Raw genomic sequence first — 288,358 nt, 5'->3', positions numbered from 1 at the left:
ATCTGGCATATTTCTATCCTCATATCTTATTGGTTTCTCCTGGTCCCTATTGACTCATCTAGCTCACATGCTCAGTCATGTCTACAGCTATTTCTATAGACATCTTTTGCTCCCTAACATCTTTTGCTCCCTAGACATCTTTTGCTCCCTAACCTTTCCCATGAAACTACCCATTTTCTCCACTTTTGCCTACAGACTGCTGATATCCCTGGAGATAGTAAGGAGAATGGGCTAGGTTTCTCTTTAAATTACAATTTGCTATATATTTATGCTATCTATCTGTAATATATTACATATTATATATTATAATACATATATTAATATAATATATTATATTATATATGTATGCATATATCTTTAATAGCTTGGCACCCAACATCCTGTCCAACCTCCTTCTGGTGTGCCTTCCTAGTCTACTGCAGTCTGTGGAGCTGAAAGCTACATTTCACAGACCCCCTTAGAGTTCAAGTACTGGTTGTGAGTGAGAGGCAGAGGTGGATCATTTATTCACTATCAGTGTGAATCTAAGAGGAGTGGTTCTTCTTTGGAGCCAACAGTTGTGGGCCACTAAGATGGTGTGTTTCTGAACTTTATCATTCCACCTGTGCCCTCCTCAGTCCCTTCCTTCCAGGTTGTGGAAGAGCTCACAGCTTCCCCGGAAAGCTGGTTCTGCACTGTGGTTCCAGGATTGACTCCTGGAAGTTCAGCCTACAGTCTGCTACTTCAGCCCTCCCAAAGATTTGTAGGCATCCAGCTGCATTAAATCTCTTTCTGCCTAAAATAGATGAAGTAGTTTCCATTACTTGCAGCTAACCCTGACTGATACTCCAGCCTTAACATTATTTTCTCTGCTGCTCCGTATCCTTTTCACTCATCTTTAATTCACTCTCCATCTCATCCCCTACAGAATTTATTGCAAACATTCTCCACTTCTGCCATCGCGACTTTGAGCAAATAACCTCACCTCATGGTTTACTAAGAAAATAATGGACTATCACACATTCCCTTAAGTTTTCTGCCACTTAGCCATTTTTTTCCTGTATTTTCACCCCACATCTCCTCCTTTGATTCCATAAGGGTTAACCTCTTCTTTCAAGTTCATCCTTTAATGTGCTCATGATTTCTTACCCTCTTACCTTCTTCAAAACCTTCGTCTATCAATTTACTCTTTTTTCTTCAAATTTTCCTCTCCAGTCTATCTCTCCTTACTCTACAAATATATTCACAATGCTTTGGCCATACAATTTAAATTAAAGAAAAACTTTCTTTAAATTTATTTCCTCCAATATTTCTTCCTTTCATCATCAAGTTTCAGAAATGCTAGTTGCATTTTTACTGCTTCTACATTCTCATCACCCAACCACTACTTAACTCTGGAAAGACTACTTCTATTCTTAACTCTCCATAGATAGTGTTCCCTCTCAGGATAAAACTGACTTCTTAGTTTACACATTTGGTGGTTCTTTTTCCAAAAGCAGGGCTTCAAACTTGGAATTTTGTATTGGCTTCTTAAGTTATTGATTCCAATTCTCATTTTGCCCCTCTGAAAAATGTGGGTAATAGTAGCATGGTCTTCCCCCAGATTATTGAGTGGATGAAATGGCAAATTATAGGTAAAAGGCTTAGCATATTTTCTTGTATGTAATGAGCTTTAATAAACATTTGATGATAATACAACAACATCGGTGGTAAGCTCTGCAGCCATTCTCTCATTCTTGAAATGGATTGGCTAAAAGCAGCCTGTCAGTCTTTAGTAAAAATGACCATACAGATACCCTCTGGCCCACCAAGTCCACTGCTGGGTTGTACTTCAAAGAAGTTTTTCTACAGATGCAAAAGGTGACATATTTGAAGATGTTCTGATCAGTGTTGTTTATAATGACAGAGAGGTAGAGGCAGCAGAAAGAAGCAGTGACTCTTATGGCAATATAGAAAAGATTTAAAAATTGAGTGAAAATTAAGCCATGTCTCTAATATAATGCCATTTATATATACATGAGCAAAAAATAGCTCTTTATTTTTTTCAAAGAGATAACTATATCCCAGGACATAGTCAACATATACAAGTAAGTTCCACTGGCTGGTAGGAATGTAACTGGGAAATGAATTCATGAAGACATATCAAGGGCCCTAAAAGAGTTCACTTCTTCCCATGAATCTTACTTCCAGGAATGTCTCTTAAGGAAACCAAAAGGTACACAAAAGTGAAAGGGAGTTTTTATAAGAGTGAAAACAGGAGACATCTAAATGTCCAATGACAGAGAAATAGTTTAATGAACTGTTGTACAACCATGTTATTAAATAGTATTCAGCTACCGTAATCATGCCTTTAGAGAATTTTTAATTTTTAATGACATGGGAAAATCTGCTACTTATGAAAAAGCAAACATAATACAAAACAATAACTCTTTTTGTTCAAAAGAAGTATATAGATATGCACAGAAAACAGGGATAAAAAGTATTTCATTTTTAGTGTTGTATTGTGAGAGATTTTATTTTCCAAGTTGTCTATGATGAGCTTTTATTCCTTATATCACCAGAATTATATGTGTGTATAAACTCAGATATGGTTATAGATAAAATTTTTCCAGGTTGCATACTTTTTCATATAAGATTCATTGCATCTCTTATTTAAATGCAATAACTTAGTGACCCATTAGCTAAACCATCAGCTGAACTTTCACTCTCACTGGCTGCAGACAATATTTAAACATTGAAAATGTTATATAGTTGACTTGAGAAAGATATATTTTTGCCATCTAAATTTTATGGCACACCTCTGAAATGGAGAAAACCTCACAGGCTCATATAGAGGAGCCGGTCTTAACTATCACACACTTAGCTGGGGAGCCCACAGAAGGATCCTCTAAACATGGCCTAAGTCATTTCAACTGTCATCCACATGGCTTCCCTTCGCCTAGAGCTGAACCAAGATGTTCCCCAGGGAGCTATGAGACAGGACAAGAAGGGGTATGTTATCCCTTCCCAATAGTTTATTTTCACCCTTCCCAATAGTTTATTAGGAAAAAGTATGCCTACTTAATTAGTTTAAGGTGTGTGGGGGGAATCTCTTTATTAAGAAAGTAAAACAGCATCTCTATTCCCAGAAGCAGGATCCATTATATTGTCTATTTGGATTTCCTAGATAACATATATTTGCAGACCATTTGTAAACTGGTTGGTGTTATTTTTACTTGAAAAGATAGCACACAGTGATGACTGGATCTATGCTGAAGATGGTGAGGTAACTTCAATCTTTGATCATGCCATTAGCTGCAAACACATGCCAAAGTTCGATAAACTTGAAGAAAAGAAAACCCCACAGCTGTATGCTGAGGAAGGAAGATCAGCGGCCTTGCCCTACGTACTAGTAATGGGGAGGGAGCAGAGCAGTTCCCCACAGGTGCCCAGGAGGTCAGCTTCTGGTTCTTTGATTAGAAAATCGGCTCCAATTACCCACATATCACATCACATCATACCTCATGGCAAATGTCCAAGTGCAAACTGGTGTTATTATGTGGATTTAAACTCTCAACAACTAGTGAATACTTAGTGAACCGTACACATAAGGTTGGTTGGTTGTTGGTTTTAATCTAAGGCAGGAGTAACGTGATCTATATTTTTCTCTTTTTTGTCTCTCAGTATCCTCTATTTAATAATCCACTACAATTTGCTAGTCTAAGTTCAAATATTTCTTCAATTGGAACTCATCATGGAAGAATCTGAAGGCCTAGAAATTCTTCTCCTTCCTGACACTGCTTAAAACAAATGGTCACAGGGGATCTCTGGTGGAAAGAAAATGCAGGGCTGACTAATCCTATTGCAAAAATGAATTTGTAATGAAATTTGGTGAGTTAACACAAAGACTTTTCTTAAGTTATCAATTTAATTGTCTAAATTATTAGTTCTACATGGTCTTTCCACCAATCATTTTATATTGATTCTAGAAATGCAGCTGTTCAAGTGGGAACCAAATATATTAAGTCCAGATAAAATATAAAATAAAATTCAGGCATTGGTGAAATTTAAGTTCATTATCATACATTTAGCATAATGGTGAACTGAGTTTCTTGACTCATCTCAAATGTTTCCTAAACAAGTCTTTACTGAGTGCCAACTCAGTACCAGGCTCTGTGTGAGGCTAGCTTGAGAGAAAATAAGTTTATGCCTCAACACTGTGAAGGTAGCCTGCTATGCTCGGGGTCCAGTGCAGGGGTGAGGGGGTGCAGATTCCTAAAGAATCACTCAGGACTACGTACAGAGACACAAGAAAAGAAGGATATTTTGTCCTTGGCTGGGTACTTGCTAAGCTTCTGAATTTTTAGGCCCCAGTTGAAAGTTATGGTGAGGGAGATTTTGGAAAAGCTTTCTGGTGGCGGTTGGGGTACTTGAACATAAAAATCAGTGACTGTTCTTATCTGGCAGCTTCAGAAAGTGGCATGCTTGTTGGAGGAGCCCATGGGGACAGTTTGTGTGAGAGTATTGACGATATGTCTGAATCTAACATCTTAGAATTCTCTAAAATACTCGGTTAGGCGGTTCTTTGCCCCCATTGCAACAACAACAAAAATTACAGAAATGAAAATTTGAAAATATTGGAGCACTATGGAGGCGATGAAATTTGGAAGAATGAAATTTCTAGCTAAGAAGGTGGCCCTTCCTAGCTGAGCTACCATTTTACTGAGGAGGAACCTGAGGCCCAGAGGTGCCAACTAGCCTGCTCCAAGTCTTGCAGTGAGTGAACAGCAGAACTGGCCAGTTTAGCTACAGAGCTAGCTTATGAGTGAGCTGGCTAGTAACATCTCTAGCTACTGTGTAGTCCACCGGTAAACACTAGCATGTGATGGGAAGGATCTTACACCTGATGGCCAGAGGTCAGGACCATCAGGATTTGAAACAGCCTAACCAAGCTCCAGCTTCCAGCAAGAATCCTTGGCTCTATCATTGATATTGCACTAATCAAGGCTGTTGACTTACTTAGCCATGTCTAGCTGTAGCTCAGAATCCATTTTCCTTGATCAAATTTCAATTTTTCCAGTTTTTGTGAAAGGTCATTTCTTGGAAATCTGTTCTCTCTTGAGTTAGATTTTAAGACAATCCAGCCAACTGTATGTACCACATCTACAATCTTACAGGCAGGCGTGGGTCAAGCCCCTAAATTTCTTACAGCCATTGGCCTGGATCAAGCTGACCTGGGAATTTTGTAAGGACACAGCCTATGCTTCCACTGGCAACATGTTTTGTGTGTATGTTTCTAAGACAATAACAACTATATAATTATTTCTTGCTCAAATTACAGAGCTAATGTCTTTACTGGCTAGGGTGTATTGTTTAGATGTTTATCAAAGATCCATACACAAATGGCCATTTTTGAGAAGTTTTTAATGTTTTTGATTTCTCAATGACTTTATAGAAGAAAAATGGTATCATTGAGATGTACAGGTTGCAAATAAGTATAGCTATGAATGTCAGCTTGACCTTTTTAATTTTTTTCAGAAAAAAAGCAGATGAAAGAAAAATTTTAAATTAACCATTAATGATAGCATGATGCAGTGAATTTTTTACTTGAGGTTCAAATGTTGGATTAGTATTTTATGTGCCATCATTTGAACTGAAATATATTGTCTGAGACACATGAAGAATTTAAGCATCAAAAAATGTGTTCTAGTGGAAGTTCCACTCTACAAAGCCTGGGACAGAGATCATTTCCAGGGTCCATTTTACCGATACACTTAAATATATTCAGCAATACTTTTATGTTCTTATTTATTTCTCCCTGAAAGTTATTTTGGCTCTTAAACAGGTGCTGTATTTTACATTATTAAAATGTAAGTAAATAAAATATAAATGCCAATATAAATGTAAAATACTAGTGCCGTATTTTACAATATTATTTTGAACAGAAATAATTCTGAAAACGAGAATGATAGCGTCAGAATAGTAATGTAAAGAAACACATTTTCCCTTAAATCTCACTGCTTCTTCTGCAAGAACGAAACCTCCAGGTAGACCACTTAGGTGTTGTGAAACCATCCAGTGAATGAAGCTTCATCACAGGGAACACACACAAGGAGAGTCTGATGCCAGTTGGCACTAGGCGTTTAGGTGCAAGTTTAAAACTTCCTTCCCCTTCCAGATAGGATGTTAGAAAGTCCCAGGTGGTGAATTCATTTTAATTTTGCTTGTTTTCCGTCTTCACTCCTCTGGCAACTGCAGTCTCCTGCCAAATAACTGTCCCTGCCATTTGGACCAGTTGTCTCCTGGCAACACAAAAAGGGAGTTGGAACCACTGGAGGTGTTCTTCCTGAGACCAAACACGCGGGGTTGCAGCTGTTGGCAGCTCGCGGTTACGCTCCACCGACAAAGGCTCTCAGAGGTTTCAGGGGGCGCACACTGTGCTCACTGAAGATTCCCCTGTAAAGCCATTTTCAGAAAGAAAATGGCCTGTATAGCTCTTTAAAAGAACTGTCTGGATCCTCTGCCTGTTGTCACTCTTTCTCCTGATCACTCCATTCCCTCTGGTTCCCAGTCCCCCCCCCATCCCCCCACCCCCTGTTGCCATTCCATCTGACCCTCCTTCCAACCAGCTCTGGAGACAGGCTCTGACACATTCATTCCCATTAAGGTGTAATTGACTTCCCCCTGTATCTGGTAGGTATCAAGAGTCACCTTTTAGGGGGAAATCTACATTTTGATAGAATTCCTTAGAATGAATCTCCAGCTGCAGAGTGTCCAACATTAGCAAGAAGATAATAGAGAAGCGGAAAAGTGGCCTCAAAATCATATATGCAAGTTGGTGCTTATTCTACCTGGTTGTTAGGGTGGGCGTGACAAAAAGAAGCTCAGCTGCTTAGGTTGGCTTCCTAAAAACAAGCAGGGAGTTGACCTACTGTCAATTGGACTTAAGCCCATGGACAGGCAATGTGTAAAATCAAAGACAATGTGGAAGTATTGCCTCAACATACTTGCAAAAGAAAGTATGTTTATGTGGGAGGGGTTATAAGGGGACCAAATGGTAATGGAAAAATACAATAAAGATTAAATAAAAATATATTTAAAGTATCTAAGTATCTCATGCATATAAGCTTTATGAGAGATAACACTTGCAAAAGGAAATATTTATTTTCAATGTTACTCATGTTGGCTTTACTCATTCAATTACTCTTTGCCGTTTTAATGCATCGAACAACGGAGCTGAGAAAAAAAAAAGGCTTTAAAGTGTTGAAAAAATAGGAGGAATATACTGGAATTCTTTGTTTGAAAAAGTGCTTTTTGTTCTTGTGCAACTTGAAATGGCAGCAGTTAGTTTCTTAGGGGGACGTAATCACTTGCATAAGGAGAAAACATATAATTTTAGATCAAATCAGCATTTGATTTGATCAGCAAATTCCTAATTTGAAGAAAGAAAAATAGCTTAAGGGCCTGGGCGGGCCAGAGTAGTGAACCTTGCATGGAAAATGTGAGCCTTTGATTAGGAATTTAAATAATTATTAGCTTATACCACGTGGTGCTGCTTCTTTTTTCCTCCCTTGCTCTACATCTGCAGGGTATTTTATACAACTTAACTGTGGGGAAGCGGGCAAGTGAGGCAAGGGGCCCTGGTCCTTGCTTACCTCTCGTTAACTCCAAATGCCTTGCTTACATCCAGGTACCTGTGGTCAGAAGGTAAGAGAAGTCATAGGTGTCAGCTGTAGACAGAATATAGTAACATTTTGAAGATTCTAAGATATCTTTTTTTCTGGTTCCTTCTTTATAAAATGACAACTAATTGTACATTCAAAAACTAAATATGGATATATTCCATTTTAGATAATTATGCTTTCATGCGAAAATTACTACTGGGATTGTGCAGACTTTTTCCTAGACTTTTTATTTATGGAATTAATTTCAATCAAGTAATTCTTATTCCTCTCCAGTGATATAAAGCAATACTACTATCTCCATTTCTTAGTAAAAGAAAATCAGAGTATATTTTGTGTCAACATTTTTTTGAGAACCAAAACATCGAAATTGGATGGTGTGACTTTCCTGATGTCAGAAATATATTCTACGCTTAAATTTGAAGAAACTGCCTAGCTATGGAAACATACAACATAAGGTAGGAAATTTGGGGGATTGTTGAGAAAAATTCAACATGTCCCCTCAGGCTGTCTCCTTTCCTGAGAGTCTGACTACCTCAGGCGCACAGCTGACCATGTGTGTCAATCAATGAGATGGACCGGAGGGTTAGCGGGCCATTTTACATGGTGTATGGCTTTCCCTGTGTATCTAAGGACTCAGTTGTCCAACCAGACATCCCAGTTCAGCTCCTTAACACCTGAAGGAATTGTGTCTGTTCAGTTCTTCACTGGGACGACAAAGGGTAAAATGACTGCACCCCTCCGGATGAGCGGTCATCTGAACAAAGTGTGAGCAATGATGCCCAGTGGGGATGGTGGTTTCCCTCCAAGCCCTGATCTTGTGGGAGTGGTGATTTATGGACCAGTGACAGTCAGGGCCCCCTTCAGGGCTCGTTGTCCTGGGTCCGTGTCTCAGACTCGCCATTGATTCCTCCATTTCCTCCGACCCAATCTGGCCACTTTCAAATCCGAATATTTCTTCAGTAATGGTAGAGAACTTGAGTCACTTTGTCTGCCATGTTCTAAGTTCCTTCCTGAGAAAAGAGGCTTTCTGTTTCTTGGCAGAGTTCATTAATTTTTGCCTTCTCTGTTTCTAATCCTGGCTGTGATTTCCATTGTTTAAATGCATACAATGAAGCCACACAAGAGGAAGACTCTCCTGGATTACACTTTCTCTATGATTTTTTTCCTCTTCTCATGTGCTTCCTGAATCTTAGAGAGGATTTCACAGTCTAAGATGAATATAGAAAGGAATAGAAAGAAATCTTTAAACCCAGAACTGTGTGGACCACTTTTCCCATTGTTCAAAATGTTAGGTTCTTCTCATGGACGTTAAAAGTCTGCAATGCTGAGGAAGAGTTTTCACGGTGGAGAGGATTTGGTAGGTCTATGTATAGAAATGACAATTAGTAACACGATCTATGTTCTTTAGAAAAAAATCTTATACTTCACAAGCAGCGTGCATCTTTAGGAAGTTCAACTTCAGATGTAAAACATGGAGGATTTTGATGTGTAAATGCTTTTTAAAGACCAAGAACATACTTATGTTTTAAGACATGCTCAGTGTGGCCTGCACTGGAGGGAAGATAAAAATGAAGGTTTAACGTGTTGTATGTTCTTCATGCCAGTCATTCAACTACACACACCAGAATTATCCTAAAATCAGTCATCAGCCAACAGTATTATGAAATATGCCAAGAGAGCAGGGAAGAGATTGGGCTATACACGAAATTGTTTCTGAGGGCTAGCCACCGCCATTTCTGGCAATGCCTGGGTTAAACAAGGGAGCCCGACAGTCAATAGGTGCTGCATGGCACACAGCACCAGAGCGCCTCCAGAGAACTTTAGGAAAGCCAGGAAGTCACCTACGGTGATTCTCACATGGTTAGGATGGGAAAGGTCCCCCGGTATTTCCCGGCCCCCCAGTGCACTGATTGCAAACCCAGAACATTTGCTCTCAGTCTGTAAGTGTTCGTCTGCTCTGCTCTGCACCCATCTGATGTTGTCTATTTTGGTTTTTGTAATTTTTAACTTCATGAGCAGCCAATGATGATGACTAGGTCTTGCATGGGAGAAGTTTAGGCTAATTCTGAGTTTTAGACTTCTTATGTATTTATTAAATAAAGGATATTAATGGTGTTCTTCAAGTCTTATTTGTTTACTAATTTTTTATCATTTTACCTGTCAGTCATTAGGAGAGAGGTGTTGGAATCTTTCATTATAACCATATTTATCAGTTTCTCCTATAATTTCATACATTTTAGAAATACATGTTGAGGTCAATTTATTATTGGAGTCATATATACTCAACAACTATTATATGTCTCATTATTATGGAATGAGCATCTTATCATTATACAATGACATTCTTATCCTTAAAAATGATTTTTAAGATGAAGTCTGTTTTGTATGATATTAATACAGAGATGCTAGCTTTCTTGTGGTTTCACTTTTAGTTTCTAAAAATTTATTTTAATTTTTTCCTGCTTCTTTGTTTTCTCATTTCATTATTTACTCCATTTCTACTCTTTTAGGAGTAATCCTTGAAATTTTACCCTGATTATTTAACAACTTGTAAAAGCTTAAAGTTAATCAACATATTAACCCCTCTTCCAGAAAATAGAAGTGACTTAGAGCAAATTTATTCCAATTTCCCCTCCCAAAATTATACCGATTTGTTTTTAACATGATAATTGTGGCTCCTGTGTGGAGAAGGGAGCGTAGGAAGGGCAAATGCAGATATGCGGAAACCAGCTGGGCGGCCTTGGCTCCGGCCCAGTGGCAGCAGGGACAGCAGCTTAGGTGGATGGGTTGGGTGCAGGACAACAATTAGGTGCCATTGCTTCCCAGCACAGGATGGGACAGAGTGCCATCCTGTATAATGGAGCTGGTTTCAACATGTGTTACAATAAAGAATAGCTAATGTTAATCGAGGGCCTGTATGGGCCGGGGCCCTGAAGTAGCACTTAACATGGATTTCTCCTTTAGGTCTCACAAACGTCCTGTGAGACAGATTTGCTGCTTCACCCAGAGAGAGACCCAAGGCTGCCCACTAAGTGCTCAGCCACCACAGTGTGGACTGCTGAGCTAACGGGCCAAAGAAAACCATCCCTTTAAGAACCAGAGACTTCAAATCACCTGCTTTTTCAAAGTAGAAGTCAATACCCATATTTTTCCCTTGAAACTACAAAGTATATTAGAGAATTGGAATAATTGTGAAAATAGAGGCTCTTGTTTTCTTCTTTTCTACTATATTCAAGTTGAAAATATTTGATTTTCCTCTGAATATACTTCACTGTTGCATAAAGTATATACATCTATCTATCTCATATCTATTTTGTATTTCATGTTTACCTCTAAGTTAATAGTTATTAAAAACTATCCTTTGCATTAAAAAGATGTAAGAGGTTGTCTGTCTCACAGTAAACAGTATTTGGTCAACAAATATTGTTTAAATTGATAAAAAATTTAATGAGGTATTGATTATACATACACCCATTGTATAAATAAGTAGTGTTCAAAAATTTATATAAAACCTCATTTGCATTTCTACGTAAGACAATAATTATAGCCAGCATTTAGAAAGTACTTGCTATGTATTGGGTGCTTTACAAATATAATTTGTTAGTCTTCCAGAAAATACTGCAAAGTGTGTAAATTACTCCCATTTTACAGATGAGGAAACGGAAGCTGAAAGAAGTTAAGTAACTTGCGGAAAGCTCATAAATAGCACAGGAGAGTTGGGATTTTAACCCAGGGCAGCTCCAAGTCTTGGTCTCGTTACACCATTCTTGGCAAGCTCAAGAAGTATAGCGCACAACACAATATACAGATGCTCTATCATAGGATTGTATACTTGAAACCCATCTAATCTTATTAACCAATGTCACCCCAATCAGTTTAATTTGAAAAAAATCTATTGAAGTCATAAATGCAGATTTAATATTACTCCTGAGAAATCAGGGTTTGCCACTCCCTCTATGCTTTCCCAAACCCTGAGTACTGATCGGGCTCTGAGTCTTTTTCAGTCCAGAGCCCAATTCCCTGTGAGGTTGGAGGAGCCCCCAAACTAGAATCTCTCTAAGCCCAGGTGAGAGGTAAAACAGGATCAGGGCTGTGAACGGGTATCTGCAGCCAGCTGCGGGTCAAGAGAAGGCTCCAGTAACAGCTGGAAGAAGTGAGAGGCCGGGCCCAGGGGATTACATCTCGGGTGTGGGAGGTGGAGGAGGGGACTTGGGTCCCGGTAGATCTGTGGCAGGTACTAGCTGAAAAGGACTCTGTTTACAAGTGCCACAAATAGGATGTTGGGGAGACAGTCTGTGTCAGAAGGACACAGCAGTTTCCCTTCGATTCCAGTTTTTAGGTCAGGGAATTAATCTGTTTTTCCTTTCCTTCTCCTTCTCAAGATAGCCTACTGGGAAATAAATGTATTTTAGCAAAATGAAAAATACACAAATTTGGTAAAATTATTTATAAGTAGGCCTCCTTTCCCCATATCAATAAGATGTGTTCCTACTACTCTTGTGGCCCTAGATTGTACAGAGGGACAAGATCTAATGTACCTTTGTATTTTCTCTTTTTTTTTAAAGAAATTTAAAAAAATTTCTTTTTCTTTAAATTTAAAAAATTTTAAAAAATTTAAATTTAAAGAAATTTAAAAAAATTTCTTTAAAAGTGAACAAATTTTAAAAAAATGTTCACTTTTAGAGGGAGGGTGCGGGAGAGAGAAAGTGAGGGAGGGAAACATCAATGTATGGTTGTCTCTCACACACCCCCTACTGGGGACCTGGCCCAAAACCCAGGCATGAGCCCCAACCAGGAATTGAACCAGTGACCCTTTGGTTCACAGGCCAGCACCCAATCCACTGAGCCACACCAGCTAGGGCTACATTTGTATTTTCTATTATGACCCCAACATGACAGGTGTTCAATAAGCACATGATGAAAGGAATTGAGTTGAATTCTTGATGACCAACGTGATAAAATCGGAAATATACTTTCCTAACAGACTGGATTGAAAACGTTTGAAGACAGGATTGCAAAGGTAGACAGCATTGTAATACATTAGCAAGGCTGTATCTGCTGGGTTTTCAAGCAAAATGTTTCCACCTACTTTTAAAAATCATCAATAATTTTACCATCTTTCTGCTAAATATCGGTTGCCATGGCCTACTTAGCTCATCGAGGTTCGGTCTCTTACTTTAGCTTTCAGTCTTCTTTCTTACTGTGGTTTCTTCCCCAACCTATCAGCAGACTCCATGGCTTTACTCCTGCTGTTCATGTCCTCTGTTAACACTGGTGAAATCCCGAGGTGTGTATGGGGATCTTGCCCAGGTAAACGGTGACCTCCAATTTGAGCAACGGGATGGCCCTGAGTTGAAAGAACTTCATCACAGCAATGAATTTCAAAATTCTGGGTATGAACTTGTAGTTGGTATGAAATGAAACAGAAATCTGATTTAGGACCTCACAAAGCATTTATGTCGGTGGGGCTAGTGTCCTTCAAGACCTGAGCCTGGCTCTGTAGGTCATGAAACGTGATTTTTTTCAGTTTACCCCAATATAATAATCAGGTATAGGGATCCCGAGTCACACTAACGAAGCAGAGCAGAGCAGATGCATTCACTGAAGAAATCTATCACAGGGGCCAGAACGTTCACTAAGAGAGCCTACTCTGCTTTCGTAGGGTTATCTACATGGGAAGTCAGATCATAACCGAGGGCTATTTAGTGAGTGTGAAATTGGAGCTAGGAATATTCTTAATGGTTAGTCATGAGTTGTGATAGGTTAATTTGTCCACTTTGAGTAGAATTAATTTGAGTCAGTAATTGTCTGTTGACCATCCTCCAAAGCCCTGAGAGGAGAGCCCAGCAATGGTGACGGCCTGTGTGTGCAGCCTCTTCCCCAGACAGCGGGGGTGAGGGCAGGTGCTCCACCTCTGACTCTCGCTCTCTGGCCCTTCCACTGCCACACCCCTGAAGGTCCTCTCCCAGGGCCGCTCAGGGTGCAGTGTTAGGCTAAACCCTTCTGCACTGCATTTCAGGCATGTCTTCATGTGACGTGTGTCCCTGTCACCCAAGCAGAACTTGTGTTGTCCCCAAATCTCCTTATGCACATTCACAGTCTCTTCGATTGCTGCTGTAGGTGGTAATTTTATTGGTTAGGCTGATTTACTCCTTTAAAATCAAATGGTTATTCTTTTCAAAATCAACTTTTAATATATGTAATACATGCACATAGTATAAAATTCAATAATACAGAAGAATGTACAGTAGAAATCTCCACTTACCTCCCACCTGTCCTTTTATTTAAACCTCCTTCCAAGTTTTTTATTCCAGTTGCAGAAGCCTGGGGAGGGTGCTTAGAAAACACATTCTAAATTAGATTCTTCTCATGCGCGTTTCCCTTATCATTAGCACTTAATTTCTTGCTTCCCTGTTTGTATCTATTATAGATTGCCAGCTCCTTGAGGAATGGGGTAGTCTGCTTTACTTCCAGCATCCAGCACAGTGAATATACCTTAGTACATGGAACAATAGGTATTTGTTGAATGAATAAATATTATTGGTAACTGACATTGAGTAAGTGTTGACAATAATATGGAAGAAGACACTGCATTAAGATCACTATTTATCGTGGTATATGGATATGAGTCAGCGCCCCACCCATATTCCCCTTGCCCTTATATTTCAGTGCACACAGGACCAACTTCTAAATGCCTTTCTTGGACTGAGGGCTTTCTCTGACCACCAGAGTCCAAAATTCAATGGAATTAATGAGCCCTTCCCACAGCCACCAGTGACCCTCAACCAATGACTGATGGGAAGTGGGATGTAAATCCAGTTTCTTTCCCCCTAGGGTGGGATAATTCTGAGGCATGCCTTTTACATATGCTCCCAGGATTTCAAATTAAGATTAAACCTCATTTACCTGTAATGGTAAATTGTTTGAAAAAGTGCTAGCTGACACCAGTGTCCTAAAATTAACACTGTTGTCTCTAATTGGCCTAATTTCCATCATGTGACCACCTGCATGGTAATTATCCTTGCTCTGATTGGCCAGACTTGGGTCACATGTCCATCTTTGGCCTCGGGGTTGGAATAAATTTCACCAGAATCACAAAGATTGAGAATGAGGAAGAAAAGAAAATCAGAGGCCATTTTCAGGAAATATTGTGATTAGAGGTGGAACAGCCAACGAACAACTGTATTCCATTACAGACAGAGGACTGAGACTCACTGAAAAGGAAAAAACTTTTTTCATTAAGATTTATAGCTGGTCTGAATTATTTATCAGACCTTCTAAGGAAAATAATATTTCTCTATTTTAAACTTCCTGAGAGCCTAAAATGAAAGATTCTTTTGATAAGTGAGATAGATATTTTTCTTTTGAGGGTGGGGGCATGATATTAATATCTACCCCCAGTAAGTCCACAGGTCAAGCATTTGACTTTGACAAACATATCAAAATATTATTCACCTCTGCAAGTACATCTGAATTTTTCAAAAAATAATATTTGAGGAGTTTTCATAAAGAGATAACTATTTTGAGCATCTGGCCATAGAAAGTCTGAGGTGTCAGAAATTCAACACACTTGAAGTTTCTCACATTAAAACACCTAAAACCTCTGAGCTCTCCTCCCTAAAGTATCCCTTATTTGCTATCAGTTAATTCTTCATACTCACAGGATTAACCTTCTCACCGAACATTCTTATTCTTTTACTCCCCTACCTTCTACTGTCCCAGGAATGCTAAATTTACCAATACAACATTTTAAAATATAAGAATAATAATATCCCCCATCTTCCATTTAGAGTCTAATTGGTTATGGGATCTCTGGCTCTGTGGGACAGATGGGGAGCTCAATCTTCCCTCAACACTGGTTGTTTAGTCAGTCATCTCTGAAGCCAAGACACCTGACAGAGGTCTGTCCTCTGAATACATGCCCCAGGTGTCTTCTCTCAAGTGTTGCAAAAAGGAAGCCCATCTACACTACCCCTAAAAAGTTCAGAGAGCAGACCGTTCAGGCCTGCCAGACTTCTGTTGTATCAGAGTGAAGGAGAATTTCTTTTCGACAGAAAGAAAAGACTTTGTGGGGCTGGTCATCGTTGGAATGAAGTTCCAGCCTGACATCTGTCCTGGATTCACCTGCAGCTGCTGCTTCCCTACGTAGAGGCAGCTGGCGGCATGGCACAACACGAGATGCATGAGAGGAGGGGTCAGGGGAACAGAACCTCTCCGGGCTGCCACCTCCCCCGCCGTTGAGTTATTTTGGGGGTCACATGACCAGTCTCTCTACAGCAGTGTTCTTGACTTGGGTTGCACATCAGAATCACCTGGGAGCTTTAAAAATCCCAACGTCCAATCTACACCTGAAACCTCTAAGAATCTCTATGAGTGAGATCCAGGCGTTAACAGTTTCAAGGCTCCAAGGTGATTATGTTATGCAGTTAAGGACACAAACTACTGCTTAGAACGCTAGGATTTTTGCTTCACCACTGGTGGGAGTTATAAAGGACAGAAAATAGAAAGGATAGGAGCATCTGGGAAAAGGGATGGGTGCAGGGCAGAATGAAGGGGCTACATTTTCTCGTATAGAGGGCATAGACTTTTGGGAAAACATTGGGGTTAAGAAATATTAAAATCTGGGAAAATATGGAAAAATGATGCCACAATTGGAAAAACCTTAGATGTGTTTCAACCATCTACACGAACAGTCTATGTGGAGCTTGAATCCCGTCTCTGCCCTGATGCCAACGGTGAGAGGTCTGCTGTCAGCACCTTCCTTAGAAAGGTCTTTCTGTTATCAATCTAACATCTCCCTTCCTGATAAATTATATCCATGTTTCCCGTTCTGCCCTTTAAAACAATTCAGAATAAATCCAATTCTCTTCAACCTAATAGCACTTTGAAGAAAAGACAGTAATTTTCTGCCCAGACTCACATATACTCTGCATTCCAATTAATGCTAATATAATATGTAACTCAGTTATAAAAAGCCTTTCATATCTATTATGTCATTTGGTCCCTGCAAAGTAGGCATTCATTTATCATTTCCATTTTATAGATCATAAATGTGAGGTTCAGAGAAGTTAATACTTGACCGAAATCATACCAATAAGTGCCAGAGTCACAACTTGAACCCAGGCCTTCTTATTAAATCTGTGCCCTTTTTTACCATATTTGTTACAGGTTCTGTACTTTTGTTAATGTGTCTAAGATGCCATTCAGTTTTTTTAATAGCACCTTTATTGAGGTATAACTTATAAATCTTTAAATCCACCCTTTTAAAATGTACAATTCAGTAGTTTTTAGTATATTCATAGAATCAAGCAACTATTGTAACAATCTGATTTTTGAACATTTTCATCACTCCAGAAGGAAGCCCCGTATCCCATAAGCAATCCCTGTCTGTCACCTCCACCCTCCAGCCTCTGGAAAGATGTGTTCTGTTCATGCATTGGAATAACATTCAGCTGTAAAAAAGGAATGTGTACTGACACATGCTATAACATGAATGAACCTTGAAAACATGGTAAATGAAGGAAGCCAGTCACAAAAGATCACATATGATCCATTTATATAAAATGCCCAGAACAAGCAAATCTGTAGACCTATTAGTTTTTGCCAAAAAAGTGTGGTAGACTACATATAACATAAAATGTATCATCTTAACCATTTTTCAGTGCACAGGTCAGTGGCGTGAAGCACATTCATGATGTTGTACAAGCACCATCACCATCCATCTGCGGAACTTTTTCATCACCCCAAACTGAAACTCTGCTCATTAAACCACAGCTCTCCATTCGCTCCCCCTGCAGCCCTTGGCAATGACCATCCCACTTCCTGTCTCTGTGAACGTGACTGTTCTAGGTAGTGCATGAAAGTGGAATCATACTTTATCTGTCCTTTGTCTTCGGGATTATCATTGTTATGACAGTTTCACAATTCTAGAATAATGTCCTCAAGTTCATTCACGTTATAGCAGTGGTCAGAATTTCTTTCCTTTAAGGCTGAGTAATATCCATATATATCTTACATTTATTTATATAACATTTTCTAAATGTATTCATCAGCCAGTGACCACTTGGGTTGCTGCCATGTTTTGCCCACTGTGAGTAATGCTGCTGTCACCATCAGTATATAAATGTCACAAGGGTCCCTGAGATCCTGCTTTCAGTTCTTTGAGGTATATGCCCAGAAGTGGAATCCCTGAGTCATATGGTACTTCTATTTTTAATTTTTTTGAGGAAAAACCATACTCCTTCCCTTCGCTTTTGTAAGCAGTCACAGGAACTCACTTCACACGAAAGCTTCAATCCTCCCTACCATTCACACGGAGCAGGCCAAAGCTCCCTGCCCGTCCACGCCAGGCTCCCAAACCACAAGGTGAGGAGCCAGAACTCTATTTCCCACCACTGGCACTGCGTTTCATAAACAATCAAGTAATGAAATGTCTCATTAAAAAATAAAATTCAGTGACTCAAACTGATTTTGTTCTGTTTATTGTCAGTGGAGAAAAAAATCTGAAAGCAGTACTTCATTTTTAATAATCCTGTGAGTCAAACTTCCTCGCTGCCCATGAGTGTTCAGAGATAAGCCCATTTATGAAGAGGTGGCTTCTGCATGTGGCCCAAACAGTATGTTAGGCACTGAATTTTATTCAGAGAGGATTCAATTTGCATCCCCTAATGGTTTAGTTGCAGTCATGCCTCAAGGCATAGGAATAGACTGGATTTTGTATCACTTTATTTTTCTGACTCAGGAGGGAAAAGGCAGATTGAAGAAGCAGTTTATAGTTTCTGATTTGGAAGGGAGAGAAGTACTACCATTTTTCCCTTACCCTCAAGTGCTTTCTTTTTTCCCTCCTAAATGTCACTCTTCCTGAAAAAAAAAAAGATATTCATAGTGTTCAATTCCTCAACTTATCACTAACATTTTCTTTGCAGAAACAATGGATAGAAAACTGCCAGGTGGAGAATCCAAGATGGCGGCGGCAGAGTAGGTAGAAGCTACACCCACCACCTCCCAGGACCAAACTGCAATTACAACTAAAATATAGAGCAATCAACCTGAATAACCAACTGAAGACTAGCTGAAGAAAAGTCTTATAACTAAGGAGTTACAGAAGCCGTATCGTGACTGGTAGGGAGGGCAGAGATGTAAAAAGGGCTGGCCCCACACCACAGGCAGCAGCTGAGGTTCTAGAGGGACATCTCAGCACAACCACAAGCCAAGCTCCCCAACCCAGAGCACCAGAGGCAGGAAGAGGTGCCCACATAATATCTGGCTATGAAAGTCTGCAAGGCTTCTGTCCATCAGGGAGAGACGGGAGGTCACTAAAGAAATAGGCACCCTCTTAAAAGGCCAACACACAAAACCTCATTCTCAACCACTTGCCCTGGGCTCCAGCAGAGGGAGGGCTGAGCAGACTAGTTCTGTGAGGAGAGACTGGGGTTTGTGGCTCTGGTGAGAGAGCTGAAGCAACAGGTGCCAGGATCCCTGTGCTGAGTCCCTCTCCCACACCCCAGGTGCCATCTTACTTGGGTGGAGCACCCCCTTTATATGGTATAAGACTGGGGGAAAGCAATAGCCCCACCCTCTGGACTCTGTTGCCCCATCCTGTGGATCTTGCGCCCTGCCTGGTGCCTGGGCCAGGGTGTGGAGGTCTACGCACACTCAGGGGATGTCAGTGGCTGAGTGGTGTGGCTTTGGGATGGAGCCACTGCCCCCAGTTTCCTGTGAATCTGACTGGTGCCTCTTCCCTGTGGGAGATCCACTAGCCCCACTCTCTGGGCTCCTGGCAGCCCCTCCTCCTGATTCTTAGAGGCTCTGCCCTGCTGAGGTCTGGGCAGAATCCAGGACAGATAGAGTTGTGAGGCTCTGGGGTGGGGGGCAACTCCCCCTACATTCCCCCAAGCCTGACTGGCAACCCTCCCCCCTCATGGGAGACCCTCTACCTCCATCCTCCTGATGCCCAGTGACCCTGCCCTGCTGATATCAGGTTCCAGGCAGAATCTGGGACAGACTGCCTAGTGTGGCTCTAGGATGGGGGCCATTTTTCTCTCACATGTCTTACCAGTGCAGAGCCCTCCTTTCACATGGCCAAATCTTGGTTGCTTTGTGCCTGATAAACAAGGCTGGCCTCACCCTGATGATTCCCTAAGACCCCGCCCTACTATAAAGGTGTGCTAGCATCTAGCTGGTGGCAGCTAGACTTGGTGCACCTGGGACATTTGCTGAGTGGCCTCAGACCCAGCACTGGCACCAAGCATGAACCTATATCAATCTGGTGAACAGCACTCACCCCTACCTGGTGACTCACTGAGTACCTACCCCACGAAACTCATATACTGGAAGAGGCTCTTTCACTGACTGAGCTTCACAAGCAGCAGGCAGCCAGAGGCAAGCAAATCTCAGGATGCCTGGAAACTTTTGCTGACCTGTGCCTGGGCTGGGTGTAGGTCAAAGCCAGCCTTGGTGCACAGCTTGGTCCTTCATGCATATCCAGGCCCAGCAGAGGCAGCCACACATTGTAGATCACTTCAGACTGGTTGCCCAGGGCCAGTGACAGGCTGCATCTGACATTGGTCTGCACCAGAGTCCCTCCCAAGAGGCCCCAAAGCCAATACACTCAGTGGCCAAATTCAGACAACATCACAGCAGGGTCCAATTAGCTTAACAAGTGGGCCTTGTAGGTGATAGTGATAAGAAGCCTTTGAGATACTTGCTTTAAGTTTTTAAGGTAATTCTGGCCACTATCCTGAGAATAGAGTGCAGAGGTAAAACATGATGATGAGAAATGGGTGGTTTGGGCCAGAGAGATGGTAAAGCAGGTGATTAGAAGTGGTCCTTTCTAGATGTATTTTACAGGTGGAGCTACCAGGTTTTGCAGATGGACTTTATTTGGAAAATAAAGGAGTCAAGGATGACAGCAGAGTGATTGACCTGAGCAAATGGTGGGGAGGGAATTGCCGGAAGCTGAGGTGGTGAAGGCTGCAGGAGAAGGACTATCAGGAACCCAGTTTTACAGATGTTTAGATCAAAATGCCTATCACACATGTATCCAGTTAGAATGTCGAGTATCTGTTGGACATGTGATTCTGGGTGAGTTTTGGACATTAAGGGCTGATTGGCATAAATTGTTTTGTTTTTGTTAATCACTGTTTGTAATACAAAGAACAGGTTGGAGGCAGTCTATGTCCGTCATAGTAACCCCTGGTGTGTTCCAGGGCATTGGAAGCTCACACAATTACTGACAATGAGTGAGGCCGGGACAAGTTTTCAGGACATCCGGAAACACGGGAATCAGGGAGGCACACTGATGGTCTGGGGTGAGTTCCAGAAATTTTATTTTATTTTTTTAAAGATTTTTAAAATTTAAAGATTTTATTTATTTATTTTTATACAGAGAGGAAGGGAAGGAGAAAGAGAGGGAAAGAAACATCAATGTGTGGTTGCTTCTCACATGCCCCCTATGGGGGACCTGGCCCACAACCCAGGCATGTGCTCTGACTGGGAATTGAACCAGTGACCCTTTGGTTCACAGGTCAGTGCTCAATCCACTGAGTCTCAAATTTATTTTTTAGAGAGGGGGAAGGGAGGGAGAAAGAGGGACAGAAACATCAATGTGTAAGAGGTTGCCTCTCGCATGCCCCTTACTGGGCACCTGGTCCCCAACCCAGGCATGTGCCCTGACTGGGAATTGAACCAGCAAAACGTTGTAGGCCAGCACTCAATCCATTGAGCCACACCAGCCAAGGCAGAGTTCCAGGAATTTTAAACAAATACTGTCCATGACTTTGTCCACTGTGATAGGCTTGCAGCCTGGAACTGCTGGTATAGAAAGCTCCTGAGAGTGAGTGGTGGGAACAACTACCACCAAAGAGCAGCCTTGGGAAGCAACAGATCGATCACTCAAGTATCTGAGAGGAAACAGTTGTATGACCACAAAATGCTGAAGATCTCCATTATTTTAGAATGAATCATCCTTCAGGAAGAAGTAGGTTGGGGGCCGCTCTCTATGTAAGAGCTGGGGAAATGTGGCCCTCTGATGTAAGTCTTTTTAAAACAAGAAGGAAGGGAGAAAGAGAGAGAAACATCGATCGGTTGCCTCTCGCATGTGTCCCACTTGGGGACTGGGCCAGCAACCCAGGCGTGTGGACTAGGAATCAAACCTGTAACCCTTTGCTCTGTGGGGCGATGCCCAGCAAACTGAGCCACACTGGTCAGGGCATGTGATACTTAATTAAGAGAAGAAATAACCATTTTCTCTAGAAAATTTCCTCCAGTTCAGCTTATAAATTCTGGCCTTTGAATATTTTACGAATTTTAAAGTAATATCATGGCCCTCAAATACCTAGCCAGAATGATGTGTCCAAGAGAAACTCAGAATATATAATTTTTTCCCAGGGCTAGTATTATTACTTTTGAGCATATTAGCCTGAATAGAAGATGTGGCAGAGATAATCACATGGCATTTTTAAACTGCAAATAAGTACCAAGCAGATCAACTTTATGTGATAGCGAAAGGTATTTTTCTTGATACTACTGATTTCATTATAAAGGAATTTTGGGGGTTTTTTGTTTGTTTGCTGCCCTCAAGGATTGTTTAATCAAGGTGTAACTGAACTAATATTAAAGAAGCATTTCAACCATTTGATAAAACCATGTCAAAACATACATGGTACATTTTTTTGAAAATTTAAAAAATTCTCCTTATTACTAGCAACCACTTAACAACCCTTAACTATTCAGCTCAATCAATTAAATTAATCCCATGCAATAAAATGTGCCACAGAGATGACATGTGAAATCATTTTTATTCATGGTTAGAGACTCTGAAGATTCTTTTGACAAGCCCTTAAAAGTCTTGTGGGTGATGTCGAAAACTACGGTGTACAAGTGCTCATTCAGTTTTGGGGGAGAAGCCTTCTGATTTGATGACTCAGTTGTTCATGGAGAAGACGAGAAGAGCAAACCCCAAGCTGCTCGTGTTGTCCCGTGCTCATTGCCGGAATTTTCTAGTGCCGAACAACCGAGAAATATGAATATGCAAAGCTCATAGCCTCTAATCAGCGGGCTGCCTCTCTCAGCCTCCTGGAAAGGAAGTCACGGTGCCTCTGGCGTTCTAAGCTCTGTGTTCTGAATCCCCAGAGCAGGCAGGAAAAGAGAGAATGAGGGGGTGCAATCTTTGTTTGTTTTTATAGCAAAAACTGAATTTGCCTTTTACAGAGCATGTGTTTTCAGATAAACCTCAGAGCTGAACCTGGGACTTGTCACACATCTGCCCACCAGGATTTGCGTGCGTGGCTGTTCCTGAGGTGAAGCAGGAGAAACCCCAGGGGCTGGGCATACTAAATTATCTTGAGTGGTCTGTAAGTTCTTACAGTTTTCATCTCTTTCTCTGTTTCTGATTTTTTTCATCCAGAAAATAAAAAGCCAAAGCACCATCATTTGCACTTCGTGTATTTCCACACTTGTTTCTATGTTCCAGTTTCTTTAAAAGTCCCAGTCCTTTCTGACAATTAGTGCTTGCTGGTCCATTCTAAGAAACATTTATTTTGCATAAGCATGATTAATCCAAAAACAGAAATCTAAATCTACCAGCCTCCTTTACATTTTACCTAGTGGCAGATGCTGTCTCCTCACCCTCATACCTGATCTGTAACTTTTCCTCCCTCGTCCCACTAGACTGCACAGCAACCAAACTATCCTGGGCCAATAGTACCACCTACTGGTCACGGTGGTAAATTATCGAATGAAATGGCGTTAGCACGTGTACCAACCATAGTCTTCCACTTTCTATACTGGAAACTCAGTAAATTGCTTTGGACATTTCTCTTCAATTGCAAATTGCATGCATCCGTGCTACCTCAGTCACCAAAAGAAGCCCCGACACCTTTCATCATTTTAAGCTGCATCCGCATACAACCCTGTTCATCCCTTTGTAAGACCCAATCTCATATTCTTCCCCATAACGCAAGCCCTTCCACTCCATGCTCTGAAGTTCATTGCCATCAGCAAAATTACCTATATCCTCAAAGTCTTCTCCCCACGAATCCCACCTCTTTGTTCTGGATGGAACCTCTTCTTCCTGCAGCTGTGGCACTCGCTGCCAATTCCAGGTCGTCCCTCTTTCCTTCTCCCTAAACACTGTTGCTTCCCCTAAAGCTCAGCCATTGGTCATCCACTGCTCCACGGGTCAATCATCTACAGACTTTGTACTCACTTCTCGTCATTCCTTGAAGATTCTCATGTTCAATCTGTCACTCTCTGCAACACTACTCTTCTCAGAATTTTTGGTGGCTTCCATATCATTGAGAAGGTCTTCACAATAGTCTCACTGCTTGGGTTCTGGACACCCTCCTCTCCCCCATGATCTTGTCCTTCGCTTCACTCCAGCTACCTGCTCTTATGGTCATGCCCTAGATGTGGTCATTCTTAGTAGCTGCACCTCCTTCAAAATCCCAGACATCACACACTTCAGCCACTACACCCATCTCTCCATCTTAATGTCGTCATTTTTCAGCACCAGCAGAAACACCTACCTGTTGAACTTAGTATTTGTCCCTCACTTCCCCATGTCCTAATTTACCTCTTTCCTCAACTAAGACTCAATGGTTCGACTTGATAATCATTGCATGGCCATTGCCAACTCCCTTGTTCTCTCCCACCATCAACCTGTTCTTATTTCAATCCAAATGTCTACCTACCCCCTTCTGGCCCCTGAACTATGGAAGGTAGCTGAATGAAAACACACACTTACGCTGCCAGATCTTACTTCAATCCCAGACTATTAATCTCCAGTGGACTCTTACTGTTGCCAGGGAATTCTCCTGCCTTCAACGAATCACTTTCCTCTCTTATTCTCCTAGACAACTATTTTGCTCCTTTCTTCTCTCCTCAAACCGGCAGCACTTCATCCTTTACTCCCACTCTTACTTTGAATGACCTTGCTCTTCTTTTTACTAAGAAAATTAGAGGCCATTAGAAGGAACTCCAAATGCTCCCCCATCCCTCTGCTCCTCTTCATAGCAAAAATCTTCAAAATGGCGAACTACATGTACTGTCCGAATTTCTTCCATTAGTTCTTGATTGAATTCCAATTACGCTTGCGTGCTCTGCCACTCAAAGATCCACAGCGGTTTCCGTGCTGCCAAGCTAACGGTTATTTCTCAGTTCTCATCATCCTCTATTATCAGTAGCATTTGGGTCCGTTGATCACACCCTCCTTCTTAAAATATTTTCTTTACTTGGCTCATTTTGTCTCCTATTTCTCTGGTCATGCCCCCCGGCACATCCTTGCTGGTTCTTCCTGCCATTCCAGACCTCCAAACTTGAGGGTGCCAAAGAATTCAATCCTTACGTCTTTTCTCTATCATTCAATTCACTCACCACATCTCCCTTCGTCCTTTCTCTAATTTAAATGGCAACTATCTGTAGACAACTCTGAATTTCTGTCTCTTCAGACCTCTCCTTTGAATTGTAGACTCAGGTTCAACTTCCTGCTGGGTATCATCATATGTGAGTCTAACAGACACCTTAAATTTAACATATCCCAGACTGAACTCATGGGTGCACACCCTCAAATGTGTTCCTCTCCCTGGTTTTGCTCATAAAAGTAAATGGAACTCCATTCTCCCAGCTTCTTGAGCCCAACATTTCGAATCATCCTTGCTTTCTCTCTCTCTCTCTTCTTTTGTTTTGGACACTTTTCAACATATACAAAAGCAGGGTGAACCTTGACTCCACATTTTTTGGCTCACACTCCACATCTAATCCATCAAGAAATTCTATTTGTTCTACCTTCAAAGAATATACAGACCACTTCTCAGCACCCCATAATTATGTCTACAAGAGCCTCCTAACTCTTCTGCTCACATCTGCCCTTGCCTCTGTATTTTCAACACAAAAACCAGATCGTTCTGAAATTTATGCAAGATCATATCACTATTCTGCTCAAAACATCTTTCATCTTCAGAGGAAACTCCAAAGTTCTTAAATAGCTGTGCCCTACCACATGTCTCATCCTTCCCCGCTCATTCCTTCTACTTCTAGCCTGGTCTACATTCTCCTCTAACTCACTGTCCATGCTCTGGCCTCAGGACCGTTGCACTTCCCATTTCTCTGCCCAGAATGCTGCTCCTTTCAATGCGTCAAATCTCTGCTCAAATGTAATGTTGTCAGCAAGTCCTCCCCTGAACACTCTACATTGTAGCAGCTTTTCTTTTATCCTGACACCATCACTCCTATCTCTTACTTTGCTTTATTTGTCTTCATGTTTCTTATCTCCTCTGACAATGTTTATGTGTTTTAGAATTCTTCCCACTAGAATATAAACTCCATGAGAGTAGGGACTTTATTGTATTATTTCTTCCCTAATCTTTTGAACAGTACACAGTGCATAATAGGAACTAAATAAATATTTGCCATACAAATCTCCTTGTTTCTTTCTCAAACCCTTACGTTTCCAACTCTTCTCTCCTGGTCTTCTGTTTTCACTGCTTTTTTTTTTTTATAACATTTCTGAGTTTCAAAGTAACATCATCCAGGGCCAAAAATAAAATAAAATAATAAAATAAAATAAAATAAAATAAAAAACCACGCAGGTCCAGGACCTAATTACACAATAAATGTGCGAAGCACCTGGGTGTAGAAATGCAGGCCTGATGGCATGCGTCTCCTCCATCCGGGACTGTTCAAATACACATTGAAGCATTTAAACAATGCATCTCTAAGGCTGCTTTGGCCTGTAGGCCACATGCTTGCCGTTCTTGGAAAATTTCTCAACTTTTGAAATTAAACTTGACAAAATCCAAATACACAGTAGTCACTCTCAGAATTTCCTCAAGTTTCTCTCCAACACTTCACCCACATTAAATTAAGCCTACTTTTCCTTCAGTTCTGACGTTTGAGGTTCAACTATTTTCTTGCATTTTTACTAATATAATAAAATTGCTTTTCTACTATTCTCATGGGAATTTTAGTGCATAGTATATAGTATTTTATAGACCCATTACGAGGCTTCAGACTCCCTAACACAATCATGTACGGACTCTTTGTAAGGGAAGCAAATGGGATCCATGAACTGTGACCAGTGTCTCTTCCCCAAGCAAGGGACACCGAAATCTGTGTGCCACTTTTGAGAAGACAGTTCACAAAAAAGGCAAACAAATCATGTCTGAAAGTCCTCTGCTGAAGGCTCTTTTATGTAAAAAACCTTGCTCCTTTCTTTCTATATTGCTATAAGAATACAGAACTATTAGTCCCACCCCGCCCCAGACAGGCCTGTGCTAGATGTTCACACAGGGCCGTGGTTTCTGCCCGGATTAACTGCTAAAGAGTCAGAACCCAACCCCTGACCCTACCTTTTCACCCTCTCTCTCCCATCCTCATCATCATCCATTTACGCAAACAAGTCCTGAATCACGCTCTATTGTTCCTCCAAGGCTGAGGCCTCTCTCCGCCCTGCACCCCTCCCACCAGGGGAGAATTCCATCCACAGGCCCAGGGTGGCTCAGTGTGGGACCATCCGCTTCTTCCTCAGCACTGCATTGGATAAGGAATAAAAGTCAGGGCTCACCTTGTCGGGAAACTTCCGTTCCACTGAAACCCTTAAAACTCATGCAGACTCCACTCTGCCTACCTCACTTACTAGTACCTGCAAGACCCCAGCCACCTTTGCTTGCATTTGGCCTTTGATTTTGAATGCTGTTTTCATTGAAAAATGAGTTCCAAAGCAGCCAGTTAGTAACTGAACTTCTGAAACACGATTCAAGGATAGGTTGGTAATATTGCTTCTCAAACAGGACCAGATTAGACACAAGAATGTTCTGCTCAGGCTGAGTCACTGCAGATGAAGGAGAGGGCAGCTAGCTGAGCCCTCCTCTGGATGTTAGCAGAGTGGGCAGCGCCCCGCCCCCCACCCAGTACTTATGGAACACGTGGGGACTTTCTTTTTCTTCATAAGCACAGTTTAATGTTAGAGACAGAGACACTTTGCAGGATTAGCCAGATAACACGAGTGGATCGTGGAGGGGACTATACAGGCACATCACTCCAAAATGGTCCCTATAAGAATAGGGTTTGGATGCCAAGTCCTAAATAAAGAATGAAGCCCAGCTGTGAAATGTGCTGGCAGGGAGCTCACTTGCTCCGGGCTCTGGCTGCCGGGCTCAGCTGGAAGACCGTCTACTTCCGAGCAGGGTCCTAAGATGCAAACTGCAAAGTCAAACTCTAAGGCTAACAGGAAATTGTGTTTTCAGAGGTCAGATTTGCTGAAACTTTTGAATAAGGTACAAAAGGGCAGAAGGATCGAAGACCCTGGTGAAACCAGGACCCTGTCCCCTGAAGCCAATGATGACTGAGTGGAAAAATAATTTCATATCCTCATGCCTGGATCTGAGGTGCAGGAAGCAATAGACAGAGGCAAAAATGTGGGACATAAATTTAATAAAATGAGTTTTATGAGATGGAGCACCCCTAATTAAACTTTCTCCTCATGTTGGGGCAGTTTTCTTCCTTCTGAGACCAGCCCATCCTTTATTTCTTAAGTTCCTGTCATTCTTTTTATTGGCAAGCAATTATTTTTGCTAAAACCAGTGGACAAAGCTCATAAAGTGATGTTGTTTTGCCCACACTCTGCATCATTGAAAGATATGAAGAATAAGTGCACACTTTTGGAGGGGAAACGAATCGCCGCCCAAGCATTACTCATCGTAGTTGATTGTGCCCATGATTATATAATTTTAAACTAGATTTTCTGCATGAAGATTGGGAAAATGTCCCTTTTAATGGGAGAATGCAATGTTTTCTTTTGGAGACATGATATCAAATAGATTTCAGACTAAAATATTAACACATAGGACCAAAGGAAGATGCCCCCATAGGTGCTTAAATATATTCTCTTTTGTCAGAAAACTACCTAAACTTGATCAGACTACTTCATGAAATCACCCCAAAGTGACTTGCCAGCATCCACAGCTAAAATTGCTACCTGTACCTATACCTGCAGTAAGAACAAATTTATGATTCGAGTTACTGCAAACTTTTACTCTAAGAGTGTACATGAAGTTTCCTCATTAGATGTCCTTTCCAGCTGTGGAAAAGTCAGCCACATGTATCCTGAGCTCTGTCGGTGAAGGACCAGTGCCAATAGAATTCCGTAATTTAAGGCGACGTCCCCATAAAAATGGTCTTGGTGACGAACTTTCACATGTCACTTGCTTTATTATATCGGGCTAACTTTTAACTAAGATGATAGATGATAGGTAGACAGACAGACAGACATAGATTTAGGAGAAAGTTAAGAATAATGAGCTCCAGTCCCTTAAAAAATAGTTGTGATTTGTGGAAGGGGGATGGGGCAGATAATACCATTACATGCAGTTTGCTGTTTCTTTAAAATAAAAGACTCTTAGCTATGAGTAGAGTGATATATCGTACCACATTCTTTCAAGTCACTACTTCTCAAGAGATCAGTGTATTCCACCTGCTGGGGGTCTCTAAGAAATACCCAATGGTGCTGGCAATAGCCTCAGACTCTTTTCTTTGAAAAAGTAAGGAAGATTCTGACCTATGGACCACCAGATGCCGTATGAGATGCAGTTGTTGTAATGGGAGCCCAAGACTTCAGAGCTGTTTCTCCAAGATGAATTCCTAGTGTGGCCCCTGTGAGATTGATTTGCTTTCATTATTTCATTGTTTTTCATGGGGAAAAAAAAAAGCTTCCCAGCGTTTTGCCTTCCTGAAGGAGGTGGGGAAGCTGTGAGGGAGAAAGTGGAGGTAAAACTAGGGGGTGAATAGAAGTAAAGAGTCCAAAGAAAGGGACTCTACTCATTACCATTATAATTTTCTTCCCTGAAATTAAGAAAATGAACATAAATATAAACATAGGCAGATTATTTGCTATGGGCCATGCTAAATAGAACCTAAATAAAAGGATGCCAAGTGATGATCGAATCAGTGTCTTTCAGCATCACGATACAGGCTTTCTTAATTTCCAAAAGCAGAATAGGAAACTTGAAAAAGCTACCCAGTGTTCAGGGATATTTTACTTACTATTTTAATAAACCTTTGTTTATGCCTAGAGGTGCCATTAAATTACCAGCCAGACAGTAATATACAGCTCGCTGGGGACTGGCGTGTTCCCAGCCATCACTGCTGGGCGTTTTACTCGGGGCTCGCTCACTGCTCAGCTTAGACACAGCTACCGGGCAGGGATGAAAAAATAGCCTGTGCTTTGTTTCTGCCCCAAGATTGTTTCTCCAGCATACTTGAGGATGAATAGCTATCAATGAGGTGGATCGAATAACCATAATAGCAGGCTTTTAAAACTATTGGAGACATCTTTAGGCAATTTTTTCTCTGTGATTACAGTGGAGGGCAATTTAATTTTTTTTTATTTGAAGCAGTGACTGAAAATAGGGTGGCTGGTGCTGCATGGTAGGTTTTGACCTTCTCCACTGTAAGTTCAGAGCTTGCCGCAAGAGTCAAGTGTTAAGAGACTGCTGTACCTGGGGATCACCTGCAGGAGACGCCAGTTTCCACCTGTGCAAAACAGGCCAATTATTACGTATTTCAGAAAATCAATCAGAACATTGCATGAAATGAGAGTCTGAATGTGTTTGGTACATTAACTCTAATTATACAATAATAATTAGATGATAAATAATTCATCACGTATCAGTACAATGAGTTAATGGCATTACGTTTCTTTGATGGGCGATCTTGATTTTTTTCCTCAGCACTTAAAAAATAAGAATGGTACCAAGAAACTAAGACTTAAAGCTCTAAATTGTCTTGCCTTTACATTCATAATGTGAACCAGAACATAGAAATTCTATTCAATGATTTAAAATGCATTTTCATACTGGTTTTCGGTGCTGGAAGCAAATATCATAGCAGCAGGACAAAGATCAAAAAGCGGTGCTGTCGAAATGGGGCTGTTTTTCTGTGCTAAGTGGAATGCAGAGAGCGTTCTCGACTTCACGAACTGGTGGACTCCATGACTTGCCCCCGTGGCTCTCAGAGCAATTGGCTTTCGTTCCAACCATGTGGCTGCCTGGCAGGGCTTTTGAAATGCACTCATTGAAGTCCTGTTTCACTTACTTTTTGAATACAGATGACAAGATCCAAGAGCCAGGTAAAACTGGAGTCACGACTGCATTTCGTTTTAGCATTGCTAATAGCGTAATGAGTCTATAGTAATTTCCCCCAGTGGAGTATAGGGAGTATAAACACTAAACATAAACATTAGATAAAACACCAAAGCATGTACACTGTTAACATACTTTGAGGATGCGGTTCTAGACATATCAATTAAGACCACAAACACGCAAACACCCTGTCCTAGCAATTTTATAAAATTTTATAAAAATAAAAATCCCAGCCCATGAGGGTGTGTGTGCAAGGGTGTTTGCAGTAGCTTTGCTCACAGTGGCAAACAAACAAACGAAAAAACACCCCAAACCAGACACAAATGGATGCTCATCATTAGGGATGCAGATAAGTGAACTGTGGTTCATCCAGACCACAGGAGGCAAACACAAGGCCTGCGAGCCGAATCCGGCCCTCTACCTTGTTTTATCTGACCCGGCACCTTGTTTCTACCGGGCGGCAGTGCTGAGCCCCCTGCCCCTAGTTAAGGAGTAGTTACATGTGTGCAGTCCTAAAGTTACATTCGGCCCTTTGAAGGCAACTGTGAGGCTGATGCGGCCCCCGGTGAAAATGAGTTCAACACCCCTGGTCTATACCACGATGCTCGCTGAAGAAAATGTGTCAGGTTCTTACTGGGTGATTTGGAGTGATTTTTTACACTATGGGTTCAAATGAGAAAAAAGTTTTCCAACTTTTTTTTTATGGTAGTGGTGAGAAGAAATGATTAAGAGAGGGGCAGAAAAGAGGGAAGTGATTTAACAAAATGTTGTTTTTTAATTCTCAATAAAATACATGTATAATGTGATCCCTTAATTCAAAATTTAATATCTGCATATGTAAAATTTTAAATCTGCATACATAAGACTGAAGAGATGTATTAAAGAATAGTTAGTAAGCGTTAATACTAGGTCATGTCAGGTGATTTTTAGTTTCTTAATTTTTTCTGTTCCAGATGACTAGAATATAGCATATTTAATTTCTGTAATGAGACAAAAAGAGACAAAGAGTTGTCAGTAAAATACCAATTTCAATATTATAAAAACATTTTTAAAAACTTTAAAAATCTATAAAATACAGAAGACATAAACAGGTTTCTGCAAGTTCAAAAATTAATATATATGTATTTTCAAATATAAGCTTATTCTCCAGCCCAACTAGTACAAATTTTTTAATTTGACAGATTTTCTAAAATTTCCATAAAGGATTTATATTATTCTAATGTACTATAATCAAAGTATGAAAAGTAGACCGTTTTCAAACTCTAATCCTATTCAAAGACCCTGAAGACCAACTAGAATATCTGTCTGAATTGGATATTCAGGCTTTGAAGTGTTAGGGTTTGATAAAGAAAGTCAGAACGTACAGCACAACCTGTTCCTCCCTGGGCAGAAGTGAAGTCCAGTTCCTCCCAATGGCTGGAAGAAGCATGAAAGCCCGAAGTTTCCAATAACCCCCACAAAAGCCATCTAGAGATATGTACACATCACAACACCGAGGACTTGTCTCGGGCTGGATACGGTGGAATGCGTCTCTTGCTTGCCATCTATGGAAAGAAATAACAATGTCTACTGTAGAGGAGGGAAAATACCTTTTCCTTTACCCCTTATGTTCTCAGCCGTGGTCTTTGTAACAAAGGACAGATGACGAAGAGAAGCACGCAAGTTTATTTAATATAAGCTTTACGTGACACAGGAGCTTCATAGCAGTTGAACCCACGTGTTTTCATGCCAGGTCTGCTGAAGAGAGCAGCGCCCGGGAACACGCAATGTGACAAACGACAACCATCCCCCAAGAAACCAAAGAGGGCTTCAGCCAAGTGCCGGCTCCTCGAGATTCCTCTCAGTGCCCTTCCATCCTCGGAATTACGGATGCTCTTTTCCAGGGAGACTCTTCTCATATGAGGGTTTCATGGCCTTCAGAGAAAGGTCGGAGGGTCCTTCCTGCACTGCTCATTTCTCACATTCCTTCAGCTTGAAGTATTTAATATGTTAAGGTGCAATGTTTGGGGTGGCATGATTCCTGAAGGGATCCTGCCACTGCCATTTTCTGATCATCGAGTTTGTGCGCTGAGGTAGGTGCTTTCTATAAATCATCTTCTACTTTATTTAATTTTTTTAATGTTTTATTTATTTATGGAGAGAGGGGAGGGAGGGAGAAAGAGGGAGAGAAATGTCCATGTGGGAGAGACACATTGATCGGTTGCTTCTCACACGCCCCTAAGTGGGGACCTGGCCTGCAACCCAGGCATGAGCCCTGACTGGGAGTCGAACCGGCAACTTTTCGGTTCACAGGCCAGTGCTCAATCCACTGAGCCACACCAGCCAGGGCCATTAGCTACTTTAATGTTTCCATAACAGGTAGGCCATGTTGTCTTTGCATGGCTTCCTTTCTCACTGCGCTCTGATCTCAAATGGTTACCCTCGGATCCCTGGTTACCCTCACTAAGTCCTGGTCCTGGGCTAGGAGCAGGGCCTTGCGGTCTTAGCCCAGAGCTCTGAATCGGTCCAGAACTTCTGAGATGCTCAGTAAATATTCGTTTAATACATGCATTATTTTTCACTGTCTAATAAGGCCATCCACCTCCACTTCTTTCTTTCCTCTGTTTTTTTCATTTATCAACTCAACAAATATTTATTAAGCACCAAGTATATTCAGGTCTCTTCCAGGCCTTCAGAATATGCCAGTGAACAAAGAGACTAAGTTCCTGCTTCCTCGGAGCTTACCTTTTACTCATTAAAATCTTAAGTTCTTTTTTTTCCCTCACATAGTTTCTCTGGTTGCTGTCAAAGTTATAACAAATGTAAACACTGTCAATTTCCTTCTATGCAAATGTGTGTATGCTTCTTTCAGAAATTACAGAAATCAGGCAGAAACTTCACATTTCATTTTTTGGTAAATATTGAATTCTGTGTACCTGAGTAGATGGTTGAAGAAGTAAAATGAACTTATTATAAACTAATGACAGAAATGACTGTTTAATAAAGCCATTGTCCTTATATAAGATCATAAGATGAAAGAGAAATCAAGGCAGAATTAATTTTGAACCTAGTTTTTCCTATTCCTTAGTTGCATCCATAGATTTGAGCACTTAAAATATGGTTTTACCGAGCCTAAAATATTATATCTATGATTCCCTCTGAGGAAAAAAAAATTGCTCTCCAACCACCTATGCGCAAGCTTTAATCAGAAATCAGATAACTTGATTTATTTGTTTGTTTTTAACGCAGTGCTAATCCTGAGTGAATGTGCTCCGAGTGGGAAAGCACCTGAGCTTCCCTCTCAGTGAAATGGGGGTGATAACACCTACTCTGTCTGTGCTACAGACTGTGGGAGACCGATCCATGTGCGTTTTAATAATTGTGAAGTGCTACATATAACTTATATGGAGTATAATTTTTACTTGGAACAATTTTAAGAATAGAAAAATGGAGCCTCTTAGTATCTGACACATATATAAATAGTTATAGCATGAGAAAAAATTAAATTTAGTGATAACTTCCAAACATACTCCACCATAACAAAATGAATGTAACATTATAAGAATAAGCAATTTCAAGGCAGCACTGGTCTTAAAGAACAAGAATAACTCAAGAATTCGCTTCACGGCCATATCACATTTGTAGTTCCCCTAGAATGCCGAAAGACGAGCTCAAGCTGCTAGGAAATTCCAATTCTTTTGGTATTTTCCCCTTGATAACTTAAGTGGGTAGATTGACATAAATACAGAAAGTAAGGTGTTATTCAATGCGGATAAAGAGAAGATTTTGACACAATAGCACAAGATTAGAACTGACCTTGGCATTTGGGGAGTAACACTCTGCAGAGGATAGCTCAGACAGGAAGGGGTGGTCTCTCAGCGGGGCTCTTTCCTGTTTCCCATACCATGGGCTCTGCTAGAGTCTGCTGCTGTCTTGGATGCAGGTCCAGCACCCCTGACCCACCGGGGCACATTGGCCTTTGATCCCCTCCTTCTGTTGGCATGTTGGCAAATTCTCCTTGGCTTCTTTGCACAGGGCTTTCCACAGACTGAGCACCAGGTGTGTGCTGGGGTTGGAGACCCCAGGGGCATCGGGGGTACCTCCTAAGGGAGGGAACCTAAAGTGGGTCCTGCCAAACTAGGAGAAATGGTGCAGAAGAGCAGACCTATGTGGGGAAGAGAAGACAACGTGCATCTGTGGAAACAGGAAGGGATCCAGATGACAGAGGTCTTGGTGTTTCATGCCCAGGAGTTTGGATTTGGTCTAACAGGCCTAGCAACAGGCCTTGTTCAGTCTAACAAACCATTCTACTTGAATGGTTTCAAGTAGAGCAGTTACAAGTGGAGATTTGGGTTCTACATAAATAAGATAACTCCACGGATCTGAAACACGAGGGGCCAGTGGTGATGGTGGGTGGGTAAACAAGGAGCCCTGTGGGGAGTCCACGAGATAGTTCCATGTTTTACCATTGACCTCAGCAGCTACAGGCAGAACAGCAAATTCATTTCCACAACATGCATCAGGGAAGCCTTTCAACTTTGAGAATATCCTGTTATCATACAGCAAAGGACAGGAAGTGAGAGAACATTATCAGTCTTCTTTACAACTCTGTCAGAATCCCAGCAAGTGAAATAGTGTGGTGCCCAGGGCAGGGATGCAGGCAAGTGCACAGCTGGCTTTAGTGCACGGACTTGGGGAACGCTGGCCCTCAAGTCTAGTGGTGCCTGGCCAACTACGGTAAAGGGGCTCATGTGAAAACACCTGTGGTGATGGAACAAGGGCCTGGGGGATTGGAAGTGGGTGGTGAGGGACCGTCCTGGATGGCCTCCTGGTTTGTGATGTGGGGTGAATGGGAAAGCGGTGTTGCTGAAAGTGCTTAGGTTGGTGTTTCTCCAGATAAAGCTTTCATTAGGAAATGAGAGCAAGTAGAAGCAAGAGCATAAAAGCACACAATGAGAACTTCTAAATTAACGTTAAGATCTATCCATGCATTGAAAGGTTTATTAGCTATTGAGTTCTTATGCTGGTCTCTATTCTGTTTGGGGGCCCATCCTTGGATATTTCTCCTCCTGATGGCCTCAGGACTTCTCCCTCAGAGGGAGAGTTAGACTCAGTATAGGGTCCCTCAGATTGGTAGGAATATGTATAATTGATCAGCTGATATGATTCTCAGATTAAAGAGTAAAAGCTTGATAGGAGATTCCATCTTCTCATCTAAAGCTTCAGGACCTTGGAGCTGATTGGTTGGTGAATTGAAAAAGGCAGATAGAGCAGGGATATATGTAAACTACCTTTTCAAAGTTTAAGTTTATATATACCTTATATATGTGGGTGTACGTTTGTATGTAAATGGATATATACACCCAAAATATAAATGTCTATCCATTTTGATTTTATTTTTTTCTTTTCTTTTATTGTTGTTCAAGTATACTTGTCTCCATTTTCCCGCCTCCATTTTCCCCTGCCCAGCCCACCCCCACCTCCCACCCTCAATCCTACCCACCTTTGGCTTTGTCCATGAGTCCTTTATACATGTTCCTTGACGACCCTTCCCCTATTTTCCCTCATTATCCTCCTCTCCCCACTCCTCTCTGGTTACTATCAATTTGTTCTTTATTTCCATGTCTCTGGTTGTATTTTGCTCACTTGTTTGTTTTGTTGATTAGGTTCACATATAGGTGAGATCATAAGGTATTTGTCTTTCACCACCTGGCTTATTTCACTTAGCATAATGTCTATTCATTTTTACAACCTTTTGATGGAAGGCTAAATTCTCTGAATTTACATAATCTCTTCTGAATAATCACAGCCACACACATAATCTACAATTTTCAGGTCAATAAGAATTGTGAAATAATCTCAGTGTGGAACCCTAGATTTTTATAATTTTTTCCCGATAATTTGGTGGTGTCTCACCCACATATATATGACAGCAATTTTTAAGCAGTGTTTCCAAAGCATTCTAGTCTTCATAAAACAATAAACCTCTTTCTTTTGTATTCATGTTTTATTAGTCTAAGTAATATTATATTAAATAATATAATTTAAATACCAAGAACGAAAGATGAAAACTGGTTTGGGAACAAGTACAACTGACTCTTGGTAAGAGAATTTCTTCCATATTATTAAGTAGCTTCTCATTAGCATACAAGAACAACTCCCGAGCAGCTTGTCACTGGAATTTTGGAATTAGAAAAGTCTGGGTTAAATGCAGACTCTGTCATTTACTTTCTAGCTGCATCAGTGGTTTACTGAGTAAGTTGTTCGTTCTGCCTGAGCCTTGGTTTCTTGGAAGGCAGCCTGGTAATCATAACTGCCAAATTTCTGTTTTCAGCGACTGGCGCAGACGAGCCAGTGTAGGAGAGTTCCTGGTACCCGGCAGGTGTTTGGTAAATACTCATTTCCTTGCTTCCTGGTGAAACAGAGAGATGCATTTCCACCATCATCACCTCTGCCAACTCTTTTTATCCATATAATGCATACTTATCCAAACTTCTAAAATAGGCAAATCAAACTGATTTAATCTAGGAAATATAGGTTCTTAGGAAATACTTAATGGATTATCCCAGTCAGTCGAAAGTTCCACAGAATAAAAATCAGTGGGTCTCTGATCTACAACACAGGTGAATATTTAAAAGCAAGTAACAGGGTTAATATTTATGGGCTCACCTACCGGTTTGCTCCATTCTGCCCCTCCATGCCCTTCTGTAGTGAGGATACTGTCTGGTAACTGGGGAACTAGAGAAAGAGGAGAACAGAGAGGAAGAGTCTCCAACACCACGGGCTTATGTTGTAGCTTTCTTTTTCCATACCTCGTTCTTCTGCCCATACGAAAGGTTATTCTCTCGGGGTGATAAAATTATGCCCCCTGACCCTTGGCCAGAGCCTGAATATTCATGTATAACCTCAACAGGCCTGTCTTTGGGTCCAGTGTGGGCTCTATTCTGATCCTCTCAACAAACACTCTCTGTATTGGGCTTCACCTGTGTTCATTCCAACACTGGTTCTGGTGATGATGGAGGAGGGTAATATGGGCTATTTTCCCTCACAGAGACATTATAAGGATAAATGAAATGATATTCATACAGCACTTTAGGATGTTCTTATAAAATACACCTTTGTAAATATGAAGTATTCTAAAAGGCCAGTGACTGCAACTTCTATTTAAAATAAAAATTGCTGACAACGATTTCAACCCTAGAAAGTAAACGCATCAGCTTGAAATTGAAGTGCACTTTGCCTCGTAGCAGGATGCTGATCGCATATCCAGGCCTTTACTGCAAATAAGGCAAAACGTTAGCACGGATCACTGTGTGCAGCTCATCCTGCTCTGCTCTGTGGCATCTCAACGGCCTGGGCGTGTGTTCTTTGTGATTCAGGGACATCTGAAAGTGTGGCTCAGTCTCACAGCGTCCAAGGGCACTGCAGCCCGTCTCGAGAAAGCTAAGACTAGCGGCAGCTTGAGCGTATTGATCTGCAGCCGGACCCAGCCTGCTCTTGTGATTAGCTACAGTCCCTTGGGCCACATTAAAGCCACCTCACTGGGATTACTCTAAAACCAGATCAAAGTGGCTCTGGAGAATCTTCAACCTGATGAGTGGAGGGACTCTCTCTCATCCCTCAGATGGCCATGGTCTGAGAATGGGGCCATAGTCCTGGAACGTGTTTGGAGCTATATGTACACAAGCACATACTACCCACTTAGAGTATAGTAGGGGATGTTCTAACACTGGGACAGGGCACTGATGTGTTTTACACTCCATGCAGCAGAAGGTGGCCCCGGACTACCAGAGATCACACAGTAGGTGCACCCTTGGTGCAGAGTGCAGTGACTTGGCGGTGGTGAAGCCCTTGTGTTTTGACAGAGCACCAAGCCAGCAAGTGCAGGAGGGAGAAGTAGGAAGAAAATGAGTCTTGGGGAGTGCCGCCCTGGTAGATAGCCAGGCAGCTATGCAAGTGAGCCCTAGCTGTGGAGTTGCATAGAATAAAGCTTCACAGACTCAGCACTGGAAACATAGGCGTTTCAGTAAGAGGCAGAGGTTGATGAGGTTAACCCACTGGATCAAAACAGCCATAGCCACGGAAGCTGCTGTGCACTTGTTCCCTTGCTCTCTGCTGTGGGGTTTTCCTTAGGCCCCGTTTTCCTTCCTGATCTAACTGTAATGGGGTCTATTTAAAAGTTTATAGAAGAAAAATACAACCTAAAAATAACTAGTGATTTTACTATTGGTTCATGATATGCCTACAAATGCACTGAATAATATCTCAGGGATAATGTGCTTGTTTTTATTTTAATTTTTTTAACCTGCAGCTGAGGACATTTTTTTCATTGTGTTTTTACAGAGAGAGGAAGGGAGAGAGAAACAGTGATGCTAGAAAGAAGCATGGATTTGCTGTCTCCTGTATGAGCCTGGACAGGGGATCACATGCACCTAGGCCAGAGATCAAACCCACAACCCAGGTATGTGTCCTGACCACAAATTGAACTCCCAACCTTTAGGTTATAGAATAAAGCTCCAACCAACTGAGCCACACTAACCAGGGCTGTGCTTGTTTTTAAAATTTTGAATTTCAAATTTGAAGATTTGGTATTCTTTTTGGATCTATTCTTAAGTAACTTCAGAGAAGGTGTTAACATTTTGGTGCTTCTACATCTGTTTTGAAATGAGAAAAACTGTGTGTATTTGCCCTGTCCGAAGAAAGGCATTAGATGACTTGCCATCACTGTATGCTTTTTGCTAAAAAATCTGAGACTTTCATCCTATTCTATTCCTAGCTCTATTCCACAAATTTAATGTTTAAAGTTACTGTTAACTTTTCTCCTCCTTAAGAACAGGAAGAAGGACAAGGGGGAGAGAGTTAATATTTATTGACCATTACCTCTACTGCTGGGTGCTTTATCCATATGTAACCTTATAAAGTAGGTATTATTAACCATGGTGTGTTTCATTAGGGAGCAGAAGGGTCATCTGCTTCCCAATGAGATAAAATAAGATTTTTTATGCAATTCTTAAAACTAACAACAAAATCATGTCTTTCCTGTGATTTTTGAGAATTCAGCTTTGCTAGATATCAACCCTGCTCCTTGACTTTTCTGTTCTACCAGTGAAGACGCAGACCTGTAACTGTGGTTAGGTAATTTACTCAAGTGGTGGACGTGACGTCTGAGGCCTTCAGGTTTTCACTTACTTGCATTTTTGAGTGTTTTAAAGAAAGGCATGTCAGATGGACTTTAGAAGTGCATTCATCTGTAATCACTACTTAGCCTTCACAATAAATCTTTAGGTAGATGACTAAAATGATCATGAGAAAGTCATAAAGCATGAAAATAGAATCATTTAAAACATGTTCATTCTGTCCTTCCTTATTTTTTTGAGAGTGTTTGCGTTTAGGAAATTCAACAACTAGGAATAATACTATGACATCTGGTAGACCTCAGCTGTTTGCAATGTGGTACCAAGTGAGGAGACATACAATTTCAAGAAAAGGGGAGAAAAACAGACTTGGCAAAGTACTTTTTTGTTGCTTTTCCCTATGTTTTTCTAGACAACAATTAAAAAAACCCCAGATTTATCTTGTTTTGTGATTAGTTATTTCCTAAAATCTCAGGGTTTATACTTTACTGGTTGGGTTTGGTCCTTGGTGAGTTTAGGTGTGTTTCCTATAGTATATGCCTCTAGAATAGGGGCCCAAGTTGTGAAGAGATCAAAATATTTGTCAGACTTCCCAGCTCTTCATGAAGTTAACTCAGTGAAGAAATGACACATAACCAGAGGAAACTAACACCTTATGCTTAAAAAAAAAAAATCTAGTCTCCCTATAAGCCTCTCAGAGCAAAGAACAAGATACTGCTTTTTAAACAAGACCTTTCAGTTTAAAGCACAGCAGATGACAAGTCCAGTCTTAAAGCCCTCTGGGGATTTGTCTATCAAGCACTGATATATCACAGAAACATTTATTTTGTAAGTAATGTTAATGACATTCTCAGAGCTCCGAGTTTACTGTTAACACTGCTATCATTTATTGATGTCTAATGACCTATAAACAGAGCCCCTTGCCTTTACTCTGGCTTCCAGTCAGTGTTTATGGAGCATCTGCATTAGTCTCTTTTTCAAAGCCATTGGGTCAATGCAGTGGTACCCAGCAGAAGAAGAGATGCAAAAAAATATTATCTGCTACTCAAATAAAGACAAAGAAGTGAACTGGTAAGGAGGATGGGCTATTACAACCACAAAGTGGCATTTAAATATAAGTACTATTATGACCTAATAGTATTCCTAAACATCTGACAGTACCGCTCACCTTTTTATACCAGCTTCTGTCTCTAACAGACTTGATATTCTCTAGTGTGGTTCCAGAAGAGCCTCTGGGAATAAAGCGACTGAGATCATTTCAGGAAAACCAATGCAAAGGCATTTAAGCATGGGGAAATAAAGGAATGGTAATGACATTTAATTACTGAAAGTACAGGGTAAAAGGAAGATGACACACAATTCAGAGAAAAATACATCAAAAACATGCAATGATTAAGATGCTCAAAATTTTTTTTATTAATTCATTTGCCACGTGAGGAAGGAGGGAATATATTAGTGGTATTTTCCTCTTTTCTAATCTTAATCTGAAGATAGATCAGGGTTATCAAAGTACCATTATGTTACATTCATTTAGCCAGCACGTGTATACTTAAGAATTAATTTTAGTGCCCTGGTTGGGTAGCTCAGTTGGTTAAAGCATTGTCCTGACAGTCCAAGGTTGTGGGTTCAAGCCCTGGTCAGGACGCAAACAAGAATCAACCAATGAATGCATAAGTAAGTGGGACAACAAAACAATGTTTCTTTCTTTCTCTAAAATCAATTAATTTTTAAAAATTAAAAAAAGTATTGACTTTATCTTTCAAATGAAGTCTTAGCTTCCAATTGCTTAAGACAACTCTAAATCTCTAAAGATTTTATACTTTCTTCCCCCAAACTGAGTCCTGTCTCTACTAATATTCAGCACTAAAACAACTTTTCTGGGAGGGGAGGTCCCTATGTGGTGTGCTGAGAGAGAACTCTGTGATTCAGAACCAGGACTGCGTGCGTGTCCCAGCTTTGACACTACTCCGCGTGTGATTTTTAGGAGGCACACAATTGGCTCTTGTTGTTATAATGGGCACATTGGAGTAGAATTACTTTAAAGTTTACCTTCCATTTTAAATTTCTGAAACTCCAAACAGACAAATCCAAACAGAATTTATTCTCTAACAATCATTTTCAGCTAAGCGCTCGTGGCGGAAATGTGAATAACCTCCAACTGGAAGTGGACGGCTTGACCAGGAAAGTGTCCCGTGTTCACTTTATCCGAATGACTTCTTCCTACCTCGGTACATCTGCTCACACCGCCTTTCCTCTACACTATTTTAAAATGGGCCTAATTCTCTTTAACTCTCTTATTCCCCTGAGCCGTATGTCAGTCTGCTGAACTTTCCTTCAATGTACATGTCTTCCCTCTTTGGTTGTCCTCTCCATTCTCCCTGCATTCCAGAAAGGAACAGAAACCTGTCGTGACAACCCCTGGCTACCCGAGGACATAACTTTCTAGATGGAGATACTAAGTTCCACTGAGACATTTTTCTTTTGGCTTCAGGTCTCTAGATTGCATTTTCAGGAAAGTGCTGCTTGTTTGGGGTTGATATAGGCAAATTTACTGGAGAAATTTAACAATAAATTCCCACAGCAAAGCATGCAGGCTGAACCCAGTAGACAAACCCAGGGGGTTATTTTAGGTAACAAGGATTTAAAGTCAAAAAGGAAGGTTAAAAACCTTAACTTTTTCTTATGTAAGGTAGTATAGTATACATTGAGAGAATACAGCAAACTTTTTTTCCGCAGAGGCAAACCTCTGTAACAGGCCAGAAAATAAGTATTTTTGGCTTTCCTAGGTGAGGCGGATCACAGTTTCAGCTACTTGGCTCTCTGTTCAGCAAAAACAGCCATCAGTGATACAAACAAATGGGCATAGCGGTGGCTAGTAAAACTTTAGTTACAAAACTTCAGTAAAACTTTATTTACAAAAACAGAATTGGTTTTCACTTATAAAAACAAGGGCCTTAGTTTTCCCACCTCTGGAACGGGACAAATACTAGGCTAGTAATTTGGAGATGTGAATTTAAAAGCTTTGAGTTTTATACACTGTGTGCATTAGGAAATGCCATTGGTCCCAGTTACTCAATTTTTTTTTCCTAGGGGAACACAATTGCAACAGCCCTTAAAGTAGAAGAAAGTGATACTTCTTGTTGAGAATGTAGTGGTACTTGTTTTCTTCCTCACGGTCCAAATGTTTCAGCCCTAGGACCCTGGGCCACTTAGAATTCAGGAGACAGCCTCATGATTGATGCTAGGAGATGCAGGGTTTCCAAAATTAATATTTATAGAGGCCTAGATGGTATGGCTCTAACATGTCTTCAGATACAGTTTCTGGCTAGATTTTTCTTTCTTCAAATATGCACAAATTGAATTTACCAAGACAAGTAGTCCAATCAGAAGGGCGAACTCCAGGTTTTGTTTCCTACTTAATCATTCACCTGATCACTGAAACTGCCAAGGCGGGAAGGTGCCTGGGGCTCGGTCAGCTGTGACAGCTAGGCGGTGATGGGGGCTTTGAGGTGCAACAGAGCCTATGAGTTTTGAAGATGCGTGAAGGTCCTAGTGACACATGTTGTCCAAGAACTTGTCATAGAGGGTAGCTGTGAAAAAAACATTAGGATGACAGCGGCACATAACCCGCATATGAATGTTCCAATGACTAGTCAGGTCCTCAGCTGTGTTTAGGAATTCGTCATGGTCTCACGTGTTGCATGCAATGTTTTGGAAGGAAAAATGAATTGTTCAAGAAGACAGATGAGTAGAAGGAAGAGATAAAAAGTAATATTTTATTTGACATTGATAATCTACACAGTAAATTATGTAGAAAACTAAAAGCAAAACAAAATAATCTATCACCAAGGGCTTTGTTTCTACCATGTTTAGGCTCAGAAGATTTTACGAATTAAAGCAACCAATTGGATACTAGTCAAGCTTAGCAATTCACTTTTTGGATCGCTCTTTAAGTCAAGAGATTGACGCTTAGTTTCTGGTTTTCAAAAATGCATAGCATATTAATTAAGATTAGGTTTGGCTACAGGGAATAGACAACTCAAAGTAATGGTGGGCGGCAAGATAGAAGTTGTGTTCTCTCTTACATACACACAGTCTAGAGACAGGGCGTCAAGCGCTAGTGAGGCAGCTCTAGGATGCACTGCCAGTCTTGGTGGAAAATGGCTGCTGGGATTTAAGCCTTTGTATCTGTGTACCAGCCAGCCAGCCAGCAAGAAGAAGGAAGTGAAGAGGCGACCGCCTGTTCCTGTAAGGATCTGTCTAGAAATCAGGCACTTCCCATTAGAATCCATTCCTGGAACCGAGTCACATACTCACTCACTAGCTGCAAGGGAAGCTGTAATCTCTACTCGGCCACCCTGTGCCCGGCTGGAATCATGAGCTCTAAGACACAAGGAGAACATGGCCAGGGGAGGCTGTCAGCAACCCTGACCGCCCGTTCTAATCACACAGCCCTGAAATCAGTTGGTCCAGTCTCTTTGAAACGGGCAGCTTTGGGGAGCTCCCCGAACCTAGTGTGAGGTATACATGTCCCCAGATCACAGACCTAAAGCTCCCCCGATGCCTTTCAGATCTTTGCCCTTTTTTACATTGGACTTAGAACTCCAGCTGATGCCCCCCCACCTTAGAGGACAGTCAGAGATGGAGCTATAGGTACTCTTTCAGGAGGAGATAAAAATGCCTCCTGGGGCTTCTAATGTGTTTGGCATTTCTCTCAGGAGTGGGAAGTGGGCAGCCACGCTATAAATTATCTTTGACCTGCTCTAGGGGAGTGCAGGCAGCTACCTTTCCCTGGAAACCAACATTAAAAAAAATTACACAGGCAATTATTACACACTAATTTTTTCTGATAATGTGAAGTAAAGTTATACACTTAATTTATTTTAAACAAAAACCCGACATTATCCATGCCATTTCCCCTGCCTGCCTGCTTTTGACTCTCCCTTTTATCTCAGTCATTCTCCACCAGCAGTGTCAAGCTCGTCTTTGTTTTTCGCTTAGCTAGTTTTTCCGAGTGCTTCTGTGATATTGTTATACACGGAGTTGGCTTTATTTCTTTTACTCTCTCTACCCTTCATCACTTATTAATGACACAGATTGTATGATGAAGGGTTGTCAACATTACCATTTGTCTATATTTACAGGTATAATAACTGCATTGAAGTGGATTTGTCACCTAATAGCCTTAAATGATCCCTCTCTCCCGGGCTGCATTTCCCTCCATTATTTACTGTGCCTCCCAATAGCTTATCATCCACTGCTGTCTACTCTTCTCTTTGTCCTTAATTTCCCGAGACGGATTTCCACTTAAGAGACTGAGAAACTGTTAGATGGAGAGTTGCCACAGACCACGGGAGCGTAAGGTCTCCTACAAAGAGACAGGTTCGCCCACACTGGGTTAAAGGAGGAAAGTAGCATACGTTTTCCCTGCTGACAATCCCAGGTGTTATCAGTGTGAAGAGGGAATGATAGCATTTGCATTGAGGGAATCTGCATGCATAACTCTCATTAACTCAAATACAGTAGAAGCTAAGTGCCTAAATTCCTGTGCAGAGAGAAGAAAAGTGGTTATATTTCCTAATCTAATGTAAGACGTGGCCTCCTATATTTGAGTGAGAATTTTCATAACCGCTTAATATTCGTGTGTGAGTTGTTCTAGGGAGAACCAATATCAAGGCAGAAAGTAGTACTCTATCTCCGTAAAGCATTTTAGCAACATGGAGAGAAGCAGACTACCAGATATTTCTTTTGGAAATGAGCTAGCTAGCTATAATATGTTTTCAAATTATGTGTTTATTGGTAGGATACTGTTGTAATTGCCAAGGCCACTATATATCTTTATCTTTGCTCTATTTAGAATACAGAAGAATAAGTCAACACTTCCTTCCATGGTAACATTTTAGAGCTAACAATATTCACTGGCGTAAAAAGCATTCTTTGATCAAAACACTTGTTCTTAACATGTCTGTTCAAGGGTTACATGACAGGGCAATGATTATGTACTTACGTGCCTTTGCACTTAATTTGTAATTACTTCAAGTGACTGACAAGAATGTGAATGGTCTATTTAACTTGGGAAGAAAAGAATACAAATAATATCACCATGCTCCATATAATTTTCACAAGTTACCCACCCAGTGAGAAATAAATTACCTGGGTTGATTATGAACCAAACACAACCACCTACAATGTTTCTATGCATCCCCGGGTAACTCTTTACTTAACTTGTCTGAGTGGAGTTCTGAACTTCTGGTCTCCTTGTAAGCACGTGCTAAGACAGGAAATTCTTGATGGAGGCTGTGGGAGTAAGTTGAATTAGAAGTGTCCAAAAGACACAGATGTGTTGGTAAGGTTTGGGTAAATTGTCACAGCATAAGCAGCCAACTTGAAACACATGGCAACAACTAGTTGTTTGATTTCAAACCTAAGAATTATTAGAGACTAAATTTTAAACTTTCACTTGTTTTTAGCTATTGCTCACTTCATGTTATCGGGTATTTGTTAGGTGCCGAGACTCATGTGCCTGCTAGGTACTCTGTTACTCGAGCCCATACTCATGTCACCGTGGGAGATATCTGTGCTGTGTCAACCCCAGCCACTCGTGCATATGTGACCCACGACATGTGGCTGGGCTGTATCCATACTGGACACTCAGGCTACATGCTACCAAACAAGTGAATTGACAGCAGGATAGGAAACTGAAACAAATAAATTGATCCAGGAATATTTTAACTTGTCACACAGAACAACTACCAACACAGAACAAACATTACACATAATAATTCCCATCCCCACCACCTGTTTTTAAGCACACCCTCCCTTCCAGGCTAAATATAATATTTCACATAGGCCTTTGGGGGACACAGCTCCCTGAGGCACTTTTTTAGCATGTCACAGAGAAGTGACATCATTTGCCAAAAGTAAATGGCTAAGAAACGACACTGCCAAAATTTGAAAGCAGTTTCATAGTTGTTGACTTACTTGAATAAATGAGACAATCAGAAAACAATATAAAGCTCTCATTTCTTAACCATACCTGATCATTCTGGGTTTACCATCAGGTCCTGATTAGGCGGTAAGGAGAAATCTGAATGCATAAATACACCAGGTTTATTTATTATTATGTGAGTCCTTTTGAATTGAGAAGGAAGTGAAGTGACTCATCGGATGGTCTCGGCTAATGAGGGCAGAGTCATGGCCAGAACACAGACTCTCCCGACTCCTGGTCCAGCGTAGCTTCCATCCACTCCCTCCTCCCTTCCACCCTGCAACAGCTATTCCGGTGCAACAGCCACCATCTTCTGGGGTACCCTTCAACCATCTAGACCGAGAGTACAGTTCAAGGATCACAGAACACACCTTCTGTGTCATCCACCGTAAGATACATCTTGCTGTTTTTCTTCTCTCTGCATTGTAAGTCTGGTTCTACATCAGCTCTTCAAGTCAATAAACATTTATCAAGAATTTATTGTATCTCCTGGTACTATGCTGGGTGGTGTGGGTGGCAGTAATGAAAAAACCCATAGTTCTTATTCTTGAGAAGCTTCCAATCTAGTGTAGTAAAGAATGCACACAAATAAGTTTATGGTAATTACAGCAGAGGAGGAAACACACGAGAGGAAAAGATGATTATTTCTGGCTCAAGGGAGCAGAAAAAGCTTTCATAAATGATGTGAGGTTTTATGTAGGTCACGATATGAGGGAGGCGACATTGCAATGTTTTTGACACTGGTCAAGTTTCTGATACATTTACTCCTCATAATAGCTCATAATAGCTCATAAAATAGCCCCCAGCCCCCATTTCAGATGTGGGGACCGAGACTGTGTCAGGTGACTTGTCCAGTGCCACATGAATACTGCAGTAAGTAGTAGAGTCAGGATTTTAACTTGAGGAGTCGGATGCTTGGAAATAAGCTCACTAAGGTACAATGCCCGGGTTCCTCAGCCCAGGGTTCTGAGTCATGCTTACCTAGGTTTGAAGCCTGATGCTGCCACTTATTAATCATGGGGAAAACTTTTACCTTATCTTGCTTCATTTGCATTTCTGCAAAATGAGGAAAATAATACTTATTGTGGTCTGAATGGCCAGCTATACTTGGGGAGTTACCAGGAGAAGACCACCTGGCTAGCCACCACTAAGAAGATGCTGACTGGTGGGCTCACTGCCACTCCGGGGCTGCTTCCCTGTTAGCATCATAGAGCCAGCCAAACTCGGGGAGACTCTCCCACAAGTGCAAAACCTACTGGGTCCAGTCACCACCCTGGGAAAACCTTAAATATTGCTGGGCTACTGCTGACTTTGAAGATGAAGGGAGCAGAAAACCAAGGCATGCAAGCCACCCCTAGAAGCAGGAAAAGGAAAGGAAATAGATTCTCTCTAGAGACCTAGAAAGGAATGCTGACCTGCTGACCTGTTTTAGCTCAGTGAGACCCATTTTGGACTTCTGAGCCCCAGAACTGTAAGAGGATAATTTGTGTTGTTTTAAGCCACTAAGCAGAGATAACTTGTTACAGCAGCAACAGGAAACTCATACACATGCCAGGATCGTACACATTCCCACCTTAGGGTGTTTACACAGGTTGCTCACCATATGTACCCTCTGGTCATCTCTGATATACTAGCATCATGGACATTTCCACCACCATGGGGGTCCAGATGGGGTCTCTGTTTAAACTGCAGCCCTTTAGACTTTCCCAAACCACTCAGAGTGGCCTCCTTGTTACTCGATCATGTGACCTGTTTTATTTTCATCGTGACACTTATCACTACTTGTAACTTTTCTCTTTATGCCATTATTGTACTACACAAAGAGAGCTGGTCTTGTCTTTCATTTTTCCTTGTAACCCTAGTATCTAGAAGAATGCCCAGCGCAAGGCAGGAGCTCAACATACGTTTGTTGAATAATTAACAGAGCATTGGTTCCAAGCAAGGCAATGCACATACACTGTCCCATTGAATCTTTTCAACAGCCTGACGAGATAGAAATGCTGTCACCATTTTGCTAAACATAAAGTCCATGGAAGCAATCATAAGGTGTACTGTGTTCTTGGCACATAGTAAACATTCATAAATATGGGAAGTACATGAGCCACATTCATTCAAAGAGGTTGAGTAACCAACATAAGTAACACAACTTAAAAGTAACTATTTGCTACAGTAATGCCTATGGCTTTCATCATCTTTTGCTGAAGGATCCCAGAGCTCCGGCATTTCTGTCCTCATGAGCTCAAGTCTCCATTCACCTGCCTTCTGGACACCTCTATTCACACGCCCCACTGGCCTCGGACACAAAGTGTAAACTGAATGTGTTGTCTCTTCCCCATAGCTACTTAGTAAAGATCCCCCTGGCTGAGCCGATGGCACTAGCATCTCTGACGGATTCTGGGAGTCATTTGGGCTGCTTCACCATTGCCTTAAAGATGACTCATTTATTTTTGGTTCTTCCTATTTAACAGTTCTTATACTAATTGCTTTTCCTGCTCCATTGACTTAATACTTCTTCCTGGACTATTTATCCCTGTTTCTGAAGTAATCTCTCCAGAAAAACAAGATGTGTCATCACTAGCTCGTTTAAAATCCTTCAGCCATGTCCTGCAGCCCTCTGAGTCCTTTACCCCAAAATGCAGCGTCACACACAATCTGTTCTCTGCCTGGATCTTCTCCCTCCCCACGTCACTGTCTCTTCACTGACTAGTCTATCTGCCTTCGTCTTTGAATTCTACAGTGTCAAGCTTTTCTTTGACGAGCAATAACTTTCTCCCACCTGCCTGTCATCTTGTATGTCTTAGGGAGACCACTCAGAAACTCTTCGCAACACCCTGTTCTTCCCTATTTCCGTTTGTAACCACATACGTGTTTACATGTCTCCTCTACAAGATCGTAAGCTCCCGAGGGCCAGGCTTTGTGTCTTTTTTTGTTCACAACTGAATAAGCAGCACGGAGACATGACTGGAACACAGTGGAAGCACATTAAATATTTGTTCAACAAACAAATGTACTCTTTATTAAATAAACTCCTCCTGTCTTTTAGAGAAGCATGCTTTGTATAGCACAGTGGGGATGATGTCGGGTGCAGTGGCATGGGTGACAGAGAAAATATGAGGTGAAGAGGCAAGGGAAAGAACAAGATGACAGGAAAAAGTGAGAGAGAAGTGATAGAATCATTAAAGAAAGGGAATAATGGAAAAAGGAGAAGGCAGGGAGGGCCTTGTAGTGGGCTGAACGGTGGCCACACCACCAACACGTCCGCATCCAAACTCTGGAATCTGTGAATGCTGTTGTGTGAGATTCCTAGGGTTGCCTTTACATAGTACCACAAACTGGATGGCTTGAAACAACAGAACTTTATTATCCCCAAATTCTGAAATCAAGATGTCAGCAGCGTTGGCTCCTTTTGGAGGCCCTGACGTAGAATCTGTTCCATGCCTCCCTCCCAGCTGCTGGTGGTCGTGTCCAAGTTGAACCCTTGGTGTACTTTGGCTTGTAGACACATCACTCCAACTCTGCTTCCAGCTTCACGTGACTTTCTCCTCTTCTATCTCTTTTGTGAATCTGCTCACGACCTTCTACCAATCATTGGATTTAAGACCCATCTCAATCCAGTATGACTTCATCTTAACGAATTACATCTGCACGACTCGATTTCCAAATAAGGTCACATTCTGAGGTTCCAGGTAGACACAAATATCTGGGGGACTATAGTCAATACAGTAGTTTCCTAATTTGGAACAATGTTTGCAGATAAATTAAGGATCTTTTAAAATGAGATAATTCTGGATTATCTGAGCGGGCCCTAAATCCAATGACAAATGTCTTTATGAGACACACACAGAAAAGGAGAAGACACAGACAGACAGAAGAGGAGGCAATATGAAGACAGAGGCAGAGATTGGAGTGATGAGGTCATAAGCCAAGGAAATCATGTTATGCTGAAGAACCACAAGAAGCTGGAAGAGGCAGGAAAGGATTTTCTCCCTAGAGTCTCCAGAGGAAGGTGGCCTTGCTGGCACCTTGATTTTGGACTTCTGGCTTCAGAACTATGAGAGAATAAATTTCTGTTATGTTAAGGCTAAAGGTATTTGTTATTTGTTACAGCAGCCATGGGAAAGTAATATAAGCCTCAATGTAACAGAATTCACAGTGCCCTGTATTATTTTCCTTGAAGTACCATTAAAAAGCAAACAAATAAAAAAACTTTTCCATGAGTTAGATTCTGCTCTAAACAGAGCAAAGAGTACTTGGTAAATAGGAATTTGTGAACAGTCATAAAGTTAGGCTGGCTCAATTTCTGGAAGCATAATGTTTAATGATTTTTTAATACAAGGGCATCCCTTCAATCACTGAGATTTATGACTCTTTAACCTAGTAGGAAATTGCTCTAAGAAACTAATTGTGTTGTAAACTATCTTTTCATGTCTCTCCACTTATCTTGTGAGTGCCCGGTAATTAACATCAGATTTTATCACACCTCATGTGCTTTCTCTTTTTAAGTTATTTAATGTCATCTGTTTCCCTAGTAAGCTTTTTGTCTTGATATTCATTTTTTGTTATTCTGCATGATGTATAATTAGATGACACTGCGTGCTGTGTAATCTTCACCTGGTAACACAATTCATGAGTCGGCTTAGTTTCTGCACAAGTCATGTCATCGAGATAAAGCTAAATTAATAGAGGAAAATACAGGATGACCTCACTCGATCTTTGAATGAATTCAGAATTAAAGTCTGGCATCACTGAACGATCCCAGAAGCCCCTTCCAAACCTTAAGTTCCATCCAAAGTTAACCACTGAACTATTATTAAAGACCAGACTATTTCCAAAATGTCACACAGTATTCTATTTATTTGGGTGAGCACTGGGGAGACGTCGATAATCTTGCAGGCTCTATGGGTAGGAAGTCCGTTCATGAAACTATCAATGCCCCTTGGTTGCTAGAAAACACCTGAGGGGAGAAACTGGCGTTTGGATCGACTCTAGCACGTGGGGCAATGGGAGGCAGGGGACCCCCTCTATTCGGCCTGCCCCTCACCACTTTTGCCTTGGGGTCCCTGACCCCTTTCGCCAGTTGTCCTGCTGCCCCAGAAGAAGATCTGGTCTCCACCTCTTGCAATTCTCCCCAGTCCTAGCAGGTGTAGGCAAGGGGGCTCCGGGCAGAGTGCCCACCGCAGGCGACCGCCTGGGCGGGCTGCAGCGGACGCTGGAAGGCAGAGGTCCTGAGGACTTAGGCGGCGAATCGGTGTCCAATTTTCATCCTGTCCTCGGAGCTACGGAACCCCCTCCGCCCCGCAACGAGGCAATCGCTTTTCTGTGTGCATCTGGGAGCACGTCTAACTCCAGCGGCTGCGGCCAGGAACTAAGTGACTAAGAGTGGCCTCCCTCTCCCCACCCGCGTACACGTCACCGCCGGCGTCGGGGAAGCGCCGTCATGCTCCGAAGAAACGCGCACACAAAACCCCCTGCACCCCACCGCAGCTGCAGACAGAGACATTTCCGACCAAGCTTACGGCTATCCCTTCTCGCAGTCTCGTAGCGACGCCAGAGAGAACCTCTCCGTAAATGAGCTCCAGGGTCGTGGGCAGCCGTGCGCCTAAAGGTTTGTTGGAGAGGGACCCTTAATAAGGCTAGATGGCGGTGGCGCCTCACTTCTCTCCCCGCAACAGTCATGCCTAAGGTCCGGCAGGTCTGGAAGTGGCGAGTCTGTCAGCCCCACCCGGCGGCCAGCCTCCTTTTCTCCACCGCCTGCGCTGGCCAGCCCGGCCCAGTCACTTGTCCGCTTCAGAGCATTCGCACTTGGGAGCGGCGGCCCGAGGGGCTCAGGTTCTGTGCGCGTCTATTAGGAGGCGCACGGTAGTGATGGCGGCGCTCAGTGAGGCTTTCCTGTCACTGGATACTACTACTCCCAGCCCTCCTAGAAGCCGCCGGAGCAACCCCCTGGTCTTTCGTTCGCAAGTAGCAATTTGACTTGCTCTGCTGCATGTCAAGAGGGACCGTGGAAAGTGTGGAGACGCCCCGGGAATTAAGCGATCGCGGCTTAAAAAGAAAAAAAGCCAAACAAACAAACAAAACCCACCCACCCTAACAAACATGAGGCTGCTGGAGAGAATGAGGAAAGAATGGTTCATGATTGGAATAGTGCTGGCGATCGCCGGAGCTAAGCTGGAGCCGTCCATAGGGGTGAATGGGGGTAAGTCTGCACCTCCGCACGCTCCACCCCGATTCCCACTTGAGAACTCATTTGCGAGTCTTGGAAAGGAGGGGAGACCGTATCTGGGAAGTGTCTGTGTCTCTCGGGGACACTGACCAGCTCAGGGTGTCCTTTGGCCCTTTCGCCGATGCTTTAATTTGCGGACCCCAGAGAGAGGTTTGTAATTAGGGATGGGGCAAGCGACTTTGAACGCAGGTTTCCTTTTCCGCGAACAGCCAGCGAGTATCCTTTAGAGTCAAGGAGTGAGGTTACTGAGAATGAAACGAAACTTAATTTCTCTTCCCTTCAAAGTAGCATCCCCATCCCACGGGATGCTTGGTTGCCAGGAGTTCCTTCTCTCTCTTGGAGTGGACACTATTACCTCGTCCATTTCCACCCCGCGATTAAGAAAAAGTTGGGTAAGAAAAAGAACAAGGGACACCCCTTCCTCCCCCAGCTCGGATTTGTGGCCCCCACGTGGGAGAGTGATGATTCGCAGCGGCAGCTACTGCCCTAGAAACTCCCCAGCTGGCTGACACGTTGCACATTTTCATTACGGGGCACTACTTCCGTGTGCTGCGGGGACTCAGTTGCTACACTTCGCAGTAGTCCCACAAATACAGGCTGTGCGGGACACTGGGCGGTGTGTGTTTTGGCAAGGAAATGTAGGCGGACTAAAAGCATAGTCAAAGCCTGAATAGTGGGAGCCTTGTAATGTGGGGAGGGGCATTGGTGGGCAGGACTGGAAACGTCATTCGCCTTTTATAGCTCCCCTCCCCCAGACAGTCGTGCCCTACTTTTCATAAACGTTAATTGAATTTCTTTAATTTATTGTCTTTTTCACCTTGCTTGTCAGTTTCCACGCTTATTGACAGGTTTCATACATCAGTCATACAACAGGGACAGATAAAGGAGAGAAGGGAGCACAGGTGATCCTTTTATGTCAGGACGCGCTGCGGAGATTTGAAGTTATTTGTGACTTGTTGTTACATGAGGGGAGTGAATGAAACCATCTCTCAGGAGGACAGTGGTTCCTTCTACCCTCTCCCTTCAATACCTCCATTGACAGGTTGCTTCGGGGAACATTTAAAAGAAATTACTTGAACAAAGATTCTGGGAATTACACCATTTTTATTTATTTTATTTTATTTTTCTATATTCGGCTTAGTACAAAATGTGTAGGGTTTATAATTGAGAATAAAGCTGTTGTTTCTGGTGGTTTCTCCCCCTGAAGGCGCCGTTTCTTCTTTGACATAGCTTCTCTGAGCTCTTGGGAAACTTTCGAATGTTGGTATTTCAGGTTCTGTCAAATGAGTCCCCCCCACCCACCCCAGGAGCTAGCTGGATAGTGAGAATTAAAGTTACAGTGTCTTCGAGGCCATGTGGAATGCACACTTTACTAGCTTCACTCGTGCACTTTATAGCTTCTGGTGTTAGATCTTTTTATTTGCTTGGTGTTAAAGGTGAAGTTACAGGTGATATGTAATCTTTAAGTTGACATCTGCAGGGCCTAGGTTTGGTAAAATAACTTTTATATGACATTTCCGGGGTGCTCCGTGGGAAGAAGGGTTGTTGAATGTGGAATCATTTCCCTAGGGCTTCCAGTGGCGTGTGTGAGGCGGATTCTGTAATTTTATTTCTTCCCCTGGACTCTGCTTCTTGAAGTTTTGGTACATTATTGTACCTTAGAAATACCATTTCCCATTTTCACTAGTCCTCATGCTATTGATCTAGGATAATTCATTTCTTTGTTTAATTTTTATAAGAGTAGAATGTTAAGGATCGAAAGGGATTTTTAGCACCACGCTCTAACAAACTGAGCTAACCGGCTGGTTATCAAAAGGGATTTTTAAAAAGTAGGTTCACCTGACAGGCTTCTTTTACAGCTGAAGATGCTGAGACCTGAGGTGAGGTGACTGACCCTGGGTCACATTAGCTAGGGCAGTCGGGGGAGAGGAAGGACTGGAGACCAGGACTCCCCCTTGTTTCATACCAGTTGCAAAATCCATACACATTTCCGTGGTGAAAAATTATTAAAAATGAATAACCATTATCAAGGAGTGCTCTCTGTAGTAGACATTTTCTGTGCCCTGATTTTTGGCCCAAAGGAGCAGAGCAGAACCTGCTAATGTTAGACAACAGTAAGCTCATATGATTCCTTTGGTAGCTAGCTGTCCATCTGTGAAAACAAAAGTTAGGCAAGCAATTCTTCGGGCGTTCTTAGATAGACTGTCAGGCTACGTGCTTGATACTTCTGTTGAGCTTTTAATTGACCTTAAAACCTCTTAAATAAAAACAAAACTCCAAAGATTGCCAAGCAACACATTCATTCTACTACTTAATCCAACAAAAATCTAGGAACAAGGAAAGCAATGGTTGCTGAAAATGTTTCTGTCCTATTCTGCTCTTTAGAATGGTCTGAAGCACCTTTTCGTTTGCTTTTAACTTTTAGTCAAAGTTTCCATTTATGAGCTCTTTACATTGAGGTTGTGATTTTTAATACATTCACACTCACTGAACAAATTTCGGTAGAACAATTTTCTAGACATTCTTTTAAACAGGAAAAGTTTTGGTACCCTGCAAGATGCTCACTTCACCTTTACCTGAATCAGGGCCTCAATGACTATGCTCTTTATTTTTAAGTGTAAGACTTCTACACTTAAAGTGTCACAACTATGATCTGACCTCCCTTTGAAAAAAATCTTCATAGACAGTTGGTGAGTTGTGTATGGCAGGAAATTTGTTGACGTGGGAACCCTTACATTAGAGAAGTTGATGACTTTCCAGGTGGGAAAGAATACAATAGGTCCTAGCCTAGATAATTTAATTCTTAGTTCACTTTTCTTTTTACCCTCTTACATCTCACTTCTAAATAAACAAAAGAAGGTTGAAAATTAAAAGTCGGAGTAGATGTAAACGTATATACGTTCTGAGGTGTCGTTAATCTCTTCCATTGAGACTCAGGGAAGCACTGAGCTATGCACACCTTAGAGTTTCCTTGTTTTCAAAGCTGTGTTACTTATTCTTGGTAAGAGAAAGGTTTACTTCATTGGAAGTAGAGTAACTTTTTCATTTCTACCTGCATCTTAACTTAAATTGTTGCCATTAACAATATATAAATCCTAAAAAGGAAATGGCTTCATTTTTCCAGTGGGAAAAAAACACCCAGAAACATGCTGTAAGTCTAAGAATATCGGCATGAATATCTTAGATTAGGTTCAGAAGAGAAATTCATTTTGGTGATGAATAGATTTTAGGAGATAATAATAGTTCATTGCACTCTTAAGCATTTCAAATAATGTTCTTTTCCCCCTCATTAAAAAGCATGAGTTCTGGAACTGCAAAATTGCTTCATTTGTTTTTTTATGGCCAACTTTTCTTTTGATGTTGCTACCTCATTTCACTTTCACTGATAAACACTTTTTGCTTTTGTTTAGAGGAAAAGTTAAAACTTATATTTCTACTTTAGCTTTATAGCCATTTTCAGATCTGAGTCTGGTTATTTTGGTGAGCTGGAGGATATAATCATTACCTTGCAGCAGGCCAGGTATCATTTTAAAATGGTAGATTCAACTCTCACCTCTATGCAAGTACTTATCAAGTTTTTATTGCAGCCCTGGGCAACCTCTAGTTTTGCATTCAAAAGTTGAGCTGTCCGTTGGCATCTCCATGGTCCTGTCTCAATTGGGCCTCAGGTTTCTCCAAATCAGAATGATTTCTTCCTTTCCCTTTTAAAAGGTATCTTGAAGGTAGCGCTGGAATACCCTCACCACGTCCTTTCATGGTGTAGAGTTATCTAGAGATGAATCTAATTAAAAAAAAAAAAAACAGTATGACCTGTCTCTACGATTTAAAACATTGAAAGTCAAGAATCATTTCACTGATTTATGCCGATTAGTTAATAGTTAGCATGTGTATTTATGTGTGTGTATGTGAATTGTGGGAAGAGTTCTTTAAAAATTCGGTTGTTGGCCAACTAAGGGAGATGCTTTAGCTGCCCCAGAGAAACACGGCATCTAAGCAAATGCCATATGCTTGCCAGGGAGACGCACCTGTGGACGTGACCTCTAGTTGTCACTTGCAACCACAGTGCTCGCTCTGACCCATCCTAGGTGGAAATTCTGGAGAAGCCACTGTGGGCAGATCTGATAAAAAACAGGAGATGGGAGGAAAATAAAAATGATATGGGTTTTTGGAAACTGTATTTAAAATTCCTGGGAGGCACCAATTTTCAAAACAAGCCAGACTCCTCGACTCTACAATCTGTTTCGGAATCACCTTCCTCAGTTGTTGAGGACACATTATTTCCAAGTGTGAGCTGCCGAGAAGAGTGAGCTTCTGTTCACTCACAAGTATAACAATAATGTGCCTCCTTTTAAGTGTGTGAGCAGCCTTTACTGCCCTATGCGTGATGCTATTTGCACTCATTTGCTCCCTTCCACTCCCTTTTCTCAAATCACAGCAAAATGATCTATAAAGTCCAGGGAGATGAAAGCATGTATAGCATTGTTTAAGGAGATCTTCTTTTAGTAACAGTTGTACTACAAATGCCTCCAATATCATAGTCTCTCAATAAATATTTGTTGACTGAATGAATGGGGGTTATTCCTGAGCTTGGAACTCATCAATCTCTGTAGGTGTGGTGGGGAGTTAGGGAACAGAGGAGCCGGGACTGCGGTGCTGTTGTTTTGCTGAACCGTGTATTGGTTTTTTAGGACTGCCACAACTAATCATCACAAACCGGGTGGCTTAAAACAGCAGACATGTATTTAGTCACAGTTCTGGAGGCTAAAGTCTCATCAGGATGCCAGCAGGGCCATGCTTCCACTGAAGGCTCTAGAGAAGAGCCTTTCCTTGTTTGTTCCAGCTTGTGGCGGCTGCCAGCTGTTAGTGTTCCTGGGTAACAGGACTCTAGGCTCTGCCTCTGTCTTCACATGGCCATCTTCTCTCTGTGTGTGACAGAGTCCAAATTTCCCTCTTTTTGTAAGAATACCAGTCATTGGGCCCTGGCTGGTGTGGCTCAGTACATTGAGTGCAGGCCTGCAAACCAAAGGGTCAATGGTTCGATTCCCAGTCAGGGCACATGCCTGGATTGCAGGCCAGGTCCCCAGTAGGGGAGGGGGGAGAGGCAACCACACATTTTTTCTCTCCCTCTCTTTCTCCCTCCCTTTCTCTAAAAATAAATAAAATCTTAAAAAAAAAATACCAGTCATTGGATTAGGGTCCATGGTAATCAGATAAGACCTCATCTTAATTTGATCACCCGTATTTTGCTGTGTATAATGTGCACTTGTGTTTTGTGTGCATTATACACGGGATTCATTATTATGTCCTTGGTGTGTAATCGTTATACCCGTGTATTATGCACATCCTTATTTTTTTCCCTCAAAAACTTGGGCAAAAAAAGTGTGCATTATACATGGCAAAATACGGTATATCTGTAAAGACCCTACTTCCAAATAGGGTCACATCCACAAGTTCTGGGTGGATGCAAATTTTGGAGGGCTGCCCTGAGCTTCCCAGGGTGCTGAGCAGGACTCCTGATCTCTGTCCTATAGATGCCAGTCATCCTTCTAGTCCCTGAATTAACTCAACCGAGAAATTTTTAAATGTCGCCAAATGTCAGTTGCCCCTGCCAGAGAATCACTTGTATACAGGTATAAAATGGCATTTTCTCAGGCTATGTCCTTTAAAAGAATGTTGTCTGTTGGTTAGCACATTAGGTCTTTAAGCCAGTTGTGTACAAGCCACAAGCATGAATAGAGGTTAGGGTCACCCCTGTCATACTCACAACGTTAACGCCCCTGGGGAGGATGCCGTCCCACCTTCAGAGAGGATTCTTCTGGAGGGCAAAGGTCAGGCCTGTCTGGTTCACACAGTGTGCCCGGGGCTAGGCACAATTTCATACTATTTACAATCTTAACAACAGATTGTTGAGATTGTTCTCCATTGTTCTCTATGCATTATCTCCATCTTGGAGTAAGTGCCCAATAAAAGTGGTAGATTGGATACTCTTGGGGAGAACTGAATGTTTGCACGAATACAAGCTTTTTCTTTCTGGTGTTCTAGAAAAAATAAAATAATGTTTGCTAAAGAGACTGCAGCTGCTCCCAGTGATTGTCTCCTTTCGGTTTGGGGAATTTTAGTCGTTGTATAAGCACTGACACGGTGGTAGATACCGTGAGGGTCTATGTTGAAGGGTGGTGACTGTCTGCTCTCCTGTGTGGAGCAGAGTTTATTTTTGTTTCTGTGGTCGAAGGACACTGTGCTGAGCTGGGCAGCCATGGTCCCTGCCTTCTGGAAACTCCTCTCTGGAATGGGACTGTGTCACAGCAAGTGCAGTGTCAACACTAAGGTCTCAAGTACTGTTTGTGCTTCTCCAGTGGGTTTGTCTTTCACCCAGGAAGACTAGAAATACTTATCTAACAGCAACTACTTTTTCTCTCTTCAGGACCCCTGAAGCCAGAAATAACTGTCTCGTACATCGCTGTGGCAACAATATTCTTTAACAGCGGACTCTCATTAAAAACAGAGGTACTGTCACCCACGGGGCACAGGAAAAGCAGGGAGAAAACCTGAGTTTGTACTTCACATTTTGAAGTTTCAGAACCCTTTTGTAAATGTGTGTGTATCAGTAGCCTGAAGGCTTCACTGTAGCAGAAGATAACCTGGCCCTCGGCACAGGACTTGTGTTTTGTACCTGCAGAGTCTAGAAACTTTGTAGTGGGCAGCGCGGACCCTGAGGATGCGTTGTAATCGTGTGCTTCTAACCTGGCCACCGAAGCAGGAATCTCCTTCAGGCCTCCCCTGCTGTGGTGCCTTCAGGCTGTTCCTGTTTATTTGGGTTTCCCTAACTTTGTGGACCTTCTTTTGTTCCCAGGAGTGAGGCTGCTCAAGGGATACTTGTAGTGACTGTTAACTAATTTGTATTTTTTTAAGTATATTCTTTGCTAGTGTGTCTATGGAATGTTAGTAGATGTTTTAAGGAAATACTGGTATTTTTTCGTAGGACGTCACACTCTACTGTGAAGACATACAGGTCATGTTATTTACCTATCCAGGTGTCTCTGAACATGGGGTTCCTCGGAATGAAAGAAATCCAGGCATTTTTATACCCCAGATAGTATGAGGAGAATTTATGATTCCCTTTTGACTTTTAATGGAAGAAAAAAGTCGGAGAAATAACCATTTGCTTTTGAAGAAATTAGAGTTTTAAAAGTGGTCATTCTAAGATGTTTACTCCTATGTAGACTGGAAAATCTTACTATGTAATAAGGATTTTTGGCGGGGGGGAATGACTTTAAAACTTAAAATTGCGTTTGTGCACCATATCTTGCCTTTACTTAAAGTTTTGTTCTTTTAAATGTGATTTGAATGAAGATCAAATTTACCTACTTCCTTCTGGTCATCCCAGTAGCAACATGGGAAAAAAATGTGGTTTTTCTAAATTTATGCATTCTGTAGTTAGCAGGTTGGTGTAAATTGTGTCTCCAGAATGCTAAATACTCTTACGGACTGCTGGTCTTCTGAGAATAGCAGACATGGGTGGGATTTCCTAAATATGTCAAATCCCAGTTTCTGTAGATTTTATTGACACAAAAGTACTGTGATCAGTACTGATAGGGCATAGGGTTTTTTCTGTCAACACCAGCGTTCTGTTGGCCCGCCAGCGTGAGACACAATGGTCCAGAAAGGTATTCGCTGCTCCTGTGGTGCTGGTCTGCTCTTCCTTGGGGGTCTTCCTGATGGCCTTGGCTAGTGCTCTTTGTGAGGCAGCTGTCTTACCCACGTCCACTACTTTGGACGTTGCCCCATGTCCCCTGATGGCTGTATAATGGCTACGGCTGTATTTATGCCATGGGAAACTTGGCAAGAGACTTGATTCTCCCCTTAGCTTCTTGCTTAATGCGATTCTGTGAAGTAGCCAATTCCATGGGATGCAGGAGTTGAAGAAGGAATGCCACAGTTACCAGCATTTCCCTAAGGAGCAAATTCTTCCATAAGCCTCTAAGAAACCTTCAGAGTCATCCAGCTAATTTGGATCTAATGGTGAAATGCCTCGATCCCTGTGCATTCTCATGGTATCTAAGAAGCCATCAAAGTCATTTCCTCCATACAGATCCTTTTGAAACTAATACAGCATTAATTCATTTTCAAGATCCATTTAACTTAAGATGCCCTAGATTGATTGCATCCTTGTGTAACGTTAAACCACCTCTAGGCCCTGCTAATTTCCTGGGCAGCCGAAGAGCTCTAAGTTAGAAGGTTGCAGTCTTGTTGTTAGTTGTCTTCTGGTTAATAATCTTAAATTAATTTCAGCTAGGACAACTATTTTTTTATATCCTGTTAGGTCTTAGAATAGTGCATTTTTTGCACATAGGAGAAGGAAGGTTATTACTTATTTGAATTTATTTGAAAGCATTTACAGTGGCCCCATTCACGTTTGATTCACATTGAACATTTCATGTAGTGTTACTCATACACTGATACAATGTGTGTATCCTAAAATTTGTTTATTAACATTATAAAGAACTCTGTGTTAATACTTCATGTTAAGAAGATTCAATGCCAAATCTTCAGCTTTATAACTTTTGATTTCTAGTTTTTGAAATACCTGTTGAAATGGGTTCTGAAATTTTATTGTACTACAGTGTAATAAGGTCACATTTGAAGTATATGTGTATTTTATATATAGCGAACTTCAGACCTACAGTTCCAGAGGACTTTTCAGTTAGACTGTGGCAGAACCAAATTCATTTAAACAACCTAGCAAGTGTCTCTGACTACAAGGCGCTGTGCTTGGCGCTGGGATAGAGACAGAGCAGGAAGCTCAGGGCCTGAAAAGGGTCCTGAATATATAGGTTTTTCCTTATTTTCCTAAGCAGATTATTTTTTAAAGTCCCGTTTGCTCAGAAGTAAATGTAGCAAATCCCGAACTTTGGGCTCATGCTGCTTGTCTCCATCCCAGAGCTGTGAGGCTGACCCTCAGAAGTCAAATAAGGGTCACACAGGGGTTGAAAGGGACATTGGTATGTAATGAAAATATTCCTATGTCCCAGTCAGAGTCTCTGATTTTAAGCCATTCTTGATGCTGCCAGTGAGACTCTGGTGTACTCAGTATGTGCAGTGTCTCCTTAAGGTTACGTCGATGGAATTTGACCTGCATTACATGTGAAAAACAAAACGTCTTGCAGAATCGACTTTTCGATTATTCACCACGACATCTATTTGAACACGTGGCCCTAAATTCCACACGGACAGATATGGAATACTGCTATTTTGGATTTTATGGTGTTCCTTGCTTTTTCTTTTCCAGTGTCACCTTATTTCTGTTTAACGTTGTATGGAAATCCAGAAAATACAGAACACTGGGTTTTTGTGACAGTCTTGAAAATCTTTCTTAGGAGCACTTCCCGTCTGCTAGTCTCCCTGTTGCGAAGAGCCCTCTTATGACCCAGCACAGTAGGCCCTTGTGACTCGTTCACTGGGTCCCTTACTGTCCCATTGTTCTGATGTGATACAGATTGTTTCTAACAGTCATTTACTAGGCGGGCCAGTATTCTTGAACTGTATTTTATTTTTCATAACTCTTCCGATTTCAGAGGTGGTATTTCCCCATTGTAGAGAGGTTAGAAAGAGCAAAAATAACTGTTATAACATCTGTGTGTTTTTAAGTTCTTCTTTCTTAAACATATTTTACATATAGGATATTTTTAAATAAAACATTTTTTAAATTGTACATATATCTTTATGTGTATACGTCTACACATACTTGCATACATATACCCACATATACATGCATCTATGATCTTATATTTTTCCATGTGACATTGTATAATAATAATTTTTCATGTACTTTAATACTTTCTAGTTTTTCTTCACTTATATATTTAAAAACAATTTACATTGTGTTTACCTTTATGTACATAAATCAAAAGGTACCAAAATATATATGATGAAAAGTCTTCTTCTCACCCTCCACCAGCGGTCCATCCAGTTCTCGCTCTGGAGACAGCCCATGTTAACAGTTTCTGTGTATCTTTCCAGAGATACTGTATGCAAAAGGGGGGGTGCATATGTGAATCCCCCTTTAAACTGTAGTGTTTTATACTGTTTGCCTCCTTACCTTATTTAACTCAAAAACACATCTGGGAGATTATTTTATATCAACATGTAAAGAACTCCTATTTCTTTTTGTAAACTGGAAAATATTCCAGTTTATGAATGTGTCATGATATATTTTCTTGAGCCCTCATTGATGGACAGTTAGGTAATACACAAGGTTTCGCTCTTACAAACTCGCTACAAAAGGTAACCTAAACATATGTCATTTCCCATCTTTGGGAGCATCTGTGAAGGGTTAATTCCAGGAAGTGGGATTGCTAGGTCAAGTGCTATGTGCAGTCTAAGTTGGGGTAGGTGGCCCAAGCTCCTAGAGTGTTGGCGGGTGCTCTGTACTTGTCCAATGAAGGAATGAGTCGCCAGACTGCCATCCGTGGGTTGTGCCGGTTTGCATGCTGGCTAAGTAGGGGGAGACCCCGTCCTCCTACATCCTTGTCAACAGTTTTCACATGGTTTATAATAGCTCTTAACGCTGTTTAATTCTTAAGTTATTTAGCTGTTCTCCCATCTTTGGACATTGAAGTTGTTTCCAGGTTGCAGGGGTGTCCAACCCATAGCCCACAGGCTGCATGCGGCCCAGAATAGCTATGAATATGGCCCAACACAAAATCGTACATTTACTTAAAGCCTTTTTTTGCTCATCAGTTTTTGTTAGTGTTTGTGTATTTAATGTTTGGCCCAAGATGACTCTCTTTCCAGTGTGGTCCAGAGATGCCAAAAGGTTGGACACACCTGATGGATAATGCTCTGTGTATAAATGCTTGTAACCATTTTTTTATATTGTTGGGATAAATGTCTAAACATAAAACTCTGGGATCCAAAAATATAAGTTGTAGTATAGTCCTTGATATATATTCCCAAATTACTTTTCAAAAAAGTTATACCATTTGATATTTCTATGAGAAGTATATGCAAATGCCTTAATCACTGCATTCTGGCTCATCATTTTATTACAAGGAAAAAATAAAAACACTGATATTTATTTGGTATTTATCAAATGCTCCTGAGTGTATCCAGGTGAGATTCAGTTTCAGTTCTGCTGAGATTCTTGGCCTTGCTGGTGCTCGGGTTTCTCTGTGGAGAAACTTCTGACACAGTCTGAGGAGGCTCCTTTCCTCATAGCTCTGATCCACGGACCTAGTGCGGCTTCTGGTCTGTCCAGTGTTGCCCACTTGCCCTGCATTAGTCCCGGATTGCCGGAAGTTCCTTAGATGTCATTAAGGACATCTTGTGATGGAAATGGAACTGCTGTGTGTCTTCACACAGGGACACAAATCGTGGGAGCCGGTGAGACAGATCCTAGAGGGGGTGATCAGTGAATGAGGCGGCCTTGATCTACCACTTATTAGACTATGCACTTTGGCCAGTGCCTCTGAAGCCGAGGGTCTTGTGAATGTCTTGCTTGAACTGGGGATGGTAGGGACATCATTACAGTGCTGTGCTTATAACCAGTGACTCTCTGGCATCTTTGAATGTGCTCTAGTGACTGCCTGAATGTTTTATGCAAATTTTCTACTACGTTCTGAATTTGTTTTACTTCCACGAATAAACCACATAACTCAAAGAAATTCAAATGCAAATGCTTGTTAATTAGTATATATTGAAACCCCCAAATTTAACTGAGTATCTTTTGTTTAGCTGTGAGACTCATAACAAGTGCCTGGGTTGTCACGTTTTCTGGGACTTTTTGCCCTCCTGGGCATCGGTGCGACACAGTGGAAGGAGCCGGCACACATGTTGGTGCTGAGCTTCAGTGGGTAGAAGCTCTCAACCTCAACTTCCTCATCAGTAAAACAGGAGTGATAATCTCCACCTAACGGGGCTGATTTGAGGATGCATTGAGAGGACATACGTGCAGGGGCAGGCTCAGAGAATGGCATGTAACTACGCTCAGTAAGGAGTGTTAATACAGAAAGCTAGGGAGTAGGTATTGTGGGAAAAGTCATTTTGAATTCTAGAATGTTGTTGGGGAGAGGATTTTTAAAAATTATGATTTGTGTGTAGATTTAGTAACTTCTTGCCAAATTGAGGTCTTTCTAGGTCTGGTGTAATTAATAGAGGTTACTTATTATATTTAATTAAAATGTGACAGGTCCTGCTAAAATTATTAAACAAGATTTATTTTTTTAGGTAGTTAAACATACATGTTTCTTTACAGTGGCAACGATTCTCAGATACACTAGCGCAAAGGTAGTTAGCTTAGTCCTGGCTCAGAATCGCACAAATCTGAATTGTTGTGGCATATTATATATTTGAAAGCAATTAGAATATTTCAAGAATTCTATATAAAAATAATAACCTTCATGAAAAACATCATAGCCATAATTAATGAACTTTTCTTAAAGTTTGGCCCTTGTGCAGATGCTTATAGGTAAAAATTTTAGCTGTGAAATAATTCCAAATTGATGGATGTAACTACACTTATTGTGGTGATCATTTTGAAATAAATACAAATATTTAATCATCATCTTGTACACCCGAAACTAATAGAATGTTATATGTCAATTATATCTCAATTAAAAAAACTAATTTATGCAACGTTATTTTAGTAACAGTCTCTCCTCAGAAGCAGTGTTCTGACTTTTTAAATTTTGTGTCTATTTTTGCAGGAGCTGACTGGTGCTTTGGTGCATATAAAACTGCACCTTTTCATTCAGATCTTTACACTTGCATTCTTCCCGGCGACAATATGGCTTTTCCTTCAGCTTTTGTCAATCACACCAATCAATGAATGGCTTTTAAAAGGGTATGTTTAAATATTTTGAACAGTTTACTTTTAATGGGACATTTTTAGTGACTTTATTGTCTCTGTAGCAACTATATGTAAAGGAGCCTATGTGTAGTAGCTTATAAGAAAATAAAAACACTTTTAACATTATTAATAACCTTTAAAATGAGTCAGGGAGGTCCATCAAAGAATTTTATAACAGAATCTTAAAATAACACCCATATGCTTAACTGAAAGTTTCTGTAGGAACATTTTTCTGGGAATATAAAAGAGTTGTGTTGGGAGAAAAATGGAAGGGACTAGAGCAGGGGTGTCACACTCATTTCACCGGGGCCACATCAGCCTCGCAGTTGCCTTCAAAGGGCCGAAATAATTTTAGGACTGCATAAATGTAACTACTCCTTAACCGTTCAGGAGTTGAAATTGTACATTAGGACCTTTGAAGGCAACCGTGAGGCTGACGTGGCCCCGGTGGAAATGAGTGTGACACCCCTGGACTAGAGGATATATGATTGGCATGTATGTGTAAGTGTAGGCTGTCAGTCGGGCGCTTTACCTTTTGAAGTGTATCTTGCCAAACATATACGGGTGATGGCTGGGTGTAATGTGCTTTACAATGTGTAGGGAGGAAACAATGTATACAGGGATAAGCATTTAACTTTTTACTTCTTCTGCTATGTGTTTGCTTGGACAGTTGAATTAACAATAGATTTTCATTAGAATCTTTTCTCCCATTAAAAATGTGGCCATGTTAATTAAAAGAATTTAGTGATTTTTAAAGATTATTTGAATCAGTTTAAATCTCACCGTATGGCTCGAAGACTGCACGCTGACCCTGTCCCTGACTTGCTATGCGACTTCGAGAAAGGCATTTAATAGTGTTGAAACTCAGTTTCCCAGTTTATAAAATGAAGATAATCCTACTGTTACTGCCTGCTTAGCAACAGTGTCGGGGTTATCAATTAAGTCATTTATTTAGCGCCTGTGTGCCAGGAGTCAGTAGAGGTATTGGAAAACCAACAGTGAACAAAATTGGCCAAGAGCCAGTTAGTTTTGCACATTGAAGAGACTGGCTGTGATTTCCGGTAAACAAGTAACTAGATGACCAAAGTGATGCGAAGTGAGACACTGGATGTGGTTGAAAGGGGTTGGGTGCGCGGGCTGGGTTGGATTGTTTCTTCTGGGGGCAGAGTGTTCCAGGCAAAGAAAGCAGAATGTGCAAGGGCTCCAAGGCAAGAACAGGCGTGGGCCAGGAGGCCAGAACTGCTGAATCTGTGGATGAGGGAGAGGGCTTAGTCAACTGTGCTAAACGAGAGAAAAACATGCTAAGAAGTGGTCATTACGGAGGACTAATCTGCTAGCATTGTGCTGGGCATACAGGCGGTGCAGAGTAGGGCTTGCACTCTCACTATGCTGAGTGAAGTGAGCACACACCTCTCACCTCAGGACATCAAGCTTAAAGGAGTATGAACTTAGCTTAACATAATCACAACATCAGCTTACTTTCCCCTTCCTCTCCCCACTTTGAGAGTGTATACTTAGTATGTGAACTTTAGGGACTTGCAGACTCCTATGCTGGGATTCTGTTTAAGTCACTGAAATAAATATATTCTGAGCACACACTCCTTACTTTGCTGTGTTGAAGGGAAAGACTGGAGTTAGAGAGAGCATTCAGTAGGCATTTGGACAGGTCCAGACTTGGGCGAAAATCACCTGAAGGGGGATGATGGCCACGGTCATGGAAAAGAGTGGCAAGTTGTTGTGGTGATTGATTGATTGATGAGGAGTGAGTGGAACCACACACAACTCCAGTTTCAAACTGGACCATAAGGAAAATGCTATCCCATTGACAAAAATAGGTCAATTAAGAGTAAAATTATTTTTTTTAGAAAATACATAAATCTGGCCCTGGCTGGGTAGCCCAGTTGGTTAGAGCATCCTCCCAATATGCCAAGGTTGTGAGTTCAATCCCCCATCAGGGCACATACAAGAATCAACCAATGAATGCATAATAAGTGACACAAAAAAGTTGATGCTTCTCTCTCTCTCTAAAATCAGTAAAAAATTAAAAAAAGAAACTACATAAATTTAGCATTAGGCATATTTAGTTTAAGGTAGCAATTATAGGCAGGTACAAATTAAGGAATGGAACTTAGGAGTAGAAATGTAAATTTGAAAGTATCCCTACAGATTCAAATGTGAACATAAGATTGTGAAGAAGGAAGGAAAGACAGCAAAAAACTAAAATGAGCTGGTTTAAAAGATAGGAGATAAATTAGATTGATGAGGCACCATGGTAACCAAGAGAATAGAGTGCTTTGAGAAACAAGAAAGAAAGGGTAATGAGTATGGGAAAAGTGATACTGGATTTGGTGGGTAGGAGATGCCTAGTTAAGTAAAAGTTACTTAAGATGACTATTACTAGTAGAAGGGGCGTAAGTCCAATTCCAGGGGAGTAAAGAGAGAATGGGCTTTGGGGTCATGGGGGTGGAGCGCACTGTAAAGAAGGTCCATAGTGAGCCGCAAGGGAAAAGTAGGATTACATCTTGAGGAGGTAGCGGTACTAATTAAAGGTCAATTATCTATGTTTATGTGTTGAGTCTTCTGAATTTGTGTGTCGAAGGTAGGAATGATACCTCATGCTTTTTTTATACCCTTATGTGGTATCCTACATCTAGAAGGCATAAATATTCAATAAATAGTTTAGGGATTTTTTTTTTTTTTAAGATAGGGAGAACTCTGCTTCTTTGTATATAGCAGGGAAGGGGCCAGAAGAGAGGGAAAGATCAAAAACACTGAAAAATTGACAATACCTGAGAGGACCTATTCCTAGAATTGGTGGCAGGGCGGGTAGAAGGCAGAGAGGCTGGAGGTAAGGCAGGTCATTGACCCTGGATTCCAGAATAAAAGTTTAACCCTAGCCAGGCAGCTTTGTGAGTTTAGGCAACTTGTTTAACTTCTTAATTTCAGTTTTCAGTAAAATGATGATAATAATAGCACTTTTCTTAAATACTAGTGAGGAATAAGTGAGTCAAGTGGCTGGAACAGTGTCTACTACGAATGGTAAATGCTTAGTAAGTGTTAGTGGTGAGGAGGGTGTTGATATAAGGAAGGCTCGGAGACTGGGAGTTCGTAACGGGACAGACTGCGTTAGCATCACTTGGGTGCGAGAGAACAGTCCTTAAAAGGAGACCATACTGAATTGAACTGAGCTGCAAATTCCATAACTAGTGTTTTCTTATATGTTTTCTGTCAAAATGAATTAAAATTTATTTTAATTTTTTCAAATTTCAGAGCTAATGTAAATCCATTGTATAAAGTTTAAGTAATGCATTATTGCAAAAGTGAATAAAAATTATTTGTAGTCTTACATTCAGAATACCAATCAGACACTCTGTGCCCTCTGTTCCTTGCCTCACTTTCTATGTGAGGCCAGCTGCTCACCAAGCTCCGAGGAACGCTTTTCCTCCTCAGCGCGTCCATGGCGGGCACACCGCTTCGTGTGCTTGTCGTGCAGTGTGGTTTCTACCCTGAACCAAGAGGGCAGGCGTCTTGTCATGATCTGGGTATTGAAGTCAAAATTTAGCACAGACGCTAGAATTGGCGTCAGTCTGCCTCCGGCAGGTGCGTGACTGTGTCACGCCTGTTCTATAATGCTGTTGTAACAACGTCAGAATGCCTCTTGCGAGAGGAAAGTTTGAGAATTGCCGTTTTATAGAAAGGGATCGGTGAATGTAGCTTGCATTTTGTTAAATATTTTTGAACTTTAGAAGTGGTTTTAAAGTTTTATTTTTGCCAAAAGACTTTCTACAAAAAAATGTACAGAAAAAAATACCTGAAAATAACCTCAGGTCGAAACTCCTATGCACTTACCAAATAATTAACCATTTTGTTTATCTTTCATTGACTATGCTTACTATAACTCGATGGGGCTCTTTCTGAGTTATATAACAAGAGCTTAAATAACTTTAAGAACGAAACCCCCCATGCCTGTGAATGGAGTGAGAGCTCCCCCACGCGCTCCCAGCGTCTTCTGAGCCGTGCCGCCTCCGATGGAGCTGTCTGGACTCAGCAGGGCATGTGCAGGGAGAACCGCTCTCTTGTCTGCATTCACTCAGCTCTGCTGGCTTAGAATGAGTGCGGTGAAAACTGTGTGATTTAAGAAATACTATGTATAATTGCATCTTCTCTTTCAGTCTGCAGACTGTAGGCTGCATGCCTCCCCCTGTGTCTTCTGCAGTGATTCTAACCAAGGCGGTCGGCGGAAATGAGGTGAGTCATGGGGCTAACTTTATTTCAATAAAAATGGGTGTTGTGCTTTTCTTTTTACATTCTATTTTATGACAAAGGGGCCATGTCACAGAAGACGCATAACCATAGCAGCTTATGACAGAAGCGAGTGTATTTATATATTAGGGTGATGCTAAAATTGATGATGATGAGTAGAATTTGGGATTTCAAAGAGAAGAGCAAGGGAGGTGAGTGAAGTAGGGATGGTGATTTGTCTTCCTTGGGGGAAACTGGGATATGGGACATGGAATCCAAGGAGAGCTACTTCTCACCCAAGACTCACAAACTGAGGACATCCGTGAACTGAGGACACCGCTACAGCCATTCCTTAGTTCTTAAAAAAAATTGTAACAAATTAAATTTATGGAGAAAGGGCCAGTATAAGTTTAATGATTAGTGAAGATGATATACAAAGGAGAAATAAGGCCAGACTTTTAAGATAAGTTCAAAGAAATTATCTAGCTGCTAGAGGACTATGGCATAAGAAGAGTGCTTCTATGTCGGGGTAGCAATTGTCCATTTCAGGAGCTACATACAGGTGGTTCTTCTGGGTTGAAAGGCGTACAACTTTATACAAGGGACTTCGCTTTGTAGTAGTTTACTCCTCTTTCTCCACTTAGACCCCATCGTTCAGGAAAGGATACTATTGAATAAGGGAAGAAGACATCAGGGGTTGCCACTTTAATTCTTCCTTAGGATTTTGGTTTCTCAGCATCTTTTTTTATTTTCATCCACTTTATTCATCCCCAAAATATTTCTTGATCACCTTCTACATCCTTTTTAACAACAGGTTTATTGAAGCATTATTGACATACAATAAACTGCACAAGTTTAAACAATTTAATGTTTTGACACATGTCTGTGTCTGTGAAACCATCACTGCAATGAAGACGGTATGTCCAGCCAAGGTTGCCTTGCACCCCGGGGGTCCCTCCCGCCTGTCCCGAGCATCCCTCTTCTCCCCACAACCACGGATCTGTTTTCCCTTGCTGTGGTTCGTTCACACCTTCTAGACTTTTATATAATGAAATCATACAATGTGTACTCTTTTTTTTTCTGTCTTTTTACTCAACATACTTATTTTGAGATTCATCTGTATTGTGTGTATCAATAATTCATTCCTTTTTATTGCTGAATTGTGTTATTTTGTATGGATATGCCCCAATTTGTTTATCCATTCACTTGTTGATGGATACTTGGGCAGTTTCGACTTTGGGACTATGAACATTTATGTACAAATAAGTGGGCACATACTTTCAATTCTCTTGGAAATACTTAGCAGTGCCATGGCTGGGCACTTTCAACCAAGGGAAGAATCTCAAATAATAGTTATAAATAGCTTCTGAAGCAAACCATTTCTATTAATATATGGGCACTTTCCTTGTTACCACAAGTGCACGCCTGAATTTTAAGAAATTGCCAAGTATTTTCTAAAGCGGTTGTACCATTTTACATTTCAAGCAGCGGTTTCTGAGAGTTCCAGCACCCACATCTTGTCAGCTCTGGGTACTGCCGGTCATCCTAATATGTGTGTAGTGGTGTCTCGTTGTGGCTTTCATTTAATTGGCATGTCCCAGTCACTAGTAAAGGTGAGCATTTTGAACTTTCCTTGTGCTTATTTGCTGTCCAAGTCTCTTTTGGTAAACTGCCTACTAAATCTTTTGCTTTTTTAAAAATAAATTGAGCATTTTGTTTTCCTATTGATGAGATTCGAGCATTTTGTATATTCTGGATACAAGTCCCCTTCATCAGGTATATGCTTTTTAAGTATTTTCTCCAAGTATACAGCTTGTTTTTTTTCAATTTCTCACCAGTGTCTTTTTGAAGAGTAGGATGGCAGTAGAGGCATTGAAATGTGGTTGGATTCCTGATGTATTTTGACGGCACAGGGTATGCTGATGAATTGGGTGTGGGGTGTGAGAGAAACAGAGGCTTTAAGAATGACTTCAAGGTTTTTGACTGAGCAGCTGGAAGGGTGGAGTTGCTGATGGGGAGATGAGCACCATGCAAGAGTAGGTTTGGGAGTATCAGTCTGGGTGATAACTAAGAATGCCAAAATCTCAATGGCTGACCATACAGGTTCATTTCTTGCTCATGGTACACGTCCCATGTGGGTCTGTTGGAAGGCCTTTGCCATCACTAAGGAAGCCTTGTTAATGGAGGCCCCATGTCTTGAAGGTTCACCATTTGGCCGGAACACAGAGCATTTTCAGTTGCCACAGCAGGAAAGAGAGAGATTGGAGAGTCACAAATGCTTTTTGCTGACCAGGCTGGAAGTGATACATGGCACTTCTGCTCACATTAAAATGGTCAGAGCAGGTCATGTGGCTTTACCACGTGGTGTTGTTGATGTGCCCTAAAGGAGAAGGGACCTAGATACCCGTGAACTCTTGTAATGTCACCCATATGGGTAGAGATCAAGAGTTTGTGTTTTCATTGTGTTAAGATGCCTGTTACATATCCAGATGTGTAAGTCAGAAAGCAATTAGATACAGAGTTGACGTTCAGATCTAAACTGGAGATATGAATTAGGGAGCCATCAGTGCAGAAATGGCATTTCCAGCCAAGACTGGATGAGATTACTTGGGGAGAGAGCATAGAGAGAAAAGAGAGGTGGTCAAGGACTGCAGCCCCCAGACAATGAGTAGTCACTAGCAAAGACAATGTAGAAAACATAATTAGTGAATGGGAAGAAAAACCAGAAAGCATGTTATCCTGGAAGCCAAATTACAGAAGCATTTGAAGGGCGCCGAGGGATCAGCTCTGTCAAATTCTGTGGATACAACTTGTGTAAGATGAACTCTGAGAATTCCCCTTGAATTTAGCTATGTGGAGGTTCCTGGCAACCTTGGCCAGAGTGGTTTTGGTAGAGTATAGGGGCAAGTGTTTGTTTGGAGTATGTTCACAGAAGAACAGGAGGAGAGGAGTTAGAGACAAGAGTATAGACATCTGTTTTGAGGTCCTTTGTATTAAAAGGGAATAGAGAAATGGGGCTATATTTAGAGGGGGGCGTGGGGTCAAGATCTTTTTTTTTAGTGCATAAATGACCACACGTTTCTATCATGATGGGAATTATGTGGTAGAGAGGGAGCTGTTGATTTATGGGAGAGAGTGCTGGAGTGATTTGTTTGGGGAAGTGGGAGAGAATGGTGTTGGTTGTATGAGCTTCAGTAGGACTTGGGTTGTTTATTCATAACAATGGGAGGGCAGGGAGAGTGTGTGCCCACAGGTCCACATAGTGGGTGGAAGGGGTGCACTTGGGGGTTCTCTTCTGATGACTTTCAGTTTTTCTCAGCAGCCCAGAGTCACGATAGGGTCGGTGCTCTGGCTGTGTGAGATGAGAGGAGACATGGGCCACCACCATCAGATGAGGGGAGTGAGTGAGCGGGAGAGGCTGGTGGCAGCGTCTGGCAGCCCCGAGGCCTGGCTGACATTAGTCAGGCGTTTAACAGAAGCCGGGCATCACCGCCGTGTGTATTTTCTCAGCCGCGTGTAGCTTCTTGGTGTAGGAATGGAAGCGGCAGATAGTTGGATTCCCCTGGTGTTGCGTTGTGCCAGCTGATTTCCTTTGCTTGCGACAAAATTAGTGAGATAGAGGAGTTATGGGAATCTTGGACCAGTGCCTGCTAAGATTTTCTATTGCCTTGAATGAATCTGAGGGAAGGGTCTTTTTTCGTGTATCTGAGACTGTTGTTAATAGGTTTAAAGATGTCATTTATCTTTTTCTTTCTAATGTGATTTCCTAAAGAGCTTTATGGCCAAAAACCCTTTTTGTTCTCAAACGACTTTTGGCAGAAGTTCGAAGTTCACTCATTTTCTTGGCCTTAACATATAGCATTAAAAAGTGTAATCATGTGTCCGCTCCCCAGTAGATGGTTAAATTGTTCACATCGCCATTGCATGGTAGCGTTGGGTTTGCAGACGTCTCCTTCGTTTTCTAATATTATCGGGCCAGTTCTTTAAATGTTTATGTGGTGCGTCTTCTTCACTATCAAGCACTGGGGAGTAAGATTCAATTTTTCATAAATATTGAAAATTGAACCTCAGAAACACCACTGGCAAAGTCCTGTTTGGTCATATCTTTTGCTGTGAAATGAAGACACTGCTTTATACTCATGTCAGAGTATGGAAGACAATGATCTGCAAGTGAAATCTTAGATAATTTTAAGTTTAATCTTTTCTACAATAATGTTATAAGGTAACGGAATATAAGCTTTTGTTGAAGCAAATTTAAGGGAAGATTAATCTAGTCTACAGATGGAGAGCGAATTCATTGGTGCCTGTAAATGAAAGGGTCCTGAAGCTGCATCCAGTGTCCCACGCCGTTGGGTGAAAGTTTTGACTCTGCTCCTCTGAGATTCTGAGTTCCGTCTGCCACGCAGCGGCTGTGTACCCACGTGGGTGTCAACACGGTAGAAAAATTGCTGGGGTGCATTTCTGTGTCCTTTCAAACTGACTATTCTTTGCAGTGTTTACGACATGTAAGAAACGTTTTTTTCTCCCAGACTTGTGTTCCTAAACTTCTAAACATGTAGTTTATGCTCTTGTATATTTATAAATACATCTTTAATGTATGTAACACTTAGTGAATGCCCTCAGATATAAAAGAATCTGTGATCATGTAGCATATTTGTACTCAGTAATTTGGGGATTAATGCAGATATAATAGTGTTATTTGAAATGATTCTCTTAGTTTTATTTTGCAAAGCTGTTACGTAATATAGGAAGAAATTTTTTTCTGTTACTGATATGCCTGTCATTTTAAAGGCCTTTTCCGTAAAATTGTTGGTTACCTAAAGGTTTTGTCAGGGACGGAAAGTTACTGCATCCTTTAAACTCACAGCTTGTACTTTGGCAAGAAATAGCCTTATTACCTTTTGTTAAAGGTATAAAACAACTTTTGTTTTTATCACGTGGATATTTTTGTTTCAGGGAGCCAACTAGAATTTATAGTAATTTTTAGCTGCAGGAGGAACTCAGTGTAAGTGCAGGACGATGCATATACCCCGGAAGGCTAGCGAGTCCTTTAGATATGCAAGTGAGACCGAACGAACAGGCAAAGCGGAGACAGACTCATAGATGGAGAGCAGGTGACAGCTTTGGCGGTGGGGGGGGGAGGTAGGGAGTGGCTAAGGGTGGAGGGATTGAGCAAAAAGGAAAAAGGACTCATGGACATGGACAGCAGTGTGGTGATTGCTGGGGGGAGGGTGTATAAGGGGACTAATTAGTAATGGAAAAAATACAAAAAAGATTAAATTTTAGAAAAAAAGAAAGACTGTTTAGGGTCTTTCTGTTTACTGACAGTCTTACTTTGTGGCTTTAAAATTTTGAACTACTTTAAATGTCGGGAACATGGTTAGGTTCTTTTTTGTGATTGTTAGTTATTCATTCCGGTGTCTCCAAGGGAACTTCAGGAGTGTGCGGCTGACGCGGTCTCACGGATGGCGATGCTGGTGGGTGCGTGTGTTGTGTGTGCCGCTTCAGTTCTTCCCTTAAATAATATGAAAGGAATGGCTGGGTGAGGCCTCCTTTTAGTTCTAAGTATAAGAAAGAAGGTAGATCAAAGTGTTTTCTGTTTTATTAGAACATGGGAGATATAGGATAAACACTTATTCTTTATTTGAAACTGTACATTTGCTAGGTCTAAACTTCTGTTCCAAATGTAAACTTCTGTGGTAGGAAAAAAAAAAAAAGATTATTTTCCAAAAGGCTTACAAAAGTTTTAACCCTCATGGGTCTTGCTAAAAAATCATCGTATTAAAATTCAAGTAACTTCTGCCTTACAGTAACTACCACAAGGATTCTTTTATAAAAGAGGGTTCCTTTTTAGACTAGAAAATCATTTTGCTAAGTTGGAAGAGAAAGTGCTATGTAGTTTTCACGGTGTTGTCATAGAGGCGTTCCATGGTTCTATCACTTACGCTGGCATTTAGTGAAAAAATAAGAAATGTAGGGTTTGGGGAAAATGCACCGTCTTCTTTAACCTCAGTGTGTGTTTGTGTGTGTGCGTGTGTGTGTTGCAAGCTGAGATAGTGAAGGATTCAGCTAAAAGCCATTGCCTAAAAAATGTGAAGTCGATACAAGTTTTTAATTCTCCAATAAAGTTGCAAACCTATATAACTTTGTAAAATTTTGTGAGTAAAATTAAGTAGAAGAGAAATACAATTAAGAATTTCTGCCTTCAAATATCTGAAGGAAAAAAGAAAAAGGAAAACATTAAGAATCATACTAGATACAAATCAGAGAAAGCTGGGAAGGCGGGTCGTGAGAGAGGAATATTTCATGCTGAACTCTGTGTTATCTGTGTTGGAGGCTGAGCCTGGTCAGTTGAATGACGGAAATGGACAGGCTCACCACCGACAGCAGTGCACTGGTTGCAGGCGTGTTATTATACTCTCTGTTTGGTGTTTCTTGTTTGTTTCTCAGAGTGGATTCCGTAGACCACCTACACTGGCATGACCTGGGGTGATCAGGAAGGAAACATTCTTACCTGCACCTTAGACCTGCTGAATTAGACTAAGTGATGGTTGGGCCTCAGGACTCTACTTCTTTTTAAAACGATGAGAAAACAGATGCCCAAAGGTGTGTAGAACACACATAGACAGTTTAAAGCACAACAACAAACACCACTCTGCCCACCGTGCAGCTGTCGAAGTAGAATGGGATGCTCACCCAGCAGTTAAGCTCCCACTGTATGCAGACACTGTTTTCTACTGGAGAGAATCAGCAGGAGAGGAGAGCTGGGGCCTGCCTTCCGGACGCCTGCGCTTGGTGTGACATTGTACGACTCAAAAATCTCTATTTCACATTATCAACCTCATAAAAATCTGCAAAACAGAGTGGAATGGCTTTTTATTGGCCCATATTGTGAAACGATTGTTTTCCTTTGGTGCAGAAACAACCGAAATGCACCCCAAGTGAGTTCAGCCCCACTTGGCAGTGTGGGGCAGCCGGAGCTTCAGTTTCGGGGTCTGGACTGGGTTTGCTCCCTGTAGGCCCTGGCCGCCCTCTCGCCTGGCCTAGGGTTAGGGCCAGGTGCTTCTTTCAGTGTGAACACTGCCATTTTGATTAGATTTTACTTTTAGAACCCTTTGATAGTCGTGCAGAATTCCAAATACATGCTAGGGAAAGGTTTGATTTCAGGTATTGTAGAAGGGTAACAAGTTAAAAGAGTATGGTGTGTGTGTGTGTGAATTATATCAATGGGCTTAGTGCCCACATCTCTTCAGAGACAAACTAAGAAATGCCTCTTGAGCAAAGAAAATTATTGCATGTGGTGAACTCTTTAAGTCATAGATAGAGGTCACGGCAATGTGAGTGTGTTTAAAAAAGGTTTCCTATCTGCTTGGAAAGCAAATGAGGCATGCATTACTCACTTTAAAGTTACAGCCATGAGAGGATTTTTGCTGGAGGTGAAAGATCAAGATCATCACAGCCCCAAAAGTTCTATTCCTGGCTTATCAGGGAGGCCTGAAACATTTCTGGGTTATTTTGCATCATCAGTGGGGAGTTGATCTTGCTAATCCCATGCATGAAGATAAGATTCATTGAAACATTTATAAAGGCATTTAGAGGAGATCTGATCAACAGAGAGAGAACTGGAAGTGAGATGGAAATCTGGTCTGTCAGTCGCTCATCTCAGCCTTAGCAGTCACTTGGCCTCTCTGGGCCTTGCCTTTCTCCTCTGTGAAATGGGGCCAGTTACCACTTTTGCTTACAGCTGGAATTTAATGGCATCTTAGAGGAATCTTACAGCTGACAAGAGCTGGCGTATTGATCCCTCTTGCAAGCCGGCTGGCAGATGTGCACTTTTTCCCCTCCAGGCTCCTTTGCGGTCTGGGAAATGGCAATAGTTTTTTTGCCTTTGACAGGTGAAAGAGCAGAAGTAACAGTAGCGGCAGCAAGACACTGCCGGTCCCTTCTCTTCTTCCACGTCTGCCTTTTAATTTCAGTTTCGTCTCCTGAACTTGGCATTCTTAGGATTACTAGAAAGAGTTGTGTGTTTGTTTCAAACTGCTACAAAACCCGTGTGAAATATGCCTAGATTTCCCAAGATTTCTGTGTGTTAATTTAGAAGTCTTACATTTAATCCCTCAATGCCTCTCACATTGTCTTCCATTTCTACTACTTTAACCGAGAGGGTCTTCTTCATGCTTGGCAGTGATTTCAGTCACCACATCCCGTGGCCGGTTCTCAGCTCTCGTCCTCCGGGACCTAACTGTAGCCCTTGACACTGTGGCTACTTGCCTGCTATGTCCCTTGGCTTCCCTACCACGTTGCTCCCAATTTTCCTGCCTCCTGTCTCATCACTCCTCCTCTTGTCTGGCTGCCTGCCCATCCCAGGGGGAGTGTCTTCCAGGGACTTGATCTGAATCATGGTGTTTAGCACAGCCAGCCTTCTGTTTCGAGTCCTTCTTGTCTCTGTAGTTGAAGTCATTTGACCTCTACCTGTGGGCCCCACTCTGTCACAGACGTAAGGACCTGATCCTGGTCCTGGATGAAAAGTATTTAAACAATGCCAGCTTACGACACTGTGGCACAATACCACTACCTTTGCTGCTAGACCACCTGACCTTTAGCAAAAAGTACACTTGCCAAAGAATCACAGCAGGTGTTTGATGTCTACTTGTACAACTACTCACCTGGTAGCCTGAGTGATCACCAGGTAAACCCTGGACCTCTCTGAGCGTTGGCTTCCTCATGGGAGGAACGATACTATTTGCATCCTTGTTTCATAGAATTGCTTGCAAGGATCCAATGAAAAAATGTGCAGAAGCCCTTGTAAATTGTGAGGAAGTACACCGAGCAAGCGTGGGCATCAGCGTCCCTGCAGAGGCTGGTCACTGATGAAATCACCTGCCTTTCTGAGTCGTTACCATTGCATTCTTAGGGATTTGATCTGCTGAGTGCACTCATTCTCTCGCTTCATTTTTCACCTAAAAATGAATGTTGAGCACTTGCTGTAGCTTTTCAGCGTAGCGGCATTAGGTATATTACATTGTTGTGTCATCACCACCTCCGTCCATCTCCAGAGCTCCACCTCCCCTAAGTAAAACTCCCGGCCTGTTCCGTAACAACCCTCCATTCCTCCCTGCCCCTTAGCCCCTAGCAACCAACTCTCTTACTTTCTGTCTACAAATTTGAATACTCAACAAACCTTGTATAAGTGGCAGCATACACTATGTGTCTTTTTATGTGACTGGCTTATTTCTGTAACATAATTCTTTACCTGGGAAATTACATAATCATAAATGAATTATGATTGCTTAAGACTGCCTTTCTTACTCGGACGATTTTTACCTTCAGTGGAAGTTATAATGGATGTTGACAGAGTACACGGTGCTATGATAAAATAGGGTGTTGGAATCGTTAACTTAGGAAATACAGTACGAGGTAGAAGCTCCTCTGTAGTTCTGTGTTTGTAATATTGTGAAGACAACTGAAACACAAAACAAGGACTTTCTTTTAACAGTAGGTATGAGATAAGTGCATTAGGTATTTTAGCAGTCTGGTGAATTTTCTATCCTGTATAAGAATATAAATATGATATTATACTGTAACATTTGATTTAATATATTACCTGAATGTATTAGAGTTAGATAAAATGTGATTTTTAGGATAACATATTAAAGTTCACAGATGAAGCAGTTACCCTACTTGGCTTATATTCTATTTGTATAACAAAAGGTAAATTATTTTTTCCTTAGAATGTATAGATTTGGGGGGATTGAACAATAATCCCTAAAAAGGTATTAAGATGTTGATATATTTGTTGCCTTGAGAAATATATTTATGATCTTTGTCACTTCAAAAATAATATTTTGTCCTGACTGTAACTGTGTTTTAAAGCTTATATCGCTTCTCCTTGATTCCGCTTGGTTTCCTCAGAGGCACTTTGCAGAAGCACACATTAATAAAACCTTTCTGGCAAATTGGTAGCTAAGATTCTTAAAAAAAAAAAAAAACGCAGTGAAAAGAAGCAGCAGCATAGGGAGTTGGCATAATGGGAGGCATGCAGCTGTATTTGCAACTCTTCGACCTTATCCAAGGATGTCGGTGTCACCCTTCAGCTAACAATTAAAATCTTCGTTTTATTTGCCGTCACCCAACCCTAACAGATGGGTGAAGCATTAATCTGATTTGTATTTTTCCCCACAACTTTCTCCTACACATTGTAATATTCTCTGATTAACATTCAGTGAATTTTTAAAGATGATTGATGGGCCTTAAAGAAACAATATCCACATTCCATTTAAATTATGCTGGAGTAAAACCACAGAACAGAAGAGCTCCTCAGAGCCCTATAGAAATTTGAAGACAATTTTGATACTCTCGTCCACTGGAAAAGAAATCTGCTAATACCGTAATGTTTTTTCCCTTGCCAGGACCCTCCTTGCCTAGTGTCATTTCTTGAGCTCTCCTGGGAGGAGATTAGTCTAAAACAGCAAAGTAGCCAGATGTCTGGCTCTGAGAGCGTCCCAGAGGCCAGGCTATGGTAGGCAACAGAAACCGCGTGGGGCTGGAGATCAAAGATACCTGCGAGTTACTTATGGGCACATAGTACGTGTCGTTCCCATTATTAACAGTCTGAGAACATTTGTTTCTCCAATTAACCCTTTTGTTGGAGTAACCTTAAACTGTAGTGAGTGTATTTCTTTTTTGCTGTTTTTTTGTGTGTGGGGTTTTGAGAAGTGCACATACCAAAAAATAAATGAATAGGAACTCATGCACGTGACTGAAATCTCTACACTGTTATTCATATCCACATACACATGCTATCCGGTGAGTGATCAGTTATCATGAAATAAGCGGGCGTTGTGGGTCTAAGTTAAACTTACAGATCAGTGTGCATGGCTTCTGTGTACACAGCGCTGCTCTTAAAGCTCCAGTCCTTCCTTTTCAAGTAGTATTATTTCAACTTTTAACTGCGTCAGAGTGGAGATTTCTAGATTATGTGTTCCTTCCTGGTCTGGAAATGAATTCAGAATAAATCCCAGTGGTGGGAAATCTGTACCTTATTAATACTTACTTCTTTCTTTTCACACTGGTATTACAATGAAAGGCTAATTAAAAATTCTTGCTCTCCTTTACCTGTTTGCTTTCCAGGCCCAATTTTACATTGTTCACTCACATAAAAATTTGGAAAATATGCGTAGGTTTGCTCTTTTGAATTAGCCTTCATCCTAAAGTCTCTAAGAGCTTTTAGCTGAATTTATTCCAAAGGATGTGTAGAAAATCTGATTGTAACTCTTGATGCCTCAGCCTCTGGATGTGAGTATTAAAAGAGAGAACAAAAGATTTTGGTTGGCTTCGCCACTTGTTTTTGTTTCTGTTCAACATCATCATGTAACAACAAAATTGTGCACAGGCCTTATTCCTGCTTTCCTTGAGATATAATCATAAACCATTGTTATCAAGAGCACGATTAGCCAGCTTTAGTGCTAAGTGCTACCACACATTCTTTAACATCCAGTAATATAAACTTGGCATAAAAGCTGTAAAAATGTCTTTAAGCCTAATTGGAGATATGTGTTAGCAATAGAGCGCAGAGATCTCATATTCTTTGTGTAGTGGTCAAGGCTTCCTTTAACTCCTTGAGGAAAATGAAGCTCCTAGCAGCCGTTCATAAGGATTAATTGATCTATTGCTTTGTTTCTAGATTCAGTATTGAAGCAAGACTAAAACTGACTTCTTGCACAAAGAACTGGAGAGGCAACTGATTTTATTTTCAGAGCAGAATTTGTTGTTACTTCAGTGACAAAGGGGGAACCGTGTTTCTGTTACCCCATTGTGAACACAATGGGCCACCCCATTGTGAACAATCTGCTGTCAGGTTGTCTGGTTTCCACTTTGAATGCAAGTTGAGTCAGTTATGACCACTGTCCTGTAGGTATTTCTAGGCCCCAGTTGATGGCTTACTCTGAGCACGTTGTATTCGGAGTCACAGAACGCTTCCCAGCACCATGGTGTCGTAGTCAAGTCCTGATCTGTGGGAAGGAGAGCACGTGTTCCAGGACTAGGCCAGCAGCACCAGCAGCATTCCACTGTGTCGTGGTTCAGGCAGACTCCTCACACGCCTCCCCTGTCCCCTCACTCCCGAGTCACGCACCTCATGTACACACACACAACTAAAATAGGGATTTGCTAAGGAGAAGGCCAAAAGGTAACTCCTCTTTGCATCTGTCAGAAGTTGTCAGTGTTCCTGGGCACTAACCTGTGCATGCATTTGTCTCGGGTTGCTTCGCTGGCTCTTGGCACTCTCTCCCCTGTCCTCCCCCTCTCCTCCCTCCCTTCCCCCCACCTCCCGTTTCCCTTCATGACCATTACCATGTCTGTCATCTCTTTGTGGGGCACTCTCCCACAACACTACGTACAGGGAAGTGTTTAATTGTGTTTTTTAAAAAAATAGATATTATCAAATTTGAGGAGGTGAGTGTTAGTTCTTTACTTCCTGCTTTTTATTTATTGACTCTCTTCCTTACTCATAGATTTCCTTGCATATTGTCTCCTCGTCTACCCTGTCATATTTGGTTTCTCTTTTTCATCTTTTAGTTCTTAATTCTGTTTCAGCATTCTGTCCATAGCTTGCCAGCATGGGTTCTGATTTGAAATCAGAGCTAAGTGTAACAGGCAATTAAGATCTCTTTTTAATAACTTAATGTATAATGATTTAGTATTTGAGTAGATATTGTGGAAATAATCTATCAACTTTTTTATGATAAAATTATGTGCTAAATAAAAATACTTGCAATATAGTTCAAGTTGGCTTTGTTAGAATGTGATGATTCAATATGCATTTTAATTTCTCTTAATTTTAAAAGCTTTGAGATTAAGTGTATAATCTTAAACTTTAAAAAAATCTATGATGGTCTGTAAGATTTTAAGAGCTTCTTATTTATTTACCGTTTTACTAGTTTGATAAATTTCTTTGGTTTTAATTTAAATTAATGTTTATTTCCACCTGAAGTTTGGAGCGATAGCTTTGGAACATCTATTTCTGTTTTAAAATGGTGGTCTTGGACTCTTAAATTGCCTGTGAGTCTGAGGTTGCAGAGGGATAGGCTTAGATCTTGGTAGATGGGAGGGATTTCCCCCAGGGACAATGTGGGGTAGTATGCTGGTTGAGAGGGCAGTCTCGGAAGGAAAGTTATATTTTGAGTATAAAAAGGAACAGCTCTTTTTTTTTTTAATGAGTCTTATTTATTTTTAGAGAGAGGGGAAAGGAAGAAGAAAAAGAGGGAGAGAAACATCAATGAGTGGTCACCTCTTGCACACCCCCTACTGGGGACCTGGTCTGCAACCCTGACTGGGAATCGAACTGGCAACTCTTTGGTTCCAGGTCAGCATTCAATCCACTGAGCCACACCATCCAGGGCAGGATCAATTCTTGAATCCTTGTGACTTCTAACTCTATTGCTTAAACAATGAACAACATTTTAAAAAGAAGTAGTAGAAAATCAAGTATTGTCCTTGACTGCATTCAAGCTGAGCAAGTGACAGATAAGTATAGTATTTATTCTTTTTCAAGTAAGATTTACATGATTAAATATGAAATGAAACTATAGCCGATAGATAATCAGATACCTCAGGATGATGTTTGGGAAGCTGGGTTTCCTGAAGATATGAGGCTTAGTTATTTTAGCCTGGGGATTTTGCCTGGGGAAAAATGTATGTGCCTCAAGAGCTGAAGGGCTATTCAGGAAGAAACAAAGTAAAATGGCATCTATTTTAATGTGTAATTTCTATATTTCATACTTAATCTCATCCTTGGCAGAAATGTCAAAATATACTCGCTGCAAACCATCTCTGAAGCCACATCTACACTACCAAATTGAACTGGTTACATAATGTCCTTCAGAATCAAATTGTTTTCATGGGGAGAAGAGGGTCCTTTCTAGGTAATTCTCTGAAGGCTAGGGCATGCTCCAGTAGAATCAAAATGAAGATGGGGTGTATTTCAAATACAGGAAAATATAGCCTGAAGAAACTGCTGCGGGGGTTGGGGGTAGGTTTTAAAATTGGTCTATTGGCCTTAAACATCAATTCAGTTCCTTTCACATCATTTTCTGTTTCTACTTACTGCCATTTAAGTTTGAAATAACGCTTCTCTTCATTTATGTTTAGTTTTTGCTTTATTTTACCTTCACCCAAACAGTAGCTCATGCTAGAAATGATAGTACAGTTCTGTCCCTTATTTCCTTCTCTACCATCCTTTAGAGATCAAATCATTCCAGCTGCATCAGTTACTATTTAATTTAAAATCAAGTTCTTATTAATAGAATAGCTACAGTTCTGTTTTATATAAATGCCTTTCTTTTGCTTACCCTAGAGTGGAAGTAGACCCCTTGAAGGAATTAAAATGGTAAAGTCTACCATTTATTCTGTCACCACATGGCTGTTGTTTATTGTTATTTAATCAAAAATCAAGTTTCTGTATTTAATGACTTGGAAGATGCATTACATTTTGTCAAAGTCTAAGAATTTATGAAGAATAAAGAGCCTTTGGAATCCCCGAAAGATCAAGAACAGGATGTGTACAATTTTGCTGTTTAATACAAATGTAAGCATTAGTATTTATTATTGAGTTTAATATTTTGTATCTTGCTTCCTTCAACATATACTATATTATAGTGTGTTGATCATTCAATAGCTCAGGATTTACAGAAAACTTTTTTTAGTATGGTTTTTCTCTTTCATTTGAATTTTCTCCAGGTTGTTTGGTAAAGAGCAAATAAATTTGTGCCTAATGAGGGCATTTATCTTATATAAAAACCTGTCTGGTGTGTATGGAGGTAATCCACAGAACTGACAGACTGCCGAATGGTCGCCATCATCTGTTAATGATGCCCAGACTAGTACTGCTGAAGTAACAGAGGTAACCTTGACAGTGACAATCAGTGCCGCATGCAGACATGGCCTTTGATACTTAATGATTAGGATGCACATAAAGCATATCGCGTTGGTTGGCTTAAATCATAGTATTAGTTCTCTAACATTTAAAATTCTTAGAAATGTTAGATAAGTGCACTTTTCACTAGAAGATTAATTTTTTATTAAAATAGCTATTAAAAAAGCAAAACACAGCATTTCTAGAAACTTTTCTTTTCTTTTAGTAATACTTGATTGGTTGAAAATGTTTCCCTGGTCAAATAGGTCACCTTATGCTCTTTTAAATCGCATTACTTGGAATACTTCCGAAAGTAGTTTTTCCCCCAAATGTCAAATTATATACCTTCTTTGCCCCCTTTATAAGGGGAAATTTTATCACAGAATGAGACTATTGTGTTTAATTCACTGAAAGGAATTATAATTTCAAACATCTCTTTATGATGTTTTCAACAGGATCTTATGTAACATATAAGTAATATCTTTTTAATGGAATATAGCCCTGGGCTTTCCTCTATTTGACAGGTATTGTGGCTTGCAAAGAAAATCACACAACTGAGCAGCATTAAAATAAGACATGCACTTCATACATGCATGCAGTAAAAAGCATACAGTGGGCCAGCTTTTTAAAAATAGTCTTCAGTGATAATTTGAGATTTAAAAAAAAATTTTGTCATATCTCTTGTGATTCTCTCCTTCTTCAGCCAGTTGTAGCGATCCATGTACTGTCCATAGGGGGGATCACGGTACACAAAGATATCCTTTGTGGGAACCTTAGAATATGCTTGGATTAGAATTTTCAAAACTGCGTTTCAAGAAGACATTGGGGCATAGGATTTCCCCGACATTTGTCCCCTGGGGGAAACAGCATTGGTTGCCATACGGGTCTCCCCCACACCTCTAGTGCTCTGTGTGGGTGATGAATCTTCAGACGACTGGCGACCAAGCAGTTAGCTTTGTTAACCTCGGCTTTTGTATTTGAAACTTGGTTTTCAGTCTTATCCCTGCCTACTGCAGCAGTAGGGCCTTTAGACAACAAGACTTTCAAAAGTTGAAAGGCACTAAGTCAGTCCCCTGGAAACAATGCAGAAACCTCGATTCAAACTGTAAATACGAAAATGCAGAGTACATTAAACAGACATAGAAAAATGGATTTCTGTCTTTTGTAGTAAGGTAATTGGGCACCACTGCTTGGCAGGAGCTGGTGCTATTGAGCCGGCTGTAGCTGCCACAGGTTGATAGGCAGGTGATCAGGCAGCTTCCACTGGGGTCTGCACAGGAGGCCTACCTAATATGCTGTCTGCCCTAAGGGCCTATGGGAACACAGTTGGATTATTATGTTAATGCATGAGCCTGCTGCCCTCTTCCTATCCCAGCTGGGTTCCCTGTTGTTAGGAACTGCTTTGCACTGACAGTGGAGTAATATGCTTCATGATTGAAAGGGCAAAGGGGCTTGGAAGAAGAAAAAAAAAAAAGAATAGGCCTGCACAGATATGTAAATGAGGGAAGGAAATCTGTAGGAAAATTTTGCTCTAAGTAGAAAGAGAAAGTTTATTAGAAAGTTCTTTTTCTCATAGCATTCTGTAAAACCACTAATTTCTTAATTACTTTCTGGACATGCTTTTCTCCCTAACACTGGTGTGGAGTACACGGTGATGGTTTCCAAAACAGGCACGCAGGCTGATGATGCGTTCGAGCTAAGATGCTCTAACGCAGTGGTACCCAGGAGGGGTGCTGACCGGATGTTAGGGGTTTTTTTTTGCAGCACCTTCATTACTACTTAATACTCGTCCCTCAGTTATTCTACTATATTTTATTATTTAAAAAGTTAATTGTGAAGATGCTGAAAGATTTATATTTTATGTTGACATCGCTTTTATTGCTCTTTATTTTTGATGCAGCTTAAACCGAATAAACCTATCTTTTGGGAGCAGCTGGGGTGGAGGAGAGGAAGTGGTCAGATGGAGTAGAAGGGTATTTGTGGGGTGAAGATTCTGAGTCTGGTATGAACGGTGGCTCAGATTTCAGTAGTTTTGTTTTCAGTTGAGGTTTTTAATGTTGACACTATAGCATAGTGAAAGAGTATGGGATTTTTTTTTTTACAAATCCTGGTTCACTATTTACTAGCTATCTAATTTTAGATAAATTACTTTTCTGCTCATCCACCTCACCTGTAAAATGGGTGTATTATTAATTTTAAGTGAGAGGATAATGAATATAAATCACTTAGTCTGATAGAGTAAGTACTCATAAGTGCTTGCCATAATAATAATATTTAATTGCCTTAATAGATAACAGTTATAATTTTTAGTTATTAGATCATTATTTTCATATATATGGCTATAAACATTTTCAATGGATTTCGGTAGATCAAAGATTTTTATCTTTTTTCCGCACAGTATCTATCTACCTTTCTTCTTACCCAGATTCACCAAATGGAAGTGGTTTTACCTTCAGTCAGAATTTGAGACAAAAATATTCAGTTAGGTATTATTTAACTTAAAGCATTAATGCTAGGATATATTCTTAAACAATAAGCAATACTTCAAATGCTGAAAGAAAAATTGAAGGGGGAGGGTAGAGGTGGGAGAGGGAGGTGGGACTGGCTGGGGTGGGGTGGAGGGAAGGGGAGAAAATGCAGACAATTGTAACTGAATAAAAATAAATTAATTAATTAAAAAAAATAAACCATTGACATTAAAAAAAAAAGAAAAATTGAATAGAAGAGAAAATCTAGTTGGGTCAGTGTTCTAGATAGCTTTTGGTGATACTTTCAATAGATGCCTAAATTTGGGAAGTTTCTAAATATTTCTAAGTGTGTGTACCTGTTTCTAATATATTTGTTTATTTAAAGTAACTTAAAATGGTACTGTGTGACTGGGGACTATTTTAAATAGGCCCCTGGTGTTTATTACTTAGTCAGCCCTGCCCCTGTTGCCCAAGATGCCGCGTCTGAAGGTGATGTGTGCACAGAGCCTGGCGCACGCTGAGGGAGTGGGAAACGGCGGTCACTGTTGCATGCCCATGCACGTCCCCTGCCCACAGCCCAGCCTGCGCGAGTAATGCCGTGTAGATTTAAAAGGAGGAACTTCAGGGAGATTCTAAAGGTCAGCAAATACTTAAAGTCTGAGTCTAGTTAGATTCTGTAAGCTAGTAGGGTGGTTGCCATATATCTGGTGAAAAAGAAACCACATGATTCTCTATAATTCTTTCTAATCATTTTAATATTCCAGCAAAAACCTTGTAAAGATTAGGCTACATATCTGTTACATTAGAAAAGAGACTTCTTTCTGAGAAGGTAATTATGAGTTTGACTTTATACATATAGAACAAAGGGATAAGGAACGTATCTGTCTAAACAATCCCTCTTTATGGTTATAGCAAATTCTTTTATATGTCTCTGTATTACCCATTTAGTTAGTTGTGTGTGTGTGTGTGTGTATGAATATTCATGTGGGTACATGAAAATACATGTGTATATATGTCTGTAGCTATATATAATGTCTACATCTCAAAATCTGATGTGTACCTAGGGGTATTTCAGAGGAGCTCTAGTCAAACACATACCTTAAGATTTCACTTGTATGTGGAATCTAATGAACAAACTGAACTAACAAGCAAACCAGAGACCAACTCATAAATAGAGAGCAGGATGATAGCTATTGGGGGGCTTAAGGGATTGAACAAAAAGCGAAAAAGACCCGTGGACATGGACAACAGTGTGGTGATTGCTGTGGGGATGAGTTATAAGGGGGTTAAATGGCAATGGAAAATGTTGTTAATGGCATTTTAAAGGATGCATGAAGTTTGAACAATGTTTGTTAAGTTGTTAGGACTGAAGAAAAGACTTTAGAGAAAGCAACAGACTATGAGATATATAGAGAAATAGTCGAAAGGATTGATTACACCATTTTTACATCCTTGTTCTCCCACCAATAATAGTCTAGACCAGGGGTGCCAAACTCAATTTCACCGGGGGCCATATCAGTCTCATGGTTGTCTTCAAAGGGTCGAATGTAATTTCAGGACTGTGTAAATGTAACTACTCCTTAACAGTTAAGCAAGAGCTTGGCACTGCCGCCGGGTAGAAACAAGGTGCTGGGCCAGATAAAACAAGGTGGAGGGCTGGATTTGGCCTGCAGGCCCTGTGTTTGCCACCTGTGGTCTAAACTGTACACGCTGTTGCTATACATTGCTATACATCTGCCCCAAACATAGCTGTTGTACATAGAAAGAAGCCCATCACAGAGTCAAAAGTAAAATTTGTTTTAAAGGAAGTCTACTTTGCATAGAAACCATCAAAAAGGACATCAAGAATACACTGGGAGGAATAAAAAGTAGGTTGGATGAAGCAGAGGATTGAATTAGTGATTTGGAAGACAAGGTAGAAGAAAACACCCAAAGAAGCAAAAAAAAAAAAAAAAAAAAAAAAAACCCCAAAACAATTAAAAATAATGAGAATAGTTTAAGGAACTTTTGGGACGACATGAAGCATAACAATGTCTGCATCGTAGGCGAACCAGAAGGAGAAGAGAGAGATCAAGGGACTGAGAACCTATTTGCAGAAATATTGACCGAAAACTTTCCTAACCTGGTGAAGGAAAAAGAAACACAAGTCCAACAAGTGCAGAGAGTCCCAAACAGGTTGAACCGAAAGAAACCTACACCATGACACATCATAATTAAAATGCCAAAGCTTAAAGACAAAGAGAGAATCTTAAAAGCAGCAAGAGAAAAGCAGTTAATCACCCATGAGGGAACTCCCATAAGACTGTCAGGTGATTTCTCAACAGAAACATTTCAGACCAGAAGGGATTGGCACAAAATATTCAAAATGATGAAAAACAAGGACCTACAACCAAGGCTACTTTATCCAGCAAGGCTATCATTTAAAAGAAGTCTACTTTGAAGAAAATCTATGTAGTCTATTTGGTTTAAATAAACATTTGTCCATTGCTTGGTTTTTTTTAAAGTTAGCTTTGGATTTACCTCATTTAATTCTTACAACTACATACTAAGATTACACCCATTTTTCTTTTATATGAGGAAACAGGCTTGAAATGGTTAAATTAAACTTATTGGAGGTCCTTTAGCTATGGAGCTGAATTCAGATCTAGTAAGCTGTCTAGCGCCCTCTAGTGCGTGGCTACATGTGGCTGTTTTACATGGAAAATTACATACTGAAACAGCCCTTTTCTCCCAGTTTCCCTCCAGTCTCTGAGTTGTGTCCTATCATTTTTGTGCAGAAGGTTGTATCAAATTAGGCATAATTCTTTCACATAGAGCTACGAGAATGGATCAGGGATAGATGAGGAAAAAACCATGCCAACAAGGTTGTGTGTGTGTGTGTGTATGTGTGTGTGTTTCCCAACCCCTGTCTTTTAGGGTTGACTGGCTAGGTAGCTTAGCAACTTGGTATTATCTCATACTGATGATCTCTAAGAACTGGTCTAAATACTAGTAAAACTTGGCTGCAAAAGTTGTATGAATAGTGAGTAGTTAACAGGAAGCTGACAGTTCAAGGAAATAAAGGCCAGAACTTGAATTTGCATTAGTTTCCTTAAAGAGAAACCTAACCTTGGAGATAATAACCTGCTAAGTATACAACAAGACCCTGAAGATAAAGAGAAAAGTTACCTAAAGGCAATTGGGCATACACTAACAAATCAGATTTTTACTTCCTGATAAAGCCTGTTCTAACCACTGGACACTGATGGGAACATGGGGAGGTAGGCCTGGCTTTCAGCATGCTCTTGGATTTTGCAGAGAGCCCCGAAAGCCCCAAGAATGAGATTTGAGGGGTTCTATCCAAGCAGACCACCAGAGGTGAAGGTGTCTTCTTACACCCGGGAAATCCCAACAGCCTGTTCGAGTAGGTTGTAGTGAGAATGGACAATTGAAAACAGGTGCTCTGCCCTAGGCTTCCCTCCTAGGGTCTCACATTTTTAGCATTGTCCTTTTACAAGAAGAGGCTGGGGCTGAGAGTCCCGATTTCGGCAATGGTTCGTCTCACTTATTCCTCTCAAGCACTGAACTTCCCTGGGCCTTATTTTTCACATCTTTAAAATAGAATAATACATACCTCATAGGGTAATTTAGAGAATTAAGTGAAATAACACATTGTTTGGCACACAGAGGAAGCTTAATAAAAGTCAGCTTTTTTTTTCTGCTTAGGAAATGCTATTTTGAAGGAAAAGTAAAGAAGTTAAGTCATTTCATTATGAATTCCTGGGTCAGAAAAACAGGGTTTTTTTCTTGCTCCTGGAATTTTATGCATATCTCCCATTTAAGATTTTGTGAGCTCCTTGATCTAGGGGAAAAAATGAAATTCAGCTTTATTAACAACAGGCCCTGGAAGGCAGTTTGTAGACGGTTGAGGCTGGGTTAAATGGGAGCCGAGGGGGGGCGTTGCTGGGGTTTGGAGGTGAAGCAATTTGTTTTTGTACTTGTATCAGTGCTTTTACTCCTTTTAATCTCATTTCTAGTCCCTCAGGTTCCATAATAAAGTCTTCAGTACTATACATTTTTATTAACCATCTTTTTTGTACTCTAATTTGCATTTCAGATAATATAACAAAATGTATGTGTTTCAAATATTCACTGCATAACTGTGATTAGAACATGTAATCCCTCAAAAGATGTTAATTATAATTTAAATTCACCCTGAATTTAATTAAGTGAGTTGGGGATTAGAAAGTAGATGTAAGGAGCAGTTAAGGGAATACTTTTTTGAAAAGCAACTATATTTTTTCTAAAAAAAAAAAAGTAAACCTTGTTTTAACTTTAAGATTAGAAAGATAAGGGAAATACAGAAGACAAGGGAGAAAGCAGGTTAAAGGACATGTTAGAAAAATCTTAAAACTATGTTCACAATTTGGATCTTGAATTTAAGCTAATTGTGGTTTAAAAAGAGGGCTGGTTGGAGTAACTTCCTCATTTATATTCTTGAAGAGTTTTTCAGTGCATGTTAGCTCACTTGGTGTCTCGTAAAGACTTCAGTTCAACTGAGATCTTTCAGAACTGCAGAGAATGATTGCGAAGTGGCAACAGAGGTCTTTCAATCCAACTGTTACCTGATGCTTCCATCTTCCTTACAATATCCTGGCCAAGGCGGTGCTTTGTGAATAATTAGATGTAATAAGCACTTGGAGTATAGACAATTCACATTTAAGCAGTGTTTTCCCATGGCAAGGTTTTACTGTTAAATTTTCCTAGGAACATGTTTCAAATCAATTCAATCTAAGATGATCCAAACACAGTTTTAAATGCAAAGCTATCATTTTTATTTTAGGTCATCTCTTCATTTTCAAATGTGCCTAGAAGAGGAAAATATTTATTTCATAAACCTATTTTGAATGAGTCATACCATAAATGTGAAGCACAAGCCACTTTAGATGGTGTGTGTGTGTTGTTAGTTATATGCACTGGCTACCTAATAATTAACTGGGCTCCATAAACAGATAATTTTTTAAAAAAAGAAATTTCAAATGTTCTCTTAATGGAAATATTTCATGTAAAAATTCAGGTGAGAAGCTCTGTCTTTGCTTCATAAGAAATTGAGCTTCATGGATCTGACTTTACAGGTAAAATAGTCCCTTCAACTTTGTCTGTACTATTGTAAGTAGTAGTTCAGGGTAAGTAATAAATTCTGTTTTAAAGGAAATAAAAACTCTGTTTTTACCTAAGATATTCTCTGTGGCTCTTAGTATTTAAACTCTCATTCATTTTGCCTGCAACCTGAGATCATTCTACATTAATTGTCTTTAACTTCCCCAAAATGACTTCTTTGATAATGACTGTCTTGGGTTCTTTCTCTAATAACATAAAATTGTCATTCTTAATGAAATGACTTTGTCGTGGGCGGGGGAGGTAGGTTCACATTGTCACATAAACAATTGTTGGCCAATGTCATGTCCAGAGAGTGGCTTACCCTTCATTCAGGGCCCACCTCCTAGTTATAGGCGGTCTTCCAGAATGACTGCAGGTAACTCTATGTTCTCGTACCACTTAAAATCTTTTTAATAACTTGGGTTTCTTATTACAAAAGCTATCTGTGTTTTCAGTGAATAATCTAGAAAATATAGAAACAAAGAAACAGAGAAAACAAAACAAAATAAAGGAAATACCATAACCGCACTGGAAAGGCTAGAGTCAGAGAAATGATGGCTGACTGGGCTGAGACACACGTGAGATATTAAAGTGCATCTTGGAGACCCTTTTATCGGAACAGACGTTTAATAAGATGAAATCATATATTGCACACTGGTTTCTGTTCCTGTTTGTCCACCTAATATATTGCGAGCACGTCTCCATAGTATTCTACACCGTTCTTGTCAAATGCTCACTATTCTCACGTATGGAAGGGCAATGATTTGTTTCAGACATGAATAAGTTTGCTGTTAAAAATAATGCCCTGATGACAATCCTTTTAACTAAATCTTTTCATTGTCCTAAATAGATTTTTAAAAGTGTAATTGGTGGACCAAAGGATATATTCAGGCATTTTTAAGGTTTTTCTGCTTCCTGCGTCACTGCCAGCAAGGTATGAAGGGTGTGCAAGGACCATTTCCAGAACTCTCACCAATCACAGGCATTATTATTATTTTAAAGAAGTTTTGCTCATGTGGTCGCTTCCTCCCCACACTACTCTTGTCCTCTGAGTTCAGGTTGGTCCCTGTTGTACAGACAAGGAATCCACATAATATTTTATAGAAATGTGTATTTAATAAACATTTTTATTTCATCTCTCCACCCCCAGTTTCTGTTGCTCATATTGAGAATAAAACCAAAGGAAAACATTTAGAAAGTTTTCTGTTTCTTTATTTTACTTCAACCCAAAGAACTGCACACTGCAGTTGCTGAATTCGTTGTTTAACTAGATCTCTAACCGTGTTATAAATGGTGCCTGTAGAAGGGTCTGGGACCTTTAAGCTTTTTTTTTTTTTAATCACATCTTAAGATCTTGGAGAAACTGATCTAGGAGTGTTTGGGCTACTGTTATTACAGCGAAACCTTCTGAGAGTATCTTCTCAGGTAATTTTTTTTTAGAGAAAGTCACTTACAGATATAAAACGTTTGACCAGAAGAAAGCCTCAGGTTGTCAGAGTTGCTTATGCACCGTGGTTCAGCGGGGCCCCTTTATTAAATCACTCTTGGCAGTCCATCCGTCCTGGTGCTACAGCTACCGCATGGACCTCTAAGCTAATACACCTTCAATCACTGCAGAAGGAGAGCCTTAATAAAAATGTGAAGTCGATTTAGCGCTTCACTGCTCACTGACTAGTGTTTTACGTTTTAGTGACTCTACACAATTTCCATCCCGTGTATTTTTGATATTCACATGTATCTTATTTACATAGTATATTAGAGTCCAATAAAGATTAATGGCCTAGAGAAGGAAGTGTTTGGGAGCTTTCCCTTGTAATCCTGACTCAGCCGCTGCCAGGAATTGTGTGATGCTGAGCGAGTCACTTCCCACACCGTGCTTCTGTCCAGTTGTTATTTGTACAAGCAGGGAGTTGGGGAGATGGTCTCTAATATTTCTTCCCGTGTTACTCTATTATTTGTAGAAAATTAAATTATACTCTGCTGGGTGTGTAACCTATTGAAACTTCTATTTTAAACCTCAGCTATGCTTTTGTAGGAAATAAGAAGAATTGCTATATTTGGCCCCCTAAAAAATTTGAATAACTAGAATTTAAAAAGGAGAAAATCCATATTATTTAATGATAAATAATACAGTAGAAATTTCACTTAAAATCAATTAACTTTAAAAAATAATTAGTATGTCATAGTAATTACTGAAAATATGTTTAATTTTTATTTAAAAAATGAAACTAAATTATGAAAATAAGCTTACTTTATAATTCAGCCAATAAAATTCTGATTACATTATAACTATTCACCAGTTCTTGGTGTGAATGAGGAAAGGCTCAAATGTTGTTTTGGAGGGTGTTATATAATTGTAGTTTTCCCAGGAAAATCATATGATGACATGATTTCGCAACTCTCCCTCCTGTTTATTTTTGCAAAACAATCAAAGACACAAATGCAAAAATTTAGGCATCATCAATTTTCACAGGCGCTCTCATTTAAAAATATATTCTAATTATTCTCCTTTCGACTACCTATCTCGTCAGTTATTTTTTTCTTACTTGTCATTGTCTTTGTTCTGATTTCATTGACTTAATGAAATCCTGCATCTCTTGTAGGACTTACAATTATATTTAGCAACTTATTTGCATTGTATTTGTGATGTATTATCAGATGTCTGTATAATCTGTGAGAGTAAACCAACCAAAACTGAAGTACAGAGATAGATATTATTGTGAAATAGTTTGGGTGTGAGTGTGGGAAGGGAAAATGTTTTCTTGGGAATCATGTTAGAAATGATCAGTTCACTACTGAACCTTCTCCTCCTATGGTGTCTTTTGTTTCCCTGCACAACCTAAGTTCTTCAGGGATGGAGCGTGAATATTTGTACAGTTGACTCTTGAACAATGAGGTGTTAGAGCACAGACCACCCCCCCCCCCGACATGCAGTTGAAAATCCACATAAAACTTTTGATTCCTGAAAAACTTTACTAATAGCCTACTGTTGACTGGAAGGAAGCCTTGCCGACAGCAGAAACAGTCAACACATATTTTGTATGTTATATGTATTACATACTGTATTCTTACAATAAAGTAAGCTAGAAAAAACAAAATGTTATTTAAAAAATCATAAGGATTTATTGAGGATAGCTATCTGACAGGTATGAGATGGTACCTCATTGTGGTTTTAATTTGCATTTCTCTGACAATTAGTGACGTTGAGCATCTTTTCATATGTCTATTAGCCATCTGTATGTTCCCCTTGGAGAAGTGTCTATTGAGGTCCTTTGCCCATTTTTTAATTGTATTTGTTTTTTTGGTGTTGAGTTTTATAAGTTCTTTATGAATTTTAGAGAAACCCTTATGAGATGTATCATAGATAAATATGTTCTCCCATTCAGTGGGTTGCCTTTTATTTTGTTGATGGTTTCCTTTGCTATACAAATACTTTTTAGTTTGATGCAGTCCTATTTGTTTATTTTTTTTGTTTCCCTTGCCTAAAGTGATATATCAGAAAAATACTGCTATGAGAAATGTCTGCGATTTTACTGCCTATGTTTTCTTTTAGGATTTTTATGGTTTTAAGTCTTACATTTAGTTTTTTAATCTATTTTAAGTTTATTCTTGTGTGTGGTATAGGTGTCTAGTTTCATTTTTTTGCATGTAACTGTCCAATTTTCCCATCAGCATTTATCGACTAGATTATCTTTATTCCATTGTATGTTTTTGCCTCCTTTGTCAAATGTTAATTGACCATAAAGGTGTGGATTTATTTCTGGGTTCTATATTCTGTTCCACTGATTTATGTGTCTGTTTTTATGTCAGTAACATGCTGTTTTGATTACTATGACTCTGCAGTATTGTTTCATATCAGCTTGTGTGACTCCTCCAACTTTGTTCTTCCCTTTCAAGATTGCCCAGTCTATTTGGGGTCTTTTGTGGTTCCATATAAATTTTTGGAATATTTATTCTACTTCTGTGAAATTCACCATTGATATGTCTTGATAGGAATTGCACTGAATTTATAGGCTGCTTTGAGTAGCGTGAACATTTTAATGATGTTAATTTTTCCTACCCATGAACACAGCATGTGCTTCCACTCATTTGTGTCCTCTTCCATTTCTTCCTTCACTATCTTAAAATTTTCCAAGTACAGGTCTTTTACAGCCTTGGTTAAACTTATTCCTAGGATTTTTTCTCATTCTTTAAATATCTGAAAAAAAATTTAGGATGTCACATCCTTCATTCCAGATATTGGTCATTTCTATCTCCTCTCTTTCTCTTAGAGCAGAGGTGGGCGGGCTGTGGCTTGCAGGCTAAATCTGACTTCCTCTGTGCTTTTATGTAGTGAGTTAAGTTAGAATGGTTCCCTTTGTGCATTTTTCTAATGGTTAGAAAAAAATCCAAAGAATAAAATTTCATGATGTGTAGAACTTAAGTGGAAATCGAATTTTCATGTCCATAGATGAAGTTTTGCCGGAGCACAACCACGCACATTAGTTTATATAGTATCTCTGGCTACTTATGTGCCAAAATAGCAGAGTTAAAAATTTGTGACCATATGGGCTAATGACCACACGGGCTAAACAGCCTAAAATATTTACTCTGTTGCTGTAGTATAATAAAAAATATATGTAGTCTCTGTCCCCATTTTTTGTCACAGAGCTTAAGCACCCTTAGAACTTCCTGACCGATAAAAGTATCTTTGTTATACTAATGAGGTGACTCGTGATGGGCATCTTGGCAACTTCAGTGTGGGAACTAGTCACCAGAAAACCCAGGCATGCCATCCGAGGGTTGGAACTTTCAGCCATTCCGCCTCTCGGGAAGGAGATACTGAGTTCAATCATGTGGTCAGTGATTTAATCCATTATGCCTACAGTTTTTCATATGCCAATGAAAAACTCTGGACCCTGCAGCCCAGGGACACTTCCCAGGTAGTGAGCACGGATGTGCTAGGAGAGTGATGTGCTCTGAGCTCATGGGACAGGGCCCGGGGCTCCCAGGTATGACTTGCTGTGCGTCCTTTGTCATAGAAGTGTAGATGCTGAGCATAGCATTTTCAGCGAGTTCTGGGAGTTGTTTTCTTGAATTACTGAACCAGAGGGCATCATGGGAACCCCCAAATTTGTGACCAGTTGGTGAAGTGTTGGTGGCCCAGGGACTCCTGAAGTGCACCTGTGGTCCGAAGTGAGAGGGTTTGGGGGAGGCCCGAGCCTTTCACTTGTGGGGTTTGTGCCCACTCCAGCCGCTCCGTGTCAGAACCGCACAGCAGTGTATTCAGTTGGTGTTAGGCCGATTGTGTTGAAATAGGACGGCGGCCTTTTACAGAAAACCTTGTCCGCACCCGGTTCTAAAGGCGTATAGGTTTTGCGGATTACCCCCCATCCCAAAGGAACCAGCTTTTGATTTCATTAATCTCTGTTGTCTTTCTGGTTTTGATTTTATTAGTTTCTGCTCATATCTTTATTTAATTTCCTTTCTGTGCTCATATGCCTTGGAATTATGCAATCTCTTCCCATCTTGGTGTTCATGTTTACAGCTTAAAATTGGCCATGGTGGGAGTATTTACAGCACAAAAATGAGCAAATATTAAAAACTGGTGTTCTCCTCTCACCCTGTGAACCAGTTAAATATTTATCAGGATCGGCATACTACTCGAAACAGCAATAACACAGCTTTTTAAAAAAATTTTTTTCAAGTTAACTCTCTAATAAAATGCCTTTTCATGCTTCAGTAGGTTGGCATACACACAAATAATTGACATCACGAAGTGGTGACAGTACACAGTGACAATACAAATAGGGGACAACTGGAGATCTCATAAATCGATGAGGGTGGTGAAAATATTACAATGTTAAATGTAAATGCCGCTACATCTCTCCTATGACCTAAAAGTTTCACTTTTTAGTCACTTAGCCAAGAAAAAGAAAACAATATTTCCACTGTTTCCGTTTCAGAAAAGACAGTACTGAAACGCTCACGGCCGCTTTGTTCACAGTACTGGGGGAGGAGGGACAGTACCAATGCACTTCTGCCCGAGAGCGCATAAGCACGTGGCGCTGCGGTCGCACAATGAAACAGTGCTCCAAGGGAGGAAGAGCGAAGAACCGCTGTATACACCACAACCTAACAAATACAAGAGCAATTTTCTGAGGGCAATAAGCTAAAAGAAAAAAGTATATATACTGTATGCTTCGATGCCACTAAAACCGAAGAACAGGTGAAAGAACCCCACAGTACCGGGAATCAGAATCGTGTTTTCCTGCCTTGGGAGACGAGGCGAGTTGTATGGGAGAACTTTTCCCAGTAATGGAAACAAGCATAATCAGATTTACATGTCGGCAGCATGGGTCCCTTCATTTGTCTAAATGTATGAAATTGTACACAAAAGAGCTAAGCATTTTATTACATGTAAATTTTTTCTCAAAAAGTAAATAAAGTATAAACAGTATACTCTAGAAAAAATAATAGATATGAATAAGATGAGTCATCTACTCCTTTAGCCACTGAGGACTAAAATATTCCACCAGAGTCAGGAGCCTGAAACAAATCCTCCTCAAAGTCCAGTGTGGATGAATGCATCAGGATGGAAGCTGAAAAATAACTGCTCAGAATAATTTTTATACAAATACTTTCATAAAGGTGCATGACCATAGTTCACAGATCACACTCTCGGGCTCTGAACTCTAATAATCCAAGCACCTTATGGTCATTGCCTTTACCCTAGGTTTCCTAAAGTTCCAACTAAGTTTTACACTGAGGATCACCGAAATTTTGGTAGAGAGCCATCTCAGAGGTTCGAGCCTGGAATAGATTTGTAGGTATAATGTTGGTGAGAGTTACAGAAGCTAAAATAAAGTGAGTGAGTGAGAAATAAATAAGAGAAAAGAGACACATTTTAAAAAGGGAGAGAAAAAGAAAATAGGGAAATATCCCACTCAAAATGGATCTTGAAACCTATATAACACAATAAATAAGGAATGTCACCCATAAACAATATTCTCAGGGGATCTAACATAAACAAATGATCTCCATGAAAAGTTAAGTCAGAAAAGGAAAGGACTTAGTAATGAAAAATGTGATTCAAAATGTAAATTTTAAATCCAGAATCTAAAGGAGATTGAATAGTCTCTGATCCCGAAATCAGGAAGATAGGAGAGGCTGGTTCCCTTTGTTAGTGCTTAGAGTGTTTTGCTTTTTGAGGAAAAGTGTCTTGAGTAGTTGATCTGCAGAAGTCCCTTGCAGTTCCGTGGTGAGATTCTGCAGTACCTATGGTAAGTTATTTCCCAGAAGGTGGCGGGAAAGCTATTTTATTGCTAATGAAAAGCTGATGAAAGAGTTATTGCTGAGGGATTGATCCACTGCCCTCTTAAGAAGCTCTGAGATTCCCAGTCCTAATGGATGGGAAGGAGCAGAAATAACAGAGGTAGGTAGCTGGAGTCTAAAATTTGCAAGAAACATTAGATGGCTTGACATAGGTTGTCACTTAGGTTTTGTGGATGCCCTTCTAAACAAAGTGTTGTGGGAATTCTTGGCCAATTTCTCCGTTGGCGTGCTGAGAGCTTAGTAGATGCGTTGTTGACATTGAATAGAGCTTCCATTAATTGATCAGAGAAGTGCTGGTTGTATATCACTAGAAGGTACTGAAAAGGCCATTTTGAAGGAAATTTTAGTAGTTAATTTCTGTGCTGCCATAACACTTGATCCCATTGATCTTGTAGCATAGCCATTACGATGTCTCTCTCTTAGCTCTGTTCCCTGAGCGGTGGTCTATTGTCCTTATTTCTATATTCTCTGTGCTTGGCTTAATAGATTGTTTAATAAATTTGTATTGAATGAATGCATGATTAAAGGGGTATTTATTTTAGTCCTCTTAGACAGGAAATAGGAAACCCAAAAGATTGAAAAACAAACTCCATAAATAGGCATTTTTAAAAGGATCTGATGTCAAGTAATATGTAATATTTTAAGGAAGTTTTATCCAGCTACATTACAAATATTTCTTTTCAGTTTAATAATTGATATTCTGAGTTACACATACCCACAGTTTGTTCCTCTGAGTATTCGGTGTTAATATAACAAGTAAGACTCTGTAGGTAGATTCTTCTTAGCTTTATCCTCAATTTCATTTAATTTTAGTCAGACATTGATTGGGCACCTAGTGTGTGCACAGAATTGTTCAAGATCTGTCTGAGGATTAAAGAGAGAACCTCTGAAATATTAGGTGTACTTAACATAACATTCATTGTATACTTTTTTTGCTAGTAAACACATAATCAGCACAAAAGCCTTGAAAATGAGGAAAAAGCACATAGGAAAAAAATATCCATAATCCCATTACCCCAACATAACCACTATTAGTGTTTTGGCGTATGCCTTTTTTGTATTGTTCCTCTACAAATGTCTTTTAAAAATAAGATGTAAAATAGGCAGTGGGTGAAATAGGGAAGGTACAGGGAGTGTCTGGAGATGAGCTCCTTCTGGCTCTGCCATTAGCCAGTATGACCTTGGGGATTTTCTTCACTTATGAAGGGCTTGTCATAGTATCTAAGGGCCCTTCTCACTTGAAAATTCTGATTTCATTGAAATTGAATACCTTTAAAGACTAAGATTTCATGAGAATGAAATCGAATGTGTTCGAGCCTGTGTTCATCTCCATTATGGGACAGATTTTAAAATCTTGAACTACTATAAATATTTCCTGCTATTAGGTTTTCTTATTGTGAACCAGTTCTATTTAAAGTAACAAATTTCTCCTGGAACAAGAGCCACAATCTGAATTGATGAAGTTATTTGGGTTTATAAATATGTTTTTAGGAAAATGTAAAATAATTCTTGTAAGCCTTAAAGTATGCTACTGGAATAAGAAATACAGGATCACCACTATTTTAAGCACATGATATTTTATATATATATTTTTAAAAAGCACACCAAAGAGAAAATCAAAGCAGCTATGTTACTTGATTCTTTCTGCGCCTCCAGAAAATTGATTTTGGCTCCCCTCCCCTGCTCCGTGCATATTGTGGACATGTAGATTGGTATGCAAGAAGTATTGCGTACTGTGCACCAAAGCTTGAGAAATGTTCAAAGGTATCTGGTTTGTCTTAGAAGGATCAGTTTTCACATTAAACAATTCTTGTTGAACAGTTAAGATGTCCTATTACTTTTACCATTTCAAAGTGGGATTTTTTTGTATGCATTTTAACGGTTATTTAAGAGTCCCCGTGTGCTTAGAAAGGAATCTGAATATATGTACCTTTAAAAGAAAAAAAAAACAAAAAACCTCAGCACATTGTAGGTCATTCCATCAACACCATCAAATGACTAGGAGCTGTAGTTGGAACAATATGTAAAAATACAGCTTGTGAAAGATTTCCTTTATTAACTGTCATCATCCGCAGAATATATGTTCAAATAAACGTTGTGTAATAACTAAATTTGAGATTAATAGGCCCCTTAAGAAACAGCAAAGTCATTCAGAATAGTCAGTGAAAAATAGGCTGTAAGGCTGTTCCATGCACATATTGTCCTGCTTCCACGCTCTCTCTGGTGTCGTTCCCATTCATCACTGTCGGCGGGCTCTGTGCTCATTAAAACGCTCTCGCACAAAAGCAACTTAATTTCCTTAAGAGGAGAAGACACCTGATTCAATTTAGTACCCAGAAACAGTAACTTGAATATATTTTTCCGGGCCTGAATTGAGATGAATAGTTATAAACAAGAATATCCATCCCTCGCTCACTTCAAGATTAAGGATATTAAATAAGGTTTAACATTGGTATCAAGAAAGGGACCTGTAGAAAGAGGCGAGAAATATAGCTCACTTGCAGAAAAGTGACTGGATATCATTTACTCTTAACTTGCATATATATGAACTTCCGTTCATTTCTGTGATGTTTTTAAAACAAAGAGTTAAAGTGGTCATTAAAATGGTGAATTTTAATGGTACGTGTTCTAAAATTAATCTTTCTTTAAATTCGTAAATACCTTATAGCAATATATAGTCTTCATTTAGATTTATTTGTTGAGAAGAAATATTCAAAACTGATTTCAAAACAGTATTTTATGTCTTAGCCATTGCTGGTTAAAAAATACGGTAACAACCCTGACTGGTGTAGCTCAGTGGGTTGGGCATCGTCCTGCAGACCAGAGGGTCGCCAGTTTGATTCCCAGTCCGGGCACACGCCTGGGTTGTGGGCCAGGTCCCCGATTGGGGACGTGAGAGAGGCAACCGATTGATGTTTCTCTTGCACATTGATGTTTCTCTCCCTCTATTTCTCTTTCCCTCCCCCTCTCTCTAAAAATAAGTAAATAAAATCTAAAAATACAGTAAGAAATAATGGAACCAAATAGAAAATGCCCCTTGAATATTGAATAGGGTGTATAAACTCACATTGTAATGGACGTCCTGTATGTTTACTTCTGTATTATGGTTCAATAGTACTTAAATGTAATAGAGAAATGTATAAATCCAACTATACTTGTTATGAGATTTATGCAGTGAAAATAGTACTAATTAAATAGTCAATATTAAAATTAAAACTAAGATGCTTATCAGAAATCCATTATAATTGGCTTTTAAAACAAACAGAATAAACTTGTTCCCAATTCTTTTATTTTTATTCTTTTTGCCTTTTATGGCACTTTGCAAAACACCTGACAAGTAAAAAGAAAATATTTTGTGTTTCCATATTTAATGGGAGCCTGAGGATTGGAATTTAATCTTTGATGTCTTTATTTTTCAAACCGAACCTATGCTTAGAAAGGAGGTAAATATTAAGGACAGTTCTCCTTGTTAATTAAAGGCTGAAGTGAAATAAATTCACATAATGGAGGATCTTTTCCAGGGTAAGACAGTGCAGCTTAGATCTCCAGCAACTGTCACCAGCAGTCAGTTTTCTTTTCTTTGTTTTTGTGTTATGCCGTATGCAGTGGGAACAAGGGGTAGTGCTAAATACAGCTTAATAAGCCTAGCTAGGGGAAGCACTGCCTGGCTAGTCCTTTATTATTCTCTACCTTGTTTAGCAACATGACTGTATCTGTTAGGCTTCAGAGAATAGAGAATCAGACTACAAGTAGCTTAGCCAGGCAAAGACTTATTTTCTCATTTACCGAGATGCCTGTGGGTAGGAAGTGCTGGCATTTGTTCTGTGGCGTATCAGAGTGGCTATCTCTGCATTATTTGGGTCTTTCTTCTCTGGTCACAAAATAGCTGCTGTGCACTAGGCAGGAAGAAGGGAAGAAAGGCAGTGCCAGAAACTGACCTCCCTGCTCCCACACCCCATGAAGCACATACATCAATTTAGATCTCACTGGCCAGAAATTCATTGCATGGCAACCCTAGCTTCCCTTTCTCTTATGTACTTTTCGTGTCTTACTTAAAATCTTACTTAAGAAAATTGTTTCCTTCTCTAAAGGCATAAAGATAGTCTCTCATAGTTGGTTCTAAAACTTTGAAAGTTTTGCCTTCCAAATGGAGGTCTTTGATTTATCGAGCATTTTCTTCTTTAGTGTACTGTGAAAACCCAGTTTCTCCTCCTTTCCTAACTGCTTTAGAGTGCTGCTGTTGTCGTGTACAGCTTTCTCACACTGTTTGTGATTTCTGATTGTACCCCGTCAGTGGGGGTTGTTTTATCAGGGCACCCACTTTGGTCTGGATTATTCAGGTGTGGCCTCAAAGATGTTTTGCATTTGTGTCTTTCCGAAGACTAGGAGTTCCACTGGTCTTTGACCCATCTTCTCTTTTCTTGGAATTAATCATGAGTTTGGGAGTTTTGGGGTACGTAACTTCAGCCCCTTGCCCACCCTTGATGCGGGCCTCATCTTACTTCCCTGACTTTGTCAGCAGAGCTTTCCAGTTGCTCCTGTGTATCGGAACAGTCCTTTCCATTCTGCTCCGCCTGCTGCAGTTGCATTTCCACCTCCCACCCTTCTTTGCAGGACACACCCTGTGCGTCGCCTTGCTCCGTAGTCACAGGATTCCCGGGAGAGTGCAGCTGGCAGGCTTCACCTCTCTGGTTTTGACTGACTTCTATGTCTAATGCCTGGTGTTTTGTTTTATTTTGTTTTAATTCATATATGCCTTAAAATATTGTGCTATTATAATCTCTTTTTTGCGTGGTGTGAATGTGAGGATCATACACTGCATAAGATGCCATCTCACGGACTCAATTCCCCATCCACACCCTCTCCTTTGACAGCATCTCTGGCACCTCTCATGGTTTTCTAGTCACTTTTAGTTACAAACATAGACTTGGTCATGAGGATTAGCTTTTTGATGTTAAATAACGCAGGCCAGCCTAGTTTAAAATTCCAAATTCCCTGCTTTCCCATCCTAGGCTTAACCTGTTTATTTAAAACACAGAAAATTGTACTTTTTTTCTTAATGAGTATATACATATATGATAGCAATTGTGGATGGGATTATTTTCTTAATTTTTCTTTCTGATAGTTAATTATTGTTATATAAAAATGCAAATGATTTCAGGATATTAATTTTGTATCCTGCTAATTTACTGAAATCATTGGTCAGTTCTAGTAGTTTCTTGGTGGAATTTTTAGGGTTCTCCATGTACAGTGCAATGTCATCTGCAAATAATGACAGTTTCGCCTCTTCCTTTTTAATTTGGATGCCTTTTATCTCTTCTTCTTGTCTGGTTGCTGGGGCTAGGACTTCCAGTTCTATGGTGAATAAGAGAGGTGAAAGCAGATATCCCTCTCTTGTTTCCGATCTTAAGGGGAATGCTTCTAGTTTCTGTCTGTTGAGTATGATGTATAAAAATATAAAATAAGGTAAGCAGGACCATTGGGGAAGAGGGCCTGGACTGTTCTACTATTCTTCTACCTTCTCACCTTCCCTACTTCCGGTCTCTTTAGAGCCAGAGGGGAGAGTAAGAACAGATGCGTTAGAGACCATGGGACGGTCTTTTCTTATTGGTGCTCTTGTGATCCTGACCGTCAGTGCCCTCTGTCATAGCAGGTGTCCACAGGCTAGCTCTTTTTGCAGGACAGGTTAGGGGAGGGAGTTCTTTAGAGTATACCTCCACCTTTGCCCCTAAACATGTCCCTTAGCCTCTTATTGCTGGATTCTCTTTATCTGGAATGCTCCTGCTATTTTTGATCTCTCCAGATGAGTCAAGTTTGATGGCAGTCCTCTGAGGCATCTACTTGGCCCACGGGGAATTGACAGAACCTCAACCCCATCACAGATTTGAAGTACACTTGGCCCAGTTTACCCTCTCCTTGCCCCACCACTGTGGTCCATTCTAGGCAGCCTCCCCACCTGTCTCTGTTCACGTACACATCCTCCCTAACCCACCCCCCATCCAACTCCAGCGAATAAACACACTGTGATGTTTCTCAGAACTCTCATGGAGCGTACTCGGCTCCTTGGCCGCCTTGCAAGCACTTTCTTCCCTCAGTAAACTTCCAGCATGGGACAGCAATAGCATTCTTGCTTTCTCACAGTTTCTTCTATCCCCACTGTTGGTTCTTTTGAATATATTGTCCCTTCTCCAACTTGGGAGGTGTGGTGGGCACTGAGCTCTCTCCCCTAGAGGAGGAGAAAAGAGTCAAAAGACCCTCTATTCCTGGACATTTTCTCTTATTAATCACCTCTAGAATTTCTGGTTTGTTATTATCTGGCCTGCATGTGAAATGGTCCCTGGCCTAGTTTTCATGTCTTTTAAGGAGAACTGTGTAGATACATATCTTACTTTAGAACAGATACTTGCCACACATTCTCCACTTGGAGCATTGTCAGGAGTTCGGAAACAACCCTAAGTGCCCCATTTTGACATTTTAGCAAACATTTCTGTATGCATTGGCTGGGGAAGCGGAGTATGCAACAGTGAAAACTGGGAGTTTCATAAATTGACTTGCAATAGATTATCTACGCTCAGTATAAACGATGGGTTTCATTTTTTAATTCAGTGCCCTGATGAGGGAAAGAAAAGAGGGATGTTGCACTGGCATTGTGCAAGTTTTAGACGCAGTGTTGTAAGAGGAGACAGGGGTAGGACCCAGCCACATTCATATATTTGAAGAGCAGTCATTTAAAGGGGTTCCAAATGTGCGCATCTCCAGGGTGTGGAGCATGGTCAGTGTGTGGCAGCAAGGAAGGTGATGTTTTGGGGCTCACCAGAAGGTGGAACTCCATAACGTTTAAAAGCATTCAGCTTTTAATGGGAAATCTTGCTTTTATGAGTCAAAGGGACTCTCTGCCCCCATTGTTTTCAGGGTTTTTTTTTTAAAAAAATACCTTTTTATTTCAAATAATTCTAAAGTTATGAAGAAATTAATTCATTATGGAACTTGCTCAATTTTCCAAAATAATTTAATAAAGACAAGCTGTATAATATATAATGAAACATTAGTAAAATACCATATATTGGGTAAAATTAAGCTGATACTAAAAGCAATATATTATCTAAAAATGTGTAATATAAAGGAAGCCAATCTACACAGTATTAAAAAATCGCCTCAATATGGACTTTTTTTTTTCAGTTAGCATTGATCTAATTATCCTTCAAATGTGATTATACCAAAGCATACACTCCGCAGATGGGTTTCACGAGTTCATTAATAAACACATTACTGTGCAGGACATTCAGTCAGCACAAGAAGTATTCATTCCTTTATTCATTTATTAATGTTTATTGAGGGTCTACTGCGAGCCGGGTACTCTTCTAGGCACTGAGCACACAATTCTGTGCAAATTAGACAGAATTCTTGCTGTAAGGGGACATTCTCATAGAATGCAGCGTTCTAGGCAGGGAAGGGGTAACTAAATTGTCTCTAGCAGAAGAGATAAATGAAATGCTGTACTTAAAATCAGTGAAATGTCTCCGGTATGGCTTCTAGTAGGCCGAGGGGAGGAAACTCACATCCAGAGATTCTGCTCACATGACCTGAAGGATTCCACCTTAAGAACCAACTGTCTTCGGTGGTTCATGTTTGATATCAATTTATAAGGTTTGTATTTTCTTTAGCCATGTTTGTTTTAATGCACAAGGAATAGTGGATTTGGGGCTTACTTTCCAAACCACATATCCACACCCTAGAAATGCCCCTGGAAAATGCCCTTGGTCCGTCCTGTGGCTTCTCCTCCCCAGCACAGCAACGTGTGCCAGAGGGTGTCCATCCTCCCACTTGTCGGGCAGCGGGCAAGAGATAGCACTCATGTACCAAGTAGGGATTCAAATCTTAATTTCATGTTTTAAAAATATTTTTAAAATTTATTTTTGGACAGAGGAGAAGTGAGGGAGAAAGAGAGAGAGAAAGAGAGGCGGGGAGAAACATCAATGTGTGGTTGCCTCTCGCCACCGCCCACCCCCCCCCCAGCACCAGGGAACGTGGTGTGCAACCCAGGCATGTGCCCCAACTGGGAATCAAACCAGCGACCCTTTGATTCGCAGACTGGCACTCAATCCACTGAGCCACACCGGCCAGGACCTTAATTTCATTTTGAAATGAAATATTTATTACATTTTAACACAAAGGAATTTAAAATGCAGACAGTAAGTAGCTGAACATCTCCCTGGCCAGATAACTCTTATGAAATACAGAAAAGTAACATGTTAAAAACAAAAGCCAAACAGGACAGAGAACAAAATGAAAAATAAAAATGACCCTCACCCAATCCCATTCAACAAATTTAACCATAGTTAAGAGTTCTTTTTGTGATCCCTTTTAGAAAAAATAGTGTTACTGTTTTCTTATGTGTACCTGTATATATGTATGTGTGTAAATACTAACATAATCAGAATGCGGTACTGTGATTTATAGTAAGAAACATGAATTTGGTGCACTTGGAGAGGGCAGAGAGCTCTGTCCCCTTTCCCTGTGATGCCTTGCCCTGTGCGTCTCTTTCACCTGGCTGCTCCTGGGTTATGTCCTTTCACAATACAGCAGTAATCGAGTGAGTAAACTGGTATCCTGAGTCCTGTGAGCCACTGTAGCAAATGAATCAAACTCAGGATGGGTTTGTGGGAACCTGTGATTTATAGCCAGTTGGCCAGGAACACAGGAGACAACTTGGACTTATGATTGGCATCTGAAATGCGGACAGTCTTGTGGGACTGAGCCCTTAACTAGTGGGCTCTGACACTTGTTTCAGGCAGATAGTGGCAAAATTGAGCTGAATTGTAGCACACCCAGCGGGTGCCTGAGAACTGCTTATTGTGGAAAACAACACATGGAAGGGATTATACACAGTGGTTTGAAACTTGCTTTTTCACTTGAGAGATCAGCGTGCTTTCCTATCAGTATGGGCAAATCATCCTCTTTTTAATGGCTGCATCGTATTCCTTGGTACTTCTAGATTTTACTTAACTAACTCAATTGCTTTATGGCAGTGGTAACTTTTAAAACATTTGTGTTAAGCATATTTATGCCACTAGGTCATAACCGAGAGGTTATGGGAAGTAAAACAAGATGTCAGAGATGCTTCTATCGGCTGGGAGACTGAAGTCTAAATCTGTCATTGCTATTGCTCAGTTTGGCTTGGGCAGGCCCAGTCCTCTGTGTCTTCCAGTCCCTGGATTCTGCCGGACACATGGAGTAACTGAGTAGGCGAGGTAGGCTTTGAACATTTCTGGAGGCTCTACTTATTTCAGCAATCCATAACAAACATGCAGGCACTTAGGGTGGGCTTCATCAGATTTCTTCCTTAGAAGGCTTTGGTCTGCAGTGGGACAGGTAGCCACGCAGACAGGTCATTTCTGTAGTGTGGCCAGTGCCATGGCCAAGGTGTGTTCGGGGTGCTGGGGCAGCAGGTGTGGGGACACTGAGTCTACCTCGCAGTGTCAGCATGTGTGTGGAGGAGGCGATTGAAATCTTCTTGGAAGAACAGTGCCTAAGCGGAGTTGCCGAGATCAGTGGTAGAGAAGGGCACTCCAGGTCATGGAAGAAAGGGGTAAGAAGCAGCGTGGTGAGTTTGGAGAATTGTCAGAATATAAAATTTGAGGCAGGAAATGAGATCTCTCTCCAGACAGAGACCCATGTATGGAGAGCCTTGTATGTCATGCCAAGGAGTTGGAAATTCCTCACTAAGTCGGAAGACACCCCTGTCCCTTGTGTATCAGTTAAATACTCTCTGAATATCATCACTCATGGGAACTTGGGAAAACATAATTCCTTCCTCTGCTACAAGTGTAGGAGTGAGCCAACTATGAGCTTAATTATCTGATATTGAGCCCTAGATTCTTGGTGTAGTGTCTGATTTTACATGATTCTGTGGAGTACCCAAGCTTTCACCGATGATTGCCTGATCTCACTGCATGGAAGGACTGAGTGTAGCGTAGGTGAGCAAGTTCAAATCCATCACCTCTGTCAGAAAAACAACTTAGAATAAGGTGGCCTGCAGCGTCTTTGGGCACCTAAGCTGTCACTGTCATTTTATAAAATGCAGAAACACAGCCAACCATATGGAACATATGTCTTGTGTTTGGGTGTAAAAAGAGAACTGGAGGGAGTGCAAGTGTGCTGATTTGGTCTGATGAGTAGCAATTGATATTTATTTTACTTGGCTTCTAAGCCTTTTTATTTCTAATCATTTTTTAAATGTTAAGCAAAACTGTTATTGATCTAGTATAAGGTTGGTGAAAGGCACTGGCAAGAAGCAAATTAGGAAGAGAGGAGCTCAAAGGGGAAGACTTCCTTCCTTTAGAGATCAGTCTGCTTGCAGCACAAAACAGGATCGGGAAATGAACGCTGTCTGTGGGGAAGGTGCATTTCTGTAGAAAGGAAGGTGGCATTCCTTGTTGATCTCAGCACAGCTCATTTATGTATACTGTTTTACTTACTTTTCTCCCCACATAAAACTTTTTTCCTGAATCATCCATATCGGAATTCCAGGAAGATATGTTTATGTTGCTCTAGCTTGCAGTTGTCATCTGCAATGTTTTATTTAGCCAAATCTTTTTTTTTTTTCACTGCTCCCTGCACAACATGGAACACCATATGCCGTTACCCCTGTCAGGAAGCAAAGGTTTCCCTGGTCTGTGCCTGTATTTATGCCACAGAGGAGGTGTGGTCCAGTGCCATCTTTTATTGATGGGGCCAGCAAAGGAGAAATCTAATGAAATTATCAAAGCTTTGAATTAATTATGAACTTGAACAGGAGAGCTAAGCTCTCTGGAGCCAAGGATCTCATTACCCATGCACTCTCATTGCATCCTCTTCTGGAGCAGAAGGCATTTTCAGCTACAGCTCTTAGCTTGGCTTTGGACTTGGTTCAAACTCGCTGAACTGACATCGTCTTCTTACTACGATGTGGCTGCTAATGTCCACGATAATTAACTTAATTCTGCTCTGGATATGCAGGTGATGTCAATAGGGTTTCTCGACCCCTCCTTTTGCCTTTTATTGTTTTTTCTTTTCTTTCTTACTCCTTTCTTTCATCAAATGGGATGTTACACAAGTTCCTATCCTTTTTGAATAATGCGAGATGCTTTTAGGACTCAAGTGTAGCTTCATGGAATACAGACATTGATTTAAAGTTAAGAGCTGTATTACTTCTACTGTGTATTCCCTGGATATTTAGGTAAGCAAAGTCGAATATTCTTCTCTGAACTTTGAACACCCAATAGAAGTTTTCCTTGCTTGTTTCTACTGTAGAACGAATGGAGTAGCAATAACTTCCACGGTCTGAAAACATTGTTCCTAATTTTAATGAGTGCTGTATGGAAACCACTGGTCTCACCCTGTGGGGATCTCCTAGGACTTGGGCTCCCTGACAGAGAGTAGTTAATGTTTTCTTTACAATTCTGGGTTTCCTTTCCCAGTAATATGAATTTTTTTTTATGAATAGATCACCCTCTGATTGTCTTAACTTTGGCAGCAGAATCAGTAACAATAAGGCTTCAGTTTGCAGTCGGTCGCAGTTCTATGGTGCTAACGCAGAGGTTCGGAGCGTGCATGGCGAGCCGTCTCCACTGGCTTTGGACCCCCGTTACTTATGAGTCTCGAAGCTGCGGCTCATCTGTCTCGGTGAACTGTAGGCCGCTGGCAATTTCTGTAGGCAGTGACTAACTTTGCTTTATAGCGTCAATGTTTTCAGATTTTTGAATAGTGGGGATGGGACAATGATAACCTTTGGTTTTTCTTTTCCTATTCACCTTCAGCGAGTTTTCCCCCCATTTATTTTCTCTATAGGCAGCAGCAATATTTAATTCAGCCTTTGGAAGTTTTTTGGTAAGTAAACATGGTTTAACTTGTCTATTATAACTTTTGTTGTGATATTGTTTGTATGAAAGATGTAGTGATATTGGACTTCTTTTACTATATGGTTAAATATAAGAGTTTTTGTATCTTTTATGATCCATTATCCATAACCTGGAGAAAAATAGTTAATAAATTAAAATAATTTTTCTTTTACAATATAATTTGTAGACTTGGGTTTAATATTCCATTTAATGGATTCATGGAATCAGTTAAAACACTGTGTGTCTCTTTATAGAGGTTATGTCAATATATTGATCATTTAATGAGGTCTTTTAGATTATTATTATTTTGTATCATGGGACTAAGGATTTTGAGAAGGAAACATGACCCAGCTGCTCAGAAAGGGGATGCTAATTTACTTGTTGACATGTCATTTATTTTGTACATTTCATTGTCAAAGAAGCTACTGTCTTGGTTTCTTCTGAGAAATCTATGTGAAAAAAATTTGAAATGAGGAAATAACTAATGAATATTTGCAAGAAAATGCAGCATTTTTGATAGGCAAACTATAAATTGAATGTAAAAAGATTAAAAATAGTTCAACTTTCATACATATAATTACAATATATTATAATTAAAGGATAATACTATTTTAGCATTTTTAATCATTTTTAAAATAGATGGTATAACAAAAAATGTGGTTTGTATTATTTGTATTATTCATTCGAGAAAGAAGCTGAATTTTCTGTTAATTGAATATTTTTATTTATATCCTCCCTAAAACTTTGCTAAATTTAAATTAGAATGCTGTACTTTTAGGTACATAACCTATTAGCAGATATGTAGTACAAATAATTGAGAGTAGAATCAATGGAGTATAAACTGGTTCATGTGTCCAGGCAAAATATCAATTGCCTCTGTATAAAGTGTTCTAGATGTTACTTGTTATTGTATGTATTTAAATGTAGTTAAAGATTTTAAATGTATTTATTACAGAGTATTAATTCTATATGCTTCTATACAGATTTTAATGTTTCAGTGTTACAGAGCTTTTACTTACGTAACTTCTACAAAATATGTTTGGGACATATCTTGTTTTTAAAGTAGTAATGTTGTTCCTGAAGCTGTATTGTTACTGGGTTTCTGAAGAGAGATAATAGAGTCTCTTTAATGAAAATGATCTCTTGACCTACTTATGTTAGACTCAGTAATATTTTAAGTCATTATTACATGTGTGCAAGTATTATTTTCTGTACATTGTCACAATTGACAGAATAATATGTTAAATATGATCTTGTTGGAAGCCAATTTTTTTGTGTGTGGTTTGGAATCATATACATTGCTATCAAAGCATGGTTTCCTAAGCTGGATCTCTACTCTTTTAACCGTCTGAGGTCACTAAGAAAATAGGTTGAGACAATTGTCTGAGTAACTAAAGCGAAGTGCATCGTCCGTATTTGGAAAACAAGCTCACTGGGTATAGTTGCTGCTTTGCACCGACTCTGAACAACGAACATATCATGGCATTTGTTCTGCAAGGTCTAATTCTTTGATAAGGTCCAGCGGAGTAAAACTTGTCCTGGGGAATCCTCTGGGGTTTTATTATGCTTTTTCACTTCTAAAAATTTGTGCATTCTCACTTCTTAGTCTTCTGCTTTTTTCCCTCTGTCTTCTATCTTATCTTAGTTCAATTAATCAACAGTATTTATTGATGTCCTGCCACACAGAATTCCCTTTCTGGTAGCTCTAGGGGGGTGCAGAGAAATATGGTATGGGTCCCTCTAGGTTGTGAAATTGACACATGCAAAAAGAAATACAATATAAAAGTAAAGAAGCCAAACAAAAGACGTTACTGTATGGTATGTTACTTTCAAATGGCCGAGGGAGGAATGTGCACTCCGAATTCGAAGGCGGGACAGAAGCAGCTTCTCTGAGCTGGAACTCAGAGTGTGTTAGGGCTTCGCTTGTTGAGAAGAGAGGAGAGGAGGTGGCAGAGCAGTGCCAGAGAGGCGCCAGTGTGGGTTTGTTTTTTTCATTTTTCTTTCCATTTCATGCCCCTGCTTTCTCTTTCCCAAAGTTGAAAATTACCAGAAAGGGTTTGAGAATGAAAATTCTGATTGGAGATGTTTTGCTGAAGTGTTATAAAAGAAATAATTCTATTTCTTTTTTCTCCCTTCTCTATCATAGTTACAATAAACCTTGGGTTATGAAATGTGTATGAGTCTGAACGAAATGAGTTAGAATTGGGTTCAGCTTACTTAACAAAATAATAAAAGCAGCTTATACAAGGTAAAGGGTTATTTCTCTATTAGGTCAAATCTGGAGGAGGCTGTGCAAGGATGATACAGTGGCCTCACGGTCTCACTGTGGACTGAAATGCCGCTCTTCCTCCTCCACCCTCCACAGCATGAGCTTCCTTCCCCAAGGTTGCCTCGTGACCCAAGATAGCTGCTGTCACTCCAGCCAGAGAGATGCCTGGACAGCAAGGCACAGTGAAAGAGGACAGAAGAGCTCCCCTGAAAGCTAAGTCTGCTTGTTAAAAACAGCATTCCTAGAATTTCAGCACCACACTTAGTAATGTTTTATTGTAGAACTTAGTCATGTGATCATACCTAGCCACTGGAGGGGCTGCGACATCTGCCCATTTGCGAAGAGCTGACATTTGGCTTTCTGTTACTGCGGAAGAGGAGAGTGGGCTGCAGCAGGCAGCTGGCACTTTCTGCACATGAACACCGTACAGCGTGGTCAGGAGGTCGAAGAAAGAGATGCATCGCAGTGGAATGATATGAGAAATCTTCAGGGAGTAGTTGGGGCCTGAACTGGGCTTGGGAAAAGGACTTATTTTAATTCTGAATCAGAAACTTCAGGTTATATTTTGTTATTCTTAAAGGGTGGTACTTGTTAGGGGGTTGGGGGAGTTTTCTTTATAAATGGAAAATATCTCCCTATTCTTCTTTTCTTAATATTTTATTGTTCAATACAGTTGTCTGCATTTCCCCCTGCCATTCCCCCCCACCCCAGCCATCCCCACCTCCCTCCCCTGATTCCCTCCCCCCTTGGTTTTGTCCATGGGTCCTTTATAGTTGTTCCTGAAAACCCTTCCCCCTCTTTTCCCCATTATCCCCTCCCACCTCCCCTCTGGTTACTGTCAGATTGTTCTTAATTTCAATGACTCTCTATTCTTAAAATTTAGGATTATGGGTAGTAGTATGGTTTCTGGTGTCAGACTTGTCTGGGTTCTTGTCCTTACCTGGCTGAACACGGGCCTCACCACACAACCTCCCATGTATGTAAGATGAGGTAACGATGGTGCCTACGCTGTGCAGTCGTGTGAGGGTTAAAATAGATGAGGTGCTTGTGTTGTGTGGCGGCAATAAGTGGGCTAGGTTTGGCCCAAGCTCTGCCATGATGTGTGTGTGGCCATGGACACACACACACACACACACACACACAGCTGAACTGGTTCTCTCTGACTTTACTCCTGGAGTGTAAAATACACCGAGTCAATGAGTGTTGTCTGGTTATGAGTGACCGGTTCCTTTGTCATTACGTATTGGAATCTGAGAACTTTGAATGAAAGGCTTTTATTAGAAGAATTTTTCAAGGAAGAACTCTGAGGGCATTCTTGTTGATTTTCAGACTTCTGGATATACCAAATAAAATAGTGTACATATTATTTATAGCTAGTTTAATGATGTCCCAGGTATAATTAAAACAGTGTTTTAAAGAGCTAATTGTTACAGAAAACTGTTGTTTTTTTTAAATGGAGCTAGGCTGGTAATAACCAATGATAGATGAATTCAATTTACATAAATTTCAGACCAAGAGAATATTTTAAAATCATGCCACAGAGGATTGCTTTAAGTTAAGAAGTTAATGTCATTATCTCCTCCTCTTATTTAAATTGTTTGGTTAACAATAATTGCGGAGCATAATAAGTATTTTGAGATTTCCCTTGATGAGATTTTAATACAGTTTGATAGTCAACCATCCAGAATAACTAAAATACCATTAAAATTATATGTATTTTTCTATGTAGAAGCATGTATTTCACATCCAGATACCTCATGTGTTGCTTCCTCATCAAAGGGAAGATTTTTAAAAATAGATATTAGCAACTTTTTAAAAAATTCCAACTGAAAAATTCTTTAATTTGAAAACATTCAACTGTACTGAAAAAAACTTCAGTCACATGTGATTTGTTAGATCTGTGGCATTTTTGGTTTGGAGGCTGAACTTGGTATTTCCATGGCTTCAAGATTATAGGTTAAAATGTAAAAGGTAAAGGTAGAACTTTTTCTTTTAGACTCCTCAGCTAGTGGGCTGGTTTTATAACTCATGATCTGGGAGGAAAACCCTAGTGAGTGACAAAGTTGATCATGCCGAAGTGAGTTTCCAATAACTATGTTATACAACATCATAGTGATTCATGGCAACATAAATGTAAGGATTTCCGAAAGAGCCCCAAAGAATTATAAATGCAGTTAAGTCATCGTAGTGAATGTAGTAATGCTGAGTCTAAAAAACATCTGTAAGAGTCACTGGAGATGTAGAAAGAGATGTAGAGAGTACTTACGAGAGCTCTTTCTACCTCTCTTCATTTAAAGTATTATGAAATGGGTTTTTTCTTTATGTAAGTCTTCTCTTAAAATAGTAATTCCTGCAACCAGAAGAAGCTATTATCTTCTGAGATTAATAATTTTGTTTCTTTTCATGTGAGACCAGTTGTTCAAGGAACTCCTTGCCTTGAGCTGAAGAACTGACTGTCCTTCTGTCTTTCCTCTTTGCTTTGGCTGGGCCGCCCATCTCCCCAGCTTTGTAGAAAGATTTGAAGAGTTGACTTATCCTATTGTAGCTGCCGAAAGAAAGAAATCCCAAACACAAATGGCATTTTTTAATAACCTGGGATGTATCTTCTTCTATTCTTCCTTTCTTGTACAAAAAGTATGCTCAACCACACTGAGAATGGTCAGAGGAAGTGCATTTACTTGGTTACTCCTTGATGGCCGGGCAGCATTGCTTTCTAAAAATCAGAGCAAGAAGCTCAGTGATTAGCATAGACAATTAAGGATGGCACCAGATATGACTCAATTATTAATTTGATTTTTCCTTTCACCTAAATCTAGGATGTCAATTTTTTAATTTAGCTTGTTTATGAAATATCCATTTTGGGCAATACTGAAAACTGTGCTGATATTTTCTCTTAATTTGCTTAAAAGCTCAACCAACCCAAATTATTCACTTGAGATCTTGATTTCCCAAAAGTTCATGGTTTGTTCAGAAAACAGCTTTTTATTTTCACGAAGCTTAAATGCCAGAACAAACAAACAAATGAATCTTTAAGCAGTATTCAGTACTATACTCCCTTGTAGAATGTTATTTCAAGTTCATCCTTTTTACTGTTAAGGACTCAGTAAAACCAGGATGTAAAATAACCTATCTTAGGCTTCAAGATATCTTCTCAACTGTGTTCAGACCATAGGAAGCTGGTTTCCACCCTTGTAAAATGGGACCCACCATAAGCTGTGCATTTCATGTCCTCACCTCTTTGGGCAAATGAACAGCATAAAAGTTAGATTGCTGAGAAAAGACTGCTTTCTCTTTAAAAATACAATTGGCTTCATTAGCACTGTGGCACAGAATAGGAAAATAGGATATAAAATTAACATACAAGTACTGAGTCTATCAGATTCAAGGCACTTTTCTAGATACTGAAGCAAATACACAAGGCATAGATACATGAAAAAATAAATAACAATAAAGGATTTAAGAAAGAGAGAAGACAGGAACTGCCTTTAAAGCAATGTCTTCCAAATTTCAGGCACCTTTAATACTTTTGCCTTGCCGCTATAATATTTGGATTGCTCCATTAAACAAAACTCACCTTTTAAATTTAAATTTATTTTCATGCAAAACTTTGTCAACACTGTAAATTAAAAATAGCAATCTTGTCGTGAATAGAAGGTTACTGAAATTAAAGCCAGTGGAAAAAAGCTAGTATTAATTTATAGCTAAACTCCGCTGCCTCTGCAAGGCTCTGGGTCTGAGCCTATCCTCCTTCTGATAAAAAGTGGAGCTAGAACAAGTCTGAAACCAAGAACTGTTCCCTCCTGCAGTCTGAGTTTGCTTGAAAAGAAGTAAATTTAGTCTCCAATGCTTTGTCCCTGCATCCTCTAAGTCGCCTTGCTCTGCCTCGCACAGGGGCAGCCCTGTTCTCAGACATCATTCTCAGTCCCTTCCTCCAAAGGGAGAATCAGATCTGTTTGGAGAGCTCAGGGGAGGAACCCCCAGAACCAAGGACTCTGGCAACCAGAACACGTTTGTGTTTCTTTCCCTACAGCATTTTCTGCAAAGCACTGCTCCTTGAAAGCAGTATGCCTGTGTGCCCCACGTGCCCGTGGAGTTAAAAATATGCTGCTGTAATCCTTGTGTGAGAAAAACCCTGAGATATCTACATTTGGGTTTGCTCCTAAAACAAACTCTTATCTAAAGTACAGTCGTCGTAAATAAAAAATGGTCTTTGTGACTTAATAAAAATGTATAGAATCCTTACCTACTCCATTTTAGCAGCATAATGCTCTCTGCTGTCTGACAGGACTTGTGTAGCAAGTAAATGCATTAGTCACAGTGACCATTTTTCTTGCAAATTTGTGACATAGATTTAATTATAGGAATGACCAGCAACTTACAAATCTAATTTTGGTGGAGGCTGAGGCAACTTTTTTTTTTTAATTTTAATAATGATGGATTTTTTTTAAAAGCAGTGATTTCATTACTATTTAAAGAAATCTACTGGTTTAGAACTAGCCAATTGACTGAAGTTATTCTATTACCCTTTAACAAATGCCATGTACTTTCATTTTCATTTTTATCAATTTTTAAATGTCATCATTCTCAAACTGGAAAAGTGCTTGCTCCTGGACCCATTTAGGTACCAGGAAAAAGAACTCATGGACCTGGACAACAGTGTGGTGATTGCGGGGGGGGGGGGGGGAATAAGGGGACTGAATGGTAATGAAAAAATATATATATATAAATGGAGTGGGGGAGGGGACACAAGATCTTTGTAAAGGGCCTCCTAAGAAACATGGTCATAGTAGTTGGTTAAAACCAAGACTGCATTTCCTTAATCTGAATCCAATGTGCTACAGCACTGCTTAGTGAGTGGCCTGCAGTAGGAGATACCCAACAACTGCCAACCGATGATAATGTGGCAGGTAGTTCTCGTTTCCCTGCTTCTGTTTCTCCAAACCAAAAACTTATCATGATTCATCTATTTATTGAGCTAATATTTGGGGGGTCTGGGGATAGTAGTATGGTGAGACGAACAATGAAGTTTCCTGTTGTCATCTGCATTACCAATTCTTTTTTTTTTAATTTTGTTTTGTTTTGTTTTGTTTTTATTTTTTACTTTTTATTTTTTTTTTCAGTAGGATAAAATTTTCTTTCTTTTTTTTTAATTTTAATTTTTATTGTTATTCAATTACAGTTGTATGCCTTTTCTCCCCATCCCTCCACCCCACCCCAGGTGAACCCACCTCCCTCCCCCTTGGTTTTGTCCATGTGTCCTTACCAATTCTTAAGGTGAGAACATCAAGTCATATGGCTGGGGGTGCAGTGGGGGAGGAGGTAATAATTTCCCCACTACTAATGTATTCACCTCATTGATTCAGGCCTCACTGCCATTCCAATTAATCTGGACATGTGGAAAGAAGCAGGAAGGCATCCGAGATGCATAAATTGTGTAAACTTGTGGATTCCACCAACCAAAAAGAGCCTTTCCTTTAATTTCTGGTCTTTATGGTGAGAGCAATGCTAGACATCCAGGCCCCGCTGTGGACTCGGGTTTTCGGGGAAACCTTTAGCACTTCTGAAAGCAACGGTCGGTGCTGTTGCCAATGGCAGGCTGTAGTTTGACCTAAAAAGCCAAACATCAAGCTAATCTTCAGCTCTGATTCACTGCATATTGGAGTTTGACCTTATATCAATTTCATTAATGAAACATTTGTGGACTTCTGCTCCATTCTAGAACTAAAACAAACAAACAAAAGAATAATAAGTGATTCTTAGCATCCTGGATTTAAATAGCATTTTTCACAGTGTGATTCACCAGACAAACTGATTCTTAATTTCCTTTCAGTGATGATAGAGGATGATTTGGTCCAACATAGTTTGAGGACTAATTATTTTAACTGTAAAACTTCAAGTAAAATAGTAGATTATCATCTCCAATTTATTAAAAAAAGAAAAACTCTCCTATTTTTATTACCTCCAAAGAAAACTGGATTTTTTTTAAGTTTGTGTGTCTGCCAACCTAGATGTTTTTAGAGAGCTGTTTATCATATACCCGATTTAATTTTTTAGTTTATCAAAAGCTGACTTATGAAAGTGCCTTTAGTTATTTCCCCATTGGTAGACAGCGGGTTGTTTATATTGGTTTGGTATTGTTTTTTAAAAAGCTACCACAACATTTTTGTGCATAAATATCTGTGCTTCTCTCCTTTATTTATCTTTTTTAGGAAAAATTACTAAAAGAGGGATAATTGGGCAAATTCTACAAACTTTTAAAAGATCCTTGATATTGCTGAATTGCCCTCCTGGAATACTGAGCCAAATTATCATTCTAACAAGAGTGTACAGACATATTTATTTCCTTTCTTTCCACCAACTGACTACTGTTTTTTTTAAACATTTTAACAAACTGATATTTTATCTTAATTATAATTTTTTGATTGAGAAGTTGATCTTTTGTTATTAGGTTATTGATCATTTGAGGTTCTTCTTATAAATAATTTGTTCATATGTTTTGCTTATTTTTCTTATTAGGATGCTGATTTGGGTTTCAAAGGGATCTTTATGTATTGAATATACAAATACTCTATTACATATACTGCAAATAGTTTTCCCTGTTCATCTTTAACCTTTTAAATTTTGAGTGTGTGTGAGAGGGGATGATTTTTGATTGACAGAACATTAAAATTTCCTCAAGCAGATTTACTGAGATACAATTATATGCAGAAAAATTCACCAACTCCAGTGGTGCAGTTCTATGAGTTGACAAATGTATACAGTCACCTAAGCACTGCCTCACTCAAGATAAAGAATGTCCCCATCACCTCAGAAAGTGCTTTCTTGCCCTTTTGTAGTCAGTCCCCTCCCCCACCTCAAGCCCTTGGCAACCACTGAGGGGTTTTGTTTTCTGCTCTCGTACTTTTGCCTTTTCCAGAAGGTCATAAGAGTGGAATCCACAGTATGTAGCCTTTTGAGTCTGGATTAGTTCATGCAGTGTATGTTTTTATGATTCACCAGTGTTGTATGTACCTATCAGTAGCTCATTCCTTACAACTGCTAAATAGTGCTACACTGCCAGTTTACCAGTTGATGAACTTTGGGTTGTTTCCTGTGTTTGGTGATTATGAATCAAAGCCCTATGAGTTTTGTGTGTAAGTTTTGTGTAGACATGTTTTCATTCTCTTGGGGAAATACCCAGGAGTGGGATTTCTGGGTCAAACCTAAGTATGTTTAACAGTATCCAAAACCACCAAACCATTTTCCAAGGTGGTTGTACCATTTTACACTCCCACCAGGCATGTCTGAGAAATTCAGTTGCTCCTAAGCCTGGCCAGCCCTTGGTTTCAGCAGTCCTTTTTATTCTAGTAGTTTCAATAGGTATGTCATCACAGTTTTCATTTATATTCCTGTAAATGTCTAATGATGTTGGACATTTTTTTATGTGCTTACTTGCCAATTTGTCAATCTTCTGGTGGGAGTGTCTGTTCAAATCTCTTGCCCATTTTTTAAAACTGGGTTTTCTTACAGTTGAAGTCTGATTTTTTAAGTATGTTTTAGATACCAGTCATTTATCAGATATGTATTTTGTAAGTTTTCCTCTCACTTTCTTAATAGTGTCTTTCAAAGAGCAGAAGTTTGAAATTTTTACTCATTTATCTTTTTTTCTTGTATGGTTCATGGTTTTTTTGTCCTAAGCAAACCTCATTTAACACGAAGTAACAAAGATTGCTCTTCTCTGCTTTCTTCTGGAAGTTTCATAGTTTTGTTTTTAAGTTAAGGTCCGCCATCTTTTTTGAGTTCATTTGCATATGGTGCTCTGCAGCATTCATTGCTTCACATATTGTTGTAAAATCGTTAAGTTTTACGTCTGCCACGTGTATCCACCTTTTTCCTACGGATTTTCCCCACAGGCTTTATACTTAGAAAGTCCTTCCCTGTCACAATGTCAGATAAAATTTCACGTATACTGTCTTTTAGTTTTATAGTTAAAATGCATATCTAATATATTTTTTAAAAGCAAAGCCTATTATATGGGGATTCAGTGAATACAAATCACAGTTTGAAAGCACTTCACCTGATTCTGATATCAGCTGTAAAGAAGTCAATTTCTGTTGTCGCTGTCCCTGCTGGGGTTTTTGTTTCCCTCCTGTAAGTCCAGCTGTGTAGTGTTACTCTTATATCTGCATAGTGACATATATGCTTGCTCCCGAAAATAATTAGATCAGTATTCATGGCTGTTAAAAATTGTTTCTCTGTCTTAGGATATTACACATGACATTAATACAATTACTTAAGATAAAATTATTTGTTTGAAGTTTAAAATGGAGATGTACATGGAATAGTGATAGAAAATTATAGAAACATCATTTGATCTCTATCCATTTAATTTACAAGTATTCATACAAATTAGTAGTAAGATGTGTCAATTTTGAGGATTTTGGAGCAAGGTGAATAGCTCTCTTAATAACAGAGTTCCAGATAATAGAGGACTGGGTCTAGTGGTCAATATTTGTGGCTTGTTTTTTTTTTTAATCACTCAGGCAATTCTAAGTAGTTATTTTCTAAAATGTTTCTAGGTTCTCACTTGAATGCTTATGTTATTCTTTTTATCCATTCATTTAGGAGGGATAATGTTTGTAAGCATTATTTTGCCTTTGGTAATTTCCAAGAGCCAAGGCAATGCATCCTGCCTTCTTTCCCAGTGTCCTGTACATCGGTGTGAGATAAATGATCTTCACCTACTTTTTCTGTACATCACTCCCATGCCCACTGTCTTCAGTGCCTCTTAGTTGCCCACCGCCTAATGGGCCGTGCGGGGCACCGTCCCAGAGCAACCCCGTCCTCTGTCTCTGCGCGCTGTTCTTTCATGCCCATATTCACTGCGGGTCCACTCTTCTCCTCCTCCAGCCCTGGAGCACTTTCTTGCTCCCACCTCTTTGCTGGAACTATTCTCACCCTTTCCTCATTCTGTCCATTTCTCACAAGCCTGTCTGCCCCTGGAAGCAATTTTTCTAGCTTTTCTTTTATGATGGTTTGGCCCTTGCGATGACTTTCCATCTAGATTGTAACTGGTTAGTGTAGATTTTAACTAGTTTAAAATTCTGACCTTCTCTCCCATGTCCAGCCCTGCCTGTCATCTTGCTCTGTTTTTTTCCCTAAGATACTTGTCTTCTGACATTTTATTTATTTATTTATTTATTTATTTATTTATTATGTTTATTGTCTGTTTCCCCCTATTTAAATGCAAGCTGCAAGAAGGCAAATATTTGTTGGTTTGGTTTGGTTCACAGCACCTATTTTATCCAGCACATGGTAAGCACCCAAAATATATTTGTTAAATGAATAAATAGAATTCATTCAATGAATGTCACTATAAAATGTCATGTATGTAATATGCTTTTAAAGTGAATGCTAATTATTACAATCATATGTTGAGTTAGTTTCACAATTGCAGTGTCACTTTCATGATTATCCACCAAGTTTTTCTTGCTAGTGTTAAAGTGATTTCAGACTGTAAGTTTTTACTCTCAGTAAAACACGTGCTGCAGCCATAAGAAATTTATATTGCTTTGTAGTCACAGTGTAGCTTTAGAATGCATTGGACACTCATTCTCACGGCTAACCCTAATATCGGGTGACCTGTAAGGCTTTTCTTGTTATAATAACCCTATGTAGAATAGGGCAGATTATCCCTACGTAATAGGTTATCACCCATATGCTGTTATCTTTGAAATAACTGACTTTGTATACCAGAAGGTTTTCCATGAAAAATTACTCCATGTGTGATTTGTACATATATTTGAAGGGCTGAGAATTTTTAAATAAGAACATATAAATGATCGCCATTATATGGCATTGTAGAGAATTGTTGCACTGTTGGTATTAAAGAAAGATATTTTATCATTAAAGTTTATCCTCTAACAACTTGTGAAGTACATGATATAATTAAATTGACAAGTAAGAACTGAAATCTAGGCAATGGTGAAAAAGAAATTGTACCATATCTTAGAGAAGAGATAAAAAATACAAGTCTGAAAAATAGAAGAACCAATTCAGTGATGTATAAAAATAGTTCAAATTAATATCTGGGAGGCATTGTAAGGACCTATAGAAATGACCAAAAAAGAAAGAGAAAGAAAAAATGAGAGGAAAAAAAAGCCAAGGTGATAATGAGGAAGCAGGTAACTTGAACTTGCAATATGATATGACAGCAAGTGAAAGCTACACAGTTCCTTCTTCAGAAGCATCATGTTACAGCCCTCTGCGCTTGAGTTTGCTGGTTTATAATTCACAATATCGCTTTGATTTGGGTCTGATCATCTTCTCAAAGGTTAAAATTTGTTAAATGAGATATAGAAAATAATAAAGGTGTAACCTGGGCTACAGGACTTTGGAGAATGACATATATCCCCAAATAGTGGAGAAAAGAAGAGACAGAATGTTAAGATACTAAAAGAAGAGATGTGTAATCAGATATGATTTCTTAATGGAAAGTTGGTTCTATTTTCTTATGATAACCTAAAAAATACATCTGTGCTGTCTCTATTTGTCATAGCAACTTAATAAGCCATTCAGAAATCCTGAGCAGTAGCTGCTGACATATATACATTAGGAGCAGAACAGCTTTTCAATCTTTTTAATAATTAAAACAGCAATAGGAAAGGTTATTTCTTGCTTAACCGCCAAAAGTAGATTTACATGTTACTCTTTCTCTTTTATTCATTTACTTCTACCTGTTTAACCTCAAGAGGAAAAAAATGAATAATGATCATAAAAACATTAGCAATATATATGGGATTCCTATCTTTTACTAATTCACAGGCATTTTCCCTCAAAGGTAGTTGAATCCTGATTCTATATCATTAAATGTCTTTAGAATTTTGGATCCTTATCTAATGTAGTTTTAAGCCAAACAATTATTGAATTCCAAATGTTAAATGTTCATCTCTAAAAAAAAAATTGAAAGGAAGCTTCCTCTAATGCAGACAAGTGGTTAAAAAAAGCTTTAAGTTTGTACCAGTAGAAAATAATTGAGATTAGGAAAAATACTTACTCTTATAACAGAATGCAATTGCTCTTTTGTATGAATTTTCAAGATACATTTGAAAAAGAGCATCAAGATCTCCATAGGAGCAACCTCAACAAACAATCCTTAGTATTTTTTAAATATATTTTATTGCTTATGCTATTACAGTTGTCACAATTTTTCCCCCTTTGCCCCCCTCCAACCAGGATGCCCATTCCTCTGGAAACCCCCCCTTAATTCATGTCCACGGGTCATACATGCAAGTTCTCTGGCTTCTCCATTTCCTTTACTGCTCTTAACACCCCCCTGACTAACCTGTACCTAGAAATTTGTACTTCTTCATCCCCACATCTTTTCTCCCATTCTCTTCGTCCCCCTCCCAACTGATAAACTTTCAAATGATCTCCATGTCTGTGATTCTGTTTCTGTTCTGCTTGTTTGCTTAGTTTGTTTTTTAGATTCAAATGTTGGTAGTTGTGAATTTATTGCCATTTTAAGGTTCATAGTTTTGGTCTTCTTTTTCTGAAATAAGTCCCTTTAACATTTCATAAAAGTATGGCTTCCTGATGATGAACACCTTTAGCTTTACCTTGTCTGGGAAGCTTTTTATCTGCCCTTGCATACTAAATGATAGCTTTGCTGGATAGAGTAATCTAGGTTGCAGGTTCTTCCTTTTCCTCACTTTGAATACTTCTTGCCAGTCCCTTCTAGCCTGTAAAGTTTCTTTTGAGAAATCATCTAACAGTCTTCTGGGAACTCCTTTGTAGGTAACTCCCTTTTGTCTTGCTGCTCTTAAGATCCTCTCCTTATCTTTAACTTTTGGCATTGTAATTATGATGTGCCTTGGTATGGTTCTCTTTGTGTCCATCTTGTTTGGGACTCTGTGCTTCCTGCACTTGTATGTCTATTTCCTTCACCAAATTAGGGGAGTTTTCTTTCACTGTTTTTTCAAATAAGTTTTCAATTCCTTGCTCTTTCTCTTCTCCTTCTGTCACCCCTATGATTTGAATGTTGGTACATTTTAAGTTTTCCCAGGGGCTCCTTGGTCTCCCCTTGTTTCTTTTGGAATTTTTTTTCTTCTTGTTGTTCTTATTGAATGTTTTTTCTTCCTTATGTTCTATATCATTGATTTGATCCTTGGCTTCATCCACTCCATTGTTGGTTCCCTGTCAATTTTTCTTTATTTCACTTAGTGTAACCTTCATTTCTGCCTGGGTCTTTTTTATGCCGTTAAAGTACCCAGTGAGTTCCTTAAGCATCCTAACAACCAGTGCTTTGAACTCTGCATCTGATAGATTGCTTATCTCCATTTTGCTTAATTCTTTTTCTGGAGTTTTGTTCTTTTTTTTCATTTGGGCCATTTTCATTGTCTCCTCATTTTGGCAGCCTCCCTGTGTTTATTTCTGTATATTAGATAGAGATGCTTTGACTCTGTGTCTTAGTAGTGTGGCCTATTGTAGAAAAGTGCACTGGGAAGTTCAATGGGGTGGAGTCTTAGGCAATTGTCAGGGCAGGGCAACCCATGTACCAGGTTGGTGGAGTCTCCAATATGGTATCACTGCTCTCTGGCTCTGTGTGGGGGAGGGCTCAGAAAAGGGACAATGCCACTGCCTTTCTTCTGGAGTTTTGTCCAGAAGGAAGCTGTCCCCAGCACTCACCCTACTGCCAGATACTTCAGTTTCTCCTCATATACCACTGGTGCCCTTCCAGCTGCTGCCCCAGTACTAGAGCCCAGAGGGAGTTAGTCTACATAAGTCCTAAGTCTGTTGCAGGCCCTTTAAGATGTGATGCTTGAGAATCCCACAGTTTCTTCCACTGCCCAACCCCCACTGTTTTTTACAGCCGGAAGTTATGGGGACTTATCTTCCTGGCAATGGAACCCTGGGCTGGGTGGTCTGGTGTGGGGCTGGGATCCCTCATTCCCAAAGTATCCCTCCTGATTTTTATCTACCACATGTGGGTGTGGGACCGCCCATTCCAAGTCTCCTCACATCTCCACCCCTTCTACCCATCTGCATGAATGTGACTTCTTTAATTCCTTGGTTGTTGGACTTCCATACACCCCAATTTTCTGGCAATTCTGGGTAATATAGTTGTTTTGTAGTTTAGTTGTAATTTTTGCTCTGGTTGTGCAAGGAGGTGATCTGTACTTACCTGTGCCTCCACCTTGACCGACAATCTTAGTCTTGAAACGAGTCTTCAGTCATGTCTGCTTTGTCTGCTTTCTTTTTTCAGATTCTATAACCTGGTGCCATAAACACTAATGGTTTTCTAGTGACGAAAATGTCATAAACTAATGAAAATCTCAAAAAGCATTGTGCATCTCTATATTAGTTCTCCTAGATGTCGGTAACCTTTCATTTCTGTATGGGAGCTGTAAGGAGTCAGTCCCCTGAAGTATGTGATTTGATATGTGTTTGTAAAATACGAAGTAGAATGGCAAGTTTCTTTTCTTAAAGTAGATGTTGGGTGTCACATAGTTTTTCATGAAGTTTTTCTTTCTCTGATGAAAATCACTCTTGATATCTCAAAGATCTGAGACCTCTTTCCTTGGCAAGTCATTTCTAGTAATATTACTTCTTTTTTTCTTTGTCTGCTTGAACCATCCATTTTTAAGATATCAAACTCCTCGTTGACAATGACATAGGTGGCATATACTCTGTAAATTTACTAGTTGCTGTTTCAGAAATATTAATCATACTCATAGCTAATGATACATAAAGCAATTGTCAATTTTTTAATTGATAGGAAATAATTATGAGTAACTCTTAGACACTTGTGTTGATGCATTCTCTTCTCATACTTAAATTTGCATGAGAAGACATTTGAATAACAAGTTTATTTTTTGGGAATGGAATTAGAGGAAAGAGAGGTAGAGAGGTAATTTCCAGGTTTGATGCTATCAGGTATTGTAAGTGAAGGTGTCTGGCTCCACAACAAGGGTATGTTGCCCTTGGAAACAGACAAGTCCATCATTTAGACCTGAGAGCTTCTTTCTTAGATGATCAGATAGGTGTTCTTAATACTTGCTCTTAGGTACTTTCTCACTGCATCTGCCACTGGCTGGTTTTCCCTTTTATTGACCGCCACACCCGAGAGAGAAGTTGTGCTGACATTGCAACCTTTCTAATGTTTGAAAGTGATTTTGCATTTCCTTGATTTCCAAGCTCAGAGATAGTGGGGATATATTGGTATTTTATTTTGTATTATATAGCTGATCTGGCCAATGTGGTAGCCACAAGCCACATGTGGCTATTTAAATTTTAATTAATTAAAATCAAATATGATTAAACAGTTCCTCAGTCACCCTAACCACATTTCAGTTATTCAATAACCACAGTGCAAAATGTTGAACATTTTCATCATCGCAGAAAATTCTATTGGACGTCCCTGAAGAAAGATGTTTAATTGACAAACTATTTTGCAAGTATCTACTTTAATATAATTTAGTGTCTACCATTTTTATATGTCTTGATTTTTGTATATTTCAGGTAATAGGCTGACTTACTATTGCAGTCTTCTCTGGTGAATTGGAAGTCAGTCATGTACATATGCTCAGCTGGGCAGGAATTTCATTGTTGTTAAAATACTAGTTGGTTAGGTATCCGCCACGTAAGCATTTTGCTTCTTACAAAGTACTCATAAATTTCATTTGCAATTCTGAGAGGACTCTTTACTCACATTGGAGTACTAGAAAAAACTCTAGTATACAGCCACAACATTTTTTAATGGTTTTATTATAATTTTCATAATTTTGACTTCTCATAAGGGTAGATTTCTCTTTTTTTCCTGACACTGTGCTATTTTGATAAATTAACAACACTCCTTCAGAAATGCTGGCAGTGCCAGGAAAATAAATGCAGCTGCGGATACATAAGAGATGTTCTTTGGAAAACAGGACAGTGTTCTAGCTGGAAGTGCCTGAAAGTCAGTTCATTGTCAGAGTCTCAGTATGATTTTATTTTTAACTTGAGTGCCTTCTTCTGGCTTTAACAACTGTTCTCATGGGACTATTATTTTCTTTTTAATCTGCTTCCATCCCCTTCACACTTGGAAGATGAGATTTTCAGTAAATCTGGTCTTTCTTACATGGGAATTCGACTAGGTCAGTGATTTTCTAACATTTGGATTTCACTGAGCAGTAAAATTTGAAAAGAAGTTTTGGGGAGTTTCGAATGTTTTTAAAGTTTTTACTTTGCTTAGTAAGACCTACCATGTATTATCATCATTTTGTGAAACCCAAAAGGGTGTATTTCAGATATACTTGAATAAATTTAGCTTTATGATAGTCATACTACATTGTTCTTATTTTTCCCATATTTTCCTGCTTTTGACACCCCCAAGGCCAAGCTCTTCACTGTTGAAATTACCAACTTCTGCTTGTTGAGTTCTCCTTCTTCGTTGACCTTCCCTCAACTCTGTTTGGTGGCGTGAACTGTAATTTTGGTTTAGAGTGTATGCTATTCATTAGTCAAAGATGGTCTCCGTTCAAGAAAATCCTGTGATACAGTTGAGCCAGAGAGAACATTTGGTAATTTATCAAAATATTAATCAGCAGTCTTAACCATGCCAGCTGTTAACTAAATTTTCATTTCTCTAATTCATACTCTTAAGTTTGTCCAAGTTATACTCTGTAGGGGCTAGGAAAAAATGGATATTTCTCTCAGAACTGGAGGAAGCTTAAAAACAAAGGAATAAAGACAAAATAACTTGTTAAATAGACCTAAGAATTCACTTTCAAAGAAAAGTCTATTTGGAAAATATTTGGATTATATAATTTATTTGTCAGGAACTTAGAATTTTCAGAAAAAAATATGTTGTTTAGAAAAATATGTTTTTTAAGGTAATGTTTAAAAAAATATATGTACTTAATTTTACTTGCAGAATTTTTATATCCTGGGTAGACTTGTGAAAGAACCCCTTGGAGTGTATTTATATATATATACTCAGGTATATATTTATTCATCCATATTCTTACTTGCAAACCTTCTTATCATTAGAAAAGGTCCCTTTTTATTGAGTAATGGGTTCAGTGTAGCTGCTGAGAGGAATGCAAAGGTGGCTCCCGGCACAGATCCTGCTCAGCTCGCAGAGCTCCCACGGTCGTTATTAAATACACACAAAAGTACGTGTACGAAAAGGGCTATAGTACGGGTAGAATTTGGGAAAATAGCAATGCTTATTCTAGACTGAGGCTAAGGGAGAATCTTACCATTACCGATTATGCTAAAGGCTTAGTTTATGAGGAGTTATAATGTTAGTGTCTTGTAAACAAGATCTGATATAACCCAAAGTAATAATCCAAAAAGGACAAGTCCTACGTAGCAGGAGGCCTGGTCTAATACTTACTGTGAAAAGCCTACCAATTCATTTTTAGACTCTTTGGTTACATTTTTACAGATGATTAAACTATAGTAATTTTTTTAGGTAGATGTAAAAAATATGGGGGGGTGTATGTGTGTGTGTGTGTGTGTGTGTGTATATATATATATATATATATATATATATATATATATATATATATAATTAATCTCTGTGCCTGGTGAAAAATAATTTTTCTTTTTAAAAGTTAACTAAGTAAAGATTTCATTTACTTTTATCAATAGTATTGACATCTTAGCAGAGCCCTATTAAATTTGGCCTATGGTATAGTCTCTGAATTATGTTCTGCCAAATATAAGAATTAAAGAAAGATGCTGATGTTTTACAGAACTTCTAAAGTATGATATACCTGATTGGGAGACATTTATACCATACAGGAGACATTTTCCTTTTTGTTCCCTGTTCTCTTTCCATTTATGTGACTTTATCTTTTGTATACCTATGCCTTCCCTAGAGATTTTTGTATCTCTATTTTCAAAGATAAATTAGACCTAGGTCTATTGCTTGTTTTACTTAGTATTCTAAAACTCTTTTCAACACCGGAAGTTAGTTAAGGACATGCTGCATACATATCATTGCATTCAATTGAGTTACATTAAGTTGAATGATGAAGGGAAATATAGGACACAATTTCTGTCTTAGATACTTAGTGTAATTGACGATGTAAGTTATGCATAAATAAAACACTTGGGGAAAAAACAGGAACAATTATAATCAAGTACTTAAATGTGTGGTAACGTCATTGAGAAAGGAAGAACAAAGCAGAATAAAGCATCCAGAAAAGGATTCCTGGAGGATGTTAAGTGTGAGATCCTGAAAACTGAGAACAACCCAAGTGGAGAAAGTCAGTTTGGGAGTGGATATGGCCCAACAAGGGCAGGGACCATGCCTGTGATGCTCACTATCATCTCTCAGTATATGGAGATGTAACGGCAAATACAGTGCCTGGAACATAGTAGATGATCAATATATGATGACTAAATGAATGAATGGGCAGCTACAGGCAAGAGGCAGTGAAAAGAGGGATGTTTACTAGAGTAAGCCAATTCTTGTTAGTTTGTGGAAATTATGCGAGACATTATTACAAACAGCCTTGAATGGGAGGCTTAACTTGAACTTGATGCCCCCCCCCCAAAAAAAGGCATTACCGAAGAGTTTTCAAGGAGTATATCATTCTATAAGTAGTATCATAGATGAAGTTCCATTTATCAAAGGAGCATATACATAAATGCTACTGATTCCTAAAATTAAAACACAACCAAAAATTCATAGCTTTCAAACTATCCCTGCCCATTTCACTTTTGATAAAAGTATAAACAATTTAGCTTCTAGGTCCCAACAGAGACCCTAGCGTTCTTCCTGATGTGTGGGTGTCATCACATTAATGCTAATTTGGGTTATGCGTATTCATCAAGCACAAAATTCAAGCTCATTTTAGCACCTGGTTTAAGCCTCCGGCAGACCTTCACATTACAATTATAAACCCTAAAAAATTAGAGATTTGTTTAAAAAGTGGAGATAAGTATGGCTAGGAGCTACTTCAGTTTTATGAGGCACTCATAATTATTAGCAGTGAGATCCATCCTGTTAACACGGGGCACTGTTTGAATGTTTTGTGATAATTTATAGGGTTGATTACTCCAGCCTCAAGTGGAACCTTAGGAAGGAGAGTAGCAAATGGTAAATCTTTGTGACGGTCCCTGGAGCTGCATTTCAGTTTGAGACTCTGAGTTATGTGGGTCTCAACCTCTTTCCCTCCCCTAGCCCTTTCTGTAGCTCATCGTCATCATCATCATCTGTTCAGATAATGCCTTTTCAGAAATCACAGGTCCCCAGGGAGGAGAGAGGGGGGAAGAGTCCTGTTATAAGCACACTCGCTGCAAACCTTTCACCTTGCTGTCAAGGTGACAAATGTTTGTCCTTAAGGGAACACTGGAGGTTAAATCACTAGTGTTTCTCTCACTTATCTTCTTTCCCATACTACCAAAGCTCTTAGCCAAATTTATAGCAAAAAGGATCTCAGAAAATGAGGCTACTCATAACCTTTGTGGACCTTGTTCAAAGATATGTTTTGTGCAAGCTCAAAGTACTGACTACGTTATAGGAGGCCCATCCAGAAGGTATCCAGCCATGTACTATGGAAAACAGAGACATTTATTGCAGAAGATACAAGAAACATTGTACATAGGACAATGATACCTCAGTCCCCTTCAAAGGAGGCACCTTCGGACCTCACACAGTTTTCCCAGTCACCATCAGCTGCCCCATCGTATTTTCCTGAATCTCATGGAAAGTTTGAAATCTCTTCCCTTTCAAAGGTGATTTTAATTTTGGAAAAAGCCGGAAGTCGCAAGGCACCAAATCTGGGCTATAGGGGGGCTGAGTTACCTGGGTGATTTGATGTTTTGCCAAAAAACTCTGCATGAGACGTGATGCATGCGTTGGCATGTTGTTGTGATGAAGCTGCCCATCACCAGTTGCTCATAGCTGTGGCCTTCTGAATCAGCCGAATAGCTTCCGTGGAGGAATGTTCAAACAACACAAAATGTAATGCAGATTCATTATGCTACTCACTCACTCATTTTGAATGTGGCGGCCACACAGTACACATGCTCACTCAACATCGTCTACCGCCCCCAGTGACTAGTGCAGTGAAATCATCATTGTTCACGCACATGCATTCCAGTCCACTCTCCTTGGCTGCCAAGTTACCACAATGCCATGCAAACCATCCTCGTTATATTAATATGGCTGGACTTTTTCTGGACACAGCTTGTATACTGGGATCTAAGTAATTAGAATTTGCTGAAGGTAATTTTGTAGGTACATTTTCATTTCAGGGCGTATTCAGAAGGAAAAGATTTAGAAAAGAAACATTTCAATTCTGAGAGAGAGTATTGGGAACAAGCAGAACTGTGGTAAAGTGAGCAATGGCCTATTTTACGTCGGGGTATGTTGTACAGTCGTTACACTGAGAGACACCAAAACTTACCTTAACCCCAGGGGTGGAAGTTGCCCTGGATTTCTTCATCTCTTTTTTGGCCCATTCTAGTCCATTCCCCTTTTAACAGTGAGATCTTGCAAGGTGTAAATCGATCATGTCATTTTCATAATTAAAATACTTGAATGTCTTTGGGGTAAATACCAAAATCCCTTGTGGATGGCCTGTATGGTCCTGCACGGCCTACCCCTTGCCTTCCTGTCCAGCTGCAGCCCATGCCACCTGCCTCGTCGCCCACAAGGCAGTTGCCACGTCAGTACACTTGCAGCTTCTCCAGTTCATTCGTTCATTCAACAGGTACCTCACTGAGCTCCCACAGAAATGTATGAGACAGACAAAAACTCATGGAGCTTCCATTCTTGTGAGGGGATATAACAACTAAAATGTTTAGATTTCTAGTTAAAATGTATGTAGCATGTATCAAATACATGTACCAGATAGAGAAATGGAGAAAAATGAAGCAGGAAAGGGCAGAAGCTGGGAAGGCAGCTAGAGGGGTCGCGATTTTTAGAAAGGTGGTAGGTGACAATCTCCCTTGGAATGTGTGAACAGAGACTTGAAGCAGGCAAGGGAACAGCCATGAGGATGTCTGGGGAAATCGTGTTCACTGTGAAGAGAACCCAAAGCGCCAAGTACTGGAGCAGAAGGGCCAGAACAGGCTGCGTCTGAAAGATAAATTCAGGTGTGTATCACGGGGCCAGATTGTATAGTCAGGGCCTCGTCAACCACTGAAAGTCCTTTGGGATAAAACTGAATGACAGGCTGTATTATCCAGCTTGAGCTGTCATAACAAAATGCCACAGGCTGGGTGGATTAAACACAGAAAGTTATTCCTCCTTGCTCTGGAGGCTGAAAAGTCCAACTTCAAGGTACCAGCTGACTCAGATCCTGGTGAGAGATCTTTTCCTTGTTGACAGTGTCCTTCTTGCTGTGTCCTTACCTGGGAGAGAAATTGGGAAATGGGAGGACAGAGAAGATACCTGTCTCTTCCTCTTCTATGATAAGGCACCAGCTCTTTGGATTAGGGCCCCATCCTTATGACCTCATTTAATCCTATTACCCACTAAAGGCCCTGTCTCTACACACAGTCATGGTGGGAGCTGAGCTCCAATGTGTGAATTTTGGGGATTCAGTCCACAGAAGACTCGAAGACATTTGAGAAGACATTTGAGCCGAGCAGTAACCTGCTCTCACTTGATGACCACTCTGTTGACAATGGCCTGTGGGATTAAGGGCGGGATCAGGGAGACAGTTTAGGGTGTGGTTCCACTAGTTCAGCCAGGAGGCAATATGGGCTCTAGTAGCTACTGACTGAGCCAAGCTCATTCCTGCCTGGGGCAGCCCACAGGCTGTTCCCTGGATTGCTTCTGTGTGTACAGCATTTTATTGGTTCCAAAGCTCTTTTATAGACTTCTCAGGCAAGCCCCACACCCGCTCCTGTAAGGCAGGCCCAGACAATACTGTGAGCCTCAGGTTTCCAATGAGACTAGTTCTGGAGTCAGACAGCCTGGGTTTGTATCCCTCACAGTGCCTCTGGTTCCTGGGAATGGCAACGTTGACCTTGGGCAGTGTTGTGCTTATCACCCAGAACAGGGTTAACGTAGTTCATAGCATTAAAGTTGTTATTTGGTTTTGACAGTCAAGTTAGGTTTGTTTGAGTTTGTAGAGACAAGAATCTTGAAAGAGATTCTCAGTGTCTTGAGAAAGAAAAAGATTTTTTTAAAGTCTTTAAATTCTTATTGCAGATTAAGAGTCCCCCCTCCCTTTTCTTAAAGATTTTATTTATTTTTTAGAGAAAGGGGAAGGGAAGGAGAAAGAGAGGGAGAGGAACATCAATGTGTGCTTGCCCCCCACGTGCCCCCAACTGGGAACCTGGCCCACAACCCAGGCATGTGCGCTGACTGGGAATCGAACCGGTGACTCTTTGGTTTGCAGGCCCATGCTCAGTCCACTGAGCTATATCAGCCAGGGCTAGAGTCCCCCTTTTTAAAGACACATAGCCTTACCTACCTCACTAATATCTGAGGGAGCCACTATATTATATGGCAAAGAATTTTAATATATAATTTTATTATAAGCCATTGAGAAATGATTAAGATTTGTGAGAGCTACTTTTTAAAAAATACAAGGTAGAAAAATAATGATATATGCTTGAATGACTCACAATTAAAATATTTGGAAGTACAATGTCTTGGTATCTTAAAATGATCATCTCTAGCTAGCTGAGAAAATTGGCTTGTGTAGAAAATGTTGTTCTATAATGATCCTGGATAAATCAGGGTTGTTTTCTTGCAGATGTATTTTAAGGAAATAAAGAAGTTTAAGTGGTTCTTCAGAATGCCTTGCAATTCAATCTGGTAGAAATTTTTTAAATTCGTGTGGTTAAAAAATATGTACGGATTGTTCGCTACGTGCCTGGAACTCAGCTAGATGAGAGGAGTAGAGTGTGAAGAACCCAGGCACGACCCTGGCCCAGATGGAGTTTCCGTTCAAACAGGGAGGTGGGCAACAGGTGCTATCATTACATTATAATTAAACGTCAGGGAGGAGGTGATGACAACCAGAAATTATGCAGTTTTATTCTAGTTCTTTTCCCTGCTACTCCCCATGTTTCCACCTCTCCTAGGATAATTTATCAGAGAACCTCAGCCTTTAAGTGTTTTGCTTCGATCCCCTTAATGAAGTTGTTTGGCACTGGACAAGCCATGGGGGTCATTGACAGAAAGCGGATTGGCCAGCAGGCAAAACCAGGGTGATGTTTACGCTGATGTGCAGAACACTTTAACAGAGGTCACGTTAGGGGTCTAAGCTAGATGAACATCTTTTAAATAACAGCATCATAATAGCAAGCTTAGAGGAGATATTGGTATACTTTACATATGGTGTCAATCATCGCATGTAATTTTACTTTCCTGTGTACCTAAAGCAGATGCTCAGGGCAGAGAAGTGTAGGTGCTGTTATTTTTGCTGTACAAAATTAATATTAACGTTTGCAGGAGATAATACAGTAATGAATGACAATGTTAATTAGGAACTCATTTTTAAATTGCCTGTTGATAAGATAAAGGAAAATACCATTTGGAAGATCATGTGAATTACTCCCTATCTCTTTTAGGCCAAGTCATACATTGTACAACACATTTTTGTTGTTGTTGTTAGATGGACAGAGTACAGATAAAAGACAACCATAGAGATATGAGCCTACTTCACAGCTGACTGAAGCGGGTGCTAGAAGTGCAGATGAGGCGTATGACTAAAGACTACACAGATTTGAAGTGAGAGTGCCACTGGTCTGCATGCAGCGCTCTGCACATAGGGAGTTTCAGGGAGTTCAATCATTCATTCTATTGTGTGAACTAGTTCAGGAGTTCACGGAAAGGTGTCCTTTGCATTTAAACTGCTTCTTCCCCTTCTTCCTCTTATCTGTACTTGACAAGCAAAGCAAACTTCATTTTGTAAGTTTTATTCCAGCAAGTGAATGACTTTCATCTCTGTAAGAAAAAATTGCATCTAGGAACAGATAACTCACAGGTTTAAGTGACACTATAAAGCAGTAGAAACTAGAAGTGATTTTTCTTCCTCACTCTTGTTAATGATGAAAGTCACTAAAGACAAATAAATGGGAAGGGAACTGTCTGATCATCATCACCACCAGCCTCATCAGGAAATATTTCTCAAGGGCCTGTATGTGCATTATTTTGTGCTGGGTAAGAAGATTAAAAAAAATAAGTCATTCCTTCCATAATCTTATAATTAAGAGTTCTAATTTTTTAAAGGTAATACTGAGATTTTTTTAAACATTTCATATGCAATTTTATTTTTATTATTTTAAAGATTTTATTTATTTATTTTTAGAGAGAGGGGAAGGGAGGGAGAAAGAGAGGGAGAGAAACATCGATGTGTGGTTGCCTCTCACATGCCCCTCACCGGGGACCTGGCCTGCAACCCAGGAATGTGCCCTGACTGGGAATCAAACCGGCGACTCTTTGATTCACAGGCCGGCGCTTAACCCACTGAGACACACCAGCCAGGGCTCACATGTAATGTTAAAGTAGAGTTACCTTTTAAGAGACATGTCACAATTCTTGGAATTATTTCTATTGTTATTTTGGTTCATTTTGCTTTCTGGTCTCAAGGGCTGGCTGACCTTGCTACAGGGCACTGCACTGGTACTTGCAGGTTGGCACGAGGATCGAAAGAAACACCTGCTTTGGTGGACTTGGGTCATCATTTCAGGATACCCAGAGAGGTTCTACATATGTCTAGGAGGAAAACATAAACACCTAACCCTCATTTTATGGTGAAGAAGCTGTGAACAAGATTCATTCATTCATTTAATATATTTGCTTGCTTACTTATTACTTATTTGTTGGGATTCAAAGTTTTGGAACTACTGAAGTTTTGACTCAGTCTTTGCGAATGTGTAGGTTTCCACCATCTTTCTTTTGGCTCCTAAGACAAAGGGCTTCAGGCTCCAACAGCCCTGGATTAGAACCTTTCTTACATCCATCCCTCATAAGTAGCGTGACTCTGGCAGCTAAATCAACATCTTTTGATTCAAATTCTTGAAGTGTAAAATGGGGATAATAGTAATGCTACTCCTGGGGATTGTCGTAAGATTAAATATGAAACAGGGGGCCTGAAGTTTCCTTGTGCTCCTTTGGAGGTGTCGCTTCCACCGCCCGCCCAGCACCTGGCAACTGCTTTTTCTGTCCCTGTAATTCTGACTTTTCCAGAACACTGCATACATTGAATTATATATTATGTAGTGCGTTGAATTGGACAAATGTGGCATTTTTGTCCACGTACCATTTTTAAACACCATTGTTTTTCTATTTGGAAACAAAAATGTTATTGTACTTATTTTTTGAAAGAGATTCCTGGAATTCCATTTTTGGAGTGTGCTTTTCATTTATTGGGAAAGTCTGGTTAATATTTCATCTCGTACCTATAGACAGGTTGACCTAAATATTCCCAAGTCTTTGCTGGGACATACCCATTTAAAAGTTCCTCTCTCTGCACATATATTTTTTAAAAATTATTAATTTATCTCTCAGAATGTATGAAAATATATTTTCTTCAAAGTTGTCAGTTGAGGGATTTTTCATTTCTTAATTTTTCTTTTTAATAATGTAACCCTAGCCCAGTGTTCTGGAATGAATTGTTTTCCCACTCCCAAAATTCTATGCTCAAGTCTTAATCCCTGGTGTGACTGTATTTGGAGATGGGGCCTTTAAGGAGATCATTTAGGTTAAATGAGGTCATGAGGGTGGGGCCCTGATCCTATAGGACTGGTGTCCTTCTGTGAGGGGGGAGAGGGGGGGTTGGGGGGGCATGTGCACCCAGAGGAAAGGCCGTGTGAGGACACAGAGAGAAGGCAGCTCTCTGCAACCCCAGGAGGGAGGCCGCTGCAGGAACCAACTGTGCTGCTCAATTGATCTCAGCCTTCTCGTCTCCAAAATGTAGGAAATAAACTTCTGTTGTTCATTTTGTTATGCCAGCTTGAGTGTACTAATTCACCCAAAACGTAAGAACTTGTCAGGCTATAGTAATTTCCACACAGCTGCAGAATTACACAGTACCTCCATAATGTATTAAAATTTCTAGTACACTTTGAGTTCTGAGCTATGAAGCATGCAATAGAAATGAATAGCATTAAAGCTGAGACCCCCCCTAGTAATAAGGCTCCAAGTGGTGAAGCCATTAAGAGATAATAAGGCATTAGATACGCTGAGAGGATCAAGAGGGCTGATATTCCTACAAAGCTGAGAACTATAGGATGCTTCAGGAAAAAAATTGACTTAAAAGTCTCTCATTCACTAGTGTGCATGAGCCAACTTTAAGCAATATGGACATTCTAAATTCCCATTGGTAAGAAGATTGGAAGTAGACAGTTGCTGCTCTTGGTTCTGATGTCCCACAATGCAGCCAAGTCCAAGGCTCTTTCCATCTCTCTGCTCTACTTCACTGCTGGGTTGGAGGTTTTTTTGACAATATTTTATTTTTTAATGAGAACTTTATTTCAAAAAATAGTATATGGTCCTTATTTTTAAAATGGAATCAAAATAGAAAGTTACAAAGAGAAAAGTAAAAAACACACAAAATCTCACCACCTAGAATCACCGTTTTCAATGTTTTGCTGTATCCTTCCAGATTTCCTTTTCTTGTATATGTGTAACTTTTTTAAAAATATGTATAACTTTATTATACTTTTCCATTACTATTTAGTCCCTTTTTATACCCCCTCCCCCCAGCAATCACCACACTGCTGTCCATGTCCATGAGTTCTTTATACAGTACTTTTAGAGCATGTTTAATTCTTTCTAATTTTTTAGACAATGATTAAATTTGCATAGACTCTGAAGTTTTGTTTTTACAATTAATACAAGGTTGTTTATTTTCATTTTCTTTTTTCTAATTTTTTTTTATTATTGTTCAAGTACAGTTGTCTCCATTTTCCCTCTACTCCTCCCCCCACCCCAGCCATCCCCACCTCCCACCCTCCATCCTACCCCCTTTGGCTTTGTCCATGTGCCCTTTATACATGTTCCTTTTATCCTCATGGTATGTTGCCACGTGGTAATAGCATGGCTGCTGCGGCTTCAGGCAGTGTGTCCTTGTTCAAGGTAGGCTGAAAGGGGAGAGGCATTACTAGAAAGCTTTCCTCTCAGTAAGTAAGAACAAGAATTCCCAAGAGGCTCTCAGCAGACTTGCTCTGATATTTTATTGGCTAGAACTCAATCCCAGGGTTACTGCTGGCTGTAAGGAAAGGAGAGTTGAGTACGCTTTGAAAGCCTCTGTATCAAAGGGAACAAACAGACTTAGGGTTAGGACCATGCTTCTTCCCTTCTTCCTGTGGCTCGGACAGGAAATGCTAACAATTGTTGTACATCCCGGGTGAAACAGAATGCTCCTGCTGCTCCAGGCCCTGCCCAGAGGGCTCCGGGGCGTCAATATCTTGACTTTCTATGGTATATGTGAGATTCATGTCTGTTGGAAATGACTAGTTTAGACTGGTCAGGAGTCATAGCATAGATTGGACACATTGTTGCCTGAAAGAAAACAGGGTTCTGTTAGCGTATGAGAAAATGAGAATGGCTGATAGATAGGCAATTAACAGAATCTAGTACAGTAGCTGTTTAGTAAATTATATTTGGTCTTGAAATGTGCTGTATTTGGATTTGAATAAATTCTCAGAAGTCACTTTTTCCCCCCTTAATAATGAAACTGTTATATACCATGAAATAGGCTTAGAAATGAAGAGTGGATTTCTTCTTCCAGGTGCACTTGCATCCTCACTTGCGGCAGTCTGACTCCTGCATACGTTGAGTTACCTGGTAGTTTGTAAAGGGGAGAAGCAGTGGCAGGAAATGACCCGTCACCAGAGTGAACTGGTTCATATATGAGAGACCAGAAATGCATAGTAAACTCATAAGGAAGGATCCTAGAAGTCAGGCATCGAGCAGATCGGTGGTAGTTTGGCTTCTCGTATGTCACATTGTCAAGAGTCTGGCATCCAGGGTAGTCATGCTTAATATTTACTAGCCCACCCAGAATTTGAATACCCAAGGTATGTGGATATTTACCCAGTCAAACTTTTAATCATAGCAAAATAGTGATAGACATAGTGATATAGGTAGATCAAAAGAACTATTTTTCTCTATTACAAAACAATTCTCAGTTCTTCATTGCCTTCAGAGTTACTCCTTCCTTCAGATGTGCGTGTTTACATAATTTTCCCCCTGCGGATGAAGCTGACAGCATTTTTCAAATTGATTTTCTATCTGTAATATCCCAACCAGATCTCAGACCTCATTAAAGCCCTTTTCATCATTGCCCTGACTTCATTATTTATGGCAGCATCTCCAAATTTAGTTTTCTCAGTAAATTTCATTATTGTGGTTACCAATTCATTATAAAATGATCAGAGGAGTAGGAGGGAGGGAAGAGGAATTGACACATGAGGACAAAGTGAAAGATTAGGCCTCTTTGGCCTGGAAAGCAGAAATCTATCAAATCACGAACGGTGCGGGTAAGGGAAGCATCCACTGAGGTGGTAGATCTGGAAACAGAAAAATGAAAGGGCACTCTTGAAACTCTCTTGAAAAATAGAAAGTAGAGCTACTTAATCGGGAAAGAAAAGTAATTTTTTAAAGCTTTGGGTGAATTCCTTTCAGGACCACAGGAAAAGGGCTGTGTCCCTGGCCTTTTGTTCAGATTTGGCCTCTCTCCTGTATCCCCTGTATCCGAGTCTCACCTTTATCCTGTAATTAAGTCATCCATCATCATCTAGACAAACCAAGCTAGACGGTGATCATAATTTGGAGGGAGGATGGCTTGGAGCACAGAGGGATACAAGGATTGCCAGAGCGCCGAGGGTTACTAGGGACCAGCAGCCAGTGTGAAGTCAGGAGGGTGGGATAGAGTAGGTCTTTCCAACCTGGAGGCAATTACTGTGGGCTGTTAAAGTAGCTCACGCTCCCTAAGAAAAACACTCACTGTGGCTGAATGACTCGGATGCTCCTCTCTGACTCCTTACTCAGCAGGCAAACTGTAGCTGTTCTGAGTCTTGGGGTCATTCAGGGTTTGCAATTTCCTTCCTCTCATTGATAGCTTGATTTTTTTCCTTGCTCTATTAATATTTTGGGTACTTTTCTTATTGCTAACTTTCTTTACACTTTTATATGTAAGTATATAGTCTCTAAATGTCAACACACATGTTACACAATCTTTATTACATGTTAGTTCATTTCTATTTCTTTTGTCTCCTCTTCCTTCCTCCTCTTCTTTCCTCTTCTCCTACTGCTCCTCCTTCTTCTTCTTTGTCTTCTTCTTCTTCATCTTCTTCTTTACATATCTGCAAGGCCAGACCCACAGGCATCTTATGTGTGTGGAGAGTAGGAGCTCTATCGATCGTCTGTCCATTCATCTGTCTGTCATTACCTGTGAGCTACAGGAAGTCCAGTGGGACCCAAAGCTTAGCCCACTTTTCTTGGATGAATTCCCCCATGTCTAGGATTAGGGTTCTGCCCCCTTAGGAAGAGCTGAAGTGCTGAAATTTTGAGCCAATATCTTTAGTTCTATTGCAATAAATGTTTCAATAAGTGTTTATTGTGTCAGTGACTCACTAAGTAACAGAAGACCCTGCTTTCTATCCCAGATATTTATACTAAAGCCTAGAATAGGGTTGAATGTGAGCCTTTAATCCAGCCACCCAGCACTCTATGGAGAACTTCACTCTGCTTTTACCAAGGTCACCAGTGACCTTCAGCTCTTGCCAAAGCTAGTGGTGGATTCTCTGTCCGTGTCTCACACGGACACTGAGCAGTCCTAGACATAATTGGTTTCTCTCTCCTTGAAACATGTTTTCCTCTTCATTTCCTCTATACCTCCTCCTCCTGGGGTTTCCATCTACTTCACCAGCTGCTCCTTCTCAATTTCCTGTGTGGGTGCTCTGCTCAACTTCTAAATGTTAGAGCGTCTCAGGGCTGGGTCACGGGAGCTGGTCTTTTCTCTGTCCACAATAATTCCCTAGAAAAGTTCATCCAACCCAATGGTTTTATGAGCATCAAAATGTGTCTGCTACTAATTGATATCTTCAATTCTAACTTCTCCCCCAAATTCATGACTCATATATCAAAATGCCCACTTGCTGTCTCCTGTTGGATCTCTGGAGTCATCTCAAGCTTACCGTGTGCAAAACAGAATCTTGATCCCTCCATCCTCAAACTGCTTCTCCCTCAGTCTTTCTCAGAGTGAATGGCTCTGCCTAGTATTTGAATTTAAGGATGTGTCTTGATTTATCTTTCCACTGTCTCCCCTCCCCGTATCTAACTCATGGTCAAAACCTTTTGGATCTACCTTCAAAATGTATCTTGAGATCACCAATTTCTCTTCATCTTCAGTCACTACCCAAATGCAAGGTGCCATCCACTCTTGACTGTTATGCCACAGTTCTTCCCAACTGGCTTCCCCGCTTCTCTGATCCCCCTAAAATCCTAACTTCACACATCAGCTAAGGTTATCTTTTTAAAATATACACCTCACATGGTATCACACTCTCTCTCCTCTCCCGTTTTCACACCTCTGGTGTCTTTTGTTGCCCTTAAGATAAAATTCTAGATTCTCTATCCCAACCAGTAAGTTCCAGTTATCTAGCCCGGCCTCCCGCCTTGGGTCCATTTAACACCAGACCCCACACTCAACACCCTTCAGCAACACAGATACACCAAGCCTGTTTTTACCTCAGGGCCTTTGCATGAGCCATCACCTCTTTCTGGAACATCTTTTCCTCAGGTGTTCATTGGATCAGCTGCTTGTCACTCAGATGTCAGCTCAAATGGCACTGCCTCAATGGCCTTTCCTGAGCAACGCCCCCCAACCCAGTACTTTCTACTACATCAACCTGTTTTATTTTACTCAAAGCCCATTATCATCATCAATGTCTTTATAAATCACTATAAAATATCTTGTTCATTTATCTGTTGTGTGTCAGTACCCACTGAGTGTAAGCTCTGTGAGAGCAGGGTCCTCATCTACCTTTTTCACTCCAGTGTCCCTGCAGCTTACCTGGCACCTGGAACATGTGCTCAAGGGCTGTAGAATAAATGAGCCATTTTCCAGGACTCGGCAGACCAAAGGCCTGCGGATTTGTGAGTCTGATCAGTAAGTGGTCTGTGATAGGCATTCACGTGCAAGCTTGCACTCTTTCCGTCTTGGCTGTTCTCTCTGTTCTTTTCTCCTTCTTCAGGATGGACTTGCCTTTTGTTTCCATCTGTAAACAGCCTTTACGAAGCTACATTTCCTCCTTCTTGGCTTTTGACATCACCCAGGGATTATTTTGTGAAGGCAAGTAATGCCAGCATGCTGCGGCCGATAAAGCTGTTTCTTATTATATCAAATTGAAGGACTGCCTGATCACGGGTCCAAGGCTTTCTGCTTACACCGAATGTCCCACTGCTGTTCTGACGCTGTCACCTCGGACAGCTTCTCCTTCGGAGGTTCTGGTTCTCTTGACCTTCATTCGTCTTCTCTGACCTCTTTCATGATGAATCTTTTTGGTACTTCTTCTCTTACTATATCTATATAGATGACTATAGCTTTAACCGGAAAGATAACCACATGTTTAAGCTTTAGTGCATGCCACATATTCAGTGTGTCTGTGTATAACTGTATATAACTATTACCATATTCACATGGTTTTTCATTATATCCTAATTGATGTTTCATTGCCAAAACAAATATCAAATTATAGGATACTCATTTATATAAAGAAATTTATCTATTTTTTCAGTGCAGAATAGAATCTATTTTTAATTGGGAGAGTCCAGCAAAAAAGGGGTTCTGCTCATTCACCAGCATTTACTCATGCGCACACGTATTCACATGCTTCCAGACATCTCTGTGTGTTCTGCTTACGTGACGTTGCAGAAAACACCAGCGCTCCATGGGTAACACTGTGAACGTCTGCGACATTATACCCATCTGCACTGCCTGAGGAGCTGACAGGGCTTCACAAATCCACCTCTTAAACCCAGCCCCCCGACTCTCTGCCCAAAACGAATAACTTCTTTTGTTATTGTTTTATCCTGGTGGGGGCCGGGGGGGCGTGGATTTCTGCATTAGTTTCCACTCTGTTTTATATTGTTAAATCAGACTCCAGAGGATTCCTAAAGGTGTTTCCTCTGTTCTCCCGTCTTGAAGCTGCCTCAGACCTACTGTTACAACGACCGCATCCGCAGGTTTCCAGCTGCTGTCCTTCATTTGCTCTTGATCAACCCACCGACTTGTATTTCAGCACCGCTTCAGCATGAGTGGGCTGGCCTTACTGAGGAACTTCTGTTGGATGATCTCACTCTGAGGCCTGAAGTCCAGGAGTGGTGTTATGAGAAGCCCCATTAAGCAGACTGTGAAGGAAAGGTCAAGGTAATTACCGAAGATCCCAGGCTGCTGAGAAAATTCTTCCTGGTGCGTACGTAGCCGTGGCCTTGACTGGCTACCAGTTGTGGCCCCGCAGCTAGGACAGTCAAGTTTCCTGGGATTAACTGTACATGTTTTTGGAGTTCTGTTTCAAAACCAGACCTATCTTATCCCGAAATTCCTGGGTGACTTTGGTGTTGCTTGTAGTTGTTAAGTTAGAAGTAGGTCCCAGATGTCTGAACATTTTTCTGACATTATTTTAGTTGACAAATAGCGTGTAAGTGGCTCTGTTTTTAAATGAGTATTATTCATTCCACATTAAACCATCTTTTAGTTCTTACATCAGTCTTAACTTTATTAAAGTCAAAAGTAATGTTTAGGGAGGGTAAAAATCATAAATATGATTCATAAATACTTAAAAGAACAATAACAGAGCTCCTAGTTGAATAGAAATCTCACTTAGAACTGTAGTTTATCTTTGAAAGAAAAACTTCTGGGATTGAGAGTAAATCAATTTTAGAAAAGAAATCGAATCTTATGGAATTTGAAAATCTAATTTGGCATATATTCGATTAATGCCCTGTAAAACCCAAAGTCTGAATTCAGTTTATAGAGTGTTTGACTTAATTCTCTTGTTGCGTTTCCTCTTTTTCTTCTTGTTATTTATGTTTAAATCTTGGTGACTTGGCTTTTTACAGGTTTAAACATTTAGGACTGAATTTCTAAAGGGGCAGGTCCCTCCCTGCTTTTTTCAGTGAACTTTTGAGGAGGTAGGTAGTGCACAGGAATTTGTATGTGTGTGTGCAAAATGCATATATACATAATCCTGCAATTTCACCAATGTACATAGTTTTTGCTTGCAAATAAGTAGTGATTTTAAAATGTGGTGCATAAAGAGCAAGGTTGATAAAGACCTTTTCACATATTCATATCCTAATACATTTGTATTTTTTAAAACTATGCTGCAGCTGATTGAACTAAATTTGATTTTGACTTATGCCAACAACTGTAATTCCTTCAAACACATATCAATGTGCAGTATATTTAAGATGATGTCAGCAACAATTCTTTCTTTATTTAGAGTAATGCAATCTACAACTATCAACCTTTTCTACTTTCATGAGTTTTTGACTTTCCTACTAAAATGCATGAAATAATAGGTTTTATTTAAAGCTTTTGGTAAAATAAATGTCCATCACTGGAGGGAACATTTTATTTAAATATGCTCCTTCCATTGAAATAAGCTTTTCTGCTAGAGTCTATGTGTGTTTTAATATTGTAAGCCCTTTGAATTAGCTTCATTTAATTAGTTACCTCTTTTTTAGACATCAGCATAATGATCCCCCTTTGTGGTCAAGAACTGGACAAAGCAGGATGATTAAACTGGGGAACAAAGTTGCCAATGATGTCAGTCCAGTTTCCTTATCAGTTCTCTTTAGGCAGACATGAATAAGCAACCTGTTGGATAGTTGATCTGGGTCAGAAAAAAGAAGAAATAAATTAATATTGAAAGCATGTGGAGGGTGAAAACTCCGTGGGTTGACCTATAATGAGAACCATCCACAATGCACAGCAAAGAGAAACTCATTTGATCAGTGTCTCACATTCAAGAGCCAACTTGGCGTACTTATATGAACACATCTTAATGAGTTTTATGAATGGCAAGTTCTATAATAGTCCTAACTGAGCAAAGCAAAACAAATGACATATATGGTTATCTTCCAGTACAGGGTGGGGCTGGGGACCTCGGGAGAGAAAAAAATACATTGAAATATTGAATAACCAAAGTATTAACGCTCCTCTAGCAAGATATTCATGCTGTGCAATGTCAATATGCTTGTTTTGTTTTTCACTTAAGTTATTACATTTTAGTACTGAAGAGTATGTCTGATGCTAGTATATTGTTAGGAGCACATATATATTAGCCCCTGGCTCTACTCCACTCACAGACAGCCATGTGTATTTATTCATGAAGTGAATTGTTCTATCTGTTATGATCATCCATTATAAAAAGTGCTGGGATGGGAGGCAGAATTTAATCAGATGAAGAACCTGCCCTGAATGAGCTTCTACTTTAAAAGGGAGGCATGCATATATAAATATATTAACTATAAGTTGGTAGAAACTTTGTGCTTCCACAGGGAAGCATGTAACAGAGAGACAGCTGACATGGCAACATGGAGTGAGAGCCTGGTGATTGAGCGGGGAGATGGAAATGCGAGCAAAGGCTTTGCAGAAGAAGAGATGTAGCTTACAGACCCCCTTTTAACATTTCTGGTAGCTGAACCAAGTCCACGTGTGTCTGGTAAGGCATGGGTTTTGAAAAATGTATTCATTTTATACTCTCATGAATAAGAATGTGGAAGAATATGATCCCATGGGTAAGAAAAGAGACTCAGAAGGAAGGTTTCTTTGAATCTGTCCCAGGTCTTCCACATTTCCACGTGTCCACGTGCTTCGTATTTACTGAGTGTGCACACGGCGGACTCTGTAAGCCATCTAATAGATACTTTGCTACAGATCAGGCTGCAGACTTCTGTCTCGGTGTCCTCACATAAATGCTGGTCTGGAATGATTGGCCTTTACAGTGTGTGACTTAAAGTATGGTATTTGCACTCCTTGAAAATTTGGCAAGACAAGCTGCCGCACGCCTTTGGCCTTGTCCCTACTCACTTACCACTTTGTGGTAGAAAGGTAGAAAGGGAAACTGGAACGAGACCTACGTATTTTGTTCTTCAGTTGCAGCATAAAAGATCTAATGGAGTAGGGTGTTGAAATAAAGACTTAAATAAGGTTTTCACTCATGTTATAACCATGGATTGTGAGAATTTAAAATTTAGGCCTGACCTTGACCTGTCCCAGAGTCAGTGGAACTGGCCTTACTTATTAGGTTCAAGACAATTTAACAATCACTCCATTAGATTTCCCAACATAACACAGAGTAATATTGCCCATTCAGATGCAGGAGTTAGACCCATCTTCTATGAGTCTTTGAAACAATTTTTCCTTAATTATACGTAATTTCCGATGTGTTTATACTTTGAAATTGGAGTCCAGAGCTGTCAAGCATACTCTGAATGCTGGAGAGAGCTGAATTTTCAAAAAGTGCCCTGAGTAAATTGCTCGTACTAATGGGTTTCGGTATAGAGTTAGTGGTACACGCTATATTGCTTTTCCCTAAAGACATGTTCCCTATATTTCGTGTTCAGATTAGATTTACTACCGACTCAACTGGACTTCATAGAGTAGCTTATAACAAGTTATGCTTATTTCACCTTTCCAAATCCAGCACTTGAATTCAATAGGCAGCAACACATCATGAGTATTTTTAGTTAGCCTTTCTCTTTGTGTTAGAAATGCCTCCGTGTGTCAGGCACTCATTCATTCAGCGCTGGTTCACCTCTGTTCCCATCACCAGCGCGGTACCTCAGTGAACAAGGTAGACACGCTCTCTGCCTTTATGGAGGTTACATTCCAGTGCGGAAAGCAAATATTAAGCAACGGATTATGTGGTGCTAACCAAAGAGTACAGGGAGTGGAGAGAGTACTTCAGGGTATCATCTCAGTGAGTTCCTTGTCCATCATTTGCAAGCTTTGTCATCTTACATATATTTCTTAATCTTTCTGGGACTCATTTTCATATCTTTAAATGGAGATAAGAGCACTAACTTTATGGGTCTGGTGTGAAACAATGAAAAAAAATGCATATACAAAGTTGGGCACAGTACCTAACTTATAATAATATTTAGTAATTATTATATATTAGGTTTTTTGCAGGGGTGAGGGGGTGGAGAGTCAGGGAAGGCTTCTCTGAGCAATTGATTTATAAGCTGAGATCTGAAACATGGTAGAAATTTGCTAAGTGGAGACATCTTATAAGAGGGAACAGCATGTTCAAAGGCCCTAAGGCAGGATTACTCCTGATATTTTCAAAAAAGGCCGCTGTGCCTGGAGCTCAGAAAACGGAGAGGAGGATGGCTTTCGATGAGGCGAGCCTGGCCTGGGTCGTTAGATAGCCAGGGTCTCTGGGGCCTTGTTAAGGAGGATTTAGGGCTTTATTCTAAGGGCAAAAGGAAGAATTTCCACAAGGGAATGACGGAATTAGATTTCAGTTTTACACAGATTGTCCTGGCTTTACTATTGAGAAGGATTCAAAGTCTTTCATCAAGAATGAGGTCTCTAAAGGGGCCTTTTGGGGAAAACACTAAGGGATATGTTTGCTAATATCACCTTCTTGGGTGTCGGTCCCTAGAAAAACAGTCAGTGACATAACTGACATTGTCAATTCCCAGTTCTTCGGTGATCTGTGGATCATAAGTACATGAGTGAGTGCGTGTGTACGTACAGCTATGCATATGTGCGCAAATATATAAACACTGTGAGTGTATTTGTCTGTGTGTACATGTGCACGTACATATATAAATAGCCACACGTGTATATATGCATATGCACATACGTACACACACTCACATTCTGTCTCCCAGTAGCGAGAGAGCTCAGCAAGTTTTTCCCTCCCACTTTCTGCCTCTGACCATTCAATATCAGTGTTTTCCGAGTAACAGCATCTATGGTTAAGAGATGAGGGAAAGAACATAGATTTACCGATGTCTTTAATCTATAAGGTATAATGACGTATCGAGATGATTACTCTTCATGTGAGACTGGAAATGTGTTGTGCTATGCATAAGGACTTTATAATAGAGATTCCAGAATTTCAGAAGTTGTAGAGATAGAACAGAATCCCGTGTTGTCGTTGTCGTGATGAATGCAGCAGTTACGTGTGTATACAAGGATAAATCACACTGAGCATCCCCCGAGCCCCGTTTGCAGACAAGTCATATCTCCACCACGACAAAATTCCCACAAGGTTTTGAATTATTAATGTCTCGGAATCTGCGGGATTCAGCAGATATATTCAGAGTTATGGATGGCAGCAAACTTTCTCTCTTCTATTTCCAAGACACATAGGAAATAGAGAGTCCCTCAAATAACCACTGTTAGTGTGTGTAGGCTAATTTTGTAGGGGCCAGTGGGCTTTTGCCATAATGCGTATCAATAGGGTTTTTCTCTCTCACAGCAGAATGCCGGGTAGGTGGAGGGAGAGTGAATTGGCACTGATTTATGAGCCCGTGCAGCCTTCTCGGTGCAGTTCGCCCTGTGAGGGCAGGGTGCTCTGATTACACTCACTTCACCTACTGAGGCCCTTGACTTTCAGGAGAGAGGACTGCATCCACCTCCTGTGTAGCTTGGTCCGTCACTACTGACTGGCTACTCAATGAAATCCAGCTCTGTGGCCCCCCATATTTGAGTGGAGTGGGAACCAAGGGGCTTGGGTACACTTTATTTCTCAACTCAAATTAGGTCAAAGAGTTCAACGGTTCTGTTTGCTTTTAGCAGTGTTTTTACTCTATGTTTTTCTTGTCCTGGGTGACGGTCACATAGGCTGTTTTTCTTTTTGGTAACAAGAATAACCCATAGTCCAGACCGCTCTTCTCAGAGACATTGATTTGCAGCATCACAAATGGATACCCAACATTGTTTTCCTCTTAACACGTTTGCAATGTTTGGACTTGGCGGAGGGAGGGCAACATTTAAAAGCTCTGGCATACTTTGACAATAAAATATACTTTATTAGTAAAGGTTAAAAAAAGAGAATTTCTAACATTGTACCAAGGGCATGAGTTTATATGGTCTATATGCCCTTTAACAAGAAAAGCACAGTTGTCTTGGAGGCCAGTTGACATATTATGCATGTGTCGTCCTGTGTAAACAGTGAGAACTTTCCATGACACAACACATCAACATTTAAGGAGCAGGATGATCGCGCCTTTCTAGCCTCAGTATCTCTCTCTCTGCTGAAATAGATCAGTAAAATAAATCAAGCTTTGTTTATTTTTCTTTTTTTTCCCTTTCAAGTTGCTCTGAGCATTAGTGTCTCCTAAAGCCCCCCTTGCTTTCATATTCTCTCTCTTTACAACTCGTTATTTCCATTTTGAATTTTCTCTCTTTGTGTGTGCTAAATCTGTAGTTAGAATTTAAAACAAAAAGTACTTGCAATGCAGGCAAGTTTAAACTCAGTAAATTTCAATAACTTACAAGTAATATAACTAGTAAGTAGGAAATAGTTCATATTTTCTTCATTCCTGCCCAGAATCTTCCCAGTTCTAGGATTCTGATTTAAGTGACTGTCTTATGTATTCTGTATCTTTCTCCCACAAGTCCCCAATGTCTAGCATACTTTAAGTCCTTAATAACTATTAGCTCTAGGAGTACTACAACCGGTAATTGAAACCATAAAACACTGAAATTGCCTTTGCCAATTTCAGTACAGTTTCTTGTGAACGGTTATGTTTATAACCAAAAATCCCATTTTCAGTCATGTACTCATTTATTCAGTCAATGAACACACACATTTGTAGATGGATCCTTCTGGGGAAAGTATAGAATATGAGTAACAATAATACTTCAGAATAGAGTCTAGGATGTCTTCAACAAATTTCACTACTAAAAGATTACAACTTGCCCTTGCTGGTGTGGCTCAGCTGGTTGGAGTATCCTCCCCTAAGGGTAGACTGAAGGTGTGTGGGTTTGATTCCCAACAGGGCACATACCCAGCTTGCTCGTTCAATCCGCTGTCAGGTGCTTATGAGAAGGCAACCAGTTGATGTGTCTCAACGTAGATGTTTCTTTCTCTCTCTCTCAAAGCAATGAAAAAATGTCCTCAGGTGAGGATTAAAAAAAAAAAAGATTGCAACTCAGAGACACTTAGTAATGTCATGTACTATTACACTTTCATTTTCATTAGCCCTAAAGAATATGTTTTGAGTTCCCATAGGCTGCATTCAGCTAACATTTATTGCATTTATAAAGGTAGGTAACTGTGCTAAGTGCTTTCACATCCATTAGCTGTCAAGGTCTCACAGCTGCCTATGGAGGAATGGTCATCTGCATTTCATAGCCGAGGACACCGAGGATCACCGAGGATCACAGGTGCTAAGGGAGTGATTTCCCAGGGTTGCAGGGCCAAGAGGCTAACCCACAACCCACCAGGCCTCCTAATTTCAAATCTGGAGTTTGTATCTACACAACAGCCCCCTCCACTACCCGCCCCCCACTGTCCCCCCTATTATATCAGAATCTGATTTCCCCAGCCTTGGCCATAAAGACACTGAGATTGGGCCATGGAGACTGAAGTCTTTCATGGGGGGGGGGCGGGTGCGGTTACTACTTATCTTGGCACTACACGCTGCTTTTAAAAGAGTTAATAGTATGTGTTCAAAACTAAAACACAGCAGTGGATTGGGAGAATGTTTATATAATTCAGGGAGATGAACTTTGATTAATATTATTCTATGAACTCACTTTTCTTCTGTTTTCATTTAAGAGCAAAGCCTATCAGTGACTTAGGCATCAGATTTCAAGGGATCTGAAATGATAGCTCAATTACGTCAGGTCCCACAGTCCTGGTCAGCCAGGAAGGCCGTGCTTGGCCCACCGACTCTCAGCCCTGTGAGAGCCAGGAGCCAGATCCCCGTTCTATAACAAAGGCTCTGACACTGTACTGCTGGCCTGAGCTTTTCCCAAGGCAATGTAAAGCATTTAATGGAGAGTTCACAGATTCCCATCTGAGGGATTTTGGTGTGATTGCCAGTTATGAAAGCAGAACTAAAATCACCTAGCCCATCATCAGAACCCTAAAAGAAAAAAGCCTTTAATTTTGCATGTGTCTCACCTATAAATAACTGTGGTGCCAGGAGGAAAGCAATAGTGGTATTAAAACAGGCACAGACCACAGAAGGAGAATGGAGAAGGAAAGGCTTCCTGATGTAAAGGGCATCTGAGTGGGGGCCCTGAAGTACAGATGAGATGTGTATACATGGAAAACCTCAGAGGCATATTCCAAGGAAAGGGAACAGTAAATGCATAAGACACAAGGTGGTGAGCAATCATGCTAGAGAAAGACTCTGAAGAGTCAGGACAGCAGGCAGCGTTGAGAGGCATAGATGCATGCTGGAGTATTGAGATGAGAAGTGTCACAGCATCCTGAAGTCTACAAGTAAGGGAGCATTTGGAGGGAGAGTGGGGGGTGGGGGGCAAGGTGCAAATAAAAATATATAAGAACCTCTTATAATCAACAAACAAAGGACAGACTTATCTAGTTTAAAAAATGTGCAAAACGTATGACTGGAAATGCTAAAGGAGAATATAAAAATAGTCAATACATAAATAAAAATATGTTCAGTCGATTAGGAGTCAGAGAAGTTTAATTGCAATCAACGGGAGAATACACATAAACTCCTTAGAACCCGCCCGGCCCTGGAAACCGCTCCCTCAAGCATTCGCTGTTGCTACTGTGCTGTTGTCATCAGTAACTTCGTTGCCATCGTTATTCACAGAGAACACAGGTTCTGGAGCCAGACTGAGATTGAATCTCAGTGGCGTTAGCAGTCAGCTGTTATGCTTTCTAAGCCTCAGGTTTCTCAGCTATACGGGGGGACAGTAACAGAACCCATCTTGTAAGGAGTTGAGAGGAATAGTTTTGTTTTGTTTTGGTTTTATTTTTATTTTATTTTTTAAATTTATTTATTTATTTTTATTCAGTTACAATTGTCTGCATTTTCTCCCCTTCCCTCCACCACACCTCAGCCAGTCCCACCTCCCTCCCCCTTGATTTTGTCCTTGCGTCCTTTATAGTAGTAGCTCCTATAGACCCCTCTCCCCACTATCCCCTCCCCACTCCCCTGTGGCTATTGTTACAATGTTCTTAATTCAATATACAAAGCACTTGGAGCAGTGTCTGTATCAACATGATCATTATGCAAACATTTACTGTTACTGTTATAGAACCACTCAGACTCTTATCAGCTTGAGCCAGTTCATCTCGTCTAGTTGCTTCTCATTCCCGTCTGGATGACCGGATTCAAGATTGTAAATTCACTCTAAAGCCCTCACTGAAACAGTCTCCACTGCTCACCTGCCTGTTAGATGTGGGCTTAGAGCACAGCAAGTGAGGGACGATGGAGTGGTCCCTGGTTCCGGAGGTCTGCGTGCAAAAAGAGACCCAGGGGCTGTGCCACGGGGCGGGGGTGCCAGGGGACCTCAGCAGGCACCAAGGAAACTTTTATTAATATTTATTAGATTTGATCCTCCTCTTTTTCTCCCCCCAACACTGGTATAATTTTGTCTTGAGATAGCCTGGGTTCGTAATAGAGGAAAGCTTCATAAGTCAAGACTGAGTTTTGTATTTTTCTCATGTACAAAAATAGCAAGATTGTGAAAATGAAAGTGAGGACATAAGATGAGAATCATAGAAAATTTGAAATAAATGATACAATTTTAAGCACATCTGGAATATATTTCATCTCTTGGTTTTGAAATGTTTTTTTCTGGAAGGAGACATTGCTATATATTAAAAATTGCTCCTTCCTTAGGGCCGCTTGGCTCCATTGAGAACATCTTTTTTTCCAGCTATTTATAAAGTGGCTTTATTATTTGGTTTTCAATATGCCATGTTAATTCCTGAAATATTGAGCTCCCTGCCGTTCACATTTAACTGAGCACAAGTGAAAGTCAATTTTTAAAAATATAGATCTCACCACGTAATATTACCCAGTCTATGACTCTCCTTCAGTAAGTTCGCCCATTGAGAGCCTACTGTGGGTCGGCCCTCTACTCCCCACTAAATTTATGGAGCTGAAAACAGCCCCTGTGCGCCCCCTCCCACGCCCGCCCCTGGGGGTTTACAGTCTGCTGGGTAACCAGTCATGAGAACAAGCAATTGCTGCAGGATGGCCTAACCCCAGTGAATGCACAGGGGGGGTGACTGGTCAGACACAGAGCCCTACACACAGGGCTTGGGCCAGTTTAATTCTTCTACAGGGGCATAAACAACGCCAAAGCGCCAAGATGTTAGAAACCTTTATCCACTCACAGGTGTTATTTTATACTAATGCTGTAATTGGAGAGGGATGTCATCTCCGCATCGTGATAACAGAACTCAGACTACTTAGATATTTGGCAGAGGTAAAAATGCAACCTTTGCAACAAAGCCTTTTTTTGAGTTAGAATTTTATCTCCTCCTGTGAATTTAGAGAGATTGAATGCCTTCTGTGGTGGGAGGCATTACTCTTTCTGGGGTTAGAAATCATTATTTTCCTATGTAGTCTTCTGTAAGCTATACATGGTACCATACATGCTTCTAAAAGAGTCATTAGTGTCTCCTTTTGCAGATTTGAGACTCCAGGGCTAAGCAGTCTTCTTATGGCACGTGGAGAGCAGGCAGAGAAAAAGGTGTAAGTGCTGTCTAGGTGATTGATAATCCGGCCGCCTGTCTCAGAGGCTAACTTCTGGAAAGGTCCGTGCAAGGATAGTTTTAAGAACAATTGCCTAAGGCTGTCTTGGGCTGAGTGTGTGGTCGCAACAGAACTTGCTCCTTTGGGGGGAGGGAAAAGAAGGCCTTTCATCCCAGAAGACTTCCGCCTTCTCTTTGTCCGACGCGAGAGCGGCATTGACGGACTACAGGGTGGATGATCGCAAATCTCACTTGTCTCGAGTGAGGATTTTTCTTTTGCAGGGTGGAGGGATTCACGTTGTAAAGTCTATTTGGCATGAGTTATCTGCAGTCTCTCCCTCTCCCTGGAGACAGTGGGAATGACTAATTGAAGCATCCCCTAACAGTAATTGAGACAGATTGAAAGGGGAAATGAGTGATTAACCTCCAGCCTCCTCCTGACGCTGTGCATGGCTATGTTCGAGCAGGTTTCTGGGGGTGCCTTAGGAGCTCATTTCCACAGAAGTCCACATCGCTCCCATAATTACATTTCAGGGAAATATGTTTCCGCCCCAACTTTAATCTCAGACACTTGTTGCTCTGTTTTACATCATGTCATTAATGAAGGGTCATTATTGATGGCTGAAAACCAGAGATGGATTTGCTCAGAAGCTCATGAAAACTCCAACTTTTCAGCCTTTCACTTGCATGGGCCTCTTCTAATCCATGGAACTAATTTTGCATATTCCGTTCTTAAAGAAGAGCCCCCAAATTGTATAGGCTTCAGGTCCCACAAAACATGGATCTCTCCCTGCCAATAAAATTTCAGTTTGTGTAAATGGGTGGTCTGGCATAGGTTGAAAAGTTCTCCAAAATGAAGGTCAGCATTTCTTCACTCCTCAGGGATTCTGAAACTGTTTAAATTTAATAAATGCTTAGATCTCTATCTGCTTCCTCTAAATTATTTTGGTTTTGAAATTCTGGGAAGTGAGATGAGCAAGGCAGTAACTAATTACTTGTTTTCGTGAGTTACAGTGATTATTTTCTAAATATAGTGTTAGTAATGTTAAAAAAGGAAAACTAGAATAAAGTGTGTGATATAATAATATAACGGTATACAAATATATATCTGTGCACTGGTGCAATAATCATAGAAAAGACTTAAATGGATTAGTTTTAAAAACACTCACAGATTTCCTATATTCTGAGTTGTGCTGAAATTCAACTTTGGACCGTCAGCACTACCTACTTAATTTAGTGCCCCATACGTAGTAGGTAGTCAAAATATACTTTATTTGTTGAATTGAATTGCTTTAAAACAAAAAAGAAATGCCAGCAGAATCTGTCTGGATTGAAACAAAATAAGACATAACTTTAGCCCTATAGTGGTTTGCACATTGATAGCAAGTAACTTTTGCAGAGCAACACTCTCTACTTTCCACGAAACGACATAATCATTCTTTGGCAAGTACAGGAACAGAGTATACAACCCTGGCGCATCAGTGTAACTTGGTTAGTGAGTACGTGGTTACCTCAGGCCTTCCATATGCCTTGCCTGAAAATTCACATGTGCTTGAAAGACCTGGGGGCTTTTTTCTTACTTTTCATTATTGTTGTGGATTTTGTTGTCCTGGTTTTGATAAGGTTGCAAGATTGACCTGGAGGAACTATAATCGATGTAGTATACATGGGTTTAGACGAAGTTTTATTTGACCAGTTATATATTTGTGTCTGAAACTTACATCCTTTGAATAGTTTTCCTCCCAATGAGTATCAGCTTTTGCTCCCATTGCTTTCTAAGACACGGGAAATGGGTGTATTCCTAACACACCCCTTTTCTTGTATACATACACACAACACATACACACAGGTAGTTATTTGGACAGCAGGTATTTGTATCGTATGAATCACTGAATGAACTCTGAACTGAATAATTCGCCAAGAGCCCGAGCCATTCTTCAAGCAATCAGGGATTTTCTCTCTCTCCACTAGGAGTAACATATCTGACTGAATACTCACTGGTGGGACATTCTAGAAATACCCAGCGAAAAAGTAGTCTCTTACTCCCATGCTCCTTGGAAGGAATAAAAACTATAGAAAGGAATACATTGATTTCGAACAAAGAACCCTTGCATATTAAAATTTTAAATTTTTTTCTTATGACTAAGGACTTCTCAGTGTTAGGGTTTTTATTTCTGAAGATGCTTGTTTATCACTTTTCTGATCTTCTCAATGGTTCAGGCAGTTTCACCGGCAATTAAATGAGATAAAATATTTGTTTCATTTTAGACCAGCTGTCTTAGTTTTGACTATACATTTATTCTACCAGCGACAGCAATTACAATATTCAGGTGACCAGTAACTTTCATTGGAGGTCATGCTTCCCAATGCCTTGTGTTGATGATCTTGCTGAAGCTCCCGATAAATCTGCATCAATAAAAGATGCTGTATTCATCGATTAAAACATGTAGCTGAAGCTGCAAACACACATGTTAAAGTAAGGATTGTCACTTCCGATACGAGTGAGGGATAAGTAATTGTTGAGAACACCGTAGCCATCTGTGTAACAGAGACTGTTTGGAGCTGTTGGTCTGGCATATGTCTGAACAAACAGGACCCTAGTGCTACTGGGAGCCAGAAGGTAGAATGAGAGTAATTTGGGCAGCTTCCTAAGCCTGCAGTTCTGTTAGGCCAGTTCAGACACTCTCCACAGGAAGCAGACATTGAGGTCAAAAGTTGGGTCAAAGCCTTTTAATTGGGAGCCTCCATGATGCCTCTGGGCTCGGGTCAGTAACCCGAAAGGCTCTGTTTGTGGGCCGAGAAAGGGTATATTATGGGGGCTCAGGTGGCCTACTACACTGTTCTAATACTCAATTGTAAGAAGCCGATTATCTGTTTTGCAGATTATCTGATCTTCTATCATCAGCCTTCCCATCGGGCTTTCAGTTGTGGAGGACGGGCTGAGTGTGGAGTGTGGGAAGTTAGGCACAGCGGGCTCTGTGTGCAGTCCCATTACGGAGCCACCTGCGAGTCAGGCAACAGGCACTGCTTTGTTAAATGACTTCAGGCTTATTCGGTTCGGCATTTTCTCGATCTTAATCTGTATTCTCTAGAGTTGCCTAAACCCCATTTATTTTACTCTTATCTCCTAGAAATCTTTAGACTAGAAAAAACAGATCATGAAAAATGGAGTTACTAAAATACCTTTTCCTTTTCCGTGTTCTCTATAATGTAGGTATAGCATTACAATGTAATTTAATTTCTTCTCTGGAAATTCATGAAGTCATTCCAGCCCAGGCTGTCCGTGCTGCCCTGGTCATCTTTCTTGATTGTGCCCCTCAAGGCAGCTGTGGTTCAGTCAAAAGAAAGATTGGTTTATCTCTGACAGTCACAGTTTCTGTGGATTAGCAAATCAAGCGGGATTGTGAATTATATTTCTATCAAAGGCCAGAAAATTATCATCATGCTCCCATGTTTTCTGAAACAAAGAGAGAAATGGACAGACAGAAGGAGGGAGGGGGGGAGAAAACTATCACAGATGATGTTGGCCAGAAATAAATTATTACAATCTTCTCTATGGTTAGGCAGGTAGTATCCGTGATATATTGTTGATTAGGCTTTGCATGCCCTTCTTTGCTATCAGAAAGCTTCCCTGCATGCTTGGAAGCAAAAGGGCAGACTCTTACATCCTAGTCTTCATTCCCACACCCAGAGTATGGCTTCCAGAGCCAGCCTTTCCCCCTGAAACACACAGCCTTCAGTCCTTGCACAGGCGCTCTAAGAACAGCGCGGACATTGATTGATAACAGTGAACACCTCTCCTTTTTTAAAAGTTAGTTTTGACGTCTTGGTTTGTATTCATAGCATGCTTACTTACTTACAGTATACTGAAGTAGTACACTTACCTATGAATTTTGAATTTTGCCTGCAGTTTTAAAATCTTTTCTTATTCGACAGTTATTCATTTCATACCGACTGTGTGCTAGGCACTGTTCTAGGAACTTGACATAAAACAACAAATTAATAAAACAGTCTTAGACCTCTGTCCTCATAGAGTGGACATGTTAATGGGAAGAGACAGATGATAAAAAATAAATAAGTAAATTACACAGTTTGTTAAAAAAAGAAATGCTAAGGGAAAAAAAAATAAAACCATGAGTTAGATTGGTTAAAGGGGGCCGGAAGTGCTGGGGCAGGGTGGGGAAGTTGCCGTTTAAGCAGGTGATCAGCTTGGCCTCGTTTGGGAGGAGCAAAAGCTTGAGAGTCACAGAGGGTTCAGTCGTGAAGATTTCTGGAGAAGAACATCCCAGGCAAAGGGAACGGCCAGTGCAGAGGCGCTAAGGTGACAGCATCCTGCCACGTATTCAGTGTCCCTGTTTGCATAACTGAAACTAGAATGCTTTTCCTAAGATCAGTCTTTCATTCTCAAGCTCCTGCCTGTCCTGTTTGTTTTTGAAATAACAATATTAGAAGCGGATGGTTTCTCTCCTTGTACCTGTGTTTCCAGAAATGACAGTGCACTATTTTCCAACCTGCAAGACGTCCTTTAAAAATGGCTTGCATCTTCTGAGAAGTAGAAATCATAGTATTTGTTAAATACTATGTCAAAATAATTTTACGTACTGAGACAAATTTAGCTCTCTTAGCAATTTAAGTGAGCACGTCTTACTTTTCATAATAGCCACACCTGGAGTGGCTGTGTTGTAATAAGATGGACAGAAAAAAAATGTGTGAGCCCCTATTATGTGACAGGTAACGTACGAGGTCCCTTATAAATGTTATCTCACATGACCTCTGTAATACTTCTTTGAAGTAGGTGTTATTATTGTCCCCATTTTGTGTAGCGTTCAGAGAAATTATGTAATTTACCCAAAGACTCAACATAGAAAGCGCAGAATCCAGATCCAAACCCAGGTCCGTTAGAATTCAAGGCCAATGAGCAGCACTGCAATTTGCCAGTTTTCCCAGGACAGACCTGGTGACAGTGTCTGCTTCCTGTGTTTCCCTCACTTCTCATCCTGCTGCTATAAAATCCCGCCGCTTCTGTAACTGAGTGTCTGTCAAGCTGACTCACGTTGCCCCACCTCTGCCACCGGTCCCAGTGCAGCAGCATCTTGCCCAGCCCCGCGGGCCTCTTGACTTGCGTCCGAGCAGCACTTCTCAGTCCTGGCTGTTCAATCAAATAACGTGGATGGCTTTGAAAAAATTACTGTCGTGTGGGCTCCACTCTAAACCGACTAAATTAGGACCCTGGTGTAGGGGTATTAGACATTGATACTTTCTTTTTTTAAGTTCCAGGGTGATTTTAATATGTATTCAGGGCCGAGAGCTACTATATTTGACCCCTTTTTAATGTAAAGTTTACTGTTAAAATTCCTGAGTAGCTCCTCCTTCCTCTCAGGATAAAATCCAGACTTGTAGTATGGCACTTCTTGGCCTGGGCCCTGGGCTTACCTTGCCAGGCCTCGTATCTTGCCCTGCCCTGAACTCATTCATAAATCACACGAATTTGTTTTCACGTTATAGTGTCAGGGATGTAGGCGCACTGGGACACGCTGAGTGACTTTAGTGAACAAGTACTCTGAGAAGCAGTTAGGACTGCGATGGGGCTGGTTGGTGGTATTGCAGACCCGCTGGAAGAGCAGCCAGACTGGCACACCGGAATTCCCATCTTCCCAGTAACGATGTTGACACCAGGGTGGGTGCCTTGGTTTTCTCATTTCATAATTTGCATTGCTAAATGTAACTGAGATGGAGTAAATCATGGTGAAACAACTACTTTTGGCAGTTTCATCATATTTAGTCTGAGAAAAAAAAAACTTTTTTAAGTTAACTTGCCTCACTCTCATTCCTTGTTCTTTTATGTCATCCTTGCAGAATGCTTCAGTAACCGACTAAGAAAGAAGTTATAATCTTATTAACGCCTTCTTGAAATGAATCAGAGTATTTTTGTAAGATTAAAAATAAAACGGAAGCTAGTGCTTCTATGAATGTTTCTGTTAGATAAACTAGATGTTACTTTATTCAGGGGGCAATAAAAGCAAAACATATTGACCTGGCCTCTGAGCAGACTGCAGTGAAAGTCTCCAGACTTGGCTGTTCATCAGAATCACCAAGGGAGGTTTTTAAAACATGACGCATTCTCGGCTCCACCTTAAATTTACTGAAAAAAATCTTCAGGTCTAGACCCAAGAGCCTCTGTTTTGTATCAGGGCCCAGAGGATTCGGATGCACAGCCAGGATCAGGAACCACTGAACCAGTAGATTTGGCAATGGGAAGAAGTAACCCATCCACCCATTTGAGGTAAAATACTGCTTTAAGAGTATAAGCAGTCAGTTTTTTTGCCTGGGAGTCAAAAGGCAGAATGGGCAATACCACTCGATAACCTGCCCCTCTTCCCATTGTCCTGACCTTTGAGCCCTCCCCACCGTCAGACTTCAGCTGTCAGACTTCAGGGGTCTAGTAATAACAGCCCCAGAAAGGAGCAGTAACATGTACTATACACGAGGCCCATTGAATTCTGAATTACCCTATGACTTAGGTGCTGTTATTATGTGGGCAAAGCCTGAGGAAAGTGGAGAGCTGAACAGGCAAGTTACTTACCCTAGAGCACCCCAAGTAAGCAAAATGCCCCCAAGTGACCCCATAGCTTAACCACTCTGCTCTGCTGCCTCTAAATGGACATGCGATTTTTTAAAACCATGTACATCGTACTACTCCATTTTTTTCTTCAAGATGCTCCCTTTACTAAGGATCCCCTATTTCCTAACTTCTCTGTTGAAATCCTGCTTGTTCTACAAAGCCCAGTCTCAACTTGGCTCTTTCTTTGGCTTTTTCTCTTGTCATCTGCACTGCCTTTACACCAAATGAATTGTTCTCGACTTTGTATACAAGGAGAAAAGGAAACTAATATTTATTAACTGCCTCCCAAGGGCACTGTGTTAGAAAACTATGTCTGTGTTAGATGCAAGTGGAATGAAGTTCCAGAATATGGGCACCATCTCGAAAAATCACCTACGTGTGGAGGAAGACAGATTTGAACCCCGGTCTAACTCCCACACTCTCTGTGCCACACACAACGTGTTGTTCTGTCCTTTGACATGTTGTTCATGTCATATCACAGCACGTACCACACTGCCATATAGCAAACTGTGAATTCCCAGAGGACAAGCGTATTATATCCATCTTTGAGACCCTAGTTCCAGAAGAGGTACTGTGTGTATAATATGTGCTCTGGAAAGTATCTGACAAGTGGAGTTTGAGGGTCTTCCAATACAGCATATCTGGGGAACTTTTCAGGTGCTAAGCATAAAAGTTGGCAAATGTGCTTAATTTTGCTTTCTCCTTCTTCAAAGTATGCAGACTACTTCACTAGCCATCAGGAACATGCCAAATTAATCTCTTAGGGGGGTTTCTAGGTCCTATTTCTCTGGCCATGCTGTGATTTAGTGGCTTTATTTGTCTTATAATTTCCCTATTTTTGAAGTAGCCATTGGACAAAATACATAAAGATGAAAGAAAGGAAGAAGAAAGCATGAAAAGGAAGAAGAATGGTTTAAAATATTTTTTTATTTACAGAGCCAAGTTTTTTTTTTCCATAAAAAGTACCTCTGATCCCTGAGGGGCGGGGAGATAAGAACGGGAAAGGTTGAATGTTGAAATTTGTTTCTCATGCTCGAGAACTCTGCGTTCTTCTCCTCCATCGTCTTCTCCTTATGCCCTGCAGTTGTAACACGGAAACAGACAATTCTGACTTGATCTCAAGTGCCTCACCAGTCTGCTGAGGGGCCTCCCTTTAGGAATCTAAGCCGACACCGCCTTGCCTGGGCGTCTTTCCATCAATAACGTGGCAGGGTGCACATGATACGAACAGGCAGACCGATAAGAAATAAAAGCCTATCTGTTGGCATAAATGGAGCGATAAGTGGACTGGTTTCTATCCGAGGACTTTGAAGGGGAAATCAAGCAGGGAAAAAGATGCCCAAATGTGACTGTGTAGCAAAGTTATGTTTTTCTCTAAGGGATGGCTTCCCTTTCCTGACCACGTTCGGAAGAAAATAGCCACGCTGTCCTATGCCTAAAAGAACTGTTTGACCCAGATTCTTGCAACAAGTCTCTTGGAAGTGTGCCTTTTATGTCTGTACATCTAAAATAGCAAAACTGTGTTAATTTGGCTGACTAGAAATATTAACCACGTTATATCAAATAACTGCCAGAAATAATTCTCTACCATGCCCTGTGACTTTATTTTAATTGATTTTTTTTTTTTTTACTTTAGGCTTCTATGATTTGTTTATTCTGATCCCTGTTTATTAAATGCATGAGGGAAATTGTTTTGCAAGTTATTTTCAGTGTTTTAATCTTGTTCAAATTAGTGGGTTAACTATTTTTCTTCAGAATTTAGCCTCTTCTAGTTTCAGACTTGACCCTGCTGAGGCAGCTCCTGGGCCCACTAATGGTGCTGCTGTCGACGTCAGCAGTCTATACAATTAAGCCGCGTGCTTAGCGGTATCATTGGTGCTTCAAAAAGATTTGAAAGTCACAATTGAATATGATTGATTGCTGCGAGGTACGTTAATATTGGGGTTTCTGAGCTGTGTTATAGCATAAATCATTCGCTGTAGTAACGAAGATAAAGCCTCAAACATCACTCATTTTGTGTCCTCCCGGTAATCAGGCCTTAGGAATAAGCCTCATCTGTGTGCGGTAGAGCCCTCATCTTTGACAAATCACAGGGTGAATAGTCCTAAAACAGTGTATGAGAGTAGAATTTACTTGTCAATAGGACCAGCCAAGGTGTATTCAAAAGAGGATAGCCTCACTTTCTTTACTAGCCTTCTTCTGTTTACCTTGGTATCTGAGGTTTCTCTCTGAAGCTGGTTTTTGAAATTTTTAAACTATATTTATTTTTAAAAACTAATAATGATAATTTGGTTAACCAGTAGTTTTTGAATGCTTACTAAGTTCTAGGAACTATACTATGCATTTAGCATGTATGAATTTATTTACCGTATTTTTCAGACTATAAGATGCACATTTCCCCCCAAATTTGGGAGGAAGATGGAGGTACATCTTAGAGTCCAAATGTAGCTTACCTTGCTCGCTGTGTGTGTGGGGGGAAGGGGGACAGCAGTGGAGCGGGGTCACAGGAGGCAGGAGTAGGACCACATTTTTTGCTTCAAAATTTTTTTTTCTATTTTCCTCCTCTAAAACCTAGGTGCATCTTATGGTCCGGGGCATCATATAGTCCAAAAACTATGGTAATCCTCACCGTAACACTAATGTACCTCAGTACTGTGGTTACCTCTTTCACTGAGGAAGCTGAGGCCCAGAGAAGTTGGATAACTTGCATGAGGTCACACAGTTAAGTGACAGAGCAGGATTTGAGCCCAGCATGTCTGTACCCAGGGCCCGTGCTCTCACTAATAGAACGTACCTGCTGGAGGGATATATATGCGAGCGATGTAGTCCCTGCCCAAGGTGGCTTGGTTCACACTTCTGCGATACAATTTTTTTTCCAAAAGTTGGGTAAAGTCTTATAAAAGGCAGACTACTAAGTAGCAGAGTGAGTGCCTCCTGATAGATGCTGCAGGTTTTCAAGAAAAGACCCAGGACAGTATATGTTGGGCAGCTTTCAAAGTAACTTAAAACTGAGATTCCTAGGAAAAGCTTTAAAATTCTAACACACCGAGGTTAATTCTGGAAGTAATTTCACAGACTGGAGTATCTTTATTTTTGCATTTGATTCTACATACTGGTGGGTGTTCTCTCTTACTGATTCTAATTTACTCCCAGATTATTTTGAATATTCATATTTTGGAGGATCCTTCCTGTTTGTGGATCTCTTGCCTGTGTCATAAATTTAATTTACATTTTGTAAAATGTTACACAATACCAATTTATTATCTAGTGGACATAATTACTCGAGAAGGAAGGAAGGGGCACAACTTGTATTCCTTGATGGTCTTTTAAGTCTTGCTCCTTCAGGCTGGACAAAACGATCCTCTTCATCCTCAGCCAGTCCAGTCAGTGCAGGGTCCCTACCTATGTAAAAATAGTAACTTGCTAATTGGATGTCAAAGCCTAGAGAGAATTAACTTCACATCATTGGTTGTCAACAGCTTCGGAGATTTTTGGCAGTTCTGGGTAAGTGAAGTGCTCTGTAACAGTACCATCGACAGAACATTTGCACCGTAAGCCTTCAAACTCTTAGTCAGCTGTCAACACTTGGGCACTTTCCGGAGCCACCGTGCCTCACGCTGCGCACTGCCTGCAGCTCCCCGGAAACTCAGCTTTTACTACAAGGGTTGATCTCTCTTCTCTGGCCCTTGTTCTCATTCAGTGTTGAAACCCGCTCAAAGTCTGCCTTTTATTCTGAAAGGTACACAGGCGTGTGTCATGTCTTCAAGCATTGTGATGTTGAGGTAGGGGCTCCAAAGAGATGCTAGGCATCAGAGATGAACTGATTAGAAAGCAGGCTGACAGTGTTAATTGTGAGCCGCAGTATAACGAACGCTGAAATGGAGCGTTCTGGGTGCTTCCAAACATTGGGTAAAGATTTTAATACTGAACAGTGGTGTGAGTGTACCAAGGTAGAATTTAAAGGGTTTTTTTTTTTAACCCCGATAGATTTTTAATTGTCTTTCGTCACTTGCCACCGTTCTTTGATTGAAGGCTCATTTGTTATTGACTGTGTGTTGTTTAGTTGCTTGTTTTGTTTTGTTTTTAATGTTTCTCTGCCTGCAGCCACTTCGGGGGTATTTATTTATGAGACACAATGGGCAACGGAGGGTGGATAGAACCGTCTAAAGAACGAGAGGGTGCAGATAAGCACAGATGTGGGGTGAAGCAATGAATTCTTAGCCAGCTACCACCAGTGTAGCGCAATGAACCAGAAAGTGCCATTCACAGAGGCTCCGGCAATTGGATCGTCAGTGATGCTTTTCAAGTCATATTGTAGGAAAGAGCTCCCAGATTTCATCACATGGATAGCATTACAAATAATTTTAAAATAGAAGTGGCCTTCAGTGTCTCTGTTGAAAAGGACTGCATAAACTATCAGAGTTTTGTGGACCTGCACTGATACATTAGTAACTAACCACGTGTGGCTAATTGAATTTAAATTTAAATTAATTAGAAAATTAAATAAAATTAAAAATGTAGGTCCTTATCCACATTTCAAGTGCTTCATAGCTCCATGTGACTCGTAGCTATTGTGTTGGACAGGGCCCACTGTGGGCCATCTCCCTAGTTACAGGAAGTCCCGTTGGGCAGAGCTGCACTGGACAGCAACAGGGCAAGGTACTGATTCGGTTTCTCATTGCACAGCTAACAAGTCACAAAATATTTTGCCAACATCTTTTTAAACTAATATTTACTGAGTGCTTACTAAAAGTCAGGCATTTTGTGAGTGCCATAGGAACAGTAATAACTGAGATAGAACTCCCTACCCCCCACAAAATTTGCATCTGGTGGAGAAGAGCATTAAACGTGTATTAAAATAAAATGTGATGGAGGCTATTATAGGAGAAGATAGGGAGCTATGGGAGTACATGGTAAAGACTTGAACCCATTCTGGGGGCCTCAGGAGTGCTGATGCCTGAAAGGTGTGGTGTCAGCTAGGGGAAGGGAGGAGTGGTGAGTGGAGTGGGAAAAAATGTTCCAGGCAGAGGGAGCAGCACAGAGAAAACCTGGTTCATTTGATAAACTTCTGGGGAAGTGGGGTGACTGATCTGATCAGATTTGTGGGCTGTTTCCTTCCTCAATGACCTTGGCCAAGTTACTTTTCCTCTTTAAGCTTCAGTGGCCCCATGGAAAAAGAAAGAGAAATATAGTACCACCCTCTGAAGGTTGTTGTAAATATTAAATGAGATCATGATTGTGAAATACCAAGCACCGAGGAAGTGCTGTAAAAACTTAGTCATTATTAATTAGAGGGGCCCGCTTCATTGCGGGTGGAAAATGGATTGGAGCAGGGTTTCACTAGCGGTGTGGAGACTGATTAGGGGGCTGCTACGGTGGTGATTCAACGGGAAAAGATCATTGACCTGGAGAAGTAGAGGAATGACAGTGGGAATGTTGAGAAGCAAATGTGTATAGAAAGTTACTTGAGATGTAGAATAGAGTCCTCAGTGAGTGTCATTGTAGCAGGTGAGAAGAGGAATTAAGGGTGTTTCCTAGCTTTGGACCATTGGGTGGGTACAGAAAGACAGATTTGAAATCCAAATCCAACCTTGTAACGTTATGAAAAATCAATTATGGGTATGGATAAGCTATTGCTAGGCAGTCAACAGCCAAGTAGGCTAGAGACACTTCTTTTTAAGACTTTACTTATTTATTTTTAGAAAGAGAGGAAGGGAGAGAGAAAGAGGGAGAGAGAAACATCAATGTGTGGTTGCCTCTCTCGCTCCCCCTACTGGGGACCTGGCCTGCAACCCAGGCATGTGTCCAGACTGGGAATTGAACCAGTGATCCTTTAGTTTGCAGGCCAGCACCCAATCCACTGAGGCACACCAGCCAGGGCAGAAATGCTTCTAAATTCCTGCCCAGTATCTTTTCAGTACATCACACAAACTCCAATAGCAAACATCATTTCTGAGAAGATCAAATTATAAGAGAAGCACATCTCTATGTGGACCGCCCCAGGGCACTTGATATATATTCAGTGATGGAAAGTCTTCTGATTCTGTATAACTATGTCATATCCATAATAAACTTAGCTAATAAATCAGGAGTGTCTCATACACTCACCAGGAGGATTGTCCATTAAAACAAAGACATGATATACTTCTCAAATGAATCTTCCCAGTCAAGCCAAATATAACTGACTTATGAAAGGAGCTAGGCAGGCTCTATCCAGGCAAGCAGAGAGCAATGCTGCTGTCGCTCATTCACACCCTTTCACACTCGCTCTGTGAAACCCTTCTTTCCCCTTTTTGGGTGAAAATTCAGGAGGAACCCATAGTTTTTCTGTTCACTTTCATGTATTAAAAAGTTCAATCCACTAGAAAAAAGCACAAGAGAGCGTCTTCCTAAGTCACAAAAACAACCATATGTGAAATTATTGATCAGTTGGGCTGCATTAAAATTAAAACATCTGTTCAAACAGAAGCCAACTTTAGGAGAGTAAAAGGCAAACTACGGAGTCAGGGAAGATATTTAGAATACACATAACATTTGTTACATATCCAACAAAAGACATGTACTCAAACTACGTAAATAGCTTATACAAATAAAGAATATCGAGGTGACAGAATTAAAAATGGGTAAAGATTTAAATGCAAGATTTCATAAAAGATGATATACAAATCTTCAATACACATATAAAAAAAGGTTCAACATCCTTAGTGATCAGAAAAATGCAAATTAGAGCCACAGTGAGATACCACCACACATGCCTCAGAATGGTTTTAGAGACTGTCAGTGTCGAGTATTGGTGCAGATGTGTAGTGACTGAGGTTCTCATGTGTAGTTGGTGGGAGCAGAAAATGGTTCAAGTGCTTTGGGAAACCGTTAGGCAATTCCTACTAATGCTACACATACACCTGAACCGTGACTTAGCAGTTCCACTCTCACATGTATGTCCATCAGAAATGAGTGCATAGGTCCACCAGAAGACGTGTTTAGGAAGGGTTATAGCAACTTCTTTAACAAGCCAAAATGGAAAAAATTCAAACGTCCATCGTAAGGAGAATGGATGAGTAAGCTGTGATGTAGTCATACAAGAGAACACAAAACATGAATGGAAGGATGAGCTATCCTCCCCCCCAAAACATGGTTGACTCTCACGGACCTAATATTGAGCAAATGAGCCAGACACAAATGAGCTCATATTTATGAGTGAAATGTACATGAAGTTCAAGATAAGAAGAATTAACCCACAGTGGTGACTTTGGCAGGATGGGTGTCAAATGGGGGAAGCATGAGGGATCCTTCCAGATTAACAGAAATGTTTTATATTTGGGTCTGTGTGGTGGTTACCCAGGTATGTTTGTATATGTATGTATGTATATATACACACACACACATAAGGTGTATATAAAACGTATGCTCTTGGTTATACTTCTGTAAACAAGGAAGAAGCTTAGTTTAGTCTAACTGCAAACTTCAGCCTTATGCAATTGAAAGCTTTCCCCACCCGTTTTGCACCCCCCCCCCCCGCCCAGGGAACTCATGATCAGTAGTCTGCAGTAGGGAAGGGCGACTTGTGGCAGGTCCCTTCTCATGCTTGGTGCACCCCCTTTCCCGTTCTGAGCCTCCGCTGTGGCCTCTGCTAGGATCGGGCACACTGTGGACATGGACAAGGGCTGCTGTGTCTCGGGTGGTAATCTGGCTGTGAACACAGTGTGCCACAGCCAGTGTGCCACATTTGCCAAGGGAGGCTGGCGCTTTGTGGGGTGCTTCTGTGGGGTTCTTTCCCATTGCTTTCAGAGAGAGAGGAAGGGAGAGAAACATCAGTATGAGAGGGAAGCATCGATTGGTTGCCTCCTGTACGTGCCCGGACTGGGGATCATATGTGCCAGGACCAAGGATTGCACCTGAAACATAGGCATATGCCCTGACCAGGAATCAAAACCGCAACCTTTCGGTTACGTGATGATGTTCCTACCATCTGAGCCACACCGCCAGGGCCTTCTGTGTTTTTTTAAATTAAACTTCTTAGGCTGATATTGGTTAATAAGATTATATAGGTTTCAGTGTACATTTCTATGACACATCATCTGTGTATTGCATTGTGTGCCAGCCACCCAAAGTCGTATCTTCTTCCGTCACCATATCTGTGAGTGTTTTGCTGGTTCTGCTTCACTAGGAGCATTCAGACACAACATTGCCTGACAGGGACAAGGATCCTCGTACGACTCCAGCCACAGCTTTTGACTTTTAGCTGTCTGCTTGTCAGAAAGACTCAAGTTCAGTTCGCTCCCGTGGATCACGTGGCCCATAGGAGAACTGGCACATCTTTGCCCGGCCAGCGGAGAACTTGCAGTTTGCTCCCCTTGGGGCCCCTCTCCCTTTCCAGCCTCTCAGCTTCAAGCTTCTCTGGGAGGGAACCGGGCCCCACTCACTGGCGTCCCTTTCCCCATCACCCAAACTGCAGGGGACACACTCTCCAAGTGGTTCTGATGCTCCCCTCACTGACCTTGGGTGGGAACCATCTTGAAGAGGGGAGCAGATGGACACCTCTCCCCAGAGAAGCTCCTTCTACCAGATGTGGCTTCTGCCTGTCATGCGTAGCATGAAAGTGCGTGATGCACCTCTCTCTGGTCGAGCACAGTTATTGTTTTCAGCCAGAGGGCAAACGAATGGTTCCTGCCCTGAAAGGTAATCATTTTATCTGCTTCACCTTCTTTGCTAGTTACTTGAGGGTTTTATGAATGAAAAGAACCATTCTGGAGTATTAAATACTGTGCAACTGTTTCTGTTTTTTAGCATTCTGAAAAACCTACTTCAGGTGGAAAAGGCTTATTTCATAAATACAAGTTTTATCATGTACACACATATTCCCGTGTGCAAAGATTATTGGGACTTCCTGGGTGACTGCGAACACCTCCGGGAACCTCTGTGTCCATACCTAGAAGTAAGAGATAAATTTTACCTGCTCTATATTATTGCCATGAGCATAAAAGAGAAAGGAATTATTCATATACAGAAACAGACACATGCAAATATACATATGTGCCTATACATATGTATATTGTACACATATTACTCAGAACAAAGTAAGCACACAATAAATGTTAGCTCTTCTTTCTTCCTGGGCTGGGTACTTCCTGACCACTCCCTTTGTTTTTGTAAAGCAGCCTTCTTCAGTTACAGGTTTTGGGTAGAGAAGAGAGCGCAAGGCTCTAGGGTTCATTTTAAAGAATGTGAACTTACTATTTGGAAACTTTTAATAAAGGTGCACTATTCTTGATATTAAACCAGATGTGGTAGAGTAGGCATAGGCCTAGAGTTAGAAAGACCTGAGTTCAAATCCCAGCTCCACAACTTCCAGCCATTCATTTACTGAACACATGTGTTGAGGGCTTATCTGTGCCAGGCTATGTTGCAGTTACTGAGACTAAGGAGGAAAGAGACAAACAAGACCCCACCTCATGGATCCCAACCTTGTGTGGTTTTGTTGGAGTAGGGGTGGGCAAACAGCAGGGAAGGCAGACAATAAGCACATAACTAAATACAATGTCAGTGGTGGTAAGTTCTGTGAACAAAAATAATGCAACAATAAGGACTAGAAAGTGGCTGAGGAGGGGAGATAGGGTGTGTGTGTATGTGTGTGTGTGTGTGTGTGTGTGTGTGTTTTATGGAGAGGAGGGTGGTCAGGGAAGATCTTATAGGAGACCTGAATTTAGTGAGAGGGAAGATCTAGGAGAAGAAGATAAAAGACAAGTTTGTAATATTCCAGAAGCCAAAGGAATAAACTGTTTCAAGGAGGAAATCACATGCGGTTGGTGATGGGGTAACATGAGGAGCTTTGAGTAGACACGTGACCCGTGCATGAGTTATTTACCTTCTTGGGGCAATAGTCAATGATCTGTTTCTCAGGAGTAAGTCAGATTATTTATGTAAAGCACCTATCACATAGTGGACAGGTGACTGCAGATTTCCGTCACATTTCATGTGTGTAATCAAATGTGAATTTAAAACTCATAGTGAAAATAATCTCAACTGGTCACAATTCAGTTTCTCACTGTGTTTGCAAAGTGTTCAATTAACAGTGCATGTAAGCCAAAACACGCAAGTCAGTAAGTGACACTATAATAGCTGTGGGACTGTGGCTCTGTCTCTTTTAACAGACTGTATCAGTCACAGGTAGCTAATTTGCTGTGTGTTGTGTGTTGTGTGATGTGAATTGTGTGTCATGTTTTTGTGTCATGTGAAGTGCAACATGTTTAGGTATGTTGGAATTTGTCACATTCTAACTGGCAGAAATCATTCATCTAAAAAATAGGAACTGAGAAAATCAAATATTTCAGCATTCATAGGGATCTATTTTGCTAAATTACAGTTTCTATGAATGATCAGAAAATTATTTTCACTTTAAATCTAAGTAAGAAGGACATTGATTTGGCTTTCATCAGTCTTAGGCATTACCTAATGTTTTAACACTGATTTTTTAAATATGCTTTCAATTTTACAGAATTTGGCTGAATAATATGATACGTGATCCAACCTGTGTGGAAATGACAGAATGAGACTGCTACGCAGTCGTTAAACGCAACATGAAGTTATGATATCTTTGTGTGGCTACTTCCCAGTGTTTATGTGTCACCTAAATTATTTTATGAAAACAAGGCATTAACAATTCTTCCCAGAAAGTGTTGAAGAATGAGGGTATACTTCGAAGCATGTGTGTTTAAATTTACATAAATTTAAATGATATGCTTTTATGCACTTAGGTTTCTTCCCAAAGAAATCTGTATGCTTTTCAAAAACATGACTCTTAGTCTTAAAAAAAGAAAAGTGTACCAAATACCTTACAGGAAAGGAAATAAAGTCATTTTACTTAAAGTAAATCATTTTTCCAAATTTTCTCAAGCGCACTTATGTAGGTACTGAGCGGGAATGAGAGTTCTTTTTCCCATTTTAAATACAAAACACACCAGCTGCTGCCCCAGCTATCCACTGGAGAAAGGGAGAATAACTAAATTTCTGCAGCAACGTGCAAAACTAAATTTATTGAAATCCCAGTGAAAGCTTTTGTTGTGTTTGGTATAATAGGGCAAATTCCATAAGATACCTTAGATTGCATTTCTTCATGGTAATCTCTCAGCGTGCGTGTGCTCCCCGCTCAGTCTGTGAACATGCTTCATTCATTTAGAAGGAACACTCACACCTCAGAAGCCGGCCGGGTTTGGGGATTACAAGACATTTTATTTCACATAATGTGATTACTCCGTGTTGTAAACACTGAACGGACTGAATTTGGCTCGGAGAGGTTGGAGCTTGGTGATCCCCATTAGTTATTTTTCCTCAAATATATAAGAAGTGAATTTGTATTCGAAAGTGTGTGGTTTTGATGACCTGAAGTCAGCCTTCCTCATATCTATTTCTGTGGCTATTTTCCTTAGTTATATTCCTGGTTTCATTTTAAGTTCTTTTTTAACAAATTCATTTTTCACTTATTGCAAGAAGTCAAATATACGTATGGAGGATCACCCATTTTTCCTTTTAAAGAGCTTCCTCTTTTCACCTCATCTGTGTTCTCTGAAAGAAGACACAAGCACATGTTTTTGTTCCTCTTAAGAAGCCCCTGCCAGGCCCACGGCCCTGGCGACGGCCGGAGCCGCGCAGTTCTATACATAATTGATGGCCTGGGCCCCGCGGACAGCACCGGCTCACAGGCCGGATAGATTTCCATGCAGTCAGGGCGTTTAGGTCTCCGAGTTCCCCATTTCTGAATGGAAATAACTCCTTGCTAAATAACAAAAATTCCAGAAGGAGTAAGTTTACTATAGCAATAAATATCCTTCAGAGAACAAAGCATTCACCAGGATGGAAGATGCAGACAGTCCTAAGACCCTAACTTTATTACCCTGTCCTCCACTCCCACCATCTCTCAGCTGAGCAGCGCGGGCAATGTTTGGTTTTGCTGACATTTTGGTAATAATATATATTTTTAAAGTTTAGTGCTGAGGAAAGTTAAATTCCAAAAGGTATGTTTTGAGTTATTCCTTAATCTGATTTCCCCTCCTATTTCTTTGATTTACTAGAAGATGAGCAGCCTAGTAAATATAACTGGTTATCTTTCCAGGAGGAATTTGTGAGACTCCTGCCGCGGGGGAGCATCTGTTTTGTCCCATTTACTGCACCTGTCTTCCTGTTCTCCGCAAGCACACTTTCTCGCCTTCGGGCCTTTGTCCATCCCATTTTCCTCCTCTGCAGACCCTCTTAGGTGCCCTTCACCTCCACCCATTTCTACTCATCACTCTGGCCTCAGTTTAGATGCCACCTCCTCAGGAATCCCTCTCTCAGTTAGGTGGGGTCAGTAGCCTTTCCTCACTCCATTATGTGGCCTTTGCCTTTTTACTTTGCCCCAACTAGGCAGTAATATCTGTTAAGGCAGCAACCCAACCACCTTTGTCATCATTTCCCAACCTCGAGGGTATTCCTGACCGTAGAGTGGGTGTCCCATAATTATTCATTGAATGAAACTACAAAGATTCCCTGGCTGGTATGGCTCAGTGGATTGAACACTGCTGGCCTGTGAACCAAGGGGTTGCTGGTTCGAATCCCAGTCAGGGTACATGCCTGGGTTGCTGGCTGGGCCCCCCCCGTGGGGGGTGCATGAGAGGCAACCACACATTGATGTTTCTCTCCCTCTCTTTCTCCATCCCTTCCCCTCTGTCTAAAAATAAATAAGTAAAATCTTAAAAAAAAAACCTACAGAGATACTAATAATATCAAATCAAACTAAAACATGATTATATGAATTTTTAGATTTTCGATGGTAAATTGTTAGAATTTGTGGTATTCTTAGATTTTTATTTTGTTTTTTTTTTATAGTGACATATGTTCTTAAGAATGCTGTGATAACAGAAAAAATAGATTTGGATTACAATTATAATTTGCATTTAAAGACTCATGAGACTAATTTGTGATTTCAAATGAGCAGGTTAATATAAATAAAACCTGTGTTAAGAAATAAACGTAGCTGAAAATTTTTAATTCATATTAAGCTAAATTGGGGAGGGGGACGTACATATTTATTTAATCCTAAGAGTTTAAGCTCATTGCTTTATTTTGATTCACTTCCTTTTTAAAAAATATAATTTCTCAAAGGGGAACTATATTTTTTTCTGAGTCCTAACATGTGCTCTGTCCTTCTTGATATCTGAAAGAGTACCTCACTTTTGCCATTATTTCTCGAACTGCCCTTACACTTTCAGAAAACAGAATGCACAGATGGAACACAGAAAGGTACTCAGATTCTAATGGAAAAGTGGCTCTGGGTGTATATTTGATATTTTCAAATTTCAGAAGACATTCCAGTTTTCCATTAGAGTTACTCATCAGTTTGCAGATTAGCTTTCTAAAGTTTGTAAATCAATTGTTGATTTCCATGGACGTAATTCTGAAATAGGCCCACACACTCCAGTATCATGTTATGAGCTGTGCAATCAAACTGTTTGTGTTCGTATCCTAACCTCAAAGATGACTGTTTGACGTTGGGCTAATTAGCTAATCTCCATGTGCCTTGATTTCTTCATCTACAAGGAGATACAATAACTGTACTTCTCCATGGGTTTGTTTTCAGAATTATATTTCACTTGCAAAGTACATAGAATAGTGTCTGGCAGGTGTGGTTAATAAATACTGCCTGTTATTGTTATAATTATTAAACAGTCCTAGAAGCAAGAAATCATTTAGTCCTTCATTCAAAAATATGAATTGAGCCCCTACTGTGCCCCAGCCAGTTTACTAGGTACAAGGAATATGCGATGGAGTAAAGGTAAGCATGGTCCCTTCTTCGTAAAGCTTCTAGACCCGTGGAGGAGACAAGGGTATTCATTAAAAATCACCCAAGTACATGTAAAGTTGCAACTGTGATACGTGCCACAAAGGCGATCTGTGGTGTCCTGAGAGTGCATATCCAGGGGAAATTGATGTTGACAGGAAGGCTTCCTTGTGACTTGAAGGAAACTAACATCTGCAGGTAGAAGGGAACATAGCCCAGTCCAGGAAATGGACCTGGGCCCCGAGGCTGGAGCCTGGGAGGCCTGATGGAGAGCGAGGAGAGACGGAGCCGGGGAGGTAGACAGGAGCACACCCTGCAGGACAGTATAGGCTGCAATTGCTCTTTCAAGACTAGTGAGAAACCAAGGGAGGATTGCATTTCAGTGCGGAGGGTGGGTTGAGTCTCCCACAATGCAAAAGGTAAGAGAAAAAGGTCCCTGCGTAGATATCACATTGCTCCCAGGCTAAATTTTTTAATCAAACTACTTGCCACTGTCCACTCTTGGCTCCCTCTCTATTGCGTCTCCAACCTGGGTCACTTCACCAAAGCCTGTGTCTCCCACACCACCGTGCACCCCTCTGTACCTAGGGGGTCTGGCCCACCTAGTCCACGTAAGTGCTTCCTGCCCCCAACCGTTTCCAGCAAAGTCTCGTTCTCGTGCTGATGGAGGCTTCAGATTCTCCTCAAGCACCCTGAGAGAGTCCATGTAGACTGAGATGTGAGCGGCTCACCTTGAGACAGTGCTCTCGAACTTTTGGGGCCCCATTACATTCTTAAAATTTGTTGAGGACCACAAAAAGCGTTAATTTATATGTTATATCTCTATTTAGCATATTTGAAATTAATGCTGGGAAAGTATTTATTCTCTTAAAAATAATAAAAACTCATGTTATGTAAACATACATGATTTTGTGGAAAATAACTGTATTTTCTAAAACCTAGTGAGAAGAGTGTCCTCATCCCACCTTTTGCAAGTCTCTGTAATGTCTGGCCTAACAGTGGCTGGGGCCTCGTATCCGTTCCTGGTTAATTCTTTCAGGATCACATCTGATGTGGCCTCTGGAAAACTCCACTGCTCAGTTGTGAGAGAATGAGGGTGAAAAAGGCAAATAATGTCTTAGTGTTATCAAAAAAGTAGTTTTTATCTTGCCAGCCCCCCAAACAGTCTTAGGGACCCCCTGGATCCCCAGGCCACACTGTGAGAACTGCTGCTCTCAAAGATGATGTGCAACTTAAAATACAAGATGCCTATTAAGTCAAAAAACTCCCCTGAAAGGTGCTCTTCCAGGCAGTGTAAGAGGCGGGGAGAATTCAGGCAGTTCTAGTCTATTTCTGCTTTTCATCACTTCTTCCATATGTCTGTGTTTGAACCCATTGAATTCTCTAAAAAGTCCTATATAACTTTTAGTGTTAGCAGAGACTCTTGTGGGTGTTTAGACAATATTTAAAATTTCTGAAACATGATATTTTTACCATGGGCACTGGTGTAAGGCTCATTCTTCATTCAAAGAAAGTGATGATTCTCTCATGGGTTCCTGTGAGCGTCAGGTCTCTTAGCTTCTGTGACCCAGCCTCGTCTAGAGACTGGGGCTTCACCATGCTTATCTTTCAGCAAAAACTGTTTTGTGAGGTGTAGCTAAAGTAACAACAGGCTTATTCACCTCTGTGGTCTCTCCCGTTCAGAAATGACATGATTTTATATTATTTTCTTATGTGGCACACAAGCTCTTTCTGAAGACAGCTAAAAAATTTTGGAATGATGCATCATTTAAAAACGAGTTTGGCTTTCCTTTCCCTGATCCATGTGGCTTGGTTGCTTGGATCATTGTCCTGTGAACCAAAAGGTCGTGGGTTTTACTCCCAGTCAGGGCATATACCTGGGTTGTGGGTTTGGTCCCCTATCAGGGCGCGTAGAGAGATAGCTGAGACATAGCTGATAAATGTTTCTCTTTCACAATGATGTCTTTCTCCCTTTCTCTCTCCCTCCCTTCCTCTCCTCAGATAAGGAAAAAAAATGAATTTGTCTTCTTTCAATGACAGGCTTGAAGGACAATATTCCTTTAGATGAGTTTTGTTGCATTTTCAGAAGTTCATTTTCAGCACACCTTGTACCTATAATGTACGTTTCCCCATTACTATCAGTGAGAATAAATTCTGCCCTTTCTTCGTTTATGTTAATCATGTATTTCTGTCCATTCCCTATTACAAACTTCATCCCCACCCCCTACAATCATAAAAGTACCTGCAGGGAGAGAAAGACCGTGAAGATGGTAAAAAGCAGCTAAATTTATGCTTTTCTTCAGACCGGTGCCTCATCATGGAGAATTAATGCTGTTGGCCACTGCCATCCATCTCCTGAGTCATTAGTAATTTCTGTCTTAGGGAGGGACACACACATGTGATAGAAAAAAGTTCTGAAAGGACAGCTGAGCTGCCACTTGCATTTCGTCATTTGAGCTGAAGTTCTTGGGTTTCTTTTAACATGTGCCACTCATCATAAATGGTTCGGAACATGCTGGGCTTGGTCAGAGGTCACAAGTGAGTGGCCCACAGGCCACAGATGTGTTTTCTTGGGCCCACGGAGGTGTGTGTGTGCACGTGTGTGTGTTTAGGTTTTGTTTTTTATCTGCATTTGAATGCAGACACTCTAGGTTTTTTCTAGGTAGCCCTGCTCCCTATTATCCTTACACGTGACCTGATGTGTACCTCTGCCTTGTTGGTTTGGCCACTGGCAGCATTTGAACTAACAGCTCTACATCATGGGAGGAGAGAAAAATAGAAAACAGAGTCCGAGATGATTATACTGCACACTGTGACATAAGAAATTACCTAATCAGAAATTACTTGACAACAATATATAATTGGTGATTCTTTTCATTCTCAGACATATGAAAAATAACCTCAAAGATGAGAAAAAATAACACTTTATTGAGAAGCATGCCTCCAATAGCATTCATTATATAAAGATGTTTTTAATAGCTTACCACAGGAATTAGGGTGGGCAGTTATGAGAGGAGGCCATGTCTTCCTGAAGGAGGTCATCTATAAACACTTTGCTTTTGCGCTGTTACTTTTATTATTAACAAGGCAGTGGTTTATCTAGAAAGAAATATTTACTATACATTTAAATATATGGAATCAGCCACATGGCTAATTCATCAAGTACAGAACTTTCCCACCTTGGTTTATGTGTAAGGTCCCACAGCGCCACCTAGTGACCTGCATTTTATTCTGCATAGTATTTTTGTAAATTAAAACATTCTGACCACATTTTGATATCAAACGTGGCACTGAAATAGATGGTTTAAGCAGTATTATAAATATCAGTAGAATGAGATAAAGTAATTTTTACAAGTGTAATTGAAAATTATAAGTGGAGCTCGAAAAATGTCAATTATAAAAATTTACTAATAAAAAACTACTAATATTTCTAATTCACAACCAGATACTCTTTAGAAGATAGTTGCATTGTATGTGATCTAATGAAGTTTTGGTAAGTTTTTTAATGCAAAACAGATGCTCATTCTTTTACTTTTTTATTTGCTGCTTTAAAATTAAATGTCGTTTTTCCAGACTTCTTTTTGAAGTCCATGAATTTCCAGTCTTTATCAATTAAACTACACTTATTAACACCACATACCACAGCTCTCATAAATGTCAGATAAAATTGCATAACCACTTCTAACACTAAAATTTTAAGGTATTTGGAGATGGAATGTTATAACATACTTATATGTTAAAAATAAAATGAGTCAAATAAAAGAATGAGGGTGCACTTATGTATTTTTTATGAAAAGTGCTCCAAGAAATATAGTGAAGTGAGAAAAAATAAAGCCATGTGCAGAATTACTGTGTATATTATGATTGTCTTAAGGAAGCTGTGTGAATCTGAATAATTTAAGAAGACTAGAAGGATGGGCAGGTGGGTAGAGGGATGGATGGATACTGGTATATTATGTTCTCTTCTGGAAGGAGTCACAGAGAACCACTTATGTCTCTGGAGACAGTGGGGTGCTAGAAAATATCACTCTTCATTTTTACTCTTCTATACAATTAAAATTTTTGTGATCAAATTATGGATTACTTTGTTTAAAGTCAACAAGCATTCTTTGAGTATTAAGATTATGAGCTATTTCACTTTTCCTTGTAGTATTTCTCTGTATTAAAAACAAAGCCTAATTTTTTAAATAAAATAGAAGCTAGCATTATGAAACATGGTAAGCATCTATTTTATAGGCTTATCCTTTCAGAAGACTTTATGATACATTATTTTAAATTTTGGAGTATGTAAGCTCTGAGAAGGCACAGAATTTTGTCGGATTTGTCACACTGTATTCTTGACTTAGAGAATAGTATCTGGTGCCTAATTGATGCTCTAAAAATAAAAACTGTTTAATGGGTGAATGAATAAGAACAGAATGCATTGTGTCCAGATCTGTGTAGTAATGAAATGCATTACGGTAGAGTTTTACTCTGTTTGTATATGCATTTACATTCTTATATGTGATGTCATTTAAAACATGAGCACTGATAAGTATTATTTCAAAGTTATGATAACACGGATGTTTAATTATACTTTGAGATGTTTGTGTTATGATCCCCACCCCCTTTTCTGGCCTGTCCTTAGTAAGACTTTATGCCTTCACGTTAGCTACATTTGGAAACTGACCATAGCGCAGCGCAGGGCAAATGGTTACTAACGGTCAGTACTGTCACCGTTTACCTTTTATGTTTCCGTTACTGCTAATTCTGGCATAGTGGCCTAAACAGTGGCTACTGTAAAGTTCCTGCAGTCACTTCTATTAATCATAAAATGCTAATTACTCGTTATTAAATATACTCAATTCCTAATTACATATTTAAAATTTCATGACATTTTCACTGACTGCCTGTTAGTGAAAGTCATTTACAGGCATAAACTGTGTTGTTTTATTTTAAACACACAGTGGTTCTTACTGATGTGGTATGCCTAGGTTTATTTCTTCAACTGTCAAAGTGTGTAGAAGTTGCCCTCTGCTGGGGAACTAGAAAATTATGCTGGCGTAGATTCTCAGTTTCCTTAAAGACTCTGTGTAACATTTATTGATGTGATTTGCCAGGTGATCCCTTCTTGCTCTCTGGCACTTTTAACTTCCAAACATATGGAGGGGGTCAGCAGAGCACATTGAAAAATAAACATCTCATGTGACTATATCTGCAGCCATTTCTGAGTGGAAACGTTGGCTGTTCCTTCTGAAAAACTCCTTAGCCACAACACCCGATAGTGTAGAACCTGAAGTAATTGTGTAGGAAAGAGTCTTTGCTGAAATATTAAGGGGAATTTGCTGTCTGTAAGTATACAACCAAAAATGAGTCAGGACTGTGTTCAGAAATTCATCGTGGGAATTTTGGAATAAAAGTCCAAGTACTAACAATTATTTTAGCTAGCTCCTTCAACTTTTTCGGGGCCTCCAGGTAAAGTTGGTAGAAATAGTTTACTTGTATTAATTATTGAACTTTTTACACCAAAAAATCACATGGTTATAAACTAGCAGGGTCTGTTCACCAGTTCTAATAAACTGGTAGACATTGTTCCTCCTCACCTCGTGAATGCTCGTCCTCCTGCCTCCAGGCATTGTCGGGCTTCGGGTAGCCCTGCCCTAGAGAGGCCCACGGATACTTGATAAAAACAAGTAGCTTATTCAGGAGACATAGTTTAAAATAGACATTGATGGCGGTGGTGGGGGGGAGGTCAGGAAGGCAGGCTCACAAACGGGGCCTGACCACGAGACTCCCGAGGCCCCTGCCCCTGGGTGACGTGAGCCGAATGTGGACCCGTGTGTCCCCCGAGGAGCGGACGTCCCTCAGGATCCATGTCCTTCTAACCCCACCGAAAGCTCTGTGAGTCACCAAGTTCAGGGCGCGTTTTCTGAGCTGTAGGAATGGCTCTGGCTAAGGGATGTTATTAACACCAGGGCAACTCAGACCGCTGATATATGAGACGAGGCAAGTGGAGTGCAGCTGTCCCCATTCATTTCGTCCGTCTTGGCCCTGGGTATTGATCGTGGCGGCGAGGTCTCCCAGCGGTGAGCGCTGCCATCTAGACAGGCCCGAGGGGATGGGTGCCAGGTGCGCCCGTGCAGGAGCCCTTCGCCGTGCCAGCCTTCGCCGCGTCCAGTGTGTGCGAGTCTGCGTGTTTTCCTTTGTTGCTTGTGTATGGTAAGGGTCTGTTAGCAGTTTGAACACTGGCTTTGATTAAAGCATTGCTTTGAATGTCTTATCTACAAGAAAATCATTTTACAATTTTCCAGAAGTTTATTTGACATCTAGAGGCCTACATGAAACACCCCGGCCCCTAATCTCCCGCAAACCTCCTTCCCTCGCTGCCCTTCTGTCTCCTCCGCGACCCCCTCCGCCCCCCTCGCTCTCGCGCAGCTCTGCCCTGCTTCTGCGAGGTTTGCACCACTTTCCCCCGTGGCCTTGCTGACAATTCAGGAGCCTTTTTGTGGGGAAGGGAGCACCTGTTTCATGATTTGATTTTCTTAAAAAGTCACACAAAAAAACACTTCTATAGTCTGTTCTAATTTTATTATCTATGTCATTTTTTTTTCTTTTTGCTTTATCCATATGACAAGTTACAGTGCTAAGTAATAGCTTTCAGGTCTTCATGTGTGAGTTTTGCTCTACTCCTCCGGTTCACGCGAGGCAGGGCGGGGTCAGAAATGAGGAGCCGGGCTGGGAATTGGAGACACTGTGCGCGTCTTCGCGTCTGCACTGCCTGGCAGCTGTGCGAGAGGCCTCTTCCTCGGGCCTCAGCGTGGCGGTTTGTAAAGCGAGGTGACAAATTATCCCTAAATCCCGTTCGGCTGGAATTCTCTGGTGTGTCTGAATCCGCAAAGAGCTCGTCCCTTCTGCGCACACACTCGCTGGTGAGGAGACCAGGGACTCCGAGCCAGGCTGCGCGGCCTGCTTCGCGTTCTGCCGCTGGGCGCGCAGGGATTTTGTGTAATTCTTCTGACCGCACCCCTCAGTTTTCTCCTCTGTGAAGTGGGAATCACAATGGCACCTTTCTCCCAAGCGTGCCGAAAGGATGAAGAGCACAGGACAATCCCTGAGCCACAACAGAGAAGGCATTCAGTAAATGCCAGCTCGTCTCATCATTATTACAGACGTAAGGGTTTTAAAGCATTTCCGAAAATGTGCGTTTCTCATCAAAGCCTGTGCTGCTCCCCGAGGGAGATATCTGTGGGCACAGCTTCATGCATTCATCTGTGCAGCAGAACATTTAGTGAGTGCCTACTGTGTGCCAGGAGCCAATCTGTTACAGGCATCAATGAGAAAAATGTCAGACACGCATCAAATCTTTCGGCCAGCCGGTAACACATACGCAGTAATAATAACCCAGTGGCCTGAGCGAGTTACTTGGTGCATCCTTTTCATGCATTCCTACACCACTGGCAGATTGTCTTGTGATCTTTGACCCTGCTTTAAATTTATATTACGTGTTTTGTATTGATTTCCTACAATCCATTTCCTGAATGTCTTTTTAAGTTTCCTACTTCCTCCTTTGCTCTCTCTCTTTTTTTTTTTTTCCCTAACAACTTTTCTTCCCCTTGGACCATCTCTTGACCTCTCAATTTTTGTTTTTGTTCCTTTGGCCAGGGTTCTGCTCCTGGCACTCCTGCAGCTTAGCCAAGGGCTCTAAGCCTCTCTTTTCTCAACTATGAAATTGGGATAACCTGGCTTATTGGAATTTTAAACTAGATAATGTGTGCAAAGCATGTAGTACAGTTCCTGGTATATAATACACCTTAGTAAATATGGGCTATCGTTAGGGCTGTGGTGTTTGGTATCACTGAAGCAATGATTGTGAAGCAAGAAACACTACAAGCTTCTGTGTACAAGATTCATGCGCTGGGAACCTTGGCTGGCCATTGGGTTGGGTTGTGTGGAACCACTCTCCTGACATTTTAAGAGAGCCTTGCTTCCTGTGTATGATGTTTGTTGTACTACTAACGATCCTTGATAGCCTGCCACGTGTATTCCCAGGGAAAAGAAAATGGCAACATATTGGCTTGTAGCCATGTGCCCACAGTGGAGACCTGGGGGCAGAAATGAACCCTGGGAAATATTTCCTCAGCCATAAGAGCTATGTCACCAAAAAAGAAATTTTGCCTTAATTCCTTTCGCTGCCTCTCTGGTCTCATAAGTACTCTACAGATAAACATTCTTAAGAAGCTTCTTTGGAAAATTATTTACTGCATGTTCAATCTATAAACTTAGAAGATATTTATGTGAAAGATTCTTAGAAAATACAGAAAAATCCCGTATCAGTCTTGCTTTGGGCTTTCATCAAGTTTCAAATTGCTCTTATCACGCTTAATCTGGATAGAAAAAACAATTGTTAATAGTTTTAATGCAGGTCTATGGGCTTACATAGTCTGAAAAGATTCACTTTCTCAGTTAAAAAGTAGTAAGAGCAATCACGAGTTTCAACCCTGCTTTTCTGCTGTAACGTGTTGGTGTATTAGCTCTGGTTAGTAACATACACACTATTCCTCTTCCATGGTCTTGCATTTACCCTTTTTCTCTCACAGGGCTTTGGGTATCAGTTGCCTGAATTCCCTACATTCTGCCCGCTCCTCAGCAACCTTAATGTCCCCTCCCCACGGATGCTTCCCTTTGCTTCCATCATCTTTGGCAGAGAGAACCATCTTCAGACTAGAAATAGTCAATATCGGCAAAAGGAAAGGAGACTCAAGATAAGCAGACTCCATCCACTGGCCCAGACAAATCACCTCGTAGGGTCCCGAGAAAACTCACCTTTGAGATTGCTGAATGGCTGTCTCCAACAATTCTTAAAGAAAAGGAGTAGAATCAGCAGCTGGGCATGTGCAAATGTTACTGCAAGTTATCAACAAGAGGAAGAAAGCAGATTTTACACACTATTAACTGGTAATTTGTTTTCGGTCAGAGAAAAATTGAAGAATGGGTAACTAAGAAGTGGTGTTATAAGCAGTTACAAAGGAACAGATTGATGTTTAGAAGCCAGCAGGCATTCACTAGAAACCAAGTCACTACAAATAAAAGTTTGTTAAACTAACATTTCTTATTTAAATATAATTGCTAATCCAAAACAATACTTCAGAGCCAGGTCTGAACCACAGCCCCCGGGCCAAATTTGACTAAGAGCATTTGTTTACGTCTGGTCTTGGGCTGCTTTCCTGCCAGCAGAGGTGAGTAATTGCGAAGGGCAGTGTAGCCAGCAAAGCCTGGGATGATTACCGGCCCTCACAGAACACATTTGCCTGCTCCTGCTCTAGGCTCTGAATCAGTCCTTTTGGGATTTTAATGAGTCTGCAGATTACCTGGAAATCTTGTTGAAAGTGTAGATGATGATGCAGTAGGTCTGGGCGGGGTCTGAGACCCAGCAGCTCCCGACAAGCTTCCAAGTGCGGCCTGCGCTGCTGGTCTGCAACCACAGTTCAGCCCAGCGAGGGTCTGGATTTCAAAAGGACATGTGTACATGAGAGAGAGAATTATGAGTGGGAAGTCAGTTTAATTGGTTAGACTCTTATTTGAACCACAGTATCCGAGGAGTGTTAGAGGACCATTGTCACCTTGGAGAAAGATTTTCTGGGTCATTTAAAAATGATTATCTAATTATCATTTTCTTGTATAAGCACATTGGCTCAGTGATGATATTTGAAGGGACTAATGACGAGCTTGATTAACTCAAATGTTTGATGACCAGTTTTAACAGGGTCCATCTGCTGGACATTTCCTCAGTTAGAAGACAACTCTCCATGTGTCTCACATGTCTGTACATCTTGTGAGCAGGCACTGACTGTCCATGGTTCCCAAACACTTTTTCAAGGATGTTTATATAGTGAACAGCCTTGAAAGATAGAAATAGCATCTCCCTCCAGAGCAAAGGGCAGGCATACTTCCTGCCCATCATAAAAGATTTGGGTTCCCTAAGCTCCATATTCCCTTCCTGCGATGCAGCCCGCCATATGTGCAGGCCTCTCTCTGAGCCCATCTGCACCAGCCCGCCCAGGGCCAGGCCACCCGAGACCCACATCACGCTGAGGCTGCTGGCTCTGCTGTGAGTCGTAAAGTCCTTTGGCCCAGACCTGGGGGCCTCATGTCTGCTCCCAGCTCCCATGGTAACGCCTCAGCACCTTCACAGCTTTAGAGACGCTCCCACTCTCGTCACAGCAGAGGCTTCCAGTCGCTGGCTTTCCACTCTCTCTGAAACTGTCAGCCCCTCGTTTTAGTAAAACGCTTCACTTTGTACTTACTATAGGAAATAGAAGCTCTTACATGAACGTACCTCCTACTTTCCTGCATCAAGCATACACGTCTATCTTCATCTCTGCCTAATCTATCCTTTTCTCTCCTTGTTCAACGAAGAAGTGCCAGACCCTCAGCCGTGCACTAGAACTGCTTCCCGCTGCCTCCTCAGGTGTACTAGGTACAGTCCCTTCCCTAAATCTCTATTGTCCTGCCCCCTCTTGGCTCCTCTCTATGAATCTTTACAATCCTCAAGGTTCTCCTTTTAAAACAAAGCAAACAAACAACAATACAGTTTTCAGAGACAACCCCAGGACTTCACAGAAACTTTTCTGAAGTTTTGTGTGCTTAGGAGACCTTAGAATTCTTTCCCCTGAGCACCTGTGATGTCTGACACATAGTTAGCACTCAGTAAATGCTTGTTTGATTCAATGTATGTCACCGAGAGAGGCCAGCTTCCATGACTGCAGTGGGGCCCCCAAAGTCTGGGAAGAGAGTCCCAGCTTTGTAGGCTCAGGGACCCATATCATTAGCACACCCCTCCGGTTCTGTCCTGGGAAATGGTGTGAGCTGCTCAGGGCATCCTCTGCCTATCGGAAATCCACCTTGGAAAACAAAAGTATCATTCAGCGTTTTCATGGCAAGCACAGACCAAGACTAGAGAGAATTGACGGGATGTTTTCGGGGGCGGGTGTTACCTAGCTCCAGCAGTCTGAGGCAGCTGTCTTTACTGCCGTGCACGGCGCCTGGTACATAAGCAGAAACTCGGTCAGCTCCTCTGTGCCTGGCAGAGCCGTATTTGTGCTGACAAACGCTCAATTTGGGGATGTCCGGGACTCACTCTGTGAGGGCCCAGTTTTGAAGAGGAAAATACAGACAGAGGAAGGGGAAGAGGCCCTCACCCTGCAATCACCCACCACTTTCTTCCCAACTACCCTTCCCTAGGGTCCTTCTTTCTTCCATGAAGTTTACTTGATATATTTTGGCGTCCATGTTTATCAGGGCATGTTCTCCGAAGCCCATATACCCTGATCGTTCTGTTTCATTTTAGGGGTCTCCAAAAGACCCTATACCACCCTTCCTAATTTATGGCTTAGGCTGTGTGGATGATCTCACTCATTACATACTGGTTTGACATGATTTCAATCTTGAGGAAAAACTTTTCTCCAACTTTTTAAGATACCATTATACACTGACCACAGGACAAAATGCAAAGACAACCTGGGGTTTTGGTTAGCATTAATCTTCTCATTCAACCAGATCTTAGCACTGAATGTAAATACAAGGTTCAGAGTAAAGGAATTGTCAAAGTATAACTTTCAAAAGTTGGAAACATGGCTTTCTCACAAATACAGAATGAACACATGTCCAACATTCGTTTAACTGAATAGTGGCGGGACCAGCAGGATGGCCAAGTGAAGCCGGTTTCAAGGGGATGGTAGAAATGGGTCACCTAGTCCACCAGAAGGGCACACCAGGTCAGTGTGGCCTACAGAGACTTCTGTGGTTGCTTCTGCTACTAAACAGAAATCATTTCTATCCTAACACGGCAAAACTTTGTACATTAACATGAAATTTCACAGTCTGGGCCCTAATCAATAGTAAATACAAGTCAAAGAAATGTATATCCCTCTAGGTAATTACTGTATTTTGCCATGTATAATGTGTACCCACATTTTTGGCCCAAACTTACAGGAAAAAAATCTTTTGTTTTAATTTTTTAATTCAATATTTTCTTTGTTTATATTTAGATACTTGTTTTTTGTATTATAAAGGAAACAGCATTTATTTTCAAACATATTATGGTACAAGAAATTTTATGTAACACATAATTACAAAACACAAGAACAGATACAAGGTATTTCAGGCACTACCAGTGTATAATGTGCATCCTTATTTTTCCTTCAAAAATTTGGGCAAAAAAATTGCTCGTTATACACAGCAAAATGCGGTAAATAATCCTTGGCCTGGCCTCTTAGACCATGCTCCAGGATGACAATGAAAGGGCTTGCAGTCCTGTTTTGGCCTTATTTCCAAGTTTTGGTCAGTTTTTATTAAGCGAGTGCTGGATGAGCTAATGTCTAAGAGAAGGCTCAGCGCCCTCCCCAGGAGGAACGGTGGGAGGGCCGGGACTTTCAGCCTGGAGAAGACTTAGTGTGGGCACCCAAAGGCTCACTGCACCGTTATTCTTAAACGTAGCCCTGAAAAATACAGTACAGTTTTAGAGTGCAGAGATTTTATTTACACCATTGAAAAGCAGCATTTAAAGGACTATCTAAAGAACCAAAAAAAAAAAAAAGAAAAAACAAAACAGAAACAGACTCACAGATACAGAGATCAGACTGTTGCCAGAGAGGGGGCTGGTGCTGAGGAGAGGGGATCAAGAAGTACAAACTGATAGTTTTCCTATGTAAAACTATGCGTGGTGCCAGGTGGGTACTTGAATGAGCAGGGAGGTCCCTTTGTATATTATATGGTTGTCGTGGCGCTATGCCGAACACCTGAAACTAATATAAAATTATATTGAAAGTCAACTGCAATTGAAAAATAAAATTTTAAAAGAAAGGCCATCACAGGGAAGGAGAGAGTAAGACAGCCCTGTGTGGCTTGGAGGAGGAGACAGGGCAGCAGGGGAAGGGGTTTGGCATCAGTAGAAGAAAGAGCTTCCTCCTCGTCAAAGAGCGTCAGCCAGGAGAGCAGTGTGTGCTGCCTGACGATCAAAAAACACGGTCTTCCCCTGGAGATCTCTGCAATGGGACAGCCGTCACACCCACACAGAGCAAGGGAGGGACACAGGCAAAGGGCATCACACGTCACGTGAGGGCTGGACCAGGGTAGGTCTGAGATCCCTTGCACTACTGAGGTTCTGTCACTCTGCAAAAGTGGAGTTCATGAAAAACTGCAGAGCCCCCCTCCCAAGGCATAACTTTCAATGCCCGGGAGAGAAGGCCTGAGGAGTCGGTTTTCGTTCTGTGTCATCGCCATGGCCGCTGCAGCAGAACCTCTTGATAACATTTTCTACCAAACAGAAAGTTACGATTCACTTCAGTTTTGCCTTTGTTTACAATTCCTGCTGTTGAGAGAAGTGCATTCACAGTTCTGTTGTTGTTCTTGTTATTTGGGGGGAAGGGTTTGGTGGGTGTTTTAATGTGACCAAGTCCCAGCATCTCAGATCTGACACTTCTCCCTCTCCACTAAAGTCATTGGAATATATTCACCCAGTCATTCACATCAGAGGTGTAAATGGATTTTCTGAAGGTTTTCTAAGAGGCGATCAAAGCCCATCACTTTGTGACATGACGTCTTCAGGTGTCGCAGTCCGAAAGCTTACCGCGCCATCCCAGCCGCAAGGATGCTAAAACTACGTCTTGACCTTGAATCCGCAAGGAGGGGGGTAGTATCTTTTACTAGAAGTGCTCATCCACGACCTGTTGGTTTTAGCCATTTGTATAGAATTTGCTTCGGGAAGCGAGGAAGAAGGAATCAAATTGAACCTTTAGAGCCTGAGAGAGAATCATATGTTTATTTGACTTTCCACCTTCCAATGATTGTTGCTGTTACAGTTTAAATTTTTAGGCCACCTTTTTTATCACTGATATTTGCAAAAACCTGATTTTAAAAAAATGTATCAGCCATGCCATGCAAAGGCTTATTTCTCAATTTGTGCCATGTCGTCAAAAAGATGTACTGAGTTTAAAGCTCCTCTATGGTTCACTCTTAAATGTAACCCTGAGGAAACAGAATAAGATTGCAGAGATGTTATTTATACCATTCAGGACCCCAGGCTCCGGAGTCGGGAAGCTAGAGATTGGATTTCCAGCACTGTCTCTTTTATTTCACTCAGTGTCTCTGAGTCCCAGTTTCCTTCCCTAATGGCTGGAGAAATACTAGTACCTGGCTCATGGGGTTGTTGTGAAGATTATGTAAGGTAACATGCATTCGGTCCTCAGCACATCATCTGACATAAGTATGCAGTAAGTGTTAGCTGTTACTATTTTAGTATTAACTCTAATGACTTCACCGAAACATAATTATGGAGATCTTGTCGGGATTAATGGCATTGGGGCTGACTCATGTCCTAATACAACTGCAAAGCAAGTCTCGGCATTATGTAACAATTCATTCTTAGTTAATGAACTTGAATAGCCATTTTTGAGAAAATAATGAAGAATCTTGAATCCAGAGTTAGAAAATGCATCCTATTGGCTAGGAAATTTTTACCATTTTAGGAACAAATATCGCAAGTCCTTGGAAGAACTGCAAAGAGACTGCTGTGCGTTGGTGACTATACACTTGAAATATTCAGGCAGGAAAACCTGCAGCTCCCAGAGTTCCTCCTTCAAGCATAAGGTCCTCTTTAAGGATTGGTTGTCAACTTGAGACCAAGGTCATACAGCAGCTAATCACTACATATGTGCCTGAGCAGAACTCTAGAAGGCTGCACCGAGATCTGCTACCCAGGACGAGGGGTTTACTGGAGTCGGTTCTGGATTTGCAGTCATACAAAGCAGGCTCGAGTCCAGGCTTTGCTATTTATACTCGAGGTGACTTCGGGCAGGCTGGTTGGCTTTTCTGAACCCCCGTTTCCTCATCTGTAAAATGTGGCTTATTTATAACTTAACTCCTTCAAGAGGGGAGGGTCAAATTTTAAAATATGCATAAAAGTGCTGAAACAAAATACCACTGGTAGTGTTGGCATTGCTACTATCATTAATACTACGCCGCCCTCGCTAGGGAGAATAAGTGGGGACTGGGAAGAACATGGGATCCTATGTACTATATGTGAAACCTGTGTGACTTCATTCCTCAAATACAAGACAGATGTCCCCAGAGTGGTGATGAGGCTCAGCCTTCTTCCTGGGTGAAAATCCTTACCCTTTCACAGATAATATACATTATTAGTGTTATTGAGATTCCAAAGTTAACATTAAAGTCAGTTTCTATTTTGTTAATCTGAATTTATGTGACTTGATAGATAACAAAGGTGAAACTGGTTAGGTAGTGAACTAAGTCAAATCCATTTTCCATACACCAAATTGTTGACCAGCTTGTTATACCCTCGCGTTAAGTTCTTCAGCAGCCTGCCATCGCTGAGAGCTCAACTCCAAACCCCCTGTCCTGGCCTGCAAAGCCTCTGGTGATCTGCTCTCTGATTCCTCGTTTTATACTTGACTTCCCATGCTACCCAACTTTTATACTTTTGTGGATGCCCTTCCCTCTTCCTAGAATAGCCTTATCCCCTTTCTGCTGGTTCAGTTTCCACTGATTCATGTAATTCATGGAACAGTGCCTGGCATATAAGTGGATGTTCAATAAACGTTTAAACAAATTGACTTGAAATCAGGTGGCTCCCACATAGACTGAAACAGCCAGATATTTTTGTTTCCACGTGGCCTTGTAAAGTTTGGGGTTCCTGCTAAGGTCTAAATATATCCCATGTCATTAAGAGACAATAACTCTTATAAGTTATTTTGGCATTTTGCACATTTAGCTCCCCTAAATGTGCTGATGAGAACCTGTTTCATAGACACCAATGGAGTTGAAAAGCCACAATGCATGTTTTAATAAATAGATTAAAAATATGGCACAAATTAACGTGTTATATTCCTGTTGTCCATTGCAAAAGTTTGCATAACAAAGAAGCATTTATTCTATTATTTAACAACAAAACAAGCCTGTGTGTGAATATTCACATGAGTATATTCCCAAGAAACTCATAAGAGCAATGTTCACATATAAAGTAAGCCAGTCCCTCTTGGGCCACATCCAAATGAATTTAGTAACTGTAATGATAAAGGACTTCCTAAAGGACCTTTTCCCGAAAGTAATGAAGTGTGATACTGTACATAGATCCTGGCAAGAGTCCACGCTGTCTGTCTGTCTGTCTGTCTTATTCTCTCTCACATACACACGCACACAGACTCTTTGCAATTGTAAAATTCCTCATATAATTCATTAATAAAAACAGGAAATACTTTTTCTTGTATAAATCATAATGGAGTGTGGCAAGAAAAAGGAAGAACTGAAGGGCAAATCATCGTCTCCTGCTCTACACCGAAACCTGTCAACTCCCAACTCAGGCACCCACTTTAAAAGATTTACCTCCAAGAAACCTAAAAGTTTGTTTCCTGCCTCATCAACAACAGCCTCAAACTGTTCCTTGTCATCTCAGAAAACAAATCTTTTGCTCCTTCCTGCCTAGGGGAGGCAGAGGGACTGAGGTGGTCCTATGTGACCGAATTAGATGAAAGGCTTGCCTTCCACCATGGAGACATGGAGTCTAATCAAGTGAAATGAGTTTTGAGATCCCAGCTCATTTCCTAGGGGAGATTGGTTCGCATTAAAAAATCACGACATCTCATTCATCACAACTGATGTGGTCTTTGCTCAGGAGAGGACCCCAACTGGGACTGAACCACCTGTCTTCCCTTGAAAAGAGGCACTTTATCCAAGTTCGAGTGGAAAGCCTTGGAGTAAGAAAGCTTGCCAGCTCCCACCCTAGTGATACATATGCAACATGGAAGGCAACTTAAGTTTCACAAAGGGAAGGAGAGTTTAAGGAAGATTGGTGGTTGTAGTTTTAAAGCTGCCGCATATGAATAACTGTAATAGAGGTGCTAAGGCGTTATGGTGGGGGGAGCCAAGATTGGGGCTCCCTCTTCTTTATCTCCCAAGTTTTATTAAACGCAAGTGCAAAGGATAAGCATTTCCATGCATCAGAGTTTAAAATGGCAAAGCAAGTGTCCTGATTTCCATGCTGATAAATGACCTTCATCTCCTTTATTTCTTTCAGGGCATCATTGTAACACCCCTGCTTCTGCTGCTGTTTGTGAGTATTTTCACATCGTCTCTCATATCTTTTATTAAAAGCCCTCTACAACCCTTGAAGAAAGGGCCGCTGAGATAAAATTGAAATTTGAATCCTTTGCATGCCTTTGCGTCCCATTTTGAACTGTTCTTCTAGTTGAGCTGTACCTAGTGATACCATGTGGGCCCAAAGGATCTCTGTCATCTCATGGTCCAAGGCCAGCAACAGGACCCAGTCATGAAGCCTCCAGCTGCCGGCTAAACCATTATTGTTACAAATTAGTGACCTGGGACATAGGTCACAAATGTGCAGCTCTTTATTTTCTCGTTAGTAAAACTAAAGTGATTGCAAGTGACCCAGTATTTGATAGAAAGAGCCTTGGACCTGGGAACCAGAGGAAACTTATGTCCCAAGGCTGATAATCACTGGCTTCCTCACTTTGGTGAAAACTGCCTCACTTTTTTCATCTGGAGAATGGGAAACAGTACCACCTACCCCAATCTGCCTCCCAGGGATAATGAAATGTGCTTTTGAAATATAAGATACAGGCTACCTGTTAACTAAACAAAAAATTGTTCAGAAAATAAGAGTGCTAATTAACTGTCTTATTTCTCTGGGTACTAAGCATATGAGAAATTAGATGAAAAATTATAATAGAAATTAATGTTATCCCATGCTGAGAAAAGCATATGTAACCATGAGTGATACCTAAAATACGTTGTGAACTGTGCATTTTTCATACACATCACCCAGATATAAATCACTGCACCCATCATTGAAATGGAGTGGGGATGCGTTTCTGGGAGTGAAATGTAGCTGTTTAAGTAGCACTATTTGTCAGTGAGTTAAAACTATGGGGGAAATTTATTTAATTATGGTGTAATTACCCAAGCTGGAATTCAATTAGAGTAGCAGAGTGAGGGACTTCATTTCTTACAAGCTGTGTAGGAAGTGGAGAGGGAGGGATGTACTACTAAACAGTTGGGTTCTGCATCATTCATGAAAGACATTACCTTTAAGGACGAAGCCCCAGCCTTTCTTCCCCTCCTGAAATGCTAGCTTCATTCTGACAAGGGAACAAGAGTCAAGCAATCAGATGATTTCCCTCAACATGACAAACGTCATTCATCTGGACTTCACCAATTCAGAATTTGCAGTGAATCTGCTTGAAACTAAAGTGAATATTGATTTGCATTTGTTTGAAATGCTAGGCTTGGCATATACCTCACTGCTTACTAGACGCAAGGAACTGGGATTGTCCCTGGGTCTTGTTTCCGAGACCTGGGTTCACAGTTTCCCGGGAGCAGTGCTCTACACACACAGGGTGTGGGCCAGGCTGAGGTCCCCACTGCAGTGGGTCAGAGGACCAGATAGAGCCAGGGACCTAGAAAGTGTACGTGGCTGTACAGCCTAGGTTTTCTCCCATGAGAAAATGACTTTAAATGACATGCACAGTGTATAGCAGGTTTTGCCTCTTTATGTTGTTATCTATTTTACAAACAATGGGCTTTGCTGAAATACTTAGGTTACCAGCCTCATTTACTAAGCAGGGCAAAAACCCAAGCAACTTGAAATATGAACACATATCATAAAAGATACAGGGTTTTTTTTTTTATCAACACCCTGTTATGGGTCAAGTTGTGTCCCTCAAAAAGATAAGTAGAAGATCTAACCCCAAGTACCCCAGAATGTGACCTTATTTGAAAATAGGGTCATTGCAGAGGTAATTAGTTAAGATGAGGTCATACTGATGTAGAGTGGGCCCTTACTCCAATATGACTGGTGTCCTTTCGAGAAGAGAACTCAGAGACACACAGGGAGAATGGCATGTCGTGGTGGGAGCAGAGAAGAGAGTGATGTGTCTCTAAGTCGAGGAACGCCAAGGGTGGCTGGCACACTTCAGAAGCTAGACCAGATGAGGAAGGATTCTCCCCTGCAGATCTCACAGGGAGCATGGCCTTATTGATTGCAGACTTAATAGCTTCCAGAACTGTGAAACAATATACTTCCCCTGTTTTAAGCCACTGCGTTTGTGGTGTTATAATATTACAGGAGGCAAAGACTCTAAAACAACACCTGAAAATTGAATGGTCTTTTTTTAAATCATATTTTGAAAATGGAAATGCTTGGATATTCAGTTGCGATAGCTAGTAAAGGCCACTTTCGTTGACGGAATCTTCGTTCCCTGTATTATTAACCTCTGCTCAGAATGTCCCCTTTTCTGTCTTGGTCCAACTGAAACCCATCTTCTGATTCATGTTTCTACTGCAGGCGACTTTCCTATCACTGAGCCTTTAAATAGAGTGAGGGTGTCTGTCTTGCACCTCATTACCAATTTCAGATCATTTTCCATGACTTCTCCATACAGTCCTCTGATTCCTTTGAAGGTTATCGCCAATACTCCTGCACTCCCTGCCACTGCTCCTTGCGTAATTATCAGAAGAACCCTAGGTCACTCTCTAGGAGTTGAGAAAATGTGAGCACCCATTGTCTTCTTCTCCACAGTCCCCTGATTCTCAATATTCTCAGTGTTCACACAGTTGATCCTCCTGGTGGCCTGGCCTCTGACTTCTTGACTTCTTCTCCAATAAGATTGCCTTACAATGCACTTCGGCCAATACCACCATTGTCAGACCCTTGACCTTGTTACTGCCAGTGACTGCATCCTTCTACAATTCTGTTTTCAAATGTGTTCTCTTACCAGTAGCTTTGATCTTTGTGACTTATTCCCCAAATTAAAATTCTTTCAACTTGCTAGAATGGCCAATTTACTTACCTTATCACCTTAACAATGCCTCTAACCCACCCTACCTTCACCCCCTTCGTACCCTCCCATCCCATCCTACCTAGGCTAGATCTCATGGTCCATCATTACAATCACTTCATTGCATACACCATCAACAAGCAACCTCCTCATCTCTTACTGCTTCATATTTGCCTGCAAAATTCCAAGCCTGCTTAAATCCAACTCCACAACTTTCTATATGTACCTGAACACGCCGGGGCATACCCTATCCCAGTCTCATCTGAAATTCTTCACAACTAACTGGAAGTGGGCCAGACAGTCCTACTGCTTTCCCCCAATTAATTCACATTCCCACTTTCTAGAAAATTACTTCACACCTTCTTGCCTCTCAGTTCTCCAGTGCTTCTTCTCTTCTTTCATCTCAGCTGATGCAGAAAGGAATTTAGGTAATAAGGAAATTAGGATCAGTCAGAGAAATTTTACAAAATCCCACCTTCCTGGGTTTATATTCTTCACGTCCTCCTGTTTCTATCTATAAATTGTCTTTACTCCCATCTAAGGCCAGCCCTTCCAGTGATGTCGTGTCTTATTTCTTATTTAACAATGTGAGTCACACAGATTTCCCTCTTTCTCCTATATTCCCTGTCTCTAATCAAATTTCCTATCCCTACTGGACCGTTTCTATTGGCACATAAGTATTCTGTAATATTACATATCTTAAAAATTAAACCTCACCTTATCCTACCCACACTCCATTTCTGTACTCTGTTTTCTAGCAGAATTCCTCAAAAAGTTGTTTGAAACCTACTCATCACTCATTCAGTAATATGTGTTGACTTCTTTCTCCCAAGCCCTTTCCTGGGTGCCAAGGTTATAGCAACAAGCAACACAGAAACATCTTTGCTCTAATGGAGGTTATCTGCTAGTGGAGAAAAAAAACCAAGCAACAAATAAGTAACAATATAGTGTGTAAGATGCTCACTATAGTGTGTGACATGTGCTAAAAGGAAAAATAAAATCGGGAGGGTGAACAAGAAGAGCCAGAGCGGGAGATTGCTATTTTAAATAAGGAGGCCAAGGTTGGACTTACTAGAAAATTACATTGGAGCAAAGGCCTGGAGGAGATAAAGCTGTGAACCTTCTGGAGGTGGAGAGTGTTCCGGGTGGAAGGAACGGCAAGTGCAAAGGTCCTCAGAGTGTGCCTGGTATTGCTGAGGAACAGCAAGCGTGCCTGGAATGGAGTGAGCAAGGGGAGAAACAGATGGAGATGAGGTTGGGGAAAATGAGGTAGGACCTTGAAGGCCTTTATAAGGACTTTGAATTTTAATTTGAGAGACACAGGAAACCATGTAAAGAGTTTCAATCAAGGAAATGGCATGTTCCGACACATTTTTTAAAAGGTTGATTCTGGACGCCGGGCTGAGTGTTGATTGTAAGGGGATCATGTTGGAAACAGGAAGACCTGTTAGGAAGCCAGTGCAATGTCATGGCAAGAGCCGCTGTTAGCCTGGCAGGGTGGTTGAGTGAGTCTGGTGGGAAGCAGTTGATGTAGAATTTGGAAGACCTGAGAGACTGAGTGAAGGTTGTGAGGGAAAGATCGGAGTTGAGAACGACTCCAAGCCTGTGCGACAGGGAGGAGGGTGTTGGCATTTACTAACATACAGAAGACTGTGGGGTAGAGCAGGTTGAAGGGACTCATAAAGATTTTGGCATGGGACATGTCTGGGTTAAGATGCCTGTTAGACATTCAAGTAAAGACGTCCAGTAAGCAGTGGACTGTGTGAGTGCAGTTCAGGGGAGAGGTCTGGAGTGGAGATTCCTAATTGTGCGGCCGAGAAATCGACTTTAAGTTAGACCAGATGAGCTCACCCAGAGAGTGAGACTAGAGAAGGAAAGGCGCCGTGGTTGACAGGAAGACCAAGGGATGTGCACTGTGCTTAGGAGGCAGAGCCAGAGAACTCGGCGAGCTAGAAGACTCGCACAGAATGCATTTCACAAAGAGGAGAGTGGTCAATACTTTAAATGCTGGTAATAGTTCAGATGCCATGAAGTCTGAAAGTGACCACTGGTTTTCACAGGATGGAGGCCGCTGGACCCTTCACAAGAGCTATTTCAGCAGCGTTGTGGGGGTGAAAGCTGATTGAAGCTGGTTCAAGAATGAAGGAAGAAAGAAGAGCTAAAGACAGTGGTTGTTGATAACCCTTTTGAAGGATTTTGCTCTAAAGAGAGCAGAAAATGAGGCAGCAACCAAGTTGGGAAAATTATTAGCATATTTGTATTGATGGATTAATACAGTTAGAGAAGGAAAAACTGATACAGAAATTCATGGACCCGTGTCCTTGAGTAGGAGAAAGGGGGTGTTCTAGTTCATAACGGGAGCATGTGGCCTCCTGAGCACAGAGAGTTCATAGTAATGGGAGGGGAGATGTAGAATGATTTTTATTGAGTAGATATAATGCATGCTTATTACATAATCCCATGTGAAGAGCATGACTACATTTAGGGGTGGGTGTTACCCTCACATTATACGAGAGAACTTAGGTTCAAAGAGTTTCCGTAACTCATCTGAGACGACCACGCTCCTAGTAAGGAACACCGGGCACGTTCACGTTCAGCCAGGATCTGCCTCCCCTCGAGGGTTCCTTCCAGGTTATGCTTCCAAAGCCTGCCTCCTAGGAGACAGTTGGTTTTAAAACATATTATCAGCACTCAGTTACTACTTCTTGAATGTTTATATCCTGGGTAACATAGGAAAGACAAAAAAGAATACGGTATAATTAGTGCCTTCAAGAAACTTCAAGCTTATTTGGGTAAATAAGAATAAAGAATAGTGAAGAGATTTAGAGGTAAAAGTAACTGCCCAACTATGTTCTTCAGAGTGAGTTCCATAGGAGTTCATTGAAGAGAGAAGTCAAGGTCAAGGAGAGAGATCCCTGAGGCCTTGGAGGCTACAGTCATTACTAGTTTTCCTAGCAGTTGGCTACGTGTGATGAAATTCACCAGCGTTTGATGCCACCAGGGTGAACAAGAGCGGTGCACACAGCCACTACTGTCATACACAGTTCTCTGTTTTTGTCGTGTTCCCAATAGCTGTTGGCCGCACGTGCGAGGCACAAAATGATAAGACGACACGGAAAGCGCGGCTGTCCATTTGACGGCCCCACCTGTCTCACACTGGACTGGTCTCCCGCCTTGTGCCGAGGAGTATTTGTCTGTAACTCAAGTGAACAACAAGCTTCTCTTGCACCTGAGAGTAGCCTGTCTCCCGCCTGTGTGTGTAAATCACACAGAGGTGGTTCTCACACCGAGGGAGCTTGGCGAAGCAGGAAAATCTGGAATCTTTGGTAAATGCCCATATCGGGGCTCCCCCAAAACCATTTGAACCATAAAGGGCTAGGGGGAGCACCTGGTACACCATTTCCAAGTGCTCTGGAGGTGACATTCATAAACTCCCTTCTGCTTTAAGGACCTCGGACCAGGGAGGCCAACTCTGCTGCTGGTCTGGGACTGCTGGGACCTAACCCAGGGGGCGGTGACACTGGGCGAGCTCAGGCGCCCGCTCTCACAGGCTTTGCCCTCGCCCCTGGGCTCCCTGCCAACACCAGCTGCTGCTGCTGCTCCCTGAGCAGGTGGGGCTGAACAGGGAGAGAAGGTCACTGCTTCCTCGTACTGCCCTTGCCTGTTGGTCCCCGAGTTTAGAGCACTCTTTTGGAGGAGCTTACCCGTTTGCTCTGCTGAAGGGACTGTTTAGTCAGCAGCAGTAAGTGCTTTGGTTCCTGATCCAAACTCTTATTGACAAAACCAAATCCTGTGGTCAGGGGATTAGAAGCCAGGTTTTTTTCTAGATGATTCTGAGTGTCTCTGCCTTCAGCCCTCCATGTCCTGAAAGCCCGCCTCCTCACAACTTTCTTCTGTGTGTTAAGCCAGTTTACCATTCATTGAGGCATATTTTACTAAAATTTCTGAGTAGTTTGAATAACCAGAACTTACAGATGAACATAGTTCCATCAGTTATTGGAATGTAATCTTCTCATCTTAGGTTTTAAATTAGCATATAACACAAAGAAATGTTTTACATATTTATTTTTTTATCTTCAAAAATCACTTGAAGCCTGTTTTGCTCTTTACTTCTCAAAGAAGGAAACACACCATGCGTCTAGATAGAAAAAGGGTCCCTTCCTCTACTAAATATATACTTTCCACATACAGCCCAGTTTTAGTTTGACACCTGCATCTGAACCAGTATGGCACAATCATATTCTTGATTTGGATAAGAATCACAGGCATTTTTGCACTGAGCCTGTCAGCTGGCACACACTTACCTCACCAAGGCCATGTAAGGACACAGTGTGGTTTCCACGCTTCCCTGCTTGAGAAGGAGCAGCAGGGATGAGGCTCACCTGGAGCTTCTGAGCAGAGATGAGATGTCGAAGGGTGTGGAGATGGGGACACCCTCCTTTTGAGTGCTCCTCTGTATGAAGGGAAGGAGATAGGTGTGTAAGAGAGCGTCTGTGGGTGCTAGAAAGTGCAATGCAATAGGAGACAGTTCCTTCCTTCTCTCCCTTCCCCCAGGCGGGGCTCCTAGCGAGGGATGGGCAAGGGTGGAAACTGAGCAAGAAGTGAGCAAATCCTGCGTCTGATTTTCTGGCAAAAGAGATCTCACATTCGCCATTCTACAGTATAAACTGTAAATATCTGTTCTTATTTTCCCTGAACATGGTGCTAATGAAAGCGAAGACCAATCATCAAGGGTGAATTATTTAATACAATAATGTTTTAATAGCTGAGAAGAGACACAAATAGTGAAGATGCCTGTGGCTAATGGATTTCCCTGGTAGGAGATAAAAGGCTGATTACACAGCAGAGCCAGGGAGGACCTGGTGCATTAATGACAATTTACAGGTCAGCTCACTTACAGGAGTGATTTAAAACGCACCATCTGTTTTCTAACTGCGTGTGGGTCGGTAACTGTGATTTTTACAGACAGTCAGTGCCCCTTTGTCAAAAACTGGGGCCTATGTGTCTTTCTGAGTCTTGTTAGTTTGGCCCCGTCATATTTTACGGACTGGACCCCCAGATTCTTTCCGAATCAAATTGGTTCTAAATTGAATGGATTGATAGCACTCAACCCTGCTTCCACTCAGCCTTTTTCTGCCAAGTTAGAGAATTGAGTCCTAATGCCCTAGAGCATCCATTGTGTGTGTACTGGATTAACCCCTGATGAATCTACCCCGGAACTAGTTTTGTACAATCCAGAACCCCAGTTGCAAAAGGCTGTACCATTAGCCACTGCTGATCCAGTCCCGCCACTCACAGTTCTTTTCCTCCTCTCCTTGCCTCTGCCTGCCCTCAGTGCCCCTCTCCATGCAGCTCCATCCCCATCCCCCACAGGCAAAGGCACCTCCCCTCCTTCTCTCCTGGGGGCAAGAACAGGGAGCCCACCCCTGACCCCTTCCCCATTTCACAGCTCCTATAATTAATACGCAGCAGAGTGTGAGGCCAAAGTATAAGGACTATGGAGCAACACTTCTGGGCTTAGATACCGGCTCTGTCACTTTCTAGCTGCAGTGATCTTGACCAAGTAGTTGGACTGTTCTATGCCACTCTTACCTCATATGAAAATCGGGATACTGGTAAGACCTCCCTCAAGGGGCTGCTGTATTAAGTTATTCAATACACATTAAGCATTTAGAGCAGTGTCTGGCACAAAGAAACTGCACAATAAATGTTGCCATTCATATGATTATGAGACAATTGTGTGGGAGGCCAGGCTACTGATGCTTTCTTGGGTCTGTGAATTGACTAGGGCTTTGTAACTCATCCCATGTTGGAAGAAGGGAAAGAAACCATCATCAGGCCTCTTTTCCTCCCTACGTATTGTGGTCGTTCATGAACTGAACCCATGTTTGTTGAGCACCTACTATGTACCCGATTGGTGGTTCTCAAAGTGTGACCCCCAGCTCTGCAGCACCAGCATCTGCTGGACGTTTTTAGAAATGCAGATTCTTACCATCCCCCTCCCCTTTCATCCTTCTCCCCGGATGTTCTGAATCAGAAACTCCGAGGGGGGCGCCAAGCAATGTGTGTTTTAACAAACCCTCAGGAGCTTCTGATGAACTGAAGTGTAAGAGCCTCTGCCCGAGATAGAAAACATGGTCCCTGCTGGTCCCCGGGGAACTTGAATGAGATCCTGTCCCTGCCCTACAGGAACAGGGATACTACTGGGAGAGACAGATTTGTGGACGTGGGCGACCAAGTGTTCTGAGAGGTACAGTGGAGACACAGAGCCACGAAGAAGGGGTGGCCAGGTCTGCACTCTGGGAGGAGGGTTGGAAAGGCTTCCTAAAGAAGCAGCACTCTCACTGAGTCATAGAGAAAGACTGGAACTCTTCTAGCTCCAAGTGGGGAGGGAGAAGATACTAACAGGAAGGAGCATGTGTGTCCCGGCGCTGGGCAGACCTGCACGCAGAACTCGACTCTTGAAATCCAAGTCCTGGAGAGGAAGGGCTTGTGTGTAGTTCACCGTTGGACCCCTGTGTAAGCATGCTCTGGCCCACGGGAGTCTCCAGTAACTATTGGAATGATTGGACAAAGGCCCTACATTCCCACATACTTAATTTTCACTGAATCACTTCTTTTCAGCATAAGATGTAAAACAAACAAACCTACTTGTGAGTTGTCTGCTTTACAGCACCGTACTCCTGGAGGAAATTAGCTGATGCCTGGACTGTTGAAGGGCTGTGCCCTCAGATTGGCAGTAGGGGCCATGTTACCACTAATCTAGCCGGGTAGCTCAGTGAGGCCCAGAGCACTTGCTTGCTACAAGGTTTTCCTGCACCTGCAAGTTTATCCAAATGTGCAAGCTATGGATGCTTCAAAACCACATTGGCCTTTATAGTAGAAACCATGGCAGGTTCCTTATTAAAGTGTGAAGAACCAAATGTGTCAGACAGCGTATTTCCTCCTGCTTTAGTTGAGACCGACCCTGCATACAGAATGCCTGCGTCTCGGACTCCCCTCGTCCTGTGCTCAGAGGCCGCCCTACACCAGATGCTCGTTCTTCTTTCTTCTGGATGCCAGGGCAGGCTTCACAGGGCCAGAGACTTCCCCCAGGGAACCTCTGCATCTTCACACTGACCCCCGCAACAGGCCTGGGGGCCAATTCAAAAGAAAGGACGTCTGCCAAATTAGACCCCAGTGCTGAGGTTTCCCTGCTTTCAGAGCCACTTCTAAGGGAGCGTCCTGTGGGACTTCCTCCCAGCTTCCCCGCCGTGCCCAGTCTGGCTCCGTAACCCAGTTAATTACATCCCAGGCTCGCTCGCTCTGGCCTCTGATCTGACGAAGTCTCCGAGGAGGGCTGCTCTAACCCGTGTTCCTCATCTAGTGGAGCAAAGATCACAGGCATTTCAGAGGAAAAGGGGCCGTGGAGACCATGGGCAGCTTCCCCCTCACCCCACAGCCCTGTCCACTGTCTTCTAGGAACACGAGGCTTCCAAACACCAACCATGCAAATGATGGATGGATGGGGACTAAAATACATAATCTTAAAACCAAAGTTGAAGTGGATTTGCCTTTACTTCTCTTACCAAATTTGATCTTCTAGGTAGAATCAAGATTGAAAATAACCCCCAAAATTAACTTAGTAGCTGAAGCCATTTTAACTTTTCTCTCCATTTGATCTCTGGGTTCACTGCTCTGCAGTGATACTGTACAAGTCAGCAGCCCGGGCTTCCCAGTGTAGGTGAGCTATTATCTCAGCGCGGGTCTGGCTGAAGGGTGGCTCGAATGCATTTTAGAAGCATAGCCAATTTCATATCATAACGGAGGTAGTAGGGATGTTAATTGCAAATCGCTTCTTTCTGGACCTCAGTTCATCTTGAAAAGGAGGGAGTGGAATGGGACTCTGAGTCTCTTCCAGGGTTAAGGTTCCAGCAGTGTTAGGTCTTCCCCTGCCGAGCGGCAGTAAGGATCAAGGGGGGGGTTGGGGGGCAGGGAGGGAGAGCTGAGGGCGGAGAACAGGCACCGGACACCCTGGCTCTGCTCTGCACACTCACACACACACTCACAGAGACACACGTTCATAAAGACTCGCAGTCACACAGACACACGCACATTCTCATCCTTTCTTCGCACGGTTCCTGTCACAACTAGATGCCCTTTGTTTCTAGGCGCACGTTAGAACGAATAGTGTTACTGGTGGTAAACAAGCAGAGACGAAAATAATACCATGTAATTTTTATATGCCACACGCTTGTCACTCTTTAACACCTCATGTACAAACTCCTCCGTTTGTTCATCCTGCACAGGTTTATTCATCTGTGAACGTCCTCTCTGTGCCAGTTCCTGGGTTAAGTAAGCACTGGGATGACAGAGGGACTGTAGCTGGGGATACAGTTATCACTTAAATGTCTTAAAAACAGTAACTAACTTAGTGAACTTGAAATAGAAAGAGGAACAGGGCTATGTAAGATCATCCATGAGACTCCAGACAAGAATTGTCCCTTTTTAACAGAGGGTCTTTACCCGGAACCCTGCTGCCTCTCCCCAACACAGTGTAAACCTTGTGGGTAGAGCATGGAGCTGGTTGTTTTTGAACCTGAAAACTTTTTGTTCTTTAAACTTTTTTTCTGTTCACCCAGTGCTTCAGTTTCCTGTAAAATACATTCTTCTTTATTTCGGTCCTTGCCCCAGGGACATCCTTGGAATTAATATTTGTGAAGAGAATATATCTATTAAGTACCTTATGCCTCAAGGATATCGTTGCTCTAAAATAGGCTGAAATTATTAGTTTTTACTACTTTGGCTTTGCATAAAAAGAAACACCTTACAGCCATATAGCGTTTAGTGCGCCAGGGATCTACCTGTTCCTCACCAGCTCCACGTTTCCTGCTTCACTCTCTTCATTCTCTAGAATGTCTTGGTCCTGGAGGGAAAGGCTACGGCTGTGTGTGTGGGTTACACTGACAGCCGGCAGTCCGTGCTGAAGGTGGCCTTGAACGCATGCGGGCCCCTGGTGGGCAGGACACACGTTCTTCATTCTGAGTGCCTCTAGACTGGGGCTGAGGCTAGGGCACAGAATTTTATAAAACGCCCCAGGGTGTAGAAAAGATTTCGGTAAGCCAGTTCACGCAGAAATCAGTGAAGACGTTGATCCCAAATCATTTCATCCTGAGCTCTTGACTTCATTTATCTAAATATTTGATGGGTTTTTTTTTAACATTCCATGCCCTCAGTCATCACTACCTCAATGTATTATCCAAAAATTATTTTCCCAAAGGTATTTGCAGGTTTAACTAAACTTAAGGAAATATGAAGATTGAGGTTTGGCCTGCAGGAGAGGGTGAAAGTAAGTACAAGGGAGCTCACTGATGATAGTTTGAGAGAGCCTGGTTGCCAAAGGGAGTCATAAAAAAGAGAAACTCCTATAGAATGGGCTAGTGTTTGCCAGGTTTGAAAACCAGGAGTTCAAAGGAAAGACAGCATTCAAGTTCAAAGGAAAACCCTTGAATGTCATAGGAAGATAGCAGTTCCTGGTGGCTGCAGCTAATGCGAGTGTACAGCTATGTTCGTAGACAAACACGGTCGTGTGCTGCTGCCAGTCAAAACTTTACGCAGCCCAGACTGCAGTGATCAGCAAAAAGAACGAACCAAACAGGACTTACGAACAGTGTTAAGACATACACACTTAGGAGAGGTGTATTGAAATTTTAGTAGTAAGTCATGCTTTAGGATTTCCCATTTGCTAGATGTTGTATAAAAATAATTTAAAGAGTATGAAATTCATTGCCTTTGTTTTCAAAAAGTAGGAAAGTTAGAAACTATTTCGTTTGCCTCTTGATGAAAAAATAATAAAATTTACTTGTTTGTTTTAGGTAGGTGATAGGTGAAATAACAATCACATAAACCATGACGATAGGTGAACTATCATGGATTTAATAATAAGCAGGCTAATTACAAAACAATATAGTTATCATTTTCTTCAATCTTATTGTCCCAATCAAAACTGTATATTAAACTACTTCACAAGTTTTTTATGTTAAGTTCAGAAAATTAAAAATCACTCGCTTTTTGTGTACAGCTACCAAATTTTTGGTGCATGTGAGAGAGTCATTTGTTGCATGATTTAATTAACAGCAATGTTTGCTAACTGACTCCAAGTAACTCTAACTCCTTATGTTCTTGTTTTACAGCTTGGTTCGTCCTCTTCTGTGCCTTTTACATCTATTTTTTCTCAGCTTTTTATGACTGTTGTGGTTCCTCTGGTTATCGGACAGGTAAGGTCTCTAACTCTGTCTGCTCGTTTCTTTACAGATCAAATTGTAAATTCTTATGAAATGTCAGGACAGTTAAGAGATAGAGGAAGAGACAGTTGAATGAAACACAGGTTGTACCAATCACAACAGTCTCTCTCTCTTCTTTTTTTTTAGTTAATAACTATATGCTTTAAAGGTAGCTACATGTAGGGACACCTGCACAGAATCTTGATTTTTTTACACTTATTATCCCTTCTTTATAGCTGTGCAGCTATAGCTTGGGAACATGTAGCAAGCCATTACCTTACTCTGTGACTTCCGATGCGTTCTCAGTGTTTAGGGCCATTGCTGGGAACGAGCAGTCTGTCCCTGGCTGGCTGCTTCCTAGACACCTCCAACATCAGTTATCAGATCTGTGATCCTGTAATTGATAAAATAAACATTTAATTCTGTTAGCTCTTAAATTGGATCTTAGAAAATTTAGTTTCCTTTATCGTTCTTGTTGAATTAGATAATGGAATAAATTCTTATATTTCAACTTCTTTTAACAAAGTAATAATAAGCATGTAGTTTAATTATCAGCATACAAATGTTAAAGCAAGGTTGTCGTTGTTTTTTTAACTCATAGGTAGCCACAGTAAAGAAGTAAAGAATTTAATTTGCCACCAAATGAGCGAGTCTTAGGAACAGTATACTTGGGTGATTAAGAGCGTAGACCTGGGTTTAAGAGCATCTAGACTCTAGACTTAGTCCTACCTTGTGTTTGCTGTGTGACCTTTGGCAAATCATTTGGTCTCCTTAGCTCTAGTTTCATAAGTTATTAAACCATATAATAATAACAATGCCCATGTTAAAGGGTGGGTGTGAGGACTAAAGGAAATATGGATGCGTAGGAAGGTTTTGTCATCATAGGGCCTGACGCAGGCAGTCACACCACCATTATCAAACTCCCTACAAACACTGAACGGAAGGCCACTCTTTGGAGTATTAACTATAAAAATGGTGTATGTGTAGACAGGTCATATTGACATGCGGTCTTAGGTTGGGGTCCCCGGGAAATGCACTCTGACACCGAGGTCTCCCTGCCGGAAGTACCCTTGGGCTCCTCATGTTCGGGAGATTGAAGAAAGGACCACGGGGATGAGGGAGGAGGTGAGGGTGATGCAGTGGTGCGCTGGCCTCCACGCACCCCAGGGCGGGGCCTGGCGCGGGGGCACCCCTCAGACTTGTCCTGCCCAAGGCAAGAGTGCCTGTCCTCATCCTCCTGCCTCCCTCCCACTCCCATGAGACGGGTGACCTCGGCTGGATCCGCTGGATCCGCTGCAGCTCCCACAGAAACGCAGCTGCGATCTTCCCGTCAAACCCGCACAGCCCGCAGATGTGGGAGCAGCACCACGCTCCTGGAGGGATGGTCCGTGGTGGCCCCCCCGCATCTGCTACACATGCACTGCTCTCTTTATTTTACTTCCACTTTGTACTTGGAGAAGGGACTGAATTTAGGACAAGGAGGAAGGATTTTAAAGCACTCAACGGATGCCATTTAATTAAATGTAGATTCATGCCTGAAAAAAGACTTCTTCCACAGTGCTAATCACAGAACAGGTATTCTGAATAAGTATTATGCTCTCCCACCCGCACCTCTCTACCCTCTCTGCCACACTTCCTACTCTCTAGCCTCCCTGGCTTTCTCTTGATTCCTGCTTAACTTCTTTGGTTAGATTAGTGTCTTCCTGCCCCACCCTCCCACCCCAGCTCCTGGCTCATTTGACACTGCAATTCCTGTCTTCTTTGAAGCGCCCGCCTGTCTAAAGATTCCCGGTTATCTTTATTGCAGTGCCTTTTTGATTCCTTTTTTGTCCTTTTCCATTATTACATACCATTGGTTCCCTTGTTAACTGTTTGTCTCCCCCTTCAGACGGTAAGGAGTATAGGAACCACATTAGTTTTGCTTACCATACCCAGAGCACAGGCCCCCAATAAATGTGTGTTGAATGAATGAATGGATGAATGAATGGCGGGAGGAGTGAATGAGTGAGAGTTCTATGATCCGTGAGGGAAATGTTGCATCTTAAAGAGACATAATACCCACCTGCCCTTCCCAGCTCTAGACGGCTTATGCTGTGGGTAGTATTAGTTTAAACCCATACTTATTTTCTTGGATCTGAAAATAATTTCATGTACTAGCCAAGGCTCATACATTTTTTTTCTTAGTGGGTCTTGGAAATGTGTCTATTAATGATAAGTGTTTGGCTTAAAACATATGGACAAAGAAAAGATCTTTGTCTCAGTCATTCAATAGGATTTTTTAAGGTATAGGGCTATGTAAGTTATATAATTAAGAATATTCATCCAGAAGAATTATGAATTGTTCAATTGCTTATCCTTTACAGGCCCAGCGGTAAAGTATTATAAAGTATTAAAGTAGTAAAGGTCGCCAAAAAGTAGTATAAGTGATTTTTTTCAAAGTACTCTAGGTACCAGACTGCTTTAATGGGTTTTTTCAAAGAGGAAACCTATATATTTACATCTACCACCCCACCACCTTATAGTCCGGGGTAGGAATTACCAGTCACAGCCCAGTGTCCTCCTGTAGAAACCGCCTTGCCGCCTCCCTCCCCTCACCTCGTTCCTTGTAGGTGGGGAGTCAGCAACCACCGCCACTTCTGCCCCAGAAATCGTACATACCTGGCATCTTCAGGTCACACTGCCAGAGACGATGCCACACTGTCACCGTCGTTTGTCTAAATTATTGCAGCTCTCAAACCTGCCTCTCTGCTGTGAGCCTCTTCCCATTCCTGTCTAGTGGCTTTACTGCCCCAGGGTCATCCTAAGAAACAAACCAGGCTCTCCTTAAAAATGCCCTCCTTGGCTCCCTGTTGCCCATCCCTGTGTGGCCCACAAAGCCCTTCATCATTTGGCCCCAAACTGCCTCTCCACTGTCACCCCACCACCCTTCCTGTAGGCTCCTGACCTGCTCTGCTGTCTGCACCCCACTGCCTGCCCCACCAGGCCCCTCATTCAGGGGAGACTATAATTTATCTGCGAGCTTCCTAGAAGCAGACTCTATTACATTGTAATAAGTGTAGTCACCAGCAAACTCCACCATAGGGAATGAGCTGTATAAGATTTGCTGAAGAAAACTCTGAATTCACTGTCATGGAGCCCCCAGCAGCCGTTTCCCAGGATCTCCAGCTTTGCTGGAGAGAAATGTGTAACGAGTCTCACCTCATTTTAAATTCAGGAGCCCAAATGTGAAATGTTGTATCACACTTCCCAGAAATCTCACTCTCCTGCCTTATGGGGTTATTTCTCCCTGTAAGGTCCCTCTCACGTCCCCAGCCCTCTCCAGCCTGCCATTACATTCTGGGCTCACTGGCTCTGCTCTGCCTCTCAAATGTGCTGGCCTTGCCCCTGCCTGAGACACTGTGCACCGGTGGGTCCCTGTGCTTGGGACACTCCTCACCTCCCCCTCCTCACCCGCCTCCAGGAGGCACACCATCACCCTGTCCAGTTTAAGCTGCTGCTTGATAGGATCATTATCTGCTTTTTGTTTGTTTGTTGTTCTTGCTTTTTACTTCTGTCCTCTCCTAGAAGGTGAGCTCCAGGAGACCAAGGACCCCCCAGGAAGTAGGAGTCCAATTCCTGCTCATCCAGCTAAAGCAGCATTTTGACCTTTCACGTGACTTGTGCGGGCTCTGCGTGCCTGTGTTGTCAGCTTTAGCCGGTGCAGGAGAATCACACCTGCATGACGTTTCTCCCGAGAATGAGATGGAGTGACAGTGCGAAAGGATGTTCAGAGTGTCAAGTAGATGATGGGCGCCTGTTATGTTCATTCATTATGGTTGTTTATACTTTTTTACAAAGTACACTGTATCATTTTGAATCTATTCAATATTTAACACAAAAATATTTTAAAAGAAAAAATGTTTTATAAATTGGATTTTATTTTATATCCCTGACTATACATTTGCACAGAATTTTAATGAAGAAACAAAACACCTTATGAAAATTTATAGATTCGACAGAATAGTGGATAAAATCTGAAGAAACAAAGCCACCTTGAAAACAAATAAATTTTAAAATTCAGACTTAACATGAAAAATTATCATATATCCCCACTCAAAAATCATTTAAATACCCCGAAAAAAATGGAAACTAAAATGATAGATGTTACATGTCTTAGTTATCTCAGTATGTGGACTTTCGTCATCTAAGGTGTGTTCGTTTTCCAAATCTCCGCCTTGCAGGTCATGCAGTAATTGATATGTGGCTCCGCTTGTTAGAAGCACACGGATTGGTTTCAAGTCTCCCTTTAACCTTTACCGATGCTCAATTTAAAATAAAGAAAATCAAAATGTAGAAGGTGAGACAATAAAATAAAAAGCTGTAGGAGATTTTTCCTGTCTCCATAGGAAAAAGCTAACAAGTAAACGAGAATTTGTCACTTAATTTGGAATGCCTGAGTTTCTCTGAGCTATGAGAGCAAATGAAGGAGTGTGGACTCTGAAGGCAGACACACTGGCCACCTCACCGGAATGTGTCTGTCCCCCCTCGTCTTGACTCTTTATTTTTCCCCACCAGGGAATTCTGAGGCATCAATCTGGTTGTGTTGATGTATCTCGAAAAGGATCTTGTTTTCTATAAGAGTTTAAACATTTCTATAAGGCCAAGAAGCTTGGGGCATTAAAAAAATGGCATGGATGCTTGACAAATGGAGAATGATTGTGTGAACAGTGTAAGTGGCTGAACTAAGAAAAGATGAGGCTTCCTGGGGTTGATATCTGAAGCACATCTTTGAGGCATATCAACTCTGCTTCCCCCAGTCGTTTATGAAACACTTGAACACTTTTCTAGCTACACAGTGCAAACACAGCTGCTTTGTGAATTTAATTTTAAAGGAAGATGGAAAAGCTCTGTAGAACCTGGCAAGGTATAAAATGATTTACTTAGAAAACACAGATAAATATCACTGTAAGACTAAAAACAGTGAAAGACAATCTCTTTTCCTCTAGGGTTATTGTTTCACTTGTCAGTCTATCCAATTCCCAACTTTCTAGTCATTTTCTTTATCGAGATTAAGTGTCCAGATTAAGGCATTGATGTGTTTAGAAGGAACACATTTTAGCTAGGAGGATGCAGGACTCAGGAGCTCCCTGTACTCGCCGAGTTAAAAGAGCCCTGTGTACTATGAGCCTCTGGGTATTTGTCGTGAAGAAAGAGATGATTAGGTTAACCAAGTCAGTTGCTGATCAGAGATTTGCCTGGGTTTTGAAAATGGTGTTGATGTACATGTTATACCTCGTTTACATGTACTTGTTTATTTGGTCAGAGGGGAGGGTGGAGGGGGGAGAGAAAGACACTTACTTGTGGAATTAGAATCATACATTCTGTAACCTGTTGCAGAGAGAAGATCTTTGTGTTTTTAACAATTTTACAGGAAGACCACATCGATTTCAATAACTCATGTAATTTCCATTTAGTTTGTTATACTTCCTAAATGAGTTGAGTTGCATTAAATTTGGGTAACTGCCAGGTTCATGCTACCAAGCACAATAGATTACCAAATGACCTTTTCCATGAAGTCCCTCTGTAGCCTTCTAGTAAGCAGCTACCCCACCGTGACATATGTGAACATGGGCATCCCTGTCCTAGAGTGCCGCTGTCCAAACCTTACAATGTTCTAATACATCAGTGCATAATGCTGTGTAAAAGGCTGCTCTTATTTCTCTGTACTTCACTACATTTTAACTTTAAAGAAAGAAATGAGCACTATAGATAAATTACAATGGTTTGGAATCACTTCTCCAAAAAAAGCCATAATTTTTTATAAATTCAACCGTAACTTTATTTTTTTTAAGATTTTATTTATTTTTAGAGAGGGGGGAAGGGAAGGAGAAAGAAGGAAAGAAACATCAATGAGTGGTTGTCTCTCGCACGCCCCCTACTGGGGACCTGGCCTGCAACCCAGGCACGTGCCCTGACTGGGAGTCGAACCAGAGACCCTTTGGTTTGCAGGCCAGCACTCAATCCACGGAGCCACACCAGCCACAGTCAACTGTAACTTTAATTACAAGATCTACTTAAAAAAAATTAATCACTCTTTATCTGTGCATATATGACACTCTTTCCCCTTCATCCTACCCCACCTGAGCTTCAAAGCATTGTCCCTATATCTCCTTGTTCCAACTGGTCAGCTTTCTGCCAGGACTCTTTTTACTGACAGTTATTTTACTTATTCAGTCTTTCAGAATGGATGAAGTTGATTCAACAGCCATTTGTTCAAAGGTACTCTTGAGAGTAGTTTATTTTGTTCTGGAGTGTCTGTGAAGTTATGCTGCTTGCAAATTAAGGCTTTTTAGTGACAGAGTAGAAGATGACAGAACCCCATCAGCCTTGTCAGAAGTTCCCTGACCTCATTATTGTTAATGGATCATGGTAATTCAGCCTGTTGTGAAATCTCATGTTCAATTATGCAGGATAATGAGTGGCTCAAAACTTAATATGTCTCAACTGTAGTCCCTATTACAGGGCCTGTTTAGCTTCTTTAAAAGTGAAAGGTTTTAAATAGAGTGGCTCAGTCTTACATCCAAATAAAAGTTATCCCCAATATTTAGACTGTCCTGATTTTAAATATCTGATTTGGTTTTTAAATCTGAGAGGATTGCTATATAACTTTATATTTCACTGATCCCTGTGTAGGAAAATTAGGACAGGTTGATTCATTTTTAATTGTTAATTCTGGAATTCTAAAAGCATGCAAATGGCATTTGTCTTTTTATTCACAAAAACTCTCGATATTCAGAGTGTGAATTATTCAAGCTCCCACAACACATGCACTTTTGCTTTTCAAGCATGAGTTATAATTTAATTAAAAACTTCTGGTGCATTGCTAGCATTTTAAATATTAATATGTTCCATGGATCACTTCCGATTATCTACTGTCGTGAAATTCTTGAAGCTGTCAGATCTTTAAGATTCCCAAAGTTACTCTTGGAATTGTCTGTTGAGGCAAAGGGGACTGTGGTAATTACGCACATCCATTAGGATGAGCAGAGGAGATAAACTTTGGGGACGCTTAATGGGCATGTCTCGGTGACAGCCAGCAAAGAGCATTCGGGAAGATTAAGGATGGATTTGAATGCAGTTGAAAATACACCCTCATTATGGACACCAGTGGAAGTGGCATTACAGATGTGAAATTCCCCAGGAGAGTGGCGTGGCAGAGAAGCTTTGAAATCCACTGTGGCCACCATGCAAATCATTCCCTTCCCTTTACATCTTCCTGCTGTCAGAATCGCTTTGAGCTGCCCATTCCATCCCTGCGTCTCTGAAAAGGGGCCACCTGTTGACTCTGTATTTCAGATTGTCCGAAGGTACATCAAGGACTGGCTTGAAAGAACGAAGCCTCCGTTCGGCGCTGTCAGCAGCAGCGTGCTCCTCCTGATCATCTACACGACGTTCTGCGGCACGTTCTCTAACCCGAACATCGACCTGGATAAACTCAGCCTCGTCGTCATACTGTTCATAAGTAAGTCGCCGTCCCCTCAGCCTCCTCAGCAGCAAAGTGTAGCCACTTGTGTTTCCTAAATTCATTTCGAATGTTAATTTGGTTAGAAAAGGAGACTTGTTTCATAGGCTTGTATGTACTCAGCGGCTTTAGCACATGCACCTGTTTCTCAAAAAGGCCTCAGTAATGGCCTTCGTCTTTTTACGTCTGATTTACAATGGTTGGTGCCAGCTGAAGGAAGCCATAATGTCTGTCAAATTCAAATGTTAGATTGAGCACTTTTTTGCCAATTTATATCACTGTAACTAATCTTATTCTTTATCATAAATGAAAAGTAGGATTTCTACCATATGATACTACTTTTTAATAACAGTTGGTTAAAGTGTGAATATTTACATCATCTGTCTATACTCAAAGTAATATAATTTTATTGTAAGAAGTAGCAGACTATAAAACGCAAGTGCCGGCTCAAGAGTTGGTTAATGTATCATCTACAGCTGCTTTCGATTAGAAGGCAGAGCTGAAGAGTTGCCATAGAGGCCATATGGCCCTCAAGCCCGAAATACGTTTTACGTGGCCCTTTAAGTAAACTTTGCTGACTTCTGCTCCAGAGTAGAGACAGCAAGGGAAGAGGGGTGTCCCTGGCAGACAGCAGCAACCACAGAAGAGGTCAGTCTGGGTGTGTAAGTCATTCAGTCCTGGCTTCTCAGCCTCTGTCAAGCTGCAGGCAGAGCTCAGAACAATATTTTTAAATGTAATAAGTAATTAAAACCCTGGTTGTTAACAAAAAAAAAAAGAAAATGAGAAAAGAAATCTTTTATTCTATTTATCTTGTACTACCAAAGACAACTTTTGGTAATTGCCCCATCAAATAACCTTATGTTATTAAAATCAAAATGAGTTATTCCAAAATATTTACTATAGCCTACTGTATTTATGCTGTTTGCTGTAAATACTCAGTATAAACCAGCCCTCTCTAAACTGAGCAAATTAAATAACCAAATCTTAAATCAAAGAGGGTTTTAGATTTGTTGTGAGTAGTAGACCTCATAGAATTTATCGGAGGATATTGTCAATAAGAACAGGTTGAGTCCCACTAATTTCAATGATTTTGTCATTCTAGCAATTTATGCTTATTTATTCATTTGTTTTTCTATTTGAGTTCTCATAAATTTCAGATCAAACTAAGCATACCAGTGAATATGCTACAGATACTGCTTTTATAGGCCTAATTTAGATTCAATCTTTTTTTTTTCCAGTATTTTCTATTCAGCTGAGTTTTATGCTTTTAACCTTCATCTTTTCCACACGGTAAGTGGTTTGGTATTTCTTTCTGTGACTGGTTTTCTAAATAAGGACGTGTGCTGGTGACTTGACCTCTCTGCCACCACACTGCTCTCGTCTTTCTCCGGTCTGCCTGACCTTCCCTTCTTGCTCCTGCCACCCTCGAGTCGGAGACATTCTGAAAGGGTCTGTCCTTGGCCCTTGTCTCACGTAGGTGCATCGTGTGCTTAGGCAGCCTCTGCATTCTGCTGGCTCGAGCTGTCGGCTGTCCGCTGGTGCTTGGCAAGCCCGGCCCTGAGTTCCCACATGATGTACTACTGTAGCACTCACCACTTAGGTATCTTCACCTGACCGTCTTAATCAGACCCCGCACTCAAGGTACTCAGAACAGAATTAGTCTTTTTCCCCAACACCTTCTTTCTCTCGTTTGCTTACTGTTAATGGAACCAACATCCATAGAGATACTCAGACTGGCATCCTTCACATCATTCATTTTTAAAAATCTCTCTACCCTACATTTGTAATATTTTTTGTGCTTCCAAAGCCTTGTCTTGCTCAAGACTATTGTGATGGATGTCTTACTGGTATTTTCACTTCTGAGCCAAACTTGTTTATGCATTTTATGCTGCTTCCAATAACGAAGTTCCAAGGGTAGTTAGTGCTCTTGTGTGGAGATCTGCCCTGGTATCCAGTATCTTTAGGGTGAAGTTCATTTTGGGGGCGAAGGGCAACATCACCCTCATGAACCATCACTGGCAATCACACCGTCTAAGCTTTTGGTTGAGATAAAATCTTTGCCGTCCCCTAAAAGAACCCACGTTCTCATTTCTGTCCTTCTCTAAGGCTATCCCCATGTCAAAATTGGTCTCCACATCCTACTTCATCTTTCCTAGTCTTAAAGACTCACCTCTAACACAACTTCTTCCACCGGTGTTATATACTCAACAGACATTACTGGAGCCTTTGGTATGAGAAAGGCACCATGGCGAATGTCAGAAATACAAGGTAATTCCAGTCCTGCATGAGCTTATAGACTAGATGTACACACACATCAATAACTAAGTGTCCTCTGAGCGGTACAGTAAGCCAGCCTGCTGTGGGTTCAAAGGGGGAAGCACTTCCAAAGAAAGTGGTAGAGCAAGACTTCCCGGCAGAGATGGGGTTTCACATGAGTCCTGAAGATGGCCGATTCCACAAACAGAGAGGCACAGAAGGGGTTCGTGGAGGAAGGACCTGGAAAGGGGAGCTTGGGATCAGCTTCCAGGCCCTTGGACGCGGAGTGACGGCAACGCCTGGGCATTTATGAGGCCTGATGCTGCCCGGGCAGCGAGGGCCTGGGCCTCACCTGTGGTGGTTGGCCCTTACGGCACTCGGTAGAGCAGGAGCCTGATCAGTAAAAACTCATTGACCTCTGTAATTTGAAGCATTTTTACCACACCTGTGGCCGTGATTTTTGAGTAAGAGTAAAGCCTAGAGCCACTGAGTTACAGAGAAAATGTGACTTATTTTGGTAAATCTTAGAGTAGGAGCTATTTTAAAGGCTTTTTTGGTAAATGGCTTGTTAGGTCACCTTGGAAATGATGGTTTGCCTTTCACCGGCTGTTTGTTTACTGGTCCTCATGGCCCCTCCTCCCGGCCTGTCCCCTCCTCCTGTCCTGTCACACGAGGTCAGCTGCAGTATCCTGTCAGTGATGGAAAAATTCTTGACACTCCCAGAGTGGCCACTGTCGGGATTGCTGAAGGAGAGATGGCGGTGTCACAGCCGGCTGAATTAAAATTGAGGACTCCAGCCTGAAGTAGACTGGACTTTCATGGGGCCTCGTGGTTTCGAGACCCTTTTGCTCTACCTTACTCTGCCCTCGCCGAAGCTCTGTTGCGCTTCGAACGTGCCCGGCCCAATGTTAGACGTGCACATTCTTCCATAAACACCGGAATATGGAGTGGCCGTCATCCTGCCCCTTGCTGACGGGTGTGTGGCCACAAGATAGTCCGTTAACAGTGGGGGATCTTTCAACTGGACAACATTTGGAAGACGGCACTCTCTTTGTTTGCACGCTGAGAGACCTTACAGCACCTCAGGATTCTGTGGGAGGAGTGAAATGGCCAGTACTTACTGAACCTGCCCCGTGCCGCGTTGTGTGGGGTGCCTGCACGTGCTGTGTCTGGTCAGTCTGGCAGCAAAGTCTGCGATACTACACATGTTGCAATTATGCAGGTGAGGACCCACGCTTAGAGCAGTCGAGTTTAGTAACCTGCCTAAAGTCAGATTTCAGTAGTTTAGTAACTTACCCCAAGTCAGATGGCAAATAGTACACCTGGAATTGCAATCCGCTCCCACTTGCTATTTCCCAAAGTGCGGACCCATGATTTTCCTGCTGCACGAAACTACCTCGATTACCTTTAAAATTCATGCTTGTTTTGCTTAGGGAATTTATAGAGAATGTTTAAGTGGATTCTTCAAGTTCACAGAGAAACACAAAAATTAATCAGAGATACCAAGAGTTGGAACAAGGACCCATTGGTTTATATGCTGTTTAATTCAATTTTCTTGCCCTACTTTTTGTTCCTTCCTGTTTAAAATTGGTGAAATTGGCCTGTAGGCTTCTTTCATCTTTGTGTTACCAATTCAGTAAATGTAAAACCTGAGCGGTACAGTAAGCCAGATATTAAGACAAAAAATTTTAATCCAAATATTAAGACACGAAATCACAGCATGGAAACCCGTCCTTTCTGTGCAGCCCGCTGACCTCCCGTGACGGACATTTAGCACCACCCAGGAGAGACCCCGCCTAGAAAACTCCACTCTCCGGCAACGCTCTGCTTACCTGGCTAACATTTCTTAGGTTGACTGGCTGGCATCTTGTCATTCCAGTGTCTGGCATGTGGACTTCTTCTGCTCTGAGTATTTAAAATACATTTGCGGGTTATTATTCTGTGTTCTCACAGCTCTAGCTGTAGAGCAGTTTCAGGTTATAAATTCCACCTCTGGAGCCCAACGGACTTGAGTTTCAGACCTGTTTAATAACTCTGTAACTTCTGTCACTTTCCTCATTTATAAAATGGAGACAGTGGTCGTACCTATTAGCATTTCCAACTTTGTAAAACATTCTTTTTGACGTTTCTTTGTCACAGTTGCTAGGAAATGAGAGTTGATTCATCAAACCAAGAGTCGGCCGTCCACAGTGACCGAAGCTTTTCTACAACTTTGAGAAGCTGTCAAAGTTAACAAGAAATGTTGAAAAAGCTTAGAAAAAGAAAGCAGTCATTGGGAGCCTTTTAAAAATATGTAAAAGACAGTTTGATAAGCAGATAACAGAGTAGTAGAAACCTAGAATGTCACTAGAGTGACGAAAGAAACCATTAACAAGGGAAAAGGAAGAAAACAAATATTCAAATATTTGCGTAGGCCTTTTAATCCTGATCAGTACGCTTTCACTCCGCTGTCTCCCGGGCCCCTCACCACAGCCCTGGGAGGGAAAGGAGGGGAGGGAGAGGAGGAAGCCGACATTGCTGCTAACGGGAAGGGCACTTTTTTGAATGCCCCTCAGCTAATGACACAGGAGGTCCTCTCCTAAAATGAGCAAAGACAAAACGCACCAGGTCCAAGGGTTAACAAGGGAAAGCGCTTCCCATGGAAGCTTCCTCCTCTCAGCACAGCGGGCTCAGACGGAATCTCTCAGAGGGGCTTTCCTACCCCCCATTCTGAGGTTCTGCCAGTAAAACCTTCTGACATGTTTTCCTTTGTGGGTATCGCAAGGGAAGACAAAATAAATATCATGTGGAAAACACTGATTGAAAGCTTTGTAAGAGAGAATAAAAAGACCAGCTGGGAAGGAAAGGAAATAAACATCTCAGGGGATGCCAAAGTGATCAAAAGAATTATAAAAACAGGATAAAAAGAAAATCAGTATTAAAAAGAGATAAAGTAGAATTAGAAAATAAATAGTAATGTGATTCCTTTCGAAAATGTGAGCAGACACAATAGAGGTGCTAATCACTGAAGATAATTATAGTCGTTACTATTTCAGTACAACGCACAGCACTCCTCGGTTTTCTGTGTCTTTCTGCCATGAAGCCCTTCCTCGAGCGTGTGGCTGAGGGAAGGGCGCTGAACTCGATAGCTGCTTTTATCCACTAAATTTTGTGGTGGTTTTTTGGTTTTGGTGGGGTTTTGTTTGAAATAATTTTCTCCTCGGAGGCAACCTTATCTCCGAGGTTTGGGGCAGCCTACTTACTAGTTGTGAGACTCGAAGGAAGTCGTTTAACGCCCCTGTGCTTCGAGTTCCCTCTGTGGCAAAAGCAGGGCAACGGGACCGTGCAGGGAAGGAAGAAGTACGGGCAGCAAAGGGCTTAGAAAACAGGCGGTGTTTCCTGCTGTGGTTATCCAGCCCCATCCTCATCATCCTCTTCGTGAACAGAGGGCTAAGTGAGCGTCTGCCACTCTGTGGGTTTCCCCAAGGTCCATGACGTGAAGTGGTCTGTTACTTTGTAAACAGAGTATGAGTCAGCTCTCTTTAAGGAGAATATTGTTTTTAACCTTAAACATTCCATTTTCATTTGCTGGTCCTTGCTCCCGACTGGCAGACTATGTCAGCAGAACTGTGGGGCCAACAGCCACCCAGGTGGGCCTAGCTTTGGTCTCCTTACCTGAAACAGAGGACAGTTAGGCATGTCCGCAGATACCCGCTCCAGCCACGCTACGTGCTGCTCTAACCAGCGGCAGCTGGCAGCCGGTGAAATCAGAGCCTTCTTGACCAGAGAGATGTTGGCACATTGGAAATGTGCTGTAATCTGGAAAAGAATAAATATGAAGCAGAACAAAGTTCACTGAAGGGGACGTGTATTGCCAGACTCTCTTGGGAGAAAACCCAGCTGCACGAATCCAGATGCAGCCACCATTGGTTATAAAGTAGGGCAGCGGGAAACTAGAAAGCAATACATGTGAATATACGCCTTCTTCGTGTTGTGGCCACCACAGGCCCTGCTGCAGAACAGCCCAGAACTAGCCCAGGCAGTCATGCTGCGTGCTGAACAGTCTCGGGTGGGCATTCTCTCCTGTTCGAGTTTTGTACTCACTGTGAATTGACTGTATATCCTAGTCCCCAATCTGCCTACTGCAAGCTTTGCTAATTTCTTAGGTTCCCAGGCCTCAGCATTAGCTCCGAAAGAAAGTAAAAATCCCTAATATAAAAATTGCCTCCACTTTCCTACTCTCTACCTGGAAATTTTCTGTACTTTTCATACACCTTGTCTTCTCTTGTTCACAGCTCACAGGCGAGAGGAGACACCCCTTCCTAGACTGACCTCTCCACCCCAGTCTTCCCTCTAGGGCCTCTGAGAGGACCAGGCTTCACCATTGTTTCTGCCTGCTGCATCTTCACTCTGTCGAGATAATCATGTCAAATCTGGCATGAGCCTTTTCTTCTCTTCCCCGGATTTCTTGAAAACACTGTTCCCTCTCACGACGACCAGTCCTGTACCCTTGATTGCAGCTCCTAGGCCTCCGCACCAGGCCTCTTCCTTTCCCTGTTTCTAGTAAGGCCGCGATGCTGTGTGCAGACCTATGTGCTCAAAGCTTCCAATTTCCCTACACTCCCACCTCCTTGGACAGAGCAACCCTAGCAGTAAAATAACTAGCATGTGTTAAACCTTTGCAGTGTGCCCGATTCTTAACAAACATGGGCATTTATCCTGACAGTGACCTTCAGAGCCAGGCAGAAAGGTGGTCTGGGTTTAAATTTTGGTGCATTTGCCCCAAAAGCCTGTGCTCTTAAGCTGTCAGGAGGGAACACGTATTTCACGGAGGCCAACACTTGACAAGTTCTTTTAATTCTGTCTTCGTGTCTCTCACTGCCATCCCCTGCCCTCACCGTGATTCTCCCTGCCTCGTCTCATCATCCTCAGGCATTTACTGCGCCGTGTGCGTCTCCTCTTTAACCTCCTTGTCCCATCTTATCAAGGCCACACTCCCTGTCACAAGCCACTGTCCCCACACACAAGTCAGCCTGAAGAATTGCTGTCTGCCCACCGCCCCCGCACTCCCATACTTCAGTTTCACTATTCCTGACCTGAAGGACACGTCTGCACGTGTCTAAACCTGGTCTTTCAAGGCCGGATCAATTGTCATCGCCTTCAAGAGGTTCTCTGTGTGCTCCGTCATCATCCCCCAGTCCCCTGCCCAGCTGGAGATAATCCTTTTCAGGGCCAAAACGCGCTCACTCTCCTTCCCCTCTCTTGTCCTCAGTCTCTCTCTTTTACAGGTACATGTCTGTCTTCCTTTGCTCTGTGTTTACAGAACCTCACAGAGTTCCTTTCACATCAGGCCTCCATCACATGATGAATAAAGGGGTCGGGGAATGCGTCGGCCATGTCATACGATGTTTAAACTATAAGAGTGGTATCACAATATAAATGAGAGAATGGAATGGGGGAACAGTAAGGCAGTCTTGTTATACTCAAGTGATATATATCCACGGAGAATTCTCAACTGAGGTCAGACACCAGAAATGCAGTTTGGAAAGTTGTTATCAAAACATGAGCTGGCGGTGGGACTGTTTAGGAAGCGTGAGCCTATGCGACTTTTCAGGGGAGACCAAAGGACAATTACCTCTCTGTTACCATATGTCCAGGGGTGAGGAGGAGGCAGAGGAGGGGGCCCTTCTGCCCCGCAGTGAGTATATAACAAAGAAAACAGTATGCGGGGCCCTGTTTAGAGAAGATTGTCTCCCGACAAAAGTTACGTGTGAGGCTCAGGTCACTAAGGGGTTGGTGGGATCTCTCCCTGTAGAGGTCCTCAGAGGTGGGATAGGTTGTTACGTCTGCAGGTACACACGGCAGTCAGGTTCCAGAGCATTTCTCCGTTTGCCGACTCCTGCCTGAGTCCAGGGCAGGGAGTGAATAGGCTCGCTGTGTCTCCAAACCCTGATGCCGCAGGAAGGAATCGTTTCTAACAGACCAAGGACACAATAACAATAACTACATTTCTAACCTTTGTCCTGGTTCTTTAAATCTTTGTCACCTAAACCAGGAAATCTGAGTATGACGTGCACCGTGACCCTGTAACATTTAACAGCTTTTGATTGCGGTTTTCTTCATACTGATCATATGATATAGTAATAGTGGAAATAGCAGTTAAGAGTGTAGGCACAGGAGCCAGACTTGATTGAATTCCTGGCCTTACCACTTACTACCTCTGGGGCCCTGGGTAACTTATGCAGCTTCTATGTGCTTCAGTTTTCTCAGCTCTGAGGAGGGATGCCTGTGCCATCAGATGCCCATCTTATGGAATTGTAATTTTAACACGCAGAGTACTTGCTATATGGTAACTGCTGAAAATGATAAGTTTCTTTTACTAAAGCACAAGATGTCGAATCTTTGTTCACGCCATGTATTGTTCTCGGATGGGTCTGTTTGCTGCTGGGACGTGTTGCTCCTTGCCTGAGCAGGTTTGCAGATGCATGGACCCTTTCAAGCCACGAGGGTGATGTCCAGTGATAGCCGGGGCTTTAGCTAGCCGAGTCCTTGCTGCGTGATTGTCGTGAAGTCCTGTGCCATGAGTTGATGACAAGTGTGATCTTAGGAGACCCCTACCACACAATTTTAAAACTGTCTCCTTTTCAAGAATAAATGACTCAGAAATGATTCCCAATAAAGAAATTCAGACACTTCTGTACATTTGGGCATAGAATTCCTTCTGTCACCAGGACTGATTAAAGGGATGTTAATATGAAGGTAAGTACTACATGTGAATTAGGGTATGTTAAATAGGCTTTTCATAAAAGTATTTGTAAAGCACTTTCTTTTTTTTTTGCCCGTAGGAATAATTCAGGCTTCACACCTGCAGACACTGTCGCTATCATTTTCTGCTCTACACACAAGTCCCTCACACTGGGTAAGTGCGTCACAGACTTACAAACTAACTTAATATTACCCTCAGATAGTTACATCTAGTAATTGTGAAATTCACGCAACTCTTCAAATTAAATGCAATGGGGTATTGTCCACTCTGTTAAAGAATGCTAGCAAAGTGAGAACGGATCATTGCTTTGAGATACCCTTCTATGATTGGATCAATTTTCGAGGGCCTGAAAAATCTTTTCGATTCTCATAAAAGGTTTTTGATGTAGAATGTCAGTGTTAAAGGCTGGGGCTGGGGGCAGAATGGGCAAAAACTTGGCTTTGCAAGGCTCTAGAGTTGCCCCTGGGAAATGTTACCTTATTTTCTGAAAGCTTGGAGCAAGGTGGAAATCATGTTATTTCTCTAATTTGATATTTACATTAGTTTGAAGTTTATTTCAGAATGTTACTTGTATAAAGAACACAGTATCATTATTATTAACTCAATCTGATTAGCACCTAAAGTGAAGTGTTTATTTAATGGACAAAAAGTAGGTCGAGAAGAAAGAAGCCGTTTTCAACTTAGTTTTATCCCATTTAGTGACGTTATCCCAATAACGTGTCTGGACATCCAGAACCCGTGTTCCAGTCATTAAAAGTCATAAGTAATGAGAAACGTTACTGAAACACGTGTCCTTCACAACTCCTTGGGCTGGGAGGCACGCTGCGGTAGAAACATGTCGTGGGAGCTCCTTCACGCTTTGGCGCGTGACTCACTGAAGGGAACGAGGAACCGTGACATCGCTGTAAGTCTGCGCGCAGCAATGAGTTCGCCCAAACCGGAAAGCAGAGACGTTCCGTGATGTTTACTAACCCCACACGCATTTGTCTGCTCCAGTCTGTTGTCAGTCTCACCAGGCGAGGAAAATAATTTAGAAATCGGATAAACTCTTAAAGGAACAATTGCTACCTAGGGCTCTAGCTTATTTGAACAAATTATCTATGTATATACTCACATATGTGTATACACATGTATACGTACATATACATATGTGTGTGTGCTGTTCATACATGGCTGTATGTTTGGTAGGTTTTCCTTATAATTGTCATCAAATTGAAGTTCAAGGAGCTTTCAAAGCCACATTCCAATCCTGATTTTGAGATCTTAGTCAAATCACTTAACTTCCCTGAACCTTAGCTTTCTCATCCATAAAATGGGGAGTATAATCCTCACTTTGTAAGGGGATTGTAAAGATTAAGAATAAATGTGTTAAGTACCTAGCACAGTACTTGGTAGTTGGCAGTCACGGTTGGTAGGCAGTCCACACCGGAATGTGTGTGAATTGCTGTGGACTGAATGAGGTGACCCACCGAAAGAGCTGGGCGTGCCGCCGGGCACACAGCAGACACTCTTTCAGCAGGAGCTGTTGTGCCCAGTTGTTTTCTCACTAGAGTATTTATGATTCTGTTACCATTTCCAGGGTTCCAGTCTCCCGTTTTGCAGATTTTCATTTAACAGGTGTGGTTTAATCGCTCACCTCCAAGAAATCATCTTACACTGTTTTTCCCCATGTGGTTATTGCGATGTGATGTCAGGATGTCCTTCCTGGTCTCCTAAAAAGTAAGGAGCTGTTATAAAGGTAGTGATTCCAGAGGCAGATGTCACCAGACGCCTCAGATGTCCCGACTCGGGGATCCAATGAGCCCAAGTCCTTAGGCAGGTGCTGAGCCATGACCACAGCCAGTGCCCTTGAGCATCTGTGCTGTGGGCCTTTGAACCCTACCCACCCCTGGGGTCACTTTCGTCAGGAAAGCCGAAATGGATTTTTTGGGTTTCTCCATGATGGTGTGTGCTGGAGCTAGCTATGTTGAACAAAAAGCTCTACCCAGAAGCGTAGTCCTCCACTCTCAGTAGTCTCGTCTTTTCTCTAAGCAAATCAGTTACTCATGCTATCTTTTTGTCTCTTCTTTCTTCTTAATCCCAAAGCCATACTCTTCTGTTCTTGAGGCTTTCTGAAAGCTAAGTTTCAGACAAACAGGTGCTTGAGAACCAATAGCTGTTTTGTTAAAAAGGGTTGGGTCAGTTTGGATTTTGTTTGCCTTTAGAGCATTCTCTCATATGATACTAGCGTAGTTATCTAAGTAACCAGGTAGTGTAAATCCTTAGTCACTTCTGGAACAGGTTAGACCTAATCTCTCTTGAAACTATGAAACCTAAATACTCATCCTGACTCTTCCTCTGATACCTCCCCAGGCCTTGTTTCTATAGCTCTTAGATTAGGGACCTTTAGTTCCGACTCAACTATTTTATCATGCCTTGGTCACCCCTGGCTTCCCTCCTGCAGTCTCCTGGCCATAGCATGTCTAGATAGAAACAGCCCCGTTGCTGCTGCCCCTATCTCAGAGGGGGGCATGAGGGCCCCTGTCCCAGGAGCCCCCTTACTTTCACACAGAGCCAGGGCTGCTGCGATCTGATTGCTGGAATGGCCTTGTGAAGCCTGTAAGGTCACTCTATCAGTTTTCACAAGTCCAATACATGCTTCTGTCCCCTGGTGGCCTGGCACCACTGGTACAGAGGCTACATCACTCACTGACCTAATGCAACTTCTTGTCTGCATGGGTAAGAGTTATCCTAGTGCAACTTCTCATCTGCACAGAGATGAAAGAACATCACACTAAGTGTGATGAATACATATTTCAGAGAGGAGGGGGGAAATTCAGATAATTTCACCTGGAGTTATACTTTCTCTCACCTCTCACACACAGATGAAACACTACAGATTGTACCTACTTGGAATTTAGAAGATATATCTATCCCTTTTGCAACCACTGTCATAGTATCTTCCAGTGGGTCTACATGTGCACACACACACACAGCATCGCACATAGAATACCTGAGAAATACCATTCACTATCGCATCCAGTATTTGGATTTAAGAACACACACGGCAGGCCAAGTGGTACCCACGTACCCACAGAACCGAAGATGCAAGCTCTTGCGGGAGGAGCCTTCTGACCATTCTCCTGTACATGCACGCTCGATTTCTTTTATTGTTCTTGCTTTTGCCCTGTCTCAATCTCTTCCATGTACGTGCACCTACACACAGGCTGAATTTGATTCATTGCTTTTATTAGTGCATTTGCCATTGATTGATTAGTTCTTCGTATTAGTACTTTTTCTATTGATTGATTGCAGATGAAGTGACTATTTGACCTTTAATTATGAGGCTTCCTATTGAAAATGACATTGAGCTATGGCTTCACATAATCCATCTGGAAAGCCTGACATGACGCCCTTCCCTAGAGTTTGTCTGGGAAGAAAGGGGAGGCCTGCAGGAAGGGCGGAGCTGTCGCTGGGCCGCATCTAAAACAATACAGCCAGGCTCGTCTGCCGCGCCTCCATAGCTGCAGCTCAGGGCTGGAGAGAATTGTGTATTTGTGAAGATAGCGTCCCTTGCTGTGGGGTGCCATAAAAGCCAGGAACTCCCCCAAAGTAATCTCTAGCTTGATGCTGATATTTGTACGGTAATGAGAAGGTGTTCACATAGCAGCGATGGGAGAACAGCCCGTACGCTAGTTAGCGATGGCTCAGTGCACAGTGGGTCAATAGATCTCATCAAGAAAGAAATTCGATCCAAGACACCTTGTGGAATTAGTGTTCTATTTTATTTATCTTTTTCTCTTGAGTATTCAAATCGCTTTTCTTGTCTAGAGTTCTAATAGAAGTAGAAAACTCTCTTTCTCCACCTAGAAAGAGAATGTTGCGGGATGTTTGGGACCCCTAAGTTAAGTGTCTGCATCAGTTTTCGATGTTTTTAGACAGCACAGTGGAAGCGTGTGCCCTGAGAACACGTCCACTGACTGTTGGGAGGTCACTGGTGCGATTCCCGCTTGTTTCTCATTTCCAAAAGCACTTCTCAGTTGAAGGAATGCTATCTAAATTTTACATCGAGTGTCATGGTCGACATCTGTTAAAAGTCCACTCTGTCTTACCACTCAGACCCTTGCACAAATGCAAACCACACAGCCACTCCTCACAACCTTTATCCTTCATTGCCATCTGTGGCTGAACTGTGACAAGAAACTATGCATTGTGCAAAAAGAATATAGCTTTTTCATGGCCATCGGGTTCTGAGTAGAGTAGAAAGAACACAGACCTGATTCTAGTCAGGATTCAAGTTCCAGTTCTCTCCCCAGAAGGTGGACCACCTCACTGAACTGCTGTGGCCTTGATTTCCTCAGCTGGGAAATGAGCGATGGACCGCTCGGGGCTGCAGGCCCCTCCAGCTGTAAGTTTCTGTGCCCGGGGGCTGACATCTCCTCTGTAAGGCGACAGCAGCCTCCCTGCTACGCATGGGGAGGAAACAAGTTCTTGAAAGGAACGGTTCTGTAAATAATGGTACAATATCACAGGAAAGGAAACAGGGCTGTTGCTTCCTCCTAAAGAGATTAAAAACATATCGTGACACGCTCCACGGATTTTCACAGAGAAACAAAATCTGAAGAGGCTCCCATGTTCGATTGTACTTGGAAGCTTTTCAAGGACACTAAGTGACTACCTGCCCTTAATACCATCTATGTTATTTTCTCAAAAGGCAATGGAATTGAAATACAAAAGGTTGCCATCCTGTTTTTCTTTTTTCCTAAACTTTATCTGTGATGCCACTTGGCACAAGAAGACTGGTATCTTAATAAAACCACTCTGCCTACCAAGGGAAGCACTTTTTAACAGCACTTAACCCATTAAGTCCTGTGACCTGGACCAGGTAGAATATATCAAGTCAGTGATTATCTTATTTTGCATACAGAGAAATGAGAGCATGGAAACTTATCCCAGATCGTGTAGAGAATAGATTCTGGGCTCGCAAGCATCCAGCACTGCATTGGATAATAGGATACAAAAGCACTTAGAAGACCAGAAAGTGTTCTACTGATTCCAGCTATGGTAATTGTGCAGTCTCCGCATGTGTTTTGATTGTTTTATCAATTGTTTAAAAAAGAAAATTACTTCTGATTGTGTTGCTGGTTATAAGATGGTTTTGCTGATTGCATGCTGGTGATAACGTGGTTTGAAAGTACTTAATTCTATCATTGTTCCTATCAGCACAGATTTCCATGTGGCCCAACCACACACTGGCACCCATTCCTTTTGCTTTCTTTATTAGCAAAAAGCGGTATGCTCTTTACTGTGAGCCTTGATGAGCCAGCCCTTACCCTTTGTGAGGCCACACTGTGTGCGCCCCTTCCTGCAAACTAAGAGCCACAGGCTGCCTGACAATAAACAGTTCAAGTGCAAGCAGAAGTACAGAGTAAACGCAGCAGACAGGAGTTTGTCTTTGGGACAGAGCCGTGCCTCTTTCTGTCCTGAAGTTCGGCCCTGGGGTTACAGTTCTGTAGGGCATGGCCGTCTGGGGGCCCTACAGATTTTGACAGATTTCTGACAGATTTAAAGATGCCCCTGAAATGAACGATGCAGCAGATTTTGACACCATGCTCAGGAACAGCGGGCGGGGCCCATGGGTCGGTGCTGTTTTCTGATCCACAGAAAGAGAGAAGTGTGAGTTCTCTAACGCAGTGATACACTTAACGCTCCTCTGAGGTTTCCGGACTATTTTGTTTTGAAGTTCTGACTCTGAGTTTGCTGTCTGAAAATCACTGCTAGTACGTCTAGACTTGTGATCAAGCTTTAGGAAGTCTCCGGTTCCAGGCAGCAAGTATGCAATCAAAGAGAACGCCACCTCCATGGGGAGTCCCCAGGCCGACCCTCGAGTGCCAAGCACTTCAGCGATGTATCACAGATGCTCGCCTGGACGCCCGGCGGCCCAGCGCCCTGCACCTCTCCTCACCCTCGTTTCCTAGGCCAGATTGTATCCTCTTCTCAAACAGTTACCATGTGGGCCTGGGCCCCTGCTGCTGCCTTTTCCCTGAACTCAAGCCCAGATTTCCGATACCATGTAAGAACCAGAGATAAATTAAGACTCAGAATAATTCTTGATTTGCAGGGAAAGATCACCTACATTTAGACTTTATTAATTCAGCTTCTATAACAGAGTTTCTATATCTTTTATTGATTTATTTTTAAAATTCTCTGTTCATTATGTTTTCAATAGTAGGAATAATAACAACTGACATTAACTGAGTACTTAATAGGCAAACACTGTTTTAAGTGCTTGTTATACAAAGTAATTTCCCTGAAAATACTTTTGCATTGACAGTGTATGATTGTACTGGGTTGTTCAGACTTCAGCACCAGGGACAGACAGATGCTCAAGTGGGAGATTCCACGCTGAGCTGTGATGAGAGCCCTGCCCAAGGTCCTGGGCTGCGACCCAGCAGCTGGTGTCCGTCCCTTGGTCCCCTAACTATGGCAGGTTCAGACTGGACAATCTCTGGGGCCCTTCCGGTCCTAACATTCAGTGGCTCTCTGACTTTGAAAGACTTAAGCGTTTGCTTCAGAATCATTCAGAGGGACACCCTAGGATGAGCATTTCTCAAAGGGTGGCCCCCAGAATTCTAGCACATTGCTTCCTAAAAAAAACTTAGATTACCGGGCCTCGCCTGAGGCCCACTGACTCAGAATGTTTAAGAATAAGACCCTGGGGACTGCTTTTTGTCACACACTTGAAAAGAGAGTATTGTGCACATGAAAGTTTGAGAGCCACCGCATCACACGCACCCACGGTCACCTCCAGCTTCCAGGGATGCTGGCCCACGAGCCCAGGTTCTCAGAGCGGCTTTTGACCCAGCAGAACATTCGGTCCGGGTGGTGTAGGTGCACTTTGTTGATGGGGGAACCAGTTTGGGTCAACCTGGGTTGTTAGTTTGGGGTTTTTTAACATTAGCCTGGCCATGGTGCACCCCACTTTCAGATATTCTTACCTCATCATTAGCTGAAGGATACTTAGGTCACAGATATTCTCATGACACACACCTGAGTACGATAAAGAAGTTAAATACACAATAAAATTTTTAAAAAACAACTCTGGAGGCCTGGGCACTGGTGCCTGGGAATCACACACGCCCTTGTTCCGTGGCTCTGTGGTCAAGTCTAGGAGGGACCAATACCTGCTCCTGTTGTCTAATCTGTAGCTGCAGTTCCCACCGTTTTGCCTGAATTTCAAGTGTCCCCTTGCATTCTTTTTGTGTCCGTCTGGTTAAGCCAGAGACTTGGATGTGTAAGGATGCCGGCGTTTACAAAGTAGGACCTGAGGACAAGAAAACCATCTGTTCAGAGCCCATCATGCCCAGCACCCCAGAAGGGAGGCTCGGTTCCTCTAAGACCATGTCTTCCTGGCAGGCTGAGGGTCAAAAATGTGTGTGTGTCTGTGTATACAAAATAATTTCACAAGGCCTGCTATTTGAGAGTCATCCCTTTGTAAATCCTTTTATGAAAGGAAAGATATATGACTTTTAAAAAATCTCACAGCGTAATTGATAAGGTGGAAAGATAAGGAAAGGAACCAAGACAGAATCACTGCTTTCCAGAAGCCAGCAAACCCAGTAGATGCATAAGCCCTCGTCAGCAAGCCATGGACAGGTGGGGGCCAGCGGAGGTCTGGGCGCTGCCCAGTGGGAAGTTGCAGTGTCCGTGGCCGTCCGCAGCTGTCACCATTCTCAGAAGTTCCAGGGAGATGTCGGTGACCAGCCCTTTCCCTGCCTGTCCTGTAGGCTACTGCATTTGGACCGCATGGTCCCAATGGTTCATAATATTCTTTCTAATAATAATAATCATAGCTGTCATTTGGGGGGCACTGACTCTAGGCCTGGCACTGTACTAGGTACTTCATACACACAGTCTCCCTGAAACCCCCAACCACTGTCTGAAATGGTCTTTGCAGCCTCAGCTTCAGCAAAGGTTGGAAACCGAGCATACTTGGGTCAGATCGCCCAATCCCATAGCTGGTAAGTGGCACAATCGGGGTTTAAACCTAGGTTTCTGGTGTCAGATTCAAGGTCCTTCCCATCACACCTGCAGTCCTCTAGCAATACCTAGGAGGGGTGTGCCATCCGTGTGCTGCTCGCTTGGTCTCAGAGACTCAGCAGGAGGGAGGGGCCACGTGCATCCGCTTCACGGCAGCCAAGCCCGCCTCGCGGTGGTTCCCCTGCAGCCCACCGGCAAAGAGACAGGAACACCCTGCTCGGTGTTCAGTGGCACCTCACATTGCAGACCGCGTCTTCATCCCGATGGCTTCCTACTGACAGACCTTAGTGTGCGTGCTTTTAATTCCATGGTTTTGTGTTGGCTTCAGAGTAAAAACCACCTTGTCATAGTTAGAAGTAGCTCCAAAGAGATTAATTTTACATATTAATGATCATGCTTCCGAAAGGGAAATGCCACAGGAAGTGAGGGTATCCCGTTCTGTCGTTCCGGGGCCTGTCCTTTCCAGTGAGGCCTGCGCCACATGCAGGAGACCACGGCAGCCCTCTCCCAGTACTTCCTGTCCGTCTCTGCCCTGGCTGTCAGTTGCAGAGGGCTTCGGTTTTCATGATCACAATTCACATTGGAACATGGGCCTCCAACGGCACTAAAATGTGCATCAGAGAACAACAGGTGTTTACTGCGAGTGAAGTGAGGGATCTCGCCCAGGAGGTCACCAGCAGAGAAGGACAAATGACAACTGTCATTTGAGAGCACATTGCGCCAATTCTTTATTCACTTGTGTCTCTTCCCAGAAGTTCCCATAATGGAAGCAGACACTGTAAGCCAGTTTGCATGTATGAATGAATATTAAATGAATAGATGAACTTGTGGCTGCAAAATGAGGGTGACACCACCACCTCCTTGTTCCCATCTGCAGCCACTCGAACAACTCCAGCCAGAAACTAAAGTCAGCCGCCCAATGTTTAAAGGTGTGGGGTGCTCATTAGGTTTTGGAAAACTACCCTGGGCATAGGAGGAGATGTAAAACTGGGCAAAACTCAAAGATTTCCTGGGTAGCGGGAAGCCAGCTCCTCTGGAATGTCACCTGTCCTAAAGCTGAGCACATAGAGGAAACTGTAGTAGTGGCACTTTCCAAAGCTGCCTTTGCCACAAGTTTCCTCTGTGCACTAGTGCTGCCGTACTATTCCACTCTGGCACTGTGCTCGGGTACTGCTGGAGCAAACTTCCTAAAACTTAATTCATAAAAGACAAACCCCTCTGCACCTGAGAGCAAGTGCAGGAATGTGCAGGAAACAGTGATGTCAATGAAAAGGTGCTTAAAAAACTAATCTACTTGATTCATTCATTCATTCAACAAGTGTTTGTTTAGTGCCTACTATGTGTCAGGCCCTATTTTGACCCTACAGGGTACAGAAATGAACAAAACACAAAAAAGTTCCCCCCTTATCTTGCTTCCATTTTTAGTGAGGTTAAACAGACAAACACCTACATATATGGTACTTCAGATGGTGGTAAATGTTATGGAAAAAAAATAAAAGCAGGAAGGAGAGTAAGGAGTGCCAGGGTGGAGGTGAGACAGTTTCAGGCTTAAAGGTGACATTGGATCCAAGACCTGAAGCAAAGAGGGAGCAAGCCATGTGGATATTTCTGGGAAGCAGATTCCAACCAAAGGGAAGAGTAGGGGCAAGGGGCAACAGTGTGCTTGGCAAGGTGAGGGGAGAGGAAGGGACCGCTGTGCAGGGGGCAAGATGAGGGAGGAAGAGAGTTATAGGATACATGGTAAAAAATAACAGAAGAGGGAGCGAGCAACATTGTGTGAGACTGATTGACCGTGGAGAGGGGAGGCCATTGGGGGTTTGGAGTAGACAAGCAACAAGATGCAGCTTCCACTTTGAAAGGATCTCCTTTCAAAGTTGCTGTGCTAAATAAAGACGGTTTGGGTGGGTGAAAGCGTGCTGCAGTGAGAAACAGGCCCACTAAGAAGCTTTAATCTGGACAAAAGCCATCTTGATGGCATGGTGAAACATGCTGGATTCTGGATATATTTTTATCGCAGAGCTGATAGGACTTACTGACGAACTAGAGGTGTGTGTAAGAGAAAGAACTGAAGGCATTCCTAGGCATTTGGCCCGAGGGGCTAGAAGGACAGAGTGGCCCTTCACTGGACCGGGGAAGATTGCAGAGGAGCAGGTTCGGGATGTGGGGGCAGACCATGAGGTCTGTTTAGAACATGTTAGGTTTGGGATGTCTTTTCAACATCCAGTGGGAGAGTTGGCTTTGTAAGTTTAGAATCCGGTCCAGGCTGGAGTTTTCAGCATATCGATGTTATCTGAAGCTCTCAGACTGGATGATATCATCAAAGAGTGGGAAGATGGGGGGAAGGAGCTCCGAGAAGGAGCCCTGAGGCATTCTAGCGGTGAGAGAGGGTATGAAGTTATTTGGTAATAAAATGATGTGGAACTCTAAACCAGTCAGACACAGAGACACCCAAACTGGCAAGCCTATGTTTCTCTCCTGTCTCACAAGGTTGAGGGGAACATTAAATCAGAGAGTGGATATAAGAACGCTTCGGCACATTAAAGACGGAAGGCTCTGGCATTCGCTTGGTGCCTGCTACATGCTGGGCACTGCACAAGGCCCATGAATTGCCTTGTCACCTCAGTTACTCCTCACAGCAACCCTGCACAATGGCCGTCATTGATCATGTTGTCCAAACTGGAAAACCAAGCCCGGGGAGGCCCAAGGACCCGCCCCTGTTTTCGTAGTGAGTAAACGGCTGGCACACAGTGGCTCATCTGTCTCATTCCAGAATCTTCCAGTGCCATCTTGCTCCCCTTATTACCAAACTCAGCTTCTCGACCTGGCCCACATTAGAGTGGCCCAGGAGCTGTCCAACAATGGTGGTCTGGGGCCCCTCGCCACCCCATTAACTCAGGGCCTCTAAGGACAGACGCAGGTGTCCTGGCTTTTAAAAAGCCACCCAGGTGACTCTGACGTGCAGCTGGGCTGACAATCACTGTGTTAAACTACTTTCTGTGCACGCATTTCTGTTCTACTGCGTTCCAACAAAAACTCAAGGGAGGACTATACCTACTTATTTGGCCTACTTATCAGTACAAATTGGCCATTTGTTTGCACTGATTTGGGGAACACAATTCTCTGTTATGATTGGATATGTTAGGTATTCAAAGGTTAAGGAGAACTGAGGAAATTAGGAAAACTTATTATTTCCAGAATTCGCCCCCAGGGTTTTCTTAATTTCTTCCTCTGCCTAAAAGTCTTCTACGTGAGGTTCTTAACTTCCCGATTTTTGTACATTGAGAATAAGTAAAGGGCAGGAGCGGGTCAGCTGGACATCATCCAGTCAAGTTACACCTCAGAAACCTGAGTCGGCCTCTCCAGGGAGACGGATTTAAGGATAAATAACTGATTTCTAATCCCCAAATCAAAACTTCCTTGTTCTTTTACCTCAGAAGGCATCTTTTCTGAGGTTCGTGTTCATCATAAATATGGAGCCATCAAGAAGAGAATTCCAGCCAGAGGGTGATTACTGGCCATGTTGCTGAAACAACGAAAAAAATGTGTATTAAAAATAATTAATGTTCATTTGGGCCACAGCTGACTCACATTTACCGCTAAAGACTCTTGCGAGTCCCGCTGCCCACTGTTAAGAGGATTATGGTTGCAGAACCTCAGGGCGGTGTCGGAATCAGGGAGCGTGCCTGTCACCCATCAGCAGCTCTTTGACTCAGACTCACGGTCAAGTGCTTTCCTTCATTTGTGGTAAAACACACGGAAGAAATTCTGTAACAATAAGCGAGGCTTTGCGGAGCCAGGCAGAGGGGCCGGTTCTGTGGCGATGGCCACGCTCTGCACGTTCTGGTGACTGCTTTATTTTGTCCTATGAAATTCTCGTTCCTATTTTTGATGTTCTCACATCCTCGAGTGTGAAGAGAATCCAAAAATTTTCTCTTTAAGGAGCCAAACAACTCTTCATTCACAGCCTAGAGAAGTAAAAACAAGTACTCTCACCGTACTTGCTGCCCAGCTTGTCTCCCTAACTATGGCGACTCCCCCTGGAAGACACAGCAGCATTCGCATGAAGGCTCCGTGGCTCTGTCTTTGATTCATTCCCGAATTCCCTGCTTGCTAATTACTCCTACAATGCTTCCAGACAGGTGAGGGTGGACCTAATCTTCCCAGGCGGAAACCTTCAATTGGTAGAGTTAAATGTTTCATTTCAGCATCTGGTGAGCCTGCTCAGGCCATTCATTAAACATCTTTTCCAATCAGAACACGCCTCTTTCAAAACAGAAGTAACACCAGCTGCTCGTTTTGGTCTGTCGTGCATCTTTATTTGCAGAAAACTTTCAGCCAAGTGGAGGGATTACAGCTCAGGTGACTGAAGGCAAGCACACAGTCCTTAATTTTCTTAACGGGCTGAAAATGGTCGTCAACCAACTTCTGTTCCAAGCGCATCAAAGGTCAGATAGGCACCTTTGTTGAGAGGAGCGCCTCTCTTCCTGTCCAACCTTTCTTAAGTAAATAGTATCATTCTTAGGTTTTCACCCTCTGTTATTCCATGTTAGTGTTACAAAGCATCTCCTCTCTAGGGCCTCCAAGGACTTGGGCAAAATGTCACTCAGGCATTGCAGGTGCACAGCGTAGCACAGAGCCAGCCTCCCTGCCTTTACAGCCTGTCCCTAGCTGCACGGGGCCTTGGGGACGATTTTCATCATCCACTGCCTCGGTTTCCTTATCTGAAAAATGGAGAGAAGCATGGTAGCTTTATTCACATTGTAGATATGAGTGAATGAGTGGACATTTGCGCACTCTCGGAACGGTGCCTGGCACCGAGGAAGCCCCATGTAACTATTTTCTGTGGCCTGTCTGCCTCACCAACATACAAGCCAAGTCAGGTGCCCCTGAGCTCCAGCCAAGGCTTCTGAAGCCCTGTGTGGGTGTGACTGCCCAGAGGCCCGGGCTGGAGGGCTGCTTTCCATTATCTAAAGCTCACGATCAACAGGGAAGATCACTGGTTTTTCTTAATAACGGCCTGAGAACCTTGTATTTGTTCGTTTTCCTGCTCTTCCAGGCCTAAATCTCCCTTTTAGGTAAAGGAACATTTTCGAATTCTGGTTCTGAAATATGAAAAAAGGATACATCTTTCAAGGAAGTTTTACGTAAACATCTTCACATAACTAAAAAGCTTCTGACTACCCCAGAAAAGAAATCAAGCTTTAAAACCTTCCCACCTAAGAGGGGAGGGGCACGCGAGCCCTTGGGGGACAGCAGAGAGAATGTCCAGTTTGGACAGCACGGCCACTGACATCCCGCATGTGGCTTTTGAAGCTTTCTCTCTCTCTCCTGTGCTATTGACGGAGGCGATAATGGGACATTTTTCAGGCTCCAGAGGTTGGAAATTAAAATTCCATTTGAACAGATCTGTTCAGGATAAATAACAGATTATCTTATTTGTTCGCCTGAGGTCTAGCCTAGGGGTCGTTAGACACTGGGAGCTGCTGCCATTGCCTCTGTTCACCATTTGGAAATGCTCTAGGTCTGTGCGGGTCCCGGAACCCACCATCCCTGGAACGCTGAGGAAGCTGCAGGAGAGCTCCTGTTTGCGTATATGGTTTGGTCATACCTCATCCTGTATGATTCTTTGTTTAAAAAGGACAAAAATGGTTTCTGTGTCTCATGAAGCAGTCACGGAGGTTCTGATGCTGTGGGGGAGTCATACTGAAGGTAATACGGCAGCAGTTTTCAGTTACAGATGGAAAGACACGAAAGAAGCAGGGGAGTGAGTGGACGGCAGATCGGTGTAAGGCAATGGGGAGGGCAGAATGGGAGCAAAAGGCCCATCATTTAGATGGGTGTGAATGAGAGCAGGTCACCTGGTCTATGACACCCTGTCCCCCTTCCCGAGGGAATCTACAGGAAATTGACTTGTCAGCCTTTGGAACTTTCCAGAATGGGTTTGGGGAAGTCCTGGAACAGCCAGGGGACAAGCAGGATGCACTTTGGGGGCTGTGCAGACTAAATACTACCTGCCTCAAAGGCCGCAGCGTGGGCAGCTCCGCACTGATCGAGCAGGCCAGCACGCCAGGCCATGCCACCGGCCTGGAAGCAGGTGGCCTTTCTCTGCACCCACTCGAAGAATTAGGACAGCACAAGGGTTTGTCGAATCCGTGTTGCCCAGTGACTTCTTCCTAGGTGGCAGCGCCGTGTCTTCTCCCTCTCTGCCCTATGCCACAGTTTTGTGGTGCTGGGATTTGCTGTGTGCCTGGCTTCGGCTCGGTGCTCTCTGTCTCCTCTCCTGCTAAACGACTGAGAGCACAAGCTCCATGCAGACGGGGGGCTTGCCTGTTCGTTCACGGCACCAGCAGCCACGGCACAGAGGGATAAAGTCTTACTACTTACATACACACACATGACATTGTATATTATTTCAGTTATTTAAAAAAAAAATCCTACAAAATATGTGTATTTTACAGATAGGGAAACTGAGGCTGAGTAACTTGCCCTGTGAAGAGGTGAGTGGGTGCATGTGGGATGCCAGCCCAGGGCCCTCTGACTCAGACGCCAGCCTCTTCTGCTGGGCCGTGCTGCCCCGTGTAGGCAACTGGCTCTGATGGATTCCCGACCGCTGCACAAAACGACAGCTGTGCTGCTGAAAATTAGCTGCTGGGAAACCCTAACTGAAAGCCTTTCCTAACCAAATGCCAAAACTGTTGTTGGACCCTCTCATGGCATCACTTCGGGCTCTGGAAATGGCCTCTAATTGCCCCTTTGTTCAGTAATTGAGATAAATCAGTGCCAGTGAATTTGACTTTCTGTGACTGTCCCTGAGAGAAAGACTCTGTGTGTGTGTGTGTGTGTGTGTGTGTGTGTGTGTGTGTGTGTGTGTGTGAGAGAGAGAGAGAGAGAGAGAGAGAGATGGGGAAAAGGACACACAGATTGGCATTTAGTGACACCAGGAAAGAGTGGCTGTGTTTCTCAGACACAGACTGCCTTCCTGGGTTACACTGTGACTGGGGAGACCATCTACCCCAAGGACTTTTACAGGCAAACACGGGCTTTTCTGAGAGGTTCGCTAATGACGACGAGAGAGAATTCAAAGAACACCGTGTAGGACATTTGGATAGTGAAGTTATGGATGTTTCTCACTAAGAACAAACTGAACAAAAGCGGGAAATCGCCATGACAACTAATGAGAGAAGCAACTGGGTCCCAGATTCACCAGCAGCTCTCTCTCCAGGACTCAGTGAAAAGGCGGAGAGAGCAGCTGAGAGCAGCTAAGTGGGAAACAAGTCATGTGCAGTCAGGCGCATGAATCTTCGAGAGACGGGAAATGGTCCAGGTGATTGGCGTATACTCTCCCTTAGCCAAGTGAGAAGTAAGTGCAACACGGGACTCCAGGAGACACAAAGGCTGTTTTTCAATATATCTCCTCTCCTACGCCACAGTTCCATCATCATTTCAAGTCTCGTATCCCAAGGTCAGCTCAGTTCCTTACCTTCTTGCCATATCAAATATATTTTTATCCTGTAAAATACAATCCTCTCCCAGAGGGGTATGTGAACAATTCTCTTACAGTCTAGTAAAGCAACTAGCATTTGTTCCACAGCCTGTCTTTTTCAATAGGAAGTATGACTTTAGCACCTGTTCTTAAATAATCCGTTATTTATGTCTTGAGTACCAGTGCTGTGCTTAAATACTGCAGGAGATGAAAAGCAAAAACTACAATACTTTGCCTATGTTCAGCGGAAAACAGAACCCGCACAAAAGAAAAATAATGGCAACATCAGCAACCCCTAAATTATGTAATGCACCTGGGAAGAGGCCTTCACTCTTCAGAAGGAACCCATAGGGGGCCACCTTCACGATGGAGGAAAATGTACAGCGACCCCAAAGGAACCCGTAGAAGTTAGGCACTTAGCGGGACAGGACAAGCCCCAGGCAGGGCTCAGCTTTTGCAAAGGCAGGAAAGGGCCAGGCCTGAGCCAGTGGCAGCAACTGGCAAGTGAAAAGTTGGGTAGAATGGAGTGAACGCAGCTTAGTGACTAAAAGTGAATGGACAGTGGCCTAATTCTGCCTCTACCACCTGCCAGATGTGTGAGGGTAGGCAAGTCACGTAACCTCTCTAACCCTCAGGGTCCTCATCTTTAAATGGGAAAGTGGCCACCCCAGGGCCGTTGAAGGATTAAATGAGATGATGCAGGCAAGGCACTGGGCCTGCAGTCAGCGCTACAGAATGGTGGGACTAACAGTCGTTTTCCACTGAAGTCGAAGAGGTAGAGGATTTGGTGAATGGGCCCTGGAAAGTCATTGTGATTCTTGAGTGGGGTATGGGCTGTACTTAATGCGGTTTTAGGAAGATTAATCTGACTGTGGTCTGTAGGATTGATGAAGGGAAGAGTCTGAAGACGGGGTCATGTCAGGGGGCTGTGAGAGTAACCTTGGCCTGATTTTCGAGGAGCTGAGTTAGGAAGGCGGTAGTGAGAACTGAGAGGGAAGGAGAATGGTGGGTGGAGGGAAGAATCTAGAGAGCCTGGTGACTTCACAGAGAGGTGGGCAAACAAATGGGATCAGTCAAAGGGGACCCCCAGGATTTGAATTGTGGACACTGGGTAAGCCAGTGGCAGAAGGGCTTGCCCTCTTCCCTTCGTTGGAGGAACGCCGAGGTGGTCAGGGCCCCAACAGGCAGGGACCTGGTCTGTGTGCTCTTCCGTATGTCTGAAGCATGAGAACAGTAACTCACATACAGCAAACGCCCCGGGAAGTGTTTTTTGAATGAATGGATGGACAGGTGGACGGATAGATAGAACATCGTGCACCGACAAGTGAAATAAACTCTGAAATCATATAAAGTCAATAGTTTTTATACTGCAAACAATAAATCAGTCTTCGGTGGGAATTATATAAAGGTCCATATTTAATCTAGGAAGGAAAATGTCTGTTTCTCAAGGAAAAATAAAAAACAGTTCCTCCATTAGAAAGTAGTCACCAATACAAAGGGAATAGTCTAATTTAGAGAACATAAAATAAATGTATTTAAAATAAGGGGGGGGAGAAAACTGTTCTGGTACATATTGTTTTATCCTTTCCATCCTGGGAAAAAAGACTAAAGGCAAAGGATGAAAGAAGCCCCTTACTCGTTTGTTAGCAGAAGAAAGCTTGCGCTCGAAGTTCCTACCGGGCAGATGTCAGTTGAAAGCCGTGCGTATGGAAGCCGCCGCAGTGTCAAACCCTGTTGGCTAATTTGAGACAAATGTGGCATGTGTGACATGGAAGGGTGGCATGCTGTACATTAGCGATGTCCCAAGTGTTTGGATCAGGTAGTAATGTGCTGGGAAAGTGCTCTCTCTCTGCCCGCCCAGTGTACTTGTAGAGCAGAGGGGAAGTGCTTTCGGTGGAAATTACTTTAGTCAGAAAAAGAATCCATTTACAGTATGCGCCTTCTAACATCTTTCAGACAATGCATTGTATTAAAGAGGCATTTTTTGATTAATGTTTTATAAACATTTTTCAGCATGACAGCTTAAAGTCCCTGTAAAATTGCAAATGCATGCCTGGTGTTCACTTCCATAAAGTCAAATGCCATCTCGTAAAGTCTCGTCGGCTCCTGTCAACAGTGGTGACACAGACTCGGTACCTGGGAGCATTAAAATTAATTTCCTTCGTTTATATTACTGCAGTGATAGCCAGATGAAAAGAGTCCTACATTTAAATTTTACTTTTAAAAGAAAACTCTTTCTAGTAAGTTTGTTTGGTTTTTTTTAAATCACTGCCCCTTTTTTCTAGTTAACGAATGTCATAAAAGTGGAGTCGTAGCACAGTAGCTTTACGACGAGATCCGGGAAAACACAAACCCATTCACTCAACACTCTCCTTTGTGCACCTACTGAGTGCCCAGAGATGAAGAAGAAATAGTCTCTGACCCTAAGAAACGTAGCGCTTAGTGAGGAAAATGCACGAGCCTCAGACAGTGACCCCAAGCGCTGGGACATAGGCTGGAATGCCCCGGGTTAGGTGAGCACAAAGTAGAAAAATCTAAAGGCCTTGCGACCTGGAGGGTGCCTTCCCAGAGGAGGCCACTGAAGAACTGAGGGCTCAAAGATTGAGCTGGTCGAGAAGTGGGTGATGGGCATTCGAGGCAAAAGGAGCTCAAGTACGAAGGCCACAGACAGAGCAAGGGCATGGCACGTGGGCCCCGCTGGTGGGGACAGGAGCTCTGTGCTCTTCTGGGCTGGAGCCCAGAGGTGGAAGCGGTGAGGGCGGTGAGACCCACAGGTAGCAGGGCCAGGTCATGCAGGTCTTTGTGCCACATGGGAAACTCCTGTGGGATTTGACAAAATCCGGTTTGTGCTCAACACTCGTCACTGTGCTCAACACCATTTCCACAGAGCAGGAAATGGCTTGGCCAGGATGAGCCTGCTTGGAGGTAGTGGGGGAAGTGCCACTGAGAGCTGACTGTGGGCCAGCCTCCCGGGGCTATTGTGGGCCTTAGTTCAGTTGACATGGGAAAGTGCACGACCGACCGCAGGTGACATCTGGTGAGCTCTCACGGCACACTGGCCGTCACTGACGTTACTACTGCTGTCTCATCGCATTCGGGTGGGTTTCCGATGTCACTCCCAGTAACACACCTTGTGTATCTTACAGTCGATTTCCTGTTCCCTTCCTGTAGCAGCAACCCTGTGACTGTCCCCCCTGGCTTCCCTTCTGTGCCCACATCAGCTGAGTGGCCCAGGGCCCGAGCCTCAGCCGAGAAAGGACAACTGCAGGTGTTTCAGCTGAGCAGCCATGGTCCTCGAATTTTGGGTCAGAACCCCCTGCTGTGATCAGTTTTAGGGACAAGCATCTCCATACTTCTATCATTAGCTCCCTGTAGCCCCACTTCTGTTTCACCCCCTGCTCCTCCCCCCAGCTCCTCAGCATCATCCCCTCAGACCAAGGAGTCTTCCCCAGAAACAGGAGGAGTGGGTTCGTGTCTTCGCATTTTCTCGTCACAACAACTTTCCAGGACCAGAACATCGGGTGCTGCTTCTCAGCTATGAACGGATTAAGCATGCTGATTTTTTTTTTTAAAGAAACTCCTTTGTTTTTTATATCAGTGAGAAGACAGAAACTGTGCAAAAATCTAAGCGTGTGCTTTTGAAGCTGTGAGAGAGCCCTTGTTTGGGCAGAGTAACGTGTTGTGGTTCACAGCCGTGACTTGTGAGGCTGTGAAAAGAACACAGGCCGTGAAATCCATTTTTGCATAAAGGTTTCAAATTTATTAGAAGGCAAAAATAATTGAAAAAGCAGGGCTTTCCTTCACAGGGTTATAATAAAAAGTTATTTATGTGCCACTGTTGTGCAGGTTTAGGAGCTTGGGTCCTTTTCAGAGGCTGTTCTCAGCGAAACCAGAAGGAAGCTAAGCTATTAAAGCCATTTAGCTGGAAAAGCCGAGACACACACACAGCAGTTCTGACAACTGGGCCGTAGAAAAACAATCGGTAATAACAGTAAACTGCCAGGGTCTGAATCGCGTTACGGGAGCTCAGTAGGTACCCACTACAGTTGGGCTTACAGAGCGTGCACACCGTGTCCTGGGTGTGGTGGGGCGGCACACTCAAGAAGTACACCCGCGTTCCGCGTTCCACTGAACTTCAACGTGGTGTTTGAACACTCAGCACTGACCGTACGGGTCAGCTGCCGTTTGCAACGTTGCGTACAGCACTTTGAGGCCCTTGGCCAGATGAGAACACGCAAAGCCTTTACTAACGTTCGTTGGGCAGAAGCACCCCCTACTTACAGCAGCATGTACCACACGTTATCTGACGTGTATCCTTCGGACTCTCAGAAGTGAACTCCCTCCAGGCTTTGAAATGGTTCCAGGCAGGCCTCGCTGAAGACCAACAGGCTGTTTCATGACTAAGCAAGAAAAGATTCGCTTTGAACTTCAGCCTCTCTGGTATTTCGCAGTCTTCTTGAACGAACTTTATTCCACACTATCTTCTCTTCTCCCCTTGTTAGAGAGTCCGCTAATTTGCAGTGAGTTACCGGTGCCCTCAAATACCGGCCACCTCCTTAGCTTTAATCGGTTCTAGGTAGAGCTTAGAGCTTTATGCAGGGAAAAGAGGATGAACGGATTTGATGGCTCTTGGGAGACCTTGCCTTTTCAGTTCTGTGAAGGCACACGGGGAAATACAGCCAGGACCTATTCCAGAGTTCCAGACTTAATGGAGGATGTGTTTCATCTGAGGACAGACTGAATTTGCCTCTCCATTCCCTCTTCTTTGTCCGTCAGGAATTCCTATGCTGAAGATAGTGTTTGCCGGCCACGAGCACCTCTCTTTGATATCCGTGCCGCTGCTCATCTACCACCCAGTCCAGATCCTGCTGGGGAGCGTGCTGGTGCCAACCATAAAGTCCTGGATGGTGTCGAGGCAGAAGGTGAGACTCTGGAAAGATCTCATTTGAATCCAAATCAGATTGAAGTGCTACTTCTGCGTCTCAGCTCTTCATGCCTTTTCACTTTTGCTAGCACATTCTCATTCTCAAAGTACATATTTTCTTGACGAAATCCAATAACGAGGATGCTTTGATCCATTTCAATTTGAACAGGAGGGTGGAGGGTTAAAGGTTTTCTATTGCTGTGAAAGTACAATTATTCCTAAAATGCGGTCTGTAAAGCTCCTTTCCCTTGGCTCGTATGGAAGGGCAGGCTGCCGTGGGGAAAGGTGGGAAATACACTCAAAACATACACGCCCCCCTTGGGTGCACACCGCTGTTGCCGCCCTGACCCCCCACATGTATCCTGATTTTACCTGCTGCCCTTCTAAGAATGATAGCTCCTGGCTTTCATTAGGGTGCCCACTTTATTTTTAATTTTCTAGACACATAATAATATCTTCACACAGCAAAACTGCGTGTTTGGCATTAAAAAATAAAATTTCAGTAGCAGAGGAGCCCACTCGGTCTCGAGCCCACCACACCTGGCTCGGAGTCTCGTTACTGGTTTGATATCTGTGGCGTCGATTTCCTAAATGATCAGCCCAAGTAAACGAAGCTGGTCGATACACAAGAAGTTGCGATGCACCCACAGCGCGGGCGCCTCCCCAGGGCTCCGACTCACAGGGCCTCTGTCCTTTGGACAACGGTGTCGGTGTTAGCAGGAAATGAGCAGGAAGAAGAGACAGCCAGTGACAGAACACCCCACGCTGTGTCCTCAGCGTCCTGTAAACAGAACAGCCACGCTACCCCGGTTGAGTCTGGGTGCCAGCCTCTCCCTGGTCCAGCGTGTGGGCCCTCGAGCCAGCCTGCTGGCTCTGCCTCCCTCTCACCGGTGGCCTTGAGCTCATCGCTCCTCTGCCCCTCAGTGTCTGCTGCTCTAAGACTGATGATAATACCTACTCCTGGGAGCTGTGGGAGGGTCTGTGGCAGGTGTTTGACAAAAGCTAGCTGCTGTGATTGTCGTCACTGTCACTGCTGTTCATTAGTAGCTACGACACTGTTTGTAGCCAGCTCTGCCACCTCCATTGTAGGTCGGGGGAGAGGCTCAGGGCGCTGAGCAACTTGCCCGGGGAACATGGGTGCGTTGTCAGTGCCGGCGTTAGGACTGAACCCTGGTATCTTTGGCTCCCAAGTCTTTCCCCTGCACCATGGGGACATCCAGACAGAGATACATTGCTTTCCGAAGGGACACCCTCAGGACACAGCGTCCTCCCTGAAAAGGTTAACGCATCCAACACTGTCACTCATTTAGTTATTTAACAAAATGGTGGTGATTGTTATTCTGTGCAGGGTCTGACTCCAGGTTCGGGTCCCCCCACTCAGAGTCGGTAAGGGAGCAGCTCAGTGCCTCTGTCTTTGCTCTCTATCCATTTTGAAAATTTTTATGCATGCTTATGTTCATCTGTGTGTGTGCATTATAGGCCAGAATTTGTACATATAAATTTTGATAAAGAATGAAGAAAATTATTTGACAATCCTAATACCCCAGCAATAATGTACAGTCATAGTGAACAGCGAATTAATCAGAGTGAAATTCTCTTCCAAATGTTTGAAATGCTGTGATTGATTCTACAGAATAACAGAAGCATTTCCAAAGGGGAGACAGAATTGGACAATACTGTTCATCTTCCCTTTGCGTAGAAACCACTCCAGACCAGGGGCCACTGTCTAAGTAGAATAACCCAGAAGGCTTAGAATGTTATCCATCCCATTCGAGCACAAAAGTAAACACAAAGCGTCCATTGTAAGGGACCCCACTATTGCTTTGCCAACAATACTGACAGAGACCCAGGGCCACCATCTCCTGCACAGCCAGGCCAGGCTGGGGGAGACGACAGCCTGCTGGCCAGGGGGGTGGGCCACTGATCTGCGTGTCCCCGGAGGTTTGGACCAGTGGTTATGTACCGCCGTCTGGGTGGACCTCTTCTTCCTTCCCGCAGCATAAGTGATCTGGTGTTGATGGACACTTTCACTGGCTGATGGACATTATCCAACTATGAATGCATGCTTTTCTCTCTTGTAGGGGGTCAAGCTGACGAGGCCAACAGTATGACGGAGGAAGCGCCCGTTCTGCGGTGATGTACATATGTACAGGGTGTACGGACAGTTCAGAAGACTTGTTCTTGTGAATGTTGCTTCAATACATATTTTATTTTTTTACACGAAAAGGATATAACTGTTAAAGTGCCTTAAAAAATGTATTTGACAAGAGCATTATTTCCAAAACCTACTTTGTTAGTTACTGCCAGGGGTGGTACAGTATTTTGGAGTTGTTTAATATTTTTTTCCTAACGCAGGGAGCAGTCATCGTGAGTGACAGAAGCCCCGCCTTTGTGCAATACAACTCTATCAGAGTTACCGTACTGCTCGAAATGAGGTCACCCCATCAGAAAAATGCTCTTCTGATGACAGTGAAAACTTCCAAAGTCTGATTCACAAGTCCTTTGATTTACTGCGAGATTTTTCCCTACGACTGTGACATGCCTCTTATCAACGCAGCAGGGGTCATAGACTGAATAGACACTGAAAAGCATAAGTTATCTGCATTTCTTAACGTCATTTTTGTAGACATTCCTTCAAACAGTTTCCACCCAGAAATTCCTCTGTTCCATGATAAGAGATTGTGATATTTTATGTCTTAAATTTATTATAAGCTGCTTCAAAGAAAAGGCCTGATATTTGAGTTAGGAGTAAATTAAGTGAGGGTTTGAGGTAAACTACAGGATTTGGTTTTCAGGATTTTTAAAAATATCCTCCATATGTTTTTTCTTTTTCCTTCCATAATTTCTTTCCTGCTTCCCAACACACTTGCAAACTCGTAACAGCCAAGTGTGCGACACTGAAATGTTATAATCAGTTTGCGAGCAGCAATTTAATGATAGATTATATTCACATTCCACAATGGAGAATAAAAATCTTTTCCTGTTACACACATGTGCTGAGCACAAATTGCCCCTTTTAGCCAGAAGCGGCCTGTTACAGCCTGGAATTACGCACACTTAAGGCATCTGAGACAAGTTATTAATGAGAACTTCCTTGGCAGACTTGACAAATGTTTGTGACATTTTTTTTAAAATTAAGTCATATTGCTCTCATGAATAAATGGAAATATAAAGGTCATAGATGCAAACAAATGTTACAGATACACATGCTTTCTAGCCAAAAGGTAAAAAAAAAATGGGCACAGAAAATGCAAAACCATTCATTAACCAAAATATCAAGTAAAATTAATTCCCAACTGGGCTTCAGTTTTCAAAAGAGTGTCCAATATTTGCTTCTGCTGCGGCTGGAAGAGCTCTCACTGGACCTAACTAGAGAATAAAGCAACATGTAGAAAGGGAACACTTTTCCTCCGCTTCCTGCACGCCGTCTGTCACATCTTCTCTCCACGTCCCTTCTTGATGTGACAGACGACATTGGCGTCCTGGGTCTCACTGAGGCCACACTCTGTCCTCGGCAGCTGCTTTGTTGTTCTGTCAACAGAAGAAAAGTCATTCCTTAGAAACCTACCAAGTTTATCAACAGTGCAGCCTTACACCCGGTTGCATCTTGGAGTTCTTCTGACTTATTTCAATATCATTGAATTTCATCAGTTTCAGAAGAATCGCCCTCAGTGTCAATTTTAAGGCTAGTGCCAGACCCTGCAAAAAGACTGTGCTAACCAGGCTGTGTGTCGGGAATTTCTGTTGTCGACACTTTCACTTGTGTCTAAAACTACAATAATTTTTGCTTGATACTTTGGACGCCTACATATGGAGCATAGAAAAGGTTTTCACGTTTGTTCCTATCAATTTCTTTGACTTTCAGAGCGAACGAAGCTGTCCGAGTTACCGTGAAGGCTGTCATTTGCATACTGGTTTCCCCAACTTATCTACCTCTGTCACCAAACACCTATCGTGGGTGTGTGATTATGGGATAAAACTCAACTGAAAATACTATGGCATCTTTTGCTTTTAAAAATGCATTTTGTTTTCAAGTAATCTTCTTTATATGGTGAATTTTGTTGGCTTTAGTGATAGGTTTATGCCTTTTTTTTTTTTTTTACACAAGTGCTGTGGCATATTTTTCCATAAAGAACACAAAAACAAAATCAATTTATTTTTAATTCATGTTTATTGGGATTTAATTGTTTGTGTCTTAAAATACTTCCTTATGTTTATGCCCTGTCAACTGTCTGTTTTATGCGTTTGTTTTGTCTAAATGTATTTATGAAAGAAATACATTAGATTGTATTTATGTTTACCCATTTTTCCACCAGATTTTTTTAATGGCTGTTATGAAATTTGATTTTTTTTTAGTGGGTGATAATGTTAATCTATTCATATGTTCTTTTCTAAGTTTTAAAATTTTGTGGGTTTTTAAAAATTCTTTCCTATTCTATTTAAAACTAACACACCTCTGGCTAATGTTCAGTGTTTGTTTATGCTAAATACCAAATTTTTTCAAAAGGATTGGTAAAGTAATGAAGTGGATTATTTATGATGAATGGAAGATGAAAAGAATTCTATGATTAAACAAAGAGATGTTTCAGAAGTCACAAGAGAACCTGTGTCTTATTTTTAACTTGATTCCCGATGCACTCACAGTGCCTTCAAAGTATCTATAGATTAATCTTGATTCGCCCGAATACTGTTTTACCATTTGTGGTTAAATCTCCACAGTCTTCCCGGTATCCATCTCGATACCTTCACCACACCACGATTTTACAATCCAGGGGGGGCCCTCACTTTTTACCTAGAAATATGTGTTCTTGACATCAGAGTGGAAGACCAAGAGAGCAACATACCCAACAGAAGTGACAGATTTGAGGTGACCTGAATTGTAGTCGCCCTTGTCGGTCTTTTGAGGGATAGAAAAGCTGAAACCTTAGAATGCCTTTTCCAAACCCAGTGTTTATGAGCAAGTTGCTTCGTTTGAACTCCGTCCCCTGAGTCCTTGTTTTGCTGTCTTGGCTTACCCGTCCTCTGCTCCCGGAAAGGCTGACGGAAGTGGCTTTCCAGCTTACCAGCCAGTGCCAGGCTGGCCCCTGTGTTGTGCCCTCAGAAGGCGTCACTTCAGTCTTCCGAGACCAAGACCTTGCACTTCCTGATTGTCACTTTACCTTTCTGTCTCCTCCAGGGTGGTCCTCATCTCTGTTTCTCTACTGTGCCTAACACAGTGCCTGGCTCAGAGTAGTAGCCACAAAAATCTGGTTTTCCAAATTGTTATCTTAATAGGTAGGATACGAACCTTCAAATTTTGAGAGCTCTTATTATAGATATAGACAACAACAGTGGGATTGCTGGAGTATATGGTGGTTCTATTTTTAATTTCTTAAGGGACCCCCATACTCTTTTCCATAGTGGGTGTTTCTAAAACACGCCCCCCAAAAGCCTTTAGTAAAAATCTGCTTTCCATCAGAGTTTTCTTTTGGGGGGAAATGAAATAAAAGGCTCGACCTCCACTGAGAGGTGATATAGGGGAGAGAAAAGAAAATATTCCAGTAATAAAGACACCATGTCACAAGTGGGAATTTTGTGCATGAGACAATGAGAAGAATGGAAGCTCCTGGAAACCAGGGTGGGAGACAACCTCCCACAGAACGTGGACTCCCTTCTTACACCATTACATCTGAATCGCAGTTAATATGCATTCAGACGGACTGGGGGATCGCAGCCTCGTAGCTCATATTAAGTGCTCTGTGGGATACACACGCCCAGCCTGCGGATTTCGAGCTAGCAACATCCTGTTCCTAAAGGCGGTGTTAGGAAGGGACGGGCAGGGCTGGCTCTTGTGAGGTGACACCAGCCTGACCCCAGACAGGCTCCCACGAGATGACGCCAGTGAACCCAGCATGCCTCTGCACTAGAGGTCATACCAGGGTCTTTACACAAATTTTCATTTGATCCTTTCAACAACCTTAGGAGGAGATGTATCGTTATTTTCCCCGTTGTACGGAGAAGGAAACTAAGGCCAGAAGGTAAATAGTGAGTGCACGGCTCACGACTCCTGAGTGGGGCAGTTGGGATTTGGACTCAAATTTCCCTGACTCCAGGGCCACAGTTCTAACCGCTAAGTAGACCCCTCCACAACCCTAAAGCCACATGCTCCGTATGAGAGCTTATGTCGTCGTTGTCCAAAGTTCTAGACACTAGCAATGCTTCTGAACTCTGATTTCTGCAGCCGAGGTTTTGATAATGGACGTTGTTCTCTTTACGTGGAGTGAATGAAAAGCCTCCCATCTCAGAAATTCCAGACAATTCACAGGAAGGAGCCTAGAGTTCCTACCGTATAGCAGGCCTTGGTGGACTGGAGGACAAGGCAGCATGGCGAGGAAACAGCCTGGCCTCGGCCCTGGGATGTGGTCCTTTCCCTGGTCCTGCTATCCCAGACCTGAAATCCATGCCACCGCGTCCGTTTGGGCTCGAAGCTGGAAGCCCTGGAGCCTGTTTCTGTGAGTCATCAGTGTGGTGTCCGGGGCTGGCTTCGCCAACGTGGGTAGAATGCATCCCGCATCTTTTCCACCGCTAAACGCTTGCCATGACTTGCCACCTTGCTGGGACCCACCGCCGTTATCATCACCTGTGCGTTGGCAATGCCCCTCCCCCGCCCACAGTCCCCCAGCTCCCCACCTAAGAATTCCTGTGTGCATTGAAGACGGAGCAAAACATCATGTGTACAGTTCACCTCTCTGCCCACAAAGCCAAAGTGAGAATTGCGTCACATCCTAGGTTTGTTGTTAGGGTCGATGAGAGAATCCCTGAAAACAGTTTGTCACAGTGCCTGGCACTTGGTAGTAACCCAGTGAGTGGCAGGCGCTACTGCCACTCAACACGGATGGGACTTGGGGAAAGAAACCGTGGGGCGCCTGTGGTGCCGACACTTTCTGCACTCTTTCTGGTCTATGCAAAAGATCTATTATGAGGTTTGTTACATGTCACTAATCAGGACCCAAAGTGACCAGGGCAGGAGTCTCTATGTACTTCCTCAGTTGATGGAGACGCCTGATTTTGAATTTTAAGATGGTTACAGCATTTCCCGGCTTCCAGTACAGATTGCAAGGCCCTCCCACCCAACCCCTGCTGCCTGGGCCTTGTCTTTTTCTGCTTACACCAAAGAACTCCGCACGATAATTTTGCCCAACTCCCCTCAAAGCCCTGAGCCAGGCTGAGAACTGTGACAACGCAGGTGCCAGGCTGAGCTGCCCCCACATGGGATCTGAGGCGGTAACGCCTGTCGGAGGTGCGTCGGGCCGTGGGGCCGCTCCTGGAACAGACACTCTGTGGCCATGGCCCTCTCAGAGGGCCGTTCCTTGAGTCCTGACTGTGTCCAGGCTGTGATGTCCCCTTTCCACTTCATCAAGTGCCACCACAGCCCTGGAGTAGCTGGCTGTCCCCTTTGCAGACCCCCGCTTTCCTACCAATCCTTTAATGCCACATTTCCAGCAATTCTGGTCTTCAGTTTTTCTTCCCACCAGCAGTGGGAGCTCTGGAGCCCCTCCCACGGCGGCAGTCACCTTCTGTAAACCAGCGAGGACGCCCAGATGTGTGGTCCCAGCTCACATTCGCAACTGCATTGGGACGTTCCCAACTGGTATCCTCAAGGCCCCTCTAACCCACACGCCCTAGAGGAAAGGTCAATACCCTCTTTCTTTCCCTACACTCAGTCCTCCCCAAACCAGCTTCCTCTGTTGGCATAGCAACCTCCCCAAACCTGCTTCCTTTGTTGACATAGCAACCAGGCCTGGCCTCCTCCCCCTCAGCCTTCACAGCTGGCTCACTTCTGATGTTCAGTTAATCAGCAAATTCTCTTGACTCCATCTGTAAAACCTGTCCTTAATTCCTACCTTCCCTGTCTCCCCACTGCCACTGTCTCAAGAGGTGCCCCACTTCCTTGGTGTTCTTTTCCCTCCAGAAATGCCTCTCTTCAAGCCAGGAAGCCCTGTGCTGACATCTGCCGATCACCTGCCGTGGGCCCGGCACGCTGCTAAATGCTTTACATGAATTATCCCATTTAATCCTCATGACAATTTGCAACATCGCTGTAATTATTCCCATCTTACAGACGAGAAAATGGAGGCGCCAAGAAACCAAGTTCCAGGTGCCAGAGCTTCTAAGTGGCAAAGGCTGGATTTCCACCTGGATGGCGGACTCAGCCCACACCTGGGCTTCCCTCCAGCCCAGCACTACTGACTCCGGATTCTCAGGTTCCCGCCACACCCCCTCATCCGCCTCCTCCCCTTGTGAAACACGGTCCTTGGTTTTCAATTGTATAATGAATGCCCTCACTTGCTAGTTTATCACTTATCAGGTTGTACCAAATTATCATTATCCACATGTCCCCCCACCCAAATGATCAGTTTCTTCAGTGGGGACCCGTTTGGGATGATGTCCGTACCGCTGAGAACTGGCGGGATGCTTGCCGCACCGTAGGAGCCTCAGTAAGCGTTTCGGGGACAGTGGGTGAACCCTTAAGACCCTCCAGGTCGCTTTTCAGGTGTTGAAGGGCAGATGTCTTCGGATTATGAAACACTACCTTTAGAAAAGTAGCACGTGACTCTCAATTATCACTCAATGATTGGGAATCATCCTATTAATCTACGGATGCTCCAGAAGGACTTTTTTTTTTACACGAAAATAAGCAGTAAAAATAACGATGACAATTTTGATGCCAGAGTAGTTGAGACCCAAAGCATCTAGACCTCGGTCCCCCTCCACATGCACATCCTTCTTGTGGCCTTCACCTTGGGAGCCATCTCTTTGGCCCATATGCCTGTGCAAAGGTCCTGAGGTCAGGGTCAGGCACCCAGCCTGGGAGGAGCCTGTGCCTTTTGGACCCAGACTAGTCAAACAGGCCCTGCCTCTCTGCCTTTCACGTGCCTTCCACGTCCCATTCCCCCCCAACATTCACCCTCAGTCCCAAATGCTAAGTTAGGATCCAACCAAAACGCAGCGGGCCAAGGAAAACACGCAGGCAGATCCAAGAAAGAGTGCTGGGCCAGGCGTCAAGAGGCCCAGGCAGGCCAGTTATTGTAAAGAGAGCTCCACATCAGGCCCTTTTACCTCTAGGTCACTGGTTTAAGTCCAGCCAGGCCTGTCCTGACAGAAAATCATTCCGAGCTCTGTGTCGGGCAGCCTGAGACATGGAAAATGAGTTCCCGCCTCCGTCCAGCAGGCAGTGTCCACACTCTCCGCGTGGGGCCTGACAGCTCCCTCGTTCGCCCCTTGCAGGAGCACTTTATTAGTCTGGTGGTTTGGGCTTTCTCTCCGAAGACATTGTTTAACGAGGAGTTTGAAATAACGGAACAACTGGAAGGGAAAAATCTGGTTCTGCAGTATCGAAAGAAGAGAGGCCGCAATCACAACAGAAAAATAGGGTTTTCCCCTTGGCAGAACTGGGTCGGGCAGAGCAGGGCCCCGGCTGCTGCGTCAGTCTGGCGGGAGGTGCGGGGCCTCTGGGCAGGGCAGGCACGGCAGTTTCGGCAAGCACTCTGGTTGATGGGCACCGGGGACAATTCCCTCTAGAGTATTTGATTTCTGTCACACTTCTTCCCTCGTAGAACCATCTAAGCCACCGGTCCGAAGGCAGTCAAAGCTTAGAAAGAACTGGCTTTCCTTCCTCTGCACAGACAGGCCCTCCCAAGCCCTCGGAAAGTGTCCACCAAACTCTCACCAACTGGCTTTTCCTCACCCACCCCGCCCTGGATTGTTCTGGCAAACGCAGAGGGGCCACAAACCCTAAGGGCACTGAGCACCTGCAGCCTGGCCGTGGAGAACGAAGAGCTGCATCCTCAGAGGCGTCCTTCTTTTGGACTCCCCCCATGGTGGCTACAGATTCCCCCTTCTGAGTCATTTAAGAAGCACCCAGTCTGCCCAAGACTCAGTGGCTCTGAGCAGAACAAGCCCTCTTGTCTGTGAGGGTCCGTTCCCACCACGTGTGCTGTCTGGGGATTCTCCAGGCCAGCAAGGGGCAGACAGCCTTGTCCCTCCTGCTGACGCAATCAGCCCAGTTGCTATGGACTGGCCAGCCCTCTAGAGTGTCAGAGACAAGTCCCGTGACTCTGGAGTCCACCTGCCTAGGAAACCTGCCTTCTCCTCCTTTCTGTGTGCCCCTCCATCCCTGCTCAGACAGGAGCAGAACCCCCAACCCTGAGCCTGGTCTCCCTCTATGTGTGGTCACACTGGGGAGACGAGGCTGGAGCAAGGGGAGAGGCAGGGGGCTCAGGGCCGCTTTCATCTAGCCAGAGCCTTTGCTCCTGACTTTCTCACTTCCCCAATCTTCTCCCCCTCCTCAGAATTTCCTGAAACAGAAAGAAGGCCCCAGATTCCCGATGTGCATGTTTCTTCCTGCTACCTGTCAGACACACTGGTGTTGTAAAGCAGACCCAGCCCGGGTCGTCTCTGCTGCTGTTTAATGCAGAATCCCCGCAGCACGTGGATTTGGGGGGGGGGGGGCTCTGTCCATGTGCACAGTCGCTGTGATGGCACGCAGTGTCACTCTCCCTGACACACAGGAGCTGGGTTTAAAACCGTGTCCCGTGCACACGCGCACGTGTGCACCTGTGTGTTTGGTTATGAAGTCACGCGTGCTCACAATCTGAGAATGGAGCAGAATGCAAAGCCAGGGCTGTCAAGCACACTTGGAGCGGCACCGCCCCGAGCCTCTCCGACTTCCTCTGCTCCTGTGGGAACCCCGCCGCAGCGGAGCCCTCAGGAGTCCTTTGGGCCCCCTTGCTTCTCAAGGCTTCTTTTAAACGCAGCGTCTGGGATCCCCAGCCCCCCACCCGCACGTGGAAGAAATAGAGAACAAGAGGCCTGCGGTGCACACCCCCTGCACAGACAGACGCCCTCTGAGGTCAGCCTTGCTGCCCACGTGGCAGAGCGCACAGAAGAGTCAAGGTCAGCAGACGGGAATGGCCCCCAAGAGTTGCCAGGCAAAACCTGAATGAAACAAGCTGTGGTCCTGGGCACCTGGACTAGCGATGATCTTCCAGAAAGTGGGGCGCCCGGGGAAAGGGCGCCCCCTGCTGGCCAAGCCAAAGCAGCTTGTGGATAAGAGGAAGGGGCTGCCTCTCTAATGTGCTTCTGGAAGAACGAGGAGCGGCTCCAAGTGAAGGGAAGGGCTTACTTGTCTTGCCCTGTAGAGAAGCTGTTTGTGAGGAAAGGCAAGAAGCAGCTTCCCATGCACACGTGGCGTTGAGCCTGGCACACAGCAGATGCTCCATGAAACATTAAGGAAGGACACGACCCACTGCGCGGGGATGCCCCCTCTGAAAAGGAATGACGACGAGGGAACACGCCCCTCGCTGAGCTGCCTCCGGGAGGAAACGAGGTCAGCCCCAGGAGCGGACCATGTCATCTCTAGGGGGCGCTACAAACGTTGGGGATCGGAGGGTTGCGTGCCGTGCGTCAAATGTGACTCAGAAGTAAGGTCTCAGGGGTTAAAAAGCAGTTGTGATTTATCTATGGACACTCTTCTATTCACTGAATAAGAAATCTAAGTTGTAAGAAGACCCCTGCTCCCCCCCCCCACACACACCACCACCACCACCAATGGAACTCAATAGAACTATTTTCTTCTTGGGTGGAAAAAAAAATTTTGTTTTTCTAAATTGGGCTGTGAGGCCACTCACTGCCCTGGACAGCCCTGGCTACACAAAATGCTGCGCAGGGCATCCTTCCAGCTCCAAGCCTGGGTCTTATTTACACTTATTTACATATCGAGCGAGATCTCCATGGCTGCCTGCCCGGAAGCCCTATTTTTAATTGTTTGCCGCCCCAGCTGCCCCTCTGACCCTTCCTGGCACTTTTCTGAGGATTTCCGGCCAAGGCTCGCTTGGGAGGAAAGGGCAGAAGACGAGAATTTTTGGAGGGGATCTCAGCAAAGGCTGAACTCAAACCAGAGGCCCCCAAATTCAGCATCTCGCAGCCCCTTTCCCAGGTGGTCCTCCTGGGGGGCAGGGCTGGCTCCCGGGGGAGCGGAGGGTATTTGGGCTGTGGCCAGGGGACCAGCCTCACAGCTTGGCCAGCTGCATCCCATGTGGACAAAAGGACAGGGGACTTGGGAAGCAGCTGCCAGTGTGCACTCTGGCTTCCTCTCTAGCTGCGCTTCTGGAAAAATTCGGAATAGTTCCAAGTGAAGGCAAAGGGCTTGCCCTGAAATTTGGACAGGCTGGATTTGAGGGGTGGTGGTGGTGGTGTTTAACGTTCATTTTAAAAGCAGCATTTCCTAGACAGAGCAATAAAAATATGTATTTATAAATATTTTCCAAGAGTGCCCTCTAGTGGAAATCTGGAGGAAGTAGCACGGCTCACAGACAAGCGACTAGGATCCCAAACTTCTGAATAAAAATAAAGCACGTTCCTTTGAGTGAGAGGCCTCTTTCACACGTGAGCTGAAAACATATCAGATTTCTTCCACAGGTCCATAAAACGTCGCATTACCTTGATTGGAGATGAAGGCTGCCTTGAGTCTGTAAAAGGAAATTGTGCTCTACTTTTGGAACTGGAAATTATAGTGTTACATGTACGGTGTCTTGAAACTAAATGCAGGAAAGTTTGCAGAATGGGACGATTGCAGAGATTTGTTGATTGTATCCCTGGGCCGAGCATGCATCCCTGGCCCAGTGCTTTTATTTTGGCTGCAGAGGGAGCCAAGGCTGCAACAATGTCCAGCCCCAAAGGCCACACACACTGCCGGGTTTTTACCTTGGAGGATGTGGGACAATGAGTCATTTGTGCCTCTTCCTGGTTCTTCCTGGCCAAGGTCAGCTTTCCCACTGGAACCAAGCGGCTTGGCGCTGAGCCTGAGCCGTCTGGAGCCTTTCAGTGGTGCAGAGCCCAGGGGGAGGGTGTGGCCCCACCGCACTCCCGGCCAAAGGACCCCAGTGCAGGCTCCAAGGCCACTCTGAGCCACGTCTTAAAACCTCATTCACTCTGCTCAGTTTAGCGTGAAGGGCCACCTAGCGGAGGCCTGAGGAAATCAGCCGTCCTGACTCGAGGTTCCCCAGGCAGAATTCTGTGGGGAGGAAAGTCAAGGGGCTCCTGACCACTCTCACTCTTTCAGGTGAGCTTTCCAAAAATGATCACATGCTAGCGGGTACTAGCTGGATTCCAAATCATCTCGTAAACACTGCTACAGTGGGTTGTTACAAAACAGCTGCCATTTGGAGCCCCACCCCCACCCCGTGGTCCCAGGCACTGTTCCAGCCTGACCACCAGGACAGACAGAGCTCTGACCTCATGGAAATTGCATTCTAGCACGGAGAGAGACGATAGATGAGCAAATGTATGATTTTGAGGCTACAAGGGAAACTAACAGAGTATAATGACTAACAAGAGGATGCCTACCTAGATGAAGGGTTTGGGAAGACCTCTGAGAAGGTTACACTTAAGCACCTATTATGTGCCAGATATATATTGCATGGGGGTTGAATGCAAAGATAAAGAAAATGCCGTCTGTACCTGCAAAGAGCTCAGTGCCCAACAGTGAAACAATCATTTCATGGGATTTCAAACAGCTGAGCCCTAAGATCTATTGCTCACAACACACCTGCCAAGTAACTTGTGTCCGAGTTCATTGGTAGCGCTCTCAAGGTTTGAATTAAACGAAATATACTCCTAAATATGTTTTTCTTTTCCTATGCCACGTGGCTTGGTGGAAATGGGGGTAAACGATGAGATCCCAACGTCTCTCCCAGCTGAAAGGTTGCACAGGCCCACCTTGCCCTGTCCCAAGCGGGTTAGTGGTACTCCCACTGCTCCGCCTCTCTCTCAGCATCTTGCTAGAGTAGAGTGGGGACCAACCCAGCATGCTGGTTATACTTGCAATCAAATGTGTTGCTTCACTGGCTCTTGGCCAGGCTATACACATGAAGGGCAGTCAATTTCAGACCCCATCGGCCCGAAGTGATGCTGATCATCTGCTTCTGCACCAAGCTACCCCAGACCTAAGGCCACACCCAGGGTTCCTCCTCAGTTTCTCTCCATGAGGCACCTCTCATCCAGCAGCCAAGGGCGCAGATCTCCCAACTGTGGGAAAAGGTCACCCTCCACGTATGCAAAACTCATCACTGACCCTGAACAGAGCAGGAAGGAAGAAAAGGCCACCAGAAGTGACCCTTGCCTATTCCTCTGCTGCTGGTGGGGAGAGATAACACCCCCCATCCCTGGGGCAGGCTGCCCGCGGAGGGCAGTGTGATGGTGTGAGCCTCCTCCCCCTGATAGGCACGGGGTCCCAGCAGCTTTCCCGGGAGAACAGAGGCAGACAACAGGGTGATAGGGTTGTTGATTTGGTGCCAACTAAACAACCCGGATCTGGAGAAAATCAGTTACTCGTAGCATTGGTGTTCCCAGCTGCCCCGGACTTCCAGGAAGGGGTGCTCCAGGCTCCAGGACAGAAGAGACAAGCGGGCTGGAGGAGCTGTGCTCCCATCAGCCTCACACACTGGGCTTCCATTAGGAGCCGCTGGGGCCCAAGACCTGGAGGAGATGCAAGGCAGCCTGTCACTACATGTCTGGGGGTGACAATTGGGACCCCCTCACCCTCTGCAGCCACACCTGCTGGGCACCAGGTCTGGAAAGCGCCCTGTTCACAAACCCGAGAGGCAGAGAACAAAATAGGTTTAGCTTGCTTGTTTTTTTATTATTATCAACAGGAGCTGATTTTCCATCCCAGAGGGTCTGAGCAAGTAGGGACTCAGCTTAATCAGAGGGCTCGGGTTTACATATGCCCTACAAATAATAATAATAACATAATAGTACTAATGCTTGTGCTACATTTGGAGCTTGAAATGATCAGTGACATTTCCTCTGATGAGGTTAAACAGCCTGGCTCCTGGGGCTGCACATTTGCATAATAAAGATCAGAAGTCACTGCCTCCTACATCTCTCTGGGCACCAGCCGACTGGTGTCCTTGGTTCAGGGACACCACTTCCTAATGTACTTCCATCTGCGGCCCTGGGCAGTGATTCTAATCTTTGGCTTGCATGTGAAATGTCAGAGGTGTTTTTTTTTTTCTTTTTTGTCTCAGAGAACAACAAATTATGTTTTTCAATGAGAAGGTGCTGTCTGTAACGGAGAATACAATCTGAAAAGGCAGAGGCAACATCTGTGACCCGTGGTGCTACCCTAGCAAACTGGAGTCTATTTTTCTAGCTATCAGTTGATAGGAAAACATCACTTTAGATGTAATAATTAATCATTAGTCAAAATGGATATCCCCATTGGTTCCTCGCCTCTCAGACAACCCTGCCTTGCCTGACAATAAATCAGGAAAATACATTTCTTAATATCCAATGGAATGCATTTCCAGACAGCCTCTTCCCTCTATAGTGCTTTGCAGAAGCCATCTATCATCGGCTGATAGGAGAAGACTCTCCCCAGGTGCTATTTTGAGGAAGGGAACGGCAGAGCCCAGAGGAAGGGAGACAGCGAGTTCAAGTTGGTGGCTATAAACAAAAAACAAAAACAAAAAACAAAAACAAACGAACTCTTCTTACAGTGGTGGCTCCGGGTTCGGGAGGATGACAGCCATCCTCTTCCCCGCCTGGACCCACTGGTTCCTTCCCCCTTTGTTATGTCTTTTCCCTGCAGCCCACAGCCTGGGGTCCTGTCCCGGCGAGGCCTGGCCCACCACGAGTGGCCAGTCCTCAAAGTCCCATCCTCGTCCTTGTTCCAATGGCAGCTGTAGATTAATCTCTCCGGGCCATTTCTCTGCTGGATTCCCAGCTCTCTGTGGGTCCGCTGAAATATTTATGGCACCCAAAATGCTCAAGGAACCACGTGATCTGCTGCACACGGTGGAAAGAAAAGTGGGTTGGAAGTGAAGATGGGGGGAGGGAATCTGAGGGCTGCCCTAGACTCTTCCTCTTTGTTTGAGGGTGACCTCTTGCTGGCCTCCTCCTTCTCAGCTGTGAAAAGGAGGTGTTGTTGATGGTCTCCCATCTGTGCTTGTTGGCGCCCCAAATTTTGGAGGCAGTGCCTCGAGGTGAGGTGGGAGGGAGTATGGGAGAGAAAGGGGGAAGGGAAGAAAGCCTCAAAGATCAACTGGAATGGTCAGCTTTTCTCATTGCACCTAAGAGGCAAAATCAAAAATTCAAATCCCGCTGAGTCAGATGATCTGTGAAGCCGTTTGTAATTTATAAATCCTATAGTTCTCCATCCCAGTACTGCCCATTCCATTGCTGAGTCTGGAATGATTTAGAAAATGCTGCTTCATCTCGGGGCCTGTAATTGCATCTCTTAGTTGCCACATTAGCGGCTCCCAAACAGAAGGGGCCACATCTGGATTCGTGGTTGGTTGGTATTACAATGGGGGAGGAGAGAGCCATTGGCATCTAATAAGTAGAGACCAGAGATGCTGCTCAACATCCTACAATGCACAGGACAGACCCCCACAACAAAGGATGACCTAGCCCCCAACCCTGACAGTGTAGAGGTTGAGAACCCTGTGCCAGGGAAGAAAGTAGGCTCACAGGTGAGCGTCTGAGTGGGGAAGGGTTCATTCAGCTTTGCTTCTGCACAGCTCAGGCTGAGAGGTTCAGTCTATTCTCAGCTCCTCCCTGCAGAACTCCCCTGGGCCTGTAATCTGAGACAGAACATTCCTCCCTGGGGACAGTGGCCCCAGAACTCTTTCATTCACTAACATTTTAGAGAGGAACTTTCTACATTGCTTGATGCTCAAGCACCCTGGAGCTGCCCAAGATGTTGCATTCTACTTCCATCTAGATCAAGAGCTGGTAATAGTAACACAAATGTTGACTTCCCATTCACTCCATCAGCAAATAGTTACTGATCACGTACTACGGCCCCAGAACAGTAGGAGCAGCTCTAGGTGCTGGGACATAGCAACGAACCGAGTCTCTGCCTTTGCACAGCGCCCTAGTCAGGGGGCGGCAGAACAGAATAGAAAATGCAAATGGATACATAAGACCAGGGAGGTAAGAAGTGCTGTGAATATTATGAAGCAGGCAGGGGCACAAGAGCAAGAAGAGGTTGCAAGAGCCGGGAAAAGCCTCTCTGAGGAGGCAACACTGGAACAAACTGAAGAAGGCCTGTGGTATCTGAGGGGACGGGGTTCCAGACGAAACCAGCCGGAGTAAGTGAGCTGAACGGAGCTGCTCAGCTTCGAGCAGTGTTCACGCGGCGCTGAGAATGTTCTGGAGTCACGGAGGTGGTCGGAGGGCCGGGTCTCAGAGGACTGGGTCAGCCACATGAGATGTTAATATTTTATTCGGAGAGGTAGCAAGGTGTTAGAGAATTCAGAGACAGTGTGGTATGAACAGATTTACAGTTTAAAAGCAAAAAACAAAAACAAACAAACCAAAACCGCCAAAAATACCTTTGGCAGGCTTCAGTGGTCCTGGCCGCTCACAGTGGAGCAAAGTCTCGAAATGTTCTGTTTTTTGTTTTTTTTTTTAATTTAAAGAACAGAATGAACGGACAAAATATCCTTTCTTTGTGTCGTAGAGGCTCCCCTGACATTCTAAACCAGGGATTACTAGGGCTGGCTCTGCAACCTCCTGTGGCCAGATGGAGCGGAGTTGGGAATATCCTGAGACTAGGAAGAAGTTCTCAAGTTTAATCAAACAAATTAATGCAAATTCATTTCTCTCGAATAAAAGAAACTCCTAGCCACACTTTTGGAAGACGGGGATCGGTTAGGGTGAAAGGGAACCAAATCACAGAGCCCGCATTTCAGAAAGGCTGGCATCACAAATGAATACGCCAAGTTCACGACTGAGAGAGGGTACGCGATCTGTAATTTGTTCATAAGTTGCCAGCCCTTCCCACACAACTTTGCAAATAAAACGCGACACTTGTTTAAATATTTACTGGCTTGTTGACCCATTTTTTTGTTGTTGTTGTTAATTAGAATTTTTTCAAAAGAAAACAAACATTGTAACAGGAAATTAATCCAGACAGCCTCCACAGTGAGACAGCTCAGCCGGGCTCCCGTTAGGCATTAAGTCATGACTTAGCAAAATTATAGTATCCAAGGGGAGAAATTAATTAGAAATACCAGATATAGGCTCTGAAGGTAAAAAAAAAGGTCAAGGCCCTGCCCTCCCCCAATCTGTGGCTATTACATTAACACAATAGATGCGAAAACATTTGTTTAGGAAAGAGAGGGTTTCAGCAATTGTTTTTCTGTTATTTTCCCCTAAATGTGTGTTTAGCCCCAAACCTCTTTCTCCTGCAAGAAGTGGTTGGCTGAACAATTCTGTAGCTGTTCCTACAAAACAAAAACACTATTTTTAAGACGTTGCACTGGAGTCCTTTGCCTTTTAAAAACTTTTAATGGCTTTGTGCTTCAGAGAGCGCCTTCAGGTTAAGTTAACGCCTCCTACTGGCTCCCCTCGGGGGGCCTCTCTGAGGTCAAGCTGAGAGGACCTGCAGGACCTCAGGGACAGAGGGGTGTTCTGTCTCCTGACGAAGGGCCTGTGGACTCCACCTGCCCTGGCCAAAAAAGAGTTGACTCAGAAAGTCTCAGCAGAAAAGCCTGACCCCAGCAGGCACTGATGCCCACGGCTGTCATCGTGACTCAGGCCTGCATTTGCAGGGCTGGGGAAGGACCACAGCGACTGAGGTGGTCGTGGAAAAGGAATCACGTGTTTTCAGTGGTCACAGAATTTCTCTAAATGGACTAGACTTAGAGGTGGCGTCACAGCTGCAGGATGATGTTAACGAGAGCGTGTCAGCTAAATACTTAGTTGTAGATGGCTGAGTGTTGAAAGGTATTTCCTCTTCATGGCAGCTGAAAGAGGTGAGTAGTCCTGTGACCTGGTTTCCTCTGACGAGGAAGCGGAGGCTCCGAGGTCTGGCCCACCCTTCTGAGTCACTTCACCCTTTTTTGCCAGGGCTGGAGCTCCCTGCTGGGGGAGGGGAAATGCCGGCCCAACCCTGCAACTGGAGATTCCTCTCACCTGCTTCTCCGCTTTGCAGGGAGGGTGACCCAGCATATCTCCTGGGATGAACAGCCTCTCCCGCTCTCACATAAGCCCCGTGGCAGGTCGGTGGTCCAGCCAGGGAGGCAGTAAATGGGAGATGGCTTCACATCCTTTGCCACTTCTCTCATCAAATAGTGAAATCGAGCCGTGGCTGGTGTAGCTCAGTGGATTGAGCACGGGCCTGTGAAGCAAAGGCTTGCTAGTTCGTTTCCCTGTCAGGGCACATGCCTGGGTTGTGAGCCAGGTCCCCAGTAGGGGGCGCACAAGAGGCAGCCACACATTGATGTTTCTCTCCCTCTCTTTCTCCTTCCCTTCCCCTCTCTCTAAAAATAAACAAAATCTTAGAAAAAAAAAAAAGTGAAATCGAGTGTCCTTCCCCTTGAAGGATGAGGGCTGGCCCTGTTTCTTGCCACGACCACTAGGAAGTGGCAGAAGTGAAACTGTGTAACCCTCAAGGGCTGAGCCTTAACAGGGGCCTGGCTTCTGGCTCTGTCTACTCAGAGCACTGCAGGTGGAACCCAGTCCCCGAGCTGTACGATGCCGGGAAGAGGAGATGCGACAGCCATCAGCAGCCACCAGCCCTGTGAGTCATCTGGGATATTCCAGCCCAGTCAACAGCATGTGAAGCAGAAGAACTGCCCTGTGGAGCCCGGGCAACCCCAGACTCATAAAGGCTATTGAACGGGGGTGGCACTGGTTGCTCTAAACCACTGAGTTGTGGGGTGGTTCGTTTCACACCAGTGGATGAACAACACAGTCGTTTACCCAGGAAAATGCCCCCGTGGACAGGAAAGACCTGGACGGTGTTGTGTTCGTATGTGGTACCCCTGGCTCTGATGTGGCCAAGTGAGAACTCTGCCCTGGAAGGTCCCTCGTTTGCAGCTTGGGGAGATCTCTGAGGAGGGGTGGGCATGTAGCAGCGATGTCTGTGGCCCCACTGAGCACAGTGCATTCGTGTCTTTCCACAGCGCTCCCAGAGCGCTTTCCTTTGTGAACTCCTGGGTCTGCCTGTGCCTCCCGAGGCCCTTGCCTGGGATGCACCTGGCCCAGAATTCAGGAGGGGAGAGTGGGAATCAAGGCCAATGAGCTCACAGGGACTGGAGAGCCAGCAGGGGCCTCTCTTCCCGACACGCCCAGTTTAAAAGGAATGCTTTTGTTGTTGAATGGACATGTCAGGAATGCCTCTCTTTGGCAAGTTACTGAACTTAATCCTCATTAAGTTAGGGTGAGGATTAAAAGTGGAAATATATATGAAGTTCTTAGTGCTGTACCTGTAAGATTCAGGTGTTCAGTAAATACCCTTTCTGAACTTACAGTGGTTTTTGTTTCACCATTAAAATGGCTCATGACTTTAGTAGCCTACCTCTGAAAAGGCAGTTAATTACGTGTCAATGGAGATGAGTATATTCAAGATTTATTTTCAGACCTGTCATTTTGACCCTCCGTAGTATCTACGGGACTTTTGCTAAACCCAAATGACCTTCACCAAGTCACAACTCAGGTAGGTGGCCTCTGTCCATGACGTGCTCTGCTGACCATTCCTGGAAGGACAAGCAGAGGCCATTCTCCAGACTGGGCTGGCTGCATTTTTTCCCCGGCCTGACCTTGGGCGAAAAGGTCATATGTCTGCTCACTGCATGAGCCTCTGGTCCAGTGCAAACGGATGGTAGATCTCAGATCCGTTTACACCCGACGAAGAGGCTTACTCGCCCCACTCGGCATTTGCGGCCTAGGGGGCACGTGTGCGTTTCCCCACAGAGGCGATTAACCCAGCGCTCTCAAATTCTCTTTACTCCGACTGATGCCATGGCGGACTTGTCAGACCTCCGAGTGTCCGAAAAGACTGAACACCCTGGCACTCACCTAGTTCAATAATCAGAGCCGGTTCTGAACTCCAGGTTTCAAAACAAAACTTCTTTGGAGTGATTTGGCGAGGTGAAGCGAGGGCTACAGTTCTTTCTCTTTCTCGTAAGAGATGCACCCCCAACACTCGTCTTTCTTCAAAGACTTAGAGGGGATGGGGCTGACAAGCCGAAGAGGGACAGTTTTCATTTCCGCGGGTCCTTAAGGCAACGGAGGAAGCTCAGAGGCCACAGGAGTCTAGTTAATGAGCGGGTAATACAATATTCATTGTGTTGAGTTTAACTCTTCAAACAGAACGTCTAATTGGGAAAAGAAGAAAAACAGCCAAATGCAGATGTTAAGACAACAAAGCTCGGGAAGGAGGCTGTTGATGAAAGTCCTGTCGTTGCTTCCTCCGCTGACCGAGCACCGAGCACCGGCAGCCGCCCGGCGCTCATCAGCTGCTCTCATTAGCTCTGTTCTGGCTGAGACGCCAGACCGCAGCGTCTGAGGAGGCCACAGAGGAGCCTGGGACGCCGGGCTGCTCAGAGGACTGTTTCCTCGCTACCCACAGAGGGAGTGATCCAGTCGTATTCGGCTCCAACCAAACACACCTGTTCTCCCGGACCTGCCTGACTCTCCCAGTCTCAGTGCCGTCGCTCCTGGCAACAGCATCTCGGGCAGGCTCCCTGAAGGACACCTGTGTCTGCTTGCGGCAACAATGGGTGTGCAGGTAGCCAAGGCCAGTGGCCAAAACCATGCCCAAGGTGGCCGAAAGGCAAAGCAGGATTCCCAGTTGGGGAGTCCCACGCTGGATCTCCGAAGGGGCACTGGCTCCCTCTTGCCCAGAGTCAGGTGGGCCTCCCTGGAGTAGCCCACTCTGCCCTCTCCATTTGCCTCCTTCACTCCGGGCAGCTTGTGCTTTGGCCCGGGTCCCTCTGACCAGCCAGTAGCCGTGGGTGGCCCGGGAGAGTCCAGGGTGTGGAAGACAGGAAATGGGTTGGCTGTCCCAGCCCCAGCCCCACCACTAGTTGGTGCTTCAGATGGCCAGAGGCACTGAGGATAGGTAAGAGGGACAGTGTCCAGCCAAGGTCTCGTCATGGTCCTGTTAGAGGCCTCCTCCTTGTCCTAGAAAAGCAAAGGGGAAAATGTCAAAGGAGCTGGTCTTCACCCAAGCTGCCAATGAACTTTGCAGCCAACCTGTGTTCTTTAAAGAATTCCAGGCAGCAGCTGAAAACCCAGTCTCATGCCTGCTCCTAGAAGAGCTCAGAGTAAAAAGCCCGAGTGGATAAATATGCATTTGTTATTGATGGGGACAGGGTGGCTAACGGAAATGCCACAGAGAAATGGAGGCCAGTCGCAAGAATAAACTTGGGTGGCTTCCGGACCAATACCAGTGATTGCCATCTCCAATGGCTGGAAGCTTTGTGTGTCTTTTAATGCTAACACCTGTGCAAGAGAGACCATTTAGTCTTGATGACAATTCTGATAAAATTGAATAAGAACATTATACCATGCTTTATTCTGCGTTCCTTTTAAGACTTCAAAGGAATAGTAAATCAGTGGGTATGCATATTTTATATTGCCCTTTGAGCTAACCTCTGGGACCGTGCATGGTCTTATGAGGTCAGCGTTATGAAGGAGGGCTTGGGAGCAGGGAGGAGAGATGAATTATTCGCCAAGGCTGGGTGGGCAAACAAATCACTGAAACCATCAATTTCTACAATTGCCAATGATAACTTCAGAGACAAAGGCCGGTATTGATTGGTAGAACAACGCGATGTGTGTATTACACCCTTGCCTCCTTCTCTCTTGCTTTGGCTACTAGTCTAATAGCTCTGAGTTCCTAGTCTGGAACTTTCCTCTCTGAATTCAAAATACCAACCTCACCGCCCTTGCATAACGTGAGCTGTTACCTGTTCACTCCTATCCGAGGGCAGGCAAGTTTCCAATGAATCAAAGCTTGGTTCACCCTGACTCTGAAAGGGAAGAATAGAAGTACTGAGAAGAGGTCATTAAGTATTTGGATCAAAAAGCAACTTTTCCTGTCACTGCTGTGTATGCTGATAAAATCAGATTTCCTTGAAGATGTCTGAGTTTGGAGTCAGAGGCTGGAGGTGGGGGATGGGGAGAGGTGAGGGAGGATGGCAACAATTAACTCACTGAATGCTTTTCTTTATTCTTTTGTATAAGTGTATATTTATGTAGTATAAATTTATATATCTAAAATATAAAACACATATTTATATTTTGTTTTATTTATAGCAACATGTCGGAGACCTCACCCTGTCTAAGAGAGCATACTCCCCCAGGTGATTATCATACCCAGCCCTTTTGACCAGTAGCCCTCCTACAATCAGGGTGTCTCATATCCTTAAGAATAAACATGGTTGAGATCTCTTTCTATCAGACTCCAAGAAGTTTACATTCCTCAGCACCCTGGGGGCTGGCGTCACCCCACCACCTGATGGACTGGCCCACCCCCGCCCATTACCTGCAGTGGGTGCTGGGGCTGGCAGCAAAGTCCTCAGTGAACGACCTCCTGAGGGCCATGAGCCCCTCCAGCCCACAGACATCCAGGGAGGGTTCGAGGGCTGGGCTGCTGTCCCTGCGTGTGGCTGGCCACTGCTGGTGGTAGTAGCTGTGTGTAGAGATGGTTGGAACACAGTCTCTGCACCCCCAGGAAACTCTGACACCCCGGTACCAGCAGGAACAGGATCTAAGCTGTCCTCCTCTGCAGCCCCAGCCAGGGCAACAGCAGGGGGATCTGCGTGCTGCTGCGAAAGAGGGCTGGGCAGCCTGGGAGCTGAGCACAGGCCCAAAGACACCACGGAGGGAGTGAGAGCATTTTCCTGGCATCAGTTAGCACCAACAACGATGATAATGGGTAAATACTAGAGTCTTTAATGTGCCTTGAGGACAGACCATTACATGTGAGCCACTCAAAAATGTCAACATAAAAATGACCTGACCGGTAAGGTAAGCTCTGACCACACAGCAAAGCATTGCACTCCTTAGGTCTTTTCCGAGTGTAGGTCCCTGGGCTTCTGGGCTTGTGCATTCCTAACAGACACCAATCAGGGAATACAGAGGCCACTGCACTTTCTCTCCCCTCTGCCAAAAATTGTTCCTCGCTAGAAAAGAAAGTAGAATCTCACAAATGAAAGATTTGTAAAAGTCCTCAATCTTTCTTGCCATATTAGTAACACTACGAGTTTCCCAGATACCCTGGCCCAGTGGCTCAGTTGGTTGGAGTGTCGTCCGTACACCAAAAGGTTGCAGGTTCAATTCCCAGGCAGGGTATGGGTGGGAGGCAACTGATCGATGTTTCTCTCTCATATAGATGTTTCTCTCTCCCTCCTCTCTCTCTAAAATCAATAAGAAAACATATCCTCAGGTGAGGATTTAAAATAATAACAATGAAAGAGGTTTCCCCAGGTGATGATAATGATGGACCCCTGCTGTGGAGCCCTGCCCTGCCCCACCCTCCACTGCTCCGTCCCCGACTCCCATGAGTAGCTGGTATGATTGCTGAATGGCTGGCATGGTCGCCCAGCATTAGAAATACCTGCACACAGTGCAGTGACCAAGCGCAGGTTTTGTAGCCAAATCATTGTCTGATTTCTGATCTCCACTCTGCTAATTCCTGGAGGTTTTAGGCAAGTTCTGGAGCATCAGTTTCTTCATTTGAAAAATGGAACCAATGACAGTACCTACCACACACCGTTGTCGAGGGGCCGAAGTAGAGTCTGCTCAGGAGAAGCACGAAGCCCTCCTGGCACAGACGCGCGCCGAGGGCTTACCACCCTGATGACTGGGGGACAGAGATAGTGTTCACGAAAAGTGTCAGCAGAAGTTTCTCTGCCCAGGACTCCAACCACATTGGGTTGAATCTTTTTCAGGGAGGGAGGGGCATGCTACTTTGTTCCAATGCCTTCATCACTCCAAAACATCCAGAACAAGTGAAAAGCAAAGAAGCCTAACACAGACCCACAGAACACTGCAAAAATTCTGACAGCTTTTTAAAGTTCCCACCTGAACTCTAAATGCATTTGGACATCTGCAGAACCACTGTGTGCTGGCATCATTGCAGGTGCAGAAGGGTTGCAGGGCGGTGGTTTGTTTCTGAACTGAAATCTAGAAGGAGAGACGCTTAGAGGCCCATCCTCATCCGTTACAGTGTGACGACAGCTTCAATATCAGAGCTAAGGAGGCGATTACATCTGCCTCCCAAGAAGGATGGGGAAAAGTTCCACAAAGGAGAGGGCTGAACTGCCCCCGTGGGAGAGAGAGAGAGCATCGTGAGTAGTGGGGTAGTATGAGGAACCGTCAGAAGGCAACAGGTGGGCACACGGAAGCAGGTTGCGTCCGATGAGGTCGGGCAGGGCCCAAAGTGCCCCAGGGGTCTGTTGGGAAATGTTTGAGAAATAAAATAGGCTGTCTTCCCTTGGTGAAAATAATTCCCATTGGCATACTGAGGTCTCCTTACAATTAACAAATCTATTGCACTTTGTTAGATGAATGATACCTCCCCAACACACACACACACACACAGACACTCACTCACTCAGGGAAACATTAGGGTCTGTGCAGAGGAAGAGGCAGGAAAACAGGCTGGGGCCAGAAGGGGAGGAATGCCAGCAGCATAATAAGGAGTTTGCCCTGTGGCTGCTCAGACTGGAGTTTTCAACCCCCTGGGAGACCAGCTTCCCAGCAGGGTCAACCATCAGAGAGGGGGTAGGACCCGCAGGACGGCCCTTCCTGAGGCCTCCCTTTTATTCACATTCATATTAAAAGCAGCACACTTGGGGTTAGAAAGCAACATTTGCATGATTTATAAAATTAAACATGAGACTTCAGACACGTGGTGGGCTGGCAGGGTCGTCTCCAGGCCACTCTGAAATGTTTTCTCTGCTTTCAGGAGTATCCTGGCGAAGAGGCTGGAGCAGCAGTGCTGGGCACTGGGGGAAAGACAAGGGTTTGGGGCACAGAGGTGGCCCAGGGTTAGCCTCGAGCTTGGGTCTGCCAGACTGAGCGAAGGCAGGGATTCCAATCGGATCCTGGGCATGCCATGTTAGTCAAGAATGAAGGGAAGAATAAAGGGAAGTGGGATTGAATGGGGGTAAAGACTAGATTTCCTGGGCAAGTAACTGGATGCCTTTATGACATCCAGAGCACTTAACTAGAAATAAGTAAGGAAAATAAATCCCATAGCACCAGTAATTTCCTGGTAGGTCGAGCATTGTCTAGCTGGTTAATGTTTTAGTTTTCTGTACTTCTGGTCAAGATGGAGGCATAGGTAGGTACGCTTTGCCTCCTCGCACAACTACAAGAAGGACAACAACAAATTTAAAAACAAAAAATAACCAGAAATGCCAGAAAATCAAACTGCATGGAAGTCTGACAACCAAGGAATTAAAGAAGAAATATTCATTAAAACTGGTAGGAGGGGCAGAGACAGGCAGCCAAGGCAGAGAGGACTCATGGAAAGGTGGTGGCTGGTGGACCAGGTGGTCCCACATTTGTGTGCAGATAAACTGGGAGGAACAGCTGGGGAGCAAGACAGACCCACAACCCTGGGTTCTATCACAGGGAAATAAAGCCTCAAAACCTCTGTTAAACCTGTGGGAGTTGCAGTGGTGGGAGAAACTCCCAGCCTCACAGGAGAGTTCATTAGAGAGCCCCACAGGGTCCCAGAATGTACACAATCCCACCCACCCAAGAATCAGCACAAGAAGGGCCCAATTTGCTTGTGGGTAGTGGGGGAAGTACCTGAAAGCTGATGAGAAAGCAGCATTGTTCCCTCTCTGACCGCTCCCCCACATACGTCAACACAACACAGCAAAGAGGGTTGCCCCACCCTGGTGAATACCTAAGGCTCCACCCCTTACAATGTAACAGCTGCGCTGAGACCAAGAAATATAGCCCAAATGAAAGAATAGATCAAAACTCCAAAAATAGAACTAAGCAATGAAGAGATAGCCAACCTATCAGATGCAGAGTTCAAAACACTGGTAATCAGGATGCTCACAGAAATGGTTGAGTATGGTCACAAAATAGAGGAAAAAGTGAAGACTGTGCAAAATGAAATAAAGGAAAATGTACAGGGAACCAACAGTGAAGGGACTCAAATCAACGGTTTGGAGCAGAAGGAGAAATAAACATTCAACCAAAACAGAATGAAGAAACAAGAATTCGAAAAAATGAGGAGAGGCTTAGGAATCTCCCGGACAACTTTAAACATTCCAATATCCAAATCATAGGACTGCCAGAAGGAGAAGAGGAAGAGCAAGAAATTGAAAACTTATTTGAAAAAATAATAGAGGAGAACTTCCCTAATCTGGCAAAGGAAATAGACTTCCAGGAAGTGCAGGAAGCTCAGAGAATCCCAAAGAAGTTGGACCCAAGGAAACACACACCAAGGCACATCATAATTACATTACTCAAGATTAAAGATATGGAGACAATCTTAAAAGAAACAAGATAGCAGGAGACAGTTACCTGCAAAGGAGTTCCCATAAGACTGTCAGCTGATTTATCAAAAGAAACCTTACAGGCAAGAGGGGGCTGGAAAGAAGTATTCCAAGTCATGAAAGGCAAGGACCTACATCCAAGATCACTCTATCCAGCAAAGCTGTCATTTAGAATGGAAGGGCAGATAAAGTGCTTCCCAGATAAGGTCAAGTTAAAGGAGTTCATCAACACCAAGCCCTTACTACATGAAATGTTAAAGGGATTTATCTAAGAAAAAGAAGATGATCAAAAATATGAAGAGTAAAAAAAAAAGAGAGAGACAACAAACTCACAACTATCAAAAACTGAACCTAAACAAAAACAAAAACAAACTAAGCAAACAACTGGAACAGGAACAGAATCACACCAATGGAGATCACATGGAGGGTTATCAGTGGGGACGGGGAAGGGAGAGAATGGGGGAAAGGTACAGGGAATAAGAAGCATAAATTGTAGGTACAAAATAGACAGGAGGAGCTTAAGAATAGTATAGGAAATGCAGAAGCCAAAGAACTGATATGTACGACCCATGGACATGAAATAAGTTGAGGGTGGGGATGCTGGTGGAAGGGGGTTGCAGGGTGGAGGGGAATAAAGGGGAGAAAAAAATGGGACAAATGTAATAGCATAATCAATAAAATGTATTTTTTTAATGTTTTAGTTTTTTGCTTTTGTTTGTGTGTTTAAGAAGTTCATGGGCCAATGGGGTCTAAAGCCACATAGTGAACCAGGAAAAAACTCCATCGCCATCCACACCATCTCTCACTCCTGATCCGTTCGCCGACCCAGGCTGCAAAGAGCCATCTACCTCCTGTGGAAAGTCACAAGGAAAACTGGATGAGTTTTTATTTAAAAATGGAAGAAAAGACCATTTCTTTCTCGAGCTGCCTGCGTAGCTTCAGAGCTTGGGAGGACTGGTAAAGGTGGGGCTGGGGCAGGTGGGTGCTGTTGGGGCTCGGTAGCACTGTTCTGACTCCCTGGTCAGCTGGGTGTGTGGGGCTGAGCAGACCAAGAGTGTTTGTTGCAACAAGCACAGCAACTGCACACGCCCCAGCCTCCCCAAGAACTGTTCAACAGTCAACCAAGGCCGGCGTTTATTACTCGTGTTGCAGAAACTGGAAACTAGTAACTCTGAAGTGAAAATAGATAACTAAAAATAACGATGGCAACCCAGCTATTGTATACAGTGGCAAGCTGCACCAGGGGCAGGTCCTTCAATACCTTCCAGCCTCTGCCCAGGGGTCGGCATCGGTGAGCCCGGTTCCATGTGGCCGTCAGAACGGGCTCTGCTGTGTGTCTGTTGAGACACAACAGATGATTCAATCCTTGCCCAGGAAACAAAACATGACTGGACGACTGATAAACTGTGGAAGAAGAAAGCACAGGTTGAGGGTTCAGTCCTCCTTAAATAGTACCGCGGGTTGTCCTACTAGAATAGGGAGAACGACAAAAAGATAAAGAAGAACAAAAGTCTAAATAAATAGAAGAACCAGAGAGAAATGATTACATTTTCCCTTGAGTGACTTCATTCTTTTTAAAAACAAAAACGCAATTGCAGCAAATAATGAAAATAGGAAAGGACAAGCACAAATCAAGAAACACAGTCATTAGAAATCTCGATTTGACTAAAGGGTAGCTTCTTTAAGTATTTCGATTCAAAAGGTCTTATCTTTGACTTTATTATTAGGCACTACTGGTATATTGTTAATTGAATTACATCATCAGTTGAAAATTTATAATTCTTTTGTACAACCGTACAATGCCATTGTAATCACAGGTTCTATTGAAAATAAATCATTAATTAATACCATTAAGTAATATGTTGAATACATACATGACTTTCTTCAGTAAAAAATCAGTTTCAGGAACATTATCTCATTATTCGCCCCAAAATTTCACCAAGGCAGGGATTATTGGCAAATGTTATTTTTCTCACTGTGCATATTCAGAAAGCAGCTATAAAAATGTGACTAATTAGCTGAAGCCATCCAGAGAGCTAAGGCCCAGCAGGAGTCACGGTTCAGGTGCCACATGTGGACGTTACGGCGGGAAGGGAGCCCAGGTGTGCGAGAGCATGGGGTGACTTTGGGAGAGGCTTCCAATCAAGTGACTTAGCCCCTTCTGCCAAACGAAGATCATAGCGTCTAAGCTACTTCCTACGTAGCACCACATAGCAGCTATGAGGGTAAATCCGAGAATAAAAATGAGATGCTTTGAGAAATAAAAGCAACTCCACAGGTGTGAGGACTTCACACACCACACATGCCTGCCCTGGATCAGAACCAAAGGCATGGCAGGAACTGGGTCACACCAGCAGCCAAGTGGGCATCGTCATGGCACGGGATTCTGCTCCTTGCTGTTCTCCTGCTGCGTTAGGGTGAAAGGAGGGGAAGGAATGCCCTCCCCGCTCACTGCTCCCAGTGTGGAGGGCAAGCCTGGATGGGGCCCCGGGGCCTGGATGCCGCCACCCTCAGGTTCAGCCTCCCTCTTGTATTTATGAGCGAGTGGGGAAAAGCAACTGAGGAAGAAAAGAAACACACCGCTTTCTGAAAACAACAATAAAATTCCCCTTCTTGGCAAATGCAAGTGTCTCATTCTGAGTAACCACAATGCTTGCACAGCACCCTCTGTGGCCGGGCACGGTTCTGGGCCCCTGGCCCATGGCGCCCACAGGATAGCGGGCCAGCCAAGGAGCAGAGACTTCAGTGGCTTCCCCAGGGCCCAGGAAGGTGTCCACCTGTCTGTCCACCTCCCTCTCTCCTTCTCAGCTCTCTCTCTGCCCTCCCACCAGCAGCCCTCTGGTCCTCAACTGAGAATTTCCTGGAGATGTTGACCAAGATTCATCTGTGCCCAAGGAGGAGGGAAATCACACACTCCGGACAGTGGATGGTGTGGCAAAGAGGGGAGTGGGGGGCAATGTTCTGTAGTTACCCTCCATGTAGGCCCTCTAGTTGGGCAGTTCCAGGGACCCCGTCCCTGTTAGAAAGTGGCCAAGAGGTGGGGGGTGGAGGGGAAGCTCCCCTCTTTTCAGGTGGAAGGCTAGTTACTAAGAAGCAGCACTTCACTCTCTTACAGGAATGTCCCCCACGGGCTGGGCAGGGGCCTTCCACACAAAGGACAGGGTTCTCTTCCGGGACTTGTCCAAGTGGGTGACCGCGTCGGCCTCTTCAAAACAAGCCATCAGTTTGGAATGAGGAGGAGCGAGCCGGAAAGTGCCGGCTGTTTGATGGTCAGACGCTCTTGGACCCCAAAGTAGAAATCCCATGAAGTCCCGACTGCTCCTCACGGTCACTGCAGCAGAGAACGGCCACTGGAGGTGACGTGCTTGGTGTAGGGCCACTTGGTTTTAGGTGGCATCTGTGACACTGAAAGCTTGGAGTCGGAGACCAGCCCCTACAAAACGAACAATTCAAAGGGAAAAAAGAAGTCAGTGTGCTGTTTTACGCCACAAATAATTTCCATTTGGAGCAGAGCTATGCAAAAGTGGGATTCAACAGAATTTAAAACAATGTGTTTTTTTCCCCTGAAATATTGGAGTTAGGAATGCCCTTCTAGGCAAAACCCAGGAGCCATGAAGGAAAGGATGATTTTTTAAAAATTCTGAATATGGAAGAAATTTTAAAAAATGATAAACTGAGCAAGTATTGGTTAGGTATAAAATAGACAAATATACAAAGAGCTATAGTGAATCCATAAAAAGATAACCCAAAATTATGAAAGGACATCACAGAAAATAAAACAAATGCGAACAGTATTTTCAGAATAACTGTAAATGAGATACTGGTTTTTACCTGTCCCATACATGAACTTTAAAATGCGTCATCATCACCAGTTTCGACTGGACCAAGGAGAGCGAGAGCACTCGCTCACTAACGCTAGAACTCCAGACCAGGCTGCTCTTCGGGGGGACATGGGAGCATTTCCCGTGCTCAAATGCAGGCACCTCGGGTGTATGCCACTGCATGCATGGGCCCAGAAAACATCATAGTACAGGAAACAGGCCAGGCCCCAGGTGACACATATTGTATGATTCCACCCACGTGCAATACGCGGAACAGGCAACTTCATAGAGACGGAAAGGGTCGAGGTTACCAGGGGCTGGAGGGACAGACAGACAGACAGATGGAGAGTGATTGTTGGAGCTTCTGTTTAGGATGATGAAAAGTTCTGGAGGTTGACACTGGTGATGGTCGTACAACACTGTGAATGTGCTTAATGCCGGCGGATTGTCAACTTAGACACGGTAAAGCCGACGTTATGTGTAAAAACCACACACACCGGGCAGTACCCTCTGATCTAGCGACTGACATACCTGCATAAACCAACAGGGCAGACCCTGAGGTCCACTACCCAACAGCCTCTCTCACTCACTCTCTGCAGACAGAACCCAGATGCTACATTCGTGCGGCAAGTGGGGACCTCTCACTTTCAAAACAGGCTTCTCCCTGTCCCCAGACTAAAACCAGTGCTACAAGTCCCTCTTCACCCGTGACCCTGGTCTGGCCAAGGACAGCGTGTCAGCTGAGAGGGCTGGCAGGTACTGGGGGAATAAATCTCCCCCACCAGATGCTTTATTCCAGTTTTGGTATCAGTGCGAGACCTACAACCCTCCTGAGCCTGGGCAACGACAGGGATGACACCCAGCCCGCTGACGGTGGCTGAGCAGGAAAACAGAAACACTGAATGTCTTCCCCAAACACAGAAACCCCAGTGACAGACTCAGTGAGGAAATCAGATGTCTTCCTTTATCCGTCAACGTTCTGTTCACCAGCTTTTCTGCACCTGCAGCTAAAAGAACCCTGGCTCACACAATGAACAAAAGTACAAGGATGTCCAAAAGAGTGTTCGTAATGCCAACAATTAGAGAAGTAAATATCCAGCCGTAGGAAACCAGTTAAATCCACCACATGGTCTCTAGCAAACTGAATGTCAGGAAATCACTGACATTCAATAACAGGTGCCGATGTGATTGCTAGGTGAGAAATACAGACGTTGAACAGAATGCTTTAATTTGTGTCTTCATAAGCTGATCCTCATTTGGGCTCTCACACTTACACATGCTTCCGTGCATGAACAATTTCCGGAACGATGTGCAAGAAACAATGTTGCCTCTAAGGAATCAAACTGAGTGTCCAGAATGAAGGAAAGAAAACTTTCACTTTTCAATGTTTTGGGGTAATGCTATTTGTGCCCTTTTCTCTCATAAAGATGAATATCAGTATAGAGATTAGTTATGTGGTTCTCAGGGTAACAGATACTTCATGCCTGTCTTTGGCTACATAATTGCCCCTTAGGATTAAGTCATATGTTAGTCCAGGAAACTCCTGGTGGGACAAACACAAAGTGGAGTCTGTCACTAGGGCCCTGGGGCTCCCGGCCGTCTGAAAGCCTCTTGCGTAAGCACCTGGCACTGTGTCACCTGGCGAGTAGGAAGACCTGCTGGTGCGAGTGGCGGTGGGGTGTGTTCCGGGGCTCTGAGGCTGGGCTTGGATGTGCTGGGGCTGCATGGCCTCACAGGCTCCGAGCTGGCACCGTGGGAGAAGGCGGGTGAGCAGGAAGCCAGGCAGAGGGCCGCACAAACGCAGCCTGCAAAGGCCTCGGGGAATCTCATCCTGCCCTTTCCCATGTCACAAGAAACACCAGCTTCAGTCCAGAGGACGTTTAAGTCCATTATAATGTGCTGACCTGAAACCCACACCGCCTTTAAGCCCCAGGTACCTTTAATGCTGCCACCCCAGACTGCAAGAGCTTAAGGTCAAGATCAAAAAGACATGCCAAGCTATAGGGAGTATTTCCTTTGTAAACACATTTTTAAAAAATCCTTTCTTCTTTTAATTTTCTCAAAAGGCCAGACTGCTTCTTTTTAAAGAGAGGCTTTAATATTTAAGGGGAAAAAATTAGACAATAAAATAATTGTATCTTAATGTAAACTCCTGACAAGCTGTCTGCTAACCAAGGTCAGTGTGAGCTCTAATACGTTACTACTGAAGCGAGACACACCATATTCCCATGTGGTCAGGCAGCACGGCATCTGGTGACTTGGCTTCACATCTTGTCTCCAGTATTACAAATTACAGAATTAAATGCCACAAAGTTCTGCCAACTATTAACGATTCAGAGGTGAACTCTACGTTCACAATGCTTTGATAGCGCCTTGTCCTTCCTCCTGTTGACCGTGTTTAGTGATTACTTTGTCACAGACTAAGTGAGCAAAGAAAGTCACAGCCAAGCCAATCCATCCTCTACCTCGTTAAATATAGTGGCAAAAAAAGAACCGGCCCAGGAATGGAATAAAATGATTGGATAAAACAACATTTACAGAGTAAATTTCACTTTCGTTTGCCACCTTGAATGGCCATCAACAGAAAGAATTAAAAGTTGACGGTGAAAAGAAGGTCACAGGTGAAAATGAAGTGAGAGATGACAAATAAGGCAGGCAAAAAGCCCTCAGAATAAATATTTTGTAGTCCTCTGCACAGGTATGTTAAAAGTTCTGCTAATATTTTGATCTAAGGAGCAATGCAAAGCAACGACAGCCCTCCTCCCTAGTAAGTTGGTGTTAAAAGGTAAAAATAAAACGTAAAAATTCAGTGAAACTAGTTATAAAAGCAGTGAAGAGATCATCCATGCAACCAAATAATCAGAACTCATGGAGTCCTGTCTTACTTTTACCCGTGATGCTGCCACCGCTGCCTGCACTGAGCAGACGTGGCCGCTGGCGCCTACTCTCTAGGTCAGATCTCTCAGACCTAAGAGTCCTTTGGACATTACCTTCCTCTCTTAGGTTGGCTTTCCATGACCAGAAACCTCTACACCACAGGGGACCTTCCTATGGCTTCCCAGCACATTCGGAGACAATGAACCATGAATCGCAACAGCTTTATTCTCAGCCAAGGGGGCCCAGGGCCCTGCTCACTTTCCAAAGGGCCACACAGAAAGTGCCCCTTGTGCCCTTGATAATGGCAGAAAGTGGTCTCCTCTCCCAAAGGCAGACCAAACCCAGACACCTGCAGAGGAAGGGGGCTGAGTGCCATGTGCCATAGACCTCGCCGCAGCCACAGCCCCTCCCTTCCCTCCCGAGACCTGGAGATCTCTGTTCTCCCCCGCACCCCGTCTACCCGAACCCAAGAAACACACACTTGTCTAAGAGCACATGGTCCTTCAGGTTTGATGGGATTGCAAAGGTACATCCTTTAAAAAAGGATGTGTCTTTTTTTCTCCATTCAGTTTCTCCTCTAATGGGCAGGAGAACACCTGTTACCCTCATCCTGGCATCCATAGGAACCACCCTTCTGCATCCAAATCCAGCCTTAATTGCATTGGTTTTCTCTAAGACATATATGCTCTAAGACCCCGTTTCCACATCAACACCATTCAAGCCCGTGTGCAGAGCATGACAGAACGGGCACAGGTGTTGCCCATAGCTGGCGCTGGCATCCTCAGTGGGAGCCAGATGCCTTTATCTTGGTCTCCCTGCAGAGGGAGAATGAAGGTATCAGTCAGCCTCTGTGTCCTCTTCTGCCGAGTCCATGTGGGCCCACTAGGTCATCCCTGGTGGGGCAGGGGGAGTGATGCCAGAGAGCCAAGTTGCGTACAGGGAAGCTCCCCAGCACGCTCCCCCTCCTCTCAATTGCACCGAAGCTGGATTTCATGAATTTGGAAACATGTAAGAATCACCTGAGACGATCATAGCCCGGAGCCTGCAGAGCAGTGGTCCCCAAAGTGGGGTCACCAGAGCACGTGGGCAGCATCACCTGGACACCGCTCCAGACCTCCTGAAGCAGCAACTTGAGGGGCGGAGCCTAGCAACCTGTGGTGTAACAAGTCTTCTCGGTTATTCTGGTACAAGCCAGATTTGGGAAGTGCTGGTGTAGATTCCCCAGGCTTCTTTCTAGACCGTGAAATCAAAATCTGCAGGAGAAAGTCCTGGAAATCTGTATTTTTATTCCACACCCCAGGAGATGCTTTCGACCAGGCAAGTTGGGAAACACTCAGCTGAAGAATCAGCACAAAGTCAGTCAGCAAAATCTCCAAGCCCCTAGAGACCCTATCCCATCTGGGATTTATTGATGAAGATGTCGGGCTTCTCAAAGGACTTTGACCGATGACAATAAGTTATTAAAATGAGTATCTGAACACCGAATGCGTGCCAGGCATTTATTTGGACAAAAAGCAAAGGCGAATGACACTATCCAGATTCATAACTACACGCAAGAAAACGGAGGCAACTCAAAGGCTACAGGGTGTACGATTCTATTCTGTACCGCTCTGAAGAAGCTGTGGGAACCGAAACAGGTCCGTGGCTGCCAGGGGCCGGGGGCGGGGGGCGGAGTGACTTCGAAGGCAGTGTTTGGGGGGTGACGCAGCTGTTCTGAATCGGTTGTGGTGGGCACACACCACATGAGCTTGGTAAAATTCATAGGCTGTGCACCACGACTTCATGTACATGAAAGCCTTGTGTAAAAACGCAGAATAAACAAACAGACAAACAAATAGAGCCCACACAAGTTACTATGAGGTGAACGGTAAGTGGGATTTTTTTAAAGGAGTTGAATGAGATGAACTCTAGAAAACCCCAAACGGTCACAGAGGTCGCATCTGAACTGCATCATAAACAGCGAGCAGTCTTTCCTGTCAATAAAGAACAGAGAACATTCTAGAAGAAGGTGGCACTGAATGCACTGTAGTCCCTGCCCTGACTGCAACGCCTATCGAGTCTCACTGTTCAAAGTGGGGGCCGTGGGCCTGCAGCACCCACCCCACCAGAGCTCATTGGAAATGCGGACTCACAGGCCCCGCTGTGGATCCGCTGAGCCGGTTTCTGCTATTGAAAGAGCTTTCCAGGGGCTTCCTCTGCACATGAAGGCCTGGGCGCCCTCCTCTAGAGGATCTGCCCACGTCTCAGCCCCCGGAAGGGTCCCTACCTACGCTGTGACCACCTCCCTCTCCCACCAAGACTGGTTGGCTGGAGGCGGCCGGTTCCCCCAGACCTCAATCCCTTCACTGATGAGCAGCAACCAGTTGGGCTAACTGGAGACTTGGGACGTTTCAGAAACACAGATCATTTGAGCAAAAGGCGAAGGACAGCTGGAGGGAACTAGGTGACACAGCAAGCAGAACCTGAATGTCACTTCTGAGAGCTCTTTGGTCACTCCCCTCTCCTTTACCAGGATCAGTGGGAGAGGGCTCTTCGTGTGTGCTTGCTTCTGCTTTTCCACCTCTGGAACTTGACCACGGAGTCCTGGAAAGGGCCTGGCATGTGTGAGACCTGCCTGGAAGGAAGGCTTTGAGGGAGGAGGAAAGAAGGCTGAAAACTGTTACAGAAATCAAATTCTGAAGAGATTTGTACTGGAATGTATCGTAGTGAGGAGGCCGAACCACATTCGGGGCAGGGGTCGGGGGCTGGGAGGAACCAGAGGTGTCTGAACATGGAGCATGTGCTCTGGTAACTCACGAATAACCTTTCCCATAGTTGAAATTGACCAGTGGTTTTTAATTAATTTATTGGGGTGACCTTGGTTCATAAGATTATGTAAGTTTCAAGTATACAATCTACAACACATCGCCTATATGTTGCATTGTGTGCTCACCAGCCAAAGTCAAGTCCCCTTCCGTCACCATACACTGGATCCCTTTACCCTCTTCTACCTCCCGGCCCTCCCCCTCTCTTCTGGTAACCACCATGCCAGGGTCTGCGTGACTAGTGTTTTCACACTCACACTGGCCCTCCTAGTACCGGTCCAAGTGAGCATCTCAAAATTTACCCAGATGAAATTTTTTAAAGCCTACAGATTTCTGGAGCTCTGGGACCATCTGTGTAAGAAGAGAAAAGTTCTCACAATTTTATTCAAACTCTAGGTTCTTGAAAATGGGAAAGCAATGGACATTTAATTTACATATTGTATATTCAGGAGGCAGGTTGACTTTTGCTTCATTCTTCATGCTACTGTGCACTTTCTTCTGTTAACAAGAATGGTTTGGTGCTCTTTCTCCACCCAATGATCCGCTCCTCCACTCTCCCTGCTAAATACAAGGGCAACAGGATGTTAAACTCATTGGTATTTGCTTATTTGCAAAACAATACTTAAGACAGTCAGTGACTGATGCAAGAAGGTATCAGTGGGATCTCTTCTCTCCAGTTGACATTTTACTTGGGGTGACAAGATATGGAGGATGAGCTCGGAAGACAGACAGCAAATTAGATGCATGACTTTGCACAAGCAGTGGTGAGCCTCACTTTTCCTATCTGTGGAATGGGAGGCTGTTTGGTTTCTCACAAGCTTGTTGCAGGGACTGCATGTACGGGCGGAGGGACGCAGGGCAGTGAGGGCTATCACCAGACGGGAGTGAAAGCCAGGCCACCAGAGGTTAGAGTGCAGAGGGATCAAAAATTTCTTGCAACAATGAGACTCAATAATTCTGGGTCGTCCCAAACTCTTACATGCTTAAAAGATTTAAAAAAAACCCCGAAGGCCTAAATTGAAGTGCTTTTTGTTTCCAGTTGATTGCTTTATTCTTTTCCTAGCTTATTAAGCTTTTTTACTCTTGATTTTGTCTGTGCCTGAATCTTTTATTCCTTTACCTGAGTAACTGATGAAAATATGAAACTGCATACAGCCAGGAAGACTGGATCACATTTTAACTGTAGTTGTTCACGCTGCTGTTTGTATATGTACAATTAAATCTTTCTCTTCTCGAAGACTCAGTTATGCCGCCTGCAATCATACCAAAAACCATTTTATTTCTGTCCACAAAGTCAAGAAATTGTGTTCAGTGTGTTGAGAGAGACCATGACTGGTTGGCTCTGAGGACGGAATGAGATGATATGGCGAGTGCTTTCGACAGTGCTTGGCACGCGGAAACTGCTCAACATCGTCAGCCAGAACGGCGAAGATGGTGGCAACGATGAGGTCGGGGTTCTCTGTTCCTCCAGTTCTGCATTCTAGACACTGTACTAGTTAAATGTCACATGGTCTGGACATGCCTGTGTCATAGGACCCCAAACAAGCTCCTAAACAACTCACCTCTTTTTTTGTGCATTACTGCAATTTCAGTATCAGTCCTATTTGATATAAACACTACCCCATGTTTGGAATATTGTGTGCACATGATGGCAAAAGAAATTTCTCTAAAATGATTTTATGTAAACTTCTCACAGGCTGCCTCTCCTTTAATCCACATTATTGTTACAGTATTTTGCCAAACCCACCAGCATCCACTCCATTATAAAACTTGGGATAAATAGAATCCATATGTGTTTGAACATTTGTAAAGAAGACCTCGAAAACTAGTCTATCCTGACGGCTTAAGTGTTTTATACTTTCATGAAGATCTTAGAATATGACGTCTGTCCGGAAAAAGTCCAGCCACCGTTAATGTAACAAGAACGGTTTGCACAACACCAGTGTTACCTGGCAGCCAAGGAGAGTGGACTGGAATGCACATGTGTGAACAATGATGACCTTACTGTACTAGTCAGTGGGGGTGGTAGACGCCATTGAGGGAGCATGTGTACTGTGTGGCTGTCACATGCAAAATGACTGAGAATACAGCAATGAATCTGCATCACATTTTGCATTAGGCTTCAACATGCCCTCCGCAGAAGCTGTTCGGATGATTCAGAAGGCTGCAGCTATGGACAACTGGTGATGGGCAGCTTCATCGCAACAATGCGCTCGCTCATGCATCACGTGTCATGCAAAGTTTTTTGGCAAAACATCAAATCACCCATGTGACTCAGCCCCCCTACAGCCCAGATTTGGTGCGCTATGACTTCTGGCTTTTCCCCAAACTAAAATCACTTCTAAAAGGGAAGAGAGTTCAGACCGTTGACGAGATTCAGGAAAATAAGACGGGGCAGCTGATGGTGATGGGGAGAACTGTGTGAGGTCCCAAGGTGCCTACTTTGAAGGGGACTGAGGTGTCATTGTCCTATGTACAGTGTTTCTTGTATCTTCTTCAATAAATGTTTCTATTTTTCATAGTGCATGGCTGGATACTTTCTGGACAGTATGTCCACCTTCTAGCTGCTGTTACTTCCAAACTATTACTAAGAAAAGAAAATGTTTCAATAAGACAGATGAATCAGAACAGAAAATCTGGCCCGTACTTGCTGGGAAAAACAAGCACGAAGACGGGAGGCAGAGCCACATGGGCCTGTGGGGAGACGAGATAAACAGATGGAGATAATCGTATTTCCACATCATCTAGTCCTGGGTTATCTGGACTTCTAAGACATGAACATATGGTTGAGATTATCAAATCCATCTAAAGTGTTCAGATTTTAAAAAGAATTCTCAAAATTGTGGTCCAATTAGAAGAAACAGCACAGGGAGCACCACTTTCTCCCAGAACACCCAGATTTACACACTCAGGACAGAGAGGCGGAGCAGGGCCGCACTCGCCTCAGCGTCCCATGAGGTCTGGCCCAGCGCCCTGCCTACAGCTGCCATGCCATAAATGCTGAGCTGACTTCCGTCACCACTTTCTCAAATCCCCACTACGTGGCCCCTCCTCCACCTCCCAGACAGGGGAAGCTGGTTCAGAGAGGTGGAGGGCAGATGTCAGTTCGTGTCACGTCCAGTCCTGTCACTTGACATGTACCACTCTTGCGTGTCCACCCACTCTGGCAAACTGGACCCCAACTGGCGAGTCAGAGCTGGCCAGTTGGGGGTGCAGGCACTCGGTGCTGTGCCGCTGTGCACTGGGATGACAAGCGGCAGGTGCTGGAAAATTTGGAATAAGGACTGAATTTTTGCCGTGTATGAGCACTTTTTACCCAAATTTTTTGAGGGAAAAATAAGGATGTGCATTATACTTGGAGCAGTACCAATTCTGTATCTATATAAATGTTTTTAATTCTTTTACTTATGCTTATGTGTTAAAAGCATAACTCTAGAAAACAGTAACAATATTCGTATGCAAAATAATACTTTCTAATACGAAAAAAACAAGTACCTAAATATAAATAAGTAGTTGAATTAAAACGATTTTTTTACCTCAAAGTTTGGGCAAAAGTATGGGTGTGCATTATACACAGGAACGCATTACACACACACAGCCAAACACGGTACTTGCTGGATATTCAGACCCCAGAGAGGTCAGGACTAGCCCTGCAACCCCCAGAGTGGAGTCTGGCTCGGCACCGATTGGGTCAGCCTTGGTCCAGGCAGTCAGAGCCGGGCTGTCGCGTAAGGGCCTCCAGAAACAGGGTCACCAGGGACAACGAACTCTGACTTCCTTTCACCACCGATTTCTTTTTGTGAACGTTAATGCAGTTTGGCTGTAAAAAGAATAGCCTTGGCCACAGAATGGGCTGGAATTTGCCTCTGAATAGAAGAGCTAGCCAGCACTCTGAGGATCCTTGGCTCTGAGGACAGAGGTCAGTGCTGGTCCGCACTGAGGGGACAGACTGGCCCTCCTGCCTGGAGTGCTGTACTGGGTCCCTCGTGAGTCAGTGGGATTACCAGGCAACGTCACTCCCTGGAGGCTGTTGCTATTCTCATAGATTATTACAGCCTCCGAGGCGGCAAACCACACACAGCAAACTAATGCTGCCGAGACTTTAGAACCTAAGGAAATCCCTTAAACACTGTTGCTGTTTGTCCATAATTAAGCACTCGCATTGCACTGAATAAAAAAGCCTAAGATGCAAACCATCTCTCAGTACCATTCCCTTACTGGATGCTGAGATGAGAACAGGAAAATCATACCACATGTCTGCCATCTGTATTTGTACTTGTCAACAGCTCTGTTTTGGGATAAACAGTTTTGAAGTCAGAATCAATTCAACTTGTTGGAAGATTAGCCAAGGAATAGCTGAGAAGACCAAAACAGAACACGAAGTCAAATAGTCTGAAGAATCAAGCACGACTTCCATCTCTCGCTGAACATTCTGTTTTGTCACAGCCCGAGAGCGAGCGCATAGCAGCCAGGGTTTGGGGGCAGACAGGCAGGGAATCCGTGTTTACTCAAGTGAAAAATTCTCCCACTTAGAACAGATGTCTTTGCTATAATGCAACTGGAAATCCTTCACTGACCTCTAGGAGACTACAGTTAGGAAAAAAGGCATTTAAGCATCTACACTATTTTGTTTCACAGTTCTACTACGTGGAGACAACTTGCGCTGGGTAAGTGCCTAGTATGGACGGCCCTTATCACCAAACAGTAGCATTTCCCAGAGTCGATCTTGAGTAAAAGGAGTTCCATGGTTGACAACACTGCCCACTGCAGAACTATTTAAAGAAAGATGGCAAGGGAAGTATAAAGACATACACCAAACAGGTCAGGGAAGAAGGCGGCACACAGGACGCTATGGATCGGTGGGAAACAGGAACGGAATGGCTTTGAGAAGCAGCTGGTGTGAGTGAACGAAGGGACGCAGCAACCTGGCAGCCACAGATTCTAGAAAACAAATGAGAACACGTACGCTGCACTCGGGGGGACATCCATTTTCTCCCTAAAAGAAGTCATTTATAACAGAGCAAATTGGTGATTTGTACTTACAGACTGGACCCTTTTCAAGCCCCCGTCAGGAAATGATAAATTATTGAAGCATAGCACAGTGCTCTAGTTTTGGTGTGCACAGTCAAACCCTGCAAAATGACTGTTCACCTTGCCCAAGTTATTAATTAAAAAGTAATTGTTTCCACTTACTCTACTTATTCTGTGATCTTTTAAGCAAAATAAGAGTGCCACACATACCTCTCCAGAACTGGCACCTCTCCTTTCCCCTCCTTCCCGATCCTGCCCCCACATCCCCGGACCAGGCAATTGTTTCGATCGGGGAGGGCGGGAGGAGGAAGGCCAGTGTGGCGTCCACACAGTTGTCTGGTGTTCACTCAACCACAGTGCCCAGATATATCTGTTGTCCCTGGAGACGGCATAAACTGCTCAGGGAATAAAGCAGGGCAGTGGAAATCTCATTAATACACTGGGCCAACCCTCTCAGCAGGAGTCCCGTAACGCGGAGGGCCCACCGGGTGCCAAGCACTGTGAATGCCCCGCTCTGCTCTGGGACAGCATCACGCTCACACACAGCTGCCCTCCGGGAGGAGGGGTTCCCGAGTGCCCTTCCCTCGGCAAGAGCCAGGGGAAAGTCTTCCCCAATCAGGTTAGTGACTGAAACCTGAGTTTACAAAACTCTCTTTGCCTTAATCTACAGGACTGCCAGACAGATCCGCAGGAAGGGCTCCTCCTAGCTGTGCTCCCCAAATGAGAGTGACGTGGGGGCCAACACTGCTGAAAGGGAGGAGGAAATCCAACCAGTCTTGGTCTCGCTGCACTCCAGGAGATGCAGATGACAGCGGTCAGGCTGGGCTGAAATGGAACATTTTCACTTCATGGGAATATCAGGAACCTTTCAAACTGCTCCCCCAATCAATTCATATGCCCATTCCTTCTGTGGGAGTGCCACTCTTGGACCCCCGATTCCATTGTCAATGTAGGTGACTGCATCAGAAGCGGGACTTCTGACCTCAGGGGCCCTTTTGAACCTCGGACTGAACCTGGATGCCTGTGTAGACCCTTTTCACTCAAGGACGCCGTAGGGGAAGTAGGAGAGGATGGAGTAGCAGAGGACGTCTCTATGATGTCTGAAGTATCACCATGTGCATCTTTTACTCAGCTGACTAAGCACAGCAATCAAACCAAATGACACTGCTGGGAACGTGAGTTAAAAGTCGTGCAGGGCCCTCGCTGTGTGGCTCAGTGGGCTGGGTGCCGTCCAGCAAAGCTGAAGGTCCCCAGTTTGATTCCTGTCAGGGCACACGCCTGGGTTGTGGGTTCGGTCCCCGGATGGGACACATATAGGAAGCAACCAACTGATTGATGTTTCTCTCTCACATCAGTGTTTCTCTCCCTCTTTTTCCCTTCCATCCCTTCTCTCTAAAAATAAATAAAATCTTAAAAAAATAAAAGTCATGCAGGGAGAAACAAAAGATTTTCCTTTTTTTATTCTTTTTTATATTCTGCACACTGACATAGAGGTAAAAGAAAATGACTGAAACTTAAATATGAAAGAATTCTTTACAATTAAATCCACCATTTTATACATTTACTTACTCATGTCAGTGAAAAATCACCGACTTTTATGAAATACGACAAATTATATTAAAAAGGAAAAGAGCTCATAAAAAAATGCATCCGAGCACAAAGGGAACCGGGCTCCCGCCGCCGTCACATCCTCCTCTTCTGTGTGCTTATGTACAACACTGCAACGGAAAAGACACGCGCTGAGAACCTGTCCCGAAGTAGCGTACCAGCAAGTTCAAAAGCAAACGGATTCTGGCCTGACACCTCTGCAAGTTTAGAGGGACGTTTCCCACGGCACGGGAAACTCCAGCGCCAGGGAAGACGGGTCCTGTGAGCGCAGACCTGGGTCCAGCGTCTCACAGGACTGCGGTCTAGTGTCAGCCACACGTTGGACTGACTGCTGGGACCAGTGGGATAAAACACAATGCCTGTGGACGTTACTAGACTCCAAGGATGTTTTATAATGACGGGTAATTACAAAGTAACGTAAATCAATCAATCTTACCAGGCCAGACTTCAGACTACAAATAAAGACTGTATTTTCATCCATCTCCCCAACAGAAACTCTAAATTTGCTGTTTAATTTTTTAATTGCAACAGGATAAACAAGGGCTGAGGAGTTTGTATTAAACACACAAACAAACAAAAAACCCCACGTCCTTATTCTGAGTTCCCTGGAAAAATATCAACCTTTGGTGTCAGCCAGAGTTTTGCTCTGCCAGGCCCCTGGTGACCTCCCAGACCGAACTCTTCAGGAGACGTGGCACCGAGTGCGGTGGCTGGGTCACTCTGGTCGCCCTTCACCCGAGGTGTGCCTCCCCTCCCGCCCCTCAAGGCCGACTCAGATTCCGAGATTTGTTCAAAGCGAACATGCGGAGACATCTGGATCAAAGCACAGCACAGACTGACCGAGTAGGCCCAGGCCCTCTCCTAAGAGTCAAGGATGTGACTCTGGGAGTCTAAAACTAATGACCACTGATGACTACGTCGTGGAAAAAGCCAGATGAAGGGAAGCATCAGAATGACAGTAAGGACATCCCTGGGAAGGGGGACACGTTCTAGGCATCCTGTTCATGTGGCAGGACCCACCCTATCACCACTCACAGACCCTGCACCTGACTGGCTATCAGTTGTCTTGAGATGGAGGAGAATCGTACGTTTCTTAGTGAGTGTAAGAAGTAAAAACAGTATGAAAAATGGGAGGAGACATTTTATGTGTGAGAAGAACTAAAAAGCAAACAAAGCCACGGGGCACTAGATGGGACACCGGCAGTAAGTCGGGTGTTTAGTTCACAGTAGAGGGATCAGACTTCTAAGGGGGTTGAAGAAGATACCCCGTAACTAGAAAATGCCCGTCAATAAAAACCCCCAAACTCGAGAGACCCAGACCTCCATTTGGGGAATGGGACCAAAATGTGGGAAGGGTCAGCGCATATTTCCCTTGGTTGTGATGTCCCTTCCCCCTGAAAATGTCAAATGACTTCAGAGATAATGTGTTTTTAAACAAGGTACTTAAAAATAAACTCAATAATCACAGTAACATATTAGCTGTTAAAAAGCTGAGTAACTTTAGAACCGTGTTTCCGACTTGGTCACTTCTGTCGAACTAAAGGAGAGACTCTCCGCAAAGGGCATTCGAGTGACTAACAGACGGAGTGCCAACAGCACAAGCTGACTGCCCAGCGATGTGAACCGAAGACGACTCACAGCTCCGGCTCCAGCTCCCAGGGTGAGAGGCAG

At 42.6% G+C, this 288,358-nt stretch overlaps 3 protein-coding genes across 7 annotated transcripts in view; 1 reads left to right on the top strand and 2 right to left on the bottom strand.

The window, feature by feature from the left end:
• The first annotated feature begins 52,767 nt into the window (after window positions 1–52,767).
• On the top strand, window positions 52,768–247,836 carry SLC10A7 (solute carrier family 10 member 7). 4 transcript variants are annotated; one of them, XM_024568980.3, is made up of 12 exons: window positions 52,768–53,075; window positions 59,527–59,609; window positions 65,807–65,943; window positions 70,122–70,197; window positions 111,853–111,891; window positions 193,276–193,311; window positions 206,227–206,310; window positions 213,652–213,817; window positions 215,056–215,107; window positions 222,898–222,971; window positions 243,097–243,242; window positions 245,326–247,836. In XM_024568980.3, exons 1-12 carry the CDS (start codon window positions 52,976–52,978, stop codon window positions 245,353–245,355), a joined length of 1,023 nt encoding a protein of 340 aa, XP_024424748.2. In that variant the 5' UTR covers window positions 52,768–52,975; the 3' UTR covers window positions 245,356–247,836. The 4 variants fall into 4 exon arrangements, with proteins under 4 accessions (XP_024424748.2, XP_024424749.2, XP_053786589.1 ...); XM_024568981.3 differs by lacking the exon at window positions 111,853–111,891; XM_053930614.1 differs by lacking the exon at window positions 206,227–206,310.
• Window positions 247,837–264,618: 16,782 nt separating this feature from the next.
• REELD1 (reeler domain containing 1) lies at window positions 264,619–276,197 on the bottom strand. Its single transcript, XM_024568770.2, is given in 11 exon segments — window positions 264,619–264,689; window positions 264,692–264,931; window positions 264,934–265,201; window positions 265,990–266,052; window positions 266,555–266,682; window positions 266,685–266,879; window positions 271,787–271,950; window positions 272,882–272,886; window positions 273,660–273,877; window positions 275,991–276,107; window positions 276,110–276,197. Coding segments are annotated over 11 exon segments (1,557 nt in total).
• Window positions 276,198–286,509: 10,312 nt separating this feature from the next.
• The window catches only part of LSM6 (LSM6 homolog, U6 small nuclear RNA and mRNA degradation associated), a 12,021-nt gene continuing 10,172 nt past the window's right edge, over window positions 286,510–288,358 (bottom strand). For both annotated transcript variants that reach the window (XM_024569095.3, XM_045202665.2), the window contains one exon: window positions 286,510–286,797. In XM_024569095.3, coding sequence (XP_024424863.1) covers window positions 286,763–286,797 — 35 coding nt within the window. In that variant the 3' untranslated portion in view covers window positions 286,510–286,762. The remainder of the gene's footprint in view (window positions 286,798–288,358) is intronic.

This window comes from Desmodus rotundus, chromosome 9, assembly GCF_022682495.2.
Source record: "Desmodus rotundus isolate HL8 chromosome 9, HLdesRot8A.1, whole genome shotgun sequence".
Classification (NCBI taxonomy): Eukaryota; Metazoa; Chordata; class Mammalia; order Chiroptera; family Phyllostomidae; genus Desmodus; species Desmodus rotundus.
The sequence above is the reverse complement of the archived record's forward strand: the minus strand, read 5'-3'. Positions and strand labels throughout refer to the sequence as shown.

What these genes read in the sequence shown, in the direction of transcription:
- SLC10A7 (XM_024568980.3), top strand. Translation starts at nt 52,976, where the DNA reads ATGAGGCTGCTGGAGAGAATGAGGAAAGAATGGTTCATGATTGGAATA. An exon ending in GTCCATAGGGGTGAATGGGG is followed by an intron (nt 53,076 to 59,526) that starts GTAAGTCTGCAC and finishes TTCTCTCTTCAG; the next exon opens with GACCCCTGAAGCCAGAAATA. An exon ending in AATGAATGGCTTTTAAAAGG is followed by an intron (nt 65,944 to 70,121) that starts GTATGTTTAAAT and finishes CTTCTCTTTCAG; the next exon opens with TCTGCAGACTGTAGGCTGCA.